Genomic DNA, 288,358 nt, shown 5'->3' on the forward strand with positions numbered 1-288,358 from the left:
CCCGATCGCAGGGTTGCTGTGGGCGTAGCCCTTAAACGGCAAAGATTTATTCTGCTCTCTCTTAAACTAGAAGTCGAAGTTCCGTACAATCTGGATTTTAGCTCTAGGATTTTATGAGTATAACTAGTAGAGTAAAAATATAGTATCGTCCATTCGAGCATTTGCCATCCTGTAAAAAAAGTAATACCGATTTTGCTTGAAACAACTTTGACAAAATATAGTTAACAATGAATTAACACAAACTGGAATTGAAATTGAAAGAAGGAATGATAAAGGTTTTACTTGGCCATTTTGGTGTAAGTCTCTTGAGTTATGGTTGTTAACTATGTATGCTTGTGGGTGCGAACCGGGTAGACGTGTCTTAAGATCGCTCCGTCCGAGAGGATTCGAGAGGATAACTATATTATTATAACATTTGTGCACCGCCATTATCACCATGTAGCGTATTATAGTAAAACAATAGGTAACCATGGTAACTGCTTCATTTGGATCGTATCTTCTTTCATTACAATGTTGTATAGATTGATGATTTCACGTTCATGTATTTTATTTGATATGTGTATATGTAATATATGTATGTTTGTATTCTAAAGATGATGTTGCTTGTTATTCCGATGGAATAACAATATGGGCTATCCCAAAAATAAACACGTACCCTTTATTTAGAGATGTTGGAATTCCAAACATATCCAGGGGCGTAGAAAGCAGGTGCACATGGTAGACGAAGTCCATGGGCCCCGAGCAAAAACGAAAATTAAATATTGGGATAAAGTAGATGTTAAAAGGGCCCCGCACTGCTCCGTGTCCATAAGCCCCGAGGCTCTTGCTATACGCCCCTTTTTACCTGGTAAAGGGGGTTGAACTTAGTGATAACCATGATGCATACTTTGGCAAAAATATCATGACACCTGTTACCAACTGTCAACATTTGACATCCAATTGCCTCAGACGCAGGTCACTTTCTGGAAAGCTGGACTAAACAAGGTCAGCTGATGTAACTGTATGGTGACAAACTATAGTAAACTGGACATTTCAGTGAAACAATTCATTTGGGTAAACTGTCAAAAAGAAGAATTACTGAAGGAATTTCAGTCATTTAAGATTACAATTTCAATTATTTCTTTCCTTTTAAAAACAAACGTTCTAAAGAGGGGTGTATATTTTTTGAATAGCCCAATCGGAGAAGCCAACTGAAGAAGTGATGAAACATTTTATTTGTATTCCTCAGCAATATCGTCGTAATATTATATGTTAAGGACGATAAAATAATGAATGATGCATGGTAAACTAACTGATGATATTGTATTCTTGAATATATTTTCCGTATAGTGTTAGTATCATTGTTCTTATTTATTTGTTGACATGATATGTCATTAACTTGAAGATGTTACTAAAAATATTGCCGAAATGCACCGACATGTCTGAATTGACATCGATATCTTCATCCTGGAAATCAACAAGCTTTTAACATTTGCAAGGATAATATCGAATTGTAACGTCTTATTTGGCACCAGGGTGTTTTTACGAACAATAAATATAATATTAGGGCGGGTTGGAAGGGAGCGAGGAGTAGCTGTGTTTGCACTCAAATATTGAGAACAATATACCAGAGGAATTCGCCTATTGCACGGTTCCGCCATGGTGCAAGGAGAGCCTCGAAGTGAAATGACATAAAACATGTAAAAGGAAGAATTACATAACGTTACGCAATGTGATATGACTGGTTCAATTCCTATTCATGCCCGGGATTCATACATGCTGCCAGATCGAAACCTCGCACATGGTGGAACCATGCATGCAATGGGTGAATAATATGGGTTCTATAAAGGAGATACCAAGGCTTGATATAGACGAATCCAATTTCACGCATTCCTACACCTCAATGACAGCCATAGCTGGGTCCCCGTCGGCTCCATCTCACCTAAAATGCGAAATGATGCGGCCTTGGAGGGTATTTAAACTGTATTCTATCACCCGTGTTACACGTAGACAAAAGAATGATGACAGTTTACAACACAAAAGAATCTAAACATCGAATTTTAAGCGGCTTTAATCCACCCAATTGGGCAGTCACAACACCGGTTTGGTGCTGCGGAGACCCAGTAATGGCCGACCAAATCCTGACCATGACTTGGCTCGTTGGATTCGTCTATAAGTGGTGATATCTCTGCCCCATGTGCAGATTTTGATATAGGGTCTATCATTGGCCTTAAATCAAGAACGGCAATACCTATGGAAATATACAAATGCGATTATTGGTTTCCTTGACTCATTCTCTATATATAAGATCAATGTATTAATCTGAAGAAGTGAGACTACAAATATGGCTGCTGCCATCCCACTGGCCTTAATCAGAACAAATTAGTCTTTTCCCCATTCGTGGTATCCTATTGGGTCATACAGGGAACAAAATCGACTATTATTGGGATGTAATGAGATGTAATATGCTACGCCACAAAAATATCAGGGTGTACCATATTCACGATAATGAATTTTAGAAACTTCCCGGAGAAACTTCACTCGAATATTTTATGTTGAGTTCTTTATAGTATAACTGCCCACTGAGACTTTAAATCTCAAAACGGTTTAGAAACAGACCAAATTGGGGAATTTGAGAGTAGTAAACAATACCCGGTACGCGTACGCTCAAATAAATAAAGTGAGACGAGAATAGGTAAAAACTTATTTTTCAGCCTGTATCTCGTGCATGCTACAAAAATATCTACATATTTATTACGAGCTGCGTTATTGTGCTACAAACCTGTATTTTTATTGTAGGCCTATATTGACCAGTGACACCGTATTGGTTTGGTAAAGAAATGCGCATATTGCAAAGTGCCACCCTGATAGTATTTTGATCGAATTCAAGCCAAACAAGAATCACAGGGATTGGCGCCACAGTTTAATATATGGACAGGTGTCAGTAGGGATCTCAACGTAGCACTACTGTGTCATCCCCAAACTAGGAGGCCATTTCATATCTAGAAATTAAACAAGATAATACATGTAATTCATGATATTTATCATATTAACTTTGCGGGGGAATGTAACATTTTGTCTCCATGCAGTATATATAAATAGGCATAGAATAGTTTAGTGGTCAAAATTGTTCAGGAAAAAAGAAAGAAAGGAAAAATTTCTTGTATTTTCATTGGAAAAATATCCCATATAGAAGAGGTTAGGGCCTACACTTGTGATGAACTATAGCGTTTCCTTTCTGTGGCTTTCATTCTTTCGACGGATTTTGAATAATGGGTTTTGGACTTAACTGGGAAGCCATATTTAAATACATTATCGGTTGAGACATTTCGCATCAGCATGATCAGGGTCCAGCAAAATTTGAGGGCGAAATCCCACGGCACGACGCGTCGCGACGGTGCGCATGTATATTAATCGGTTTCCGATCAATATGCGAATTTGTTACTTTGTGCGCAATATCCGCGAAATATATGACTTTTTTGAACGATCAAAATATTTTTTTCCCGTAAAATTCGCTACCTAATTACGGCGCAAATTGATGGGTCCAGTGTGGCAAATAAGGATTTTAAAGTCCGCATAATTGTTATGCTCATCAAACCCAAAACCTTAATTGACATGTGTGGAGCCAAAAGGCTTTAAGGAAGGCGCGCGAAGCGTATTAAAGACTAAAGCCGCCCTGTTACGCCAAATGTGCCCTCCAAAGCTCCAAAAGGCTTTTTATCTGAAACGTGTTCAAATCCGGGCCCCGGTGTGCTCTTGGTCATTTCCCCTGCCGTTACCCCCTGGCACCTAATATTGAGTTATTGATACTTTTGATTAATGTATATTATTTGTTGTTAATTTTATCCAAATCACTGTTTATGTGAAGTAATTTATTTCCACTTAGAAGTAAACATGTATGTATACTATTATTTGAATTCTTGACCATTATATCCACGCCATCATTCTGTATATTTTGTATGTATATAATTTGTGGTTGTGGTCATCGCACGGTCCAATGTAGAACCATTACCATGGTTAAGTCAGTGTGTTTAAAGGGCAATGACATTTATTGTGTAAAGTGTTTATTTGTAAACTTGTGAAGTCTTGTGAAATAAAATATATGTATGAAAAACGATATTATTTCTGAAAGTGTCATTTATTTGACGTTTTGTTTCTACTTCTAAATTAAGTTCAAAATCAGATTAAGGGGGTGTTACACCTCTCGCCAATTTTATGCCTGTTTTTGCATTTTTCTCAAAAATTATAGCGCATTGGTGACAAGTAAGATATGTATAATATAGGGGCAAGGACTACAACTTCTGCACTGAAAATTCAGCAACTGAAAGCACGTAGTTATTGATTTATTGATCAAATATTGGTTTTCCCTCATTTTGACTGTAACTCCACAACTGTTGTCTGTGCTGAAATAAAATTTCCAGTGTAGTAGTTGTAGTCCTTGCTCCTATAATATACATATCTTATTTGTCACCAATGTGCTATAATTAAGCTGAACTCTTTCAAATTGGCAACAACCCAGCAAACATTTTTGGGTTTTTGTTTTTAGTGGAGAGGCCACTTTGCGGCCACATATAGTCCCGTGCAACTGTTTTGGACAAAGGGGACAGCCGGATTAGAATTAATCGTTAGAGTCTCCTCTATCTGTTTAATTCGGCTATCAATTCTGAAAAGTGACGTGGACTGAGATATTGAACGAAAATTGACTAAAACCTTAATTTTTGCTCTGAGTAATAAGACATAAAAATAATTTTGATGCGAAATTCAACAAAATCATTACAATCATGCATTTTACCAGAAATATTGCAATCAAGATATAAAGATGCAACGAATATTGCCATACCCCAAAATCATGTTTGTTGTCGGTTGCTGTATACTAGAGTTGTGCACATTTAAAATGGTATCGAGACTTTTGGGACACCTTGTATAATGTGCCTTTTGGTGCTGGTGTGTTTGCTATAGGCCTATCTGCTTTACAGTATCTGCTTTATAACTATTTCCCCTGGTCAAACGGGGTCGGTCTCTTCCTCTTTCCCAGGTCAGTGCAGTCTAGAGACCTCATCTAGAACTTGTTATTTTCCTGAAAATGCATCCTCTGGCCATGCTTTGAAGTTCCTTAGGCACAGAACCTCTGTTTCTACACAGAGACATTTTTACATAACGTTATTGTACTGTACGTTATAAGATTAACATCATAATATAAATAAGTCAAAATTTACCTCAAAACTACGTATTTACTTAATTATGTAACATTTAAATTAACTTTTACATAATTTAGTAGAATAATATTGCATAGTTCTGATGTAAATTTTACTTAATTATTACGAGATTCTATACTTACACAACGTTATGTAAAAAATGTTTCAGTGTGTATTAGGGTTAAAATGTGTGGCTCATTATGGTTGCACAAAGAAATTATTCGTCCGAGCCAAAGGTACTGCTAAATGGAATTTCTTTAACAATAAAACCACTAAGAATTATATATATATCATTATTTTGAGTGAAATTTAAGATAGAAAATCCAATACAATAATAATAATGGAAACCAAACGAATTTACATTCCGGAATGGTTATTCTATTATTAATAGCGTTTAAAGGTAAATGTGGAAGGATCAATGTTTTTTTCATTAACACTTTTCAAAACTGATTGCCTCGGATTTGAAAACTTGCTCTGGCTTAAGAAAACAAACTATCTACAAATACGTATAGGATCTTTCTTCTTCATTATGACCATCACGGTTACACAAAAACGTAGTATCATTAAAGACTTTTCAAGCAGTCGTAGTACTCAGTATACCATGAATACACTTATACCGTAAACATTCGTTAATGAGCATAATATGTGCTTATAACGAGTCGCTTGTTAAACTGTTCATTTTTTCTTTTCATTACAAATATCTGTAACACAGCAAAACAACCCTAAAAATTCGTTCTTTTACGAGCAACGTCGTTAATAGGCACATGCTTATTACGAATTTTTACGGTATCAGTGCAACAACGTCGTTAATAGGTAGGCACATGCTTATTCACGATTTTTTACGGTATCAATGCAACAACGTCGTTAATAGGTACATGCTTATTCACGAATTTTTTACGGTATCAATGCAACAACGTCGTTAATAGGCACATGCTTATTCACGATTTTTACGGTATCAATGCAACAACGTCGTTAATAGGCACATGCTTATTCACGATTTTTTACGGTATCAATGCAACAACGTCGTTAATAGGTAGGCACATGTTTATTCACGAATTTTTACGGTATCAATGCAACAACGTCGTTAATAGGCACATGCTTATTCACGAATTTTTACGGTATCAGTGCAACAACGTCGTTAATAGGCACATGTTTATTCACGAATGTTTACGGTATCAATGCAACAACGTCGTTAATAGGCACATGCTTATTCACTAATTTTTACGGTATCAATGCAACAACGTCGTTAATAGGCACATGCTTATTCACGAATTTTTACGGTATCAATGCAACAACGTCGTTAATAGGCACATGCTTATTCACGAATTTGTACGGTATCAATGCAACAACGTCGTTAATAGGCACATGCTTATTCACGAATTTTTACGGTATCAATGCAACAACGTCGTTAATAGGCACATGTTTATTCACGAATTTTTACGGTATCAATGCAACAACGTCGTTAATAGGCACATGCTTATTCACGAATTTTTACGGTATCAATGCAACAACGTCGTTAATAGGCACATGCTTATTCACGAATTTTTACGGTATCAATGCAACAACGTCGTTAATAGGCACATGCTTATTCATGATTTTTTACGGTATCAATGCAACAACGTCGTTAATAGGCACATGCTTATTCGCGATTTTTTACGGTATCAATGCAACAACGTCGTTAATAGGCACATGCTTATTCGCGATTTTTACGGTATCAATGCAACAACGTCGTTAATAGGCACATGCTTATTCACGAATTTTTACGGTATCAATGCAACAACGTCGTTAATAGGCACATGCTTATTCACGAATTTTTACGGTATCAATGCAACAACGTCGTTAATAGGCACATGCTTATTCACGAATTTTTACGGTATCAATGCAACAACGTCGTTAATAGGCACATGCTTATTCACGAATTTTACGGTATCAATGCAACAACGTCGTTAATAGGCACATGCTTATTCACGAATTTTTACGGTATCAATGCAACAACGTCGTTAATAGGCACATGCTTATTCATGATTTTTTACGGTATCAATGCAACAACGTCGTTAATAGGCACATGCTTATTCGCGATTTTTTACGGTATCAATGCAACAACGTCGTCAATAGACACATGCTTATTCGCGATTTTTTACGGTATCAATGCAACAACGTCGTTAATAGGCACATGCTTATTCACGATTTTTTACGGTATCAATGCAACAACGTCGTTAATAGGCACATGCTTATTCACGATTTTTTACGGTTTCAATGCAACAACGTCGTTATAATAGGCACATGCTTAGTCGCGAATTTTTACGGTATCAGTGCAACAATACAACAGGAACAAGCTTACAGCTACCTGCAGTAAGCAGTTATTGCAAGGTTGCAAGACTTGCAACCAACTCAGCACTGATTTGACATGGTGATTTGACAATGTTTGAGGCATTATGTTACCATAAAATATAATGACTCTAAAAATTAAAAATAACTAAAAATAAAAAATTGGCATGCCGTATTTTGGTTTCCAGGCCACATGCAGGATGGGAAACAAACTTGTTTTTTAGCCTTACGACAACGTGACTGCTGAAAACATGTCCCCTCTGTGCATTCACCAGTGTGAGATAGCAACTTTTACTTTTCTTTACACACAGGTCAATTTACTATATATCGTTATCTTAACCATATTTAAGGGGAACCGGAGATTGTCTTAATCCAAATAAGGTAATTGAGGAAGCGATAGAATCAGAATTATCCGTAGGATATTACAGTTCAAGGTGTGTATATAAAGGGTATGATTACCGCAATAATTCCAAAACTGTCGTCGTTAAATTGGCTTTAGTCGCAACAGCTATGGAAGTACAAGGTGTCCCATAAAAAGGTTACATGTAGAAAATGCACCGTATTTTGTGATGGTACAACAAAACAATGTCATTTGTTCAGATATTATTTATTCATCCTTCTTGTAACTGTTTGCTAAGTTTCAATTCCGTATCTTAAAAGCAACTTAACTTATGAGCGCAAGATGACAGGGGTGTCCAGAGTGGCTAACCATCAAAAAATCGCACAACGAAAGTTGAACCCAAGCACGACTTTCTATTCAGATTTTTTCTTTATTACTTTTTATGTTTCTCTTATTTTTCATTGTTGAATTTATTGCACAAAGGAAACATTGAAAAATTAAATATTGCACACTGAAAATAAATCAGTTTTAGAGCTTCTTGACTCTTGGTGGTAACAAATAAAGGAAGATGGTCATTAGAGAAGAACACGTTTTTGGTGAAAGCAGTTCATCTCCTGTCATCAACATAGTGAAATGAATAACAATCTTTTGCATTTAGACCTTGCTTGGACTTTGTTAACTTGAAATCGATGCTGTTTGTTTTTACATTTCTGACTGAACTCTTGAAATAAAACTGAACAAGTTTTATTGTTTGTTTATCAGAATAAGATACTGCATCTACCATGCTATGGCTGGGCCTACTCAAGTGCCCCGCCAAATGCACGGTTGCTGTGACAGTGGTATAATGAACCTCGTGTTGCATTATGTCACGTAAAGAGCTTAGTCAGGAATGCCTGGAACATGGAATGCGGGCTAAGTACGTACGTTGTGAACTTGACATTCACAGGGGTACTAGTAGAGGGTACATAGATTATGTCGTGAAAAGGATATTTATATTGGTTAACATTAACTTAGATTATTTTCAAAAATCTACATGTAACCTTTTTTTTTGTTCACCCGGTATACATGCGATGATTGGCTTCCTCATTTCCTTTAAGATCAATATTAATATTTTAAGAAGTGCACAGCAGTTTAAAAAGTGAAAAATATACCTCCTGCCATCCGGCACTCACCTTAAATGCCTGGAATAGAATGTAGGTTAGATAACCAAACGTAATATTTCAACCAAACGTCACTGTCAAGAAAACGGAGGAGATAGGTAAAGTCTTCTACCTGATACACGCAGGTAAAGTATTTGAGGCTGCCCTGGGAATCTTTGAACTCCCAGGTTTCTTGATGTCACTTTGTAAATTGTCCGTAAATACTTATAAAACACCCCGGGTAAAACACCAGAGAACACGGACTTGAAGAAATAATAGGGTAACTAATAATCACAGAATCTGTGATTTAATTTCAATTTTTTAAAATCTTAATAGAATCAGACTTGCTAAAACATGTAAAATGAGTTATTTGCGAAATTATGACGTTCGTTTTGAAGAAAGTTCAATTCAAACATTATGAAACTAAAGCTGTAGAAGTTTGTTGAACCACTCCACCAAATCATTTCATAAAACACTGCAAATAACATGTTCCTGTGGCTATCCTCTCATTCTTTTATACCATCTATCATGTCTATCAAAAGACGGCATCCCGAAAGAGACATCATTCTAACGGAGGGTCAGGGGCGGCGGAACGATTTTGAAAGTGGGGGGCGAGTCAGGTGATGTAAAAAATAAAAATAATGGCCGCTAAGCGGCCATCGCGTCGCGCTTGCGCGACGCAGGGGGTGTCTGAGGGGGGATGTGCCCCCCCTCAGAAGTGAGAAACTTTTGCAAAATGAAGGCCCAATTGAAGCCATTTGGTGGACCATTCTGGCACTATTATTGTGTACAATTTTAGATTGAAAAATCCGAAAATTTTGCAAAATGAAGATCCAATTGAAACCATTTTGTGCATCATTTTTACACTTTCTTTAAGCATGTTAAGGGTCTAGAATAGAGATTTGATTATTTATGTTCAACCAGACATGTTACACACAGCACATTATGGGTTAAAAGTGGGGGGGCCAGGCCCCCCCGGTCAAAAAAGTGGAGGGGCCACTGGCCCCCCTGGCCCCCCGGTTCCGCCGCCCTTGCGGAGGGTGTGACAGTGATCAAAACATTAAACAAAACGTATCTAAACTTTTTATTTTAAAACAAAATATGAGCTTTCTTATGTCCAAAAATCTTACTTTTGATGGGGAACGGGTTAACGAGACCGTCGATTTGGTAACCAGTTTAATTCAATTATAATTTATTTAATACGAGTCTTCGTAGTATACATGAACTTTTGAACACCTAACCACCCAACCTCAACTTCACATGATGTGATATACTTTGACGTGTAAATTAGCCTAGCCATGACCTATAAAGGTTTGATAATAAGCTAATTCGACACAAATCAAAACTGATTTTAAATCAACTTCTGGCGTTTTACCACATTTTACATCATCGCTTGTATTTTATTAAAGTCAAGTTTCTGTACTTCTTGCCCGACTTCTTGAGGCAAAAGGTGTGGCTATTCAAGAATTTGCCTGAAAACACGGAGGTAAAATTAGTCCAGAAATTACTGCTCCCGTCGCATTTTGTCCGATGTTTTCCTCCGTCTGTTTTATTCGAGCAAAGTTACATCTTCCATGTCAAAAAACGACAAAACGGTTTCATCACTTCTTTACAATTTTATTTCTTCCAAGTTTTACTGATATGAAGTTTTTTAAATTGATAATCTCCTAAATTCATGAAATAATCAATTTCTTGATTTCTTTTTTCTAAACTATAAGCTCCTCACGCGAAATCGCTACATTGTTTTCCCATAAATTCAAAATTTGTTACCGTCTTTTCTGTGCAATTCTGTGCGAGTGGAATACAAACTATTCTTTTTGCTATAAACTATTACTGATATTCTGATTGGATATGCTATATTGAAACTAAAAGTTCAATCTCCAATCAGTATGTGAAAATCAACACAGGGAGCCAATTATGATTTTTAAATATCAGTAATGAGCACTTCACACACCCGATGTTGCGTTTTTTGTGCGATTTAGGTCCAGAATCGGCTATAATAGAGAGATTGCGATTTCCAACGTAGCATCGAACGTACGTGGAATCTATTCAAAATCCCGTCACAGGAGAGTGGTTTTGAATAGATTCCACGTACGTTCGATGCACGTACGTTGGAAATCGCAATCTCTAATATCATCAACATACCTGACTCACTCGAACGCCTCTATCACAAACAATGCTGGATCCATGCCGTGTTCTAAAACACGAGCTTGGGCTAAAGAGCAGCATAACTTTAAAGGGGTGTTTCATTTTGCCACATGTTCCACTTGGCCCCTGGTTCCCCTATTTTCAAAAATATATATTTGAGTAAGATTTAATCTTTCCCGGGATCTTTCCCAAGAGAAGCCCTTTTCCCTACAGAAGTCCTAAAGGGAAATATGTTTATCGATCGAGTACCAGGTAATGTCAAGTCAAAACATATAATTTTCTTTAAAAGCGGTGTGATTACTACGCACTGATAGGTGTAAACCTACAAGAGCTTACAAGCGTCAGCACACTTGATTCCCCATCCCTTTTATTTCTATTAACTGGGCAAAAATTAAATAGTCCCTACTTGACTAAAAAGATATCCGAAACACGGTACCAAAGACACGGGGGGTGGAGCTATGGTGAATTTTGGCGCTAGCAAACTAAAAGCAACAAAAACTATTGTATACCGTAATGGGTCACTCCATATGAAATCAAGGAGGCTCCCCACCTGACCCCCTCAGATTTTCTTTATATTTTAGTCGCATGTTGTACCTGTAAAAAAATTAAAAACCTGCAAATTTGAGGTCTGTAGCTCTTACGGATTTTCTGTGGCAGCCATTTAAATAAAGTCGAAGTAGGGGGGTCTAAATTTGGACTAAAAAATTGCCCTTTAAATAAATTTCATCTTTGGGAGTCTGTGCCTTCTTTATAAAAAGAGAGAGAGTCTGAAACCTTGTATACACACTAACTGCTTGCCCAATTTGTCAAAAAGTAAAAAAAAAAAAATTCTGTAATTGCGCGTTGTGTCACGGGGTCATTAAATATGCAAGAAAAATGTAATGTTTTGTAAACTGGCAAGTTTAGCCCCCTAAATTCACATTTTTGTCAAGTTAATTATTTTTTTTTGTCACTGATGCTATATATAGGATAAATACAATGCATATCCAAAAAATTGAGGTCACAACTCATTTACATTTCGAACAGCGCCCTCACGAAGATGAAATTTATTGCAAATTCAACATTTTCGGGGGCCCAAAGTCGATGTGGTCCACCTTCAAAATTTATAAAACATCACTTTTATATGACTACTAGTCTTAAATTACAACTTTGCTAAGTCCCAGTAATTGTCTAGGTTGACTTCATATAAAACGACAAGCCCAAAGTTGACCATTTTCTTATGATTGCATGTACTGCAAATGTGCCGAATTCGGAAGGCTTAAAAGTCAAATTGGCCACAATATTGAATTTAAATGATTAGATGAGTAGTTATTGGCCCTATTTACTTTTATTTCCATTTTATTTTCAATATACAGATTTTCTATGGCAGCCATTTAAAGTTGGAGTAGGGGGATCTAAATTTGGACCCAAAAGTTGCCCTATGAATAAATGTCATCTTTGGGAGCCTGTACCTTCCTAATAAAAAGAGAGAGAGGTCTGAAACCTTGTATACACACTAATTGCATGCCCAATTGATCAAAAAGTAAAAAAAAAATACATTTCTTTAATTGCGTGTTGTGTCACGGGGTCATTAAATATGCAAGAAAAAATGTAATGTTTTGTAAACTGGCAAGTTTAGCCCCCTTAAATTCACATTTTTTGTTTGATTAATTGTTTTCTGTTTTTACTAATGCTATATATAGGACACATACAATGCATATCCAAAAAATTGAGGTCACAATTTATTTACATTTCGAACAGCGCCCTCGCGAAAATGAAATTTATTGCAAATTCAATATTTTCAGGGGCCCAAAGTCGATGTAGTCAACCTTCAAAATTTATAAAACATCACTTTTATATGACTACTAGTCTTCAATTACAACTTTGCTGAATCCCAGTAATTTTATAGGTTGACTTCATATAAAACGACAAGCCCAAAGTTGACCATTTTCTTATGATTGCATGTACTCCAAATGTGCCGAATTCGGAAGGCTTAAAAGTCAAAATGGCCACAATATTGAAAATAAATGACTAGATGCGTAGTTATTGGCCCTATTTTACTTTTATTTCCATTTTATGTTCAATATTGGGGCCAATTTGACTTTTAAGCCTTCCGAATTCGGCACATTTGCACTACATGCAATCATAAGAAAATGGTCAACTTTGGGCTTGTCGTTTTATATGAAGTCAACCTAGACAATTACTGGGACTTAACAAAGTTGTAATTTAAGACTAGTAGTCATATAAAAGTGATGTTTTATAAATTTTGAAGGTGGACCACATCGACTTCGGGCCCCTGAAAATGTTGAATTTGCAATAAATGTCATCTTCGTGAGGGCGCTGTTCGAAATGTAAATGAAATGTGAGGTCAATTTTTTGGATATGCATTGTATTTAACCTATTTATAGCATCAGTGACAACAAAAATAATTAATCTGATAAAAATGTCAATTTAGGGGTCTAAACTTGCCAGTTTACAAAACATTACATTTTTTCTTGCATATTTAATGACCCCGTGACACAACGCGCAATTACAGAAATTTTTTTTTTTACTTTTGACAAATTGGGCATGCAGTTAGTGTGTATACAAGGTTTCAGACCTCTCTCTTTTTTTATAAAGAAGGCACAGACTCCCAAAGATGAAATTTATTTAAAGGGCAACTTTTGGGTCCAAATTTAGACCCACCTACTCCAACTTTAAATGACTGCCACAGAAAATCCGTAAGAGCTACAGACCTCAAATTTGCATTCCATTTGTTTCAATTTTGTAACATTTTTGACAATTTTCCCGCTCTTTTTACTTTAATAATTCTGTTTGCCGCCCCTTCTTCTCCTACAGTCCCTTCCTTTTTATTTTGCCATCCTTATTTTACCCGGGGGGGGGGGGGGGTGCTTTTCGCACCCAAGGCCCCCTATATGACGCGCATGAAATACCCAGACAAATACCGTCAAGGAAATAATTTGTCACTTTCTGTCCGCAAATGTTCACATCGTGCTCTCATTATTCAAGCTGAAATTACATCAGTCGCTTGCAATTAAAACAGAAGCGATTGAAACGTGCCAATGAGATGAATCATTTATTGTTGTTTCGGAAAGAACGAAGCTGTTCATTGGTCACAAAATTCAAATTAATAGCTCATCGCTAGCTTCAGGAATAATTTCATCAACGGACCACTCAGTAGGCTCCATTCTGAACTGAGCCAATTACAACACGATTTTAATGAGGTGAACGGAAACAGGGAAATCCAATTTGTCAAGAAAATGCTCAAAACTAATCCAAATGAGCAATCTGTCTAGCAAAATTATACTTTTTTCTCTGAAATTATCATCGTACAAGAATGCATTTTCTTGCCAAATACGTCACGGTATTTGGTGATTGATCATTTGATCTGAATGTACCTCCTCCTTAAACCTTTTTTTCTCATTATTCAAAAATCATGAGAAAATCTTTGTGTTTGCACGTGTTTAATAATCCAAATGAATTTTACAAACCTATTGTCAATTTTAATATTAACAATGAAATTGGGCCCACTTCTCAAAAGTTGTGGTTGTGAATAAAGCATTTGACCTAGAAAACGGCAAGTGCAGGAAGTTCCTTGAAATCATTTACAAAGGTAGACACATTGCATTTCACGTTGTAAATGTAATCATGGCATAAGTACGTGTACGCATCTGGGAATCTGCTTTAAACTGTCGCCTGGTTTCTTGCAAGGAGGTTTAGCATAGAAGTGAGACACAATAGATTACGCAACGCATTGTTCCTTTGATGACGATTTGCTTGCCGACAGGCTATTCATAAAAGAGGTACCATTGTTTCGAACAAACTAGATTGGTCGCTGTGACTGATCCGGTGACCACAATAAATTCAATTGTATTATAAGGGCACCACTTAAGAAAGTGGGGGTGTGTTTGTACGGGTCTCAAGTCTGTATATAAAAGCAGGCTTTAGCTGTCGATATACCCTTCTTTATCACCCACCTGTCTTTAGGCGCTTTATTTAAATGAACTGAATGCCCTTGCTGATCGATTACACATCAGAATGTATTAAGGTTGCCAGGTCCATTGTCTTATTATAATGTAATTTATAATAATAATTGCTACGTACACATGTAACATGTGAAGTATAATAGGCCTATAAAGGTTTTTTCACGAATTTCCATGAAAATTTACTTTAAGGCGCCGATTAGCATAGAAACAGTGGCGTAGCCACGTGGGGGAGCTTCCCTGTGAGAAAACTTGAAAAGGGATAAGGGAGGAAGAGGGGAGGAAAATATGGAGAATGAGAGGAGGCCTGGACATGCTGGAGGAAGAAAGAGGACAAAATGAAGAGAAAGAAATAAGGAGAAATAAATCAATTTAAAGATAAAGGAAAAAATGATGGGAATGTGAGGGAGAGAGAGGTGACAAAGTAGGGAAAAGAAAGGAATGAATAAATAAAAATTAGCCAGCCATTCGATGTCAAAGCCTTTATGCGTTTTATCCATAATTAAAACACCCAGACATGTCAGATGTATTTCACACCTGCCAAACACAAGTCACCCAATTTTAAAAACGGGACGATGAATGTACATTCTCATGAATATTGATTGGCAACATTTTTCAATATGTCAGCGCTCAAATCGGACACAATAGATAAATAGATACTGCAGTCCGTTGACAGGTGCCTTTTACTATGGGCTCCGAAAACCAATATCCCCTGAGAACCGCAATGCTCAGAAAAAGATGTTGGTTCTCAGATGACATTAGTGTTTGGACGCCATAGTATATTGAGTAGGGCTACAGTTTAACAAGAGAGATATTGAACAAAAACTGAGGTTTGTTGCTTTTTGTTAATTTTGATACATTTTATTTCAGACATATTTACTATTTGAAAGATATATACATACAAAATGTCATAGCAATTACTATCATTCACTGCATATTCTAATCATACATGTATATAAATAAAAATATGTTTATGTACATTACATTACATTATATTATAATTGTCAATAGCTATGTATAAAGTTACATATACAAAATTTTATGCACATTGAGCCAAATTACTCACAATGCAAACGTGTAATGCACTTTGAAGTAAAATAATGAATATTTAGCCAAATTGGGCTATTCCAGTTCAGATCTATACACCCCTATGGAAGACATGACCTTAATCTCCCACACAGAGTGTGCATTAGGGTGGGGCGAAAAACACTTTTTTTCTCGGATCGACTTGGTACTCTCGGAGATTTTTACTAGGATATATACTACTATTGTGCTAAAATATCAGTAAGATCGGAGCATGTTTCGCCCAGGCAGTAGATTTTCAAAAAATCTCTACTTATTTGCTATTTCTTACTGTATAACTCTATATAGAGAAATCAGTAGAAACAACCTGGGAAAAGTAGGCATTGAGTTGACATTATAGCCAATATTAAACAATTTGGGTAGTTTGTTTAGACCCTCCAGAACATCACCAAATAGCAAGCAGTCTCCAATTGGTTACCATTATTTTTTGCTAAAGACATGTATTTAAATTAAATATTAATGATATTTGAGTTGCTAATTTAAGGGGTAGGGGTAGCATTATGGAGCATTTACCCAGTTCTACTGAGTAAGTAGGGATTTTGTGAAAATCTACTGCCTGGGTGAAACATGCTTCGATCTTACTGATATTTCAGCACAATACTATTATGTACCCCAGTAAAATTCTCTGAGAGTTCCAAGTCGATCCGAGAAAAAAAGTGTTTTTCGCCCCACCCTAGTGTGCATATTTCAAATGAAGTCACTGATTCAGGTAAACTGCATTTGAAATTCACACTCCCTGTATGTTAGATTATGTCTTCCATATAGGGGGTTTATGGATTTCAACTGAAAAAGACCAAAGCATTAATATACAAAAGGTTGGTATAGAGGTTGTGCATATGACATATCATATCGTAAATATGGCGGACTTCTCAAATGCATTCAACAAAAGCATGATTGCAATCTACTACCGCGACAGTTTGTCTCACACACATAACAAATGCACTGCGATCAAATAGGTTGATGACAACATTTGACTGAATAGACTGCACTGCGCCATGATTACGGTGAAGGACACCGGTTCAAATCCTTTGTTTGGAGCCAATCGATAAAAGCATGCAGGACCTCTATTGAAAGCTGTTAAAACAAATATAACCGCGCGATCTTTGTTTTGAGGTCATTACGTGAAATGAGAGGGGTTTGTTTTGGGTTGAGGTAATATTCTAAGCATGAGCTCCTGATGGTCATTTATAGCGAGTAAGCCAGCTCTGGAAAATTCTCCATTCCTATTTGACACCTTCCTGTCATTGATGGGATTCATAAAACAACAAAAGCATGTGAGGACAAGAAGGTATATCACATGATCATAAAATAACAAAATAATAATTTATAGTCATAAACAAGTGAGGGCCATCACTGATCAAGTAAATGATTTTATAATTAAAATTAGGGTTAAGGTTGGAAGAGTTTCAATATCTTACATTAAAGTTTACTTCTGGGTTTAATAATTAAAATGTCAAAATTATTGACATCAGATTATTACTGAGCGGATCTGATCTGTACACAACCTTACACGTCATAGAAGATATCTGACCCTTCCCAGAATCCTTTGCAACATGACTCTTTACCTCACTATATCAAATGACTCTCCTATTAGTTTATACAGGTTCTCTCTGTTTTTATGCTGAGAATAGACAGGTTAAACATCGATTGACAGTCAAGAAATAAACAGATTTTGCAAGATCTGGATGTGTTCTGTTCATTGAGGTACTTTTGTCACTATCGACCCATGTTGCAGTCAAGTTAGCTCAATCGTTAAGGCGTTCGACTATGGTGCGAGAGGTTGCGGGTTCGAACCCTGGTGGTGCCTATAATATGCTCTCGTGGAAAATTGAGTTAGCTTGAAATACCCCTAAAAAAGAAATTGTCTCGTTGTAACCCGTACGAAACCTGGTTGCGATGGTTATTTGTGGAATGTCTAGGGTGTGCGCTCTTGAAGCAGCAAAGTCCCTGATTTGTTGTCAAATGGTTTATGGAATGATGTGGGCCGTAGTGGTCAGCGACAACCTGTAAAGTGTGCTGAGGCTTGTGGATCAACGTCTAGGCGTTGTGCCTGTGCGTAGCGCACTATAAATCACTGCGCTTTTTTTTTTTTTTTTTTAGATAGCAAATCAGTACAGAAAGTTGGAATGGAAGAAATGCATTGTGGGAAGTGTTTGATATCTTCTCTGCTCGCACGTCATACCATCATAATATTTGTTAATGAACATAATAAAGTAATATGCCATGCTCATTAAAAACAATATTTATATTGTCTATTGAAAACTAATTAAGCTTGATGGGAGTGATTAACATGGTAATTATCAACGTTGTCAATTAACAGCATGTTATCTGTCTGTGTTGGAATGTCAGACAGCCGAGATGGAAAAGGTTTGTGTTCAGTCGACCACACAAGTCTGTATAGATCTTTTGGAAGTGGGAAACAATTGAAAGTAAGGGAAGGGTATGTCTGCAATATTCCACTTTCAAATTGGCGATTGACATTTCATGGATTTTGAAAAATTAGAAAATGTTTTAGAAGCTTCAAGAAAATGCACATGGTATGTTTTCACAAATCAGCTTTCGGACAAATTATCATGAACTCCGGGAACTATATACAGTGTATAGCGTTATGAACATTGCATATGTGTTTGACTAATATTTTGGTCATATGAATTAAACCACTGGACACCATCATCATTGATCGAAAAACTTGGATAAAAGCTTTGATTAACAATATATTACAAATGTGTAAAAATCAGATTTTTGGAAAATAATTGTTGGCTTCTTCTTCAGCTAATGTTACAATGTTGTAAAAAATAACAGGTTAGGTAAGACTTTGAAAAAATTTGAATTAGGGTACAGGTTACATAAAGGGTTATGATTAGGGTTATGATTATGGTTGATTGAAGGCATTCTAAAGTTGTCCCAAAGGTTATTAACCAGGTTATTAACCCATACAGTTTTTAATATTTTGACCAAGATTTCAAGGCAATTCAGTAATTGAATTGTCTCCTTTTCTAGGCACCATTTGCATTAGGACATTATTATTTTGTTTATCTATGTGGACTGATCACTTGGCCTGCTACCAAAACTGAAATTTGGAGAAAGAAAACCCACGTGCCATAGCAAGCACATGGATACTGTGCTTACAAATGCTTATCTACATAAGTAGTAAGGTTTTGGTGTTCATGGTTGATCATTAAGATCAGTTACATCAAGAGACATTACATCAATTATCTCTGATCACTCGGCCTGCTATCAAAACTGACCCCTCCCCACCTATACAAAAAATGGAAGTGGGATAAAAATGTGTTTTTTTAAAAAGATTATACAAGAAATGTTATCATTATGTTTAATTTCCTTCCTCCTTAACAAGACAAGTGTTGCACACAATGGCGGAACTAGGGGGGGGGGGCAGGGGGAAAACCAATTCAGCATCGATTCTGTGCCCCTCCAAGTGATGAAAGTCAAAATTTTTGTGCGCATTTCAGCACAGAATCAATTGAAAGAACATTTTAAGACCGATATTCAACGTCTAGTAACCAAAATTAATTAGTGGTAGGCCTTGCGCAATTGTTTCAAGAATGGGGGGCATTATGTATCCTTAGCATAGGGCGCCACAACCCCTAGTTATGCCACTGCCCGCATCTAAGATATTCTCGGGTGGGGGTAGGGACAACCAACCCTAATGACGCTACTGGTTGCACACCTGCTAACCTTCTAAACCACATTTCATTATGCGCAACTCTAAAATCCAATATTTTCCATACAAAATCAGTATTTTCACTCACAGTTTCAGGTACAAAAGCATGAACAATTAGTACTTTTCTTTTGTAAAATCAGTACAAATACTGAAAATCAGTACTAGTTGGCAGCCCTGGTGCTGTTCATCGTGCCTTTATCAATTTTTGGTGTTCCCTTACACCCACTAGAAAGGAACCACTATCACTGGCTATCCTTGTCACATTTGGCCACAGTCCAACAGCTTTTCCAACTAATCCTGAATCAATATCTGAAGACTGGCTGCGATTTGTTGGCATTTACTTATATAAGGTGCATCAACTGATGACGGCAATACTGATGCTTTCCTTAACTGGCCTTGTAACATTAGTAGTCTCTGAAGTAGAGTGGTAGCCTTCAACACAGCTTTTGCCTGTAAAAAATAGACAGCAAAATTAAAAATACTATTTGAAACCGATTTGCTGGGACAAGAAAGAAGTGTATGCATTGGATGAGAAAAATGAACAAGGTCCTTAATTCATAGTATCTGGTGACTGGGGGCTAACTGGTGGAGTGTGACAAGGGGAATTTTCCTATGACCCCACCCTAAGGCATGGCCACTGACCTCTCCTTGTTTAAACCAACAAAGCAACACAATGAAGTAATATGCAATGGTGGTGCCACAGTGGGTGGGGGGGGTATGCAATGGTGATGCCACAGCGGGGGGGTGCAAATTCCCACAGTCAGAACTTTTTCCCCTGTTGTCCCCCAGTAAAAAGACTCATAATGTGCACTTTTTGTGGTAATTTTATGCAAAATTTGTTGATTTTGCCCCCGAAAACAAATTCCTGGCGCCACCACTGATAACATGCAAGTGTAAGTGAAGTGAAGATAAGAGACGCCCTTCTATCATGTTAGGGCCACATTGTACCATAGATGATTGTACCCCACTTTGAAACCCATCTGTTCCTTTGAATTGACCTCCAACAGAATCCAAATGATCATAAAAAGAAGTATCGGTCCTGTTTTATGGATACCATGCCAAACGTTCATTACATAACACGTCTACAACTTGTTAATGGGTTGGAAGCTTCCTTTTCCTTCAATTGAATACTCTTTAATTGTTGAAATGATTTCTTACATTTTATTCACTTAAGGGGCACAGGGGGAATACTACACTCAAAGCGGATGCAAACTTACATGATTGTAAGTCTGTTGGTGCTGGTTTTCAGCAGTCACATGGACATTGAACAGCTTACATAACATGTCTTAAGAATATGTTAATATTCCCTTTCCTCAAACATTTCCTTTTCTCAAAAATATTGCTGGCAACCTCAATCCAAGTCAGGAATCAACTTTGCTCATACAATTGAAAGAAGTCCCATTTATAGTATGGTGCATGTCCCTAAGGTTTTTATCCAGAAAAAAATCCTCTTGTGTAAGTCCCAGAAAGTGTTTTTGTGATTTCAAGATCCCAAGCATCAATCAACATGATGGAATTTTTCACCGTATGGGATGTGGGGTATTGTTTCAAGAAAAGGCAAGACAAGGAAGTTTGAATACCATTTGCTGATTCTTATTAATGGGCTATTCCAGTTGAAATCCATATACTAGTATTGAAAACTTCAAAAACAGAATTTCATAGCACCAAGCAGCAGAACTCATGTAGTGACTTTCAAAGCATCACATTTAACCTACTAACATGTTTCCCCTGAAAATCATGTAACTTTCCCTAGAGAGTCATTTCTTATTTAGGCCTATCTCGAATTACAAAACACAGCTAAATCTGGGCACTGTTTTTCCAATACTACCTTTCTAAATATAGTCATCTAGGTTCACTTATATATGTTGGAAAACAGATGTAATCGTGGACACAGGAACCCAGTATTTCAGGTAACCCAATAAATATTGAGTGTTTTCAATATAACACAGGAATCAGGTGCAAATATGGCTATTCCAGTTGAAATCCATACACCCCCTATGGAAGATATGACCTTAATCTTCTACACAGAAGGTGTAGATTTCAAATGGGCTTACCTGAATGGGTGACTCCATTTGAAATCTACACCCACCCCATGTCTTCCACAATTGTCCACTGGGGTGTATGGATTTCAACTGGAATAACCCAATTACATTTTAGGTGAAAAACACAGTCATGTTATGTCTGGTTTGAATTCGGCCTATTTTTGATAGGAAATTTTGCTGTTCTCAACAGCTAAACCAAAAATATATTTGGAATGAATCCAAAAATCAGCGATCTAAATATTGGAGTAAACCCAAGGAAGGAATTTTGTGGCTTACGCTACCTCTAGGGAAGTGTCAAAATCCTTTTTTTCTCTTTTCTGTTATCTTTTCATGCAGAATCTGTTCCCCACTGTTTTTATTTACTCTTTTTGACCTATATAATTATTCCCCTTCCCTAATTAGAGCTCCCCTGTAAACTACTTAAATGTCCGATTCATTGCGCGGTACATTCACTGTGAAATTGGGCCAGACTGCAAGTTAAATCACATGAAAATTATTTCAACTTTGCTTTACAATGTCTGCAACATTTTGTTCTACATTTAATTATCCTGAAAAATATCAAGTATAATCAAAAGATAGAGAGTTATAGAATGTCTACAAGTACAATGTCGGTTGTCACAGTAATGGTGCAGCTGGTCCCTGTGTGAGTGAGGGGCCCAGCTTTTGTCAGATGTGTCTTTGATTTCATCAGAATGAAGTCAGAGACACATAATGAAGTCAGAGACACATAATGAAGTCAGAGACACATATGGCAGAAGCTTGACCACTGCACCGGTACAGTGATAACCGATGACGTACTTGTAGAACTACTATAACTTATGATGAATTCCTGTCGAGAAAGCTATCTACATCAGACTTCCTTGAATAAACGCCCCAGGGTATTGCATTTTCCAAGCGGGGCATTTATCAGAGGTCATTTTAGAACAACATAGCTTAAAAGCTTAAAACTCACGCTGAAATGACGAACTATGAAATAGAAACACTGACTTCTGGTTCACTTCCGGGTTTCCGAACAGATTTTTGCCGATTATCGACGCTATTATTGACCATGTGTGCAAATTGGTAAGCTTACTACACAAGATAGCATGGATATATCGGCATTTTTGAAACATCTTGGTTGAAAAAAAGTGGTGGGGCGTTTATTTGAGGGGGGGGGCGTTTATTTGAGGGGGGGACGACTCTTGAAGGAAATATGGTACTTGTTAAAATTGAGAGTTGACTGACCTTTTGACAGTTATGTACCAGGGCCCATAATGCATTTAGCACTGCTAGCTGAACATCAATGGAATCAGACTGTAATGTATCCAGAAGGAACTCAACAAGATTATCTGAAAAATGTACAAGTTAATAATGATAGTAAGTATGGTGTGTACGAAGTCACTGAACATTATTATATTTTAAAGTTATGATAACATAAACCAAAAGAAAAAACAGTAACAAATCAACAAACAAACAAACAAAACCATCACATCTAGGCATAGATCTGGGGGCGGGCCCCAATATTTGATAAGGGGGATGGTCCACACAATTCCCCCCCATGTTGACGCCGCGTATATGCGTTTTGGATCACATTAACAGCATATTTTACATGTTTAAGGTTAAAAAGTGCAAATTTTTGAGTTCTTTGCACAAATTTGTTTAAATTAATGCCATATTTAACCATTTTAGCTTAAAATGGCAACATTTGTTGCATGTAAAAGGGACTAGACATTTCAGAATTTGTTCACAAACCCCATTCCCCTTGTCAAAAGGAAATCTTTGCCACTGATCACATTAAACAAACAAAAAAACAAATAGATTAGTAAATAGTATAATTTTGTGTTTATCATTCAACCATCATTGATGGACTATAATAGAGGCATACCGCGGAAACATGGCATGTTGCCTCAGGGGATCGACGCTAAGTCAGGTACCGCATGAGCAAACTCAAAAATAGCGCAAACAGTGCGAAAGCGTACACAAAAAAGAAACTTGGCAGCAGTAAGATAAGCGATGTCGCCAGGTCTGTACGCTGTACCGGCGTCAGCTGAATTCGAGTACGCTTAGAGGGCACAGGCATGGAAAATTCCAATCTGTGTATTAATAATCTAAGAATAGAGGTTATCCACTTCACTCATGTGTGACTTCTAACAAAAGGCGCTAATTCCCGTAGTATTCCTCATTCAAACCAATTCAATGCACAACCTCGGAGTTACCTGCATGACTTTGGCGGGTTAGTTTGAAACAGTCATGGTTGCACATGCAGGTACTTCTTTTAAAAGTCCAAAATAAGGTATAGCAGTCGTTGATAGGATATGCAGCTTATAGAACACGGATACCCTCTATATTCATTTATGTCCATCCTGCGACCTTGTCCTTACAGAAATCAAAATCAAAAGGTGTCTCACCTTCGGCAGGGTGCTAACTTAATCATCCAATTTTCGCGAGAAAATGTAATAAAAATCAATTTATTCTCACTGACATATTGAGCACAGAATATGTGCAACCTTTGGGGAACCAAATCTTATTTTTTCTACAAGTCTACTTTTCGACAACGTTGGGATACAAAACAAGATTTCCTAATTTTTAGTACCGTATAAAACATTGAATTTTAAATTGAATGTTGGTAAGGTCATGTTCCACTCAAAATTACCTTTTTTTAATTAGCATCCGATTTGAATGTAGGTTTTTGACATAAAGTTTTTAAAATTAGACTTGATAAATACAACTTTGTGCATGTTTGAAGGAACCTGTCGAATAAATCAAATATTGCAATTCTGTATGTCTCATGTTTTTGAGTGATGAGAAAAGAAGAAATCAAACAGGTTTCTTTTCATATTTTGATGAGTTTCTAAAGAACCACAAGACTTGCAAAAGTGGAATATGTAAATTACTTGAGCTTGACAGCTGTACTTCAACATGACCCTAATCCTAACCCTTACACCAACTTAAATCCTAACTGTAATCCTAACCCTCACCTTAATCTCAATCATAGGTAATCTAAAGCACTGTCAATTGGCCATTAACTTTTATTGGTTACCTGACCAAATGGATAATGAGGGAAGGGGAAGGGGCAGAGAGAATTATGGTACACCACTGACAAGTACAGTGAAGACAAGGGAAGATGGGGGGGGGGATTTCCCCATCCACCAAGGTCCAAAAATTCCCCAAAATACTCAAAAATCCCAAAGAATAAGATTCTGTCCCAAATCACCAAAATTGTTCAAAGATCACCCAAATTATTTGGCAAAATTCTGTGCTTCCCCAAAAGTGTACCTTCCAAAAACCTGCGTCAAAAGGCCCAAGGTCACATGGGGGAAAATGGTAAATCACACATATTTAGCAGCATTTCTCCTAATTTTTCACAATTTTGCAGAATTCAGCAGCCTGTTTTAACAGATTTTGTCGTTATTTTAGAAAATCTGGCTGTTCTTGTGTGATCTCCCATTTTCCCCCATGCGACATGGGGCCTGTCAAATAGACCATTTTATAAAAAAATGTACCCTTTCCTTAAATTATTCTTGCCTAACGGGCCCTAAATCCTAAAATGGTGATTTCCTTAATTTGACACCTGATTTGTATCTCTCCTTACACAGGATGACTTTCTCATTGTTGTTGTATGCACAGCCACCTAGCTCAGCTGACCCACCTAGTTAGTTTATTTGTCATACCATGGATTGGGTCAACATCTCAGAAGGGTTCTTGATTAACATAGACATGACACTCACAGCTACTTCTTGAGTATTAAAGAGGTGCACGTTTAATGATTTAGAGTCCAAGTACCTGTATTTTGTTTCCTATGAAAGTTTGGTTTAGTAAAAATACATACAGGATCACACATACTTTATTTGGTGTATGATGCATCATTCCCAAAAGACTTAAATGGTTTTAGACCCCATGTTAGACAGGTGTGACATACAAGTGCTTCCATTTTAGATGTTTCGCAATCGATCTAATGAATGGTGTGTCACACATAGTACATCTTTGGCTATATGATCACAATCACAAATTGGTCTACAAATAATATGCCTGATGCATCCGTTTGCATCATTACATGTAAACTTAATTGCCACTGAACAAGGCATTGGTTTCTTTTAAGCCACTTTGCCATTATTAATTTTTAATAACATGTACATTAGTTAGCACTACAAAGAGCAAGACATGTCAGTGGCGTAACATGAATCATCATATTGGGGGCACCGACCATGATTGGGGGGGGGCAGGCCTGATGAGGTGGGAGGGATGTACAAGCCATTTTTGACAATTTCCCTATGAGATTTTCTAAATTTTCAAATCAATGGAAGGGGGGATGTGCCCCAGTGTCCTACACCACTGACACTGAGACATGTATCTTGCATAGAAAATACTTGAAAGTTCTTGCACATGCATATTGCCAAGTCTTGCAGATTATCACAAGAAGAAAAAAAGCTCCTTTAAAGTTGAATGCTACTTTTGCATATCCCTCACACTGCACTGATTGTGACAGAAACGAACACTGGTGTGCATAAAAACTCATACTGAGTTTGGTCTCTTTCTTAGGTCTATGGTCTCATGCATAGTGCATAATCACCCTGTCAGGCTACATTGGTGAATAACCCATACTGACTTAGACTTAAGTTGATTTAAAATTTGAGAGGTCGGTGACAAGCAAATCCTGACATCCCATTGGTTATTATCAGATGAAGCTTATTTGCTCCCTGGTGAGTATTTATCAATGGAACTCCAATAATATTGGAGATTATGGAATTTATTTCTAAGAGGGCAAGGACCAGGAAAGTTTCAGATTGAGATATTTTTGTTAAATTGATTGGATAAATAATTTTGATTTTTAAAATCAAAATTTATACACTTGTTAATGTGGCATGGTGAATCAATGCTTTCTTTTCAAGCAAAATTAGTTAATCACCTTCAGTTCAACAGGTCTTGGGTTTTTGTTGTTATTCAAGATGCTCACTGGGCCAAAAAATGGACAATTATCCTTTCAGCTCAAGTTCAAGAGCCATACCCTGGCGAAGTTACGTAATTAATCGGAATACTTACCATAGCAATAGGTGAAAACAATTTTGAACATATCGCTGCACTACAAGCAGGTTACACTCATCACCTGTGTATGTGTGCAATCATAGATTGAATACAATACTGGTCTTTTCAAAGACACTAATCTTACAGGTGCAAGTAATCAGCATGATATGGTTCAATGAAGAGGTACCGCGTGAACGTATCAGTGCAGCGCGGTACATTCAAAAATTGTTTTCACCTATTGCTATGGTAGTTAATCCGATTATTACGTAACTTCGCCAGCGTATAAGGCCTAATGGATTCTTTAAAATATGCACATAACAAAAATGGTACTCTACCAGTTGGCATTATGATGCAATAAATGTGCAGGAATTTCAGTTGATCCTTCATGTAACATATTGTGTAAGAAAGCTAAGCTAATCCTAACCCTAATCCTATCCCTAATTGTAACCCTAATCCTAGTCCTAATCCTAGCCCTAATCCTACCACTAACCCTAATCCTAACCCAAAACCTACCCCTAACCCTACTCCTAACGCTTACCCTAATCCTACCCCTAAATTTTGTGTATAATTACATGAAGGAGTAACCATAATTTCAAATCTTTAAATGTGGCTCCAGCTCCTTACACAAAGTCACATTAAGATCTCTGCATTAGTGACATGTATCATCTATGAAGATGTGTTGTATGTCATTGATTTTCAGTCACTTGCAAGTGGAGTGTTGACTTTTGTTAGATTTTGATCAATTGACATACAACATGAATGGAATCTTTACAAATCTGTACTATTTGAATATGTTTTTTTTTTATGTCGTTTATGTCGAGCATATCTAGGCATTAACAGCGGCTGACAAAACTTCGGTCAGACACAAGTGACCTGGTGGACGAAGGGGGTCGCCGTAGATAGCTGGACGGGGCAATTTTTTTGCAGGACAGTTAAGTGTAGCCAACAATCCGGCTTATTACCTTGATCGGAACCGACTGTAACAACGTCTTTTATCATGGGTTATCTGCCCCGCCTTTGCCAGATGAGCCACAGGGAGAAATTAAAGTGAATATCATTGTTATTGGGCTTGTTTCTCCAGATCAAGTGACATTCATTGATGTAATAGGCTACCCTGTTAGTTCCCCATGCCCCTATTTGCCAAATTTGGATCCCCACAGGCTTCATGGTTATTGATGCTTTACGAAGCAGCCATGGAACACTTTTGATTTAGCACGTAAGACGTAACATGAAAATTGAGTGAAACATTTCCACTCTCATCACTTGGACTTGACTCAACATTTTCAGTCTTAACCCCATGAGAACTACCGGCCTATTGGTCAAAAAGGAGTTTTCATTATCAATTGGACCAATCAGCAACATTGTTAGAATAATTTCACCACACAAAAAAATTGGGGTGAATTATTTGCAAAACTCCATTCTGATTGGTGATTAAAATGAAGATATCATATAATTAAGACTCAACTTGAGGGGAGCCTCAGATGACTCGTAGTCAAACCTTCATGACTCAAGGCTTCTATGACTTGACTCAAAACTCGACTTGACTCATGACTTGAATTTGATGACTGGAAAGTCTGGAAATCATATATTTCTGGTTTGGCAACATAAAATAGAAATTGAGCATGCATATTTTGAACATTTAAATGATTGATGAAAACAATTTATGTTATAAATGATTTTGATCTTGCACTTTCGGAATATGGAGCCTAGTATGATCAACCGATGAACAAAGGTAATGATGAGAAATGCTGTGAGTGTTGTATAAAGTAATATCAGAGGAAAGGTATGTTGGTAGAGAGCCATTTAAATACTGGTACATATAAACAAGCAACTTAAAATGAACATATTGGCAGACAGGTAGCCAATGAAGCCTCGCCAGGTAAGGAGATATGTGTTCACATCTCTATATTCTGAATACTCTGAAGTTTGTCAAATTGTGCATTGGTGATGCCTACCTGTCCGCCAACGTGTTTTATTTTAATTTGATGAACCTACCTGTTGCAAGAAGTTTCGCTTTGTTTGCATTCAGGAAGCATAGGTTATGCAGTACAACAACAGCCAGATAATGTAGAGTTGTATCTTTGCATTGGCCAAACTCCATCAGTACATCTAAGCATTCTGAAAAAGAAGAAGAAAAGTTGAGATCAAACCTAGAATCTTTTTCTGTAAATTAATTTTAAGTGTACAGCACATATTTACTGCATTGAACACAATTGTCTCTAATTGGTTGCTGAGGCGATTTGCTGTTGACGAGTGGACATTTATAAGCTTTGCGCCATACACATTGTTAGATTGATTTTGTAACATCACGGTAGTACGCGCTCGAGGTTTACGGCAAAATATTACAGACTTTGTGATTACCTTAGGTCCTAGTCTTACTGACAATCTTTTGTTTGGGAGATACTTTTTCTCTCAAACTGGGATCCTCTTTGATCACATTTATAGCTGACCTGCTAACGTACAACTTAATAGCACATCTTATCTTCATGAACAGTGCCAAAGTGTGATTTAAAACACTCATTGCAGCACTTCTGAAGGAGTGCGCTTGATAACACACTTAGCAGTTCCAAAACCCAATCCCCGCATATTATTAATATTATGCTATTCTATAAATCCAGTTAAAACGCTATAAATAAGAAAAGTTTTGAAACAAACTTCTGAAATTTAACACCCTCAAGGCGGTGGATGGTGAAATATGTAGGGAGTCAGAGAGGCATATGTGATAAAGTCGGCAACCTGAATACAAAGCTATATGAGTGGGTTAAGGGCTGGGGTATGAACGTTTGGACAGTATTTATTTTGGGACATTAGAGCACATCAGACATATCGAATTGCATTCTGAATACGAAGAATGTCATTCTGATATCAAATAATTTTGATTTTTGAAATTAGCAATTTGATACACATTTTATGGCAAATCATTAAAATTGATATTTTGATATTTAACAGTACTTAAAATAAACTTTATAAATCTGATGATTTATACTTAAAGTGTATGTAGGTGGGATGAAAAGCCGACGATCAATTGAAAATTTTGACCTTTCGTATTAAAGATATGGATTTTTTTCCCAAAACACCAAAAAAATTAGGTCTTTTTGGGAAAAAATCTATATCTCCAATATGAAAGGTCAAAATTTTCAATTGACCGTCGGCTTTTCCTCCCTGCTACATACACTTTAAAATATATCATTAGATTTATATAATTTACTGAGGACTGTTATATATCAAAATTTGAAAAATATCAATTTTTATAATTTGTCATAAAATTTGTATTATATTGTGATTTAAAAAATGAAAATTATTTGATATCAGAAAGACATGCTTCAGATTCAGAATGCAATTCGATAGGTCTGAGGTGCTCTCATGTCCCACAAAAAATACTGTCGAAACGCATAATAAACGCCATTTTGGATCCCTTAACAGTTACCAAACTCCAACATTACCTCAGCATGGTGGAAGTTGGACATGTGTGGAGGCATAAACTTGTAAGTCTCCTGCCAAAGTGACCACCAAAAAAAACTTTTAAGGTCTGATTTCTCAAAGCTTGGCTAAGTAGTCAGGCTTCCTAAGCCAGCAGGCTATCACTATCAATGTGGATCCATTTTATTGATTAATCTTTCTGGGTGATGTATAATGTGAAATTGTAAGCACTGGTATAGGACCTAATTAGGCTTAAGCCTGATGGCTAAGGAAGCCTGACCACTAGCCATGCTTCAAGAAACCAGCCCTAAATGTACAGCAGAGGTTAATATCACAAGAAAAAGTAAGGAACTCTACGGTGGTGGAAGCTGAACATGTGTGGGCATGAACTCTTGCATCTCAAGCTAGAGTGACCACCAAAGAAAAAATTAAGGAACTCTACCGTGGTGGAAGCTTAACATGTGGGAGCATGAACTCTTGCCTCTAATGCCAGAGTGACCACCAAAGAAAAAAATTAAGGAACTCTGTGGTGGTGGAAGCTGCACATATGTGGGAGCATGAACTCTTGCATCTCCAGCCAGAGAGGCACATGTCTTAACCAGGCTGACCACACACATGACACAGGGTTCTATTCTAATAGGTCATTACTCGTCATGTTCTAATCACTAATTGTAACCATATTTGGTACTGCTGTTTCTGGTAAAGTAGTGACTTTCATTACAGGAGATGTTGCCCTATAGAGTGAGTTCATCAGAAAACCAACTTTAATTACATACATATTACAGCCTAACCACGCAACATGTTGAAAGGAACCTAACAGTACATGTAGTAATTCAAAACAGAAGCATGATATTGGAATATTGCTTATTTTAAACTTAAATTTAGCAACAAATGAAAACTAAATCTAAGTATTACTCCACAGTCCATACCATATTTGTTGCATTTTGATCACATGTGAGATTAGTTACTGAGAATTTATTCAAAACTGTGACTGTCATGTTTCAGACAAGCTGGGACATTCAGCAACAGCACTCCATCACCAAATATCTGTCTATCATTTAAGGCAGCGGACTGACAGGAAACCTAATAACTAACAAATTGAAAACTCCCAATGATTTTATGTGGTCTTTACTTTAAGTAGTGCAAAGAGCCAAAAATATATGACCAATTCCAGTATACAGCTAGAGTTATGAAAACCTAAACCCACTCGCAGTAGAATAAATATTCCTTTAAAAAAGGAATAGGGCACCCAATGGGAGCTTTGACGTGATGTGCTGAAATTCGGGGTGGGGGGCACTCCCACTTTGGAGGTGACGCGTATGTAGGGAGACCCCCTTTTCACCATCGCTGTCAACCAAAGACCCCATTACCAGCACATGCTCTGTTGCCCAAAGACCAGGCTATTATTATAGTATTAAGACCCCCTTTTTCACCATCGCTGTCACTAAAAGACCCCATTACCAGCACATGCTCTGTTGCCCAAAGACCAGGCTATTATTATAGTATTAAGACCCCCTTTTTCACCATCGCTGTCACCAAAAGACCCCATTACCAGCACATGCTCTGTTGCCCAAAGACCAGGCTATTATTATAGTATTAAGACCCCCTTTTTCACCATCACTGTCACCAAAAGACCCCATTACCAGCACATGCTCTGTTGCCCAAAGACCAGGCTATTATTATAGTATTAAGACCCCCTTTTTCACCATCACTGTCACCAAAAGACCCCATTACCAGCACATGCTCTGTGCTGCGCCTCTCCCATTATTTACATTTTTACTCCCTAAGACGCATTATTTGGGTGTAAAGGATAATTCATTATCCTTTATTTCTTAAATCAATTGCCGACTGTGCAAATGTTGTTGCAAAATATTTGTTTGCAAATGTTTTAAAAAAAATACCTTTTCAGCACTTATAATTACACTAGTAATGTATGTAAATATAAAATTATGTAAAAAATGTTTTGTGGCAACTGTTCAAAATGTCATAAAAATGTTATGAAATGTCTTATAACCTTTATCTGACCTGACATTTAAACATTTTTGGGTACCCTTTGAATTACAATGTAAAACATTTTGTTTGCTAGGATGCAAACTTTACCCTGGATCTTGGCCTTGTCTTTATTAGAATCTGAAACCCCATTTAACTCCTCGCACAAAGGGATTTACAGAAATCTTACAGGGGAAAGAACACTCAACTTTTCATTCATATTTTGAAATCTTTTACTTCACTTTAGGAGGAAATAAGGCCATTTATAAGGTATAATAACTAGTATATCGACGATTCCAGTTGAAATCCATACACCCCCTATGGAAGACAGGACCTTAATCTCCTACATAAGGGGTGTAGATTTCAAATGGATTGGAGTCCCCCATTCCGATAACCGCATTTGAAATTCATTCTGTGTGGAACATAGATTAAGGTCATGTCTTCCATAGGGTGTAGGTATTTCAACTGGAATAGCCCAAATAGTACAGGGAAATACAGCTGTAAATATTTGCACATATTTCCTGCTATGTCTGCTCCCATTGTATCTGACATCAACCAGGGCAGATGGAAAGAAGAATCAGGGTTACCAACTCCTGAGTATGTAGCCCAATTGGGGGCGACTTTTAAAAATGTTACGGGGGGGGGTGGGGGTGGATCAGATGCTGAATTTGTGTGTGGCAGTCTAATCCACAATCAGGAGAACAAAATAATTTAAAAGAAAACCCCAGAAACATCAGTGTGATGCCACAATTAGGAATATCACTACACTTGAAGTTTAAAACATTTTTAAATGTTTTAAACTTCAAGTTAAAACTTACAGTTTCATCAAGTGGACAATGACCGTCCTTGACCATATAATTATCAAGACTGTCACAAACACATGCCCTTGAAAAGCTTTACTACGAATTTGAAAAGACTGAATCCACTTCATTGCAAGCACACCCCAGTCAACATGGAGTGTACCCAGGGGTGGAAATCCACAGGCTACCCAGGGACAGTGGTTACATAGGCAAGCCAACTTAATGGCTAGAACATAAAACCAGTTTCCTTCCTACATTCAAACATACTAAGGACCACAATGGCCTCATCCCAATGCCATAGTTCAATTAAACAATCATAGTGCAAATTTGACCTCAAATTGCAAGGTATGAATTTTTGTACCCAAAATTTTCAAAGGTCATTCAATAGATGTACAAAAGTTAATGTTAAAGAAATGTGCCCTGATAGATGAGCATGTTGTGGATCCTAGTGACATAAACATTCACTGTCTCTGTGGTCATTAACTCAACTCTTATCACAAACAATTTTGTATTTGTCCCCAAAGTGCCAAACAGTTTACCCTTCCCTTTAGTTTCCTTTTTATATTTGCGGATTGAATTCTTTTGTTTTACTATTTTTTTTCAGTTTAGGGAAAGAATTACAAGTGGCCTTGATTGATTCCAATAGCACAATAACTGCACAAACATCCACTCAAACACACATCCCTAATTGTGAAGACCTATAAACAAGGACATACATGATACAACATTTTCTTATCTAAAGGGGACCTTGCACACCCAAAGCTAGGATCCAAACTTTGGACCAACTTGACTTTTACTATCCAACCGAGACCAACCAGACATGGTCTTATAAGCATTTTTATGTTGTTTGTAATTCGCTGGTAGGGGCATGGAACTGTGGACATCCACGGTTGTTGGGAGTCCTAGGTTATCATGCAATGTTTGGGTGTGCATCCTCGTCTTTACAAATGCATGCCTGCTCCTTTCAATTCTTGACCACCCTTTCAATTCTTGACCACCCTTGCAATTCTCACACTCTTTTTCCCACTTTCAAACATCCATCAACAAAGTGGTTCTTAAGTTATTTTATGACACTCACAAAGCCTTTGTTTTCTAGTCTAAAATCTCAACAGAGTGATCCTAAATTTGGAATTTAAAACAAGAACATGTATGAAATCCTTGAGAAAGACAAACCAACCTGACACATGAGCATTTTCCACTTGTTAAACAGCACAGCAAGGATCAAGGTTTCAGCTTATAGACAAGGCCAAGGAAATCCTCTCAATTGAGTAGATTTCCTTCAATTAAGACAAACTAACATTGTGCTGCTCAAACACATTGCCGGTCTGTAGGTCAACCTGCCATATATGGTCAACATTAACTATGTGAAATTAATGTTAACATGGTGATAACTTGCCGATGAACTTTCTTTAAATGCATTAAAATGGTCCAATTTTATGTGACAAATTACTGTTATTTATTTAAAAAGTATATTTTAAAACTGGTCAACAACACTCACTTTTTGAACCGAATATTTCAGAGAAACCATTCTCCGTCATCAGCGGTGTAATACTGTTGGTAGACTGATTGAGGGGCGCAACACTAAATAAGCGTCCCATAGGATAACGTGTGATTTTGGCCTACTTGAGCGCCATTCCTGACGTCCCTGCAATACTTGACAAAATAAATTTGGTATCAAATTAAAGCTCTGTTTCTGTAGATTCCAAACCTTTTGTCGGCATATATCGATGACCGTTGACTTTTTTCGCTATTTCGCGGTGCAAAAATATGGCCTAAAAATATACTAAATTCACCACTCACATTTCAAAATCGGAAGTTGTCTTCATCCGCCACAGAGAATTGCTTTTGAGATAAAATGTCCGGGTTTTCTGCATGTTATCATTGAAGACACTTGTCGAATTCATATGAGCTGATATTGAGTGATTTAAAGTGAACATGTCGGTAGATATGGTCGCTACAATCTCATACTCACTATGGACTATATTAGCCGAATTTCGTTCTTACATAAAATGCGTAGTGATTTAGTGTTGCGCCCCCTTATAAGGATTTAAAAGTTTTCAAAATCCACATTTGTCACTTATTAATTAAATTAGAGAAAATTTGTAGCTCAACACCGAAAATTTCATGTCTCTGCGACATTTCGTTCAAGAGAAATGTTGTTTTAAAGATCAGTGCGAAACGCGGAAAATCGCATATTTCGACTTTTCCTCCAATATGCTAGAGTTTGCACAAAACTCACTAAAACTAGTGACAGACAACAATTTAAGCACGCTCTTTGAACCAAGTTTAATTTCTTTTCTAGATTGTCTGTCTTGCCATTTTGTTTTGGAAAGCACTTGTTAATGAGTGTGAAGTACAAACACCCCCCTGTTTCAGTAGTAACAATTATGGTCTTTTTTGAATAGGCCTACTGAATATGCAGCAAAACGGCTTCATGCAGATTAACAATGCCTATTAACTTAAAAACCCATTTTTGAGCCTTTTTGAAGATTTTTGGATACAATATCTAGACTTTGCAGGCGCCTGCTCGGCCAATAAAGCATTTTTCCCAATAATAATTCATCAGGGTGACTTTTCGTAATCCTTGTTTATCATCATGATTGAAATAGAACACATTTCATGACGCGCATTTCTTATTTTACGCGAAGAATGTAAAAAGAACGCGTTCATAGCGACGGCCGTTACAAGGGGCGCAACACTAAATAAGCGTCCCCATAGGATAACGTGTGATTTTGGCCTACTTCGAGCGCCATTCCTGACGTCCCTGCAATACTTGACAAAATAAATTTGGTATCAAATTAAAGCTCTGTTTCTGTAGATTCCAAACCTTTTGTCGGCATATATCGATGACCGTTGACTTTTTTCGCTATTTCGCGGTGCAAAAAATATGGCCTAAAAATATACTAAATTCACCACTCACATTTCAAAATCGGAAGTTGTCTTCATCCGCCACAGAGAATTGCTTTTGAGATAAAATGTCCGGGTTTTTCTGCATGTTATCATTGAAGACACTTGTCGAATTCATATGAGCTGATATTGAGTGATTTAAAGTGAACATGTCGGTAGATATGGTCGCTACAATCTCATACTCACTATGGACTATATTAGCGAATTTCGTTCTTACATAAAATGCGTAGTGATTTAGTGTTGCGCCCCTTATAAGGATTTAAAAGTTTTCAAAATCCACATTTGTCACTTATTAATTAAATTAGAGAAAATTTGTAGCTCAACACCGAAAATTTCATGTCTCTGCGACATTTCTTTCAAAAAAAGTGTTGTTTAGAAGTTCAGTGACGAAACGCGGAACATCGCATATTTCGACTTTTCCTCCAATATGCGAGAGTTTGCACAAAACTCACTAAAACTAGTGACAGACAACAATTTAAGCACGTCTTTGAACCAAGTTTAATTTCTTTTCTAGATTGTCTGTCTTGCCATTTTGTTTTGGAAAGCACTTGTTAATGAGTGTGAAGTACAAACACCCCCCCCTGTTTCAGTAGTAACAATTATGGTCTTTTTGAATAGGCCTACTGAATATGCAGCAAAACGGCTTCATGCAGATTAACAATGCCTATTAACTTTAAAACCCATTTTTGAGCCTTTTTGAAGATTTTTGGATACAATATCTAGACTTTGCAGGCGCCTGCTCGGCCAATAAAGCATTTTTCCCAATAATAAGTCATCAGGGTGACTTTTCGTAATCCTTGTTTATCATCATGATTGAAATAGAACACATTTCATGACGCCAGCATTTCTTATTTTACGCGAAGAATGTAAAAAGAACGCGTTCATAGCGACGGCCGTTACAAGGGGGCGCAACACTAAATAAGCGTCCCATAGGATAACGTGTGATTTTGGCCTACTTGACGCCATTCCTGACGTCCCTGCAATACTTGACAAAATAAATTTGGTATCAAATTAAAGCTCTGTTTCTGTAGATTCCAAACCTTTTGTCGGCATATATCGATGACCGTTGACTTTTTTCGCTATTTCATTGCAAAAAATATGGCCTAAAAATATACTAAATTCACCACTCACATTTCAAAATCGGAAGTTGTCTTCATCCGCCACAGAGAAATTGCTTTTGAGATAAAATGTCCGGGTTTTTCTGCATGTTATCATTGAAGACACTTGTCGAATTCATATGAGCTGATATTGAGTGATTTAAAGTGAACATGTCGGTAGATATGGTCGCTACAATCTCATACTCACTATGGACTATATTAGCGAATTTCGTTCTTACATAAAATGCGTAGTGATTTAGTGTTGCGCCCCTTATAAGGATTTAAAAGTTTTCAAAATCCACATTTGTCACTTATTAATTAAATTAGAGAAAATTTGTAGCTCAACACCGAAAATTTCATGTCTCTGCGACATTTCGCTCAAGAGAAATGTTGTTTTAAAGATCAGTGCGAACGCCGAAAATCGCATATTTCGACTTTTCCTCCAATATCGAGAGTTTGCACAAAACTCACTAAAACTAGTGACAGACAACAATTTAAGCACGTCTTTGAACCAAGTTTAATTTCTTTTCTAGATTGTCTGTCTTGCCATTTTGTTTTGGAAAGCACTTGTTAATGAGTGTGAAGTACAAACACCCCCCTGTTTCAGTAGTAACAATTATGGTCTTTTGAATAGGCCTACTGAATATGCAGCAAAACGGCTTCATGCAGATTAACAATGCCTATTAACTTTAAAACCCATTTTTGAGCCTTTTTGAAGATTTTTGGATACAATATCTAGACTTTGCAGGCGCCTGCTCGGTCTATAAAGCATTTTTCCCAATAATAATTCATCAGGGTGACTTTTCGTAATCCTTGTTTATCATCATGATTGAAATAGAACACATTTCATGACGCGCATTTCTTATTTTACGCGAAGAATGTAAAAAGAACGCGTTCATAGCGACGGCCGTTACAAAGGGGCGCAACACTAAATAAACGTCCCATAGGATAACGTGTGATTTTGGCCTACTTGAGCGCCATTCCTGACGTCCCTGCAATACTTGACAAAATAAATTTGGTATCAAATTAAAGCTCTGTTTCTGTAGATTCCAAACCTTTTGTCGGCATATATCGATGACCGTTGACTTTTTTTTCGCTATTTCATGGTGCAAAAAATATGGCCTAAAAATATACTAAATTCACCACTCACATTTCAAAATCGGAAGTTGTCTTCATCCGCCACAGAGAATTGCTTTTGAGATAAAATGTCCGGGTTTTTCTGCATGTTATCATTGAAGACACTTGTCGAATTCATATGAGCTGATATTGAGTGATTTAAAGTGAACATGTCGGTAGATATGGTCGCTACAATCTCATACTCACTATGGACTATATTAGCCGAATTTCGTTCTTACATAAAATGCGTAGTGATTTAGTGTTGCGCCCCTTGATGATTCTCCAGTGTTTCTAGATGTTGTTGACAATGTCCTTTTTGTCCTTTGTGAAGGTGTTTCTTTATTTCATCTTTTTTGGGCGAAAAATGCAAAGCATTTTTCGTCCTTATTGCGATGGGTTTTGGCATACTTATTTCCTCACAGCGTTGCAGAATAAAAATAAAATAATCGTGCTGTCTATGTAATCAGGAAACTACAGAGGCGATAGTGTACATTTAAATTTGTCATTACTACTTCATGTTGATATTCAAACAGTGCTATAAAGTTGTCTTACCAAGGCATGTGTTTGTATTAAAAGAAATAATTGTTTTACAACTTGGATGAACTAGAATTACTTTTATGCAAATCAGAAAATTGCAACAGATATTTTGCATTTCTTCAAGATTTAACGGTATTGCCAGATTGTACGTACAGTTGGGCTACATTAACAGCCTCATTATAGTTTTATTGATACTGGCAAACTACTTGTTAATGATACTTTAAGCACACATCCCGGGCACACATCAATTAATTTATGTCAACATGTCCATTTCAGGAGGCTGTGTTTATATAACTGAATTAATTTATACAAACACAACTTTGACTAAATTAAAGAGAGTACGGTACTTAAGGGATCTGGAATGGGCGTTTCGATAGTATTTTTTGTGGGACATGAGAGCACATCAGACATATGGAATTGCATTCCTAATACGAAGAATGGCTTTCTGATATCAAATAATTTTTTGAAAATCACGATGTAATACAAATTTTATGACAAATTATTAAAATTTGATTTTTTTCATATTTTTGATAATATAACAGTCCTCGAAGTAAATTTTATAAATCTAATGACATATTCTTAAAGTGTATGTAGCTGGGAAGAAAAGCAGGTCAATTGAAAATTTTTGACCTTTTCCCAAAATGACCTAATTTTTATAAAAATCCATATCTTTAATACTGAAAGGTCAAAATTTTCAATTGATCGTCGGCTTTTTCATTCCGCCTACATACACTTTAAGTAAAAATCATCATTTGCGAATTTCAAAAAATGAAAATTATTTTATATCAAAAGGACATTCTTCGTATTCAGAATGCAATTCAACATGTCTGATGTGCTCTAATGTCTCACAATAAATACTGTCCAAACGTTCATAATCCATCCCTTAAATGGGGAAACTTAGGCAGGCGATAAAGAGTAAATATATTTACTTTAGCACTTATAGATCCTGTCAATTGAGACTAAAATGTCTGTTAAGTGAGGGCTGTTATTTGAACAGTTATGGGATTTAGTTAATAATATTATTTTGATAGATTTCAGGTGGTGGTCGCAGTGCATTCTCTAAATTCAGTAAATTTCCACCGTCAACCGTGTAATTGAATGGGATTATTTTGAAATTTTAAAACGCTTGAAATATCACAAACAAATAGGCATATGTTAATAAATAATATAAATACAAGCTAAAACCGTTGGGGTTCGATAATGAACCCCACAAAATTAACCGAGTATATTGGAAAATGCCATACGGCCGGGCAAATTGTTATACGTTTATGAACATTAATAAATAGATGTAGGCCTATAGAGGATGTTACGCTTATGAACATGATTTTCAACATTGTTAACAATATTGCTAGTATGTCAACAAATGAAAGTTCTGTGATTTGTTGAAATTCTTCAATACTAAATTATTTTGAATGTCATCAAAAGACGTTAACTTCATATGTACAAAACATTAACGCTCTTATTTTGTAAACATTGTATACCCATAGCTACATTAATCAACAATAAATGTTCTGTAATTGTTCATTATCCTTCATTTCTATTAGACTTTCAGTGTATTGGCAAGTAGATGTATATATATATGTATGTATAACAGATGTTATTCGTTTGTAAACACTTTATTTCATAAACATAGGATACCCAAAGCTACTTTTTATGCTAACAATGAACGTTCATTGACTGTTAGGCTAAGTAAACGTTACAGGATAATATGTAGGCCTATTCAAATTCTGCCTCAAGGTTCCTGCTTAAATTGTGTTCAAGAATCAACTAAGATTTATTTGGCCCACCTTTTGCCAGTAAATAGGCTGTCATGAATTATCCAGTGTATTTTTATTATACGTGCCCGGTCTTATCATCCAATACCACCTTAACAACTAGCTATGTAGCAAAGACGTTAACTTCATATGTACAAAACATTGACGCTCTTATTTTGTAAACATTGTATACCCATAGCTACATTAATCAACAATAAATGTTCTGTAATTGTTCATTATCCTTCATTTCTATTAGACTTTCAGTGTATTGTCAAGTAGGTGTATATATATATATATATATATATGTATGTATAACAGATGTTATTCGCTTTGTAAACACTTTATTTCATAAACATAGGATACCCAAAGCTACTTTTTATGCTAACAATGAACGCTCATTGACTGTTAGGCTAAGTAAGCGTTACAGGATAATATGAAGGCCTATTCAAATTCTGCCTCAAGGTTCCTGCTTAAATTGTGTTCAAGAATCAACTAAGATTTATTTGGCCCACCTTTTGTCAGTAAATAGGCTGTCATGAATTATCCAGTGTATTTTTATTATACGTGCCGGTCTTATCACTTGGTACACCAATCTGAAAGCCTGTTTTAATCACAATGGTCAGAATTAAATAGCCAAAATGATTAGACAAATAGGCTACACTGTCCATGCACTGAGTACAGTCTCATTGCAAGATCATAGGCTAAGTACCGTAGTCCTTGTCATTTGAGGTACGTAAAAACATACTCATTATGATCGATGCGAATTATAGAAACAGTTCAAACAATAAAATAACTACACCTTTATCTTGACACTTCCTCATTTGTTCGCCCTGTTCCTTTTTAAAGGAATTTTTATTTATGTTGGAAATTCCAAAACAAAAAGACACAAAATTGTCTTTTTTGTTCATGCCAATTTTGTGTGGCAAATTATTGACATTAGTTCTTTACATAGAATGTTTTATGTGTAAGTGATAATATGATCAGGAACTTGTGACAATATAAAGGCAGAGTGGATCCGTTATCATGGTCCATTTTTGCGTGACAAATTACTGCCATTACTTTGCGTGGTAACTTTTCTGTGAAAGCGACAAGCATGATCAGGAACAGCACAGCGGATCCGTTAAAATGGTCTATTTCTGTGCGACAAATTATTACTGTAACTTTTCTGTGAAAGTGATAACGTGATCAGAAACTTGTGACAAAGTCATGATGGATCCGTTATCACTGTCCGTTTTTGTGTGACTACTTATTGCCATTACTTTGAGTGGCAAGTTTTCTGTGAAAGCAATAAACATGATCAGATATAAATCATGTGTGACAAACTATTACTATTACTTTTCTGTGAAAGTGATCACATGATCAGGAGTTTCAAAGAAATAGGATTAGAAAACAGCCCACATGTTAAACTGGTCCAGTATGTGTAACAAAATTATGCATGGTAAGTTTTCTGTGAAAGTGATCTGGAACTTAAGAGCAGGTACTTTAAACTGGTCCAATTTTGTGTGACAAATTATTGACATTTTTATATTTTGTGGGATACAAATATTTTTGTGCAAAAAAGCAGTCAAATCTGAACATGCTAAATAATTCACGGTAACTTGCTGGTAGCAACATTATCAGCAATCTGCCTTTTTTTGCACACATTACATTTGAATCAAAATTAATTTCCTGTTTTAAAACAGACAAAATTTTTAAAAAGACCAACAATTCAGTAAAAACAGGACATTTCTGTAAAATAGACAAATTCTGTCACACAAACCAGAGAAAAATGTTGGTAACAGTTGCTCTGTTTTCAACAGATTTAGGTCAAACAGTGCTCATACTTGAGAATTAAATCACATGTCAAAATTAGTTGTATGGGTCATATCTGGGAATTGATTAAGATCAGAATATACTGGGGGAAAACCCCTCAGAAGAAGAGGAAATTAAGATCAGCATCTCACCTGCTATCTTCAGCACCATCTGTTGACCTTCTGTTGCAAAGGTCAAATTGCACATGAGTCGTAGCCAGAGGGCGGCAGATTGCCTATGACCTGAAGTCAGTTTCTTCTTCTTTGGAGGAAGCGTGTGTGTAAACCCTTGGAGAAAACCACTCTGTCGAAGATGATAAGAACATGTTAGGATATGATAATTATCACTGGTAAGCATGGAATCAGGCAGGTATCAAAAGGGCAAATTTATGTAACCTGATTATTGTGACAAAACCATTCTCCCCATTGACCCTATGTTAATTATTGACCAAGCTCTACGCAACACAATATAGTGGAGCAATCGATAGATTATCACCATATTTTGAGTTGATCAAGGCATTATGTATGATTTCATTAACATATGACATCAACCGTGTCCTTTCCCAGCATCCAATCTGATTCCTGTTTTGACATATCACCACAGACTAGTACAGACCATGTATCAACAGTCAAAGTCCCCATGTATTTGTATAGTGCAATTTCTCGCATATTCATGAGGGCCGATTGTTAGATCGTGCCGTGTCTAACAATCCCGCCAGCGCTGCGTGCCTTTGTGTGTGAGTGTTGCGTGCTTTCGCAATTACGCGATAGACCGTGAAAACACGCGGAAATTGCGTAGCAGTCTCGCATGTCGCATTTCATGGAACAATCGGCCCTCATTATCGGGTGATGCGGAGACTTTGACTGGTTGTACAGCCTCTGTACCAACGGCACTTTTTATTGTACCCTCAACATTTGTACAGTGCATTCATTTTATTTAAATGAACAACAATAACACTATGCAAATGTTCATTATTATGCTTGGTGCAATGTATTACATCTCCACGGAGCGATGTTAAGAGTTATCGGTACCTAACCAGGCACCGATAGTTCTATAGCACCAAATTGGATGTGGTGCCTTAGCAGGAAGTGGCAAATGCCTTGATTTTGCTTTCCATGCCTTGCGATAATACCCAGGACTCTGATCTCCACATTAACGACAAAATGGTCATGCATTAGTACACTGACTGGATAGCGTGACATCAATATTGGAACATGGGACATGTGGCATCAATGTAAGCCTACAACATACTATACCAAATATGGTCATCTCTCCAGTGGTAAACCATAATAAGAAGCAGTCATCCAGGAGTTAATGTGGTACTCAAGGTTGTCAAATTGTGGTCTAATTTTCACAGGTTTCACTAGAAAGATAAGGTCATATCTTTCACCGAAAATAAATTTGGAACATGCACCTTTGATCAATCAATGTTGTAGCCTATCACTATGGACCACAATGGCCTCATCCCAATGGCATAGTTCAATAACCTCGATTAAACACTCATAGTGCAAAAGTTGACCTCAAGTTGCAGAGTATGAGTTTTTGTACCCAAATTTTCTAAGGTCATTCAATGAATATACAAACGTATTGGGGTTAAAGAACTGTGCCCTGATAGATGAACATATTGTGGATCCTAGTGAATCTAGTGAAGTGATGGTGTTCATGTTATGGTAAACATAATATGAACCAGATCCAGTCTGTCAATCAAGTTTGTGTCAAATGGTATTAAAATGTCAGTTTTTCATTTTATGTCACTTCTGGAGATATTGGAACATGGATCTGCGGATGATCTTTAATCAGTGCCACTACACTAATGAATTGATCCTATGGTAAATCAAAATTAGGAATAACATGGTTGAAGATGTCACTCAGTTCAAGTACCTTGTGACCTTGTAATCAACTTCAAGTCCAAAACACTGTGACAAATATTGGTACACTGTGACAAATATTTTCAGTAAAAGACTACATCTTATAGAGGCCCTGCATGCTTTTATTGATTGGCTCCAAACAAAGGATTTGAACCGGTGTCCTATGTCCCGGGACCGCTGTCAATTTACAAACCACTGTAACCTGTTTATTTCTTGGTCACATACCATCTATTCAATCTGATAGCCCCAAAGACGAGAACCACCTACGGCAAATTACTGGTCTGCCAGCTATTGTCTGTTACTTTTACAGAATGTCCATTCTTTACAGAATGTTTCTGTTTTTATACAGAATGTTTCTGATTTTTACAATGTTTCGTTTTATTTACAGAATGTTGCTGTTTTTTTATTACAGAATGTTTCTGTTGTAAAACCAGACATTTTAGGCTTTAATGAATTAATCCACGAGTAGATCATGACAAGAAACAACCTATACACATGATACATGAGTGAACAGATCACTCAAGCACTTGTGTGGCACACTTGAGATCTGCTGTTCATTAAAATCAGAACATGCAAGTTCTATGGTCTTTACACAGAGCAACTCTAATGAATGAATCCCATGCTATATCCTGATATGAAACAGCCTACATTATGTTAGGGATGAAATCAAAACTCGACCGGCGGTTGACCTGCGGTTGAACCATGCTCCATTGTTTAGACTGAACAATAGAAACCGGCTCCAACCAGATGGAATCGCCCAGAACCGGCAGTTGAATTTAGATTTCATCGCTTAGTGAACATCAGATGATCAGACTCATTCAAGTGTATTGGAAAGCGGTTACCTCTCACAGATTTCACCTCTTGGTTTAGGTGACAAACAGCCCTCGTATTAACCCACGGCACCCATGGCATATTGCCGTGGGTGCCCATCCCCACTGCCGTAATGCCCTCAAAATATGCCCTTTACCCATGGCAGTCACTTGCCGTGCTCTCTAATGAAGTTGCCGTCCGTGCCCCAGCCCTGCCCCTTCATTATAAAATCATCTATCAGACTGTTTGTGTGTGTTTTCTTCACTTTTTGAGAAATTGCCTTGGTGCCCTTATCAAATTTTCAACAGTTGCCACGATACCCTCTCGAAATATTACAAACTGCCGTGCTGCCTTGCCTTTTCAGTGAAAATCCAAGGCAATTAATTATCGACTTGCCCTAAAAAAGTTGCCGTGCCCCTTCAGATCCTTAATTCGAGGGCTGGTGACAAAGGGGGCCATTTGACGATCATTTGTCACAGTTCAGAAAGTGAAGTTCTTAAAAGTGGTCTACTTCTGATAGCATCTAGGTGGCATTTGCATATATTTTCCTCTAATTTGGTCAATTTATAAGATGACAATCCATCTTCTCTGGAAAGGGGTTAGATTCCATATTACATTGGAGCATTGGGAAAAAGTTAAAGCAGGGCTTCCCAACATATTTTTCCTGTGACCCAGAATTCATAAGAAAAATATGGGTGCAACCCACGGCATAATATAAATGATGTAACTTACTGAAACTTATCAGCCAAATACCCGGCAAAATTTTCAAAGAGGCACAAATGGGTCATAATATGGTTACATGACCAAAACGATGATGCCCTAGGCCCTGCACTATAATACAAGCTGTTCTATTTCTATTATTCTTTTCCGGCAGGTCCCGGGACCCCTTTTAAAAGAGACTATGAAAGAGGGATGGTACCCACAGTTTGGAAACCGCTGAGTTAAAGAGCATAGGACAAGGGAGTGGTATTGATACTCATGGAGGTCAAAGAGTGTACCGCCGGCATTTATCGGTTAAAGTCAAAAATTTAATGTCAATGGGCTGCACTTTGGTGCTGACGAGTTTTGGTAACACTGCTTTTCACATAACATCTGTTTTTCATGAAATCAGAATATGCATCTGAGCTTTGTACCCATGATTAAATCTTATGAACAGGGGAAAGAAGAATTACGCATTGCGCACTAGCACATTTACACAAGCGAGAGGTCTGGGGTTCATGTCCCCGCACAGGCAGGTATGTCCGGAGTTTTTTCTCTGGTATATCTGCCTATGCATGTTATGTTTCCATTTGTAAATTCATGTGTAAATGTGCTAGTGCGCAATGCGTAATTCTTCTTTCCCCTGTTTATTGATATATTAAGAATAACGATTAAGCATCATTAATTTGATCTCGTGCGCTAGTTGTAATGTTTGAATGTTTCCATGTTCCAGTGTATGATGCGTAAGCCTCTTCCTCTGTTTGTAAATCTTATGGTTAGCTCACTTCTTCTTTCATATGTACAACATACACCAATGATTATGGGAACCATGATAATAAGAAACAGTCCTCCATCAGTCAACATATCAATCATGTTCAGGAATAAATGCTAGCCACAGTTAATTACTAGGATGTAAACTTGTTACATCTAATTAAAATCAGCCATGTTTGAGAACAAAGTATAAAATGGAAGATCTTTACATAAATCGAGGAAAGTGAATTAAAGCCATGTTGTAACATTTCCATAAAAATAAGATTAGTATTTCTTTTCCATAGAATGTTAGCTTTTACTGTCAGATATGTCCCCTTAATTTTGAGCAAAACAACTGAGGTAAAGCAAAGAAAATTGGAATTTACTACCAGCGACAATATGTGTTACTCGTCAAACGTGCTAAAGTACAGTCCTTTAATGTGTGTCATCATACGAACTGTGTTATGAACATCGCATACGTGTTCGACTAATATTTCCATCGCAATAATAACGCGTCTTTACGGTTTATTCAAAATCTCAGATTTTGAAAAAATACAGCACCTAAAGTCTTGATTTTTGTAGGGTATCTTTGTTTACTAAAGTACATTACAATTGTATAAAAATACAATCAAAAAAATATTGAGGGCATCCTCAGTAGCATATGTTACAATATGGCTTTAAGTATAAAAAACCTGCCAGTTTTTTCTTTTAAAAGTTTTTGTTATAGTATATTTATTTCATGACAATCATATAAGCACTAATCAAACATAGTTAGTAATCAGCAATCTAAATTGATTGAGGCTTAATATTTTTGGAAAAATATTTCTTTGGGCCTTTTTTTTTCCTTATGGCTTATGATGTGCAAGTTGTTTATGAGCAATGTAAATACCAAACAGAGCAGGATGCAATCATCAGTTAGAGGTTGGTTGTCATGACTTCACCTAATAATTAGCCCACTGATCAGTCACGAAATAATAATAAAAACAAGGTTTATGCTCAAAATATTCTGTTTTGTCATATTTCTCCAAATTTGGCTATTTCCCATGAATAGATCAAATACAGCAAGCATGAATTTATATTAGTCATCTTTACCATGAAATGGCATCGACATTAAAGAGGCAATAGAGCAATACCTGTACATGTATTTCGCAGCCAGTTTCGAAAAGAGTAGGGTGTTAACCCCTGACTGTTCCCAATCTGTCCCGGTGTTCAAATGGGCCCCAATAGAAATAAGCTTCAATAGAGGCTTTCTTGGGTTATCTAGGGTTGTCAAATTCCGAACAAATCAAAATCAAATCATCAATTAGAGGTAGATTATTATGACCTCAGCTAATTATTAGCTCACTTCTTCTTTGTATGTAAAACATACACCAAAGAGCAGTTGTACTGGGTTGCAGAATTGTACAGGTAAAATAAATCTCTCAGGGATCACTTTAATTGAAGACCAAATTTAAAAGACTAGTTTGCGTCCGATGTCAGGGCAAAGGCGTGGTGTGATTGGTTGCTGACCTGCGCAGTATGGCATTTTTGGTCTGGTTGACAAGATGTCAGACGCAAACTGGTCTTTTTAATTTGGTCTTCAATTATACTTCTATAGTGGCCCCTCAGGTACGAGGATCTAACCAGCTCGTAAATATACCTCTACTTCCCCTGCGTAGGAGGTAGTACTGTATAGTTATGTACTGGACCAGAATTGTAGAATACAAGTTTCTGACCTGACCTACTCAGTTATAAAATACTTTAAAAAATAAGGATTATGCTCCAATTAGACCTGTTTTTCCCATTTGGCCCAATTTTGATAATTTCCAAGAAGTTAATGAGCAGATCACGTATCTAGAGCATTGACTGATATTTCAAAGAAATGGCATCAATAAGAATCAATACTCAACTACAGCTTGGATGTTATGAAATCACTTAATTATTACCACACTGATCTGTCACAAAATACTTCCAATTAGAAGGGTGTCCGAGGGTTTACGCTGTGTGCTCATAAACTTTTATTTCACATAAGAATACTGAATTTCAAGAAAGAGAAATGGTGCCACACTGAAAACAACATCTCATGCAAGACATGCAAAGCTGCCTATTTTGGCAAAACTTAATGCCCACTAGGGGTCAGAAGTGGAGAGCACAAGCGTGACCCATTCCTTGTAGTTTAAGAGGCTAGTTTTGACCCCTGTGGAGGTCATATTGTGACCTTTTACCTTTATTGCTTATAACTCCAGAGGGTATGTCACAGATAGGTTAAAGTATACTTTTTCTGGACCCTTAGGTCTGGAGGAATAATTTGGATAACTTTTCAACAAAATTTGAGCAGTTTTGAATTTTGACCTCTGTCTGAACTTGAACACTCCATATCATTGAAACTATAATTTAAATGTGCTAGTCCATTTATAACATATATTTGCTTAAAAGCCTATTTCAGCATTAAAATTGCAATTGTTTGTATGCCTCACAAGAGTTTGTCCCCACCCTTGTCACTAGTGATCACAAGCCAAAAGCCATAGCACTGCATCATCATGCTATCCATCTATTAGAACCTTAGTGTCTTTCTACACTTAAGAAATAAAAACGGGTAGTTAATAAATAGTACCTTCCATAACACATTGCGACACTCAGACGACCACACAGCGTTGCCTAAGACAGCAAACAATTTATCAGCCACAGCATACTCTTCTGATTTACTTGATGTCATCCTTGATTTCTCCCTTTGGCATTGCCTTACCAGGTTGTGTAGTAATGATCCTCCAGTCTGGCCTGGTGGACCGATGGTGAGAGAACTGCAAGCTATATGGAATAGAGAAGAGGGTAGATTTTGAACTTGTTTTGAGAGTTCTAAGTAACAAAGTAAACAAAAATCCTTTTAAATTTTTTTCTCAATAATTACATCCAGAACCTTCTACAAACACAATGGGTCCTCTAATTGCCCTTTTCTTTTCCCTAACCTCCCAAATCTACCCTTCACAAGCCTTTGTTTGATTTCATTCTTGCCTGGTAGGGTTAGAGGCACAGGCATCAATCTGGCAGGGGGGATGTGCCCCACCTTTTAGCAAATTTCCCCATTTATTGCTCTTTTCAGCAACATTTTGACAATTCAGGCCAGATGCCGCCCCCACGTTTCAACACGGATTGACGGTAATTGATGCAATGATCTTACATAATGGCACTATTCCCATATGGCAGTTAGCTATTACTAAGAATGGATGAGCAATATTGCAGGATTCAAAATTGATGGGAGGAGGAGGACTGGTTTACATTTCTAATTCAAAGTGTCACATAACTTTTATCCAGCATCATAGTTCTTTATTTGAAAGTTAAACCAAAGTTGGGTCTGAAGCTTGAGGTTTTATGTCTTTATTTTATTAGTTTTGGGTTTATGGTCATTGATCAGTGTACCTACCAGTAGGGCATCTTGCTACATATTATGTTGCAAGCATTGATAGTACTCTAACAAGTAACATATGGTTATTGATTGGTGTACCTACCGGTAGGGCATCTTGCTACATATGTTGCAAGCATTGATAGTACTCTAGCAAGTAACTTATGGTTATTGATCAGTGTACCTACCAGTAGGGCATCTTGCTACATGTTGCAAGCATTGATAGTACTCTAGCAAGTAACTTATGGTTATTGATTGGTGTACCTACCGGTAGGGCATCTTGCTACATATGTTGCAAGCATTGATAGTACTCTAACAAGTAATTTATAGTTATTGATTGGTGTACCTACCAGTAGGGCATCTTGCTACATATGTTGCAAGCATTGATAGTACTCAAGCAAGTAACTTATGGTTATTGATCAGTGTACCTACCAGTAGGGCATCTTGCTACATATGTTGCAAGCATTGAAAGTACTCTAGCAAGTAACTTATGGTTATTGATTGGTGTACCTACCAGTAGGGCATCTTGCTACATTATGTTGCAAGCATTGATAGTACTCTAGCAAGTAACTTATGGTTACTGATTGGTGTACCTACCAGTAGGGCAACTTATAGTTATTGATTGGTGTACCTACCAGTAGGGCATCTTGCTACATATGTTGCAAGCATTGATAGTACTCTAGCAAGTAATTTTCTTTCAGATGTGCACCATGCCCATAGTTTTCTGATCACTGATGTTAAACCAGCTTGGTATGCTGCCATCTGAAACAGGTACAAATAAATGGAAACAAACAAAGGCAATTACTTATCTGTAAACATACATTTTCAATAAAGGTCTTTCAAAATTCATTTTTTTATTTATTTGGGGGACTACTTTTGAAGAAAAAACTGCCCCTGTCATGACAAACCAGCTATCCAGTGCAGATCCGTTGGATAACGCTTTTTCAATGTGAAATGAACTTTGCTGCTTGGATGATGAGGTTAGCATTTATTCTGTATTGAAAAGCGTGTTCCGACGGATCTGCACTTGACCGGCCTCTAAACTAATATAAAGCGCATAGCGCAGACTATATGGTGCGGACATAATATCAGATTTGTTGAATAAAAAAATGTAATGTAAATGAACTTTTGCTGGTTAGTGTCGCAATTTGGGGGACTAAATACTCATAATCCCCATTTATTTGGAGCTATAGGTTAAAGACCACTAATTATGTATTACACGGGTTTCAATGGGAAAATGCCTAATTTCGGGTGGAATTTTCTCATATTCAGAACTCTCACAGTTCAATGCCACTAATATCAGGTGAAACTATATGATTTAGATGCCAAATGATCAAAAATTCAACATAGGTTGACCTGAGACTTTTCTTGTTTTAACGCACTGAACCGTAAACACCTTAAAATGACAGTGCCCTCGAAGCTGATAGTTACAATATGATAGGGCGAAATGTTTACTACAAACCCGAAGCCGTGCGTATGAATTTTGGTACTATTACAACAAAAATGTCATATAATGAGAGAAAATGTACCATTTTGAAGCATCAAACTCTAAAAAGTACTTTGTTGGCTATATAACTTGATCAATTTCAGCAATTTTAATGCAGTCTTTTCGAATGCCATGAAAACAAATAGTTCCTCGTCGTATTTCAATGTATCTCCCAGGCCTATTAGTGGTCTTTAACCTATATGCCTCAAAATAGTTAATTGAATTTTTAAGGGCTATTTTTACATTTTGGAGGCAAAATTGCACTTAGCCCAGTCTATTTGAGCCATGGGTTCACATTCATTATGCACAATAAGTCCAATAATCTTGGAACAAAAAGACTATTGTCATGTTCTGCCAACATATCATAGAAATTCATTGTGGTTTATACACCACTAACTCATATAAAAATAAACATTTATAATATTAGTTTCTAATAATATGTCATAACTCATATATATTTAATAATCCAACATTTGATTCATTGTTTCTAAACATTTTGCTACATTTCACACCAGCCTCATAATGTGATTTATATAGCTGAGACACTCTGCACTTTGACAGTGTTACTATTGTATTGCTGACATCATGTGGCAATGTTACCTTGAGGTGAACTGTTATCAATTAAATTGTCATTATGTGTCATCACAAATCTACAAAATGTGGCTTCGATTTTTATCACTGCTTGAAACAAAAGTGAACGGTCTAAAGTTTAGTCTAAAGCGTGGGAAGCACGGTGGCCCAATGATTAGGGCGCGAACTTCATAATCGAAAGGTTGCTGGTTCGAGCCCCACCACGGCCAGTGTGTTGCGTCCTTGAGCAAGATAGCTTAATTCCTAATTGCTTCACTCCACCCAGGTGTAAAATGGAGAGCTGCTGGGGGTAATCAAAATCTAAGTCGCTGAGAGATCCTGTGCATCAGTTGCAGACTTGGTGAAGTGGACATGATTCTGATATATCCTAATGGCAGCGGAATAATTGTTGAAGCGTGCTGATAATTAGGTTATGCCTAGCTGAAGCGCACGTTAAATCAAACAACATTAAAAAAAAAAATTTAGTTGGCTTATAATAATTGGTGCACGCAGTTAGGCGCAAAACTTAGGCTAGTTGCATGTTGTGAAATGTGTGACTGGCACATGCTTAAATATGAATCTTTTTAACGCAAGTCAACACATACATAAATGACAGCCAGTGAAAAAATTTCACTGACTATCCAGGATTTGAACCTGGGACCTTCGGATCACCGGACCGATGCTCTACCAACTGAGCTAACAAGTCAGATGGAGAAGAGCAGTGATGTTATTATCTATAGGCCTTCAGTTCAATACCCGCCCTCTATCATCTTCTCATCCAAGAAGCTTTAAGAAAGAGGTTTGGAAATCATTCCGAATTAATATTCGAGACGGAGAAATGAGCATAAGTTAACTTTATGGATGCATACAGTAACAAGAAACAATTAATTTTTGCCAATAATAATCCAAACAAACTTAAGTTTGAGAGCTATCTTTTAAAGAGATGTTCATTGATTTTAAGTTGAAATTAAAAAAGAAAGAAAAAATTATGCCCTACATCAGTAGCATAGTCGAAGGGGGGGGCAAAGGAGGCAGATGATGACATGGATCCCAGTGATTTTCACAAAACCTGTTATTTTGTTATTTGGTTTTCATGTTAAATTAGGAATGTACCTGGGAAATGTACCACATAATGAATTCAAAATAAGGACATTATAAAGAATTTCATCAACCATCTCCACAAAATCACAGAATGGGTTATTCTAATTAAAATCCACACTACCCCGTGGAAGATTTAGCTAAAGTCTTCCACAGAGGGAGAATGACTTTTGAATAGAATAGACTGTTGGATAACTTCCATTTAAAATACTTACTCCAGCTGTGGAAGATATAGGTAAAGCCATAATACAGAGGGAGTATGGGTTTCAAAATGATTAACCCTGACCAATTATATTTGAAAAACATACTTCCCCATGGAAGATATTTCCAAAATCTTTCACAGGGGTAGTGTGGATTTTAACTGGAATAGCTCAATATCCCTTTAAATAGGGACCAATTCACAGCCATGAGAAATGCAATTCAGCTCATTATCAATTATTGTGTCATATCTGTCATACCTTATTTAAACTTGTAGGAATGAACTGTAATCAAAGTTGAACTTGAACTAAGATTGAACTACTAGTCAGAAGTTATTTTAAAATCAAAATGATATAGCTTAAAAAGCTTAAATGATTTTTTTCCAAATAATCAGGCTATTATTATGCTTATCCATGTCAGAGAGAAATACCACATCCTGAAGTCAAAATAAAGACATTGTACAAATCGGTTGCCATTGCCCACAAAATCATGGAAACTCTCTTTAAAACAAGTACCAAGCCATAAAATGAAATTCAGTTCATTATCAATTAATATGTCATTATGTGTGGCACCTTATACTTGTGGGAATAATTTGTAACCCTAGGTGAACTTGAACTAAGATTGAACTCCTTGGATTTGTAATCTAACCATCAAAAGTTTGTTTTTAAAATTAAAAAAGAAAGAAAATATATATGGATGTATTATTCTTTTTCCCCAAATATAATAGGCATCATTGTTATCATGTGTGTGTCATAACTTATCTTCATAATGTGAGAATTATTTGTAATCAAAACAAAATTGAGAGCAAAGTAAATTATAAGGTATTCAACATTTTCTCCCCATAACAATTAATATTTCCCAGGCACTAAGAATTATTCAAATCATAATAGGAACATAGGTGCTTCACTACTTTGATCAACAAAAATTGTTTCCTCAGAAATTGCTTGAAACCATGATGTCCTTTGTATCTTTAGGGCAATTGAAACTCTGATAAACAGATGAGTAACAAACAAGGAACAAGAAAACTTGAAAAACCTGGAGATAAGGTGTCACTGAAAGTAACACTGTGAAAACTTGCTCAAATAGATTAAGTAATTAAAGGTTGGTAACCTGATTTATAGCCTCATCCCCCTACTTTACCCCATCAAAATGCAGATTTTGGTGTCATGTGAAAGTTTTTTCTTTCTCATTAACTCGAGTGAAAGTTTAGGCCTGCAATATGTTGAGCTAACATGAACAAAAACAAAGTTTGGTGGAATAGAACCTAGAAGTCTTGTAGTGTTCTATGGGTCAATGTGATATACTTTGCTTCTAGGATCCAAATTGCTGGAAAAATTGAATTCAAAACAGAAAATGGAATATTTGAGCCTCAATTTATGCTGGTTTTTGTTACTGCATGCGTCAATGAAGTTCCAACTTATGCTAGCATAAATTTGCATAAGCGCGGGCCAGTTATACATCACACAGCTTGCATCTAGATCAAAGTGCTGTGCCCAACTGCATGTTCTACATAAATACACAATGTTATAAGTCTCATTGTTTTGCCAATTATAAACCAAGCAAACTTTAGTATTTGACTCTGACAATTTCAAAACAATGTCATGGTATGGCAATAATTCACCCAGAATAATTGCACACTTCCTTAATGACAGGTAGAATTTGTAAATGATGTCACATGATCCAAGGGCCATTAACACGTAATATATCACATGAAACATCATCCAAAAGATTGGCATCAGGCAAAATGACAAATAGAGCCGGTATACCTCAAAACAATTACAACATTGATGGCATGACAATAATTCACCTAGGAATGACACGCCAAATGGCACACTTCCACCAATCACAAAGGCACAGATACAGCTGCAAAGGCTCAAAGAAAAATTAATACATATATTTCTGAGATGGATTCATCATGTTGCATATCAAAGTCATTAACTTCAACATAACATAGTGAAATATTTGCAATGTCATTGGCATAAAAAAACCCTCAAAAATGATTTCCAGTACGATAACATCAATGTTCCTTATCATGAAAGCCTACATTCTATATCTTAACCGCACAATGTCATGATATGGCACTAATTCATCCAGGTATGACAAGCCAAAGGCAAAAAGGCAAAAAGACAATACCTCAAAATGATTTCCAGTACGATAACATCAATGTTCCTTATCATGAAAGCCTATATTCTGTATCTTAACCACACAATGTCATGATATGGCACTAATTCTTCCAGGCATGGCAAGCCAAACCAGCCACTTCCTCACAGACTGGGTTGATGAAATCATTTCACATTCTATCCGGCATATCTAACAAGGCAATTGTTAGGGGCATAGCGTAGATTTATCACAAAAGCGATTGCCGATATCTGATCAATAAGTCGCTAGTATGCCCTAGTGTCAACGGTCAAGTCACAAGCACTTGACTTGAAGGCAACTTTATTGCTAGGTTATACAAGTTGCTCACTGAAAGTCGGGACCCTTTAAACATGACTCAACTTGTTGATTTTGTAACTCGTAAATTCTCGGACAATCAGCTTGATGAAACTTTAATTGATCATTTGTACACAAATAATACTGACTCTGTGCTTAATATCAGGCCTCATCATGCCATAGGTGCTATCGACTGACCATTCAGGTATTTCTTTCAGTCTTAAATTTGCTAAAATTAAACAAAATTTTCCTCCTGGTACATTTCTTCAATACTCCCAAGGCAGATCTTACCGGTCTTTGTAATGAACTCCATGTAACCGATTGGTATGAGCTCCTCCATGGCAAAAACATCAATGAGTGTTTTTAAAGATAAATACATGGAGTGCATCCATAAATTTGTTCCAAGCAAAAGATCCAGAAGACGGGAGAAAATGCCTTGGATTAATGACGAAAGATCCAGAAGAGGGGAGAAATGTCTTCTAGCTATGTTGCTAGCCACGATTGGTAGAAAAACGCTACCAGCATCTGAATAAAAGATTGACATATTTGGTACATCGACAATACTGTATTGTTGAATGACACAAATAATACTTAAATTTCAAAGAAAATCTAGAATGAGATCTGGGTCATTAACCACAAATGAAGAACATTTGCAGAAATATCTTTAACATTCTAACATCAGCATTGGCATGTTTGGGCTGTATATTATCAATGAGTTTATCACATTTGTGAAAAAAAAAAAAAAAAAAAATTTGCCCATATTGGAGTAGCCTATCCCAATGGCTCTAAATCTTCATCATGGGCCAAAGAGCGGAAGAGGAAGATTTACTTCTCAACGGTCATTAGGCTGGTGTTGAACATGTCATCATTGGTCAACCTTCCAACACTGGCCAACATGTTCCAGATCAGCGAACTACTACATATTGGTAGATCTCGGCTGCTGTGTGTCCAGAAATAAGCTGAAACAGGGCTGATCACCCGTAAAGCTGCTGGGACTGGACCAAAATAATTCCCAGCAAAATTCATGATTACGAAAACTACAAGCAAATCTTCGAAAATACCGAGGGTAGATGAGCGGCAGTCTACTGTTGACTTCATGACGGACCAGCGGGAACGCGGCACACCATCACGAACTGTTGGCCCTGATTATTGTCGCCTGTCTACCTTCAAACCTCTTGTAATATCTACTTATAATGTCCGTACTGTAAATCAACAAGGAAATTGCATCAGCTATTCATGGGCTGTGCTGATGCAGGTATTGACATTGCCCGAATTCAAGAACATCGTCTCATTACACCAAGCCCAACCGATGAACTTTGGTCAGATGATAGGAACTGGGTTTTATCATTCAGTTCTGCTACCAAGCAAAGGCACGGAGGAGTTGGTCTGGTCATGTCCAAGCACATTCACAGATGTCTTAAGGGCTGGGGTATGAACGTTTGGACAGTATTTATTTTGGGACATTAGAGTACATCAGACATATCGAATTGCATTCTGAATACGAAGAATGTCATTCTGATATCAAATAATTTTGATTTTTTGAAATTCGCAATTTAATACACATTTTATGGCAAATCATTAAAAATTGATATTTTTAATATTTAACAGTACTTGAAGAAAACTTTATAAATCTGATGATTTATACTTAAAGTGCATGTAGGTGGGATGAAAAGCCGACGATCAATTGAAAATTTTGACCTTTCAGATTGAAGATATGGATTTTTTTCCCAAAACACCAAAAAAAAAAAATAGGTCTTTTTGGGAAAAAAATCCATATCTTCAATATGAAAGGTCAAAATTTTCAATTGACCGTCGGCTTTTCCTCCCTCCTACATACACTTTAAGAATATATCATTAGATTTATATAATTTACTTCGAGGACTGTTATATATCAAAATTTGAAAAATATCAAATTTTTATAATTTGTCATAAAATTTGTATTATATTGTGATTTTCAAAAATGAAAATTATTTGATATCAGAAAGACATGCTTCAGATTCAGAATGCAATTCGATAGGTCTGAGGTGCTCTCATGTCCCACAAAAAATACTGTCGAAACGCAATAAACGCTCATTTTAGATCCCTTAAGAGTGTTGAAGCTGTTTCCGAGAGGATACTATTTGTAACATTCCATGGCAACCCTCAGCTCAGCATCACTGTTGTATATGCACCCACTGAGTGCGCAACATCTTCTGACAAGGAGGAATTCTATTCATCTTTATCTGACCACCTGGATGGTATGAAAAGACACAACATCCATCTCATCCTCGGCGATTTTAATGCCAGAATAGGAACAGACAGTCATCTTTCCCATCCTTGGGTCATTGGTCCACATTGCTACCATGATTCAACAAATGACAATGGTGAGCGCCTGGTCAACACCTGCCAGGAGTACAATCTCAGACCGGCCCAGATGAGATTCCCGCAACCCAGGAACCGTCTCTGGACTTGGACCCATCCAGCTGGATCAACCCATGCACAGCTAGATCACATACTAATAAACAGCAAGTGGGTAAATTCTCGCCGTAACTGTCGAGCATACAACTCAGTAGAAGTGGACTCCGATCATTGTATTGTGAGCATCCGTCTAGCTGCCAGTCTGCGAACTAGCAAAGGAAAACCTTGCAAGAGACCAAAATTCAACTGGAAGAAGTTGCAAGATCCTGATACAAAGGAGGAATTTCAGCTGGAGCTATCAAACAGATTCCAGATCTTGAGCATGGATGACACCACACCCATCTCTGACAGGTATGAGACCTTGGAAACAGCGGTCGGTGAAGTTGCCGAGAAAGTTATTGGAAAGCAAGAGCCATGCGGACTACCAAGTTGGGTATCAGATGCAACCATCAGACTTAAACTTGAAAGGGATGAGGCCAAAAGCGGTACTCCATTTCAAAGTCTCGTCAATCTAGAGAAAGATGGAGGAACTTGAGCACCAGCCTTAACAACTCCTATAAATCTGATGAGCTTGCTACCCTCAATAAGCAGATGGAAGACCTGAAGCTGGCCGACGAGATGGGGAATTATACCACCACCTGGAAAATTATACACTCGCTTTCTGGGAAGAACTCAAGGAAAGGGGTGAAAGTCAAAAGAGAGATGGATCAGCTCCAACCAGTGACCATGAACTGCTTGAGGAATGGAAGGAATATTTTAGCTCACTCCTTAACAACGACAGTGGCACAGCAGCTTCAGAACTTCCTGCACCAGCTGTTGAAGATCTTCCTATTATCACTGAGCCCCAACTCGTGAAGAAGTAGTCAAAGCAATAGCAGCCATGAAGACCAACAAGGCAGCAGGATTGGACTGTGCTATAACTGCAGAAGCACTTCAGGGAGAAGGGGATAGCATGATTGATATGATTCTCGAATTCTGTAAGGAAGTATTCTCAACGCTGACACCACCACGTCAATGGGTTACGAATGTAATCATTCCTCTACCAAAGAAAGGTGACCTCTCTCTCATGACAAACTACCGTGGTATTTCGCTTATGTCCATTGCCGCAAAAGTGTACAACAAGATCCTTCTGAACAGGATCCGACCCCACATTGATCCTTTACTGAGAAGCAACCAGGCTGGCTTTAGATCTGGTCGCAGCTGTGCTCAGCAAATACACATTTTGAGGAGGATCATGGAAGGCTTCAAGGAGTACCAAATTCCCTTAACAGTCACTTTTGTGGACTTCAAAAAGCCTTCACTCCATCAACAGGTCCGTCATGTTTTCAGTGCTGCGGCATTATGGAATACCAAAGGTTGTGGTCAATGCCATCCAGGTGCTCTACAAAGACTCCAATAGTGCCGTTATGGTAGATGGCAGTATCTCAGAGCCTTTCAAGTAACAACTGGAGTGCTTCAGGGTGATGTGTTGGCACCATTCCTGTTTATTATCCTGGTAGACTACCTTCTGATGAAATCAACTTCTGGAATTGACGCTGGAATTGTTACCTACCCACGTCGGTCAAGCTGGTTTCCTGCCAAGATGCTGAATGACCTGGATTTTGCTGATGATATTGCCCTGCTGGAATCTTCCATAGACCGGGCCCAGTCACAGCTTACTAGGACTGCAACTGCAGCAGCAGATTTAGGCCTTGTAATCAGCGCACCTAAGACAGAATATATGACTGCAAATTGTAACGCCTAACCAGCACTTGAAGTCTATGGTAGTACCATCAACCATGTCACAGACTTCAGGTATTTGGGTTCCAAGATGGGCTCTCGTGTTGGAGACCTCAACAGAAGAAAAGCACTAGCCTGGGCAGCTTTCTGGAAACTGGAACGCCTTTGGAGAAGCCCGTCCCTGCCAATCGAAACAAAAATCAAGCTGTTTCAGACAACGTGTGTTACTGTCTTTCTGTACGGGTGCGAGTCATGGGTAATTACCAAGGACATGGAAAACAAGATCAATGCATTTGCAACATCTTGCTACAGAGTCATGTTAAACATCAAGCGTGTGGATCGGATTCCAAACGAAACCATCTACAACCTGACCAACACCACTCCACTGGTTGCCAGAGTCAAGATTCATCAACTCAAATTTCTCGGCCATATACTGCGTCTTGAAGATGGCGAGCCTGTGAAAGAATATGCGCTTTATATTCCACCACATGGGAAGAGGAAACCGGGACGGCCGCGCACACTGTACTTACAGTATGTCCAGCACCTCCTGGGAGATACTGAAGGGATGCTGCAGCCAAACAAAATTGTTTCGCTTGCCCAAGATCGCATTAGTTGGAGAAAGCTTGTAGTAGGTATGTCACAGTGGCTGCACAATAATTCTGCTACACTGTGCATGCAAGCATAACAGTGAATTGAAAAGGGCGCGCTTCAAATTTGGCCAATTTTAGAAAACATCCATGTCTATAAATGAATTTCTTGATATGCTTCATTTATCCAAATTGTTTGAATTTTTAATATATGGTGTGTGAAGCCTTCCCGAGGCTACCATCGGGTCCCCCAAAATTAAAAATTGTTTTGTTTAAGAACTACTGCCTGTTTTTATGGATTTTTGAAGATCGCTCATAAATCAGTAAATATAGGCCTACTGAAGTAAAGGAACTACCACCATTTAGCTGAAATACTAATCTTTCTTAGCATGTAAATTAATTCCGTCGACAACAAATGAAACACTTCCCTAAAACCAGTTGAAGCAAAACATTAATCAATGTTTTTTTAGGGAGTAATTTTCCAAACCACAATAGCTCTAAGCCATTGTGTGTGTCCAAGGCCATACTATTTTTGTATACGCGGTACAGTAAATTGCTGTTCATTTTACCGATTATCCTCCCGTGTTAATCCAGATGACAAAATGTTAATTTAAAGTCTCATTGCAACTGAATTTTAATTTTTACTTTTCGGACTTGGCTTTGAGTAATGGTGACACATACCATGTTTACAGTAAAAATGAAAATTATATTCCAGACACCGTCAAAATGTCAAACTTTTAATTTTTTTGTATTGTTTTTAAATAATTAACTGCAGTTCATTTATTCAACCTCATAACAGGATCATACTTAAAAGATTTATGATGAATGAACAGACGTTCATTAAATATTGAAAAAAAACCTAAAATTACTCATGCCTAATTTGCATAATAATAGCATAAATACATAATTAGCTGTAATTACCTAATTTGCATAATTAATTACTTTTTGTGTATTTTTGTTATCAATTGAAAGAACGTTGTATACATATATGTGCAAAAAAAACCGCACCTTTATATCATGTACGGTTTTCTATTGGCATCAATTTTGCATATTAATAAGCTGAACTTAGTCATTTTTGAGATTTAATTTGTCTGCAGATTGGCCGAAATGGCTAAAATAGTATATTTGATTAATTTATTATAATTATTCAATGATGTATTTTTTTATTTTGTTTTCTGTAACGAAGTCAGGAAAGATAGGCATTTAACATGTGCTATTTAAATTAACACTGTTTTTCCAAGCAAGCGTCCAAATAAACCTTCAAAATCTCGAAATGTGCCAATTTTGTCATTACAGCCATTTGTGGCAGGATTTCATTCCATCTACGAGCATCTTTAAATTGACATTACATCACAATGCATTGACCGATTTCAATTCTGTTTTTTGATTTTTGATGCTTTAATAAAGCTTAATAATGTAGGAACATTAAATAACGCGTTTCTGCTGCGATTATTTTTGAGGTGATATACCTACTTGTAGTCGCCTGCTCCGCAGCCGACTGATGATTATCACATTTGTTACAAAACAAAACAGTTTTTCTTCCCATGGTCTAGCCCGATCATATTTTCTTTTGCCAATGATTCAAATTCACTTTCAGTCCTTATATAAACTTGAGACAAGTTTTGACTCTTATAGGCTTTCTGGCTCTCAACCCTCGATATATACATTTATATTGATTGAATTTCAACCCATTTTCCTGTACATATGATATTTAAGCTTTTGTTGAATTTCACCTACTTCCAAAATTTCAAACTACTTCCAAGTGACTTTGAGGGTCATTAACACTGAATATGTTCACCTATATTCAAAACTTATAATCAGCCACACGCAACATGCATTATGCATGTAACATTTAAGAAGTTCCACAGATATTTTAAACCACATTTTTCCATGTAAAATAATAGAGGTCGGAACCCATAATATTATCATGAATGTAACATTATTATTACATTCCACAGATATTTCCTAAATTTCAAACCACATTTTTGCACCTTGTAAGTTTTATATGCTACATGCAGGTCTCAAATACCACAATCCCTTGTGTCGTAAACCGCAAGATATCCAACAGCTGTACAGGGCTATTCCAGTTGAAATCCAACCCCCCTATGGAAGACATGACCTTAATCCTCCATGCAGGGACTGAAGGAGTGTAGATTTCTGGGTAGACCATTAACACATCCTATTTGAAATTCACACTTCCTGTGTGAAATTAAGGTCATTTTTATATCTTCAGAATTACCTACACTATACATCCTAGGCATCCTATACCTTTGTACATAACCTAGCTGTCCGATAAATTTGTGTATCGGTCGCCTGGCGCTACAGGGTTTTTCATAGCTGTAACCACTTCATAGAGTACATGGTTCATTTTTGACCAAAATCACATTTTTGACCCAAAAAATCACATTTTTGACCAAAAAAATTTTTTTGATCAAAATTTATTTTTGATAAAAAATTAATTTTTGACAAAAGATCACATTTTTGTTCCAAAATCACATTTTGTACTAAAAATCACATTTTTAAGCAGAAATCACATTTTTAAGCAAAACCACATTTTTTGCCAAAAATTATGTTTTTCTTATCATGATTTTGACCAAAAAATATTCTGAAGACATAATAATGATAAAATTGGGTGCATACTTTCGCATGATACCTGAATTTATCAATCTTTTCAAATAAAACTCGAGCTCAACCAATAAATTCTCGCTATTCGCAATAAGAGGCGCCGCCAGCGGATTTGCGATGTAATCGTGATGTATCATGGGAAAATCGTGATGTATCATGGGAAAAGGTCGACATCAAGTCCGCATAATCTGAATATTACCATGCTATTACATAGGAACCGTGACAATATTTTTTAGTTTGTCAATATAACCGTATTACACGCAAATCGATAGAGAAAAAAATTAATTGTGCACATTTCAAATCACATTATTAAGTATTATTGAGTATCGATTCGCGTGTAACACCTTTATTTTGACAAACTAAAAAATATTGTCACGTGTTCCTATGTAATAGCATGGTAATATTCAGATTATGCGGACTTGGATGTCGACCTTTTCCCATGATACATCACGATTACATCGCAAACCGCTGGCGGCGCCTCTTATTATAATAGCGAGAATTCAGGTATCATGCTGAATTCGTCCAATTTTATATCAGTGTCTTCCATCAGGGGGTGTATGTATTTCAACTCGAATAGCCCATTTCCATTTGGTACATGACATACAGACTGTCAAGGCATCCTCAATGTCTTAGGGTGGGTTTCCTAAATTACAAACCACAATTTTCCTGTAATTGTTCCTGGATCTCAAGAGAATCGACACCCAAATCTGTTTAATCAGAAAGGTTTGAGACAAACAGGTCAGAGTAAAATGTGTTGAAGTGTTCATGGATGGGACAGATCAGACAAACAATTTAGTTATGAATTTGCAAATTTTGCAAGTTGTTATAAAATTATAAGTTAATAAATGCGTATCACTTGTTGGGAGTGAAATTGAACATAACAATACACCCGTCATCATCATCAGTCGGCTGCGGAGCAGGCTTTCTCCAACTATTGCGATCTTGGGCAAGCGAAACAATTTTGTTTGGCTGCAGCATCCCTTCAGTATCTCCCAGGAGGGGTTGGACATACGGTAAGTACAGTGTGAGCGGCCGTCCCGGTTTCCTCTTCCCGTGTGATGGAATATAAAGGGCATATTCTTCCACAGGCTCGTCATCTTCAAGACACAGTATATAATATGGCCGAGAAATTTGATTTGATGAATCTTGAATCTGGCAACCAGTGGAGTGGTGTTGGTCAGATTGTAGATGGTTTCATTTGGAATCCGATCCACACGCTTGAAAAAATACACCCGTACTGAGACCTTAATAAGTCTAATGCATGCGCCCCACAGGGAGAGATGCATCAACATCTCAGTACAAGTGCATATTTTGTACAATTTTTCGAGCAACTAGTGATACGCATTTATTAACCTATTTCATACACAAGAAAGAAATCCATGACTGTGCATAGTACACAGCAACACAGTACACATGCAATTATACACAATTAATGCATGGTTTGCATTTTTCTAACGTTTGCTCTGATTGCTTCACATCTTAAAATTCGTATTTTGTTCCTTGTTGAATTCATATAGGCCTATAATGCAGACTCAAAGATTTCTACACTGGTGTGCAAATTGAGTATCACTTGATCTGGTTATTAAGATAGTGCTGGTGTTTTGGGAAGCATAAGGATATTTTAAAATCAAGATGTAAAGAATTTTAAACAAATGTGGTGTGATATGATCAAGCAAAAGGAGTAAGATGGGCATATTGGCCAAACAAGTATGTAGCAGCTACCTTTGTTTTAGCAACACTATAAACACTATGAAACAAATCTGATGCAACAGCTTCAGCAAAATGTTTTACATACCACCCATCTACAACTCTCTTTACTGAGTCAAGATTATGAATGTTTTGAGTCATCCAGTAGTATAAAATAGACAAAAATATGAATCAAATACTGGACTCACCAACGATTTTTTTCAGTAACGCTATGCGACCGTTCGCTGGTCTTCATCAGACTGCATGAGACTTGACTGATGGTTTGGTCATTCGGCATTGCTACCTCCTACAAGCCCTCTAATAATTTACGGAGCAAACTGGTGCACGTAAAAGACAAACAGTCTAACCTAGTTTATGGACTCACATGCTCTGAAACTAGCTGTGCCCAGTCTTATGTAGGAGAGACAAAACAGTCTATTAAAGCTCGCTTCAATCAACACCGGAGAGGAAGTTCCACGAAAACCAGGACTCCGCAGTCTTCACCCATTCAAAACTCTCTGGCCACCAATTCAATGCCGACGACATCATAATCTTCGACAAGGAGGAGAGGTGGTTTGAGAGGGGAGTGAAAGAATCCATCCGGGAAAGAGCTGAGCAGCCAGCACTCAACAAGAAGGGGGGCCTCCGCTTCCTGCTATCACATGCCTGGGACCCCACCGTGAAACTACTTCCTTGCCGATTACCATCACGTGACCAAACCATAAGTCAAGTCTCTGCGCAGTCTGATGAAGACCCGGGGCGAACGGGTCCCAACGTTACTGAAAAAAATCGTTGGTGAGTCCAGTATTTGATTCATATTTTTGTCTCTCTTCTGAGTCATGTGAAACCTTTGGGTGTCACCATCTTGGACAAGGCATCTCAACAGTGCCCCCACATGACAAGTTGGAGTGACAACAACTAAGAGGAAGCAAGTTAAAAGCTACATACATGTGACATATTTTAAATCTGTGTGAATCTCGGATTTCTTTAATCAATGTGCAATTTTGTGATTCGTGTGGAATCTTTGGTCACCATCTTGGACAAGACTTCTCAATAGTGCCCTCACATGACAAGTTGGAGTGACAAAGACTCAGCAGAAGCGAGTTGAAAGCTATCCATATATGAGCTATTTTAAAGCTGTGTGAATCTCATGACAATTCTTCAACCAATGTATAATTTTACAAAAAATGTAATTCAACTTGGTTGACTGTTTTCAAATGCATTTTGCTTCAGCACAAAGGCAAATATAAGTTGTTTGGAATAAGTCATACCAGTGCTAGCAGTACCCAACCATAAATTGATCCTTATCCTAATCTATTAATCCTAACCCTAATCCCAATATCTTACTGTGGTGTCAGTTTCTCCTAAAGTCTTGTCATCTTCATATGGCGATTACACTTTTTATGCAGCCGTACCTAAGCTATGGAATCATCGGCAATCAGCTGCGATGCAGGCAACTACAAGTTTTATCCAACTGTTGCAATCTTGGGCTAGTAAAACAATTTTATTTGGCTGTAGCATCCCTTCAGTATCTCCCAGGAGGTGCTGGACATACTGTAAGTACAGTGTACATGGCACTCTTGGAATACTTTGCCTGATAACTTTGTAGCTACACATCTATACACACGTTCAAAAAGACTCCTAAAAAGACGCCTGTTTAAAATTGCTTCTGATGCATAATTTAAAAGGATTTTTCTCATTGCAAAATGTTTGTTAATAACAATAATAATCGTACCTTGACATCTGTGTTACCAAGCATAAAGCAATCCAATAGATGAACTTGATCTGATAACTCACACAATAACGGCTCCTCCTACAATGGAAATAAATTAATGACACAATAGTTAGGAACTGGTTAGAGAATTAAATAAACAATTAGAAAAGTACCCTACTCAGACTTACTTAATGTCCTTTTTTTCTTCAAAAAATGCATATTATGGGTATCATTTCATTCAGTATTGTTGAGGCAACGCAAGACTTGCACTACCAAGTATTGAAATCCCATCCAAGACACTGAAAAACACTCTGGTCAGCAACGTGAGAACAGACAAAGGGAGAATGCAAATCAGAATTGTCACTTTCTCATCCTTTAATTATTTGAGTATTTTATATTATTGTCTCAAGTTGTTTGTAAACATCTGCATTCTATTTTAACCAATTAACAAATTTGATTGCAAAAATGCAATTCTGTAAATTGCACTGCCATTTAGTGGGTTGCAAAACAATACAATACAGCATAAAGTCAATTGTATAAAATCAGTTATCCTCTTTCATAAAATGTAATAGTTATATCAATTCACAGCACTGACAAGGAATATTTACCTTCTTCTTGCTGGATTTGTTATTAATATGTAGACTTTCCATAGATAACTTGCTGTGAATATCTTTCATACAATTAACAGTTGATTCAACCAGACCACCTGTACAAATGTGACATTAAAAATATCAAACACATTAAGGGCTGGGGTATGAACGTTTGGACAGTATTTATTTTGGGACATTAGAGCACATCAGACATATCGAATTGCATTCTGAATATGAAGAATGTCATTCTGATATCAAATAATTTTGATTTTTGAAATTAGCAATTTAATACACATTTTATGGCAAATCATTAAAATTGATATTTAACAGTACTTGAAGTAAACTTTATAAATCTGATGATTTATACTTAAAGTGTATGTAGGTGGGATGAAAAGCCGACGATCAATTGAAAATTTTGACCTTTCGTATTGAAGATATGGATTTTTTCCCAAAACACCAAAAAAAAATAGGTCTTTTGGGAAAAAATCAATATCTTCAATATGAAAGGTGAAAATTTTCAATTGATTGTCTTTTGCTATCTGCTACATACACTTTAAGAATATATAATTAGATTTATATAATTTACTTTCGAGGACTGTTATATATCAAAATTTGAAAAATATCAAATTTTTATAATTTGTCATAAAATTTGTATTATATTGTGATTTAAAAAATGAAAATTATTTGATATCAGATAGACATGCTTCGTATTCAGAATGCAATTCGATAGGTCTGAGGTGCTCTCATGTCCCACAGAAAATACTGTCGAAACGCAATAAACGCTCATTTTGGATCCCTTAAAAATGTTCATACATTTGGGCTTATTATTCATGCGTTTTCCTCATACTGATGATTCCTAGATAATATTAAACTGTCCATTCTTAATTAGGCTGATTCTAGATGGCAGTGTTATCTTTTTTTCAGTGTAGTAAGGATATATAATAATGCCTTCCATCATAGATATAGTGAAATTCTTCACTATCTATGCTTCCATCAAGATCACTGTGCACTGCCAAAGATCCCGTCTAGAACTTCCAAAAAGCCCCATGATGGATTGAACATTACATCCCTACTCTTTTTAAAACTGACTGCAAACTACATGATAGTACAGATCACTGGCATGTGAGCAAATAAGAGAGCCCATGTCCTAATACTACACTACTATACACCATGCTCTGCTAATCATAATATAAGAAAGAATTAACTGTTTACCAAATTTAATATATTCTGTTTCCTCTCGTAGCGAGCAATCGTTCCCCATTGTGTAACTGTTTATTTGTTCTTGCGCAGGATGCGTATCCCCATTACCTACTTTAATCATAATATAGTCAAGAAGCTTTCTTAAGAAATCACAACGATTTCCAAACTTGATATTTTACTATACATCCATTCTTCAAACATGAAACAAGGACAGTTCTGTTAACACTAAGTTTGTTCACATGGGCTTAGAGTTAAGTCTGTGTTAGGCTAACTCTAAGCTACCTCTGAGGTAGTGCCCATCTGAACAAGTATTGTGTTAACTAACATGAAGCTTAACACAAACAATTTACCACAGAGAAATCTCTGTGGTAGCGAGCTACCACTAAGCGATCATTCAGTGTTAACTCTGACAATGCTGTTTACATGGTATACTTAGTGTTAAGCTTAGTGGGAAGGGACTGTGTGAACAAGTATCTGTGTTAAAGGATGACCTTGCACTACCACCATATTACACTAACACAGAAGTAATTTTTCTTTCCCATACTATTTTGGCAAGGACTCAAATTGTTAAATCCCATACAATTTACTACAATTTGTGGTTTATATTATCTTGGACCATGTCCCATTTTTTGTACAAAACAAGCCTAATTCCACTGCCATAGTAATTGCACACACATTGAAAGAGGATCCTGAATTGCACTTGCTCACCAAAATTTCAATCTGCCCTGAATTAAACTGTGTGGACAACTTGCCTATTGCCCTACAGTGGGTCAGCTAATTATGGGCTATTTCAGTGGAAAGCTATACATCAAGCCTTAGGGGTAAATGTCGTTAGCAATATATAGGGGGGGCTACACCCCAAACTTTTGAACATGAGAGTTAAGTTAAGACTGTGATCATGAACTCCGTAGGCAGGATACTCTAAGTACTGCTGGCTATGTTTTTTCTTATTTTATTTGTCTTATGATTTACGAGGTCAGATGTGTCAAATCTTGACTTCTTTAAGGGTAGGGAAGCACCCATTGCGCTTTAGGAAAATTGGGAAGATCAGGTGACATTTTACTTACAAGACTAAAATTTACAACTTTACACTGGATCCAAGTTTACCACTTTCAATTGGCAATGAGTAAGTGTTATTGCAGCCCTGATTTGCAGCAAATATTGAAAGCTTCAATGAAAATGCACTCCATCATTATTCCTGAGACTAGTCTCAGATTATTCTACAAAGTACTTCTTGTTTTTATGTCACCTATAATTTATATGGAACAGAAAAATCTTCTAAGCAATAAGAATACTGCAGCCAGTGGAAACTTTAATAGGCTTCCAATGATTTATTATGCGGTGGGTGATTTTAGGAAAAAACACACCCTAATTATTGCACATCTTTATGGCACGAAGCATAAATTTACCCAAATTTATTACTTGTACAATATTGGACCTTTTTTCAATAATTTCATGAATGACAAGCATCATGAAAATTGACTATTACATTATTTGGCTCAAAATTGTGCCATTACGCAATGAAAAAAAAGCAAAAACCTGTTCTATGAGCAGGCCAACAGACTTGCCAAGTGGGTCGGTTGTTCAGGAAAAATTTTGGAATGGGCAAAATTACCCTAAAATTCACTGAAAACTTGAAAAATCTAAACATTTTCTGGATTATTATCTAATAAATCAGTCAAATTCAACCCATTTTTAGCCAATGACTGCTTTTAAGTTCATACAGCAAAAAAAATCATTAAAAAAAAATCCCCAAAGCACAAAATCTTTATATTTGAGTGCGTTCCATTTACACCGTACTGACTCGAGTATAGTCTCATCCCATTTTTGGGTGAACATTTTTCAAAATTGGGGTGGGACTATACTCGAATCTTTAAAAAAATGATTTTAAAATGGATTTTTAAATTTTTTTGACAATATCTGAAATTTTTCAAAAATTTGGGGTAGGACTTTACTTGAAGGTGGGACTATACTCACATCAGTACGGTTTTTTGCACATATGAGACTTCTCCTAGATTAAGAATGAATTATAGGCAATTAAGGAAGCGTGTAATCGTTGTGTTTACGAGGAAGTCAAGTAATTATTACTAGCTTTTCAACTTTGGTTACAACCTATTAGTCTCTTGTTTTGCAGTGGATTGAGTGATATATGCCTAGAATTGTGGCAAAAGGCATATTGATGATGATACGTGCAAGTACTCACAATTCCAGATATTGCAGAACTACTGTACAACAAAAAAGGGTTTCAATGTTTTTATTTTTGCACTTTTCAACTCCATGAGAACTACCTGCCTATTGGTCAAAAAGGAGTTTTTATTATCAATTGGACCAATCAGCAACATTGTTAGAATAATTTTACCACACAAAAAAATTGAGATGAATTATTTGCAAAGCTCCATTCTGATTGGTGATTAAAATGAAGATATCATGTGATTGACCAATCAGAGGCAATGTTAGAATGGCAGGGGGTTAAAAGCTTGTAAAAACATTTTGAGCCATAGTCTCTAATTTGCAGATGTTTGTAAGTCGCTCAAAAAACATGGGGGAAAACAAGGACAATTCAATATTTCTGTCATTTGTCATCTCGCATGGCCTCCTTGGAAATCAGTGCTTTGGGGCTACCCTGCTTAAAGTTTAAATAAAACAAATCTGACTCTGTTCCCAATTTCCTAGAAAGATATCCCCCATCAAATATTTAAAGTTAAACCTGATGTTGCGTTTTACTCTTCCTTTAATGTTATCTGTCAATGTGGTGCAATTACCAGGTACGAGTCCATACAGGACAAGAACACCCACATATCAACAACTTTTGAGGGATTCCAATAAACTTTTCCTGATGTTAAGCAAATCTTGACATTTTAAGTGAAACATGAGTTTCAGTGATACCTAATCTAGAAGATGACACAAATTCAATTTTTGCAAGGTACTGTTTTGGACATAATTACCCCTTCCCCTAATTTCAATGATACCTAGTCTAGATAACGACACAAATTCTAGAGTTGTGTGAGGTACCGTTTTGGACCTAATTAGTAATTACCCCCTCCCCTAATTAGCACCAGCACCACATGTATGCACTTTCCTAACTTACACCTGTTACTGCACTTTTACTGCACTGTGATTAAGTACAATCTTATTGATTTAAATTACAGGAAACCTATCTTGACAATGAGTTTCAATGGCTGTGACATTTGTTTTCAGTTCTTTTAAAGGCATATTCAGTGATTTGCACATTCTGAAACTGTTCTAACCATAGATAGTAACATAGCCTGCTAATAGTTCAGTCGAAAGGCATGTATTAAAGACAAAATCAGATATTTTCCCTGACGCTGTAAGTTGAAGCAGTAAGTATAATTACTTCATTTTGTTTTTCTTATAGAACGTCAACACTGCCAAATTCGGGATGGGACCATGCTAGCTGTCAACATAATATACTAATATCTCTTCAATATGTAGATAACTTGATACAAAACTAAATACTACTCCAGAACTCACAATACTCAATTATACTTTGATCAGCTTGTAATCGCCGGGCCTGATAACATCGCGGATTAATATCAATATATTTTATTTCGAGAATTGTCTTGTGACATTTCACCAGAAGTATCACAAATTATTAATTCAAGCCCTATACATTGTCTATTTTATTTAACATGCACAATATAGACCACAGACAGGTCAACTATATCACTCTAATCGTGGGTATACTCTTCGGCGTAGTGGTAAAAGCCCAACAATTCCCGCCGATTACAAGCTGATCAAAGTATAGAGTCCTTTTGGCATAGCGTATAGAGCAATAGAGTCCTTTTGGAAAAGGTCATAGACCTTTTCAGCTTCAGCAAACTGATAGGAAATCCTAGGAAATTAGTTCATAAAGATTTAAACAAACACATCACAACCAATCATGCTCTTGCAACATCACGTTTGAAGGGCTCATGGTATGATTGTTCACATCAATCACACTATGGGCTCTGAGACACATCTGGAGAGCCATCGTAGGAGTCCAACAGAAGTCGACCGAGACAGTGAGAGTGAGAATCATGTATCTCATTGCTCTTATTAACACAGCATTTCCACTGCGTGGTCGAATACGTATGTGTTCAAATCGGCAATGTGTTTTGATGGTCGCACATGATCGTTTTTTTTTGTGAAACTCCTCCAGAAAAGGTCTATTGTAACTATCAGTGGGTGCAGTTTGACATCGAGCATTCACTCAAAGCGTTGGCGTGTAGCCGTAGATGCAGAATAGATGGGCGTACAAAAACAAGTAGACTGCTCAGTGCCAGACGTGGGTAAGTGTAATGGCTGCCCTGTGAACATTTGGTTATTTACACACCATATATTGTACTCATCTACACATTGCAGCTACACATGGCAGCTATTGCACTTACCCACTTCTGGCACTGAGCAGTCAAAGTGTCCATATCACCGACTGCACTAGGCCAAAAGCTCTTTATTTCATTGTATGTTTCATTAATTATAGCTTAATAACTGCACACCACTTGTTGGAGAGCATTGTGACACATCTATTAACCATTTTGCCTTTGGAACAGAGGAATATCTCGAGGGCTGCATGAGGGATATTCTGCTGTCCGAAGCAAATATTTAAATGCCCAACATAAGACTGATGCAAAGTTATTAACCAAATTCATAACCGTCATCTTTTAGCTCCTCATTTAATCAAACCTCAAGATTTTATTCTCTGAAATGTGTTGAAATAAACAACTTTAATCACAACTTACATTTCGCCTTCAAACATTGAACAGGCTAAAACTGACTTAATTACAGCAGTGCAAAATCATGCCATGTACAAATACGGTAGTCGCGTATACGTGAAATGTTTTTGCACAAAGGATGCGAAGTCATTGTACCACATAATCTCTCACTACGTCACACATGGAAGTCATTGATGCGCATATCAATAACCTCCGCGACTGTGTGCATGTGAAATTTAACTCACTACAATATTTCGTCCTATGCGTCGAAGGACTTCATCAGGTATGACTGATTTTGGTCAACTGATCCACTTTCCCGGCAAACAAGTTTGAGTGGTTTCCGGTATTCCTTAGTCTCTTTTGCAGACTTCAGAAGTGGATCGTAGACATGACTCAAGAGGTAGGTGCCCTCCTCCCTGTTTAGGGTGTTGGTGCCCGCCTTCTAATCTCCATTGCTTCTCTGACTTCTCTTGATCTTTTGTCGTGCTCCGTCCAAGTATCTTTGATTCTTCCCAATCTATAACGTGGTTTGCCCTTGCTACGTGATCTGATATGGCTAATTTGGTCTGTTCCATTTCCGATGTCCTGCGTTCTGAGCGAGTGAACTTTTTTTCATTGGCCTTTTTGACTTCTGCTTTATGTTCAGCAAGTCTAGTGCCGAACATCCGTGAGGTTTCACCGACATAGGAGAGATGACAATTTTTGCAGCCGATTTCATAAATGCAATTGCTGTTTTTTTCCTTTTTACGTTTGTCTTTTGGGTGGACTAGTATTTGTCTGAGAGTGCGGTGGGGTTTCATTGCCGTGTCAACTTTGTGTTTTTTATATACTCTTTGGATACGTTCCGAAAGGCCGCTGTCATAAGGAATGACCACCATGCCTTTGCTTTTTTCCTCGGCGGTCTTACTTTTCTTTGATCTCAGTTTTTAGAAGACGGGGCACCAACACCCTAAACACCCAACACCCTAAAATCAGTCATACCTGATGAAGTCCTTCGACGCATAGGACGAAATATTGTAGTGAGTTAAATTTCACTTGGTTTCGAAAAGCAAAAAATCCAAAATGTTTATTTATTGAACAAACCTGATGAATCTATTCAACGATTTTAACAAACAAGTTGATTGGGACACAGGTATATACGATACACAGAGGTTATGAATGGATTAATGATATTTCTTCAGCCATGATAGGCAATGACATGCAAACAATCAACTAATGCATGTACAATTACGGTACTCGCGCATACGTGAAATTTTCTGGCACAAAGGATGCGCGCATGCGGAAGTCATTTTATGGTGTAATCTTGTTTTGTCATTAATGGATATCAATAACCTCCGCACCTGTGGGCATTTATGTCATTTAACTAAAAAATTTGATTGGGTCACAGGTATTGTGTGATAGGCAGAGGTTATGAAAGGATTAATGGTATTTCTTCAGCCAATATTATATGATAGGCAATGACATGCAAACAATCAACTAATTTACCTAAAAGATAACACAAGCCAACATGTTGCGTGGGCAAAAATATGATTCAAACTTTAATTGGGATGAATTCACAAAATGGGGACTAAGTTCACTGTCATAATACTATCACATTAATTGGTGTTAACAGTTATGGATATAATTTTAGTCAGAGAACACCCACATATCGATGACATTGGGTGGATTCAACTTTACAACTTCCTGATGTTGAGCAAATCTTGACATTTTATACTAAATTGGAATTGAATGTTGCTAGAAAAGTGACTATTCTATCAAAATTTTTATTCATTTACTGTTCATGTCAGCAAAATTTAAATTGGAATTGAATGATGCTAGAAAAATGACTATTCTATAAAATTTTAAAACGTTTATGCATTTCTTGTTCATGTCAACAAAATTCGAATTGGGGATCTGTCATTTTGTGTAACAGCCCCCTTGTCTTGGGTGTTCTCTCTCTAAGGCAGTCAAAGCCATGTATTTCATTGAAAGTAGAACATAGTTTGATTCTTTTCATTGCTAAGTATTTATATCAGTCATCGGCTAATCAACAGCCAACATCATTATGCTTACATCAACTGACAAACACTATCAAGTCATCCTCATGCAATCAACTGATCGTACTTTTCCTACATTCGACCTTGCATGATTTTTGAGTTGACACAGAGCGTGTTTATAGTGGGAGCAGATGTGCGGTACATTGCGGTACAATTTCTACCCGGTTAGAGATTATCCGGATACTTGCCCACTATAAACACTAGCAGTATATGTATGTATGTACGCACATCGATATCCTTCTAAACCGAAGGATATTGTGGCGAGATATTCCCACTATAAACACACCAGTATAAACTGTGTGCGGTATTACCGAAGTGGGAGCTTCTTCATGATGCGTGGGATGCGCAGGACATTCGGAACGATTCTCACCCCAAAGAGTTATCAAAACAGAAGTTACATGTTCACCGCCATGATCATATTGTTGAATGGGCTCTTTATAATTCGTGCCACAATATTTACACATTCCCCGTGTGACCTCGGGGTCATTACAAATGTACGATAATGTTAGCTGGTATATAATTTGTGCGGTAACTGTGTCTCACTATAAACAGCAAGGGTATCGGTATATATACAAGGATTATCGTATACGGTATACTCAATATGCGGTATATTCACTATAAACACGCTCACAGTCATGAAAGTAACTATAGATACTTGACAGACCATTAGTAGCCCAGTTCTGAACCTTTTCATTGATCATTCATAACAATAGGTATCTGATGGATCAGTGAAGATAAGAAGGGATTATAATATATCCGTAACCTTGATATTATAGTACATCTCGAGGAAAAAGTGCAATGGACATGTTTTCATTTTATGTTTCAAATATCCCGCGCATGAAAATTGAGTATTTAACCCAAAATGGAAAATGGAACAATTTATTGGAAATCTGTTTAACAGATTTTTTTGACATCTTTTTCTGCAGTGTATTATACCTAAATTAAGAAATTTTATAAATATTCAAAGAAAATATGGGTCATCCAAAAAATTTTGATTTTTACACATTTTGGGGCAAAAAAGGAAAAATAAGCAAAAATATCAAAATCTGTTTAACAGCTTCATTCATCAAGTCATAACAAACGGCCTACATGCTTAATTTCTAATAAAATATTGAAATTGTGAAAAATATAAGTATTTATTGATTTTCATGTTTTTTCTTGCAAATATGCTAATAATATGCAAATTATGAAATTGCAAAATAAAGTTTCTACATAGCATACATCTTTCAAGTGTGATGTTCAAAATGACAGACATCAAAAAGAGATTCGATGAAATGTAAAGGTGTAGTAACAATTTTGGCATGGACTGTCTGGTCAGGAAAAGTACGGTAATTTGAGCTGTAGTGATATGACAATATTTCCAGAATAAAACAACGAAAGAAGATTATTATCAAAATTGTACATCATTTGATGTGATATGCACTTTTACATGTTTGGCTGTACCTGCTTTGTGCAAAACCTTTATATTTTGAAAGTTTCAGAACTTCAACTTGCTTTGATGAATTTCTATTTTCAAAGGTCTTTGCTATAATGTCCTTTCAAACGTTTGTTACTGCCCTGCTTTTTCCATGAAATCTTAAGTTTGGAGTGCCAACAGCACAGTGTCCTGGCAATTTCTTAAACTTAACTCTCTTCACGCGGGTGACGACTGCAGACGACAAGTTTAAAAATATTTTTAAAAATTCAAAAATTTCAGAAATGTAAATTTTCATGACCATATTTTGGAATCAGCATGAAAAATGCATTAAAATGAGTACAAACAAGCCTAGTATTGATCCAGCCGTTCTTAAGATAGCTCTTGATATTTTGAGAAAATATTTCAAACTTGAACTTTTTCCATTGAAGCGTATGGCTAGCATGCAGAGCATTAAGTTAGTAAACCAAATCATTTTGTTGAGTGACGAAGACTACAGATTTACCAACCATTTACCAATCATTAAATGTATCAGCTGCACATTAAAATGTCTCACTTGACTTATGTTAGCACATTTTAGTATATATTTTGTCTGTGAACTTCAGTGGAAATTATTCACACATTCGTAGTATTATTCTAAAGGGAAATGTACATTTTTATCAAGCATGCAATTTGTTGAGTGATGAAGTCTAGATTATCAATCCGCTTCACACTTACATTTACTATATACTTTTTCCTGTGAGCTTGGGTGGAAAACATTCATACATTCCGAGTAATGATATCATTTGAAGGGAAAAGTTAATTTTCAAAAAGCAATTTGTTGAGTGATGAAGACTACTCCCCATTCCAAAAAAATACAGCACTAATTTTTTGAGGTTAAAACAATATTATCAACTTTTGCCAAATGAAACACAGCTCAATCCTATAAATTATTCATTTAGTACTAACTGCCAATGAAAGTTAAATTTCACAAATTGGCCAAATTTGTGATTTAAGGGCCAAAAACGGTCATTTTTAGGGCGTTTTTTACATGCTGTACTTAGACTAACATGCAAAAAAATAGCCTTACAAAAAACATGAACTGAAATTCATGAAATTTGCATATCATGATGTCGATATAAAATTCTACAAACAGAATTCACATTAAAGCAGCTAACACTTTTGGAGAAACCTTTTCATACCATAAACAAACAAACAAATCCTCACCTTTCAAAGCAGCAAGTTGTGCCTCACAACTACTTGCTAGTAGATTCTTCAAAGCACTCAGTACAGCAGCTTTCTCCCCATTCAGTGGGCTAGTAGACCTTGGTAACACACCATCATAGGCCTGCAGAAGAATCTCACATAGAGCACCGCCGTAGGAATCAACATCACAATCAGAATCTAACAATGAAATGAGATGGTCAAGAACCTTTAGATGAAAACATAACAACAACAAAACCATGCCTGGTACAGATGGGCACTGGATGCATAGAATCACATCCATGAGATTCTTACCTACAACAATGCTCCAAGACCAAAAGTAAATACATAACTTCATAAAGTAGCTAATCACTACAATTGAAAATTTTACTCCAACTTGAAAATTGATATTGCGATGGAATGTGTTTTGAGAGTGAGGGCTCCCTTTCAGTAATTTCGGGTTACATGATTATTTGGGTATAAATGCCGCGCTTCAGAGCATTCAAGGTAGGTTGGTCAAGATATCTCGCTCTCACTGCATTAGAATCCAACCTCCCAATCAGCCCACAATCCCAATAAATAATTGAAAGAACAATGAAGACATAATCCACTTCTTGACTGAACTACTTAGTGTGACTTTCTCTATCCTTAATTTTATCTATCTTACAAAAGAAAATAAATATCACAAGATTCTACTAAGACTTGAACCAGTAACCTCAGGATTACAACTCTATATACATCACTACATCATGCAACCCAAGCCGGCAACCGGTCAGTTTTTCTAATAATCTTTTTCCTAATATAGTTACAGCCTGACATAATTATGATTAGCACTGCTATGAGGGGATTTGTTTTCTAATGACTCTGGAGTATTGTTGTAAGTCAAAATCTGATAGAATCTTATAGCATCATTATTAAATATGTCGTTCACCTGATGATGCTAATGACCAATCACACATTAGTTCATACCACCATTCAAAGCAGCAATGTAATATTCTGTTTGTCACACCATATGCTAATGGTTGATTTTGTATAAATATTACATACATCCCGGATCTTGAATTCAAGGGAGAAGTCACATATAATAAGTTCATACCACCTTTTTTATACATTAACTATAACATACTTGTCGTACCAGAAAATGATGACTGATTTTGTATAAAAATTACATACATCCCGGACCTTGGATGTTCTACAACATTCAAGGGAGAATAGCAATAATGGGGAGGGGAAGTATGGGAAATGTGACTACAAACCCTTGAAAAAATACAGAAGAAAACATCAAACGTCTAAAAAACTTCTTCAACTTGACCCTTTTTATTGCTATCTAAACCAGGCCATCTCAACTAGTTTATTGGAAGTTATTAGTGATCATGATGTGCCAACATGTTAAGGGAGGATTTGCAGGGGGGTTAGACCTATTAATTTTCCTAGTCAGTGGCATCAGGCAAAGGCTGATTTCAACTATCATTGCAATCACTAAGAATAGAGGCCGTCAGGCTTTTCCGTGGGATCCGCCATCTTGTGGGTACTGCCGTTCTGCATGTCACACGTTAGACATTACGCGGCCTATTACGCGGAAGTCGCAGCGCGTGATGCACCTCTTCAGTCAAGCGTCAACTCGGTGATCTTAGCAACAAGGCACTCCGTACCCACAAGATGGCGGCGTTGACGTCACAATGACTACCTCTATCGAGTTGCTACTGTAAAGAAAAAATGATATTTTCTTAAGGCAAATTTAGCATGTGTCTCTATGGGACTTTGTTTTGGTGGTGTGAGATCAGAATAACCTAATAAATATGCACATTGAAATAGTAAGGAAGAAACCTGGATAAGTTTCCTGTTCATATTCTACAAATGTATCCTGGCAGGAACAACATGGCCGCACCATACCCATGTGAATACAGAAAGGCATGACACACTTGGCGTGGTGAAACAACAAACTTGTAAAGTGAGAACATTAATGTTTATCTTGATGCACAATCTGGACAAAAGTAGCTCTCTCTCTCAGTAAGTAAACACTTAGAGGTGTTGATGGCTTATGAAAGCCTTTGGGACTTTGATACATATGTAACTGCCATATAACTTGAGCTGCATCAGTTCATCAGTCACATTAACAAATGTTGCAGGACATATACTCATCAGTCTCTGAGGACGTTTGTATTAGGAGCGCAGAAAGCTTTCTAGCTTTAAAATTTTGTATAATTCAATTGAATAGTAACCATCTAATTGCTAGTATAAATAGTCATATGAAATAACACATTTTTTACAAAGTAAGCTTTAAAGTCAAATATCAAGTTTCCCTGAACAATACTTTACTGATAGCGTAAACGCCAGCTAAAAAGCAATCCACATGTCCCATATAGATGACATGAAATTAATCTAACACATAGTGAATGAGATTTCAAATGGGTGGCTCCATTTGAAATCTACTCCCCCCCCATATGGAAGATAAATTCAATGTCTTCCATAGTAAGATCAAGGCAAACGTCTTTCATAGGGGTTGTATAGATTTCAACTGGAATAGACAATGAATTTCTGGTAATCCTGTTGTGATTGAATTTGTTTTTGCAATTTAATTAAGTTAAAATCCCAAGTGTAACTTTCTCAGTCATAGGGCCTAAAAAAGTTTGCATTGTCTTTAAAGCTCCAAAATCAGGGTCGTCGGTAAAATGAAAAAAAAAAAAAATATTTTGCCACATAAAAATGCAAATTCACTGCAAAATACAATGGTAAATAATAATTTTAATTTATCAGGTTTGTTAAGGGGTGGGGTATGAACGTTTGGACAGTATTTATTTTGGGACATTAGAGCACATCAGACATATCGAATTGCATTCTGAATACGAAAAATGTCCTTCTGATATCAAATAATTTTGATTTTTTGAAATTCGCAATTTAATACACATTTTATGGCAAATCATTAAAAATTGATATTTTTGATATTTAACAGTACTCGAAGTAAACTTTTTAAATATGATGATTTATACTTAAAGTGTATGTAAGTGGGATGAAAAGCCGACGATCAATTGAAAATTTTGACCTTTTGTATTGAATATATGGATTTTTTTTCCAAAAACACCAAAAAAAATTAGGTCTTTTTGGGAAAAAAATCCATATCTTCAATATGAAAGGTCAAAATTTTCAATTGACCGTCAGCTTTTCCTCCCAGCTACATACACTTTAAGAATATATCATTAGATTTATATAATTTACTTCGAGGACTGTTATATATCAAAAATTTGAAAAATATCAATTTTTTATAATTTGTCATAAAATTTGTATTATATTGTGATTTTCAAAAATGAAAATTATTTGATATCAGAAAGACATGCTTCAGATTCAGAATGCAATTCGATAGGTCTGAGGTGCTCTCATGTCCCACAAAAATACTGTCGAAACGCAATAAACGCTCATTCTAGATCCCTTAAGCTTGTTTTTAAAATTAATATAATAAGTAGCACGAAATATTTTATATGAATTATTAACAGGCAAAACATTTTATAAATTTACCAAATACCATATTTGTCAGATTTTAGGGTTGGTCGAAAAAGGTAATACAAATTTTGTATTAGGCCTAGTGTAAGTGGGTCTTACAAAATCTCTAAAGACAGAAGAGTACAATGTGCTAGCATATCCATTTGGTAGCATTAACACCTCTCCCTTTCTTTCTCCCAAGGGTTAAACATTTGAAGCTTAACTGATATAAGTTGTTTACTTCTGATATTTTATGACAACTTCAATTCACTGTTGTTTCAATCATTTACCGCTATGAAATCAACCAACTTTTGGTTTTTATTTAAAAGGAGCATTTGATGTAGAGTTGCTATATCCTGGAAATCGCTGACAGCCAGTTTGCAAATTTAAAATGGCCGCCACTTTATACTAAGATCTCGTATATACAATATGCACAAAAAATAAGGTACCAATTTGTGAATGACCTTATAGCCAAAGTATGGGTCGATTTAAAAAAGCATGGTAACCATAATGTTCTATTTTTTTATTTGAGATATTAGTGACAGCAAATGATGCATAAACCCCCAAGTTATGAAGCAGAAACCAATGTACAGTACAAATTCACAAATTACACTTTTTGTTTCCATCAATGTTAACCACATCAGGTTCCATTGATTTGGGCATATCATGAGTACACCCTGTGAGTGTACATGGCAAGAACTGTAGGACTAAACCGATTTTTGAATCTGTTATCAAATCGGTATGAAAATTAATTTAAAAAAAAGAAGTTATAGACCCTAAACTATACTAATTCAATGCATACTAATTCAATGTGTCCTTAACTGGTCAATAGAAGCAATAGTAATTAACACATACAACTTGTTCCAGCCTTAAAAATTATGATACTTACAACTTGTTCCAGCCTTGAAAAAAATACCTTCAAAATAACTTTCGTTCTTTTTTTGGAGGGGTGGGGGGCAGTAGCAGTATTTTTCTCCACTTTCCAACATTGAATAACAAGTAGCTTAGGTTCTTATTCTATAACTTCTTTTTTTTTTTTAACATTTGTAAAAAAAATACAATATTGATATAAAATTGGATCGATTGAGCCATATTTATTGACCGAGCTATGAGTTTTAAAATAAACTCATAGCGAGACCAATAAATATTGGGCGTAAAGCATGCAATTTTATCATTATTATGTTTTGGATCCAATATTTTCACACACTTAAATTCATCAAAGCATAATAATTTAAAATATTGGATCGGATTGGATATCGGCTGATATTAGGAACATCAATATCAGATCGGTGGACAAAAGTCATTTTGGTTCAGCTCTATTTATTGTACATACTGTATTTATGACTTGGTCAGTCTAAGCTCACCTACACCAAACAAATCATTTTATATTGATCATAACTCACCTTTGGGGCTACTTTTAGCATCCAGTACTTCACCAAGCATGAGTTCTGTTTCCTCCCTTCCATATGATGTTGACATAGCATTTACCCCCATTGCATCTTGTGTATTTACCCCCTTCCCAGTAGGGTCATTGCTTCCTGATTTGGACAAGGCCATGCTAATGAAATTGAGTGCACTGATTCTTGTCTTCGATGGAGATGGATTCTTGAGTAGGAACACAAGGCTATCTGTGGAGAAATCAAAACACATGGTAGTGAACTTGATTATAATAGATTTCATATTGTCTTTGGAAGTTTGGGTAAAGGATACAAGGTATTGGACCTTGACCATTGCCCAAAATGGCAGAACAAAATTTCAAAATTCACCCCTTCCTTAGGACACAATAAAATTACTATATACATGTAATGTGGGAAATTCTGATACAAATTGCCAAATTCAGTTCGTGCTCTCTGGATAATTGTTGCAAATTTAGAAAGGTACAGAAACAATCTAGTGCAATATCTGTGTTAGAGACTTGAGTTTAACATTAAGGCAAGGAGTATTTGAAATGGATGAAAATTTGCACAATTCCAGGTACATGAATTTGCAATTTCTTAAATGTTACATAAGGTACCCAATAGTCTATTCCCTAATCCATCAATTGTTCTTTTTTTCCATGCTTAAATTATTTCCCGGCTCAAAAGTAAAGTTGCCCTGACCCGACCCAAACCGACCATAATTATGTTCCCCGGGCCGGGCTGGACAGGACCGGTAAATATGTGAAAGATGGCTCCATGACCTGGTTTCAGTCAGGTCCAAAATTCAGGCTGCCCACAGGACACTATGCTGAAGTAAGTAAGTACAGTTACCTAATCATTACTCATACTCACAAATCATTATTGTCTTCTGTAAGCAAGAAACAACATAATGAACAGATTAACCCATCCAATGTAGGGTTAAATTGTTCTTTCTGTTGAACGTTGTTATAATCAGTTTCCTCTTGTATCATTAAATTGATCCAAAACATGTTTGATTGTTCTCTTTCAAGATACATAACTCTATATAAGTTACTTTAGTAAGCATGAAACTCAAAGACCCATATTTTATATTTTAAAGCGAACTTTTACTAGGTTTCAGCCAGGCTCACATCTTTGATATCATGACATAACCAGTTCTGACTTTTAAGCACTTGTCAAAAATGTTTCCTTATGAAATATTTTTAGTTACAAATAATAGGCCGAATTATACAAAATAATTGATACATTGGGAACAGCAAGTCCTGTTGCACCAAATATGACAAGCAACACAGACATCAGACATACACTTTGACACTACTATGATTCCTGTCTGCGATCGATTATGTCATTCAATGTCACCACATGACTGATGAGGGACACATGGACAACCATGTGCAGGTATAGCTTATATAAGCAGAGAGACCAGGTTAAAATCAAATTCAAAATTGGACATAACTAGAAGTTACGGCGCTCCAAGTCCATATCTAAAGACCCCATTTACACAGAAGGTGACTTCACTTGCAAAATCAAATTCAGATTGTGACTAAAGATATACTCATAGTCTGTAGCGGCCTTAAAGATGTAAAAAAAGGAGTAGTATACGTATATAGAATGATGGGACAGAGAGAAGAGGAAAGGAAGACAGATTGCTGAGAGCGAGAGAGAGACAAAATGGGAAGTAGAGGAGGGAGTAAGGAAAGGTAAGGGAGGGAGAAAGAAGTTACCTGTAATGTTTTTCCAGTATGTGCCCAATAGAGGCAATACTTTCTGCCAAGCATAGTGTCCTCCAACTTGTAGATGTACTGTCATCATGTCAAAGATACCTTCCCACACATTGCTTACTGAAACCCACACTTCACCACCTGAGAAAAGAGAAGAATTACAACATTATACATGTATTACACAATATAAAACTTCTGTTATTGTTTCCAAAATATCAAGCAAAAAACAACAACAACAAAAAACACCCAAAAACATGGTTTCATATTCTTGCTTCAAAAAAACCTAGCTCAAAATCTATATTCATAATTGAGATGTGATCAAGCAAAATGAGTCGGATGTCGGGAATATAGATTTTGTGATACAGCCAATAATAGTATTCAACTTCCTTTGTATTTTATTGTTTTGAGCAACACTAAAATGGCCATATCTCTGGAAAGAGAGGTCTAATTATGATGGGGTATTCGGGAAAATAAAGCTAAAAATATACCTACCAAGAATACTTGAAGCTATATGATACAATTAACAGTTAAGCAGATTTGTGTGCATCCATATCAAAATGATGCACTTGTCGGCTGCAACATGTGTCTCATTTCACATAATAGCTTGGAATATATACCAGACTCATCTCAAGTGGTTACTTCAAATCATCCGCAAGTCACATGGTTAAGGAATGTTCTCTGTATTCCTAAACCATGTGACTCCGGGGATGATTTGAAGTGAACTCCACTTGAGATGAGTCTGGTATTTATTCCTAGCTTATTATGTAAAAAGAGATACATGTAGCAGCCGACAAGTGCATCGTTTTTAATATGGATGAACACATTTACGATGTAGGGGGGGGGGGGTTGGACAGGAGCATGACAATAAAGCTGACACACAAGAGGAATTGTATATGGGTTCTATTTAAAGGAGATCCTTAGGGGGTCATTTCCACCCCATGTGCATGATTATTCTTGGTCGGGGGAGAACGTCCAAAACTTGTTGGCCATATTATTAACTCAAGAACCACAAGACCTATGAAAATCTGAATGTGATTATTGGCTTCCTTGACTCGTTTCCTATAAGATCAATGTATTAATAATGTTAATAAGAAGTGCATTGCAGTTTTTTAGTTATTGGCATCTTTAAAATATGTATACCCCAGCTTTGAACTTACATGAACACATAAATGCAAACATTAATACCGCACATGAATACAATAGAACTTTTTAATGGTTCACCTTTAAACATAAATTCACACACACACATAGCATTTGTGATGTGATCAAGCAAAATGAGTTGGATGTCGGGAATATAGATTTTGTGATACAGCCAATAATAGTATTCAACTTCCTTTGTATTTTATTGTTTTGAGCAACACTAAAATGGCCATATCTCTGGAAAGAGAGGTCTAATTCTGATGGGGTATTCGGGAAAATAAAGCTCTGTAATGGCTCATGTAATGAGATTGAAAACTGAATTTTGATTTTGATCGACATCAAACTCATTTTGCTTACTCGCATCACATTTATCTTCATATAAAAATAACTGAAGTCAAGTTGTGGCTAACCCCACACATTAAGATTTAACTTTTATATTTTGATTTATTGTCAATAAATTTTACCCAATATTAACTACTTGTTAATCACATGGTGTGTGAGAAGTAGGGCTGTGTCATCATTTTATGGTGAATACAAAAAGGTTAACTAACCGAAGAACTGGTTCAGATTATACTGCCCTCATTGTGATTATACATGTATTTCGACCATCACTCACAGAGTGTTAATATTTGTATGAAAACTCAGGTGGTGGCGGATGCGATCGCCATTTTTGACATCGCCATTGGATTAACACATAATCATGAAATCTTCACAAACAATTCTAAATTTGTGTGTGTCAAAGCAAAATTATCTTACTCTAAAACCATTGGGGTACAATAATGTACCCCACTGTAAGTATGTTGTTTTTCAATTTATAACTGCTAACCATCTATTTTGAATTGGGCTGTCAGCCTTGTATTTTCGTCAGCCTCGAACGTCACATGTCGCGTGTCCTATACCATCTGTGAAAACTAACACTTTCACTAACGCTCGATCACAACCCAAATAACTAACCCAAATATAATCCTTATAATCCTTCCCCAACCCTAAATCACATGGTGATCATTTTTTATGTTCCTTAAAAGTAATAACTCACAAATCACAAACAAGTCATTAAGCTTAATGCAGGAAATGAGATCGTTACACCGAGTTGTACAGAAGTCAATGCCATGTAGTTAATTACAAGCGTATCTCCGGTCCATTCACAATTTTCAGGTTAATTAGCAATCTGATATGCCATATATATGGACTGCTCATCTAAATTCCTATCAAATTTGGCCTGCTTTCCACTGATTAAAAGAAGAAAGGGAGGGGGTGGGAAGTGTGGGACTTTTACTAGGTCATGATTGTTGTTGTAACACAGTATACCAGACCACTTGCCATTATTATCGGAGAGTCCATTAAATAGTTTTACGCTACTTGTAGAAGTTAATTACGGGGTTTAGCTACACTGGTTGTGGAGTGTAAAAAGGATGCCACCTTACATGCTTGAGCAGAATGCAGCTGCTGTAGATGGACTAAATTTTGGATTCACTTGTAAAGACTGAATGCGGCAGTTACTGTCCTCTGTACATGATAACCACTCTGCAAGCCAACTCTTGGCTAAAGCACTGAGAGTGACTTAATGTCAAATTCCAACAATCATGTTTATCAAATTTGTTGATTAATCATTCTAGTTTCTTATTACTGAATTTCAAATGTAATAACAAAAATAAACAATATGACCAAAATTGAAATCACAAGGCCCTGGCATACCCCGGTACTTGGTTGCAAAGCTATGATCAATTTATACAGAAATTTTCTTATGTTTTTTTTTATTGTTTTTGCTCCTTATAACAGCCTATACCTTAACCCCCTGGACACTACTTGTCATCTAACAACATTTCTGATTGGTTGATAACTTGAAATACTCATTTCAATTGTGGTCAAACTTGCATTTGCAAATGATCTTATTAATAACCCTCCTTGATTGGTTCAAAATTGGACACAATATTCATTTTGGCCAATCGGCAGATAGTTCTCATGGGATTAATTTTGTTATTACCGACTTTGGTCTGACTGGATCAGATTGCGTCACATATAAACAAAATCTTTAGCAATTTACTAATACCAAAAAACTTTGATGTTTCCCACAAAAAGAGACAAAATTAAAGTGCAAATACCTTGAAATATGTTCAAGCACCATCAATCATTTGCATTAATTAACCAGTTCCTTAGAAAAACAAACAATTCCTGGCTCTTATGTACATAACATTTATGTCCACACGAATAAGGAACATAAAGTGCAATTACCTTGACAAATATACATTAAACATGCATATTAATTAACTAATTCCTTACCAATAATTAATATACCCACAAGATTTTAATTGAGAATAGTTAATAAGTGATGTATGTAAAAACAAGTGAAATAACAGGATATTGGAGGCAGCCATTTTATTGCGCTATCAAACATTGTATGTGACATCCATCATTTCATCCCTCATTTCGATTTTGTTTTTCAATTTCCCAAGTCCATCAAAACCAAAAATAGGTATCCTTAAAAAATTGGGCTATTCCATTTGAACTCCACAATCCCCCTGTGGAAGATTTTGAAAATATCTAGGGAGTATTAATTTCAAATGGAATGAACACATTAGGCAGCTCCATTTGAATTTTATACACCCTCTGAAAAAGATGCAACCTGAATCTTCCACTGTGTGTTTCAAATAGAGCTGCTATCGTGTTCATTCCATTTAAAATTTATATTCCCCCTGTGGAAGATATTTCCAGAATCTCCAGGTAGTGTGGATTTTAAATGGAACAGCCCAATGCTTTTCAGAACTAAACAGGTTGGATTGATCAGTTCTGGGGCAAATGAGAAATTAGGGTGCTCCTATATCATATCTCCGGTGACGAGGACGAGAGTTTGTGGAATACTGGGCAAATTTTCCAAGGGGAGTCCAACTGATTCACTCCTCTAAAAAACTCCTGAAAAATTTGCAATTATGCCAAAATAAGATTTACGGTTTTGTGCCATTCTATTCCCTGTACATGCATGTAGGAAAACTAGAAGTATCAAAGGGTACGTCACTAGTTTTGGTCACTTTTGACACCCCCTGTAAAAGCATGGAGGAAAACTAGAAGTATCAAAGGGTATGTCACCAGTTTGGGTCACTTTTGACACCCCCTGTACAAGAATGCAGGAAAACTAGAAGTATCAAAGGGTATGTCACAAGTTTTGGTCACTTTTGACACCCCCTGTACAAGCATGCAGGAAAACTAGAAGTATTAAAGGGTATGTCACCAGTTTATGGTCACTTTTGACACCCCCTGTACATGCATGCAGGAAAACTAGAAGTATCAAAAGGTATGTCACCAGTTTTGGTTACTTTTGACACCCCCTGTACAAGCATGCAGGAAAACTAGATGTATCAAAGGGTATGTCACCAGTTTTGGTTACTTTTAACACCCCCTGTACAAGAATGCAGGAAAACTTGAAGTATCAAAGGGTACGTCACTAGTTTTGGTCACTTTTGACACCCCCTGTAAAAGCATGGAGGAAAACTAGAAGTATCAAAGGTATGTCACCAGTTTATGGTCACTTTTGACACCCCCTGTACAAGCATGCAGGAAAACTAGAAGTATTAAAGGGTATGTCACCAGTTTATGGTCACTTTTGACACCCCCTGCACAAGCATGCAGGAAAACTAGAAGTATCAAAGGGTATGTCACCAGTTTTGGTCACTTTTGACACCCCCAGTACAAACATGCAGGAAAACTAGAAGTATCAAAGGGTATGTCACCAGTTTTGGTCACTTTTAACACCCCCTGTACAAGCATGCAGGAAAACTAGAAGTATCAAAGGGTATGTCACCAGTTTTGGTTACTTTTGACACCCCCTGTACATGCATGCAGGAAAACTAGAAGTATCAAAGGGTATGTCACCAGTTTTGGTTACTTTTGACACCCCCTGTACAAGCATGCAGGAAAACTAGAAGTATTAAAGGGTATGTCACCAGTTTTGGTCACTTTTGACACCCCTGTACAAGCATGCAGGAAAACTAGAAGTATCAAAGGGTATGTCACCAGTTTTGGTCACATTTGACACCCCCTGTACAAGCATACAGGAAAACTAGTAGTATTAAAGGGTATGTCACAAGTTTTGGTCACTTTTGACACCCCTGTACAAGCATGCAGGAAAACTAGAAGTATTAAAGGGTATGTCACCAGTTTTGGTTACTTTTGACACCCCTGTACAAGCATGCAGGAAAACTAGAAGTATCATAGGGTATGTCACCAGTTTTGGTCACATTTGACACCCCTGTACAAGCATACAGGAAAACTAGTAGTATTAAAGGGTATGTCACAAGTTTTGGTCACTTTTGACACCCCTGTACAAGCATGCAGGAAAACTAGAAGTATTAAAGGGTATGTCACCAGTTATGGTCACTTTTGACACCCCTGTACAAGCATGCAGGAAAACTAGAAGTATTAAAGGGTATGTCACCAGTTTTGGTTACTTTTGACACCCCTGCACAAGCATGCAGAAAAACTAGAAGTATCATAGGGTATGTCACCTGTTTTGGTTACTTTTGACACCCCTGTACAAGCATACAGGAAAACTAGTAGTATTAAAGGGTATGTCACAAGTTTTGGTCACTTTTGACACCCCTGTACAAGCATGCAGGAAAACTAGAAGTATTAAAGGGTATGTCACCAGTTTTGGTTACTTTTGACACCCCTGTACAAGCATGCAGGAAAACTAGAAGTATCATAGGGTATGTCACCAGTTTTGGTCACATTTGACACCCCTGTACAAGCATACGGGAAAACTAGTAGTATTAAAGGGTATGTCACAAGTTTTGGTCACTTTTGACACCCCTGTACAAGCATGCAGGAAAACTAGAAGTATTAAAGGGTATGTCACCAGTTATGGTCACTTTTGACACCCCTGTACAAGCATGCAGGAAAACTAGAAGTATTAAAGGGTATGTCACCAGTTTTGGTTACTTTTGACACCCCTGCACAAGCATGCAGAAAAACTAGAAGTATCAAAGGGTATGTCACCAGTTATGGTCACTTTTGACACCCCCTGTACAAGCATGCAGGAAAACTAGAAGTATCAAAGGGTATGTCACCAGTTTTGGTCACTTTTGACACCCCTGTACAAGCATGCAGGAAAACTAGAAGTATTAAAGGGTATGTCACCAGTTATGGTCACTTTTGACACCCCCTGTACAAGCATGCAGGAAAACTAGAAGTATTAAAGGGTATGTCACCAGTTTTGGTCACTTTTGACACCCCTGTACAAGCATGCAGGAAAACTAGAAGTATCAAAGGGTATGTCACCAGTTTTGGTCACTTTTGACACCCCCTGTACAAGCATGCAGGAAAACTAGAAGTATCATAGGGTATGTCACCAGTTTTGGTTACTTTTGACACCCCCTGTACATGCATGCAGGAAAACTAGAAGTATCAAAAGGTATGTCACCAGTTTATGGTCACTTTTGACACCCCCTGTACAAGCATGCAGGAAAGCTAGAAGTATTAAAGGGTATGTCACCAGTTTTGGTCACTTTTGACACCCCCTGTACATGCATGCAGGAAAACTAGAAGTATCAAAGGGTATGTCACCAGTTTTGGTTACTTTTGACACCCCTGTACATGCATGCAGGAAAACTAGAAGTATCAAAGGGTATGTCACCAGTTTATGGTCACTTTTGACACCCCCTGCACAAGCATGCAGGAAAACTAGAAGTATCAAAGGGTATGTCACCAGTTTTGGTTACTTTTGACACCCCTGTACATGCATGCAGGAAAACTAGAAGTATCAAAAGGTATGTCACCAGTTTATGGTCACTTTTGACACCCCCTGTACAAGCATGCAGGAAAGCTAGAAGTATCAAAGGGTATGTCACCAGTTTTGGTCACTTTTGACACCCCTGCACAAGCATGCAGAAAAACTAGAAGTATCAAAGGGTATGTCACCAGTTTATGGTCACTTTTGACACCCCCTGTACAAGCATGCAGGAAAACTAGAAGTATCAAAGGGTATGTCACCAGTTTTGGTCACTTTTGACACCCCTGCACAAGCATGCAGGAAAACTAGAAGTATCAAAGGGTATGTCACCAGTTTATGGTCACTTTTGACACCCCCTGTACAAGCATGCAGGAAAACTAGAAGTATCAAAAGGTATGTCACCAGTTTATGGTCACTTTTGACACCCCCTGTACAAGCATGCAGGAAAACTAGAAGTATCAAAGGGTGTGTCACCAGTTTTGGTCACTTTTGACACCCCCTGTACAAGCATGGGTACAATTACCGAATAGGGTGCAACTTGCTAGACTTGAGTCCAGTCCTTGTTTACAGAGTTTAGGGTTAGGGTTTAGGGTTGGGGTAGGGCAGTCTTGAAATAAGACTAATAGAGTTGTACCCTATTCGGCAATCGCTCCCAAGCATGCAGGAAAACTAGAGGTATCAAAGGATATGTCACAGTTTATTGTCACTTTTGACACCCCCTGTACAAGCATGCAGGAAAACTAGAAGTATCAAAGGGCCAGCGTCACCTTATCCAGCTAATGTCACGCAGTCATTCCATTGAAACACATTTGTGACAAACATATTGATTGCTTGAAGGCTAATTTAACATTTATCTCCATAATTGGTCTGGCTTAGATTGAAATTGCTTCAGACACTTCAATCTCATATGCTCATCTCCAAAGAGACAGTTCATTGACCTCAATATGTTTAGTACATCATAGAATGACCTATGAATGTGTGGGTACAAAAATATGTACTCCTCAACTTAATAGTCATATTTAGAGCTGTGTTTGTTGAATGGGGATTGTTGAACTTTTGACACTGTAAATGCTATCATTTTGCCTCGTAGTAGAAATGGATCCCAACAGGACCCTTGTATCTTGATGTGCTGGTGTAACTAATGACTGTGGTGACAAGATACAGGATGCTGCAAATACACAGGAAATTTGCTACAACTTTTTATTGAGATATCGATAAACATGATTGATGTTTGCTGTATCATTTGAAGCGCATTTGTAGTAAACATTTTGATTTATACAGCTCAACTGATCATACTTTTCCTACATTCGACCTTGGATGATTTTTGAGTTGACACAGTCATGAAACTAACTATAGATACTTGCCAGACCATTAGTAGCCCAGTTCTGAGCCTTTTCATTGATCATTCATAACAATAGGTATCTGATGGATCAGTGAAGACAAGAAGGGATTATAATATATCCGTAACCTTGATATTATAGTACATCTCGAGGAAAAAGTGCAATGGACATGTTTTCATTTTATGTTTCAAATATCCCGCAAGATGAAAATTGAGTATTTAACCCAAAATGGAAAATGGAACAATTTATTGGAAATCTGTTTTAACAACTTTTTTGACATCTTTTTCTGCACTGTATTATACCTAAATTAAGAAATTTGATAAATATTCAAAGAAAATATAGGTCATCCAAAAAATGTTGATTTTTACACATTTTGGGGCAAAAAAGGAAAAATAAGCAAAAATATCATAATCTGTTTTAACAACTTTATTCATCAAGTCATAACAAACCTACATGCTTAATTTCTAATAAATATTGAAATTGTGAAAAATATAGGTATTTATTGATTTTCATGTTTTTTCTTGCAAATATGCTAATAATATGCAAATTATGAAATTGCAAAATAAAGTTTCTACATAGCATACATCTTTCAAGTGTGATGTTCAAAATGACAGACATCAAAAAGAGATTCGATGAAATGTAAAGGTGTAGTAACAATTTTGGCATGGACTGTCTGGTTAGGCAAAGTACGGTAAGTTGAGCTGTACAGGGATTATTTTTAGCATTCATCAAGTTTCACATCACACATCATATCATTATGAACACGGCAGAGTGCCGAATATGCAAAATTGCTGTTCTGAGTAAACGGTGTTTGAAAATCTTGATTCCATTACATTGGTCACTTGAGCATTTTTGAGAAAACATCAAAAAAAGTACTGATATATGGGGATTTGCAACAAAAGCAGTTTTTGGCAGGATGCTTGGGTAGCATCCCACCAAACACTGCTTTTGTTGAAAAACCCCTAATATCAATGATTGTTTTGATGATTTTTTGATGTGTTCTCAAAATTGCTCAAGTGGATGTCAGGGGTTTTGCAACAAAGCTCTTCATATACTGCTCCAAAAACATGGAATGCTCTCCCAAAGTCTGTCAGAAACTCTGATTCCATATTCACTTTTAAGAAGTCTCTCAAAACTCAGTTATTTATGCATTAAAGGGGCATTTCGTGATCCACAGCCTCATCCCCCCACTTTTCTCAAAAAAAAGTTGAGATTTTTATATCACTGGAAACCTCTGGCTACATAATGTTTATGTACAAAATATTTCTTGCAGATTAATTCGTTTAGCAAAGATATTGTGAAATTTGAATTTCGTTCTGGTGCACCAGAACGAAATTACAACGCATTGTCTATGGAGCAGTGTAATACACATAATCAAGCATAACTCGCGAACGCAAAATCGGAATCAACTGAAATTTTGGGAATAGGCTTTTTTCGTGGATATATAATGAAAAATGACATAAACAGAGGATGCTAGGATCACGAAATACTCCTTTAATTGTCTTTTTATTCCATTGTTCCTGTTGTTACTTGTGTTGCCAAGTGCATCGTTCTTGATGTAGATGCGCTATATAAATACTTGTAATGTATTGTATTGTAATGTAATATTATGCAGTATTTTGTAGAACCTGGGCGAGTTAGGGTTAATGAGGTCAGACTGGTAAGGATCCCAAACAAATCATGAATATTCCAGTTTGGGATGAAATGCACACTGATGTCAAAAAAAAAATCAAATTTTTTCCAATAATTAGAAGGACAATTGCATTGTAAAACAAAGACAGCACAAATTAATATGCCTACAATAGGCCTACATTAATTTTTAATGACTCGGGTAAATTGCTGACAATAAAATGGTTTTGCCGACAACAGTCAAATTTTACCAACAAAATTAAGAATGGGGGGGTGTCACACCCCATACCCCCCCCTCTAGCGGCAGCCCTGCTTAGGTCAAACAGGATCTTGATGGTACCTCCATGTACTAGTGTACAGATTCAACATGCATGATGAAGGCAAAACATGATGATTTGGTGCCTGGAAATTGATACATTAATTACATGATCAAAACATGATTGCAGGTAGTGCTCAGGGGGTTAAATCAGAGAAGACATGACTCTGCCATGATGAGGGGGAAATCAGCATACCTCCAGATTACTTTAGAATACAAACATTTTCTTTTGTGAATATGTTGTAAGAACGAATAAACGAATAAAGGGGAAAAAGGAATCTTTTGTTTTATTTGTGCAGAGCAATCCAATTTTGACTAAAAATCACTGATTTTTGATTAATTGTAATGTCATTGCGACATACATTTGAGGATGTTTATACTTTTTTGGTATCAATGGAAAGAAGAGACACATACCTACCCATTGGTACCAAATCATAGCCATCAGACATTTATAGTGGATATCCAGTGAGGGATATACACCACCCTATCCCTCCCCCTCATTTGATAGATTTGCTACAAAAATTGCCTGCGTTAGTCATTCTATCTTCATTCTGGTAAGCACTTTCAATACATAAATACTGATCTCCAGATCAGACAATATGAATTAATAATCAGCCAATTATTGGAATGCAAAAATGTTTTCTTATATTAAACTTCATGTATACCAGTGTACTTTGATTATATATATAAATGCACTTTTATAAATACGCACATGACCACCTCCGCGCTGCCATACCAGCTTATACACAGTAAGTCTTGAAGTGACCTTCTACATAGCGAGTGGTCTTTCTATACATTTGAATGCAAAGGCGGAACAACATGAGCCTGCTGTGCAGCAAAATTGTCGATTTTGTTCAACTTTGTGATTATATTGTAAACGTTTCCGTTGTTGAATATTTTTTTCCGTCATCAAATACTTTCAAAATGTTGTTTCCATACAGGCATGAAAATAAGATTACAATAAGAAATGTATCATTATAAAACATAATTACAAAATGTATATACTCAGTATTATTAGAGAGCAATAGAATTTTTGAACTCTCACATACTCATGGCCATAAAAGTTTGAACAAATGTTCAGTGGCAGATTATTCCACAGTACCCCCAGCTCTATAATGGAAGGTTCTTCTACCAGCAGAAATATTCCACACAGGAACAGAAATATTCCTCAGAGGAAATTCATTTAAAAAATATCCTGGAAAGAACAACTAACACACTCACCCCTACTCACTCATTCATCAGTTATGATTTACCAATTTACCTTTGATACCCACTTAACAATTTACATATCAAATCATTTCTTGGCTTTGTACAAGTTTCAACAAAATATTGGTAGTAGCATTATACAAACCCTAGACTACTGACTTTGCCTTGCGGTTAAGATTTTTAACACGGGACTCTATGGAGAGTTAGACCAATTTCTGGCCTAACTAAAATTGGCCATGATGTAATGCATCTTTAAATGGATCTGCCTTGTGATTGGTCGCCCATATCTCGCTATGGTTTAAATCTTCTGGGCCCGCGCCATTACCATTAACTATACACCGTACACAACTGTCTGTGGTATTTGCGGTTAATGGACTGATAAACAAGTATGCTTGACAGTGTGTTTTTAGAGAGCAAAGTCCAGGGGGTAAAGTTCTGCTTACAATTCAAAGTCCATAGTCAAATTTTCGGGTTCGCTATCAATAAACTGGTAGATTCCAAAATCAGAATTGTTCAGTATTAAAGTGAGCCATTATAATTATGCAAGATAATGTTGCATTCAATTACTTTTATTGTCACTAATCATCTGATATTTTTAACTCTTCATGACCATTTTACTATTGAATACTTTAATTTTAATAAACATCAGTATAATTTTGAGTTCAACGAATGGGTTCATCATGACTAATAATAACATATTTTTAATAAAATTCGACTATGGCATAGTCTATACAAACCCTAACAAATTCAGCAAAGTCAGCAAAACATTCCATAACAGGAAATTTGATGGGTAATGGACAAAACTGTTGGTACGCATAGACCAATGTTTGGGTATTTTAACTTGTAATAGCATCCGGCTGACAGTTTTTAGCTCTTTAAAAATTATATTTAAAATTAAATTTTTGATGGGCTTCCCGGCAATTTTTCCTTTTCCAATTTAAAGGGTGTGACCCGACGGAGTTGTCAAATGAGCTGTTGGTATCAGAAGCTCACTATTTTTCTCAATGCCCCATAGTACAGCTGCTAAGCTGAATCATTATGCACTTTGTGATAAAAGCATGAAAGTGTCCACACATGTAGTACATGGTCAAAGTTTATTTTAAGATCTGAAGGCATTTTAGATTTTACCCCTAGTGACCTCTAGAAGTCACGAAAGGTCACACAGTGGTAAAAATGTAAAAATGCTCCAATCTGATCACAAGGATTTCAAAAATGTAGTTTGTGCTATCTACGACCTATCGTTGCAGAGTAATTCTACAAAAACCTCATTTTTGGATTGTACAGGGGTAAAAATTTCAACTTGCTCCAATTTTGACAAAAAAATAAGAATTATTTAATGCAGAAGCAAATATGGGCATATCCAAATAGCTAGATACCTAAAGAACTGAACAGTTTCATCTGTAGGATTTGTTTTTAAAGTTGTTTATAGCACAAATATTCACTGGTGTAGTGCATGTTAGAATATGACCATTGCTAGGCCAAGTGGCTCACACTTTCTTTGTTACGAACCACTGATTGAAATGATCACAACACAAAGCCTATGCCATATCATAATTCGGAACAGGTGTATGAGTCTAGGCTTGAACCAGTAACCAATGGTGACTAACGTGCATTACAGCAGCGAATTAAGCAAGCAAACCAGATATTGTACACAAAACTTCAGCTTTTGCCATTTTGGATAATGGCTTTCTTGTAAAAAGTAATCTTGTTCACTGCTTCTTCTGGGTGTACAAGAAAGTACACCTGTGCATGTCAGAAGGAATCAACTACAGAGCTCAACAGGTCAGCTATAACAGATCACATTGCCATAGGGATGTGAGTGGCCTCGATTAAAACATGAAGACATTTACCTCTCAGTAGTGATCGTGATTAGCCATTATCATGATTAGCCATTCTCACTTCCAGTTTTTTAACCAAAGGATCTTTCTGATCTGCTTTGAACGATTCTGAATCTATCTTTGTCCCTCGGTTAATAAAACAAAACTCTTTCTTCATAGAGAGTAGATGGGTTGGATTGGAAAAAAGTGCAAAGTGGATCGCTCAAGTTAGCAATCTAGCAATGGAAGCCGCCAACATCATCCCCACGGCAACTTTCGGCAAACATAGATACACACATACATGCTACAGTGACTATTACCGTGCACGATAGTATCATATACCGTAGAAACCCGTCTATAAGGAATAGAAGCGACTGTGATGATAGCATATTTCACGCTAGCGCCCTCCACAATATTATATCATTATGGAATTTGAGCAAATCATTTACCGACACAAGCAGGTATACAATGTATTATTTTATCTTTATTTCAGCATCTCACGAGCATAGCTCACTTGGCAAGGCATAAGACTTTGGTTCTTTAGATCGGAAGATGGTGAGTTCGAGCCTCATCACGGTCACACAAACTTTTATAAACAAAATATTGTTCAAACTTTTCATTTATATTTTCTTGCATTTTCTAAAGACTCCTTTCGTGATCATTTTTTTTTCATATTTAGTTTAATTTATTCTATTGTTTTTCTTTTATTGTTTCTTTTCTTTGTCTTTTTTTCTTGTTTAATTTTATTTTTTCTTTATTTTTCTTTGATTCATATAATATTGGCAGGATAAGGAGAGGAGGGAACTAGATGCCACAGTAATGTGTTTTACCAAACACGAATATCTATGCCCGTGACCACACCTAACCCCCTTCCCCTATTCACAAACGAAAACTTGGTGAGCACCACGTGAAAGCACTTGTTTTATGCTTTCATTTGATATACATGAAATGCTCATAACACTGGACTGGCCAAGTGGTTCAAGGAACCAAAATCAAAATGCCTACACATTCCCTTTTAAGGGAGTTTTTGTCAAGTGATCAGTTTCCTTGACGTACGATTGAGACCTTTAACATTGCAAATACAGGTAGCTAACAAAATATTGCGCTACACTGTGTTAATAGGTCGTGCCTATTTTGCTTTTTAAAGCTTTTAGACTTTGACCTCTGGGGATGCGGCTAATATAGAATACATCAAGGGTCATGGGTCATCATTGTATCAAGTATGAACCATGGGGGCACTGTAGTTCTTGAGCTAGAGCTGTTTGAAATTTTACACATATTGCTCACTGTAACCCAAGACCTTTGACCTCTGGGGTCGATATTACTGCAGGATATATCTAAGGGTCACGGGCCATCATTGTACCAAGCATGAACCCTGAGGGCGCTATAGTTGTTGAGCTAAAGTGGTTTCAAAAAATTACACATATTGCTTCCTTTAGCCTGTGACCTTTGACCTCTGGGGTCGTGGCTACCTTAAGTTACTTTTAGGGGTCATGGGCTATCATTATACTAAGTATGAACCCTGAGGGCGCTATAGTTCTTGAGCTAGAGAAGTTTCAATTTTTACACATTTTTCCCCCTGTAGCACATGACCTTTGACCTCTGGGGTCGGGGGTACCATAGGAAATTTTTAGGGGTTATGGGCCATCATTGTACCAAGTATGGGCCCCGAGGCTACTTTAGTTCATGAGCTAGAGGGGTGCAAAGGAAGCGTGAGAAGAAGGAGAAGGAGACGGAGAAGTCGAAGACTAAACACAACAAATACAATATCTATGCCCCGTTGCACGGGCATAGATAACTAAAGACCCATTCAGTGATTTGCTCATCCGGACGATCGTAAAAATCATCAAAATTCACCTTTGTCATTGTCATAGATGTGGTAACATAGCCTGCTAGTGGTTCAGCAGAAAACCGTGTGACACATAATATACATTTAGCTACATTTTATTATACGATAAATACGAATTTATTAAACATGGTAACAAATATTCTCTAGCAGATCGGTTATACGATGGAACTGGTAGGCATAGGCCTATTATAAATTCGGGATATTAAATATCTTCCTGACGAGACAGATCTGCGCATGTGGTCAAAGACGATTCCTTACTAGCCACAGACCGTCCGCTGGAATTAGTTGAACATGAACCATTCGCTATGGCTGTTGGTCGGACCTCTCATCTCTCCACATCGATTGTGACCTATAATCCCGACATTGCCCTTATGAACTCACATCCTCCTGTTTTATTTAATACGCTGGCGGTTACGTAATAATCGGATTAACTACCATAGCAATAGGTGAAAACAATTTTTGAATATACCGCGTTATACACTGATACGTTGCAGGCGGTACCTCTTCATTGAACCATATCATGCTGCACCTGTAAGATCTTTGAAAAGACCAGTATTGTATTCAATCTATGATTGCAGACATACACAGTACAGGTGATGAGTGTAACCTGCTTGTAGCGCAGCGATATGTTCAAAATTGTTTTCACCTATTGCTATGGTAATTAATCCGATTAATTACGTAACTTCACCAGCGTATAATGGCCGAATAAATTCTGACCATCACTTGGCTTGTTGGATTCGTCTATACTACAATTACGCTGTCGAAGTGACGTAATAATCGCAATAACTACCATCAAGCAGATTGCACTAATCACCCGCGTATGTCACCAAACATAGATTGAATACCACTCTTTTCATAAATACTAATCTTACATGGCGAGTGATTAGCATTTCTTTGACAACTATGGTTTAATGCATAGGTGCCACGTGAACGATGAAGTGCAGGGCTATATATTCAAATTGTATTCATCAATTGCTATGGTAGTTAATCCGATTAATTACGCCACATCGACAGCTTAATAGCCTATAGTATGGGTTCAAGTGGAACAAAAAATAGTGTATGTCCATTGCTAGCTATGGTAATTAATCATGTTAGTGTTTACATCACTACTTCGGTGAAGACAAGAGAAGTGTGCCTTCTCTACCAACGCCTGTGATATATAACAGGTGCAAGCGAAACAAAATTGAATGACCAGAATAGTTTCCTTTGTCAGATGAATTGATTGAAGTTTTTGAAGACACTCTATTCTTGATGGGACAATAGATTCAAATATGGAATAATTATTATTCCTCATCTATTTTTTTTTTATTGAAAAAACTGCAATTGTGGCAACAGAACAATATTTATTTTGATTTCATTTCAAGTAGAAACAAAATCGTGCTTAAGCCAAAAACGCACCCTACCTACCATTCCTCAAGAATTGGGATGGCACAAAGGTGCAACATAGGTTTTTATTGCAAAGACGAGGACAGACAAGTAGTTACAACACATCTGTCTAACCGTGGGTTTCGCTATTATTTAGAATAAATGCTTTTACTAGTTTCTATAAAACCACAAAATTACTAAAAAAAACTATAAAAAAACTAAAAAAAAAAAAAAAAAAAAAAAAAAAACACACCTAAAATTAAAAGTAGAAAGGTAGATTTGAAGAAAGATAAAAAGAACATGTCAAAAGTTAAAATTAAACGAGAATGAAAAAAAAGCGGAACGGTGCCCGGACCATGCTCTCTTCAGCATGTCTCAGTTCCAAAGTCTGACGCTCTATCAATTGAGCTATACGATCCTGATATACGAAACAGTCGTTATTATGTCAATACAATTGATTGGTGTTCCAACATACTTAGATGGAATGCATAGCCACCCAGTGCCAGTATATATTTGCTCAAACTCCAAATACAACAAGCAACCAATTTTATTGAGGGCGTTTCTTAGGTATATCCTTGTAGACAGGGTTTTACGGTAGCCTCATTTTATACTTATTTTAGTCTCATTCATACAACTCAGAGGGACGCACAACATATTATCTTCATTACACGGCAAAAACAAGCATTTTAAGGTTTGGAACAAATGAAAACTTTTGCATTTAAGGTTTTGTGCAAATAAAAATGTGTCACACGGAAGCAAAATATGTGGAATTCCACGGAAACGAGGAACTCTCACATCCCTGCATATAGAAACGCATTATCAATTGGGAAGGGGAAACCATTCTGCTACAGGGTGATTTAAAATGAACTGTACCCAACTTCACCTAATTTTTTATATATATTTGCGGAGATTGTACATATCAGAAAACTATCATAGAAAGCAGTGATAAGTGTTCTGTAGTAGAAATTTTGAATTTTGATAATAAGTGGTTTTAGTCAGAAGATATCACATTTTCAAGTTATCATCCCATTTTTAGACCAACACACGGAACCAAGTTTATCCGTGTTCTCTACCGCAGTAACAAAATGCAACTACCATGACTACGTACATGTACAGCAAAACCAAGACAAATGTTATTTCGCATTATTGAATCAATAATATTGATATTCAATTACATTGTCAGGTTTGCAAAGATTACATGTTAAATAATACATGTAGAACAAAGGACCCGTTGACTTAAAATTGTAGAGGGAAATTTGAATTCAAATAGAAATGGTGCTGGCGCAATATCGTAATTGAGACCTGATTTTTTCACCAGTAATAGGAAATATAGTCTACTACCCTATTACAGCTTGCAATATTAAAAATCATTTAAATGTCGGTAAGTATTTGATTTTATTTATTTATTTACCATTTCATCTTATTTTCATTTTTAAAGAAACATGCGCAATTTATGTTGAACTGAAAGTGTCTCTGAGGGCAGTTGAGTGAGCAAAATGATGTATAACAGATAATTTGAATAAAATACTCAACCGTGTGCAACATCCTTTTTGGTGTGTTTTCTAAGAATGTACTTTTCTTCAAAACCATTGGAGGTAAAGACATGGTTTTTCACCAATAATAGGAAACATACTATCCTGTTACAGCTGATAAAAACCAAAGTATTTAAATGTCGGTAAGTATTTTATTTTAATTTTTGAAGTTGGGTACAGTTCATTTTAAATCACCCTGTACAGACCCTAATAAGTTCACAAGAAAAGTCAGGGAGGCTATATGGATTAGGAGGGGTACTAACACAATGAACCAGGATATATACAGCTTTTCTTCAGATCATGTATATGATTGACACACCCTAGGAATGAAGCTACAGCCGGTTTCCGGGTGGGGGTAGCACTGGATCATAATTTTTAAGAAAGATGAGATGCCACAAAGGCTAAAGTTGTTGAGAATAATATCTGGTTGCTTACTTAATATCTTTGCTATACATTACCTGAGGAAAATAGGAAATATCACAATATGGTGATTATCAACTAGTATTCCATGCAATAGGCCATTTTGAATTCAGCATTCTCCTGTTTTATATTCTTTGCACTCACCTGTATCTTCTACTCCTCTAAGCAGCAATAATTGAAGACAATGATTGAATATTGCCTCATCATCCCAACTGCCCATACTCTGGTTACTGCCTAGCATCTCACACACTTTGACCAGTCTCACAATCTCTGTGTATGTAGATAAACACTTGGCTAATTGTAATTGTAAAATTTCAGATCTGGAAGTGGATCCTTGGGTGTGGTAATGGTGAAATAGTTCCAGGATTTGGGAACTATTGAAAAGGCTGCAATAAAGAATGAGAGAGACCATTATTGACTGGTTTTGAGTTTAGATTTATGTTCAATATTGTATAAATTTTATGTAATTTTTACTATTTTTACTAATTTTTACAGGCATGATTCTTTTTTTCATCTATATCTTAAAGAGGCATGGTGCGATTTTTCATGTTTCTATCTTAGATTGATGCCTAACATTGAAACAATAAAGTTCCCAAATTTTGAATGGTATTGCTCCAGCAGTCATCTAAACGAAGAATTTAAAATGTCATAAACCAAAGCAGTTGGTCTATAACATCTTTCCCATGGGAGTTTTCAGATAAACTTAGATGTTACATCCATAGTCTGGTAGAAGATGACATAAATTCTAAGCCACATGAATGCAAAGAAAAGCCCTTTTTGAGCAAAAAAGAGATAGCGAGGCAACAAAGGGAAATTTGTCTGATAATAAGACAAGCTTTTTAGACTGTGAGCCAACATCCGTTTTAGTGAATAAAGGGTCAGTCCATATCAAAACAGATTGAGTGTACACCCACCCTCTTGGATTTTGCTCTCCTTTGGCTCAGTGGTACCTTTCATGGATCCCTAGGTGAGGTCACAAGAAAAAAATTCAAATTCCATTTAGTTTGCGAATGGCGGGCAATCAAAGTTTGGCGACCTCGACCAAAATTGGGAATTTAAGGGGTCCAAATGACAAAGTGCTCTCTTTGAGGGGCACTTTCTTCTTAATTGAATCAGTTGTGATCCTCTTTTTGAATGTGGTCACTCACTGGCTGTGTCTGAAATACCTAATGCCAAAAAGATAGATTTGAATTTCGTTGGGATTTCAGAGGGGGTCAAAATCAGCACTTCGTACTGTTCAATCAAATTATCTTGATTTTGAAGGACCCATGATAATGTCACAGTGCACTTATACGTCCTAATTATGTTCAGAATGGATTAACCATATGCCAATGTCTATGAGCAATTCAGAAAAAGAGAAATTTCTAGACCCCTACAGAATTTTAGGCCACCCCTAAAGTGGTTCAGCCACAAATGGCACTTAAAATCTGCAAATTTTGACCCCTAATAACTTTAGGTGTACACCAGATATGAATTTCTAGTCTTTTGCATCTGAAAGAATGTAGTTTAATGTTACTAGGAACATAAGATTTGTTTTGTATTTTTGTGTTTTAGTATTAAGTTGGCGCTTTCAAAAATAGTCATTTTGCCTAACATACCATGCATACAGGATACGGTACAAAATGCCAATTTTAGTATGATATTTTTTATATTTTGATCACTTTATAGCCATTTGTATTATTTATCCTGACATTTCAAGTTGCTCTTGAGTCAAGTAATAAGAAAAAACTACTTTCTAATCCTCTGTATGGATTTTTAAGGGGGTCAAAAATGCACTTCCTGGCAACGATGCACATGCAAAGTACAGGTTATGGGGTCAAATTTTCAGAATGCTCCCAATTATGTCAAGTAATATATCAAATTACTCGTATGGTCATGAGGATTCCAAAAATGTATAGTTTGTTATGTGTCAGACCTTTCAGGAGGGCGATATGACGAAAAATGTTCATAGGTCAACGACCTTTTTGAATTCTGACCATAGTTAACAACGTCTGATTTTGGTGTCTAATTATATATGTTTTCTTGTATGAGAAATACAACTAAGCAAATTAAAAAACTATACAAGGAACCGATGACCCTCTTTTGCAATATGTCTGCCAAAAGCGTCCATATTGTAATAATGATGTCATTGGTTCCTTGTACAGTTTTTAAGTTATGTAGTTGTATTTCTCATGCTAGAAAACATAATTAGACACCAAAATCGGACGTTGTTAACTATGTAATAACAGGATAAATAAGACAATGATCAAAAATAGAAAAAAGGGTATGTTGAAATTGACATTTTGTACCCATAACCTGTACATAATTAGTCAAAATTGGGATTTTTGGGACCATCAACTTAGTATCAAAACACAAAAATACAAAACAAATCTTATGTTCCTAGTAACATTAGACTACATTCTTTCAGATGCAAAAGACTAGAAATTCATATCTGGTGTACACCTAAAGTTATTAGGTGTCAAAATTTGCCGATTTTAAGCGCCATTTGTGGCTGAACCACTTTAGGGGGGCCTAAAATTCTGTAGGGGTCTAGAAATTTCTCTTTTTTGAATTGCTCATAGACATTGGCACATGGTTAATCCATTCTGAACATAATTAGGACCTATAAGTGCACTGTGACATTATCATGGGTCCTTCAAAATCAAAGATAATTTGATTGAACAGTACAAGTGCTGACTTTGACCCCCTGAAATCCCAAATCGAAATTCAAATCAATCTTTTTTGGCATTAGGCATTTCAGACACAGCCAGTGAGTGACCACATTCAAAAAGAGGGTCACAACTGATTTAATTAAGAAGAAAATGCCTCTCAAAGAGAGCGCTTTGTCATTTGGACACCTTAAATTCCCAATTTTGGTCAAGGTCGCCAAACTTAGATGGCCCGCCATTTGGAAACGAAATTGAATTTGAATTTTTTTCTTGTGACCTCACCTAGGGGTCCATGAAAGGTATCCCTGAGCCAAAGGAGAGCAAAATCCAAGAGGGTGGGTGTACACTCAATCTGTTTTGACATGGACTGGCCCTAAATCAATTTTTTGTTTTATTTTTTGAAGTTTTTATTAATACTTACTGTAGTAGTGATGCTAATATGTCCTCCTTGGCAATCCCCATGACAGCATCATGTTGAACATGGACCATCAAGTTCCTTAGGACACGACAAACAGCAGATACAAGGCATGGGGTGACAACACTTGAGAATCTACCTACATTTGTAGTGGCGTGGGGGTGTGAGGAGGGAGCACTTGGGCTAGGTGAGATTAATGCTTCAGCTTCTGTCATATTGCCTGAAAATAAAATGGAACAACATTAGGAACAAGAATAAGGACCATATAAGGACCATATTTTTACTCGTTTTCAATTGGGTAAATTATTTGAGAAATCATCAACATATAGCCATCCCCGGAATTCATTTGATCAACTAACCTCTAACCAGTGTTATTTAATACAAATTAAGTCTTCTAAAAGCAGGTGGTCTGATGTTTTATGTGGTGCTTCCTACCTAACATGAAGGTCTGTCGCCTAAATGATCTGATTCAATAAATGTTGCACCAGAGTCAACTTTTCTTAACTAACACAAGAATGGGCTTGGCCTTTAAAAACAGCCTATTTTTACATAATGTGCCATTTTGACCAAACCCAATGATGTGTGATGCTATTAATTGGTCCTGATGTGGCACAGAAATATGGCTACATATACCTTTTTACATTTCTTAAAATATTTTTTCAATTCATTTCAGGGGAACTATATTACTATAATTGACATACTCCTGCCATTGATGGGGTGAACGTCAATATCCCAACCTCCTTGCTGATGTTATTTTATAATCATGTGATACCCTTCTTGTCCTGACTTTTGTTATTTTATAATAATTATAATATGTTATTATATTGATGTTCACCCCATGGCAAGAAAGTGCCAATGATCTATTGCTCTGAAGATCTGCTGTTGCTATGATTGAAGACCGAATTAAACACACTAGTTTGCGTATGACGTCCTGTCAACCAGACCGAAAATGCCGCACTGTGCATGTCAGCAACCAATCACATCGCGCCTTTGCCCCGGCGTCAGACACAAACTAGTCTTTTTAATTCGGTCTTCAATTATAAAGTTAATTTTTTATTACTTCCGTAGTCTGTGCTGTGCGTATACACGAGCGTAAACACAGAGGTGATAAACATTCACGCTGATTGGCTTATCAATGGTCTTGACAACAAGACGATTTACCCATTGGTTCGTCGACGCATAAAAGGGGAGGAGACCTCAGCACCTTTACGTAATCGCTGATCACCAGCGCGTAGCTGGACCACAGAAGTAATAAAAAAAATCAACTGGTGTTTTTGAGATACCTCTGATGATGGCACAGTTGTTGATGACATCATACAAGAAGTTTGGGACCACCCATTGATGCCCAACTACATTATTACAACACCATATCTTACCTTGTAAATTTGGCACAGGTGCGCCTGATTCAACAAAGTGTGACGGTGGTGATTGCATCAGTGATGTACTATGGATGTCGCTAGGCCATGTATGATGGGCCATGGAAGGTGTTGATGCATTACTTCTATTGCTACGATTACTACCTGTAAATAAAGAAACAAGGTTTAAAATCATTAGTGTGTCTTCATTTTAATTATTTCCAAAGGGGAAAATCAGGGTCAGAATTTTGTTTCACAGTGCGAGAATCAATCTTGATTCTTGCAGAATAAATTTGCGGGAATCATTTGATTCTTGCATATCAACTTGTGTGTTAATACAAAAGCTTACGAGAATCAACTTTATTCACACAAATCAGTTCACAACAATCTTTGCGAGAATCGATTCTCGGCTTCTTGCTGAAATTCTGACGCTGGAAAATGAAACTTTGGTAAGAAATCAAATCACATCTATTCATGTTTTATTTTGAAACCATGGAAAGCAAACAAATTAAAACAACCCTCCACAAAGCAAATATGAAATGAAACACTTAAATAATTTTTAAAAAACAAATACTTTACCTGGTGTAGTAACAGTAGATGGTCCAGATGGTGTAACACTGGTACTAATACTAGACTCTTCCACAACACTCACTGGTTGGATAGTACATTGGCCATAGTAATGTTGCAGCATGTTGGCTACTCCATGGTAGAAATGGTAGTGGTGTAAGAGAGCTAATAGAGCTGGCTGTCCTGAAAGTGAAACCTTCAGACAAAATCAAGGAAAAATATCAATTTGGAACAAAATAGATTTAGTGACACATAATTTTATATGTGGTAGCTGCATCTAAATACAATAATTGACCATACTTTACAGATTGGGTAGTCACTAAAGTATATTATGCAGATTTTTGAATGAGTTATCGAACATCCAGATATTCATAATGTTAGAGCAATTCCACAACCATTTATACCTATTACCTGTTTTATGGTATTATCATGCTAGTTGTCCTGGTGGACAGAATTTTATTTAAAATGAGGATGAATGACGTAGTATTCGATAGGGTCTATTTCTCACTCCACGAGTGATAATCGCACGAGTCTGAAGTCGTGTTCACATTTTGAGTTACACCTGGCTTGAACTTACACTAACATTGATAAAAAGTCCTCAAATATTTTCCCTACTCCTACCACGTGTCCACATCTGGCATACTCCTAGCACTACACCGACCAGTTCACTTCATTCAGTGACCTTTTTCAACCATGCGAAATGTAATTTCTTAGTTCCGACCAATAAAGGTTAAATTTACACCGGATGTCAGGTGTAGCAGCGTTCACATTGCAACATTACACCTAGCTCGTTACTCCTGACTTTTGTCAGGAGTAAATCATTGGACGTATGCCTGGCAGAACTTACGCTGACCATCGTTCACACTGCCGCTACTCCTGGCAGCGCCTACCGCTACTCCTAGCAATTTGCGCCGACTAGGTTCCACTGGGTGTACGTTCGACAATGTGAACACAGCTTGAGTTCTGCTAGTCCGATAAAATGGCTAACTGGCTATCATACACATATGTGACCTGCTACCACAAAATCAGCATAAAGTCGCCTTTTTTTGAGTTGGTAGTTTCGAGATATTTAGTCTGACTAGGTTGATGTTCTTTGTTTGCCGCCACCTGTACAAGCCAGTAGTATTATCCTTCGTGAATGGCCCATTGTGCCCCCATTCACAAAGGACATACAGGACATACTTAGTGGTTCTAACAGGTGAGTGAACACCAACCAGCAGCCAGAGTGTTTGACCTTGCGAGTTTACGCCGATTTTGTGGTAGCAGAACACATATGTGATGCGATCAAGCAAAATGAGTCTGATGTTGATCAAAATCAAAATTCAGTTTTCAATCTCATTATATGAGCCCTTCTCAGAGGCTGATTTTGCTGAAAACCACATCATAATTAGACTTATGGTTCCATAAATATGGCCATTTTAGTGTTGCTCAGAACAATAAAATAATACTATTATTAGTTATATCTCAAAATCAATATTCCCGACATCCGACTCATTTTGCTTGATCACATCACATATACTAACTGACCTGTGATTGTTCATCATGCACCTGTGGTCCTGACCATTTTGCCTTGCTCTTTGTTTGGTCTGTTGAAGCCGTTGTGTCTGGATCAGAGAAGGGTTTGCTTAATAAGTTGCATAGAAGGTTGCCAGCCTATAGAAAATGAATTGTGTGTTATTATTACTACACAGCATATTGGAAACAAACACAAAGGACATTTTTACATTAAACTAACAAATTATCATACAATACTTATAATTCCATAAGTTTTCCCACTCAGTTACTAAACAACCTCTCGATCTCCTTGCTCAACCCAGTGACATATCTAATCTTTGCCATCTCTACAAGATTTGTAACTCCCTATTTGCTTCTTCAAATCCTTACAAACATCATCCCAGACCCAATCTCCTGAACCATAACAGAACTTGATCCCCCATTTTGCAGACTCTCCTTTGCTATAACATCTTTGGCATCAATGGATAAAATAGCACCAAATGTTAAGGCATAAATGGATAGATGAGGTCTGTGGCTATAGAATTGGTACCAAACATCACAGCCTGTAACATCACTTCTTTGTTGACAGGAGAAATGCCATCCGGGCTGAAAGTTGCGCGAGTCAACCCTCTGCTTAAGAAATCCAGCCTTGATCATGAAGAGCTGAAAAATTATAGACCTATTTCAAACCTGAAGTTTTTGTTCAAAACCACTGAGAGCATAGCCTCTTCTCAACTTCATGCTTATCTAGATAAGAACAACTTGCATTCACCGATGCAGTCAGCCTATTGTAAATTTCATAGCACTGAGACGGCCTTGCTACGTGTGCAGAATGACTTACTTCGGGCAGCAGACAAACATCAAGAAGCTGTGTTGACATTACTCGATTACTCAGTTGCGTTTGACACAATCGATCAAAAGATTCTTATTCGGCGCTTGTGTCAACGCTACGGCATCACAGATACTGCCCTGAAGTGGTTTTCTTCATATGTACAAGGCCGTACTCAGTGCATTGATATCAATGGTATTTTATCTGACGAATACCCGCTTGATGAAGGTGTTCCACCATGTATACGGCACCTATTGGTGACATGATTGCAGCCCACGGTTTGAGTCACATAATCTATGCGGACGATACACAACTGTATCTCGTTTTAGATCCATCAAAGCGTCTCGATGGTATAAATAAGCTTGAGAAATGTGTGTCTGATATCAAAGCATGGGCTGTGTGTAATAAGTTAATGCTAAATGACTCTAAAATGGAAGTTATCCATTTTTGTTCTTGTTTTATAAATACACCTTCTTTGCCACCTCTTGCCATTGGAGACTCGGCCATTAGTGCATCAAAAGCAGTGTGTGATCTTGGTGTGGTCATTGATGGGAGCCTTGATATGAAAGATCACCTTAAAAATGTGTCTAAGGCTGCCTCCTTCGCCATTTATAGATGATGTGACTTCTGATGTCAATGCCTGACAATATGTGCAGTGCACATTGTGCACGCATCATCACAAATTTCCATTGTTTTTTGCCTGGCAGTATGTGCGCACATCATATTTTGTTCAGGGCTCATGTTTTTAAAACTCCCGCCACATCACAATTTGACTATTAAACAGTGTAGTGTTTGCATGGGGTTCATTCAAGCATAAAGATATACCAGTCTCTTGTATAAACATTGAGGTCACCTCATCTATAAGATCGGTAAGATTCGCAAATATCTTGACCAAAACGCAACAGAACGGTTATGTGTCTTTGCGATTGGATTGCTGCAAAAGTCTCTTATTTGGTCTTCCTCAGTGTGACATTGCTAAGCTGCAACGAATACAAAATTCTGTGGCTAGATTGGTGTCAAGGGCCAAATATCGCGATCACATTACGCCAGTGCTTTTTGATCTTCACTGGCTCCCTGTTGTGTACCGTATTGAGTTCAAGATATTGCTTATCACTTTTAAAGCTTTAAATGGTCTTGCTCCATCTTATATTGCCGATCTTTTAATCACATAAAATCATGGTCGATCTCTGAGCTCTGCATCACAAAACCTTCTTCGTCTACCAGCAAGGGGTAAAACTCAATTTTATGGTGAGCGGGCTTTCTGTAATGCTGCGCCCCTTCTGTGGAACAAACTGACGGTTCACATTAAATCATCTTCATCTCTTGCTTCAAAAGTCAGCTCAAAACACATTCGTTCAAAATTACTTTTTATAGATTCATAGGAGCCTTTTGGTCTTTATTTATGATCCTGCCTTGCTTTTCGATTTTTAATTGTCTTTGCTCCCGCAGTATGGTTCCCTGCGTTTTGATACTGTATTTTCCTGTGTAACTATGTTGTATTTTTAAATGATTACTTAAGCTTTACCTTGCACATATTGTTTATTTTTTGTTTGTTTCACTGTACTTGCGCTCGTTTCAATGTGCAATGTTGGCTTATTTTTAAGCAGTGTTTTGGTATAGGTTTTAATCTTGTTCTTACTTGGTTTTATATGTGCATAGTTTTTAACCAGTATATTTTATATATTTGCTTTCCCTGTATAAATTTGTATGTTATTATCATGTTTATTGTAAAGCGCTTTGAAATATTATATTGTAATGCGCTATATAAGAAATGAGAAATAAATTATTATCAGTGAAAATCAAGGGAAGGATATCCAGCAGCCCTCCATTTTTACATGTTAAAAAAACTAAAAACTTCAGCATTTGACATCATTTTCCTTACCTGCTCTCTAACCATACTGCACTCTGATTGGTCCAATAGTATACCAAAAGCCACACCCCATAGGCCTGCTGGCAGATGCTGACATGATGTTGCCATGGTGACACAACCCTCTAGGGTTGATGTTAATGATGCTGCTATGCACAAACCAGCTGCTCTTACCTATATAAAAGAATATTTTGCAAATAGTTAGCTTCCTAGCATTCCTAGGCTACTGGCAGTGGTAAAAAAAAAGGGTGTTGCACACATTGTTGATACACTTTTTATTTTACCATACTTGAAAAACCACATGTTTTTAATGTGTTACGAGTCGACTTGACTCAAGGCCAAAATCACCTTTTACCCGAACTCACACGAATGCACAACACAAATACACTGTTTGATTAAGCTAACATAATCTAAGTCTTTAATTGAAAACAAAGTATGCTTGGTACATATAACAACAATTACAATAAAATCACACAATCAGTTTTATTCTATAGGTACTTAACCAGCGGTCTTCTTGTTGGTGATTCTAGAGTTCTTGCAATGTTCTGGACGACTGATGTAATATATCCTTATTCACTTGTCCTGCGAAAATCAGCGAAGTCCATCGTACTCTTGCATTTATAACTCCTTGCACATAAAATCCTCATACGAAAATGATGATGCTTCCTCCAATCTCCTTTGCGCTGCTATCTCCACAATATCTCCTTGCGCTGCTTTCTCCACAAATATATCTCCTTGCGCTGCTTTCTCCAAAAAATGGTGTTTCTTTCACCAATCACTCTTTTTCCAGGGAACAGGTTTCTTTAACACAGCTCCGCTGTTTTTTGACAGATCGTTGCCTTCACAAACCCAGCAAACTCCAGCAATTTGACAGAAGAACTTTTAATCCTTTGATGAGGAAGAGCACTTTTGTGTGCTCGCTGTCTTCTTCGTTGCTGTATTAAAATTAGCTCAATTATTGGCTATATAAACTGGTTAAAATGTACTTCTTTTTTGAAGCACGAAGACCATCACACACATGTGGAGTTTTCAATCTCACATGACATTCTGTAAAGTCCCAACAAAAACCTCCAGCTTTTTATATCAGTACTCATGCAAAAAAAAACATCATCTATTAATAAACCATTACTTCAATCACATTTTCACAACATTGCTGCAATCTTGGGATTTCCCAAGATTAATTATACACATTCACCTTTCACATTACATCACTTCCTGGGGGTTTTCCTGATGGTGCAATAATGAACTGGGGCTTTCAAGTTCCAAACATAGCTCTGACTTTGTTTACAATAATTTGGGGAATTCCAAACGACTTTCCACATCATTATCTTGCACGCAAGGGGTTTCCCATCTCATGAAATACTTTCAGCTTGTAAACAAAGTTAAATAATTAAATTAAATCAAATTACTCAGGGCACATCACACCCTCCCCCTTAAAAGAAGAAAGTTCGAATGTAATGAAAACTTTCTTTAATGTTTTCTTCTTTTACATCAACTTCAACATTTATCAACTTTGAGTATTTAACTCATCATACACAGTGACTACTTGTCACACAAGTTCCCTTTTAAAAGGAACTTTTGTTTATCAAGTTTTTTATGCAATTCTGGACAGGGCATCAGCCATTACATTGTCTTTTCCCTTAATATGTTTGATGTCCAGATTGTACTCTTGCAAGGTCAAACTCCACCTCACCAGTCTTTGGTTTTGTTCTTCATCCTGTTGATGAAGGTGAGGGATTGTGATCTGTGAAAACAAGCACAGGGTATACTGTGGTACCCAAATACACATCAAAATGTAGCAATGCTAATAGCAATGCTAGACACTCCTTCTCAATTGTGGAGTAATTTCTCTGGTGCTTGTTGAATTTCCTTGAAAAGTAACAAATGGGGTGATCTATTTGATCTTCACCCTCTTGCATCACAACACCTCCACAGCCTATGTCACTGGCATCAACAGTCAACTTGAACTGCTTCTGAAAAAATCAGGTGCAGTAAGTACTGGTGAACTCATGAGTATTGATTTGACTTTGTGAAAAGCATTTTCACACTGTTCTGACCAAATGAATTTTGCATCTTTCTTCAACAAATCAGTCAAAGGACTTGCTATCTCCGAAAAGTTTGGACAGAACTTTCTATAATAGCCAACCATTCCTAGAAATCTCATGAGTGCCTTCTTGTTTACAGGTGTGGGGTATTGCTCAATTGCTTCAACTTTGGCTTTGATAGGTTTCACCTGACCTTGACCTACAACATATCCTAAGTATGTGACTGTGGCATGGCAAAACTCACTTTTTACCAGATTGACTGTCAACTGTACTTCAGACAGCTTCTCAAACAATTGATGGAGTTGTTCCATGTGTTGTTCCCAAGTTTGACTGTAAACAATCAAATCATCTACATACGCTTCACATCCCTCTATGTCTGCCACAATTTGGTTCACCATTCTCTGAAATGTTGCTGGGGCATTTTTTAAACCGAATGGCATAACTTTGTACTGGTAAAGACCAAATGGTGTACAAAAAGCAGAAATCTCTTTGGCACGGTCTGTGAGTGGAACCTGCCAGTACCCTTTCAAAAGATCAAATTTGCTAACAAATTTTGCATTCCCAATTTTGTCTATGCAATCATCAATTCTTGGAATTGGGTACAGTCTGTCTTTGAATGAACATTTGCAGCTCTCATGTCTCGACCAATCGGTATGAACCATCAGGCTTGGGAACAAGAATACATGGTGAACTCCACTCACTACTACTTGTTTCTATGATATCATTGTCTAGCATGTAATTGATCTCATTTCTGAGATGTTCCATTTTCAATGGATTGACTCTGTAAGGATGCTGCTTAAGGCAGCTGTGTACTCTCAGATACGCATGTAGTAAAAGTGCCATAACTTTGTAATTATTCAGGCAAGACATGCAAAAGTATACATTTTTATAAAGGCAAGACATCAATGAATCTCAATATAAGTACAGTTTTGGTGTAAAAACAACAATTATGAAGAAAATCACAAAAAAGTGAATTTTTGGCAATTTTTGTTCGGTACATCATAACAAAAATACACTCTTTCCAAAAATTTTTGTTTTGCTTTTTTCTTAATCTTGAGGCACCATTCCAAAAACGGTTTTTTTAGTTTTTTGATATTGGCCTTATTTTTGGAGATATTGACCATATAAGGCATCAAAATGAACTTTTTAAAATTCACAAGCGCCTATTTGCACAAAATGATGCCTAAAATTGGAAATAGACCAAAATATAAAAAAATGAGAAAACCGTTTCTTAAGTTAATCATGCTTTTTATGATAAGCATAATTGCTTACCTATAGATGCTGTATTAATTGAGTTATCGTGTACCTAAATCGTCATTTTACCGAGAAAATGAACATTGAAATAAAGGCCGTTGAAGTTTAAAGTGGTCACATTTTGCACTTTGATCGAAGCTTACAGGAGAATGCGGCAGTTCTCGTTTTCTACCTTACATTACGTGAACATCGGGTAAATCCACAGCCCCTTGAGAAGTTTGAGCGAAATCTATTCATATCTTGATGTTTAAATCGGGGAAAGAACTTGAAAAAATCACATTTTATCAGCTAAAAAGCGGAGCCATTTGACCGCTAGGTTTTGTGAAATCAATTGCTTCCGTGGTGTTTCCATAAGATCGCCACGCATGCAGATAAGCCTCAGCGTATGCGTAAGCGTATCTGTGCGTTACCAAATTGCGCGATACGCAACGCGATGCGTTATTGCGCGCGTGTACCATGCTGGTACAACAAAGATTTTCTTTCCTTTTAAATTTCAAACACGAGTGGAATAGTGAAATAAAATCCTAAAAATATTGCAGTTGGAGTTTATAAATCTGGATTTTCATTCCTTGTATTTATAAAAAACATAACAAAGTACAAACATATTAAAAAAACTCAATTTCGCGAAAGAAACAATGTCTAGAGTACACAGCCGCGTTAATTGGTTTAGTATCACCAACATCTACATCATGAAATGCAGCATTTGTTCTACTTGGCGTATCAGGAAATATATTGTCAAATTTGTGAATCAAATTTGCAATTTGACTTTGTTGATCTTGAGAAAGATGACCTAACTTTGAGTCCAAATTAGTGAGCACATCAGAATTGTTCAATTTTACATTATACTCTTTGTGCTCCAGCTCTTTATTCTGGTCAAATGTGACATCAGAATTGTCATCTTTACTCTTGTCTACATTGGCGATTTTGTCTACATCGGCATGTTTGTCTACATTATCAGCATGTTTTACTGTACACACAGGTTTTGGAATGCCACTGTCACTTCTTTCAATATACTCTTTGAGCATATTTATGTGGCATAACTGCCTGCTCTTGCGTCTACCAGGAGTCTTGATAATATAATCTACTTCACCCACTTTTGACTCTACTTCACATGGGCCATGATATCTGGCTTGTAATGGGTGTCCTGGAATTGGAAACAGTACTAGAACTTTGTCACCTGGTTTGAACACTCTCTCTTTGGCATGTTTATCGTACATTGTTTCATTTTGGCCTGACCCTGTTTCAAGTTTTCTTTGGCAATATCAGTTACTCTGTTAAGCCTATGCTTAAAATTGGAGACATAATCCAATAAATTGATATCTGATTTCTCATTGAGCCACTTTTCTTTCAACAACTTTAAGGGCCCGCGCACTGTGTGTCCAAACACTAACTCAAAAGGACTAAATCCTAAAGTTTCCTGAACAGCTTCCCTAGCAGCAAACAACAACAAGTGTACTCCCTCATCCCAGTCCCTCTGAAATTCCAAACAGTATGTTCTGATCATGTTTTTCAATGTTTGGTGGAACCTTTCTAGTGCACCTTGTGATTCTGGATGGTAAGCACTTGAGGTATACTGTTCTATACCTAATTGATACATGACCTGCTGAAATACTCCAGAAGTAAAGTTTGATCCTTGGTCTGACTGTATGGACTTGGGGAGCCCCACAAATGTGAAGAACTTGGTTAAAGCTTTCACTATTGTCACTGCTTTAATATTTCTCAAGGGTATGGCTTCAGGAAAGCGTGTTGACGCCATACGTAATTGTCAGAAGGTACTGATTACCTGACTTAGTCTTTGGTAGGGGCCTACACAATCAATAATAACCCTACTAAATGGTTCATCAAAGGCTGGAATTGGCTTTAATGGAGCAGGAGGTATTTTCTGATTTGGCTTCCCTACTACTTGGCATATGTGACATGTTTTGCAATATTCAGAAACATCTTTTCTGAGAGTGGGCCACCAGAAATGTCTCAGAATTCTTTCATGAGTTTTCTTAACACCCAAATGCCCTGCCATGGGACTATCATGTGCTATGTTAATTACTTCAGTGTGGTAGACTTTTGGTACCACAATTTGGTGCACTACCTTCCACTCTTCATCGGCAGGTACATCAAGGGGGGGGCGCCATTTTCTCATTAGCACACCATCTTGTTTGTAAAAACAGACAGAATTTTGTTCTGCTTCTTCTAGGGTCAATGCCCTTTGATTGATCTCTTTGAGTTCTGGGTCATTTTGTTGCTCCAGAATCAGCTTGTCATGACTTAATGGGTCTCTCATGGTTTCCCCAATTTGTTCATGCTCAGAGGCTGTGTCATTTTGAGGGTATTTTTATCCCCAGGAGAAGGAAGTTTATCTTCTTTCTCATTCAACTGTGACACAAATGTGTCTTCCAAATTGTAGCCTAAGTCATCAATTTGGTTGTCCTCAATTGTTTCTAATGAGGCTCTCTTACTCATTGCCCGTGTCACTGCACATGCAGGAAATATCTCCTCTTCCTCACTATTATCATCCTGTAAACAGGGCTTATCTGTAACTATTGGGTCAGGAAAACCTTCCCCCCTGCCAAATCATTTCCTAGCAACATGGACACTCCTTTGACTGGCAATTCATTTCTAACTCCTATGATTACAGGACCAGAAACCAAGTCAGATGTCAAGTTAACTTTGTGGAGAGGTACATTAAGTATTTCCATCCCAATACCCTGGATCAAAGCATCACCAACTGAACTATCCTCATTAAAGGGCAAAGTTCCTTCCAGAATCATAGACCGTGCACAACACGTATCTCGCACAATCTTAATGGGCTTTGGACTACCATTATCACCAAGTGATACTACTCCCTCTAACACAAATGGTTCAAATTCTTCACACACCTTGTCTGTCTCACCTCCCTTTTGTGGGAATTCTTGTTTCTTGATTTGACTGACTTGTTTCTTTGACTCAAGTGACACTGCACATCCCACAGTATTACTAGCAGTTTGCTGCTGTTTTTGTTCTTCTTGTCTGCCTTTTAAGAAATAACACTGGGTCATCGTATGCCCTGGTCTCTTACAGTGAGTACAAGTTACTTTGGATTTAAATTCAGTCCCAAATTTTGCTTTGTTACCTGAACTCCCTGGGGTCCCTCTACCACCAGCACTATGCTGTGAATTAGACTGAGATCTCCCTTCTTGTGTACCACCCTGATTTGCTCTAAGTTGGTTATGGCTGAACCTGCTTGAATAACTTCTGTTATGACTAAATTTACTTGAATTCAACTTGTGCGTCAAGCCATAGTCGTCAGCCATTGTCGCCGCCTCACTAAGCGTTTTAATTTTGCTAGCGCTTTCATCCAAATGGGTTTTAATGTCAACGTGGACACATTTCTTGAACTCTTCTATAAGAACTAATTGCTTAAGTTGGCGAAATCATCTTTGACTTCTTTTGAACCAAGCCACCTGTCAAACATTTGTTCTTTCACTCTAGCAAATTCTACATGGGTTTGATCTGCTTGCTTTCTTGAATCTCTGAACTTTTGTCTGTATGCTTCAGGCACCAGCTCATAGGCCTTAAGGACTGCCTGTTTGACTTCTTCATAATTATTACACTTCTCTATTGGTAGAGCTGAGTAAGTTTCCTGGCCTTCCCCACAAAACTACTTTGTAACAGTAGGGTCCAATGCTCTGGAGGCCATTTCAAATTTGTAGCTACCTTTTCAAAATGTTGAAAGTACTCGTCAACTTCTTTCTCTTTGAATTTAGGCACAAGCTTTACATACTTTGTAACATCAAAGCTTGACTTTGACTTTGAGGAGAAACTTGATGAGTATTTGTCACCTAGCTTAGCCAACTTCTCTTGTTCAAACTCAATTTCTTTTTCTTTCAAATGTGCTTCCATTTGAATTTTTGCTAGTTTTTCCTTTTCTTCCATTTCTAATTTGTAGTGCTCAAGCGCCATCTTTTCTTGGCGTGCTTTTTCTTCCATTGCTAGTTTTTGTTTTTCAATGTCTAGCCGTTCTTGTTTCTCCATATCTAATCTTTCTTGTTTTTCTTTATTTTGCATATCTAGCTTTTGCATGTCCAACTGCAATTGCATTTTCATTTTTTCCATTTCCACCTGAACTTCTAGTTCTTTCAACTTAACTGCATCCCCGATTTCAGTTTTGACCTCTTTTCTCTTGTCCAAAATGGATTCCTCAAAATACTCTTCATCAACCAAAACTTCAATCAAGGCATTTTTGATTATTTGTTTTCTGTTGGCTTGCTTTACATCCAATTCATAGTATTTTGCAAATGCTAATAAATCAGGTTTCTTCAACTTATCAAACTTCTCCCAATCTATAGTTTCAAGAAACTCTTCTGCTTTAAACTCTGCCATACTGTACTTTCACTTTCAAGACTCAGTAAATGAATGTCAACTTTTTTACAGTGTATTTCCCGGACGAGCCCCCAATTTTGTTACTGAGTCGTACTTGACTCAAGGCCAAAATCACCTTTTACCCGAACTCACACGAATGCACAACACAAATACACTGTTTGATTAAGCTAACATAATCTAAGTCTTTAATTGAAAACAAAGTATGCTTGGTACATATAACAACAATTACAATAAAATCACACAATCAGTTTTATTCTATAGGTACTTAACCAGCGGTCTTCTTGTTGGTGATTCTAGAGTTCTTGCAATGTTCTGGACGACTGATGTAATATATCCTTATTCACTTGTCCTGCGAAAATCAGCGAAGTCCATCGTACTCTTGCATTTATAACTCCTTGCACATAAAATCCTCATACGAAAATGATGATGCTTCCTCCAATCTCCTTTAACGCTGCTATCTCCACAATATCTCCTTGCGCTGCTTTCTCCACAAATATATCTCCTTGCGCTGCTTTCTCCAAAAATGGTGTTTCTTTCACCAACCACTCTTTTTCCAGGGAACAGGTTTCTTTAACACAGCTCCGCTGTTTTTTGACAGATGCGTTGCCTTCACAAACCCAGCAAACTCCAGCAATTTGACAGAAGAACTTTTAATCCTTTGATGAGGAAGAGCACTTTTGTGTGCTCGCTGTCTTCTTCGTTGCTGTATTAAAATTAGCTCAATTATTGGCTATATAAACTGGTTAAAATGTACTTCTTTTTTGAAGCACGAAGACCATCACACACATGTGGAGTTTTCAATCTCACATGACATTCTGTAAAGTCCCAACAAAAACCTCCAGCTTTTTATATCAGTACTCATGCAAAAAAACCATCATCTATTAATAAACCATTACTTCAATCACATTTTCACAACATTGCTGCAATCTTGGGATTTCCCAAGATTAATTATACATTCACCTTTCACATTACATCACTTCCTGGGGGTTTTCCTGATGGTGCAATAATGAACTGGGGCTTTCCAAGTTCCAAACATAGCTCTGACTTTGTTTACAATAATTTGGGGGAATTCCTAAAATGACTTTCCACATCATTATCTTGCATTACAAGGGGTTTCCCATCTCATGAAATACTTTCAGCTTGTAAACAAAGTTAAATAATTAAATTAAATCAAATTACTCAGGGCACATCACAAATGGAATATTTATTTATTTATTTATTTATTATTTATTTATTATTCATTAGGCATTTCAACAAAAATATACAGCAAAATTAGACCAGCAAGCAAGGGCTGCCAGGGCCCAACAAAAGTGGCAAATAAAGCACTGACATCTAAAAGATGAGTGGACCCCACCCTTGCAAGCTGGTCATGAAAATAAACAAAGTATTGCACTATAAATATACACATAAAAATTACAAAGATTATTAACACATTAAAAGTACAAACATTTTTTAAAAACAGCACTATGTTAAAACTAGAAGCATGAAGCCCCAAGATACAAGAGACACAATATATTGCACTTAGCCAAGCAGGAAAAACACACCACAACATAATGAGATAATGCCCCCCCTCCCACCCTATCACCACAACAAAACATAGATGGCACCAAGGATTAAATTTCTTGAATGGACTGAAAGTAGTCTCTCAAGTGGGATTTGAAGCAGTTAAAGCTATTGCACAAATAAATATCAGTGATGTGGACGGGGAGGTCAGACCATTTTTGGGGAAGCGTTGGATGGAATGATAAAGAAAAGCATCAGTTTTGGCTTTGAGATGGTGAAAAATAAGGTGATCGGGATGCCTACTATTTGGACGGATTTTATTTAAAGCAGGCATAGCATTGCAGCAGTCAACATTGAGGAGGCATTTGGAAACAAGTGAAATGGACATGTATTCACGTCTTTGGGACAAATAACTGAGGTCAAGACGCGCCAAACGAACATTGTACTCCTCCTCGCGACGCTTCTGAGAAAGATTAAATAATTTGGTGAGAATTGGAGCAACCTGGTACATGCAGAGCTTAAGCATCCTCGCTGACAAACCATCGGGACCAACAGCACCATCAGTTTTAAGTTTTTTGATGCGGTGTATAACTTGGTCTATGGTTATTTGGAGGGAGCATAAGGGGGTCACAGGTAATAAGGGAGATGTGATATCAAAGGCTGGAGAGGTGGGGGCAGTAAAGTAGCTAGCAAAAGTTTGGTTAAAATTGTCAGCAATAACGGCCGGGTCAGAGCACAGTTTGCCGTTGACAACAAATGATTTAACATCGGGTTCTTTTTTTATGCGACCACGAACAAAAAGACCAAAAGCGTTTTTACTGTCGTCAGCAGTGAGGAGAGAATGAAGGTAGTTACTGTAAGCAGCTTTTATACCATTGGATACCCTGTTACGAGTTTTTTTAAATGCAGCCCAATCAGTTTGTGATTGAGAAGACTTCGCCTTGCGAAAAAGGGCATGTTCTGAGTTATGAGTCTGTGCATTTCTGGTGTAATCCAGGGCTTGGGACGTTTTCTTTGAGTGCGAGAAGGTATGGAGTCCCTAACACATGCCATGAATAAATCGAGAAATTGATCCCAGGCACCATCGATGTCGAGGGGGAGCAAGACGTCCCATGCAGTCCGGGAAACAAGATTTTGCAATTTAATCTTGTCAGCCTTTGCATAAACAAAGCATGTCCGGAGAGGGTTTTGAAGACGACTCGGAGTACCACGGATGCGAAATTTCACACCCAAGTGATAAGACTTGCCAAGCCCATCAGTGACGCTAACGTTGCAAATACGGTCCGGTCTTGATGTAAACAGCAGATCTAACATGGTACCATCTTCAGGGTTCATGGCAGAATGGCGGGGACAAGTAACCTGATTAACAAGTTGATGGAGGTTATTTGCATTTGCCAAATTGGCAAGTTCAGGAAACAAGGGGTGATTGGAATTCCAGTTTATATTAAAGTCACCTACAACTAAGATACCACTGTAGGGCGTAGCAGTCAGCTCCCAGAGCATGGTTTCAAGGTCTTGGATACCATTTGTAACTTCCTTAGGGCGGTAGACTACACCACACAACCATTTTTCATTTTTGATTGTAAATGACACCCATTTGGTTTCAAGCAGGGTATCAATGAGAGGGGTGTCGACAACAATGGGATCTAATTCAGGTGACAGGGCTAGGAGAACACCGCCACCTCTGCGGTTTGGACGATCACTGCGAAAGATTGAGTAGTTCTGAAGCACAACTGAGTTTGGAATTGAATCATTCAACCATGTCTCTGTTAAAGCACAAATTGATGGTGAGCTTGTCTGAATAAGTGTTTGAAATTCGCGGAATTTGTTCTTGATACTCTGGGCATTGAAGTGGAACCCCAACATATAATTGTCGGAGTGTGATAATGTAGAGTTAATAGTCTGAGATAACTTTGAGTCCGAAAACTCCGAAAAACTTGAACCAGAAGAATTATTGAAGAAAGAGTCTGTAAATGGTGGGAGTGGATCCGAACAAGTTACGCAAGTCCAGAAGAGTGAGTTCAGAGAGTGGAACTGATATATGGTATATCCATCCCAGACACATTTACATGTATTAAGGTGCTGCATGTTTCATAAGAATCACAATTCTTAACTTCACATTAAAACAAAAGTTGTGTTTTTACATGATTTGTTCCCCTTCCACCGAATTGGAACTCAAAACTGAAAATTTGTTGAAAAGACCAAATTCAAATGACGCATTTCATTCCATGAGTGTTAAAAAAAGCTTGCACATATTGACATTATGGGGAAAATACAAGCATGCACTAAAGGAAAAAGATGCCATACGGATGGAAAAACAATCTGGAGGTACATTATTTTGCACTCCATTTCAATATGGCAGAGTCTGGCTTCTCCATTTTAACTCCATGTTGAGAACAATATCTTACCTCTGGATCCCTATATGTCCATAAAGCCATGAGCCAATCTAATCCTTTGCCTTGCCTTGTCTGAAACCACTGTGATGACCAATCCTGCAACATGAGAAAATAACATACATTAATGGCTGTGGTGTTTGTTGATTCTTCTTCTTATGTGCTGTACCTCAATTTTGAGTATTATCAAATGGGCTTTATATGCAGTTTACCAATGCACAATCCTGGTACCTATGATTGCTTGCAGATATCAGAACCAGGGATGGTCTCCCTTCTCTTTTCGAATACCTCTAACACTTAACATGCACAGAGTTTGACTCTTCCTGTACACGGGACCAACGGCTTTACGTGACTTCCGAACCACAAGACATGGCACATACACACTACCTATATCTGCACATGCTAAGCAGTGTATGGGGTGAGAAGAAATGGTATTCTGCGAATTAACTGAACATAATTGTAGGATTCCTGACCTTACAGGAACATTTTGAAGAGACAATGAGAATTCTCACCTAAAGCAAGCCCAAGGCTTGAACTCTCGCCTTAAGCGCTCAACCACCTCACCCTCTAATTTAACCACTTTCTGTCTTGGTATTTCCCCCCTCTCTGCACTTGTCTGCATTTATATAGCACCTTTTCAATTTGCTCAAAGTGCTTTACATTTATTCTGCTGCCATATAGGATATATCACAGCTCCCCATATTGACAGCTCCCCATTATACACCTGGGTGGAGTGGACCAAGTGAGATAAAGTGTCTTGCGCAAGGATACAACACGTTGAGGTTCAAATTCATAACATTGCGATCATGCGTCAAACGCCTTAAACTGTTAGGCCACCATCCCCCAAATATCACAACAGAAAGACCATCTGCATCCAAATCAATCCAGGATTAGGGTTAATCAGACCTACATCCAGGTTTCAAGCTCTGAATATTATACTGTATTCAACAATCTTAACATCAAAACAAGTACAACTACTTGGATCTGCGGTCAAGGTGATCTTGGAGTGCAAAAAAGAAACCATGTCCATTCACTGTGAAAATTAATCAATTAAACACCTGTTCTGACGTTTACCTGATCAAGAGCTCTTTTTGCCATTTCATTGGTGAGATGTTGCAGACATAGCGTGGCATTCTTTGTCACACCTTTACCCATATAGGACATAGCAGTACCACCTCTTCCAACATGAAATGCTGATACAACCTGCAGAGAAGAGAAGAAATAACATTGAAGTCTTAAAAAAGCATACCTATACTTTGTCTAACCTATAAGTGACAAGATATAGAATGTTGTGTAGACAGTTATAATCAAAGACCATATTAAAAAGACTAGTTTGCATCACACTTAGGCACAAAATAGTCTTTCTTAATTCTGTCTGCAATTATAGGTGTAGCACCTACACAAAATGCGCTTTGCGTAATTCATGACTGTCACAAGCTTATGTGAATTTATTGGCGTATTAACAAAAACAGCTACTTCTGGTATTAGATGTCCCAAGTTCAATCCCTGCTGGGATAGAAAAATAAAACATCTTCCTCTGCTCTCTCCATGACTATGTTTGAACAACAGGGCTGAACTCATGACCAACAAATACTTTGAGGCCTGCCTTTAAGGGATCTAGAATGAGCGTTTATTGCGTTTCGACAGTATTCTTTGTGGGACATGAGAGCACCTCAGACCTATCGAATTGCATTTTGAATATGAAGCATGTCTTTCTGATATCAAATAATTTTCATTTTTTAAAAATCACAATATAATACAAATTTTATAACAAATTATAAAAATTTGATATTTTTCAAATTTTGGATATATAACAGTCCTCGAAGTAAATTATATAAATCTAATGATATATTCTTAAAGTTTATGTAGCTGGGAGGAAAAGCTGACGGTCAATTGAAAATTTTGACCTTTCATATTGAAGATATGGATTTTTTCCCCAAAAAGACCTAATTTTTTTTGGTGTTTTTGGAAAAAAAATCCATATATTCAATACGAAAGGTCAAAATTTTCAATTGATCGTCGGCTTTTATCCCACCTACATACACTTTAAGTATAAATCATCAGATTTATAAAGTTTACTTTCGAGTACTGTTAAATATCAAAAATATCAATTTTAATGATTTGCCATAAAATGTGTATTAAATTGCGAATTTCAAAAATCAAAATTATTTGATATCAGAATGACATTCTTCAGATTCAGAATGCAATTCGATATGTCTGATGTGCTCTAATGTCCCAAAATAAATACTGTCCAAACGTTCATACCCCAGCCCTTAACTGAGCAGCATTTATATCTATAATTTTTCTCAAACAGCTCCCCATTGAAGTGCTCTATATTTACAAAATGGTGGAATGCTCCACATGGTACAATGCGCTTATTACTACCATGGCAGAGTATTCCTTATTTTAAATTTTACCAGAAAAGGTCACCATATCCATCATCATAAATCCCATCACCTTACCTCAACCAGTGAGTTAAGAAGATGCTGACACAGTGATAAACTGTCTCCATCATTCCAGTCTAAACTCCACCCAGATCTGGAAGTAAAATGTTGAACATGATTAGGTCAAAAAATTTGATCTACTTTTGCCACCGAACAAAAATAGTTGATTTTACACAGATGGACCAAGAAAAAAGAGAAAATCATTGGGTTGGTCATCTCTGTAGAACAAGTAAGTCCATTATCGATTGTCGAAAGTATCAATAGTCGGAAAATTCATAGACTTCCGACATGTTGGTACACTCAATGGTAGTATCGATAAACTAACGATATGGCACACATGCTTAGATTATCCCAAATTACCGTCTCCCAATTCCAAGCTGAACCATCATGCCGTCTCAAACCCCTCCAGAAGATAAAAAAAAAGACTGCACGGTCGTTTTGTTAATGTAGGAGGCCTATTCGGTTGTACTTTATTAAAATAAACATTGAAGAAACATAAATTGCACCTTGAAAATGTGTCAATATATCGATACTGTATCGATATGTCGCATAATTTGCTCCCGCATAATTTGTTTTTCCATTACCTTACTGTCATGATTTCTTCTGCATGGACAAAGTTTCTCTTTCATTCGAATCAAATCTGTCTTTATTAAATTTTCCAACAAGATTGGGAAAATATCTCACCTAGCTGTGACATGAACCAAACAGTTCAGAGTTCCTTCCAGGGGTGGTAGGTCATAAAATGGAAGAGCATCTGTCATATTGAGACTGGTCAGTAATCCATGAGTAAGACCTCCACCAAGATATCTGCCTTTGTGACGCCTACATTAAAAGAAAAGAGAATTTGTCAAAACTTGCCACCTTTAGAGTTTAGGAATTGTGTTAGGGTTAGTTATGGTTTCAGACTGTCATGTCACTTGCCACTGCGGCAAGTGACATTACATTTCAACAACTCTTCCTATACTTTTGTACAGGAGCCAACCGTTGTTAATCCGTGATGAACACACACTTTTGCAGTAAGCGTATAGCGTATACGCGAACGCCAGTGCACATCCGCGTTACGCATGAGCGCATAGAATTCGTCATGTCTGGAATCTGTGTGTGTATCACGCTTACAAGTTGAATTCAGTATTTTGGAAGTATATCGGATAAAGATTGCCGTTTTATTCAGTTTTATTGCTGATATTAACAGAAATCACCGATCCTTTTGTAAGGCTGACTGTCAATGATTAACTGACATTCCTCATGAAATAATTCTATGAATTATACGATCTTTAGCTTGTTTTCGTTGCTGAAAGGGATTCAATCATGTTTCAATGTTGTTCATCACGATTAACAACTCGCGTCCGGCGCGTCTGCGTGGTTTACTTAAGTAAATCACGCAGGCGACGCGTACGCATCGTTGACAAGCCTTGGTTATGTCTGTTTGTCTGCTATGTGTGTGCATCACGCCGCTCAGCAGCAAGTGGCATGACAGTATGAAACCAGTTTGAGGGTGCAGGTAAAGGATTATAATAGGATTAAGAGATTAGGGATAGCGCTGGGATTAACTACAATGCTCATCAAAAGTTACAATGAATTCACTCCTTGCATGGTTCCGCCATATTGGGTAGAGCCTCAAACTGGTAATAGACATGAAAAGAATTACATCACTTTACACAATGTTATATTACTCGTTCAATTCCCATTCATGCATGCTGTCAGATCGTGGCTCTAAATTCAAACTTAATGACCATGCAAGAATTGAATTATGGTGTCAAGCTTAAACCTTCCAACCATACCCCTTCTCCACATATAAATTGTGGGTACTAATAGGTATGCACAAGCAAAATTATAGGATTCAACATTGATGGGGAGAGGGACTCATTTACATTACCCTATTAACAGTACCCCAACATTTTTGACAAGCATTGCAGCTTAAATAAAATCCCCTGTTTCACTCACCATGCATCAGCTAAAGGCAAGCACTTGACAAATGTATTAAAGAACATCAGCAGCTGTTTATGCAGCACTGTATGTGGTGACCCCTCCTCTTCCGTCCTCCTCATCCCCTGCCTCCCTACCGCATCCTCTACCGCCCCCTGCTGGCTGGAACCCCCTCCTCCTTGATGGTTGGCAGCATAGGTACTCAACAGAGTCATCAACACTGATTTGGAACCACAGGAGATGTCACCCAGCCAATCTAGCAGATCTTCAGGGACAAATTTGAGTGATTGCATTAGGTTGGTCAGGAATCGGAGGACTTCTGTCAGGAGGAGCTTGTCATCAGAGTTGGCAGGGACCACCTCAACAAATCTGTAGTTAGCAATTTAAAACAAAATATTACAAGTATTTTCTTGAAGTAGTACGAAGTAGTATCACTTGTATCTACAAGTTTGAATTTCAAATGGGGTTACCTGAATGGGCAACTCCATTTGAAATCTACACCCCCTGTGTAGGAGATTTAAGGTCATGTCTTCCATAGACGGTGCATGGATTTCATTTGGAATAGCCATTTTTCAGTCTTAAATTATAAATAACAGCCTTTGCAAGAAGTAATGTAAGTAAACTAATTGTGCACTGATTGCTGATATCTCAAACATTCAAACCCAAACACACATACCTCTTAAGAACGTCCTTCCACTCCAGCAACAAAAATTGCCCGCATGGTGACAAAGGGAAGCCTACATCATCCGAGTCCATTAGGAGTCCAGTAGTAAGCCACAGTGAGAGATGCCATAGAGATAACTTGACTTGGTGATGGGAGGTGGCCTGTGTGATTCCTGTTAGACAATGACTTAGGCTATGTTTGATGAGAGATTCTCTCAGGACTAGATGCTCTGTTTTGCCAAGATGGAGGACAGTGCTGTAAAAATACACAGAGAGGTTATTTCTACACTTTCAAGACAAAGAGATGGTCATAACTTGACTTGGTGATGTCTGAAAAGACTGAATGAAAATATGATCAAATGGAAGAAGACCAATTCAATAAACCAACAAACAAATATTTTCCAAAGAACTCGTGGTTTCTTAACAACAATCTTACCTCTCACTACTTTGTTCCTCCTCATTCTCATCCCAATATTTGAGAAGCTCATCTATCCCAGCATGCTTAGCGACATTCCATGTGACTTTCATCATCCCCAGAGGCAATGGTTCCATCATTGGGTCTGGTTGTGGTAATTTGTCTATGCAATTTACACTGGTTGTCTGAGAGGTGGGGCACCGGAATGGCAACTGATATCTGAAATTTGGAAAATAGAAACTATAAAATTAAACTGCTGACCCAGATTTTATTTGGAAGTTTCCCACTTGTAAAGAGTTCTGAAACCTTACATGCAAGATGTCCCCATGTAAAATATGATTCTTAATGCCCCAGCAGACTTTCCTGCCGCTTGCTGCTGCGGCAAGCGGCATGACGTATCAACCAACGACAAGCCTTGATTGTGTCCGTTTGTGTGCAATGTGTGTGAGCCACGCCACTCAACGGCATGGTAGTATGAAACAAGGCATAACTCAGGGGTATGAGAGGCCTCGGACAAAAAAAAAGGGAATATAGCAGAAAAACAGTGTAAAATCAGGGTAAAAACACCAAATATGGGTCAAAAATAAAGAAAACGCATAAATTTTAGCAATAAAAAAAGCTGAAATCAGCTTAAAAGCTGAACTCTCACACCCCTCTTAATTAACTATTGATGACATTCTTTTTTGTCCCTGAAGGTAATAATTTGTGTTTTTGAGTCAATACAAATTCAAGTTACACTCTATTATTGTCAAAGGGCATGTTTTTTTTTGTTTTCTTTTATGTTGGGCATATCTAGGTATTAACAGCTGAAATCTAGGAGATAACGCTGGCGAAACTTCGGCCAGGTACAAGTGACCTGGTGAACAAAGGGGGTCGCCGTAGATAGCTGGTCAGGGTATTTTTACAGGACAGGCAAGTGTAGCCGACAATCGGGTGTTACCCTGATCAGAACCACCTGTAAATGAGGTCTTTTATCATGGATCATCTGCCCCGCCATTACCAGATGAACCATGGGGAGAGCTGAGTTTTTGCCATAGTTCTAACTTGGCACATGCCTCTTGACAAATGAGAGAATTGAACACACTGGACAAGTTGTAACATAACTGCTTCTTGTTTATGTCTTGTGTCATATTACCAATAACCTACCTTTGTATAACACACCTAGGCAGAGCAAACCTCTGATGCTTGTCATCAGGAGATGCTGAAAGACTTGCTGCCTCATCAAACAATAATAGCACTATGAGGCTCCTCACATATCAGGCCACACATCCTACCTTTGTATAACACACCTAGGCAGAGCAAACCTCTGATGCTTGTCATCAGGAGATGCTGAAAGACTTGCTGCCTCATCAAACAATAATAGCACTATGAGGCTCCTCACATATCAGGCCACACATCCTACCTTTGTATAACACACCTAGGCAGAGCAAACCTCTGATGCTTGTCATCAGGAGATGCTGAAAGACTTGCTGCCTCATCAAACAATAATAGCACTATGAGGCTCCTCACATATCAGGCCACACATCTTACCTTTGTATAACACACCTAGGCAGAGCAAACCTCTGATGCTTGTCATCAGGAGATGCTGACAGACTTGCCGCCTCGTCAAACAATAATAACACCATGAGATGAGCTGCTTGATATTTAACTCTGGAATCTGACTTGCATAGTAAGGTACCTATATCAATAGTAATAAATAATACAAAGACATTTAATAGAAAGTATTGATTTTTTTAATAAACAAACAAACAAATGATAGAAGTTTGAAAATAGTTGTTGACAAGCACCAACAAATCCATATATGAAAAGCAATTCATCATGGATTTAAAGTTGCTGCCATTGAAATAGGATCTTGTCATTTTCCATGAAAATTCCCCACTATAGGTAAAATAAGTAATTCTTGGCCAAGCTGGAACAATTGGAACGGTACAGTAGAAAGCATGCACGTGCCTTACATTGCGTACACACTTAGTGCGGTACATGGACGCAACACGTATGTTCGAGCTTGACCAAGAATTACTTTACTTTATTATTTTTATTATAAATATTTTACCTATAACAATGGATGCTATACCATATTACCACTTTTGATCACACTGCAGCATGTGTGCTATGTTGTGTCAAGAGTCTCTGTCATCAACAAACTCTTTCACCGTAGCAGCTCTGACAGTCACTGTCATCTTCACCACAACAGTCAACATAAACATCAATCTTGAAACAGGTTCATCAGGTTGGGTAAATAAACAATTGATTTGTCAAAACCAACTGAAGAAACTTACTTTCTTGTTGACAGTTTCGTCAGTGATCCACTGACTTTTGCGAAGCTTGTTGTTGTGATGATCCAACACCTGATGACTAATGTGAAGTTAATGTCACTTCCGGTAGTGATATTAGTCTTGCTAGCAGTCTCCAACAGTGAAGCAAACATGTGACTTGGATTGTAGACCCCCTCATCTCTGTTCATAGCTCCTCGCTCCCTCTTTCTGATCTGAATTGATCCATCATGTTTTGTCATCAGAGTTGTCAGGGACCACCTCAACAATTGCCTCACATATGGAATCAGTTACCTATCACCGTTCAGGCATGAAAATATCACCACCTTCAAGACCCACCTCTTCCCCACTGTGTAGCTCTGTTCCCTTTCTTGTCTTTCCTCTTTCATTAATTAGCCTGCTCTGTGAAAGGCACTTTAAAGTTTATTTCTTTATTTTATTACTTACATCTGAGTATAAGATAGTAGATGTCAGATTGATGAGCCAGTTGATGTCTGAGAGAAGAGTCTTCATGTAGAACATGCCTCAATATTGACACACAAGCTGGTATTAAGGTTGCCATGGCAGCCTATTCATAAGAAAAAAGAAAGGATGAAATAGACTAAACTTTGATTCACCTCCAGGTTGGTAGTGACACAGGTGTGGATTTTGATGGTTGCAATTGTGAGCATAAAGTTAATCATGCAGAGTGTACACGCAAGCATACAAAAGCAGTAACCTGCGCCTGAAATTTGATACATATTTTGCAACAAACTGTACAGGATCCTATCACAATGGCATACAAAGACAAATGCACATCTGAAGATACACGAAAGTCAGCTACTAAGTTGTTGGCATATATTTTCTTTTGCCTGTCACTTTTGAGATGCTTTGTTTTTCAGTTGTCACTAACATGCATGAATTTCACAATGATATGCACAGTTGGTAGGCAACAAAGGATGCAGTCTTATTATTCATGCTTCATGATATCTTTTGCTTCCACTTACTATAGTCTGTCTGATCTCAAGTTCAGAGTAATACCATTTTGGATTTCGCAATAACAGATTTGAATCGTGCACGTTAACCAAATTCCATGGCGCATACACACAAGAAGCGCGATTTGTCTGTACGTACACTAGCGAGGCGACAGCGTAAACGCACTGATTCTAATCTGCCACTACGAAATCCAACATGGCGTTATTCTCAACTTGAGACACACTACAGACTAAATCATCCATACCTGTTTACTGGATGCAGAGTTCACAGCTTCCTTCAGGTATCCCAAGGTTTTCTCCATTCCATCGCTAGATATGAAGGCTTTGTGTAGGGTCACATCTAAGGTAAGGATAATTTAAAGCACAATACAGTGGCCAGTTATTATAATTTCATTTTTGTTTTATGGTAACACTTTATGTATCCCCTCAGGGAACAAACCAAAAATAGAAGATGCTGTATGAACAAAACTGATGTCATTATAAAACGTAATTTTTGACCCACTTTTGTTTCGATAATACACATGTGAAGGAAGGGAGGACATCAGCTTTGAAATGAAACTCGTTATGTTTATTATGGCTTCATCAATCTTTTTGCTTGTTCCCTTTTCACTTGTTCCACACTTATTTTTGTTTTTACTTTTTATGTATGCTGTGCTCTGTAAAGCTCACCGACGCTTCTGTATAATGCGCTTTATAAATCTTTTTATTATTATTTATTAATAATATTATTATTAAGTAGATCCTTGTCAATTGAATGTGGGATTAAAAGTCCGAATTGGGCTATTTGATGATCACTTTCAGCAGCTTACAAAGTCGCTGAGAATGACATAGACGCTTAATGATGAAGTACCTGCTTCATGCTTTTGTCACCATAAGACAAGACTATAATAACACTCTTCTTGCTGGTCTGCCTTTAAAGGACATATATATCCAAACTTCAAAGAATACACAATTCTGTGGTATATCTCACCTCTCTAGCCTGACCAAAAGCGACAAATCATATGACTCCTGTTCTTCACAACAGGATCATTTTCAAACTACTTCTGCTCACTTACTAAATTCTCAGTGGCATGGAACCAGATAACTCTCTCCACCCATATGTTCCATCTAGGTCTTTGCGCACATCATCCAAAGATCTCCTCCATCTAGCCATCATTGCCCCCATCACCTTTCAGACAGCTTATTATGATTTTGTTAATTTGTTGCATTGCATTGTTATTGCATTGTTTGCTGTAACTGTCAGCCCATTGTGATGTTTTTCAAACATTTTTGCACTTCATAAGAAATGATTAGGTACGTATAAACATGTATCTTAATTTGCAAGCTAAAAAGAGCCAATGAAATTTTAAAATGGTGTATCCTTAGCATGATGGCCTACTGGAAGAATTGGCGATTGTGCCACAAGGGAGTCTTAGAATTGGCAGATAGTGAAATTGACAGTGATGAATGATCATGAATCACATGGAGATGATAGCAAGATCAACTTAGAAGTGTCATCAAATTGCAGTGAAGAATTGGATATAAACAAGGATGATGTTGATTGCACTGAGGATGATAATGGCACTACGTGTACCAATAATGATGAGGCCAAAAAAAAAAAAAGGTTTGTCTCAAAGCTCACGAGAAATTTAAAAACAAATGCGAAATGCGAATTTTTTTTAATTTTTTATTCCCAACTTTTTTCATGGTATTTTGAGTAAAAGTCTGATTTTCATCGATTTTTCTGGAAAAAACTATAAATTTTTTTTTTTTTTTGAAATAAAAAAAAAATTTGGCAAGCTTTGAGACAAACCTTTTTTTTTTTTTTGGCCTGATAGAGACAGTGCAAAGGGCAATGATCCACACAGGGTAGAGGTACAATGTAGAGCATGGCAATGCAGATAATGATGCAGACAGTGCAGAGGACGATGAAACAGACAGTGTGTATAACAATATGCTTCGCGAGCATTCCAGCCACACAATTTCTTATGGAAGGAGTTTCTCAGTAATTGCACCCAAGTTATGGAACAGTGTATACGTGATATTTTTTTATTTGGGGTAAAAGGTCATAAAGGGGTCACTTCCGGTCTGAGACAGAAAACCCTTCAAAATGCCCTTTCTGCCACAAATAACATGGCAAAGTGATGCCACGTGCACACATATGTTGACATTATTGTATTTTTTTTCCAATAATTATGATTTGTATGTGCGTGGTCTGCTGAGTTGAGAGCGCTGCATCTTAAGTGACAGTGCTCTTTTGTGCTTTCAGTGTTCCCCGGCAGCTCAGTAGACCCAATTTGTTGTTTTGTCTCAATTTTGTTGTTAATTGTCAGATGAATAAAAAAAATAAATAAAAAAAAACAGTCTTCCTTCTTATATCAAAGACTCCGGTGCAATTTACCAATTCAAAACATGTATCAAAACTCATCTTTTCAATCAGGCTTACAGCTTATACTAGTTCTTCCTCCTTCTCAGCATCCAGTTGTCTAGGGCTTAATTTTAGTTTAAGTCTTCAGCTTCGTTTGCATGGTAGGACAGAATACCTGTTTCAGGTACTTCTGTAGGGTAGAGACACCTGAGTCTGGGAATAATCGAGACTGCACTGATGCCGCTGAGGGGTACATACACACAGATCTCCTCGGCAGGCGACCAGGTGTATCCCCATATGATTCAGTATGGGTGGCAACTGGACTAAATGCTGAAACCTTTCCTTTGAACTGCCGACGAACCATGCTATGTTTTATCTGATTATTATGTACTCTATGATTGATTCTTGTGTTTTAATGATTGCAGCATGTGTATATTTTTGCTGATTTTAGTCGTTTTAGCTTTATGTGTTAGTTGGTCCAGCATTATTTGTGTATTATTATTATGATTGCTGGTTTTTATCCTGTTGTAGATTAAGATTATGCATTTGATAGTTTTATGCTTTTGTAGTTTTTAAGATAATTGTAGTTTACTGTATTTTTCCTTTTGTACAGCGCCTTTCCCAGGAACTGCCTTTTGAGGAGAGTGATAGCAATCACTCTCTACTGCTCTCCTTAAATCTGATATAGGAGAGTGATTTTTAGCTCTCCTTATTTGACTATTCTCTCCTTACACTCTATTGTAAGTGCTCTAAACAACTCTCCTTGAAGGCTCCGGAAGAGCTATTTAATGCTCTCCTGCAAATTCCAAAATACAGTCCCTGCTTTCCATTATTATTATTAATATTATTACAGATATTGATGATGATGACGGAGAGGATGATGTTCTTCCAGGAACCCCTGATGAGCTATATTCATCAGGTTCTGATTATCTTATTGATGAGCCAGATAATGAGGCAGATATTCTAGCCCTAGATCAAGAACTAGCAAAATGGGCAGCAGCCAAAAATAAAGTACACAAGGATGTATTAACAAAATACTGGACATAATGAGAAAGCTCCTACCAAAAGACGCATGGACGCCATATAGAAACAATAGAGAAGTGTGATGGGACATATTAATATATGAATATCACATCTGGTATTCTAAGAATTTTGGCACAACGTGAAAGCTACCGTCAGAACAACCACTCTATAGGATTGTTTGTTATTGTTGATGGCATGCCCCTTCACAAAGGGAGATTGCTTCACGTTCAGGAGATTGCTTTACTCTAATTATGAACTGAACTTTGCCTAAATTTTGCATTTGGTTATTACTTTGTCAATTATACTTGCTTTGAATGTTTAATTGATATTTTATCACTTTTTCATAGCTTTTATACTTGTTTTGTATTTTCAATTTACTTTTAATATCCTTAATGATGTAATGTAACATGTAAATTTGTGTAGCAACACGGCCCCAGGGAAGACCAGCTCAAGGGCTGATCTGGGATTTCCTGTGTATAATCAAATTGAAATGAAAATGAAAAGGGTCACAACAACTGTGGCTTATACTCTGCTGTTTTGGCAACTTTCAACAATTTGTGGTTGCACTGTATTGCGGTCGAAGTAAGCCAGTATCTGCCAGCGACTTTCTGAAAGACTTCTTGAAAGAATACAAACAGCTAAACGAGAATGGTCTAGAGTATTTCCTTTTGCATTTTGCACAGTTAATTTGTGGCCTTTGCTCTCCTGTTTCCGTATTCTGTGCAGACTGCATTTTGGGTGTTGTTGTATTTTTCATTTATCTTAAATTATCTTGTGATTATCTTGTTTTTCATTTGTTTTTTATATGTTATCTCATAATCTGTACTGTTTTATTTTGTTATTATATTTCATCTGAACTTTTATATTTTGTTTTAATATTGTTCAGCGCTTTGTGATCTTTTTGATGTAATGCGCTATATAAAAATAAAGTATTATTATTATTAGTAGTAGTATGAAGGGAAACAATAGTATGTTTCAATTACAGCTTTTGTCTGTGATGCTCAAGCATGAGCCTTCTTGAAATACACCATACAGCATAAAGGCTATTATTTGTGTGAACAATGTGACATCCAAGGCAAATTTTATGGATGTGTTGTGTACCACAATAATGGTGACGAGTGCTGCCATAGAACTGACCACGGATTTGGCAGGAGGGCCTACAAAAACCACCAAACAGGGAAGTCACCGCTACCAGATGCTGGAATTAACTGCATCACTGAATTTTTTTAGGCTTTTTTTTTTAATATGGCCAAAGTTCTCCTCAAGATCTTTGTCAAAAGATGCCCCAGTATCTATGGGAAAACTTTCACAGTCTACAACGTGCATGGTCTTGTTCATCTTCATGAAGACGCTGAACAAGTTGGAACGTCTCTCAACAAGCTTTCAGCATTCCAGTTTGAGAACTATCTGCAAACTCTGAAGAGGTTCATTATGAAGGTTGGTAATCCAGTTGCCCAGGTTGCCAAGCGCTACTTGGATCTTGAGGCAACAAATTACCAGGTACCCACAAGCACAACATACAGTGTAGTCAAACCAACCAACAGAGAAGGATGTTTTCTCTTGGAAAGTATTTATTTTTGTTGATGTGTTTATATGATGAAGATTGTCTGTCAAAAACATCCCCTGGGGTAAACATGCCTATTCTCAATCACTTAGTGTATTGAACAACCAAAGCAGCCAAAAATAAATGTACTTGATAATGTATTAACAAAATACTGGCGATAATGAGAAGGCACGGTCATCGACTAACAAAAGATGCACGGACACCATATGGAAACAATATAGAAGTGTGGTGGGACATATTATTATATGAGTATCACATCTGGCATTCTAAGAATTTTGGCTCAACGTGAAAGCTACCGTTAGAACAGAGAACTATCTGCAAACTATTTCCAAAAGAACTGGCATAATAAAACGTATAAAATATTTCCTTCCATACAAAACCACTGTAATGTTATCCAATGCTCTTGTTATTCCCCACTTTGATTATGGAAGCATGGTCTGGTCCAATTTTAGTGTAGAGTACCATAATAGGCTTCAGGTACTTCATAATAATTTAGCTAGAATAATTCTCTCAGCAGATATAAGGACACCAACTAATGATTTAATGAATACATTGCAGTGGGTTAAACTTGATCAAAGATGGCATGATACTCTATTAATGACTGTTTTCAAATGTTTAAAGAATGAATATCCATCATACTTATCTTCTCAATTTGATTTTGTTCATGATAACCATAATCATATAACTAGAAATCATACTTCTAATACATTGATTGTACCAAAATTTAAATCAAATTCAGTTCAACGTACTTTTCATGTCAGGGCAGCCTATGCATGGAATTCTTTGCCACCGACAGTAAGAGCTCAGATGGAAAATATGACATTAGGCCAATTTCAATCAAAAATTAAAGAAATTTAGGCCTGTCTTTATCTATATTTTATTCATTTACTTGCTTGATTTTTGTATATAAATATAATTATTGTATTTCTGTATTTTGAATCATGGTATTTATTATTATCTTGTAGTTGATGATACCATTATACTTATTTGTAATATATTGTAAATACTGTATGATACTTTGTAAATATTGTGTATCGTAATATATTTTGTTGCTATATAACATGTATCAATGAGGGCCTGCTTGAAAAGCAGTGCTTGTCACTGAAGCAGTATAACCCTCAATAAAGAAAGAATAAATAATAAATAATAATAATATTGTTGATGGCATGCCACTTCACAAAGGGAGATTGCTTCACGTTCAGGAGATTGCTTTAATGTAATTATGAACTGAACTTTACCCAAATTTTGCATTTGGTTATTACTTTGTCAATTATACTTGCTTTGTATGTTTAATTTATATTTTATCACTTTGTCATTTATAGCTTTTATACTTGTTTTGTATTTTCAATTTACTTTTTAATATCCTTAATGATGTAATGTAACATGTAAATTTGTGTAGCAACACAGCCCCAGGGAAGACCAGCTCAAGGGCTGATCTGGGATTTCCTGTGTATAATCAAACTGAAATGAAAATGAAAAGGATCACAACAACTGTGGCTTATACTCTGCTGTTTTGGCAACTTTCAACAATTTGTGGTTGCACTGTATTGCGGTCGAAGTAAGCCAGTATCTGCCAGCGACTTTCTGAAAGACTTCTTGGAAGAATACAAACAGCTAAACGAGAATGGTCTAGAGTATGAAGGGAAACAATACGATGTTTCAATTACAGCTTTTGTCTGTGATGCCCAAGCAAGAGCCTTCTTGAAATACACCATACAGCATAATGGCTATTATTCATGTGAACAATGTGACATCCAAGGCAAATTTTATGGACGCGTTGTGTACCACAGTATTGGTGATGAGTGCTGCCATAGAACTGACCACGGATTTGGCAGGAGGGCCTACAAAAACCACCAAACAGGGAAGTCACCGCTACCAGATGCTGGAATTAATTGCATCACTGAATTTCCTCTAGACTACATACATCTGGTATGTTTGGGCATTGTCAAAAGAATACTCACATATCTGAGAAGTGGCCCACCCACCCGCAGGTTGACTTTCAATAATATCAGCAGAATATCTAACAGATTACTATGTATGAAGATGCTTCACAACAACCATGATCTCTGAATGAAGTGGATAGATCGAAAGACACAGAGTTTAGACAATTTCTTTTGTACACAGACCCAGTGGTACTCCGTGGTGAAGTTTCATCTACATTCTACAAGCATTTCATGATGCTGTCCACTGCATTAAAACTTCTTAAGACAAACAACGCCAGATGTAATAGCTTGTATTAGGATGTGTGTGACACCACTGCCCACGTGCTTTTAATCTTATGTATTTTATGTATAGGCTTTTAAACTTATGTATTTTATGTATAGGCTTTTAAATTGCCTCTTTTAATTTGTCTTGATTTTGATTTTAATAACTATGTTGTACATATTCTTGTGTTTTTAAAATGTATTTATATGTATTGTATAATGCTTGTATATGCATTGTGATCGCTTGAAATCTTCATGAAGATGCTGAACAATTTGGAACGTCTCTCAACAAGCTTTCAACATTCCAGTTCGGGAACTATCTGCAAACTCTGAAGAGGTTCGTTAGGAAAGCTGGTAATCCAGTTGCCCAGGTTGCCAAGCGCTACTCAGAACCTGAGGCAACCAGCTACCAGATACCCACAAACACAACATACAATGTAGTCAAACCAACCAACAGCAATGGATTCTTCTCTCGGAAAGTAACGAATATGCCCTTGTGAAGGAGATAAAGGCTATGCATAGTGTGAGCTTATCAGTCACATGACGCACTATCTGCATCTTTGCAGTGATGAAGTAAAGTTAATCAATGAGAAAATAGCAAATTGACAACTTGTCAGTGATGTTATGTCGGTGACTCCATTTATCTTGTGCAATTATTACTCTTCATGGCATCGGATTTATCACAGATTAAAGTTAACCAATGAGAAAATCGACAACCTGATTTATCCACAGGGGTGCTTGGACCAAAAAAAGAGGGTCTTTCCGTGACTGTGCTGGGGAACGTTTGTGTTTGACGAAAAAAGCATAAGAGGACTTGATTCTCAATTCAGGCCGCATCCTTCTTTTCACATACCAGCAGGGATTGGAACGCTCTAGAGAAGGACCCAGGAGACTTCACTTTGCTCAATGCCTTCAAGGCAGCATTGATCGAAGACTCCATATCATGTAACCAGCAGGCATTCATCTTTTTATCGCACATCACCACTGTATACTTTTGTACCTGATTTAGTCTAGTCATATAATTCTTCACATCAGGTACATACATCTGCATGGTGATATTCCTCAACTATATTGAAGCTCACACTTTATACGAAAGGAAAATAATGGCTAAGAAGAGTCAGAATGTGGCAACACCAATCAGCACCGTCTACTTCTGTCACTTCTGCTGTAGTACCACATATATCATATTGAGAGCAATTGATTAATTGTTTTACAGTATTTTAGAATAGGTTACTTTTTATGGAGTTTTACTCCACTTTTGTATTGCATAATGTAAAATGTTTGTAGTATATGTTTATTGTTTAGTAAACATTGTTTTACTTTTATTTATTTATTTATTTATTTATATATTTTTGTATTCATTATTTATCAGCTTGTAACATTTCTAGCCAGGTTCTTAGATTGTGATATTCACCGGCGTGTCCAGGATCTTTCAGAGGTATGCGGGGGGCTTAATGGCTAAAATCGCCAAAAAACAGCTGATTTTACATGACTTTTAACAAAGTGCGGGGGGCTTCAGCGCCCAAAGCCCCCCTGGACGTGCCACTGATATTTGCCATCGTCTCTATATGATTGATTAGGCATATATCAACACGTAACCACACAAGAAAGATGAGTGGATTATGAAGGAGGAAAGAATTGATTCATACAGGCATAGTTTTTATCCCAGCACCATACCAATAGGGAACCAGTTACCAGCATCTGTAGTCATGTCATCATCAACACAGACCTTCAGTAAGAAGATCCAGGAGAAAATCTACAGTGAACAACCTGAGCTGTACACGGGCTCAGTAGTGTCAGCAGCTGTTTCCACCAACTAGTCCAGCACCAAGTCTTCAATGTTACATGTATGTACCCTCAGTTATTTTTTCTTTGTTCTTCAACCATCGTCTTCAAGTATTCTTTTTAGTTGATCACCACGTCAGTATTTGATAGGAGCGACCGGAGTGATTATGTTTGTCCTGCATCAGATGTGATGTTTTGCATCGCTGGGCGCGATACCTGAAATGGTCTGCCCACAGAAATCCAGTAGAAGTAGAAGAAGACATACAAAAGGGAGTACTGCACATCATAACAACATTGACATCCATGCAAATCCAGATGAATAAACTGAAGTGTTGAAAAACTCTATATTCTGAAAGTGATCAGCAAGAAAGTGGTCCCAGAAACAGTTTTCAGGCACACATGGACAAACCCCACTGACCACAACTACAGCTACATGTGGCAGACCAATTTAAGGTCGAGACACCTAGCAACTTGCACCCCAAAAGTTCCATTTACATGTATACCCATCAGTAATGTCATTCTACCCACTCCTGGTAATTAACAAACAAAGAAACAGTGCATGCCACCACTTACTTTACACGTTGGTTCTGACACCATTCACCCATCTGAGACGGTACGGAATCTTGGAGTCATCTTCGACACTCACATGACAATGACATCCCACATATCATCCATCTGTAGCAGTTTGAACACACATCTCAGGAATATCACTCGCATCCGTCGTTACCTGGACTTTGACACCTGTAATCACATAATTCGCTCTCTGTCACGCGTTGATTACGGCAATGCTCGTCTTTTGGGAGCAAGACAAGCCGATATTGCCAGACTTCAATGTCTGCAAAACTGGTCTGCTAAACTGATCTTTTGTGCCACCAAATATGACCATGCATCCCCCTTTTCCCAACAACTTCATTGGCTGCCAGTCAAGGAGCGGATAGCTTTTAAGATCTTGCTGTGTGTGTTTAAGGCCATCAATGATATTGCACCAGTCTATTTGTCATCCCTCCTGACTTTGTACTCTCATGCCCGCTCATCCACCGACGTCACTCGCCTTGAAGTACCAAAAACAAACAGCAGAACTCTCAAATCAGCCGCTGACAAGACATTCTTTTTTACAGCACCATCCATGTGGAACAGCCTGCGTCAAACCATAAGATCCTCCAGCTCACGTCCGGTCTTCAAAAAGGGCCTCAAATCCCACCTTTTTCCACAATTATAGTTCTTGCATCGTTTCATGATGCTTGTTTGTTGCTTCATTTAACTTATTGTTGTTGTGTTTTTCTTGTTTATTATTTTAATGCACCGTGATCACCTGAAATGGCTCTTTATAAAAGCCTGTGTATTAAGGCTGAAATGATTCTCATGGCCTGTATCATGCTATCAAGCATAAAGAACTTACTATGTTTTAATGTTAACAATTTAAAAAACCACAAATGAAGCAGCTGTAACAATAAGTAAGCAGATTCAAACAGATGTGACAAAAAAGTAGATGCATTGGTGTTATGGGTGTTAGGGTTAAGGCTCTCTTCTGAGCCACATTTTGGAAGACAAACTTTGCAGAAACCCTATGACACAATTGCACATGTAGCAAATAGTTGTATGCAAATAAAAGTCCAGGTCAGTTGGGTTACACCAACCAATAAAAATTATAACCAAGTTTCATGACATTTGTTTTATCTTTGGTAATTATGCCTACCTTGCAACATGATTGCTATTTGTTCAGCAGCTGATTTTTTCAGACTTGGCTCAGTCTCTGATGAACTGTAGATATTGTAAACTTTTACAAGTCCATCAACCTGGGATTATAAAATGTACAACATATTTGAATTAACAAAAAACAGTTAACTACTAATTAATAAATAAACAAACTGTTTCCATTCTGAAAATCATAGGCCATGACACCAACTAGGTTGTGTGTCCTAAAAACTCACAACTTTCCTAGCGGATTTTAAGTTTTTCCACTTTCAAAAAAAAACCATACCATTTTGATATCTACAAGCATGTATGTCTCTAAGTGAGGTTTTTTAATGAAAGAGAGGAAAGGAAGAGCTCCTCCACAAAGACATTATTTGGAGTTTGAGCAAACATGTATTATTATCAGACCAATCTATTGTAATGTTTTTGTGAAGGGTATCTGCCTTTTGTCTCTTTCATAAAAACCCACATTTAGAGGATTCTTACCTGGAATACAGATCTTTCCCTGCTATCATCCAAGACAACAGGATACTCCATGAGGTATAGATCTGACATGTCTGTCAATACTGGATTAGATACAGAGGGAAGTTTTCTGCCTCTGTCTGGGTCTTGAGTTAGATGCCATAGTACACATCTTGCTGCTTCATGTCTGACACTAAAAGGGAGAAAGAAAACAGAGGTAGAGATCTGACATGTCAGTCAATACTGGATTAGATACAGATGGCAGTTTTCTGCCTTTGTCTGGTTCTTGAGTTAGATGCCATAGTACACATCTTGCTGCTTCATGTCTGACACTAAAAGGGAGAAAGAAAACAGAGGTAGAGATCTGACATGTCAGTCAATACTGGATTAGATACAGAGGGCAAGTTTTCTGCCTCTGTCTGGGTCTTGAGTTAGATGCCATAGTACACATCTTGCTGCTTCATGTCTGACACTAAAAGGGAGAAAGAAAACAGAGGTAGAGATCTGACATGTCAGTCAATACTGGATTAGATACAGAGGGGAGTTTTCTGCCTCTGTCTGGGTCTTGAGTTAGATGCCATAGTACACATCTTGCTGCTTCATGTCTGACACTAAAAGGGAGAAAGAAAACAGAGGTAGAGATCTGACATGTCAGTCAATACTGGATTAGATACATAGGCGTGTTTGCCGCCTTTGTCTGGGTCTTGAGTTAGATGCCATAGTACACATCTTGCTGCTTCATGTCTGACACTAAAAGGGAGAAAGAAAACAGAGGTAGAGATCTGACATGTCAGTCAATACTGGATTAGATACAGAGGGAGTTTTCTGCCTCTGTCTGGGTCTTGAGTTAGATGCCATAGTACACATCTTGCTGCTTCATGTCTGACACTAAAAGGAGAAAGAAAACAGAGGTAGAGATCTGACATGTCAGTCAATACTGGATTAGATACAGAGGGGAGTTTTCTGCCTCTGTCTGGGTCTTGAGTTAGATGCCATAGTACACATCTTGCTGCTTCATGTCTGACACTAAAAGGAGAAAGAAAACAGAGGTAGAGATCTGACATGTCAGTCAATACTGGATTAGATACAGAGGGAGTTTTCTGCCTCTGTCTGGGTCTTGAGTTAGATGCCATAGTACACATCTTGCTGCTTCATGTCTGACACTAAAAGGGAGAAAGAAAACAGAGGTAGAGATCTGACATGTCAGTCAATACTGGATTAGATACAGAGGGGAGTTTTCTGCCTCTGTCTGGGTCTTGAGTTAGATGCCATAGTACACATCTTGCTGCTTCATGTCTGACACTAAAAGGGAGAAAGAAAACAGAGGTAGAGATCTGACATGTCAGTCAATACTGGATTAGATACAGAGGGAGTTTTCTGCCTCTGTCTGGGTCTTGAGTTAGATGCCATAGTACACATCTTGCTGCTTCATGTCTGACACTAAAAGGGAGAAAGAAAACACAATACCAACAACTGTTAAATTAGGGTCTGTTAGGTATTTCCTTTAAGATCCATTACACAGATTCAGCTCTTTCATGTCTGTCTTGATAAAACAATAATACTAGAAGGATTATTCTTCTTCGTTCCTGATTGCGTAGGTACCGACAGAATATTAAATTGCATTTACAGCAACTTATCCTGGAACCTAGGATTGAGTACAGATATCAGAACCAGGGATGGTCTGTTTTTGAATAGCTCTGACACTGCACAAAGGACCAACAGCTTTACATGATTTCCTAACCATGAGGCATCATACATACACTGCCTATATCTGCTCCGCAGCCGACTGATAATGATATAATATTGGATGGCTGAGCATGATACCATAACATATCGGATGAGTCGTAAAAATATCGGACGAGCCAACGGCGAGTTCGATATTTGTATGACGAATCCGATATGTTATGGTATCATGCGAAATAAGCCATCCAATATTATCATTATTAGGCTTTCTTAACTCCTAATAACCCTGAAAACATAATAATGATGATATCTGCACATGCTATGAGGGTGAGAAGAAATTCCACAATTATCTTCTGTAAAGTAATTGATGATGATCGCAGGATTTCCTACCTTTTAGGAACATTTTGAGAGAGGAAACTGTGCACACATCAATAAAAGTCCAAACTTATGCTCGGTTGAATTCATATAAATTTTGCACCAGACACGCATTATGAAATGTGCAACCAGCGTAGGTACTGAGCCAAACTGCGTGCATACCATTCTTTTTCTTCTTGGTTAAGTCGGTATCGACATATTATTAAACTGCAATATATCAACTTATCTTGTGATTCTGTATCAATCCAAGATGTTATGACTTCACCAATTATAAACAGAACAAAGCATTGATTCTTACCTTTCATCTTTACTGAAGAATAACCTTAATGCTCCTCTCAACTTTTCCAACTTTGGTAGAATGTGTGCATCATCTGATGCACTAGATGATACAAGGGGTGCTTCATAAAGACCCAAGATGCACCTGGATAATGTTGTCTCCCTGCTGGCAATACTCTACAATGAAAACAAAATATAATTTGAACTTGAACTGCAATGTTATTATGTTCTTAAGGCTAAAATATAGCATGTTTGTGTCCTGGTTTGTTTTAAAAACCAGAATGCAAGATGTGTTTTGTAGGGAGTAGTTGGCAAATTATTTTGGTTTGTTTCAGGATTCATGGCAATTGAAATAATAAAGTAAATTTAATAGAAATGTGTGCAAAAAGGGCCACTCAAAACCCTTCAAAATACACAAGCTTCCAGGGGTGCTGCCCATTGCATCCCAGCTAATATGTTGCCCCTGCACCCCACCAGGGAACACATTAGAATGCTTAATTGGTAAGTTCTCATGGATAGTGGTGCTTCAAGAGTTACAATCATTACAAAGTGGTGCTTCACTTACTTTAAATGTGTTTCCAATCTCAAATATTCAATTTCAAATACAAATTTTAGATTCCAATTTAACAAATCAGCATCCTTTACTTGTGTTTGGTCTGATGTACATCTTGCTAACATAACTGTGATACTTGCAATGATGGTACAATAGCCTGAATTGTCTCTTGCCATACTTGAGTGTGCATAAGCAGTTTGCCCTGTAGTAAGTGAAGGACTTAGCCTACATACCTGTAATATTGACAATGATGGTACAATAGCCTGAATTGTCTCTTGCCATACTTGAGTGTGCATAAGCAGTTTGCCCTGTAGTAAGTGAAGGACTTAGCCTACATACCTGTAATATTGGCAATGATGGTACAATAGCCTGAATTGTCTCTTGCCATACTTGAGTGTGCATAAGCAGTTTGCCCTGTAGTAAGTGAAGGACTTAGCCTACATACCTGTAATATTGGCAATGATGGTACAATAGCCTGAATTGTCTCTTGCCATACTTGAGTATGCATAAGCATTTTACCCTGTAATAAGTGAAGGACTAAGTCTACATACCTGTAATACTGGCAATGATGGTACAATAGCCTGAATTGCCTCTTGCCATACTTGAGTGTGCATAAGCAGTTTACCCCATAATAAGTGAAGGACTTAGTCTACATACCTGTAATACTGGCATTGATGGTACAATAGCCTGAATTGTCTCTTGCCATACTTGGGTGTGCATAAGCAGTTTACCCTGTAATAAGTGAAGGACTATATCACTAGCAAAGTTGCAAATCTGAAAAGGAAAAACACACAAAGGTCATAAATCATAATACTATTTACAGAATGTCCGTCCGTCCGCTATCGCGCCGCGCGGAGCGCTTTCGTTGAGTCTGCGCGCTATTGCGTTGCGCGGAACGCTTGCGCTGAGTTCGCGTGCGTGCGGATCGCTTTCGCCGAGTACCAATGGGCGCAGTGTGTGCAACTGAAAGCATTAGGCCTACCAGGTGCATCTCATATTTTAAACACATATTTCAATACGGAACGCGTGCATAGGCCTATTTCAGTAGAACATGACTATTTCCGGGGTCATCCAGAATGGTTAACATTCAAATAATCAGTTATATCGGATCCTCCTTGGAAGACGTAGACCTAGGCGCTAGGCCTATATCATAGTAGTTAAAAAGGTCAGGGCAGGTATATGGGTAACGGGTGGTGGGCAATTAGAGATAGGCCTATTACAAGAACTGCCCGACCCGAGAACCGCGAAATCTAGTTTATAATATTTTCAGTTTACATCATGCAGCAATTATTGATTTCCCATTAGGCTACTTCACCTTTTCTAGCTTGAGTAAAATCATGACATATTAAGCATCATTCACACTCAAAGAAAGTATTTATTTCACATTTTAGAATAACATCGGCCTCTTTTTTATTAATCCTGAGGTACTACTATTGCAAGTAAAGGCTAACACATAGCCTCATACACGATTGCATGCAAAATGAAATTGATTATGTAGTCCACAGTCGTTATGGTAGGAAACATGTCTGCAGGGCTTGTTTTGCAATATACATCAGGCTTTACATCCCTGATGTGGTTCTTGATGTAACTTACCTCTTTGTTGGCATCATTCAGTCCATAACAAGAAATTTCATAAAGAACACTGGGATCAGCCAAGAATCGGACATTCAATGATGCATCACTATGTGGCTTGGCTGCTTCCTCTACATTCACACATTTCTGAAAATTAAGCCAGGTCAAGGAGTATTTTATGGAGGCAAACAGATTTTATGTACAATGTATTGTGCCTAACTGCTCAATCAAATCTCACAAAATAACACCACTATCAAAAGATTCAAACTTATTTTCATAAATACTCAATTTAAAGATTACATGTGGCAGCTGACACACAATGATTGGTACACATCAGTTTGATGTTCATCAAAAAGCCTGCCTCTCCCAAATGCCACAACGGATCCTCTTATATTACTAGCAGGTATTTAGTATTATGACCTTTTCTAACATTAATCTGTAAATTAGGTGGATCTTTTGTTACATTTGATTTGAATGTAGCAGTCTTGGAATCACTGGAAACTGATGGGCACAATCATTTTGATACAAGCTTGTACCCTTAAAGGCAGGTCAAACTATACTTTTCTTAATCCTTAGTACCAGGGGAATTATATTTTGATGTGGTTTTTAACAAAATATGAGCAAATTTGAATTCAACCCCTAAATAAATTTTGAAAACCCTTTCCTGCTATCATGGAAAGAAATTAATTTGACTCCATATCCAGCACATCAAAATATACATACATACATACATACACTGGGCTTTTATATTGCACCATTTCATTTAGACCACAATGCATAATAACACAACAACAACATAATATTTACAAGCAAAAACAATTATCAACAATCTGAGTGAAAAAGTTACTATTGAAAGAAATGTGTTTTGAGACCTTTTTTAAAACTGTGTAATGAGCTGGAAGTTCTGTTACTGATGGGTAATTTATTCCATAAACCTGGTGCTGCGAGCGAAAAACATTTATCAGCGGCAGAGTTGAGAGATTTGTGAGAAAATGTGGGCTCTGTGAGGCGTGTGATATCTGATGATGAGCGAAGTCCAGGACGAGATTGACTGTACAATGTGAGACAAGATGATAAATAATCTGGTGCCAGTCTATTCAAGCTTTTGAAAACATAGACCAATATTTTGAAAATGATACGGTCCTTTACCGGAAGCCAATGAAGTTTTTGCAAAAGCTACACATGTGCCAATTTTGATGCTTCTCTGGAAAAATACACAATAGTTATGATAACCTACACCCTTCTGCAGAAGGTAGACCAAGACCAAGGCTGCAGACTGATATATAGGAATATGTACCTTTGAATAAAAAATCACACAAACCTTGATAATATTGGCACATGATTTATATGTCTCAACCCTGATATTCACTTCAGGGTGAGCCAAAAGTTTGAGTAGTGTTTTCCTTCCATCCATCAGTGTACTTTTGTTTGGATCTATCTCTGTATGCCTGCATCTGAAATGAGTTATCAAAAGGTTCATGACCAAAAAAATAAACAAACAAGAAAAACAAACAAGCAGGTAAAATGATCTTTTGAAGTTTGCAACATAGATTACATCCATTTCAGATTTTATCATGCTAAATATAAAAGAGAATAGCACTCTTAATATTTAAGAGCTCATGGCAACATAAAGCTATTTTAAGGCAGCTTCTTGACATATCCTAAGAATAGTGTAGGGTTTTTAAGGAAAATTGTTCAGCACACCTGTACGGAAATCTGTTGATTAATTTAAATTTTTTGTACTCAAAATTTTGTTCCATTTTTTTAAAGATATTTTCACACAAGACCTTTTTGTTGAAATGCAATATTCAATTCCTTACACTCTCTACAATGTGCTATTCCAGTTGAAATCCAACCCCCACACACAGGGAGTGTGAATTTCAAATGAGACTACCTGAATGGGTGACTCTATTTGAAATCTACACCCCCTGTGTGGGAGATTTAGGTCATATCTTCCACAGGGGGTGTATGGTTTTCAACTAGAATGGTCCAATAACTTAGATCACATATACTTTTACACAGCTACTTTGTCTTTTAAAATACATCCTAAAGAAGTCAAAACACTGAATTACTTTGTGGAGTGTGCCATTAAGTCAAAACTAGGTTGCTCATACTTACATTTGGGAATACACTTTGATGAATTGCTTCACAAACATTAAGTCTGGATGATATGGAAGTCCAGTGAGACTTACAGAAGCTAGGGGTAATAATTCTTCTTTCACCTGCTCAAAAAAAACAGAAAAGAAAGGCAGTTAGTAAGAGACAGAGAAAATGAAAAAGTGAAGGAAAGAGAGCTTGAAGGAGAAGGAGAAAAAAAGATGACAAGGAGAAACGAGGAGAAGAGAGAGAGAGAGAGAGAGAGGAGAGGAGTGACATAATTTCCACGGGTGGGTTTTAAAATTGGTTACTCCTTCATGTAATTATACACGAAATTAGGGTTAGGGTTAGTTTAGGGTTAGGATTAGGATTAGGGTTAGGATTAGGGTTAGGATTAGCTTACACGAAATAATTACATGAAGGATCGATCTAAAAATTGCATGTTTTCTGGGTTAGAAATTTGATTTTTGGAAAATTCTCCTATGAGTCTCACTTATTACGATTTGACATATATTTTTTTATATATTCGCAAGTTTTTTACAGATGTACTTACCATCTTAGCCTCCTTCAGGAATGATTGGCAACTTTCTAGTGACCTACACAGATCCATTGCTCTCCGGTAAACTTGGTATTTCTCACTCTCAAGTTTCTCAAGGTAGTCTTCGAGCGCAGTCCTTGCTTGTGGGATGCTGTACACTAAAGACTGGTCCATAACTAGTAGACTGATGCCTGAGATGAGACTATCAGGTACAATATCACGACACTGAAACAGAAAGAAAATCACTGTCAGTGATGGTTCTAGAAGGTGATTCATAACTATAAGGTAAAAGTTTATTATGGTGTTCTACCCCATCACAATTGCCTCTCTAAAATGTCTTCTATTCCAGTTATAAAATGTTTTAGCACATAGTAAGCACATATGCTAACTATCGAGTTTTTATGGTAGTATTAAGTATGCTCTCGATAAAGGTTTACAGCCATTTACTATAGAGACCCTTACCTTGCTCAGTGGTACCATGGCTTGTAACACTTGTAGTGTGAATGCAGCTAGTACTATGTATGCCATCTTATGATGTTGTATGGACAATGCTGATGCATCATCAACACTGCTGTGTTCATGATGGAATTCAATAGCTTCACCCAGACTCTCGAGACTCTCCAACAACTTCTCTGTCTACATGGGGTCAAATGTAAAAAATGTTTACATTTAGTATACAGTATAAAGATTTGGTCCATCAATTAGAGGTTAATAACTGCCCTTTGGTTATTTGAAAGGCATTGTTAAAAATCTAAACATTTTGCCTTTGGAACCGAATACGTTTTTGCCTTTCCAAAAATCAATCAGGCTAAAACAGTACGACCAATAACAGAAGTGCGAATCACAATCTGTCCAAATACGGCGGCCAGTGCTCTCGCAATTTGTTCAACAAACAATACAGCGAGCACAGAGGTTACTAATATTTACGTTGAGGGCGCGGAGGCCCACTGTCAAATATTAGTAACCACATTCAGTGTTTGCTTTTGGCAAATAAATAAAAATGATTGGATCGCATGTATCGCGTATATTAATGAGGTTATGATCCATATTTGCACAGATTGTGATTTGCACTTCTGTTATTGGTCATCCTGTTTTAGCCTGTTCGATTTTTGGAAAAGCAAAACATAAAAATTCTTTATTTTTGAGGAAAATTATGTGTTATTTTGTAAAGTGGAAGAGATGAAGGTTATGAATGAGGTTAATAACTTTGCATCGGTAATATGTCACGCATTGTGAAAAATCTAAACATCTTGCTTTGGACCTCGGAATATCCCTTGGATATCCCTTGGTTCCAAAGGCAAAATGTTTAGATTTTTCACAATGCCCTCCAAATAACCGATGCGCAGTTATTAACCTTTCAATAGTTACTAAAAAGGATGCAACCAACACTGAATTTAACCAAATGTTGCTAGGAATTCCACAATTTATCTTAAACTATTGGTAAATTTTATTTTCATTGTGGTTGGAGGAACATATTCACTAAATCATGTATACGATCAGCTACTGCAAGGAACAGAACACTCTGGAGATGAGAGTGGAAGTCTTCCAATCGGAAGATGAAACATCTAAAACGTGAGTAAATTATTGGAAAATAAAATTTACCAATAGTTTGATACCTAACAGTCCTGATGAACTTATTCAAGGAATAATTAAAATTATCTCTTCAATTTTCAGTTTTTTGATGAACGCTGTTGGATTTGGAATGGCTATAACTGTTCAATTTTAGTATTATTTTCAAATATCTTCTACAGGGGTTATGGATTTCAAATGGAATAGCCTGTAGTCCTTTATGTCAGATTTGATGAACATTCCGAAAACTAATTCTTACCAGATATCTTCCTGCGACACTTTTATCCTCCCATATATCCATTGTCATGGAAACCTGCATCAATTTGATGCTTTCCTCCAGTAGTTGCATCCCAGCCAACATCACCTCTGGGTTAGCTGTCTTCAACACAGGCAGTATCTTTGACATAGTCTCTACCACAAACTGAGGTAATGTTAGCTGAGAAAACTGCAAGGACAAGGCGTCCTCGCTGTCTGTCTCAGAGTCTGTGCCTAATGACGGGTCTGTGATGACTGGGCTTGAACCGCTGCATGTTAGATAAAAGATAAATGGATATTTGTAACTTACGGTTAACAGTGCATGATGAAGGAATACAATTAAGGATCCATACCTAATTACCAATGCGCAGCTATCCCTCATTTAATGGGAGCTTAAGCATTATAGCTTCAGTAAGCTGCAGCAATCTGAAGCTTGACTGGGGAAGGCTGCATGCATATAGGTACGGGCACTAAGCAAATGGTAAAAAATAGACTGTTCTTTCCTAATACATAAAGATAAATCAGACTAAAATTAGACAGAAATAATAAACATTAACTGACAGATAACTTAACCCTATTCTATGACCTAACAAAAGTGGTGTGGAGTAGGCCTGGCATTTTCGGGTAATTTTGTGCCCGGGTACCTGGCGCATTTTTCTGGCGGGTAATTGGGTACCCGAAATTGCAAAAAAAAAAAAAAAATTTTTGTTGTTGTTATTTTTGTTATTTATTTTTTCGGTTTTGTAGTGTCCCTGGACCTAGACCTAAATGCTAGTATTATTCATGGTTGAAAAAAAAAAAAAAAAATTTGCACGATATTTTGTGTTTTTAATATGAAAATTGATACTTTGTTTTCATGTCATACTCTATTAATGATATCAAAATGCATTGAATTTGAATGCAGCTTTTTTAGGTCAAACATGATGGCGCTATTCAGGCAGCTAGACGTAGTTTTAATTTTGTCTCACTTCGGTGTTTAAACTTTGCTTCATTTTACTGCATTTTAATCAAATTTGTGTCTTCAAATATATCGTTATTGTTGGGAAGCTACTGCATCATCCACCAGTGGTAGAATTGTTATGAATCTCGTCTTTGTTACTTTTGCTCACCGGACTTTAAGCTTACCTATATCTGACTGTATACCGTGAGTCTATATGGTCGAATCCAACGAAAAGTGTACACGGCATGTTCAGGGCCATAACTTAAAAGTATTAATCAATTGGCATTCGTTTTTGTATTGTGTTTATTCGCCTTGATCATACGCTTCAAGCGCCATATATAATAAGACCCCTTCTGTGAAAAACTTAGACACAGAGACCCCAAAACATGCTATTTTTACCCATTTTTTCAAAATATTTCTTACAGTATTTTTAAAAACATCTAGATCAGTTATGAAAAGAAGTCATTGGATTGAATCTAAATTGATTTCCTGAAAGGTGTGTATTCAAAGATTGCCTGTTCAATTTTTCACATATTTGTACATAATTATGAATTTTTTGGGATAATTTTTTTGAGTGGTATTTTTTTAATTACATTACCTACGAATACAATTTTTCATAGCACTAGATATATCTTTATAAAATGGAAATCACTAATAAATGCGCAATTGATACAAGCTTTGATATGTTCAATACTGAAATGCATTGCATTCGGACATCTTTATTATTGTGTTTAGCTGCCAGAAATTCTAAATGGCACAAAGGTAGGTTTGGTAAAAAATATGCATTACCTCCGAATACATGTTAAAAGCTGTGCCATTTCCACAAGGCGAGAGAATAGTAAACAATAGTTAAGCAATAGGTGCAGGGTAATACACTCTTTATTTCTACCAAGTTTCAATAACCTGCGTTTAAATATTTCTGAGATGTCAACAATAAAAGCAAGTATTCGTAGGTAAATCTCGGTAACCGAATGTTACCTCTTAATACACTTTGACATCATGACAGTATTGTGAAACACCGCCATTCATGCCAATGCCCATATTGGTACATAACGAAGGTCTGTATGTTTGCTATCAAATCATATGTCAATGAAAGTTGCGAATTCACATACATGCCCACCATGCAAAACTGAATACGGCTTAATTGGTGAAAAATTTGTACTGAAATAGACGACGGTCTGCTCATTTGAAAGAAAAATCAGATTCAAAGAAGATTAGAAGGGGATAAATACTTGGATTTGTCAACTGTCATGTGTGCTTCATTTTAAATGTTTACCGACCTTCTGGTTTCTGAGTAATTTGTGTCCAAATTGATTTATTCGAAGGTAACTTTTGACGTTTTCGCTAAGGTTACCTATGAATACCATGAAAAAAACGACTGTTCTCATTGTCTCATGATCTAGACAACACATTGATGGACCCTGGTATAAAGCTAATTGTAGTTGCCCTCAAACGAAAGGCCACAAGACGTAACTGACTCCAAGATGGACTTCACAAGTCTGCAATAACGGTTTTAAGCGATTTGTGTGCAATTAAGCAAATTAAAGTCACTTTAGTGCCTTTGTTTCTTACTTCAATCCTCTTTCAACCGCTGTAAACCGACATTATTAATACATGATAGGGTCTAAAGTATCAATAAACGCATATAAAGAAAATAATACATTCAAAGTGCTTTATAAAATGAAGTTTTGATTGCGATATCCACCAAAAGTCTAATTCTTACCTACAAATACTGAAATGTTACTTACGAATACAGCATAATACATGACATGTGTAATGAAGTGTCCCTACCAATGGAAATTAATTGTCAAAAACTTTAAGCGGTACCCCAGGACACTATTATTACCCATATGCGGATTCATTCAACAATGATTTATTATGTAAAATTGCTGATTAACTACTTGTATATCAAAATGAAGTGGTCAAAATCTTGCTAAAAGCATCAAAAATTTTTTGATCTAAGGTAATAGCATTTATTCATTTGGACGTACCATCTAAAAGAGATCTAAAACTACCATTTTATTAATTCATTACCATAATAGCAAAATTTAAACCTATAAACTCAATATAGATATTGTTAAATCGCTCATGTTACCTACGAATACCGGGTTTCTTCACCTTTTCATTGTATAAAGCGTTAGGTGTATGCGTATAATTCCTAATATTCTTGAAAACATATATCATACTCGTTCTTATACAATGTAAATTGATTCATACTCATTTGATAAATAAAATACAGAAACTGACCTAAACTTCATTTTCAAAAATAAACTAGCATAAATTGACTAAGATCATATTGATCGCGTTATAAAAATAAAAACAAATATTTTCTGGTTGAGCTAGCATTTTCCTGACACCCTGTGGTCTACATTACACGAAAAAAAGCGTTAATGGGAATATTCCATTTGTTTTAGGTTGATTAGTATTGCGATAGTGAAAGCATCCTAGTGGTATTCGTAGGTAACATTGGATTTTGATATCACATTTACTATCACATGTCCTGGATTTATTTTTCAAGATTAGTAATGGCACTTTTGGTTCCTATAAGGCCAATATGTCATCAATCAATGGGCAAAAGGAACAATATGTGGAGACATTTTTATTTCGGACTTTTATTTTTGGCCAGTGAACACTTTTGGTTGGATTCGACCATATACATAAAGCATAGTACTACAGGGGATTGACATTACTGATTGATGTTTGCTTTCATGTTGCAAATTTACGTTTTGTGACTGTGAAATGTCAGCCCTGTGCAGAACATTTATGTGTGGCCAAGCTGTGATCTGAACTGAACATTGTGAATTTAACCATGATTTTGGTCATCATTTCACCAAAAATAACTTACTTTCTGCAATGAGACCATTAGCATATTCTAGAAAGGACTTGCTCGCTAAACGACACCTGGCATCTGATGTGAAACTTGATCAGGAAGTATATGGGACACAATCAATACTCTCAATATTAACAAGTTGCGTAGAGGTTGTAAGGCTGGTAAGCACAAACAACGCAAAATCACCTCCTGCACTGGACAATTCGAACGTGTTTCAAATGACTTTGTTCACCGTGGTTGTGATAGCGCTAATCTTGTCCACATTCCACTGATGCCGATGCACAACAAGCGGGCGCCACCAGTGAAATTTGCTGCCTGGAATGCGCGGTCAGTGAAACTAAAGACAGCATCAATTTGTGACTTCATTATATCAGAAAAATTAGACATTCTCGCAATCACCGAATCGTGGTTGACTAATGATCACCGATCCGACCGAGCACTTGCTGATCTGAGAAATACTCTGCCAAATTACGACCGTTACCACATTCCCAGAGAACATGCTGTAGGCGGTGGCGTGTGTATTATTCTGCGGAAAGGTTTCTCCATTACTCTGAACAATGGGCCTGCTTATAAGTCTTTTGAACACATGGACATAACTATCAAATCCAAATCGGCCTCTGTTCGGCTTTTTATCTTGTACCGACCACCATACTCCAAGAAAAACAAGCTGACTACATGTATGTTTTTCGCAGATTTTTCATCCTTGCTTGAGGTTATTAACAACATACCTGGTCGTGTCATGTTAGCTGGAGACTATAATATCCATGTAGATGACTGTAATGACAGGGATGCAATCACCATGCTCAACATGTTGTGTTCAGCAGGTTTGAAGCAACATGTTGATGTACCAACACACAAAAATGGGCATACCCTTGATCTACTGATTACCAGGGAGACTGATAACATTATTTCTGACATCTCAGTTCATCATGATCTCCCATCCGATCACGTAGCCACTGCCTGTCATCTGGACATGTCGCGCCCAGAACCTGTGAGACACGAGACAAGCTTCCGCAAACTACGTGATATTGACTTTACGCAGTTCAGGAAAGACATAAGATCATCCTCACTTGTATCTAATCCAGCCTCTGACCTGGGTGCCCTAGTTGAGCAGTATGACAGTGTTCTATCTGAACTTTTAGATATCCATGCACCCATTGTAACTCGTTCCATCACGCTCAGACCCCATGCCCCCTGGTACGATGAAGCTCTGCGTGAACGTAAGCGAGCTAAACGTCGTGCCGAAAGGAAATGGGTGTCATCAGGACTCGAAGTATACAAGCAGTTGTACCAGGAAGAATGTTGCAATTATAAGGAAGCGCTTGAAACGGCTAAAACAGACCACCACAGAGCCCAAATTAAAGACTGTGAACAGGGAAAGCTTTATCAACTTATTGACAAACTCTCAGTTGCAAAAGCAGCCAAAGTTTTGCCACTGCATGATTCTGCTCGCAATCTCGCTAGTGAATTCTCCACATTCTTCAATGAGAAAATCACGAAGGTTAAGGATGAACTTGATAGGTGCAGCAAGTTTGAGGATGTTGTTCCCAACATCCCACACGTGCACGCAGTGCCTCAGCTCAGCGAGTTTACTAAGGTGTCTCACGAAGAAATGCAGGAAGTCATCACCAGCTCCAAGCCAAAGTCCTGTCCACTAGACCCGATACCATCTTGGGTATTGAAAAAGTGCCTTGATGAACTGTTACCCACCATCTGTGACATTGTTAATCACTCCATTACATCTGGTGAAGTACCTGCTGCCTTCAAGGAAGCTCGCTTGACACCTCTGATCAAAAAACAGTCCCTTGATCCGGAATGTTTAAAAAACTATCGTCCGGTGTCAAACCTATCCTTCCTGTCAAAGATCACCGAGAGATGTGTTGCTAAACAACTTACCCATCACCTTGATTCCAACAATTTACACGGTAATAGACAGTCAGCATATCGTAAGAACTACTCTACAGAAACAGCACTCACACGTGTAGCTAATGACATTCTGCAAGCCATGGATGCTCATGGAGAGGTGGTTCTGGTCCTCCTTGATTTAACAGCTGCCTTTGACACCATCGATCACGGCATCCTTCTGCAAAGACTCACAGACAGATATGGGATTAACGGTTCTGCGCTTCAGTGGTTCCAATCTTATCTTTCAAGTCGTTTTCAAGCAGTTGTGATCGATGGTGTCCAGTCAGAGTTTTCACCACTCAGTGATGGTGTCCCACAGGGGTCTGTGCTCGGACCCCTGTGTTTCTCTATGTACACAGCACCGCTCGAAGACATTATCAGATCTTTTGACGGCATCCAACTTATGGTGTACGCGGATGATACTCAGATTTATATGCTGACGAAACCTTCTGAGAGAGCCAATGCAATCTCACAACTTGAACAGTGTATTTGCAGTGTGAAGGCATGGATGTCAGCAAACAGGTTAAAGCTCAACGAAGGAAAAACTGAAATCCTCCACATCAGATCAAAGTTTGCTCGAAGTTCTTCACCAGTTGATAGCCTTCGCATTGGTTCTGAACGTGTTGAGTCGGTCAGTTCTGCACGCAATCTGGGTGTAGCCTTCGACAATAATTTCACCATGGCAACTCACGTGAACAACATTTGCCGAGCAGCTCATCTAGCTCTAAGAAAGATCGGGCAAATACGCAAGTATCTGGACTCTAGTTCCACTGATGAACGGCTTGTTCACGCATTTATTAGCTCGAGATTAGACTGTTGTAATGGTTTGCTGTTTGGTCTACCAGAGCGTGAGATTAACAAGCTTCAACAGGTGCAAAATACAGCAGCACGGATGGTCGTGTGTGTAAAGAAACATCAACACATCACTCCTGTCCTTGAACAGTTACATTGGCTGCCCGTGCGTAAGAGGATAGTGTTCAAGATTCTCCTGTTGACATACAAGTCCCTACATGGGCTCGCTCCGAGTACATTTCTGAGCTTTTGACTGAGTACAAGCCATCTCGGCGCTTAGGTCCGTGCCAAACATCTTCTGAAGCAAGTTAGGACGCGTAGCTCTTTCGGTGACAGAGCATTTGCAGCTTCTGCCCCAAGACTGTGGAATCAACTGCCTGAGACAATAAAGTGTGCTGGTTCTGTTCAAAGTTTTAAGTCACAACTCAAGACGTACCTTTTTAAATTATAGCTTCACATTACAATGTATAAGGTGTTTGTGTGCAATTTGTATTGTACAGGTTCATAACTGTTGCTTCCCAGCTCAAGTATTATTGTATGAGAAAAGTGTATTTTATTAATGTCATATTCATAACTGTATTGATTGAGTTCAAATTTGTCTTTGCCATGTTATTATATATAATACCTCTTAGTTTTGATTTACTTAGTTTTATTTTTCTCCCTTTTAAAACAAAAAATCGATTAAAATTAAACGATCTCTTAGCTTCTATACTATATTCACAAAATGTCAGCTTTCTTTTGCGATATACGTGAGCATATGTTATGAAATCCTAATTTGTCTTACACTTATATTCTGCATGTTCTTTATTCATCATTTTTTTCCTGCTTATTTCGTTCTCCATGAATGTATGAAAGAGGGTGGGGGGGGGTGTTTGTATGTATGTAATTGTATTTTATTAGACAAATTAAGAAACGTAGGCTAAGGTTAAGGGGGTGCTTGTTCAGGCCTTTTTGGCCTTCTGAGCATCTCCTCATTCAAATGTGTTGTTTAGCTGTTATTGTATTGTTGTATTTTGAATGAAATAAAGACTGATTGATTGATTGATATAATTTTGTTGTTGTGTGGGAGGCTCATGGATGTGTTTACATCGATGAGTCTCTTACACACACTCTTACACAGGCATCTCCATCTTTGGATGGAGATGGTTGTGTATAGTTAAATGTGTGCTTTTGTTAAATGTGATTAATAGTGTCATTTATTATCATGTACAACTGTAGTTTCATAATATGTGGTTTTAGTGCAATTTAAATTGTGCAGTAGTCTCCCAGCTCAATAATGTTGTTATCAATTTTGTGTGTGGTATTTATTTGACGAGATTTATTAATGTATTATTTATTATGGTTATATATTATTACATTGGTGTCATATTTATTGATTATATATGTTCAGGGGGCATGAGAGGCCCATGGATTTGCTCTTATGCTACATCGGTGGGTCTCTCATGCTTCTCACACAGGTATCCTTGTTTTGCTATGTATTATTGTTGCTGTGTATATTTTTGTTTGGTGTGTGGGAGGCTCATGGATGTTTGCATCGATGAGTCTCTTACACACCAGGCTCTCCACAGATGGAGATGGTTGTGTATAGTTTAATTAGGTTTCAGTGTGTTTTTGCTATATGATATTAATAGTGTCATTTATTTATCATGTAAAATTGTAGTTTTCATAATATGTGGTTTTTAGTGCAATTTAAATTGTGCAGTAGTCTCCAAGCTCAATATTGTAAGCCTATATGTTATAAATTTTTGTGTGTGGTATTTTATTTGATGAGAATTATTAATGTATTATTTACTATGGTTATATTATTACATTGGTGTCATATTTATTGATGTGGTTATTGTTATTTGGTGTGTGGGAGGCTCATGGATGTTTGCATCGATGAGTCTCTTACACACCAGGAATAATGTATTTATTTTTGCATTGATTATGTTCAAGGGGCATGGGAGGCCCACGGATTGGCTCTTATGCTACATCGGTGGGTCTCTCATGCTTCTTTACATAGACATCCCCGCCCATCCTTTGGATGGAGTAGGTTTTGTTTTTGAGTTTAGATTTGTTATGCCATGTATTTCTGCTGTTGAGTATAATTTTGTTTGTGTGTGGGAGGCTCATGGATGTGTTTACATCGATGAGTCTCTCACACACTCTACACTGGCATCTCCATCTTTGGATGGAGATGGTTGTGTACCTTTGCATTTGGTTTCAGTGTGCTTGTTTTGATATATGAGATTATCAGTGTAATTTTTATTATCTTGCTGTATATTGATGTATTGATGATGCCGGTGAGAGGTGCACCGACAGTCCCCTTTGGGGGTTTGTCGGTGGGCCTCTCACTGGTGTTAGTGTTACTTTTGCCATTCTATTGTTGTTTGCTTGCAGCTGGTCTGCTATTTTTATGCATTGTATTGTTTGTATAATTCTTAAGTTAAATTCATATATTGTAAATTAAGTTTGGTAGTTTTTAAATCTGTAAAGCGCATTGAGGAATCTGAGATTCACAATGCGCTATATAAATGCTGTTTTATTATTATTATTATTATTATTAATGATCCTTCACGGCCTGAAAAAATGTTTTTTTCCCGGCAAGGAAGGTCCGACTTCCCGCGAAGCATATGGCTGCAAAGCAGCCATCCGCGCCGCGTTTAGCGGCGCCAGGGGGGTGTGTGAGGGGGGATGTGCCCCCTCAGATGTTGAAGATTTTTGAAAAATGAGACTGTAAATGGCGCGATTTGGTGCATACTTTTTGTACTTTTTGACACTTTTTTGGCGACTTGAAAGCGTTCAGAAACTTGTTGTTTATGCATGTAATGTGTATACGTGCAATTTGTTTTATATTATCATCCTATTGCGTTTGAGTGGACATTCTGTAAAAATGTCGATCATCAAAGCCCGCATCAAAGCGGTGTGTGCATGTGTCAGTTATTTTAGGTTCTTAATAGTTACCTGTACCTCGACAAAATACGATTATGAATATTTCCAATCAGTCTGAAAATACTTTTTAAAAAATCCATCATTATCCATGTCCATTGCAATTGATGTAAACAAACAGACATGTTTACGTTCCGAGCCAGCTGCTGAGTAGGCTAGCAATTAGCGAGCACGTGTGGCCTGGTAGCAATCGCGGGCGCGGTGGACCCCGTTTTTTCATCGTGAATAGTTTTGCAGTACATACATTGGAGCAAAGAGAGGATTGGCACCGTAAATGGTTGAGGTTCGCGATGATAAAAATAGAAACAAATAAAAATCCCCTTAAAAAGAGCAGTGGCACGGTACATCAAGCCTAAACTTTTTGCTGCTTGAAAAACATTTTGGAATGAAATAATAACAAACTTAGCATTAAGGAAAATTTACACATGTCAATGTCCACAATCACAACTAGAGCTACTGTGGCTCACGAGCCACGAATGTCAGGCGATGACTTCTGATTGACCTCATTTGACCTTTGACCTCGGGTAAACGTGAGTTGACTACTCACGCTATCTCAAATCAAGGATAATTTGCATCACATTTAAGCCCAATCGGGCCTATTTTAACATTTGACCTCATTTGACCTTTCCTGTCCTGTAACCTTGGATGACCTTTACGGTTTTATACTCCCCAAGTGTCAGGGATCATTTCCGCAAGTTGTTACAGCCTGATCGGAGCAATATTTAATTTGACCTGACCTTTGACATCAGATGACCTTTATAGTTTCATACTCCCCAAGTGTCGGGGATCATTTTCCCTAAGTTACAGCCCAATCGAGCAACTTTAAATTTGACCTGACCTTTGACCTTGCATGACCTTTTTAGTTTTATACTCATGAAGTTTCAGAAATTGGTTTCCCTGACTTACAGGCCACTCGGAGCAACTTTAAATTTGACCTGACCTTTGACCTCAGTTGACCTTTGCCGCTTTATACTCCTCAAGTGTCAGGGATCGCTTACCCCGAGTTACAGCCCAATCGAAGCAACTTAAAATTTGACCTGACCTTTGACCTCACACGACCTTTGCGGTTTTATACTCCCCAATTGTCAGGGATCATTTTTTCCAAGTTACAGCCCGATCGGAGCAACTTTAAATTTGACCTGACCTTTGACCTCGCATGACCTTTGTGGTTTCATACTCCCCAATTGTCAGGGATCATTTTCCGGGTTACAGCCCTATCAGAGCAACTTTAAATTTGACCTGACCTTTGACCTCACATGACCTTTGCGGTTACATACTCCCCAAGTGTCAAGGATCATTTCCCCAGAGTTACTGCCCCATCGGAGCAGTTGTAACATTTGACCTTGGATGACCATAGCTGATGTTTCATGATCCCCTTATGATTATTATGTTTTAGCCCAATCGGACAAATTTCAAAATTTGCCCCCCCCCACAAACCCGAGTACTGGTATTCACCATTATTGCTATATAGCATTTACCATATAGCCTTAGTGTGTATGTATTGATTTTCATAAATGCATCATGGGAAGGAATATAATTTGACCACCATCCCCACCGCACAAGCAACTATATAGCATTTATCACATACCTTTAGTGTGTATTTTCATAAATGCATCATGGGATAGCATCATTTCCAAACCTTTAGTGTGTATTTTCATAAATGCATCATGGGATAGCATCATTTCCAAACCTAACAGTAACAACTCTTACCTCTTATTATCAAAATACCAGCACAATATTTACTGTTAATTTTCCTGGAAACTTAAAACCACACCAGTAGACATGCCCAAGCATGCAACAAAACTATATGCTTATCTCTTGTTATCGAATAGCTGTTTCCCTGCACAAGGTTGCTGCCTCTAATGATAGCTGCTTCATTACATTTCACGCAAATATTTCCACAAAATGACCCTATTAAGCCTTACATGAACTTTGACCCCAATCTGTGGTACAACTTATTTGAAGCTTGGGCCAGCGGTTCTTGCTGACCATGTTTGGTGGTCATAGCATGTCATTTAAAGGAGCAGTAGCATTTTTAAGATTTTCACAAAATGACCCCTAATAACCCTTACATGACCTTTGACCCCTATATGTGTAGAAGTTATATTAAGCTTGGGTCAGTGCTTCTTGTGGCCAAGTTTGGTCAACATTGGTCCAAGCGGCTGGCACTAGTAGCAATTTTTGGTTCTACTAAAGAAGAAAGAAAGAAAGAAAGAAAGAAAGAAGAAGATTTAGGAGCTTCACAGTATATCAGGCGGATAAATCCGCCTGACATAACTATCTAATCTCTAAATTTCTCATATAAAAATTAATCTAATAAGATTGTAATTTGTAATGGAGGACAAATTAGATTAGAATTGTCAAATACGTAATCTAAGTTATCTATGAATTAGATCTTATAGATTGAAATTAAAATCTTATTAGATTTATTTTTAAATCTAAACTTTCATTATTTTTCATTTTAAATCACATCATTATAGTCTATATCTCAAATTTCTCCACCAATCCTTTAGATTAATTTTTAATTTAAAGAAATATTTAGAGAGTAGTTTCACAATTATACAATCACTGAATCACTTACCTTTTAGGTCCTTGGCTCCTGGCTGAAGTTACTATAATGAGTTTATTTATGACATGAAGTTGAGTTTTGCTGGCGTTTTGTTCAGTCTGTCCACAACGCTTGAGACCTTATGAAGACGGGATCGTACGTCTGTTGCATGAAAGTGCCACCGTGCTCCCTTGAAGTGGATGTTCAAGGCTTGTTTTACAATAGAGTTACAACGATTTATTGGGGGACCATTCCAGTGTATAATAAGCTCCTGGCTTAAATCGTTCACATCATTACTGTTAGTTGCACTTTTTGATCCTCCTCTTGTACTCCGTACCTTCTCAACAACACTCCCCATGCTTTCCACAACCGATTCGGGTGGCGAGCTGCTGATTATCTTTGCAAGTGTCGATAAAACATGATGTGCACCAGTATACAAACTGGGAATGGTGAAGACTTGATGGTATAGGTCAATATCTGTGACACAATTCGAAAGTATATCCACTGACTTGTATATGTTTCGGCATAAGTTTCGTGCCCCTTCTACTTGGGCTGGGTGCATTCTTGTCAGTGTTCCCACTTCAGGAGATGCCAAGAAGTCGGATTCATTTGCTGCCGCTTTGGCAGCAGTGAGGATTGGTATAAGTGAAGCAGATTTCTCTATCTTGGAAACTCTGTCAAAGAAAGCATCCGGAAAGCGTCTATGCATGCTACCTGACATTTCTTCAGCCCAGTCCATTGCAAGACGTTTAAATCGCTGAAGTGGTGACTCTTGAGGTAGTTCTTCAACTTCATCATCCGCCTGTCGTGTTCTACGCCGAGGTAAAATTACACCGGGATTGCCAACGAGGAGGGGGAACCCGGCAAACTCATGATTTGCAATTGCTTCTTGGTGAGTGCAAAATGTCTGGAAGTGGATTGGGTCCCATCCGGCCATTTTATCTAATGTCTGACGATATGTTTGTAAAGACTGTGCTTTGACCCAGATTTCTTTGTTGACAATCTGCATGACACAGCTGACTGTGGCCAATATGTGGTAATGGTCCACACACAGAAGCAATTTTGCAACAAAATCTACAGTTCTCATGCGTTGTAAGAGTTGGTCCGCATCCACTGCTCGGGCATCATCCGATGCAGCTACTTCCTCCAAAACTGAACGTGTCACAGCGTAGTTATCTAAAAAGTTCTTGAAGACGGTATAGGCAAATGCAGCGAATCTGGTGTCCGAAAACCATAGGGGCGATTTCAGGTCTACTCCAAGCTCTCTTGCTTTGTCCACTGCAGCTTCAAATGCTTTGCCGAAAGAGAACTTGCTTAACACGGCTGCGATATATCGCGACAAATGTCATCAATCCACTTGATTTCTTTTCTAGTGTCTTTGTCGGCAAGCTGAAGGATATGTGCAAGGTCCCACTCAAACCCAACTGATTCATCCAAGTTCAGTTTAGTTTTTAAGTGCACGTCCACTTTCAAATGGAAGTACTGGCCATCAAAGCCCCAGCCTGCGATCTGGTCGTTGTCTATACTGTACGTGTCACAAACTTTGCATATTTCATTTGCTATGCTTTCTCCGTCGTGTTTTTTCACTGGAGTAATTCCTAAAGAGACAGGGGTCAACAGATCTGGCATAGAAGGAGTGAAAAGAACCGCTCCAAATAGCTGGCCTGTCCGACGCTTGGTGGTCACCTTATCAGCTACTATACCAACGGGTGGTTTGCACAAAGTTGCTTGTAAGGGTTGTTGTAGATAGCCTCTAACACGCTGATCAACTGCTTCAGCGAATGCTGGTCGGAGGGTAGCCGGAAACTTGTGAGAGTGGTTCAAATTCCCAACATCAACTCTAGCGTCTGATAGGAGCAGCATATCTACTTCGAAGTCCGCATAAGGCCTTCCATATTTCAAAAGCCGATACACTTGCTTACCAACGGTGATTCCTACCCCTTGCTCCCGAGCTTCCATCTTCTTTGCACGTTCATTTTGTTCTTCTCTTAGCGTCAAGTTTTTTACATGATTTAGACTTTCCTGATGGCGGGCAACTGCTCGTTTTAAGTTACCAAATGCTGCTGGCTGACTGTCAGTGGTAAAATCAACGCCCAAACGTAAAAACTCATATTTAAATACTCCAAGACGCTCAAGACCAGTAGCAGAAGCTGCACAACAAGCATCACACGACAGTGTGTTCTCTCCGATGTTTAAAGATGCCAAATCACACAGCCGTCTAATAGACTTACAATTTTGAATCAAAGTTTTAAGGGCGTCAATGTCCATGATGTCTGTGTCATTTGCAGATTTCACTGTTGCAGCTTTTGCACTTTTTGCAGTTTCCGAATCAGACGCGTGTCGGGAAGTTGTGCTCAATTTTAACTCAGAAAGCTGGGCTAAAATGGTGTCTAGCTTTGCATCGATGTTAGTACTGGTAGCAGCAGCTGTACGAATCGGAGTAGGCCTACTCTCTTTAGTTTCCTCAAGTTCAATAACTTCAAGTCTAGCCTTCTTGCTTGGACCGGGCTCAGAAGAATCTTCAGTTGCATCAGACTCATCATGTCTTCTTTTCCGTCCTGAGGTGTCCGTGTCCCCAGCATCATCCACACTCACCGTTACAGGCTCTGTAACTACTGATCGAGGAGCTGCTGCTGGTTCTTTACGCCGGGCTAACATATCCAACAAAGTCCGTGAACTGTCGCCATATTCCTTTACTGGCTGACCAGGGTGTTGATCGTGCGTGTGTTGTAATAGCCTATCTCTACGCATTGACACATTGCAGTAACTACATTTTGTAGGTTGTTTGGATCTGTAGTTTTGATCCTTTTTACCAGGAGGTTTAGGAGCCATTTCGCTACTTTTGATGATCCAACACAAATTTCAAGAAGTCCACGACAAGATATAACAAATAGGCGAAAAGTTAAAATCACGATATTCCGTCGTAAATGTGTTTTCCGTGTAAGTTAAAAGCACTATTAAATGTATCACTTTCACAAAGCACAAGAAACAAGATGCAACGATGAAGCCTTTATAATTTGACCCCTTTTTTAATGACATTGACATTCCCAGAAAGAAGTACTAAATACCATGATTTATTAGGGAAATTATAATTGAAAATAAACAATTGAGCGATTTGCGCCCAAATTGGGTGTAATCAACCTGTGCATTCGTATGTGACAGTGATATTGGGCGGAGATCGGGCGCATTAAAAAATCCATACGATGTGGACAGTGTTGCCTATAAATACGTGTCCATCTCCGCCCATTTCACGATCATTGAAGTTTGTTGTTGATGTTAACACCGATTTGGGCGCGATGAAGACAGAGCATTGATGTATGCGCTATCATGTTGATTAAAGTTTGGCACCGCACAAGTTGCAACATGCATTGATTAATTGAGGTACACCTGCAGAGGACAGGACACATTGTAAGTTGTTGTTTCGATGGCGCGCGACGATGGCTTTTTTGATAGACATAACAAATATTTGTTGACTCATTTAATCAACTCATTTACTGTACAACATTTAATATTTATTTTTTTTCTCAAATTTCCTGTTTTTGCAACTTATTCTTGTCATTTTTGCTGTAGCAATTTTTTCACTTTCTTTGTGATTTCCCGCGAGAGGCATTGATTTCCCGGCAAGGAACATGCCGTATTGCCCATTTTTTCCCGCCATGGTCTAGGTACCCAAAAATTTTTGAATTTTGGGTACCCGGGCAGGGTATTAATCTTGGGCGGGTACCCGCAAGCCCACCCGAAAATGCCAGCCTTAGTGTGGAGGCATCATAATTAGAATCCATATTTTTAGGCATGGAGAAAGGTATAAAAAAGTGATTGTGTAAACTAGAAACAACAGGACTTACACTGAACTTGGTGAATCACGATCTTGACCATCTCCTCTCAGACGAGGTTCATTTCGACCAATCACGGATGGTCTTGAGTTGGAACTCAATGTTGATTGGCTAGTTGCTTGAGAAGCTCGCCCAGAGCTTGATGTGTAACTTGAAGATGGTACAGAACCAAACTCTGCACATGTATAAAAAGAAGAGAAACACTACAAGGTTGAGACTATAGCTATTATACTGATAGCTACTGATCACATTGTCCCCTTTTAATTTCGAGCCAAACAAATGAGGTAAAACAAAGAAAATTGCTATTTCATTCCAGCATCTACAATGCATGTATCATCTCAACGATCGTATTATTATCATGATTATCGGGAGCTTCACGCAGCTGATGGGATGTACAAACAAGACGAATAGCAATATACACACAGTTTATGCGTCAAGACGGACAGCGCCTACAGTGCGTGTATAATCTTGTTGATCGTATTATTATCATGATTATTGGCAGAGCCTCACACAGCTGATGGGATGTACAAACAAAATGTAAGACGAATAGCGATATGCATACAGTTTATACGGTACATCAGAAACGTCACTGATTCAATGATACGGCACACATGCGATGTTTTAATCCAGCACTCGATCCGTGAGCTCAGAATAAAAACTTGCTTGAGTTATTGTTGTTAATGAGTTATGTATGTTTTACAAAGGTGATGTGGTTTCAGCCCTCTTTACAACATAACTCAAGAAACACAGGACCTACAAAAGTATATCTCTGATATTTGAATCCTTCTACATGGTCGCTATGAAATGATCTATGCAATTTTTGCTAAACCTCGCTACCATTCGCAGGAACAACCAAATTACAACAGTTGAAAATAGTTGCTAACCTTAAGGTTGGAGTGTGGTGTCATTAAGCATTGGATTTTTAAGAGCACGCTACTGCAATTCAATTCAATTACAGCTGGGTTCTGGAATATCCCTTGATCCTTTTCTCAATTCCGTTTCCTCTGCTCTCTAGACCATGTGTGCCATGTGCACAAACTAAACAGGCCCTATGGGTAAATGCAAACCCATGTAAAAGTTAATTTTATCTTACCTTGTTTAGGGCAGTAGAGTGATGGATCATGATAGAATCGATACCTAGCCATAATCAACACTGCTAAATCTCGTAGACATCGTGCTGCCCCGACTGGAATCTCTGCATCAGTATCTCCCAATGGTTTCACTCCCAACAACGACAGTAAACTCTGCAGAGAAAACAAATGTTAACAAATATACATATTTCTCTAAATGATCAATTTAAAACAATGTTACCAGCATGAGTTAGCTCAGTCAATAGTTAGCTCAAGTCAAGTTAACTCAATCGATAAGGCGTTTGACTGTGGTGCAAGAGGTTGCGGGTGCCTAGTACGATCTCGTGGAAAAATTAAGTTGGCTTGAAATTCCCCTGGACAAGGAACTTACTGCTAATTGTCTTGTTGTAACTCGTACAAAACTCTGGGAGCTGATCCTGGTTGCGAATTGTTATTTGTGGAATGTCTAGGGTGTGGGCTCTTGTAGCAGCAAAGTCTCTGAATTGTTGTTTAATGGCTTATGGAATGATGTAGGGCTGTAGTGGTCAGCGACTACCTGTAAAGTGTGCTGAGGCTTGTGGATCAACATCTAGGTGTTGTGCTTGTGCATAGCGCACTATAAATCACTGCACTTTTTTTATGAAATCTTTCTTTTGCCCTCCTGCCCCTTCTCCCTATCTTAAATCAGAGTTCTGTTTGTACCATGCATTAATCATACTTCAGCACATGTAAAATGTAGGTTAAATATAGGAGGTCTCTTTTTACCATGAGGTGTATGTAAAGAGCATACCACCTTATCACAGGGGAAGCTGAAGGACCATCAAAGTGGAGGAATGGGTGCAAAATCCTGATTCTTTTTTCAATTCTTCAGTACTTCATAGTGACATCATATGGAGATTGATGGTACTGATTTGGAATCAATGAATAGAGAAGACCTATGATAATTGTTTTAATAGGTACTTAGAAGCAGCATTGAACATATACTGGTTATTTTAGTAATCCAACAAGGTTCCAACAACTGCAAACTTGTCTGGAGGGGTTACAACTCTCTTTTGAATATTAACCCCAAGAGAACTACCTGCTGATTGGCCAAAAAGAAGTTATCATTATCAATTGGACCAATCAGCAACATTGTTAGAAAAATTTCACCACACAAAAAATTGAGGTGAATTATATTTGCAAAGCTCCATTCTGATTGGTGATTAAAGTGAAGATATCATGTAATTGACCAATCAGAGGTAATGTTAGATCGGCAGGTAGTGCTCAGGGGGTTAATCATCAGATGTATTGTTAGTTACCTTGACAATGCTAGGTCTTTGTAAGAAAATCTCAGCAGGGAAATCTTGTAGCACCACATCACTGATGAATTCACAGGATGTCGCTACCAAACTGGGTCTTGAACTACACAGTAAACTGTACAAGAAAACAACAAATTTAATATGAATACCAGGCCTCAAATATTAATTTTTGGGGCACTCGTTTTTAAGGTCACTGGGCAAAGATAAAATAGGGCACTAAGGCCAATAAGTGATGAAGAATGCCTTAAAGATTTGGGGTACCAAGGCCAAAACTGAAAAAGGGAAGACAATGACTTTGGTGGCCTCCCTGAAATTCAAGCCCTGGTGAATATAAATTATGTTAATGGGCAAGACAAATACATTGGTTCATTTTAAGTTTGGTACTGATGTCAATGCTTTTTCGCGGGTGTACCACACGTGTGCTGACAAACCACCCTTGTACAAATCCATGTATTCTCTGCGCAATTAACTTTACGTTTAATTGCAATTCGATACTGTGACAAGCAAAATAGGCGTGTTCGTCATTACCAAACTTGGATAAACCAACGAATAGATAAACAAAGAATCGGTAGTAATATTAAGCTCAATACTGGAATTTCTTCAGTACTACAGAAAATAAAACAACCATCTAACCTGTTTGTTGATAGCAGCACATGCCTGTCTGTATGTGTCAGCGACAACCAAGGAAATGTGCAGAATTTGAGACCACGCACACCTTCATTTCCTGAGATAAAGAAAGAAAATATCATGCACTGTTAAAAACTTCAATAACAGCACTGAGGGGATAATGTACACTGAGGGGATAATGTACACAAGATAGATGCAAATGGAGGCTCATCACAAGACTGGCTGCAATCCATCCCCATGATGACGATGGTAGCTGGGTAAGTGAGTATGAATATAATGCTGATAGATCACTCCAAACTTATTGTGGACTATATTTTTCCCAATTAATGGCATGTGAATGGAATCAATGTGTGTTAAACTCTTTTTATCATAGCGTCTTTGCACTTTGTAGCATGTGTCCTGATTATTTAATTAAATTGTCGTGACATACATGAATCAGTACACAGAATTTCATAACCCTGATAAAGTGCAAAGAGACCTTGCAGAGACCTATATTAGAAGTATCTGGGGACATTTTTGAGTTGCACACTTAAAGACGTTGTGAACTTACAACATTTAATTTTACATATACATATAGCTGTAAGCATCTGACTTTTTGCCATGCTATATAAAGAAACAAAGCATAAACATTTCACTTTTCAAAGCTTTGTTTTTGGATTTAGATGTGTTTGAAAAGCAAAGCTCTTTACCTTTGCCATAAATTGATTCACTGTAAGTTCGGTCGGGATGTCAATGCTTTTTCACGGTAGCACCACAAGCATGCCAACAAGCCATGTGCGTGCGTGTACGTCTTGCGTGATTAACTTTATGTGCATGATTCAATACTGCGACCAAAGAATATACATGTACATCACTACCGAACTTGAGGTGGACCAAAGAATAGGTAGTCCCATTCACAAACTAATACACAGGAATAAGATGTAACATGTGACACAATGGGCTATTCCAGTTGAAATCCATATACCCCCTGTGGAAGACATGACCTTAATCTTCAAAACAGGGAGTGTGGATTTCAAATGGGGTTACCTGAATGGGTCACTCCATTTGAAATGTACACTCCCTGTGTGGGAGATTAAGGTCATGTCTTCCATAGGGGAGTATGGATTTCAACTGGAATATCCCAGTTGTGACATGGAGTCATGAGTGGTCCATCTGTCAATGGTTGTTATAAGTTGGAAACAGCGGCGTAACTAGGGTTGGTAGCGCCCGGGGCAAGAAACAAAATTGGCGCCCCTACCCCCACCCGAGGTGGGCAGTGGCGTACCTAGGGGTTGTGGCGACCAGGGCTAAGGATACATAATGCCCCCCTAATTGTTGAAACAATTGCGCGCGGAGCGCACACAATTTTGGACAAATAAGGCCAACCACTATTACTAGAAGTTGAATATCGGTCTTAAAATGTTCTTTCAATTGATTTTGTGCTGAAATGCACTCTTGGAGGGGCGCAGAATCGATGCTGAATTGGTCAATTTTGTGCCCCCCAAAGGGTGGCGCCCGGGGCACATTGCCTCCCCCTAGTTACGCCACTGGTTGGGAACCCCTGGTATGGTCATGTTAATTTAGGGCAAATTGTACCTTGTGCAGGTTCACATGGTAATGTGACGGCTGTTGATTCTTGTGGTGCAAAATATCCCTGGCTAGGCTGCAGTGATGTGACCTCTTGTATGAATGTAGTTTGCCCATTGTTAACCATGTCTTCTGTATCACCTAGCACATGTATAAACAAAGTAAATGAATCCATGGTTATGGAAAACATATTATGGAAAATATATTAATAATATGTGAGTTGCTGCTGAAAGCATCTCAAGAACCGTTACCGTCATTAGTCTTGATATCTTTAGGCACTTCAATATAAAAGTTATTCAGTGAAAAAGATTCAAAGTCTTTGCTTGCAGGAACATATTTCGAGAACATTATTATTTTATTTCTAATGTAAAACAATAGGCATATTTGATTTTGGCAATACATGCTTCTAAATGTTTGTCAAAATCAGTCCAAATTTCAAAATACCATACTGACTCGAGTATAGTCCCACCCCGCTTTTGGGTGAACATTTTTCAAAATTGGGGGTGGGACTATACTCGATTTCAAAAAAAAAAAAAAAAAAAATTTAAATTTATTTTTTCGGCTTTGAGTGTCCCTGGACCTAGACCCAAGGTCTTAGCCAGCCATGCGTCCACCCGTCTTTAAGACAGGCTAATCTAATTTTAGACGGGTGGATTTAATGGATTTTACAGATTTGATAGCTCTAAAACAGATGATTTTAAAGTTATATGAACTTGAGACTAATTCAGAGTGACATGTTAAGGCCAAATCAGGACATATTTGTCCCCAGTGAGCCTTCCATGGGTATAGACAAGTTGTTTTATATTTTAGGGTCAAATTTTGTTATCTGCTTGGACGGGTGGTTTCTGATTTCTGGCTAAGACTCTGCCTAGACCTAAATGCTAGGATCATTCATGGTTGACCTAAAAAAAAATTTCAAGATGTTTTGTATTTTTAATATGAAAATTGATAATTTGTATTTATGTCATACTCTATTAATGATTTCAAAATGCATTCAAATTCAATTTTTGGGGGTGGGACTTTACTCGAAGGTGGGACTATACTAGCGTCAGTACGGTAAACAATAAAATACATGACGGTGAAATAAAGTTAAACTATGTCTGCAAATAAATATGAGAAAGGGTTTTTTTAGCACAAGTCTCCACATACATAAATGACAGCCAGTGAAAATGGTTATGAATTGGAAGGCCTATAGATAATAACACCACTGCCCTTCTCCATCTTGACTCAGTTGGTATAGCATTGTTCCTGTGATAAGAAGGTCCCAGGTTCAAATCCTGGATGATCAGTGGAATATTTTCACTGGCTGTCATTTATGTATGTGGAGACTTGTGTTAAAAACCTTTCTCATTATAAAATACATGTTTAGACCAAGTTGAACAATCAATTTGTTTTCAATGAAAAATCAAAATATACCGAAAGTTACAATTTAACAGAATTTAAATATTACAAAAAAATAAAATAGCGGCTCTAATTTACCTGCAAGGATCTGCTGTTGATGTGTTTGATAAACACATTCCTTCTTATGGTGTAAGATGCCATCCTCTTGACTGGGTAGACTGAGAAGGGTTTCTATGATATCATCTATCAATGGATGTAGACTATCTGAACAGTCTGGTCTCAGTTGAGACAAGAATCTTACAGCTCCAAGCTCCACAAAGATTTGGGCAGAGGAACCATACTGGATGGAGTTAAAGAAAATACAATTTTAGATGCAGATCAGGAACCATGCTGGATGGAGCTATTTTAGATGCAGATCAGATCAATGAAATCCAGATTCCCTAGACACCATCTGCATAAAGGAGCATTCAGCCATGGAAGACACTTTGGGGTATTCAGGTCCTTGCCTTATATCTTACATGCTGAAACAATTTGGTGTTCCGTGGCATTGCACTGTTGATGCAATCAGTGCATTGCACAATAAAATGTATCAATTTACGCCAGTGGCGGCGGAAGCATTAAAATTTAGGGGGTCAGGAACGAGCGTATTTTGTTTCTTTTTACTATGCCTTTTTTTGTGTGCTTTGCAATTTGATGGGCCAGTGTGCACTTCGCATGCAAAATTGTGCAATTTTACCCTATTTGGGCCCAAATAAAGTTTAACACAGTGCAACAAGTTAAACTCAATTTACCCTAGCTAAGAAATGGGCGAATCCATGTTATTGTTTACTGGGTCAGAGGTCAATCATTGTCATGCAGATAAATTTGTATTGTTTGGCTCGACCCGGGAACCAATGGATTTTTCGCGGGTTTCGGGCGTGATTAGGTGATTTATTCACTGTTGGTTTTGTATTGGACACGACAACAACAAAAATCTTTGGCTACCGATTCTTAGAAATCAACAGCAACTTCATAAGACATAAACAACTGACTGATTGATGATAAAAAATCAAGCTTTGGGAAGCTTAAAATGTGCACGCTTACTGCATCAATAACAAGGACACGCTGATTTTTCTACCTTGTTTCTGCTTACTGCACAACAATATAATCAGGATTCAGGTTCCGAATTTAATGCTGCGCTATGTATAATTGGTGGCGAGTTCGGCGCTGGCATGCAGTGCTAAAACTTGATGTAAAAAATATTGATACATGTAGTAATATCAACATTTTGTGCACGCTTTGTGAGCTAGCCAAGTCAGTATTCTATACAATCGTCGTGGAAAATTCCCGGAAAATTACGGTAGACGAATCCCACTGAACAGCACAACATGCACGCAAAGCAGTCATCTTCAAGACTTCATGAAATTTGTGGTTGAGTAATTTCTGATTAGACGGACGAGAAATATCCGGGTGAGAATAAATTTATTTAATTTATGTATAATGCGGAGTCGAAATTGTATTTAAATGCATCTAAATAATATTTAATGGTGTTTTCTTGCACACGAAAAGTGCTCCAAAACTTTGCAATTCCTGTGGCTTTACGCATTTAATATTAATGTTTGTTTACCAAGTGTGGTTCTATGAATAATTCACGAGGTGTAATTGTTATGTAGGGGCAGGGTTTTACAATGCACATGTAGCCATTATCCAAATAAGGCAAGGCGTAATAAAACTAAAGACACGCTCATTATGACATCAGGGTCCTTGAGAATTTGACATGGGCGAATCAATCGATATCCCGATTGGCAAACAATGACTTCCCATTGCAAATCAATGGCGAATTTTTCCGTGTCATCGTATACATTTGAGCCATAGTTTTTACCCGCTAATTTGGACAAATATTACCAAAGTTACAGCAATTGTCGAATCAGTTTGGCAGCTCGAATTCGGGATGGCAAAATTTAAGCAAATTAAACTATCGCTTTTGATTAAGCGCCGGTTCATTTAAGTAGGTTTTTTTTATTTTCGGATATGTTTTTAGGGTAAAGTTGATAGTCGTATTTTAATTTGGTGCCGAATTCAGTTCAAGCAGTGCCAAGAAATATTGTCAGTTTTCTTGAAATTAATGTGGTTTTCATTCAAGGGATCCCTTTTATAGTTAAAACTCAAAAAATGTTGGGATCATTTGGCTTACTTAATTTACGTATTAAAAGCTGGAAAATCATAAGTAGAGAATTTACAGATGGTCAATTTTATGTTCCTACTTGTAAATAACAAAATCAATAAAAATAGAATAACAAAAGGGAAGATGTAAGACGATGATAATGTCGGTCAACGATTACGTGTTTGGGTTGGGAAATCTCTAATAATGATAATGGTTTTAAGTAGCAAAATATACGGTGTGCAGATGATAATATTTAACGCCACTTGTAGCAAAATAGTTCACAAAGGCAATTTATTTTAGCCATAAAAAATCTGGAAAAATCCTTGTGCAATAGCCTTCCCGCCTCCCTCGCTCACAAAATGGGGTAAAGACAGCCCGTCACCCCCTGGCGAATTTAGCGATTATGCTTTGTGGTAAAATTTTAGACAATTTCTAGGTGTGATTTCACCTTTTTATGTTAATGCAAGCATATTTTAGGTGATAATTGTTAGTATAACATTAGCAGGCCAGGTTTTTGTGGCTTATTGAAAGGAAGGGTATCATGAGTATATTTACCCTTGGATATTTACCTTCATAATGGACGATTATGTCTAAGCTTACTCTGCATAAAACGTATATAATTTACATGACAGAGTCGGTAATGCATTAATTTTGTTTGTTTGGTTGAATTTGGTTTGATTGTGGCATAATGCATTACTTAAAAGGTAACCTAGTTTCATCCATAAAGTGGTCATATAGTGTAGGTCTAATTTTAGTCACGGGTTGTAGACAAAATGTATCGAAAAACAAGGATAGCCCGATATGTCCCTAGTCTCGATTTGAGAATTGTTATTGAATACTTGGATTTTGGATTTGGATTGGAAATTTGATTGGACTGGAATTGTAATGTTCTTTTCTTTGGATTTGGATTGAAGTTGGATTTAAAAATTGGATGTGAATTTAAAATTGAAAATAAATTAATTAATTAATTAATTAAAAAAAAAAAAAATATGCAATGCTCTTTTCTTAGGATTGAATTTGGATTGAAAATTGGTTTTTGGATTTGGATTGGAAATTTGATTGGACTGGAATTGTAATGTTCTTTTCTTTGGCTTTGGATTGAAGTTGGATTTAAATTTGGATGTGGATTGAAAATTGGAAAAAATAAATAAATAAATAAACAACATTGCAACGCTCTTTTTTTTGCATTGAATTTGGATTGAATTTTGGATTGGAAATTTGATTGGACTGGAATTGTAATATTCTTTTCTTTGGATTTGGATTGAATTTGGATTTAAAATTGGATCAAAAAATAAATAAATAAATAAATAAATAATTGCAATGCTCTTTTCTTTGGATTGGATTTGGATTGAAAATTGGATGTGGATTGAAAATGGAGAAAAAAAAATAAATAAATAAATAAATAATTGCAATGCTCTTTTCTTTGGATTGGATTTGGATTGAAAATTGGATTTGGATTGGAAAAAAAATAATAATAATGAAAGACCAGGGTTTATCATGTGTGTTACGGTCTGTGTGAGGGATTTTGATCATAGTTGCATACCTTTTTTAACCTTGCATCCCTTGTTGGGCTTTGATCACAGGCTCAACGGGAATGTGGACGAGTTCTTCTAGTCTTTATAGAACTTGATGGTATTAGTAATGTGAAGTTCAGAAGTTCAACGGTAGATGTTAGATCATAAAACTTGGTGAAGAAGGATCTTGGATAGTTTAATAATCTTGTGGTAAATCTCAGGTCAAATATTTGGATGGTGATTTAAGGAGGAGTAGTTATGAGTGCCGCAAATACATTGGTCATCGCCCTGTTGGCCACAAGGGGGTCAATTTAAAGTAAAGTAAAATAAATTGGATGGTCATGAAACCAATATAAAGATATCTAATTAGGAAAAATCGTTAAGCAGGGTCAAAGAACTAATTAATGTAGAGAAGGATTTCATGAAAAACAGGGATAAAAAATTCTTGAGGTCAAGTAAGTAAAAGCCGGATTGTGTGAAAATTGGGAAAATGTGTTCCCTCATCCCTTGCATTTGTGATACAATGACAAGGATATATTGTGTCAAAGCATTTTTATTGTGGATTAAGGGTAATTAAGGCAAAGATTGCTTCAGTTTCTGGAATTAGTAATTAGTAAATGTCATATTTTGAAAGGGTTAAATTTGTATGAGAGTAGATCGCACAAATAATTTGTCATGCTTATCCACATAACACGATGGTTCATAAAAATGGTCAGGGAAAGAAATAATACAAATTAAATATTCATCTGTCTCCTGATAACTTGTGTTGGATCACAAACAAAATCGAGGAGGTTTATTCAAGTTACACAGGGTAATTAGTATAGATGTGCTGGCAGGTTGGTTCCCATTTCTTTCTTTTTTCTTTCTTTTATTTATATTGCAGGCGATACCAATGACACTTTGATGCTGGTGGTAAGAAACAAGCCTGACCTGTATGTACATGTACACCTGGACAACCATATAATTGCTAGTGACTACTAGACTTTGTGTGAGGCGACAGTAGACTTTGACATGCACAGCGAAGCATATGGAAAAATTTTGTGTCATCTGCGAAACTGAACTTACGCGAGCAATACAAGGAGAGCATGCATCTTTTACACAAATTGTACTGTCAGAAGTCTATTGAACCAAATAAGTTCAAGTTCGAGTCCAGCTAACGAAAAAGTAAACACTTTAAGGCTTCTCTTGGTGTATATAATAGCATCGTTGATCAACCGCAGTTGAACTTTGCATGGGAAATATTAATTTGATCATTCCTTCGATGTCGAGTAGGGGAAATTTGAAAGATGGGTTGTGCATGATTTAGCCATGACCGGCGCTTTGGTAAGGCAACTGAGGAACAAAGGGTCGCATGAACGGCGAGAGTGCTGAAATAGAATAAAATAAAGCAAGACATCAGGCAGAATGCTGTTAGCCACATTGGTCCCATATTTCCTACGCAAAATGGAACTAAACAACCCAATCACTGGGTTCCGTATGTGCGGTTGTGCGTAAGTGTACTGGCTAGGGTGTCTTACTCGGATTACAAGGTCTATTTCACTACACAACAGAATAACCCGATTTCTGCCTGAGATAGACGAAAAGATTTTGGTAACTAAAAGTACGAAAGAAAGTTAACCATTGCGATGTGGATAATCAAAAAGCTCAAATCAACTTCTTCATATATTTGAAGAAAGAAGAATTAACTTAAAAGAGGCGTAAATTCATCCAACTTCGCATTGGTAGTGGACAACATATGCAAAAACAATTTATACAATTTTGCAGAGTTGGACGAAAAGGGTCAACATGGGAAGTTCCATTGGACAAATGAATCTCATGGGACTTGGAATATCACTAATATCTGGGTTTCTAAAAATTGAATTGCATGGTACGTAAAATCTTACAAGAAACAATTTATACAGTTGTGAGCCCTCTGATATTATATTGATGTGCTTTATGTTATGTAATAGTATGACTATACGGGGTTTATATATCTCAACAACACATATATTCTGTTGTACATTTGAAATTAATAACATTGAGTCAATCGTGCTGGTTTTTGTTTGATTAAGTCTGTGTTAAAGGGAAGTAGGAATCAACTCCAGGTTGGCATGGGGTAGCTAGACTCTGGGGCCAAGTACTATGCCCTCAATTTTTCTAGTTTTTTGTGAGGTTATGCGCAGTGGCTAGTTATCGCGTTGATTTCTTTCAATATCCTATTGTGAACATACAATATAGAGGTCAATGTATCTCGCAGCATATAGAGCCAGCACAATTAGTAGTGTTATTGTGGAGAATTATATGGATTACAGTCAATATCCAGCAAAGAAATTTTAGTGCTGTTTTATGCTAATGAACAATTAGTGGCACAGAGCCAAACGGTGTTTTATATTTCAATGTGCCAACAATAAAATCCTTCATTGAGGCACCAGTTAGTTATCAGTAGCATTATCAAACATAGGCAGATATATCTGGTTCATCCATCACCATGTGGTTTCTGGTATTCAAGCAGACGCCTCAAATGCGCTTAGTCAAATTTAAACATGTGCCTCATTCCATAGTGTATACTCCAGGAGTGTTAGAGGAGGTTTAGGTAATGGTATCCGTGCGGCAAAGTGAACAAACAAGTTTAAGGGGGAGTTAACCAAGTTCCTTATAAAATAAGTCCCGTGTGTGGGTTTTGAATTATCTTTTCTGTATTTATTTATTATGATATATGTACATGTCATAGAATGCTAACATTAATACTTTATCCTTTGTAACTTCAGGTCGATCACCTGTTGAGAGTCTCGAGAATTGTTCCACTCGGGCGCGTCTGACCTGTATGCACCAGTACCGTAATTTATTGTTGAGTTTCCAGCCATTATATTTTATATAATAATATAAAGGTTCGGGTTCAAACGCTCAGAATTTGAGCTTCGGTGGCGGCTACCGAATGCAAGTTTGGATCACGTGTTGGTTTATCCAAAACGAGATTTCTCTGCGCCTTTGGTCGTTGTATCGCTAGAGTCTTGGGTTGGGTAGTGTTCGCTCGATTAGAGAATCTCCTATTCTCTATTGGGAGTCTCCAAAACGAGATTTCTCTGCGCCTTTGGTCGTTGTATCGCTAGAGTCTTGGGTTGGGTATTGTTCGCTCGATTAGAGAATCTCCTATTATATATTTTGCTATAGTACGGCTGAGAGTGTAGGTACTTGGTGCGGGTCCTAAACAAAAGTCAATAAATGGTTGTCGTGTCTGATTGCCAACATGCATGCAAATTTTGCGTCCGAGTGTTTTTCAATTTCTCTGTCTTAGGGTAAACATAGTGTTTTTCATGCTAAAAAGGAAGATGCACAAGACAATTATTTCTTATTTTTTTCTTCTGTTATTATTTTTAGGGGGACATCCCCCCTTGCCAAAATTTAGGGGGGATGTGTTCCCCGACCAACCGACCCAACTTTCCCAGTTTTCCCACTTGAGGGCATCACAACAATTTTTTTTGGCCTAAAGTAATAATTATAGTAACTCAATTTTCAAAAATGCCTCCTTTGGCTTCCTTGGACCAGATCATGTCACATATTATAAAGCAAAATACTTAATAGAAATAATCTCTGACAGTGCCTGTAAGTATTACCTTAGCAATTTATAAACTAGATTGAGTACAAATAACAGGCATGAGAATACATTTCAATGAAAAAAAGGAAAGTTTCTGAGAAAAACAGGAAAAAGTGTGTAAAATCATGGCCAAAATGCTCAAAACAGGCTAAAAAGAAATTTAAAAAAAGGGGAAATTTGGTCAACAAAAAAAGAAGGAATTCCTTTAAAAAAAAGGAACATTTTCATGCCTGAGATAATCTCTGACAGACAGTACCTTAGCAAGTTTATAAACCAGATTGAGGACATCTTCCTGACAAGGTACTTGAGAGAAGTTGAACCATTCCAACAACCTTACAAGTAGGTGTCTTTCTTGTACTAGATCAGCCTCACATATCAATCCATGGGACAACTTGCTCAGGATATTACCAAGTGACCGCACACGGATTTCATCGACATCATGACCTGCAGGTATAAGTGTAAAAAAGACATTTTTTTTGTAAAAAATCAGGTGAAGTCTATATCACCTCACTGTATGCCACATTTGTTAAAGCCATGGCTACACCAAATTTCCACAGGTCTGGATAGCCTTTACAGCCAGGGTTAGTGGTGACCTGCTGATTCGAGGGGTCCAAATTAGCAAATAAAGGGGTCCAGCCATCTAATTCTACACAGACATACAAAATTAAGGGGTCCAAATCATGGGGACCTGCCAAATCAAGGAGTCCTGGACCCCAAGACCCCTTAAAACGCTACCCCTGTTTACAGCAATGTTGGCTGTCTCCAACCTTGTTGAATGCTAGTGCACCAAATAATACGGCTGTTCTCAAACCATAACCCTGATCTGCTTTTACAATTAATTTAATACAAAATTTGTATTGACTACTGTACTGACCAAAATGAAAAATGAAATTATTATTTCCTGAAAATCTTGCATAATTTACTTTACCTAAGTTATTACCAATGATCAATACTTACCATGACATTTCCAGACCTCAAGGTGTGGTCTTCAACTACAATGTACAGGGTGTCCCAAAATTTTCTTTTTAAACTGCAACAAATTTTCTACAACTTAATCTTTATACGAACAATATGAATGCATTGCAAACAGAAAACTTTTGCTTCAGTTTTCCAATGATGTATGAAAAGTGACTATGCTTAAAGCATTTACTAAAGTTTCAAATTTTTTGCTTTATCAAATTCTGCTTTCTTTCGCCTTGTAAATTTTACAATTTTCTGAATTTTACAATTTTTAATAGTACCAATAAAAAAAATAATGCATTGTACATGTATGGATGTGTACACTTTGAACTAAAGGCTGAATTTTCGGCGGGCTAGCGGGTACCACCGAGATTACATTACCCGGCAGGAAATACCCTGCCCGGTACCAAATTTAAAAAAAAAAAAAAAAGTATTAAAATCAGGTACAAAGTAGGCCTGGCATTTTCGGTAATTTTGTACCCGGTACCGGCACAATTTTCGGCGGTAACCGGTACCAAATTGCAAAAAAATGAATGCATTTTGAAATCATTAATAGAGTATGACATGAATACAAAGTATCAATTTTCATATTAAAAATACAAAATATCTTGACAATTTTTTTTTTTTTTTTTTCTTTGCATTTTTGTTTTGATTTCCTTTCTTTGTTTCTTTCATCTTTTAAAAATTAAAAAAAAAAAAAAATTTAATTTTTTTTTTTTTTTTTTGTTTTTTTCAATTTTGAAAAAAAAAAAAACCCAAAAAAAAAAAAACAAAATTACCCGAAAATGCCAGGCCTACTTTGAACCTGATTTTAATACTTGTATAATTTTATTGATGAGTTATTCTATGATCGCCCAGGTGTTGGCAGGTAACCTCTCCAGACTTTGATGTTACTGGAATTGGAGCATTGGGTGCTGTATGTGTTCTACATGTAGGAGGGTGCAAACATACATTTTGTAGACTTTCAGCACTTCCACATGACAAAAGGGCATTTTGACGGGCTCAGTATGTTAAAAGTAGTGCAGCCATCTGTTTTTGATGGCAGAATCTGAAAATCTGGGCAAAAGTCACACAGAATTTAGGAGTGCTCAGTGTTTCTCCAGTTCTTCTCCAGCTCCTACCTTGAATAACAAGTACCATAATATATTTGGTTTTGTAAGGCCAAACAAAATTAATTCTTTGTCTCACGTTACCCGCGCGCGTTGGTAAAATTATCGTCAAATTCCCGCATTGAATTTCTTAATTTTCCGATTTTTTTTCCTAAAATCGTAAAATTCAGATTGTTTAAAATCATTTTTTTAGAAGACGACTGGAAAGCGAGTCTACATCAACATGATCGTCTCACTCCAGTCGAGGTTTGCTTGTTTCTTTACTGTAAATGTTACGCTAGCAATCACAAAATGCCGTGTTAGAGGTTGATATCGTGACTAGCCTCTATACACAATGCTTTCAGTTCTCCCTACCGTCCCTTCGGCGAGAGTGACAGGCGGAAACAAGACTAATAGCGACGAGCTGAGAATACTATCTCGGGTGGATTTTAATTTTTTTCTGCCGATTTTTTCAACTTCTTTTCCTTTTTTTGCCAAATATGGCGTCAGATACAGCTATATTGCGGGTTAAGATACTGTATAAAACGATTCAATCGGATGAGTTCTGCATCAGAGCAAAAGCAAAATGTACTTTTGCCGAAATTCTACAGCAAATTTTTGATGGATAAAATCCATGTGAAAAAGAATTCGAAGGATTGAACTTGAAAGTTACAGAATTAGATGTGCGATGCAGTTATCAGGGTAGAAGGAGTGTGGGAAACTTCTTTTTCTTGAATTTGGAACTAGTATTCTCTATTCCTGCAAAGGATAAAAGAAAGCATAGAAAAGCATAATGTTGTGATAAAATAGAATGAAAAGGAGATAAACAACACACTGAACACAGTACATGTGATGATCAGTACAAAAAAGACCTCAGATTTCTGATTCAGCCTCATTCCGCATTGAATTTTTTAAGTCAAAAGTAACGTGAGACAACGAATTAATTTTGTTTGGCCTAATAAGAAAACTCCAAATTACCATAATATAATGAAAGACAGAGATCTAGACTAGTTCGCTTCTGAAATTCTGACAACTAGACAGAAAATTGCCGTACTGTGCAGGTCGGCAACCAATCACAGCGCGCCTTTGCCCTGACATGCCTGACGTCAGGCATGACTTAGTCTTTTGTCCTAGCTGTCTTTCATTATACCGTAACCACTCGGGTATAAGCCCACCCCCTAGATGGCAGATTTCACTTCAAAAATGGGGTGGGCTTATAACCGGGGAGGAGCTAGTACTTGAATTTAGAAATAAGAAAAATCATCCCCATTTGTATATGCCCAATGTACCAGTAATTTCTATCATCTTTGTCAATTTCTTAAAATTCTAAGTGTGGAATGTTAATTATCAACTGATATTTTTTTATATTTGTTCTTAAATGCGAGAGAAAAGCATTAATTTGATTAAGAACTTGGCCAAAATTTAGTACTGGGCTTATAGCCGAGTGCACCCTTGTTCCCAGAATGTTTTGAAAAATAGGGGGTCGGCTTATACCTGAAGGTGGGCTTATACCCGGGTGGTTACGGTAATAGGGTCTACAATGTACTTCATTTTTTGTTACAATTTTTGTAAAATTCTTCTTTTATATATTGCTCAACTTCCGCAGTAGATAACTTAGTCCTTCATGTGACTGTCCTGTACATGCAGGTAGTCAATGGTGGCAGTTTTAAAATGTTCCAAGTTGGATATTGATGTAAATTGTCATCAGGGAGGTTGTTCCAAAATTCGGTTTTAACAAACGAGAACCTGTGACAGTCAATTCTAGCATGTTGTTCTATAATTGTTAGCTCCTGATCTGCGGGTGCGCCGTTGGGCTGGTGTCAGGTAGTTTGGTAGGTACCGCGAAATGCCCCCCTGGCTTTATGTAGAGAATACCCAGTCTACTTGCTTTCCTTCTCGTGGATAAATTGTCCCATTTCAGCTGCCATATGATTCCTGTAACACTTATTTTCCAATCATAATTTTTGTGGACCATTCTGGCAGCACTTGTGAAAGGCCCTGTACAAACCAATAGGGGCTGTGCAAAATTATGAGCCCCCGAGACTGGGGTAAAAAAATCGCTTGCCCCCTCTCGGCCCGCCAAAATTCTTGCTTTTTAATCCCTATTCAGGTTACGTGAAGTGAATCACGCTATTCCCGGTGGGTTCAGTCTTCACTGACAATGTGTACGCATGATGGTTCCAATTAGTACTTTTCAAGAAATGTCCGCGAAATTTTCGAGGACAAAATTGTTCGCGATTGTCCAAATTAGGGGTGTTTGGGAGCAAAATTGTCCTTGAAATGAAAAATAGGGTATATTTCTAGGACTTTCGTCCGTGTTTTACCGCTACAGTTTTCGTTATTGCCCTCATTTCTCCGTGAAATAGGGGTAAAAATTCAAAAGCGTCCTTAAATGGTAAAAATAGGGGTATTTATTTCGAAAAAATGTCCTCGATTCCTCGTGATAAGGGGGTGAAATGAAAATGCGTCCTCAAAATGATAAAAATAGGGGGTATTTGGGGGAAATTTTCCTGATTTCAGCGCAAAATAGGGGTAAAATTGCTGCAAATGTCCTCGATTCCCCGTGAAATAGGGGTCATTTTCAAATCCTGGAACGGTCATACGTCCTACCTTTAAATACAAACTGAACCCACCGGGCACGCTATTGTGGACCGTCCTTCTGATACTTGAGTGTTTGGACAAGCGGAACGGTTTTTTGTCTACCTCTCTGTTTGTAAACAAACCAGGAGTAGGGACAGGCACATCTGAGCGAGGGCGCTATTTATTTTACTTGATAATAAAGCCCTATGTAAATCTGTGCCATTTTGTGCCACTGAAAACACCATTTTGGAGAAAATGATGGATAAAACCAAAATTAATCTGTTTCAGATGCTCTAGTTTGCATTGACAACAGATTCAATGCCTTAGGAAGCAAAATGCAACATTGACTTCACTTTTGAATATTTTTTTCTGTGAGATATGCCTTGGGGAAAATCACTGTTTTGGTCAAAAAAGGGGTCAAAAGGGGGCATTTTTGGGAAAAAATTCTATTTTGACCCAAAATTCATCTTCTGACAAAAGGGAAACATGGTTTGACAAAAACTTTCATCCTTTTCACATAATAATTCCAGTTTACTTATTTGCTGGGAGAAAGCACTTTTTTGTTATCGCTTGGGAAAAATCATTGTTTTTGCCTAAAATAGGCCCAAAATGGCCGAAAAATGGCAAAATTTAACCAAAATTAGCACAAAAATCACTTTTTTACCACCTAAAAATTTGAATTTTTATACAAAATTTCACAGATGTGTTGAAAATGATAACATACATAATATTCAACAAAAATTAGATTAAATTACAGTGAAAACAAAAAATTGACAGGGGGGCACAAAAATTATCAAGTCCCCCCATGCACTCCTATGGTAAGTCTTATCAGAGAAAATTGCCCAATGTTCCGACAGTAATTTCGTCATAACTTCACTTAGCAATAGAGTAGAACATTGGTTTTGATGTCAAATTGTTTCTGAGAAGTTCTCTCTTCCAATAAACAACAATTCATGTTAATAGAATTAATTTGAAATTTTATGCCTGTCCCTACCAGGAGGTCGAAATCGTCCTCCTCGCCGAATACGAAATCGAAAGTCAGCGTAATAGATAAATAGTACGGCACTGCACTACTGATTATCATAGAACCAGCTTCTTTCCCTGCACCATCCGGGAATAGAATTTTCTACCCGAAGCAGTCGTCAAAGCACCATCACCAGCAGCATTTAAGGAAGCTCTAAACAAGTTGGACTAAATCAATGAAGTTGACACTAATTTGGAAGAAGAAAGAAGGAGATATTTTTATACAAAAATACAAACTAAAAACAAGACAACTATTTGTTACATAATCAATCTTACCTAGCTTTCTAAATAACAACTGTAGGTCAACATCACTACGAAGCGGTTCTGACATTGTATTTCAGATAATTTAATGCACCAAGAAGCTCATAAAACAGTAATTTGTTGACTAAATTTCCATACGATTTGTTTCGAAGCCAGCGCCATAGTTTCTTTTCAACATTTGGCCACATGAGGGCGGAATTTAATGTGGTGTTTTTAAACTGAATTGACTCAAAAATATTGACACTCTCACTAATGATGATATTAAATCAACATTTTTGTTTGTTTTAAATATCAAAACATAGTCACGTAACTAAATTACTAGAATAATACTGATAAATATTGATTTATGAGTTGATCATGGAAATTTGAGAAATGTTTCGAATTCAATGCGAGTTTCTATAATTTAAACAGTTACAGAACGCCCGTAGGACATCAATTTTTGACAAATCCTTGTCAAAAGTCTTTGTTTACATTTTTTTCCTGTTCTTTTGACACTAATCGTGGAACTTGTAAAAGAGGATCATTGAAAGAAATATAGCCATGGCGTACAGAAATGTTTCTCGTGCTTCTGCATCCAGTTTTAGGCAGTTTCTGCATAGTTTCTTGGGCAATCAGTCAGGAGAGAGAATGAACAGGCTTGCAAGATTAAGATATTTTACATCCAAGGTAAGCTTCCTTTATTTAGACCTTGAAAATTTCAATGAATAAAGAATAAAAAAATTAATATAAATTGCAATCTACAATGATCGGAAAGACTTGTGTACTTTTTGAATGAAAAATGATCTTTGCTACACTTGTACAGTACATTTGATAACAAAATTGTTATTCTATAAACTCGTACTCATTCAATTGTGAAATCAGAATGACTTTCAGGTCCAGTGGTTTTCTAAATTCTGTTTCATGATTTGGAACTTGAATTTGTATGATGGAGAGTCATTTTTGTGTGTAAATATTTTTTTCTAAATTATGGTGTTTTTTTGGCAGGATTTTTGGAGCATGCGGCTTGTGGTCGACTGGACGCAAATCTGACACTTTACATGTAGTTCTCAATCTCATGACCTAAAATTGATTTTTGAAGCAAAAGACAAGTTCCAACAATTTTGCACTTGTGCTTTGTAATTATATTTGTGTTCAAAAATGTTGCAAATTGGGGCAGTACTAAAATACATCCATGGACAAGTACATGTTTTAATTCAATTGTTTTGATCAACCTTTAATATTTTGAACAATAGTCCTAATTGGGCCAGTACTGAAAATAACTTAGTATGGTACTTGTTTTGATTACAACCTTGGGCTAATTTGAATAATAGGCTTAAATGAAAGGAATGTGTACTTTTCGCTATTGACATTGTTGTCAGTGAAATTTGGGGTGCATCTTTGTGGGGGTGTTTTTTGATTAGGGACCGTTCACAAACACTTGTTAGGGGGGCCTGATGCAAAGAGGGGGGCCCTGAAAATGTTTGACCCTTCTAAGGGGGCCTGAAATTTTTTTTGAGATCTGTAAAGGGGGCCCAAAAATTTTTGTGATGACATTTTTTGCATCAGCCCCCCCTTACAAGTGTTTGTGAACGGTCCCTTAATAGGATTGGGCAGGGATGTCTGAGTGGGACTTCGAAAACTTACCAAGAAATGTTATTAAATTTGATGTAGAAGAGGGACCCAAAATAATTTTAATGTTCTGGACTGAAATTATTTCTGTTCAAAATTATACAATGTAAATTTGCCAAATTCTGGAATTTTTTCACATATTTTGCTGAAAAATTGCAGATTTTTCAAAGAATTTTGAAAAAAATGCACCCGGCAGTCCGGCACCCTTCACTAAACCAGTTTTTAAAACCTAAACCTATTTTAGAAAGAGTTTGAAAATGCACCCCAAATCTAGAACTACGGTAACCCTATTGCAAACTGTGACACAGTCTCTCAAATTGCGCTCAAAATGTTAGTTATGATGTTCTTGCACTGATGACCCTTCTAAATGGGCTCCTTTTTTTCCTCCCCAGTATTTTACCACCAATGCAGGCAGTGCATCAAAGCTACGAATTGGAACCTTTGTGGCAGGCTCCTTAGCAGCTTCAAGAGGCCTAAGTTTCTGGTCTGCACCTGGTAAGTATTACATACATGTAGCTGCTATCCCAAAATGATAATTCAGATTATAAACAATTGGACACTATTTACTATTTACAAAAAAGACTCACTCATCAGGCTTTTTCACCCAATGTCTAGCATATTCCATCTGCTTCAGTTCCTAGCCGCTGATGAAAAAAGACTAACATTACTTGCAGTACCGGGACCGGTATGGTAATGATGTTATAGTCTATAGAGCGCCCACTGAAAATGAAACATGTTATGTACTTGGGTTGTTCTGTATTTTAAGCATTAAAAATAATAAAAGTACAAAAATATAATTTCTTAGGTACAATGTACCTTTTGCTTCTTTTATTCATTTACTGATACATTATTCTTGCTCTCTATGTCCCATTTTCTATGCTGTTTTAAGCTAAAGAAGAAGAACCAAAGGCACCAGAGCTGTCTCCGGAAGAAATTGCCATTGCTGAAGCTGACCAGATCTACAAGAACTATGAATTCCTCAAACTCTATGACCTCCTTATTGCCTTCAAGGATTCAAATAATGCGGAGTTGATATGGCGATTGGCACGGGCTTGTCGAGATGTAGCACAAATGACAGAGACCACCAAAGAGAGAAAGAAAGAATTAACATATGCAGCGTATGAATATGCAAAGAAAGCAGTAGAGCTGAATGATGAAAACTTTGCTGCACATAAGGTATATGTTGTATAGTGTAATATAATTAACTTTAAATTGACAAGAAATGTATCCATTTCAGTTCCCAAAACATGTTATTAGCATGCATTGGGCTATACCAGTTATAATCTATATACCCCCTATGGAAGACATGACCTTATTCTCCCACACAAGGGGTCAGGGTTGTAGCTAGGGCATTTTTAGTGCTGGGTGGCATTTGATGAAAATCATGCATATTTGGCCATTTGTTCAATTATTGACTAATTCAACAAAATTGTGCAATTTTGGATTCTGAGTAGTGGGCTCCAATGCCAAAATTGCAGCTGAGTGGTAGGCTCCAAAACTGAGTGGTGGGCTCTGCTGCCCACCACCGCCCACTGTAGCTACAACCCTGCAAGGTGTGTACATTTCAAATGGAATCACCCATTCAGGTAACCCCATTTGAAATTCACACTCCCTGTGTGGGAGATTAAGGACATGTCTTCCATTCCATAAGGGGTGGATGTATTTCAAGTGGACAACCCATTGTGATCTTTGAGGTCATCTTGATGTGATTGGTTTTATCAAATCATTGTTGTGCAGGAAAGATGTACTTGTGGCCCTTGAACATGTTTAAAACAAAACTGCCAAGAAGTTATTCAGGAGGTTTTGATTTAAACATGTTCAGGGCCAATGACACATAGGAGGTTTTTCCTGTCCAATGACAAAATTAAAAAAGAATGACCATCTGCTTTGTACCTGTATTTCCATGCAGTTGGGAATAATATGGCAATTTCTTTAATTTCATAGATATATTGTTCTAACCATTATTTTTTTTTCAGTGGGTTGGTATTACTTTAAGTGATGTGGGAGATTATGAAGGCACAAAGAAGAAGATCAATGATTCCTACGTCATTAAAGATGAATTCCAGGTAAAAAAAATGATGCAAGTTGACATAAATATTATAAAATTATTTTTTAGTAATAAAAGGAACAACATACAACAATATCTTATGATTTCCACCAAAAACTACACTTGCAATAATTATTTATTAAGGTAAGTGGAATGGTAGGAGCCATGTTTGTCCAGTTTTTGCTGTTTATCTTCAAAACTGCAGTGTGCTTCTTACTATTAAAGGTAGTCCTAACCCTGGCTGGAATTAATAATTATGGAAACTTTTGGGCTTCATTGTTGGTCTAAAGTATATAAAAGTACTGTATGCATATTTAGGATGGCAAGGACTTGTTGAATTCATCTGTATTTGTGAGGTCAAATTTGGGCAAAAAATGCTAATTTTTGGAGAAAATTCCAAAAAAAAACCCATTTTTTTGGCCCAAATTTATTCAGACAATGTAAGAAAACAATTCTTGGGTAATTGCGGTTCTATTAAATATATAAAAGTGAAAATTGGCGTTTTCTCCATCTGAGAAAAATTATGCCAAAGTGACACCCCTTATATCAAGCCTTGGGGAAGTTGGGGTCTCCGAACCCCTGCCATTTATTGTCAGCTATATTGATGTCAATATTGGATTACAAACATTGCTAGGTAATGCTTCCGTCTGACTGCTTATTAGTTTAAGATGTACACAACCTCTCAATTATTTGACTAGCCCTCAAATGTCTGTATGTTTTTATTTTTGTATCAGAGAGCCATTGACTTGAATCCCAATGATGCTACATCAAAACACCTACTAGGCCAATGGTAAGTCACTTCCACATTTTCTTCTTCTCCCCCCCCTTTCTCTCTCTCTCTCACACCCCCCTTTATCCTTCTCTAACCCGTCCTCTTTCTCTCTATCTCGCTTCCTCTTTGAACTCTTTCTAACTCGCTTCCCTCTCTCTTGCTCTCTATCGCACAGGTGTCCTGCTGGTAAATAAATAAATATAAAAGTAAACATTCTTTAAGGCAAGGCATCAAGGAATCTAAATATAAATACAGATTTGGTGTAAAAAAGAACAATTGGGCTATTCCCCAAAAATCCACAACCCCTGTGGAAGATTTAGGAATTATCATCCACAGAGGGAGTATGAATTTCAAATGTAATTAGCACATTAACAAACTCTATTTGAAACTCACCCACCCTTTGTAGAAGATTCCGGTTGAATCATTCTCAGTGGGTGTATGAAATTCAAATGGAGCTGCCTAATGTGCTCATTCCATTTGAAATTCATACTCCTTCTGTGGAAGATATTCCCAAAATCTTCCACAGGGGTAGTGTGGATTTTAAATGGAATTTTTTGGTACATCATCACAAAAGAATACTCTTTCCCAAAATATTTGGGTTTTTTTTTCTGAATCTTGAGACTTCGTTCCAGAAATGTTTTTAATTCAACAAAGTGAACTTTGTAAAATTCACATGTGCCAATCTGCACAGAATGATGCATGATGCATTAAAATCGAAAATAGACCAAAAAATAAAAAAAGTGCTTGGAGACCCCCATTATTGGGTCATTTTTTGGGGTCCCCACTTTTTAAAAAGTCTCCTATCATCACCAAACCCTCTCTCTCTCTCTCTCTCTACGCACGTAAAACGACGAGATGTGGGGATCCCTACCTATAGTCCCCACTCTGTAACACTGAGTTTTCTCACTTTTCTTGCATACCGTAGAAGTGGGAACACTTGATATCCCCACTTTCATTTGTTGTCCCCATTTTGTGACTGAAAATACTGCAAATGTCCCCACATTTTGGGTTTTGTGGGACCTATCTCTCATTCTTTCTCTTTATTTCCTCTCTCTCTCCGTTTCTCTCTCAAACAAACATTTGTATTTCTTTTCTTAACTACTGTATTCATACCATCTTGTTGCAGGTGCTATACTGTTGCAGAATTACCATGGTATCAACAGAAGATAGCAGCAGCCATATTTGGTACTCCACCAAAGTCAACCTATGAAGAGGTATCATATATTTAATTTATCAGCTTTAAAGGATTAGGCCCCAAAAAAAATGTTTGCTTGTCCTCCATGACTTTTTCAAAATGGGGTCTGTCTGTCTGGGTTTTTTAAAAAAGGTCACAGTCAAAACATGACTATATGCCTTTAATTAGCTTAATATAAATTAGCCCAAATAGTTGTGAATTAGGATATTTCTCTACTTGATTCATGTTTTAAAACAGTTTAGAAGTGTGTAGAAACTGTAAAAAAAACATTTCAAGATGTCAAAAATGTTTCTGGAATTTCCAAACTTAAGGTCGGTATTCATTTGTACAGTAAAACAAACAAACAAAAACACTTTTCTAGATTTTCCAGATTAGGGTCAGTCGGTGGAAGACAAGCAAACAATCTTTTTTTTTGTTGGCTTTATGGTCCAATCAATTACCTCACCTCAACAAAACAAGTATCATCCTCTTTTAATGTAATAACTGTGAATACAACATGTTTTTAAACTTCCTTCACTTTTTTGCAATCGGAAAACTTGAAACAGTTGATCTAAACTTGATAATGCAGGAAATTGATCAAGAAATTAGAATATGGTATGAGCATACAGGTAGTGAAAGAATAATGTTATGTTTCCCTGTGTCGACATCAATGTTGCACCAGATAGTCAGTATTTTAGCCCCATGTGCACAACTTCCTTTTTTACAGTGCCCCTGATTGGTTAATTACTTCACATAATAAGCTTTGTAACCAATCAAAATAGAGCTTTTAGATATATAGGCTTAATCCCGTCAGCACTACTGACTATTCTTACCATATCTCTGATTGGCTAAATACATGATATAGCCCTTTTTGTAGCCAATCAAAATAGATCTTAGAGGCTGATAAATCATCTGGCACTGCTCTTCAGGTTAATTATAATGGTATTAAAGGAACCTATTCACTGTAGTATATCGTCATTGTTAATTATTTATCTTAGAGGCTGAAAAATCATCTGGTAGTGCTCTTTGGGTCAATTAAGGAACCTATTAACTTTAGTATATTTGTATATCATCATTGTTAATTATTTGCAGGCTCTAAGGTGGTTTACAGATGCTGAACAAAGTAAGTACATCATCAGCTACTTATAGGTTAATCAATGCATATTACTTGTTGGGAGTGAAATAGTACAATAATACATGCATACTGAGATGTTGATGCACCTAATGCACAAGCCCACAGGGGGAGTGCATTAGTAGTAGAGTGCAGTATTTTGTACCATTTCACTCCCAACAAATAATACATATTGATTTCTCCTTTCTTGATATAATGTTGGGAATGTCTTTCGAGATATTTCCAACAAAAAACTTTTGATATTCCAATTTTGTCTAGCACAAACATAAATGTATTCATCTAAGTGTATTTTAAGCGTAAACGGGTACCAGAGGTTGGTCATGTCACAGCACTAGGAAAAATAAATTATCTTGTCATAGCTGTGGCATCTGTTCAGTGTATGATATTTTTATTTTCATAAACTACAATAACAATTTTTTTGGCATGAAAATGTCCAGTTTGACTTTCATAATGTGACAAATTATGTGCCTCTTTCTGATTGGCTTGCTTAATTAATTGCTCAGGGTGCTAATTAGTTCAAATAAGGTGATTGTAGTTACACATTAATTCAAGCCAATTCTAAATGTTTGCTTTCCATCCTCAGCTGACCCTAATTTCTACAGTAGAAACCACCTGTGGCTTGGGATGACATACCTGAAACTTAACAATAAGAAGATGGCATTGTATTATTTCATCAAAGCAAGAGATTATCCTCCGAAGAAAGATGAAGATTATCAGGTAACTTATATATTGAAAGTGTTGATAATTGTTTTAATGCCACAATATTTGTAAAAATGTCATTCATTTATTTTATTCCCACAATTCACATAAAAATAACAAAATATGCACTGTAGTATCAATACATCAAAATACCATCAAAAGAATTTTAAAAAAAACACAAAGAAACAACAGCAAAAAACAAATTTAAAATTAAAACAATTGTTTGCTAACTACTCCATGAATTGGGCTATTCCATTTGGAATCCACACTACCCATGTGGAAGATGATTTTGGAAATATCCTCCACAAAGGAAGTATGGATTTTAATGCAATGAGCTCATCAGGCAGCTCCATTTGAAATTCGCCATCCCTCTTTGCATGATTCAGGTTGAATCATTCTCAGAGGGTGTATGGAATTCAAATGGGGCTAACAAATGTGTTAATTCCATTTAAGATTCAGACTCCCTCTGCGGAAGATATTTTCAAAATCTCCCACAGGGGGAGTGTGGATTCCAAATGTAATAGCCCATTGATCATTAAACCTTTTTGCAATCTTAAAGGGGCATTTCGTGATCCCCCTACTTTTCACAAAAAAGTTGAAATTTTTTTACCACTGGAAACTTCTGGCTACTAATGTTTATGTACAAAAATTTCTTGCAGATTAATTTGTTTTGCAAAAATATCGTCAAATTTGAATTACATTTGGTGTACCAGAATGAAATTACAACACAGTGGAGCAGTGTAATACATAATCAGGCATAACACAAAATCGGAATCAACTGAATTTTTTGGAATAAGCTTTTTTCATGGATATCTACTGAACTAGAGCGATAACCGCACCATAGCTGAACCATGTGGCTTCAGCAGTATATTGTGGCAGGCCTATACCACTGTCACCCGGAGTGCATATAAATGTCAGCTCAATTGGAGCATTTTGAAAAACTTGACCTTTGACCCCTTTATGACCCCTTAATGACCTTAAATGAATTTTAAAATATTTTTAAATGTTTAGAATGTCATAAGGATCATTGCATTAAAATTTCAGCTCAATTGGAACATTTTGAAAAACTTGACCTTTGACCCCTTTAAGACCCCTTAATGACCTTAAATAAATTTTATAATGTTTTACACATGTTTAGAATGTCATAAGGATCATTGCATTTAAATTTAAGCTCAATCGGAGCATTTTCGGTTAAAATGACCTTTTTTGACCCCTGGATGACCTCTGACGTTTGGAAATATTGTTATTATATTCTTTATGTTTTCCTCTTTCATATGACACCACTCATGGGGTCATACCTTCGTGGCATTTAGAGATATGTCCATTTCAGACCAAAAGGTTAGTTAGGGACCTAGTAACATAGACAGTTATAGGCTGATACCATTTCATGGTTCAGCAAAAATGTCATGAAAATAGGATGCTAGGATCACAAAATACTCCTTTAACTGCCCATGCTCAGACATTATCACACATCAAGAGCTAGTACATCGGCAAGAGATAAATAGAAATTGCTATTAAAATGGGTCCAATGATGCAAAGGTGTCTATACTGCAAGGACTTTGCATTCCCGAAGCCATGGCCTAAAAAAAATTGTTTGATTGGCGTATCCCGACCGACCCTAAAAATAGGCCCGACCCTAGACTCTTTTTCTTTTTTTTTTTTGCAAAAAAATATAAAAAATCAATTTTTTTTTAATAGGCCTAAGCTCCAAACCATGGGCTCACTTGACTATTTACTATCCAACTGTTACCAGACTTTACATAGTCCGATGAATAGGACTTGTTTTTTTTTTTCAGTTATCAACTATACTCAGACTCTGATCGCTCAAGAAAGATTAACCATGAAAACCACTAAAACGCCTGCCTGAAAAAATTTGGGTCGACACGGTCACTGGACTTTTGCGGTTTGTCTATCTTGCGCCAAGTGAGATAGTGATCATGGTCTGAGCTCAGTATAGTCTGGTAACTAAGAAAAAAATGTCCTACTCGTCGGACTAACTTTACACCAGCAAACTAGACATGGTCTTATGTGCATTTTTGTGCTGTATGTAATCATGCTGGCAGGTAGTGGACACTGTGGATGTCCTCAGTTGTTAGGTGTCCTCGGTTACTCTGCTATTTTCAGGTGTGTATCTTCGTTTTCAGGTCTATACAAACACCCCACCCACACCCACATAAATATGTGACCTGTCACATCAAAACATACCTCTTGTCGGCATTGGCCATTTTGCACAGCAGACCATGTAATGTGTAAATAATAAAAAATCTGGTCCAAGGTCGATTTTTGGATTTCATCGCAAAATGCATCTTTCAAGTGTATATTTTCAGAAAATCCACTTCTAATTCCCCAAAATATAATTTAAATTGTTAAAAATGATGACAATCTAACTAACTTAACAACCAAATGTCCGATCCCAGTGAAATTGGTATCATTCATTACGTTTCACTACCTGGAGAGAATTGATCAAAAATTGAATTCCCTCCTGACGTTCATATCTGTCGATGAGTTGACCAGATCACAAGGATGTCATTATAGCTAGAGGCAGTATATAACACAAATGGGTCAATGAGTTACATAAAAATGAAATGTGGTATTTAGTTCCCAGGAAGTGGGTTTTGCCTGAGGCAATTTGTGGTTAAATGATCCCTCACTACAAGAGTTATTACCATCAATTTGGTTGAAAAAGAAGGTGAGACATGATCAAATCTCTCCAGGTAACAAAACGTAATGTTTTCGGGCTTAAGGTACCACCATTCATCTGATATGAAAAACTCATTTTCTATGTTTTACCCCAAGAGGTATGTTTTGATGTGACAGGTCACATATATTGATATGCTTTCTGTGTTTTGTCATCTTTGCAGGTCCAAAAAGAAGCAAAAGAGTATCTATCCAAAATATCTTCATAAGACTTGCCAGTTCCTCTGTGGACCAACATCACTGAAATATTCCTTGCTCCGGGATATATTTTTCTGTGTTTCGCATCTTGCTTATGTTCAATTTGCAAGTCATATATTTGATCATCCAGTGTTGAATCTTGCCTATTGTACAGGGTACATTTTGTATTTAACAAGAAACCATGTCTGCCTAAAGTTACGGCAAATGCACAAATCTGCAAAATTATGCACCGTATTTATTCCATTAAGCGCCCAGGGTGCTTAAGGGTGGGTATGAACGTTTGGACAGTATTTATTGTGGGACATTAGAGCACATCAGACATATCGAATTGCATTCTGAATACTGAAGAATGTCCTTCTGATATCAAATAATTTTGATTTTTGAAATTTGCAATGTAATACACATTTTATGGCAAATGATTAAAAATTGATATTTTTGATATTTAACAGTACTCAAAGTAAACTTTATAAATCTGATGATTTGTACTTAAAGTGTATGTAGGTGGGATGAAAAGCCGATGATCAATTGAAAATTTTGACATTTCGTTTTGAAGATATGGAATTTTTTCCCAAAACACCAAAAAATATTAGGTCTTTTTGGGAAAAAAATCCATATCTTCAATATGAAAGGTCAAAATTTTCAATTGATCATCGGCTTTTCCTCCCAGCTACATACACTTTAAGAATATATCAATAGATTTATAAAATTTACTTCGAGGACTGTTATATATCAAAAATGTGAAAAATATCAAATTTTTATAATTGGTCATAAAATTTGTATTATATCGTGAATTTCAAAAATGAAAATTATTTGATATCAGAAAGACATTCTTCATTTCAGAATGCAATTCGATATGTCTGATGTGCTCTCATGTCCCACAAAAATACTGTCGAAACGCTCAATACGCTCATTCCAGATCCCTTAACAAATTCACTTTGGATGGGCGCCTATTTTTTTACATTGTTTGAACATATTGCATATGTAATATGGATTTTATGTGTAGATGGTTCCGTGTTTGATTATGTGTAGTTGCATGGATCCTGCACATAATGATATTCATGTGTAGTAAAGTCACTGGTGGGCATTTATGTCACTGGGTGGGCGTTTACAGTTAATGGATTGAATATGGTATCTATTTATGTGAATGAGTGTTAAATATGGACATATGGGGAAATGAACACATTCAATAATTATTTCTTTAAAAAATAGATTTGTGTTGGTTCTTGTAAGCAGTTTGGTGTGCAAATTTAAGTAAACATAATCGTCTGCATCACATACTGTTGTATCACAAAAGGCTGCCTTGTATGATTTGCAATACCATATTGTTGTTTTTCATAATATTATTGTTATTCATTTTCAGCATGCTTCTAATGAATGGACATGTGATTATTTAATGATAATACCTCAAAATTAATATCCAAAGTTAATTTTACAGTGTGTTGCGTCACAACTTGATGATAATAATAAAATCGCACAAGGCAGCCTTTAGAGATATGTATGTGAAGCAGTTAGCAGACGATGCAGGTGCGTAGCAAGCGGGGGACAGGGTGGACGAAGTGCAGGGTCGGATTTACCATTGGGCCAGATGGGCCCGGGTTCAGGGCCCCCCAAAATTGCCCTATGCATTTTTCTTTTAACCCCAATGTTTTTTGGCCAAAATAGGGCAAAATTATCAATTTTTCAGCGCTTAACACGCATTCAAATAGCAAAATTCATGTTGATCTGGAACTAAAATAGTCTGAAATTTTTTTGCGTGCTTTACATAAACCAAAACTGGGCCACTGACTTGAGTGCACAAATGAAGTTCCTTGTGAGTTCGAGGCCTCTAAATTTTGGCCTGGCCCAAGGCCCCCGTAAGGTAAATCCATCCCTGGTTAAAAGGGCCCGAAATGCTCCTTGTCCATGGCCCCTAATGCTCTTGCTACGCCCCTGAGACGAGGATATGAAATCTTTGTATTGACAGCTCATGACTTGTTTCAACTTTATATAATCCTATGTGTATTGCATTCCTTATGGTGTAATTGTCTTTCTATGCATTAATATTGACTGTTTGGGGCACAAAGGGTTAACTGTTATAGCTTCTTGGTGCACAGAAAGGTGCTTTAAACACCATTAATAGCATATCAAAATATCAAATCCAGTAGTACAAGGTGATATATTTGCTCACATTTTCAGTGATGTTTCTGTGTAAATCCATCATCTTCTTCAGACTGGCAACCTATAACACTGCTCACTGTCCTTTTGGTGACTAACATAGAGGGTGTGGTGATGAGTTGGCCAAAGATGTTATATACACCAGAGCAACTCACAAATCATCCATCACGGATCAACACAAATCTGCTAACTCTAATGTTGTGGGTACAAACCACAACATTGAATGGGATCAGGCCAACGTTATAGACAGAGAGTTGGACAAAACTACCAGATGGCTTAGGCTATCTGGATTAGGAGGAGAGGAGACAATATTCTCAATAAAGACAAGGGCCTACATGTTACAAGTACAAAAGGACATTGAGAAGTGGTATGGGTTGCCAGTCTGAAGAAGATGATAGATATAATTATCATAGAAACATCACTGAAAATGTGAGTAAATACTGACCGCCTTTTACTACTGGATTTGATATAATGAACCTTCAAAATCACCATTAATAGCAGTTAATCTTTGTGTGATCCAAACAGTCGAAATATACTTTATATATATTTCTTCTGCTCAAAATAAGACAAAGCTATATCTTTTAAAGTTTTTATGATACTAGGTTGTAGTGTCTAGGTCTGGGGAAGAATAATGCAAAATGAGTTTGATCTTTAAAAAAATATTGAACTTCATTTTTAGTTTATTTTTGGCAACTTGAAACCTTTCATACCTCAAGTTTCAATTTTTGATTATGTTTATATTATACTTTTTTTTATAGCTTGTGAAATTGAAAATATTTAAAAACAAAAATATTATTATTGAAATTTCACAAATGAGAGACTAATTTTGCTTGATTGCATGATAAATAAACAGGAAAATAGGAAATATAAGACCATCTTAATTTAATAGTTTGTCTCAAGGTCCTTCCCAAGTTAAAACCCTAATGCGGAATGTGTGTTTTTAGGGGTTTTTTTACTTTTTTTTGTCTGTGGGACAAGCATTTTGACAAGAACAGACCACCTTTTCATCTCTCAAGGAGGTTTCACTGTGGTCAAGATGAAGCATTTCATTGAGATTTACGATTTAGGCAATTTTGACGACCAATTTGTAATCACCATCCCTATTTTTATGAGCTGGAAATTATGTCAAAAAAGAGGCATTAGTATAAGCACAATCTGAACAATTATTCATGTATTATTTATTCTGCTATTTAATCTTACATTCTTGGGAAAATGTATTGAAAGACTTACGATCATCTTTTGAGCAATTTGTTTGAATCCACCCCCCCATTATATAACCCTCTTAATTGTCCTCTGTCCCCTTTCTCCCCTGGGGTAAAATGTTTTTTAAATTTTAAATTATACTCATTGTTATTTTTTTATTCACATCCAGTGTGTCCATCAGTGGCTTATTAGCCAAGAGGAGCAGTGGATGCTGCCCCCACCCCGCCCTGGTGCCCCCTCCTTATGAAAAATAATTCTTGCCTCGCAACCGGTTTGAAAAGTTCTTATCAATATTAACAACAATCATAACAACAATCCTTTATATGACATCAGTGGCATGGCATCATACAGGCAGCCCCCCCATTGATTTAGAAATTATGAAAATCCCATTGGAAAATTAGATCCCCTCCATCAGACCAAGTTTCCCCTCCCACAATAGGATGGCTCACGCTACTGTGTGACATGCTTGGTGTGAATACCCAAAACATGTGTTGAAAGACCTCAAACTTGTTCTCACCACCACATCTGGAATAATGAACTACATAATTGAGTTATGTGGCCCAGGGCATGTCAGTCCAGACACTATAAAGTCCAAACAAGTATACAAGTATATAGGAGTGTGATCTACAAGGACAAGGTCACCTACCAGTTGACCAGGCCAACGATTGTGGACCTTTAAGTATATATTGTTGTTTACATTTTATGCAGATGCAGGTTGCATAACCTTTTGTTAAATTGTCTAAATATGTTTTAATTATACTTTGATATTAACATGAAAAAGTGTATAACATATTTCAAGTTTTATACAGGCAGTAATTCTATCTTGTGTAAGGGTAATTTGTATAATTATGTGAAATCAGTGTAATAAAGATTATAGTTATTAAAATTGGGAAAACTAAGCTTGAACTATGCTTTTTGTCTCGCCTGAACTTTGTTCAGAAAAATATGCTGAGGTCAAAGGTCTATTTAGAGGTCAAATATGAAGGAGCTGTGATTGGGCTCAAAGTTGGGGGATATAAACCCAAAGAGGAGGAGAACATGTTAAAAGTAAAGCAGAGGTCACTTGAGGTCAAAGTTTATGGGTAAGAGTTTATAACAGAGTTTGTAAGATCGCGTGTTCAGTTAGATTTTTTCGGAATTCTTTATGCCCTGGCATAAGTGCTAAGATTAGCAAGTACATTCAATCTTTTAATGAAAGAATAATTGGTTTCAACATTTTGTTCTTCTTCAAGGCCGACTCCAATGGCGTTTAAATTTTCCAAAAAAGAATAATCCGCTGAAATATTCTTCTTGTTTGGTTTAGCTGCTACAGTTCTATTTATTTTGGCTTGCCCTTCAACCATGTCGACAGGCCTTCGTTGCTGTGTCTTTGACGACTCTTTAACCTGTTTATCAATATCTGTCAAATCTTGAACAAATACATTCAATCTTTTAATGAAAGAATAATCGGGTTTCTTCTGTTTTTGTTCTTCTTCAAGGCCGACTCCAATGGCGTTTAAATTTTCCAAAAAAGAATAATCCGCTGATATTTGATATGAATTAAATTGTCTATATTTGTCCATTTCTTCGAGGTCTTTCATCCATAAAACACTAGTCGTACTGAAATCACCATCCTCATCTCCAGGACTCTGTAGAGATTGTAAACCATCAAGTTGACGATTTATCCATTGGGAATCCAACTGACCTGCCCACGTTCGCGTATTCTGTCCAGCAATGTTCTGTACGTTATCTTTTCTGGCTTCATTTGAGTCAGAAGAGGATGTCGTTTCCACGTTGTTTAAATTTTCCAAAAAAGAATAATCCGCTGACATTTGATGTGAATTAAATTGTCTATATTGGTCCATTTCTTCAAGGTCTTTCATCTGTGGAGATTGTAAGCCATCAGGTTGTTGACGATTTATCCATTGGGAATCCAACTGACCTGTCCACGGTCGCGTATTCTGTCCAGCAATGTTCTGTACGTTATCTTTTCTGGCTTCATTTGATTGAGATCCCGGGGATTGAGATGAAGAATTGTTCTCAGAAGAGGATGTCGGTTCCACGTTGTCCGTGATCGAGATTTTATTATCACTAAGACCCGTGTGACGTCGATCCAAGCCTGAGCGATACGTCAATGGAAGGTGCAGAGCTGCTGCAGCGGGTGGTGGTGCATACTGTAATTGTGGAGTAGGTGCGTTTGAGTCACGCAAGAGGTAGAGGTGTACTAAACATATACAGAAGATAACGAACACGGTTATCGCCCTTGCATTGGTCATTAACAGCATCTGAAATAAGCAAATTAAGAATCAAGATAATTTGATTTAATACGGCTATATAGGTAGAACTATATAGACCACTTTTCTCTTTCAACTCTGCCCCTCCCCCTGCTGGCTACGCAACTGGAGATGACCATGCCGGACTTTCTGATAGTTACAGAAAAAGGGCTCTGGTCAAGAGTTATAGGTCTCATACATCACAGAATTATGTGCATACCATAGGGGCTGCAGTTCCTCCTGACAAAAAAAAAATGAAAGAGAAAAGGCACATTATCCGCCAAAGTGTTCAAAATGCCAAATCCGTGTCGCCCGTAGTCTCAAGTCGTATTCATACTTGTTTCGTCCGAAAGAAATGACTTAAGGGGGGCATTAAAAAATAAAATAAAATGTCATAAACGCAGGGGGTGTCTGAGGTGATGTGCCCCCTCAGAAGTAAGAAACTTTTGCAAAATGAAGACCTGATTGAAGCGATTTGGTGGACCATTCTGGCATTTCAATTCAACACATACTATAGTGTTGTTGTGGTCTAGTAATAGTGTGCTTAATACAGTCCATATCCTTCAAAGAAAGGAAATTGCGAACCAGAAATAGTTTATGAAGTCAATGTACAACTAGATCCAGTAATATCGGAAAAGATCTAGAATACGTCAAAGTGCGTACCTCTTCCAAAATGGGAATTCTTCTGTCGACTTGCTAAAGTCCGGTTTATGAAACAACACATCTGTCAATATAAGCATGATAAGTGGAAACAGGGGGACAACTGCTGATCTGTTTTCCATTAGAAATTATGTGGAAGGTGAAAAGAGCACCACTTTTGGAGATAGTCAACTATGCAAGGATTTTATGCAAAGGATATAAAAGTCTTCAGTTGAATTCGCTGAACAGTGATCTTCGCAGGACAAGTGAATCAGGATATACATCAAGAACATTAACATCAGACCTCTCAAATCAACAGCTATCAACATCATGAAGAAGGTTGCTGGCTATTAAAGGCTAAGTAACATTATCAAACATTCATAATTTGATTGCATGCATTTTGTTGTATCAGATCATTATAAATCACATTTTACTTTTGATTAGAAGATCCAGATATTGTTAACTTAATTAAACAGCGTGAATTTGGGAAAAGGGTGGTTTTGGCCTTGAGCATGTTCAGTGATTTTTTTTTTTCAAGTGTTCCGATACTTTTTGCGCAGTATGAGTAGGCCTATTTATAAGATTACCAGTTGGCGTATTTAAGTTATTTAGTCCTTTAATTGTCAGTCCCGGGTGTCAGTTCAGAACTGAAAACCTTCACTGAGATATGAGACCAAATTAGGAGCTATTAGGCCTACATTTAGGCTACAACTTACATTTATACACGTCTATATCAGGACTGACGATATTACACTTTAGGCCTATGTAGAAAGAGAATGATATACTTCCGTGAGACAAGTTACAGTAGTGAATTCGACGCCGCCCCCGCGCCCCAATCGCAGGGATGTAGTAGATGTAGGCCTTCCTAAAATCACATATCTTCTATCTGTGAAATCACAGAGCTATGCACCAAGCTCTGTGGCATAATGCATAGCCTACACCACTAGCCCTCCATGACCTGTCTCCCGCTCGGTTTATGATCATGATGATTTCATGTAATCAACATGAAATCAACATTTACTTTTACGAAGGCAGAACATCTGGTTTTCAATTGAATTTACGGGCGCAGATCAGCAAATAACTTCTCCATTGAAAAGCACGTAAAATCAACTTTTTTACCCGGCGTTTTCTGTACGCGTGACAATATTTTTTCATTTTTTTACGTCATCGATTCATCCCTGCATTAATTAAGGATTGAATTTTCATTTAAACTTCAATTTTGGTTAACTTATTAGGCCTAGATTCAGTTGAAATGTTGAGAAGCGATGCCACTATTTCAACGCCAAATCTAGCATTAGGCCTATAACTCGTTCCGTTATAGCACGGTAATTCGGACAGGGCCTACTTTTATTGTGAAATCGATTCGTATAATTTCATATCTAGCCTATTTTAATCATTAATAGATTTGCATTTCATTTAAATCAGAACACGCCAACCTCTCGAAGAACATGGTTCCTATTAAGAACAAAGGACACCACATTGTCTCCAGAAGCCATAATACTTTTAACACTGTGAACTTCACCATTGCACCTTTCATGTAGTGATTTGGTGTAATGCGCCCTTACACGAGTCAACTGGCATACCAAGAAGTGATTACCAATTCAAATGTATGTCAAGGAACAGCCTGCAAAAGTGATTGAGAACTTGAACTCAAGAAGTAACCATGGTAACAGACATTATAATACATCCAGACAAACCCAAGTTCACTGTGCATTCGACGGTTATAACGTGCAATCGCTGCCATAAATGAGAAAATTGACATAAATCGTAATTTCTTACACCAATTGACATTAGGGAGCGATCGTTATTTATGGCAGGAGGGGGATGGGAAAATTTAAGGGGAACACGAATTTTTTTTTGGGGGGGGGCTCTTAAGGGGGAACCTGGAATTTTTAGTTGAAGAAAGAGGGGTTATTGTTAAGTTTTAAATGGAACAAATTGGGAAAATTCCAAAATGCCCATTCCCCCCTGCCGTAAATAACGATCGGTCCCTTACACCAATATTTTGTTCAGTAGGCCTACATATCTATTTGGTATATCAGTCCAGGTGGATCAGTCAACAACGAAATGATATTTTTCATTGATTGAAGATGATACAATGTATAATTGAAGACCGAATTAAAAAGACTAGTTTGCGTATGACGTCCTGCCAATCAGACCAAAAATGCCATACTGCGCAAGTCAGCAACCAATCACGGCGCGCCTTTGTCATGGCGTCAGACGCAAATTAGTCTTTTTAATTTGGTCTTTAATTATAGCTACATTTAGGCAAATGATAGGTTTTTCCTGCCCAACGACGAAATTAAATAAAAAAATCCCTTTAAAAAGGGATACTGATTCAGAGAGGAGATTGGATGCGTTATTAATGTGGACATGGAAACAGACTTTAAGAATCAGGAATCAAATACTTATCCCGGATACCTATTCTCATGGCGTTTTATTAGTCGACAAATAAAAATAAATGTAGTTAGTGGTAATCCAACATAAAAAGCTTAGGGCCTACATAGGAAAATGTTACCATGGATCATTGTCCGCAAGTTACAACTCGGTCGGAGTTACTTTAAATTTGACCTGACCTTTGACCTCGGAAGACATTTCATACTCCCCAAGTGCCAAGGATCATTGACATTTTCCCCGAGTTACAGCCCAATCGGGGCAACTTTGAATTTGACCTGACTTTTGACCTTATAGATGACCTTTGCGGCGTCATACTCCCAAAATGCAGGGGATTGTTTCCCCGAGTTACAGCTCGACACGGCCACTTACCATGACTATAGCATAGTTTCAACAATGCATCATGAGCAGTAATTCATCTCTAATTTGATAGATTATCCTTACCCTTTTAGTGACTCTAACAAGCAATATCAGTTATACAGCTTGGTCAAGGTGTTTGGTAGATATTGTTTGACCCCATTGACCCACATGACCTTGGCCCCCGGAATGCCTCGGTTTGATGACCTCTGACCTCGAACTTATTCGTATCATGTTACCCTTATTTAACGATTTCACCCAAATATCAATACACTAATAAGAAGCTTTCTGCCTGTGGGTTCGCCTCACGTAACCAGGAGTTGAGTGCTTACACACACCTACAATTCGAGGAGGACATTTTGGCACTTCATGATCACAGAAATTTTCCAGTTGGCGCTTCCAATATACTAGTTGAGAAGGCCTGCGGTTAGACCCAAAAAGCCGGAAGCAATTCGAGGAGCTCCTCAAAGTGGAGAACCCTGTAGGGGGGTTAGGACTTCATTTTCGGGCATTTTTGCCTCCAATTGGAGGAGTTCCATAAGTTTTCCTCACACTCCTCCTCACAAGAAAATGGAAGCTTAGATTACCATAAAAACGAAACAGTAATCTTTATCGAGGTTCTATGTTATTTTTACATAGATTTTTCACCATCTTTTCAGCGTTCATTTTCACTAAATTCAAAAATTATTTTGGCGTATATAAAATTGAAATAAAATTCTCTGACTCCTAAACGACATCAACTGTACCATAATTGGGTATCACGAATCGTTACGATGTGCAGTTAATATTCATATATTCTTTTACACATAGGATATGCTTCAGTTTTTGCAAAAAAAATATTTCACTGAAAACCCGCCTACTCGGCTATTTCAAAAAGGCTGAGTCTCAGAAAAGGTAATCAGACTTCCTTAGAATGTGCAATAAATTAGCATTAAAATCAAGTTGTTTTTACGCATTTTAAAAACACTTGGCCAATGGCGAATGCTGCTGTGGTCCGGTCCCGTGGGACCAGACGCGAAAAGAATGACTCAATGTTTTGCACCCGCCCGTTTTTCCATGCAATTGGGAATAATATGGCAATTTTTTGAATTTCACACATATTTTTGCTTAAATTTTTTTTTTTCAGTGGGTTGGAGGGAGGCACTTGCACCTGCACTTACATCGGCAATGACATAGCTTACTATTTGCGTGAGGATCTTCTAAGAAAAGAACTGGAAGCAGTGTGGGTGGACATTCTACTGCCAAATACAAAAATGCCAAATGTGATGACATTTTTGATGAGATGTTATCTGAAATAAGTTCCACTCAAGAAATCTACGGTATATAGTTGGAGATTTCAATATCTGCCTCCTTGATCCTAATTCTTCTGAATCATTGCCCAAAGTCTATAAAAGTTGTCTTACAAGTGCTGGTCTAAAAAAAGATCTTATAAAAGAACATACTCGTGTTATTGACAGATCATGTTCTTGTTAATGATGCTAGTATGGTTTCTCAAAGTGGAGATATCCATCTTGGTCTTAGTGACCACCTCATGACATATTGCACTAGAAAGGCAACTAAAGTTAAATTCAACAATCACAGCACTATAAAAATAAGAACTCTTATTAGAACTACAATATAGACTGTTTCAGATCCCTTCTTGCAAATTGTGACTGGTCTTCTATAATCCTCGTCATCCTGGTACCATCCCCCAATACCATTTACTCTCTTCAAATAACTTTGCCAAGTTCTGGAGATGAGGCTTGTAAATCTCTTCAAGCAATGTTCTTGTTTCTGGTAACATATCTTGACCTTTAGAGCCTTTGTTCTGACTTGCCTTCACCTTACAAAGAACTTTTATCGAGTGCGTGGATAGCGGAGCTGTGAATGAGCATTTGAGAGAAAAAAAGTAGTTATTTGGTACAACCTACACATGTACTGGGCGATTTTTTCATGATTCATTTATACAATTTCCTGTACTGACAAAAGGACATAAAACTACAAAATGTACGGCGATGTAATTTCAAAACTACAAAATGTTTAATAAAACTTGTCCGATATTTTGATAGAACAGACACGATGTGATCCAAGTCCAACGAGACCAAAGGTGGCAATTGTCAAATTAATGAGATTATTTAATGAAGCAAAAAAATAACAAATATTCTACATGGTTACTGTATTGTAAGACTTTAAAAAATGTTATGTCTCTCTTCTTAGCACGTCCATGCCAGCTGAAACGGCAAATTCATTTTCTATTCTGAGATAAATTTGGAAGAAAAATCAGGGGCGGGTCCAGGACGGTAAAGTACCAGGGGCTAAATGGCCGCGGTTGCGCGACGCAGGCGGGTTTCTGGGGGATGTAACCCCATGAGAAGAAAATTTTGGAAAATGAAGACCTAATTGAAGCCATTAGGTGGACCATTTTGGCACTATTTATTGTGTAAAATGTTAGTTTGAAAAAGCCAAAAATGTGTGAAATGACGGCCCAATTGAAGCCGTATTATTGTGTTAAACATAAGTGCCGGATGTCCAAAGCAGAAGCGAAAACGGACACCTATTTAACCATATGCAGTGGGTGACTGAGGGGGATGCCCCCCTCCCTCAGAAGATAGAAAAATTTGCAAAATGGGGGTTCAATTGAAGCCATTTGGTGCATCATTTTACTAAGTTCAACTATCACGACTCGATTATTAGACTCTCTTACCAAGTTCCAAAAATTGAAAATACGCGGTAGAACGCTTTTACACATCATAGACCAATCCTCTAGGCGTAGTACCAATAATTGCTCTCTTGGAAAAGCTTTTAACCAATCTTGAATGAAAACATCGTAGAACCCTGCTGTAACGCCCTGTAAAAGACAAGATTAAAGACACATTTGGTGCGTCGTTAACCATTTTAAAATATATAGTTGTTTTGTTCACGCAGTGAACATTAATGACTCTTGAACCCATCTTATCTCTCATAAGCACAGTTTATCCCTTATACACACCCTGTGTCTAGAATAGCTAATGTAGCCCACCAACCCTGTGGTTAAGAGGCCAGGAAATAATTTCTGATATCTCAAGGGTTCCACAGGCTTTTGGAAGAACCATAACAGATTTCCTGAGCGTTAAAAGGACCCTGACGAGTCCCATAGAACACTATAAGTCATACTGTTCGATATCTATCCCCCCACCTTTAGATAGGCAAAGCTCAAAATTTTGACCTAAAGTTGATGAGTTTTTGTAGAAGCATATTGAGGTTAAGAAACTGTGTCCTACAGATTACCATATGTTTGAGATCATAATGACTTAATGGTTTTACAGTTTGATCAGCTCGTAATCCAGTCATAGGCCTTAAGCGTCATATTTATGAGCGGAAAGACACCAAATTGGTGTTTTATGACCTTTGACATTCTTTTGTGGCGAGTGACATGGTCTTTCAATTCACGCCGAGTGTCCTTGACAGGCGTGACTATGCTTCAATGGTTATGAAAGAATTCAAAAGATAACCTCTGCCCCAATAATCCCGAGCTATTGTCTGAAACTGCTCCTCGGAAGATGTATGATAAGAACTCTTCAAATGATAGTCATGTAACGACCAAAAGATAAATTACTGACTATCATTGAGGATTCTACTGATGTTGTCTGCCAGGTGTCACTTTCAAGGGCGTACCCAGGGTGTGGCAGGGGGAGCAGACTGCACTTCGGAAAAACATATAGGCCTATTCGAGCAAAATCTGGACAGAAGGAATGCAAATAAATGTTAAATCAGACCTTGTTAGATAAATAATGATTCTTACTAGTCGTGAGGTACTTGGATCCTTCGCCAAGCTGTAAGAACAGGCTCTCATAGAGCGATGTTGAAGACACTGTTCGATTTCGGAAATTGCACATGCGACAAGCTCATGAAATGCCTTGTTTGAAGGATGTGTTCCAGGATGTGATCGTTCCCAGAAATACCAGTAGCTGGAGTACAATCTGCAAGTAGAACCAGGGAAGGAAAAACAACATTGCGGTTTGTAATCCACACTCAGTGACAGTGGCGTAGCCAGGATTTTGGAACCGAGGGGCACAACTTGTAAATGTACCGACGGAAATATTTTTTGGATTATAATAGGCGGTACCGACATAAAAAACACAAAATTTTTATGTAAAATTCAATTTTATTCACAATTTTTCATCATTTTTTTTTTATAATTCGCCCTTTTTTCTGTCACCTTGGGTACAAAATAGTCTATTGTTAACCCAATTTTTTTTCACAAACGCCTTCCGTCTACCGAAGGCCTTATACATGAACCGACGGCCATGGCGGCACCGCCCCCCCCACTGGCTACGCCACTGCTCAGTGACAATTGCTTTAGGAATATAAAATCATTGCAAATTCTACGAAATAGACACGGATGGTTGCAACCCCTATCAAAGCATTCATCCTGTTTATTCCTGTTACTTGCCATTTAAAGCAATAATGTCATTTCAAGGTCAAATAAAGGTCAATGTTGTTTTAAGGTGGACTATTTTGAAACTTAGTGCTCTTGAAAAGAACATTTTGTCAAAGGTCATCAGAGGTAATTTCAAGGTCAATAAGCTGAACGGCTGGACTTGTGGTATATGACCACTGCGATTTTCAGTCTTCATTGAACGGTTCTTTTCTGAGCCACCAAAAGTTTTTACATTGGCAGATAGGCGAGGTTTCAAAAGTGCTTGTTCACTGTTCACAAGGGGCAGTGAACGGCTCAAGGGTCGGCCTACGTGTCTCATAATTTGTCCTGGAGAGACGAAAGCTTGACAGTTCTAAACGTCTCCGACGGTGAACCCGCTAAAACCTTACTAATTGTTATGAACTCTCGTCGTAAAAGCCAGCCTATCCCACAAAATGAGTTGAAACTTATTATGTTAAATTGTCATACATTTACGTGTTACTTAACATGCTTAACTTCACTTCTCTCGAACATATTCAACTTGGAAGTGTCCCATACTTCGGCACTTTGTTCTGAAGAGACGAAAGATTGACAGTTCTAAACTTGATTGACGGTGAACCCGCTAAAACCTTATTAATGGTTATGAACTCCCGTCGTAAAGTCGAACCTTTAATGTCACTAAATTGTCACACATTTACGTTTTAATTTAATTTCACTTCTTTCGATTTTGGAGAACGCTTATGTTTTGTATAAAGTGCCGGGTTTCCCTCATGCAGTAGAGCCGGCAGGTTAATTTTAAATTATATCTAACAGTAAAGTGACATTGGGACGAGTTCCAGGGCCTATATTTAGGCCTACTCTTTAATATATAATTAACGGCGATTGTTAATACGTACCTATCGACTGGATTACGCAATATCACAATTATTTTAGCCTTAGGAGTAATGGCGTGAATGACGTCACCAATGACGTAGGGCGGTCCTTTATCGAAATATTTTGGGTAATACGCTTCCCATGCACCATTATCCCAAAAAGTAGAAGCTGATCCGTCACCTACAAATTTAGAAACAAATGCAAGGAGTAATGAATCGTGAAGACGGGATATACACTATGAGGAACCTTTATCAACCAAGAACTTACGCGGTAGCAAGATTTAAAAGTCAACCATTCGTCTCAGGTCTCATCTCATAGTCTATCTCTGGGGAAATGGTACTTCCCTGCTATAACTAATGAAGTGATAGAAAATAATTTTCACCTGCAATTATATTTTCACCAACGGTGTCCATTACTTCTGCCATTAAAGCATAGCGGTCCAAGTAGTCCTCTAATGACATTAATTTGATGTGCCCTGTACTGTTTACCTCCTGAAAATGTGAAGAACCTATACATACAGGAATAAACAAAGAAACATAGAATTTCAACATACCTGAAACAAAATATGAGAGAAACAAATCTTTAGGCCTAAGGGGCTGTGCAATAATTATGAGCCCTGGTGGGAGGGTAAAATGGGGCGGGGGGGGCACACATTGAGGGGGGGCCTTTTAAATAAAACGCTCTAAAAATGCTCAGGAAAACAGTACAGAAACGCTTAGATATGCAAATTTTCCTGCACGCTGCGGCCGCATGATATGTCCATTTCGTATCAATTTATAAGCGCTCTTTCGCAAAGTCATAGTTCATTGAATTTACAACCGTATATGACAAAACAGGCGAAAATAGTAACTTTTGCACAAGATTTGCACTTAAAAGAGAATTGGCCATTGAGTTTTTTACAAAAACCAACAGATGCCTATTTTCCACTAGACCTCATACAGCTCTTATGATGCTATGCACTAAACCGTGTAGTATAGATTTTTGGCAGGCCGAGAGGGGGGAGGCAAGCGAATTTTGGCAGGCTGAGGGGGGGGGGGGGCGGCGGCCATTTTGGCGAGCCGTTTGGAAATTTTACCCCCGGGGCTCATAATTATTGCACAGCCCCTAAAAGGAGCGCAGTAGGCCTATATCCAGCTAATTATGATTTGTTCGCAACTTACAATACAACGAACCCATTCATCAAATAATTGTTGAATGAACGTTTGCATGAAATTGTCCTGCCCCTGCTCCAGCCCCACATAATATCACAGAAAACAGGCAATACATCCGTTTTCTGATTGAAGTTGACTAACATTTATTATCATGAAGCTTCATAAACCCAATACGGATTTGATACCAAAACAAGAAATGTCTTTAAAAAAGACAACGCACTAACGCAGTGATTATAAACAAGAACTGCCTTTAAAAAAAGACAACGCCAACGTCGCCAAGTAAAACGATGCTTACCCAGTTTACCGATTCTATGTCTCGTCCACCAATGTGGCTCTTTACGCGTAGCGTGAACACCATTATGGGCGTTAACTTTGGCCCACACATCGCTTGTACCACATTTGGGCATACCGGCAAGATAAAAAGACGGTAGACATTGTAGCAGGTTATCATCACGCCAACACGGTGATTTAAATTCATCTAAAAACTTGTCTGGTGGTGGAATGTTGTCAAATACCTGCAGGAGATTAGACAATTATGGAGGATGATCATGATGATATACAAGGAAGTTAAGGAACATTTTAAAATCTTAGCGCGTTATTTAAATTTATGGATTTAGAGGGAGTTTATATTCCTGGTTCGGAATTTTGAAAGGCATAATATTAAAAACCTTTTAAGAACATTTTTGTTTGCTGGGACATTACTATACCCTTGCTAAATCACAACGCGCCGGGGTTTGTCATTTGGGATTAGGACGGAGGACGGATGGGGTCACAAAAAGTCAGAGAGAGAATAACGACTGACATGATTAGTGCCAGAAGTGGGTAAATGCAATAGCTGCCATGTGTAGATATGTACAACATAGGCATACTGGGAGTAAATTGTCAAATGTTCAGGGCAGCTTTTGCACTTACCCACGTCTGGCACTAAGCAGTCGATACGAAAAAGCAAAAAAGCCCAAAAAGAGAAAACGAGAGAGAAAGCGACCGGTCGTCGTGATATTCGTTATGAACCAAATTATAAATGTGCGTGAAATTTTTCACTTACGTCTGGAGCTAGCCGATAGAGTTCTTCCGGCACGTCATTCCTTGTGGTCTTACTATATCTTTGTTTAACTTCTGACAAATTTATCGGCAATCGAAAAGCGGCCTTCATTTTCTCTTTCTTTGGTTTAGCTGCCACCGTTCTATTTATTTTGGCTTGCCCTTCAACAGGCATTCGTTGCTGTGTCTTTGACGACTCTTTAACCTGTTGATCAATATCTGTCAAATCTTGAACAAACACATTCAATCTTTTGATGAAAGAATAATCGGTTTTCTTCTGTTTTTGTTCTTCTTCAAGGTCGACTCCAATGTCGTTTAAATTTTCCAAAAAAGAGTAATCCGCTGACATTTGATGTGAATTGAATTGGTCCATTTCTTCGAGGTCTTTCATCCATAAAACACTAGTCGTACTGAAATCACCATCCTCATCTCCAGGACTCTGTAGAGACTGTAAGCCATCAGGTTGTTGACGATTTATCCATTGGGAATCCAACTGACCTGCCCACGTACGTGTATTCTGTCCAGTAATGTTCTGTACGTTATCTTTTCTGGCTTCATTTGAGTGAGATGAAGAGGTTGTCGTTTCCACGTTGTCCGAGATCGGAATTTTATTGTCAAGACTTGTGTGACGCTGGTCCAAGGCTGAGCGATACGTCAATGCGAGGTGTTTAGCTGCTACAGCGGGTGGTGGTGCATACTGTAATTGTGGAGGGGGTGCGTTCGAGTCACGCAAGAGATAGAGGTGCACTAAACACATACACAAGATAACGAAAACGATTATTGCCCTTGCTTTGGTCATTAACAGCATCTGAAATAAGCAAATTTAAGAATCAAAATAATTTGATTACGGCTATATAGGCCTACATGATATAGGTAGAACTACAGGGTGTTCCAAAAGTCTCGATATCATTTTAAACGTTCATAACTCTAAAACAACACGCGACAACAAAAGTGAAGGTGTCGTTGAAAAGAGGAAACTCGGACAATTTTTTGATACCAAATTTGACATATATGTAAACCCACTAACATATTAAAGAATCTATACGGTGAAACAGTTGGGCATGCTACACACAAAACTATACAATATGTTTACAGCACATCTTCGGATCCCAAGTATCCACTACCTCCTCTTAACTTCTAGACCAATGTTCCCCATTCAATTCAATTGAAAATTTATCAAAAAGTTCTCGTATTATAAAAATGGACTATCAAGATGATATACAACATTAAAAAATGTGTACTTATGCTTTGATTTTATTCGGAAATCGAGGCTTTAATTTTATGAAGAAATGATTTCAATATATCATCATCAACCATACCATAACCCTAAAATAACATAAGATCTTTCTTCAAAATTTTAGAGCGAAGTCTAAAAATAATTCTCAACGTTATGTAATCGTTAATTCCTTCGCAACCAGTCAAACGAATCAAATCAAATTTTCGTACGTGATGCACAATAAGGCTATGCGCTACATTTTTGATTTTTGATTCCGATGTCTACTTCTCGAGTTACGTTCAATTTTATTCACTCGGTATTTTTTTCTGGGACACCCTGTATTTTTAGTTATCAGTATTGACATGTCGCATTTGAGTTGTCTTATTCGTTGGTCATGTATATCTATAGTCTGGTGCTGAAATGGGAATATTTGGCTTGACTCAAAAGTAGTGTCCGCACAATGTTTTTGGTATTTTCTATACCGGGTTTCTATATCTCTGAGACCTGACTGGTTCAGAATCTGGCGGATGCCACCCTGGCACCTTTGGGCATTTTGAAATAAATGGCCCCAAAATGACCCCATATGGTTATACAGGGGTCAAAAATTGAAAGTGTTCAAATATCACTTCAAAGTATACCGGGTATCATAGTATTATTCGTCTAGGCCCAATTATCACAAATTGTGCGGACGCTAGTTTTAGGTTTTTGGCTTAGGCCCAGACTATTTAATATTAACGAAGGAAAATGTATCATGTTTGGTATCCAAATGAATTTACTCTTTCCAAATACCGTAAAACCTCGTCTACAAGCATATAGAGTGATTTTGATGAAGGCTATATTAAAACGAAGCAGCCATCCCAATGCAATAGATTGATCTTACAATAGTATTTGTTTGTATGCTTTTATCGGTTATTTTTATGCTGAAACTCCATAATTTTCTAATTTTGTCGATGGATGGCGCCTGGATTAATTTAGCTTTCATCAAAAACACTCTACTTGTAGACGAGGTTTTACGGTATGTATTTTGGTTTCCCCTCGGTCAATCCTATAGCGAAAGATATGACGGTTCAAAATGTTATAGAGACTTTTGGAACACCCTGTATATAAACATAGACCACTTTTCTCTTTCATTTTTGTCAGGGCGCACTGCCCCAGCCCCAGCCCCCGTATAGGTCTCATCACAGAATTATTAGTAGGCCTATTAGTATGTTCATAACATCATGAACAGGAGCTATCCCCTAACAAAAAATGAAAGGGCAATTTGCCCTGACAAAAAAAGAAAGAGAAAATCTGAAATGCAAAAGAAAAGGAAAGGGGAAATGAGTCCGTTTGCCACCAAAATTCATCCTGATCATGGTCAAAATATGTTTGGTATCCAAATAATTGCATGAATTTACTCTTTCAAAATATGTATTTTGATTTCCCCTCGGCCAATCCTAGCGAAAGATATTAAGGTTCAAAATGGTATCAAAATAGTGTAAAATGCCAAATTTTTGCACACGTAGCGCGCACAATGTCCTAATTAAGCCATTTATTAGAAGTTTGAAGACTTCAAAGGGCATTTCGTGATCCACAGCCCCCCCACTTTTCTCCATTTTTAGCAAAAATATCTCCAAATATGGAGCAGTGTATAAATACATAGGCCTACATTATAAACATGCATAACTCGCAAATGCAAAATCGGAATGATCACGATGGATCTGGAATGAGCGTTTTAAGCGTTTCGACAGTATTTTTTGTGGAACATGAGAGCACATCAGACATATCGAATTGCATTCTGAATACGAAGAATGTCTTTCTGATGTCAAATAATTTTCATTTTTTGAAATTCACGATATAATACCAATTTTATGACAAATTATTAAAATGTGATATTTTTCACTTTTTTGATATATAACAGTCCTCGAAGTAAATTTTATAAATCTAATGACATATTCTTAAAGTGTATGTAGCTGGGAGGAAAAGCCGACGATCAATTGAACATTTTGAACTTTCACATTGAAGATATGGGTTTTTTCCCCCAAAAGACCTATTTTTTGTGTGTGTGTTTTGGGAAAAATCCATATCTTCAATACGAACTTAGGTCAAAATTTTCAATTCATCGTCGGGTTTTCATCCCACCTACATACACTTAAAGTATATTAAAATCATCAGATAGCTTCAGATTTATAAAGTTTACTTCGAGTAGGGCCTACTGTTAAATATCAAAAATATCAATTGTTAATGATTTGCCATAAAATGTGTATTAATACATTGCGAATTTCAAAAAATCAAAATTATTTGATATCAGAAGGACATTCTTCGTATTCAGAATGCAATTCGATATATCTGATGTGCTAGTGCTCTAATGTCCCACAATAAATACTGTCCAAACGCTCATACCCGGGACCCCACCCCTTAATGTAGGTTTTAAAAAACCCAAAAACATGTGATGAGAGTGAGACCACAGAGACCAACCACATATTGGTGGACCAACCAACCAACCCAACCGCCTTGGAGCTCTTGACTTGGCAGCTTGGCAGAGACCAATATTGACCCCGTAATATAAATAAATTAACTTACATTTTATGTTAGTATCACGACTGACGATGACTGCATATATATGGAAACTATATACTTCCGTGAGACCAAGTTAAGCTAAGTTAGTGAATTCGACGCCCCGCGCCCCAGTCGCAGGGATGTAGTAGACTATCATCAAACAAGTGTAAAAATCACAGATTCCTCTATTTCCAGCAGACCATGATTTTCAAGATCTAAAATCACAGATCCGCTGTGCTCAATTTCCAGGATCTGTGAAATCACAGTGTCAGAGCCATGCACCAGCCTACACAACTAGCTAGACCTACCATGCCTACTCCATAACATCTGTCTCCCGTCCGGTTTATGTAGCCTATAACATCAAACTAACATTATACCAGCATGATATTTCATAAACTATAGGCCTACCCGGGAAACTAGTCCATAGCTTTTCACGATTGACGCCAACATAGTTCCATCATTCCGTACAACTTTGACTTTCCGCTTCCTATATATTTTTGCCACGCATGCACGAAGGGTCAAGATTTTGTTATAGGCCTGCCATCATACTAGCTTTATCCTCAAGTCCATGTTATTGTACCAACTACGTACCAAACCAGGGTACCAAACACCCAGACCAGAAACACTGCACTCTATCGGCGGATTCGGTCCGGTATAGTTCTTATAACGTGAACTTGAATTCAAGAAGTAACCATGGTAACAGTTGTTCGCAAGGTCGCCATCATGTACAGGGTGTCCCAGAATGATTTATACAGTGTTTGAACAAAATATCAAAAATTACAGTCAACTATAGTCACCCTAGAAATAAATTTCTAGGGTCTATAGTTGACTCATGAGTCAACAGTGTATCTAATTTTAATAAGTGCAATTATTATACAATGACACTCCTATTGTGTGAATTTCATGGAAATAGCTTGATTCATAGTTTTGGCGTGACGTTGCTCATCATGCTCATGGACGAAACTGCATGTGTGAACTGATTGATGCCATAAATGATAAAATTGACATAATTTATCATGATATCATAATGTCAATTTCTGACACCATGACATTATGTCAATATTTCTGTTCAGCCCGGCTGTTTAGTAGGCCTATAAGCTCCTATATTATTTTGTTTGATAGGTCTATCAGTCCACCTGGTTATTCTCAACGAGATGATTTTTAGCTGCGGGTAGCAGTCACCCCGGGCAGTCACCATGTCTCTCAGTCTCCGTTAGTCTGTTAGTCCATTAGTCCGTCCGTCCGTTAGTAACAAACGCTAAAAAATGCTGTTACGTCAACATCGTTTGTCGCATGGCTATGGTACTTGGTGAGGGGGAGGGCCTATACCGGCCCCATACTGGAAAAGAGTTTTGTCCCGAAATATGCTAATTAGGTCATTGAAGGGGCATTAGGCCTACACGATTTTCAACAAGCCCGTCAACAATTTAGTAACAAACGCTAAAAAATGCTGTTACGTCAACATCGTTTGTCGCATGGCTATGGTACTTGGTGAAGGGGAGAGCCTATACCGGCCCCATACTGGAAAAGAGTTTCGTCCCGAAATATGCTAATTAGGTCATTAAAGGGGCATTACACGATTTTCAACAATTTTCTGCATTTTTGAAATTTAGATTTTTTGGATGCAAATACTCTTCTGGCATTATTTGCATCAACATCGTTTGTCGCATGGCTATGGTACTTGGTGAGGGAGAGGGCCTATAGGGCAATTAAGGGAAATTTGTATTTTTGTCCTGCCTTGCCTGCAACCGGAATGGGTTGCAGTAGATCTGGGCTTTATATGTGTTTTTCTTTATGTTGAATAAAGATGATTTATATATAGTGGGGAAAATGAGGGAAATTGAGGGGAATGGGGGAAATTAAGGGCAATTTTGGGGAAATTAAGGGAAATTGAGGGAAATTCAGGTGAATTAATTGAAATTGTGGGCAATTAAAGGAAATTGAGGGGAATCGGGGAAAATTGAGGAGAATTAAGGGAAATTTGGGAAAATTGAAGAGAATTAAGGAAAATTGAGGGAAATTCAGGTGAATTAAGGGAAATTGACAAGAATTAAGGGAAATTTGGGAACATAGAGGGAAGTTAAGGGAAATTTGGGAAAATGAGGGGAAATTGGGAACATTGAGGGAAGTTCCCAGTAAACACCGATACGTCGGGCCTACGTTGACAATGGGTTGGACATGGTGGGAACACGTCGGAGTCGCCCTTGCTTCTACGGAACGGCGTCGGGCCTACGGCAATGTAACGACGTCTTCTTCAGATAGTTGGAAGGACGTCGGGCCAACAACAGTCGGCCGGCGTCTTTCATGCATAGTCGGAAAAAAGTCGGACCTACGGTCGAGTAACAACGTCTTTTATGGGTAGTCGGTAAAACGTTGGTCCAACGACAGTGAACCGTATAGGCCTATATACGTATAGGACGATCTTTATTTGCATAATTTAAATTGCAAAATTGGGTTAAAATTTCTTTGCCTGGAATGGGGTAGGCCTATTAATTAATTCATAGCCCCTCCCCCCCCCTCCCCGGCAATGGCTCATCTTTATACCTGTTCTGTACATTACCTGGTCGAAAGTGCTATAGGCCTACTAATAATGTGTTGAACAATGTTAAAACTCACGTCATAATAATAATAACCTGTGTAAATGACTAACGCAAAACAAAAAGATCCCCCAAAATAAATAGGCACATGCCTAGGCCTACTAGCAATATTATAATCTCGATTTTAGAGTTGAAATGATGACCCAGTCATAGCTCTAGCTATTATCATGACGATGCCTACTCATGACGAAATGAGTAGGCAGCTCACGGGTGATGAGACTATACAAAACCGTTATAACATTTGAACTGATCTTAACCCCTGTTGCCCAGTGTTGGAAGTGAACTTTTGGCCTCCGTTGCCATAAACATGTACAGCCAATGCACGCTACGTAGAATTACATACATCAGTGCGTGGCAGTTGAAATTCAAATGGCACAAAGAGACAAGCGCTATATCGTTAATATTTTTTGGAAGTTATGGATAATATTATATCTTTTTGGCTGTACATTATACCGTTTATATGATTGCTGCTCGTATTCATTGAAGAGTGATGAGGAGATATAGTGTTGTCTAGTTGCCGATCAGGCTTTGACAAGCAATTGCGTAGAAGTAGAAGGATCTAGCTTAGGCCTATGCAGGTTCAAGTAAGTATTTTCTAAATATTTTTCTTCCAATTTGAATTTTTAACGTGTAAACCTATTAAACTACATCAAATTCACTCATGTTTAACCAGTTAGGGCCTAATGTATTGCTATATTAGATCTTTTTAAATCTCGAAACAGGTAGGCACAGACGTTTACTGATGTTTGTGAAAGAAAACGGTCAACAGAAACATGTTTAACCACGGGGTCATACATTTACTACATGATGTACTTTACTTTATCATGGTCGGTGTATGACTACGTCATGGTTTTATGTGTTTACAACTAGGATTCTCCTCACTACGATGCCTTCACAACTTCTGTTGCCGTACTTTACGAAGTCGGACCATCATGTTGTATACAATCAGCAGGACCGTTGGCAAAAAGTGTAAGTAAAACCAACGTACTTTTTATGTTGGTATACCATCGGCACTAGCGTAGGCAAAGAGTTGGCCCTAAAACAATCCAACGTACTTTTCTCGTCGGCATAAGTAAGGTCCGTAGCCGGCAAAACATTGTCCCTAAGTCGGAACGACGTCCTTTTCAAGTCGACATGAAAAAGTTGGTCCCACGTCGGGACAACCCTTTTTTAAACATCGGAATAAAATCGGCATGACAGTAGGCAAAACGACGGCCCAGCGTTGGAACAACGTCTTTTACGTGTCGACGGCAGGATGCACCCCCGATGAGCACCCGACACGAATCCCGACGTCCGGTCGACTTTGCTAGCTCCTTATATCCGACGTCGGACCGACGTCCGTGTGTTATCTGGGTTATGGGAAATTGAAGAGAATTAAGGGAATTTGAGGAAAATTCAGGTGAATTAAGGGAAATTGACAAGAATTAAGGGAAATTGAGGGGAATGGGGGAAATTAAGGGCAATTTTGGGGAAATTGAGGGAAATTCAGGTGAATTAATTGAAATTGTGGGCAATTGAGGGGAATTGGGGAAAATTGAGGGGAATTAAGGGAAATTTGGGAAAATTGAGGGAAGTTAAGGAACTTTGGGAAAATGAGGGATATTGAGGAAGTTAAGGGAAATTGACAAGAATTAAGGGAAATTAGGGGATTTAACACTTTTGATGTCAAGGCGCTTTTTTCTTGAAAATCGTGTGGACATCAAAAATGTCCGAAATCGGTTTCCGAACACTTGCGATGTCAAGACGCTTTTTTTCCGAAAATTGTTTGGACATCAAAAGTGTCCGAAATCGGTTTCCGAACACTTTCGATGTCAAGACGCTTTTTCCCGAAAATCGTTTGGACATCAAAAGTGTCCGAAATCGGTTTCCGAACACTTTTGATGTCAAGACGCTTTTTCCCGAAAATCGTTTGGACATCAAAAGTGTCCGAAATCGGTTTCCGAACACTTTCGATGTCAAGACGATTTTTCCCGAAAATCGTGTGGACATCAAAAGTGTCCTAAATCGGTTTCCGAACACTTTTGATGTCAAGACGCTTTTTTCCCTGAAAATCGTTTGGACATCAAAAGTGTCCGAAATCGGTTTCCGAACACTTTCGATGTCAAGACGCTTTTTCCCGAAAATCGTTTGGACATCAAAAGTGTCCGAAATCGGTTTCCGAACACTTGATGTCAAGACGCTTTTTCCCTGAAAATCGTTTGGACATCAAAAGTGTCCGAAATCGGTTTCCGAACACTTTCGATGTCAAGACGCTTTTTCCCCGAAAATTGTTTGGAAATCTAAAGTGTCCGAAATCGGTTTCCGAACACTTTCGATGTCAAGACGCTTTTTCCGAAAATCGTTTGGACATCAAAAGTGTCCGAAATCGGTTTCCGAACACTTTTGATGTCCATACGCTTTTTCCCGAAAATCGTTTGGACATCAAAAGTGTCCGAAATCGGTTTCCGAACACTTTTGATGTCAAGACGCTTTTCCCCCGAAAATCGTTTGGACATCAAAAGTGTCCGAAATCGGTTTCCGAACACTTTCGATGTCAAGACGCTTTTTTCCCGAAAATCGTTTGGACATCAAAAGTGTCCGAAATCGGTTTCCGAACACTTTTGATGTCAAGATGCTTTTTCCCGAAAATCGTTTGGACATCAAAAGTGTCCGAAATCGGTTTCCGAACACTTTTGATGTCAAGACGCTTTTTCCCTGAAAATCGTTTGGACATCAAAAGTGTCCGAAATCGGTTTCCGAACACTTTCGATGTCAAGACGCTTTTTTCCCGAAAATCGTTTGGACATCAAAAGTGTCCGAAATCGGTTTCGAACACTTTCGATGTCAAGACGCTTTTTCCCGAAAATCGTTTGGACATCAAAAGTGTCCGAAATCGGTTTCCGAACACTTTTGATGTCAAGACGCTTTTTTCCCGAAAATCGTTTGGCCATAAAGGAGTAGGCCTACATTCCATACCAGTATATTGATCAGTTTCATTTTCAGTTCTGTTGCAAGGTTGAGATCATTCCACAGATCCTGAAGTTCAATATTCTTCCTTTGGTCATTCCAATCCTGACTTTGATGTCTGCATTGGATGTTTTCACGCTTGAAGTGGTTTACCTGTTCAACTTCTACCCCATCTATTGTGATGTTGAACTCTTTTCCTTCTGCCTCTGCAACAAGAAGTTTTGTTTTCTTCACATTGAGTTTGAGATTCATGTTTTTGCCAGTTACATCTATTGCTGTTTGCCAATCTTTCTATGTCCTCTACTGATGTTTCAAGGAGTGTGGTGTCGTCTGCATATCAGAGATTTGAGATTGGTATGCCTCCTACTTGATGATACTAAGTATCAACATCAGCATCCCTGATCATTTTCTCTATGTATGTCATGAAAAGATATGGTGACGCAATGGAGCCCTGTCTTATACCTTTGGTTATGCTGAACTCATCTGTATTTTCACCATTCCACCTGATCTTTCCTCTCTGGTTTGCATTGTAGCAGAAACACAAGAGGTACTGGGAAGTTATTTGAATCCTTATAACTAGAAATATATTTGAAAAATTTGACCCTTTTAAAGTTCGAACACCCAACGATTGCGATTGGAGGCATTAAACAAGCAGAAAGTACAAGTTATGCTGATTCCAAAGGTCAAGAAAATATTCCGGGTCCCCAATTTTACCCTCCTCCGGGCTCATATTTGCACAGCCCTTTAAGACAAAAGAGTGTCTTTTCCATTTATAGATCGAGGGCCAGCTTCAGCAGGGAGGTTAATCGCTTTCTGGGTGCTTCCTCGTCAGCAGCTTCTAAATGATTTGTCTCTGCTGTTAATGCCCAGTTATGCCATGTCATAAAAAAACCAACATGGGTTTGCAGGTTTTGGCAGGCATGCCATCTGTATATTTATTACACAGCTTCTAATTACTGCACAAACGATATGGCTGCAATCAACGAACCCTGTGAAATAAAAAAAACCCATCAGACCCAAACAAAACGAATGCATTTATTTCTATGTATTGTAAAGGCACATGGTATTTTATTCTGTTAATACATACACGGCACATTCAAGAAAAATAGTTCTATACATTAAATATTACATAAATATCAGTTGAAAGATAGGAAAAATAAAATACACACATGTACATAAACAGTATGTCATAAATATGAGTTATCTAGGGCCGGGCCGGTCATAAACAACATTAATTACCCAGCTGCTGTACATAGCGTGGTGATTAATTTTTTTGGTGACAGTATAAATTTATGGTACTAATGCATATTGGCATTTTGCAAAAGTGAAAATTCATGTGAAGCTCCCAAAAAATTGTCACCTTTTAGGCTAAAATAGCCATAGGGGGTGTATGGATTTCAACTGGAATATGCCATTGTATAATATGCAATACATGATTAAAGAATTTTGATAAACAAAATATTAAATTTAATAGTACAATGATTTGTTCCATTGTTTTTGTCAGTTCACTTCACTGTCCGTTTTTTAAAGTTTTACGATGCATCACTCACCACTTTTGCATTTATACTAATAATGGTGATCGCAATTGCAGATGACAATTGTAACATTCAAAATACCACAAAATATATTTTTAGGACATTCAATGATGTGGATAATTATTGTTTTGAATTAATATATTTCAAAAAGTTGATGATCAAGAAAAGTAAATTAATTTGCAAAATAATATAATGATTGGTCAGTGCAGTTCATGTGACATCACACAAGAGTCAACTCGCAAAAGTGATGGGTATCGATCGATTGGCTTGAAGCTATGAAAATGGAAGTAAACACAGAGTATGTGTGGGATTTGCTTTTCTGCAGAAGCGATTGAGTATAAATTTATCTTTACATAATCCTAACAGATGGTGGAGTCATAAATTAGCATAATTGGACATGTTGCTTTTATGCCTGAAAATTTGGCTTCTGGGCTATTCCAGTTGAAATCCATACACCCCCTATAGACCTGACCTTAATCTCATACAGGGGGAGCAGATTTCAAATGGCACACAGGGGTGCAGATTCATGTCTTCCATAGGAGGGCGTATGGATTTCAACTGGAATAGCACATTCCAGCCTCAAGGTGATGGAGTGTAACAGTTATCCTGAGACATATAAAAATTTATTTACAACTTCTAAAAAGGGTATTGCTATAAACATGCATATTATAGCTAAAAATTTTGACATAATTATTCTACTGAAAACAGACCAAACTTTGTAGGGGCAATGATTCTGTCATGATTTCAGATAATGCTGAATAATGGACTACTATAAACCGTTCCTATCTACCATATCAAAGGCATTAACATGATTTTGCAGAGCACTATTAAAGACCCCCCAATGACTCGACTCGGCTTTCCCCACCTGGAGTGTTGAGCCGTAGTTCAAAGAAGGCAAAAATGACTTTTGTCATTGTAAAAAAATTGTAACGGTACCCAAGGTCTTAGCTAGGATTTGACAAGTACCTGTCATTTTCACCAAAGCTGTCTGTCCAAATTTTGACCCTGAAAACATTAACCAGATCTCTGCACCCTCTGGGAGTTCAGTCAGCTATTGCTATAGACCACTTGACATGTGACATCATTGCCCGGCAGTATGCGCGCGCATCGTAGTTTGCTCAGGGCACATGCATTTTAAATCACCCACAACATTTCATATTGTACAAGAAAGCCATTGAATAGTGTAGCGGTTCGTTCAAGCATATTGATAGACCAATCCCTCGCTTTTGTTGATAAACAATGATGTCAAGTGGTCTATAGCCTTAATTTATGAGCCTGGTCTTGCTTTTCGCGTTCGCATAACTTATTCAAGCATTATTTAGAATTTAGCACCTGACAAAGACATTAATTTTGCCTGTCCTAGGGGCAAGCTGTCTGTCCAAAATGATGGGTGGCTAGCTAGTACCTTAACCACATGAGACCTACCTGCCAATTGGCCAAAAAGAAGTTTTCATTATCAATTGGACCAATCAGCAACATTGTTAGAATAATTTCACCACACAAAAAAATTGGGGTGAATTATTTGCAAAGCTCCATTCTGATTGGTGATTAAAGTGAAGATCTATATTATAATACGCTATTCTCTGTTTGTCTGTGACTGCTAATGTGAGGCCGTCGTAGGTCGCACAGGGCTCAAACTCGGTGGGTGGGTGCAGCTTGGTATGAGGAAGAACGAGTTTATATTTTTTAAGGTCAAAGGTCAAGGACGGGGTCAAGTTCAATTGAAGTCTAATTTCAAATACTTTTAATGGCAAATCTAGCCATGCCATTGTGTTGACCTTGGACTATCAAACAAAAGTTTCCACGGTGACCTTTTTGTCAGACCAACGGTTAAGAGGTCAAAGGTCAAGAAAGGTAAAAATTTCAAACTGCCCCTATGAAGCTCAAACTTGGTCGGTGGATGGAACTTGGAATAACAAATAAAAGTTTCCACGGTGACCTTTTTGTCAGACCTACGGTTAAGAGGTCATAGGTCAAGAAAGGTAACAATTTCAAATTGCCCCTATGGAGCTCAAACTTGGTGGGTGGGTGGACCTTGGACTAACAAACAAAAGTTTCCACAGTGACCTTTTCATCATACCTACGGTTAAGAGGTCATAGGTCAAGAAAGGTAACAAATTCAAATTGCTCCTATGGAGCTCAAACTTGGTGGGTGGGTGGACCTTGGACTAACAAACAAAAGTTTCCATGGTGACCTTTTCGTCATACCTACGGTTAAGAGGTCATAGGTCGAGAAAGGTAAAATTTCAAATTGCCCCTATGGAGCTCAAACTTGGTGGGTGGGTGGACCTTGGACTAACAAACAAAAGTTTCGACAGTGACCTTTTCGTCATACCTACGGTTAAGAGGTCATAGGTCAAGAAAGGTCATAGTTTCAAATTGCTCCTATGGAGCTCAAACTTGGTAGGTGGGTGGACCTTGGACTAACAAACAAAAGTTTCCTCGGTGACCTTTTCGTCAGACCTACGGTTAAGAGGTCATAGGTCAAGAAAGGTCAAAATTTCAAATTGCCCCTCTGCCAGAACTCAAACTTGGTGGGTGGGTGGACCTTGGACTAACAAATAAAAGTTTCCACGGTGATCTTTTCTTCAGACCTACGGTTAAGAAGTCAAAGGTCAAAAAGGTAAAAATTTCAAATTGCCTATGGAACTCATACTTGGTGGTAGGTGGAAATTGGACTAACAAACAAAAGTTCCATTGTGACCTTTTTGTCAGACCTACGGTTGAGAGGTCATAGGTCAAAAAAAAAGATTTTCAATCGCTCATGGACCTCAAACTTGGTCGGTGGGTGTAACTTTGGCCAAGGAAGCCCAGGTTTGAGATCTGCAAAAGCCAATAACTATGACAGCCGAGAACCGCGAAATACGGGTAACCGCCTAGTATCATGTAATTGACCAATCAGAGGCAATGTTAGATCGGCAGGTTAGTACTCAGGGGGTTAATGTCGCCCTCTGCTGACAAAATAATACAATGGGATGTGGACGGTTTATAGACTTTCTCTGGGTTGATGACTGAGAAACTTATGTGTTTAAAAAGTGTCAACTTAGCACCAGAATCTGGTGGTCTGAGGCTGCGCAGTTGTGTCCAAATTGACCTTTTGACTGTGTTTGTTATTGAACACATATTTTTAGAACTTCATAGTACAAGCCTGGCATGTTAAGAAATGGACGCCGATAGGCAGTCACACTATGGCTCACAACCAAAGTTGCGCAAGAATATTTTTGTGTGGCCGACGGCCGACACCACATACACGGTAGTTTTTCAGTCATCACTACAAGCATAACACAAAAACATGTGCAGTGTAGATGACGGAGGATTTAGTCTAGACGGTTTATAGTTAGATGCTATTTGGCAATATGCAGGATCACAACCATGGCAATTCCATTTAAAACCCCCCCCCCCCCACTGAGGACGGAAGATTTTGGTATTCCAACCAAATTCAACAGTTTAAATTATTCCAGATCCAACCATTTTCATCCATAAAAAGTGAAAAGCTGTGTAAGATTTTGGAATTCCAAACAAAATTGTCTAATAATATACCAAATTCAACTTGATTTGATAAATTTCAGTAATTTTCAGCTGGAATTTCGCGTAAAACTAGCCCAAATTTCAACACGGATTGATCAGAGTGTGCAACTGGAAATGTGATGGCACTGAAAGTTTTCACAGGGGGTGTGTGTTTCCATAATGATTGCTAATATAAAAGACATCAGAAAAATACATTTTGCAAGGCATTTTACAAACACCAGGGCCTAGATTTCGACGAGAATCACAAAATCGATTCTTGTGTAAGATTCGGTTGCGAGAATCAACATCTCCCATTGTTTCATACAGTAAGTGCAGTGACTATAATGGATTTTGATTCTTGCAAACCAAGATAAAAATCTAGGCCCTGAACACATTTGGCATAAGCTTTGATAGATATGAATACATTTAGAGAGAAAGGCATACTTGGTATTATGAGAGATAAATTGTACTGAAAGCCAACTATTATTAAACAAAACATCATACTATAGATGTAAGAGGAATGCATCTGGCACAGAATAAAAGGCAACTGGCTGTATAATTCTCCTTGTTAACCTTCATGTATTTTCCACCTTTTTTACATGCATACAGGTGCAGGAATTGGCCATGGAGAATATTAAAACAGTAATATTTAAAGGTTAATAAATGTGTATCACTTGTTGGGAGTGAAATTGTTCAAAATAATACACACATACTTTGATGTTGATGCATCTAATGCACGAGCCTCGCAGGGGGAGTGCATTAGACATTATTTTGTACAATTGCTCAAGCAGCAGGTGAGTGATACACATTTATTAACCTGTTTCATACACGAGAAAAAAATCCCCTGATTTTTGCTATTTTTATACCAAACTGGTCAAGCTAAAATAAATGTATCAACCCGCAAGAAATATGAACATGTCCGAAAGCACTGCGCGCCCGTGCAATTATACAATATATATGCACGGCAAGTAATTTACTGATGTTTGCTCTGATTGGTTCTCACTACCTAGGATTGTATGAAACATAAATGGTTTCACAATTTCTATGTTCGCCCCACCCCAATACTTTTTAGAATAACTTGGAAAAGTTTTTTACAAAATAAAAAAATTATAAAGTAATTGGTAGTCTTGAAAGTTGCATTTTGGTCCATTTAATCCTGTATGCTTTGTGAGATTTGAATTTATGAAAATGGAACTTTTCTTACGTAATGTGACATTGTGACCAAAACAACAATTTGTGACACTGTAAATTGGACCAGGTGTGTATAACTTTTGTAATTTTGTAAAATTTGTGTGCAACTTTTCCAAGTTATTTAAAAAAGTCTTCGGGAGAACTCAAAACTTGCAAACCCTTTACAAACACATGTATGTGGCCAAAAATGAAAGCAAATGAAGTATTACAAGATAAACTCTGATATGTTCTACCAAACCCATATTGGCTTTATGAAAAGGCCAAGGTTCACATGACCAAATGTTTGACAACACCTGTTTCCATTACTCTTTTAGAAGTATCCAAGTCAACTTTTTACCACAATGCTTAAATTGACCAGTCATAATCTTGTGACATGTGAGGTCCCACAAATCAAAACTATGATCATATTAACATCAGCCTCATTCACTAACATATATCAAAAGAGAGACAGACAGATGTTTTGTCAAATCCTTTTAAAGCGTTAGTCCTCACGTATACTGGTGCACCACGTCACATGTGTGCATAGGACCTTATGCAAAATTACGTGCACTGGACGATTAGTAGTATGCTTATGAATTAATTTGTAAAAAGGATTTGGCAAACATTTTAGAACTTTTATTGTTAACAAATTGTATTGGTTTATAAACCCACAACAATCAGTTAACAGTCAAAAACTGAAGGTTACTGCACTATTACTTAATCTGAAATCAGCATTAAGCTGAATTTATACTCGATTGCCAAGCAATTGCCAAGCACCGTTTTTGGAAAGTGATGGGCAATTGTCAAATTTTGTAATGCATCACTTGTCGCTTTTGCATTTACACTTATCACGGCGATAGCGATTGCAGACGACAATTAAAATATTCTAAATGCCACAAGAAACATTTTTAGAACATCCATTGCTGTCAATAATTATTGCTTTGAATTTTCATCACCAAAAGTTAATAATCGAGAAAGGTAAATTAATTAGCAATAGATCCAGTTGATAGAAAATGATTGGTTGATGCATTCATGTGTCAAGCGATATCGCTAGAAAGTTTGGATTTCTTCCAACTCGCAAAAGCAACAGCATTTTTGCCTCCACGATTTGCATTGATTGATCAGCTTAACGCTCTGAAAACAGAAGTAAACACTGAGCATGCGTGAGAATAATTTTTCTGCAAAAGTGATCGAGTATAAATTCAGCATTAGAGTTGTAACTAGCTAAATTTACATTGGATAACACATCATTGGGTTATTCCATTTGAAATCCATACACCCCTATGGAAGACTTAATCTTAATCATCCACATAGGGAGTGTGGATTTCAATGGCATCACCCATTCAGGCAATTCCATTTGAAATTCACACTCTCTGTGTGTGAGATTAAAATCAAGTCTTCCATAGGAGGGGTGTGGATTTCATGTGGAATAGCTTACTTGAAGTCTTCTCTTCACAATACACACTGTTATCTATAAATAAATATATCTTGGAATAGAACATGTACATTTGAATACAACAAGTGCTTAATTCCACAAGCATATCATATCATAGACTGTAAAAATGTACAGTCTCTGATCATATGCTGTGGGGTATACATGATCCATCTGTGATTTGGTACACAACCCCCCAATTTGATTCCGCTCACTATGATACTTTTTTCGATATTTTGATACTTTCCACTGCCTTTGCTATGGCCTCCCATTATAGCCTGACAGAGGAATCCTCACTTCACTGTGTTCGATATTGCGTGCTGTGAGGGAAAAGTCAATGTACATTTTGTCACTTTAGAAAAGCTCTCTTTTTTATTCAAATATGAGTTGAGGAAATAACGCCCTATCGTGCCGAATGAGATATCAAAATGCACAGAACAAAATTCTCCATCTATCGACTACTTATTTTGTAATTTAGTTTTAGTGTCTTTAAGAAATGGTTTGTAAGTGTTCATATACTTTTTGTGCGCAGTATATATCACACTATCTTGTGTTCACACACTGTTCATCTTATACATAGAGAACACAAGTTATACTCTGATCAGCTCATAATAGGCGGGACTCATAACATTGTGGATTGATATAAAATGGCGTACACACAGCTGGACGCAGCACCCTCGCTGAACTGCGCTCTCGTATTGCATGAATGACGCTAGCTTTTGTGAATTTATGTAAATGTAAGTTGGGACTTTATTCATTCAAGCGCAGTAACAAAAACCCTAATAAATCCCGCCTATTAAGAGCTGATCATAGTGTAGCTACATCCATCCTACCCGTATACCTGTTCAGCCTATACATACACACAGCAGCTATTATACAATCTAAACATCTCAAAAAAAGTAACTAACCCCCTTAAATAATGGCCATTATTCAAAAACGGGCTATTGTATTACAAATCTGTAAAATGCGTTGGAAGCAGAATTTATTTCTGCGAATTTTGACACCTCATTTGATACAATAGCCCAGAAAACAATAAAACACCAGTCACTTTATGTAGTGAGGTCCAGATTTAAAAGTTGCACTTACAACAATACAAAAACACTCGGATATTATTACACAGATGACGTCAATATTTATATAATTGCTACAAATGAGGTGTCACAATGCGCAGAAATAAATTCTGCTTTCAAGGCATTGTACAGATTTGTAATACAATTGCCCGTTTTTGAATAATGGCCATTATTTAAGGGGGTTAGTTAATTTTTTTGAGATGTTTATTTATTGCTTTTATTACTATTTGTGACATGATATGATCTAATTAGAATTAGACAGAAGTTGTATTTTTACCATTTCTAACTTGCTCAGTACCCATGCTAATACTGGTTTCATCCTTTCCTGCTGCTTGCAGCCTTGACGACAATTTTGCTTCACTGTGCAGTCGCAGTGGCGGTGACCAGCGGCAAACTGATATATCAATCACTCCATCGCCTTGCCCAATGCGGCATATCGCTAGGAGTTGAATTCAAATCAACTCGGGAGTGGCACTGCTCTGACGTATGAGAACAGGAAACGGTTTTTAGCAATGCTGAGTGGCAACATTTGCTTTCATAGTCATGCCGCAGTCGCTCACAGCCTTGCAAAAAAGTACAAGCAGCATGATGAAGCGTCACGCCACTCAGCGGCAAGCGGAAGAAAGTATGCAACCAGTATTACCATGAAATCACCTACATCCCCAGCATGTATTGATTTCCCCAGCATGAAAGTATAATAACTTTCATCCCCAGTATACTTGGTTATATTACCATTTTCTAATGTTATTTATTGTTTTTGCTCCTCATTTTGCATATCATTATTGCCAACTGTGGTCTGATTGGATCAGATCATGCCATATTGGGCTATTCCATTTAAAATCCACACTACCCCTGTGGAAGATTTTGGAAATATCTTCCACAGGGGGAGTATGTTTTGTTTTTTGTATGTAATTGGTCAGGGTTAATCATTTTGAAACCCATACTCCCCTGTATTATGGCTTTACCTATATCTTCCACAGCTGGAGTGAGTATTTAAAATGGAAGCTATCCAAGTGTCTATTCAATTCGATACTCATACTCCCTCTGTGGAAGACTTTAGCTAAATCTTCCACAGGGGTAGTGTGGATTTCAATTGGAATAGCCCATTATTGTTTGGGCCTAAACAAGACCAGAATACTTCATCTGCTGGTTTACCCATATAACATTGATACAGGGAGCTGATCCTGGTTGCGCTGGTTATCCTTGACGTAGGCCGATTTGGGTTCAGGCCATGAGGTGATCTCCCATCTTTATAGGCTATAGCCACCAGGTCTGCCTTTACTCCTTGGCGGTGCTGGATTCAATGGTTTAGTGTATGACTGAGATGCATTCTGTCGTGGAGGTTGGCTCATTCGTGGAGCAAGAGGGCGCTGCTGGTTTGGCATATTACCACCTCCTGGTCGCATTGGTGCTAATGGTCTTCCCTACAATGAGAAAAATAAAGTGGAAAACAATTTTGAGTGATTTTGGACTAACCACAACTGATAACAGTGCATTCTTGAAGATATTCATCAGGACTGTTTATAGTAGATTGTTATTTGCAAATTCATACAACTAGTCCAATAAAATTCCACTTACATGCAGACTTTTCGAAAACTACTAGTTTTCTTTTTCGATGCTATTGTTGCAATGACGATCTGTGTATAGCTGATGATTTCTGCTGCTTGGCAACGGAGTTTCCAGTTTACCATACAGTGCAGTTTACCATATTGGTTTAACAGGTTATTTGCTTGAGTGGGAGCAAGGCATACTGCCTTCACATTGAATTCTTGGATCAAAACAACAAATATCATCTTAAATTTGTGCAATAAACATTGCTTCAGAGTTTGCATTTTTGGTAGATAATTCTTAAGCAGTAGCCTTGCTCAATGATACAATCTCCTATAGTTTTTTCACCGCTAACACTCAATCATACAATTTCCATATACATACTTTAGGGTGTATGCAATAAACCAACCGGAAGGGTATAACTATTGAAATTACAGCCATGTTGGGGGACATTTCTATGGTGACAGAGGGACAGGTCTCTAGTTCGATTCCACAACCATTCACACCTATCAGTTGTTTTCATGCGATTGCCCTGTGGTACCTTACAGAGACCAAAATTTTACTTAAATTCTATAAACTCTAAAGGATATATTTTACCCAGGTATATGAACAACTTTGACATCATTATTTCAGCCACTCTATAAATAGAGGGGGGGGGGACGACTTCTCACACGGGGGAAATTTCCCCTTGCCCCACCACTGCATATATTGCGTGATCATTTACCTGAGGATGTAATGGCTGTGGTTTAAGCATTCCCTTCTGTGGTGCTTCTTTCTTTCCATTTGGCTGTTCTTTGCCTTCATTTGGTGTCCGTGGATTGTTGCCTTCTCTCTGATGACCTGATTGTTGAGGTTGTCCAGGTTGGTGTGGAGGTAGAGGTGATCCAGATCGTTGATCTCTTGGAGTAATTGGTGTTGATGGTATCTTGGGTTGTTTAGGTCCCCACGACACCTCCCAGGCATTACCTTGGGCTTGAGGTAGTACACCACGACCTGTAAACAGGCATTGCAAATCAAACATTACAAGATAAAATGAATCGAACAATGGAGCAAAGCAGCAGCATGGAGACTAATATTAGATTTTGTCATTGATAATTGCTGGGAGAATAACTTTTTGTGTCTTGTGTTGAACAGCAAAGTTGCTTACAATACCATCACAACATCTTCATTTCAGGGTTGTGTCAATAATTCTGTAGTAATATTTTATATACTACAGGATGAACAACATAACAAAAAATATGTCATTTTTCTAACATAAATTTTCACAATCCGGTCACACGACCATTTGTATAGCTATAACAGATTTTCATTAATGGTGAGTTGGACATATCCTGTTAAATGTATGTGAGCAGAGTCTTGTGAATACGACACTTAATAAAGATATTGTGATGGTATTGGAAGCAGGTGCTTAGCTAGAAATTGAGGTTTGCCAGTCATTTGAATAAAATTGCCTGTCCTAATATGACCCAACATTTACCAGACTTCTACAGCCAATTGGGGGTTCATCGCAGAGTTCAAATATGTTTCGCCATGGCCTTGTTTTGCCAATCTGGTCTAAACCTACAATTACAATGTAGCATCTGTCAAAGGCATTAATTTTGCCCATCCCAGGAGCAAACTCCCTGTCTTTAATGACGGGCAGACGGGTGGCTATCTAAGACCCTGATTGGAAGGTACATTCCTTCTCAACAGAAGACTCTCAAAAGGTCACAATAATTAATGGAACAAGTAGTTAATAACAGTTTTTATGTTTAACTCTTAAACCATATAAGAAGGATATTTTTCACACTAAGTTCACAAGGTGATCTACAGATCTCATGTGTCAGTGTCACCCACTTTTGCATTTTCTATTTTGGCTTTTATAATATTTCTTTACTGGGTGGAAAAAACATCGTGTGCATTAACTGTTATCTATTTGGCAAATATATGGAACAGTGACAATAATCAAATGTGATGGTAGTAGAAAATTGTTAAATTAAACAATTTGTCACTATTCCCTATTTGCCAAATAGGGCACATTAACTATGCACAAGTCAGGTTTTTCCCACCCAGCGACAATTTGCAAAGAATCCAGCATTTTTTTGGATAGCACCAAATGACCCCACCTGGAGACTGCTGAGGACTACTACCTCTTGATGAGAGTGGTCTTGGGCTGGTAGATGAGTCGTTACGAGGACTACTAGGACGCCCAGGACTACTAGGACGTCCGGGACTGCTGGGACGTCCAGGACTGCTAGGTCGTCCAGAAGGTGACGGAGGCTGCAGGTGGTTATTGCTGGGACTTGGAGGTCTGAAATTGGCACCTGTATTAAATATGATCAAGAAATGTTAACTTTCTAATAACATTAAAGGAATATTGTAACACATTCATGAAAAACAGATTTTAATTTCTTGCCCACAAAATGTTATTTTTACTGTCAGATGTCCCCTTTAATTTTGAGTTGAACAATGAGCTTAGGTTGGAACTTTATTGATGCGCCCAGTAACAAAAACCCAATAATAAGCCGAACAAACTTGAACTTAATTAACCCTTGATTTAATCCATTCTGCCAATCTAGCATTCTGACAGCCACAACTTATATGTAACAGGTTTTTCATTGTTTCTATGTTCTAGTGTGCGATACGTAAGCCTCTTCCCTTGTTTGTATACACAACACTTGAAAATCATGTGGTTTACAACAATTCCATTAGCCTTTTCGAATCATGGTGTACACAAAAGGAGGACAGTCTTCAATCTGTGTAAAACCCAGCAAATTCAAAAGAATTTACCCACTTAGTGCAGCACCATCCTATAGTGTCCACCATATCTCGAAAAGGCTAATTGGTTTGTACACACATTTGATCTTCACTTTCTCCAAAGCTCTCTGAGCATTTAGTTTGCTTGAGCCTGGTCCCATCAGGACAAAAGTACGACCCCACAAGGAGCTACCATTTAAACAAACAAAGCTTACCTAATACAGGCTGTAAAGGAGCTATTGGAGATTTGGAGGCAGAGATCGGCTGCAATGTATCACCACTACCTAAAGACCCTGCTCGCTTCTTCTTTTTCTTCTTTCCTTTTCCTCCTTTATTGATATCTTCCCTGTTGTTTTGATTGACAAGACCACCATCACCTAGGGGAACTAGTCTTCTAGGTGAAGGAGCTAATGGTTGAGGGGGTGGTGGGAGACTGTTTCGTCTGTCCTGTGGAGACTGGTTGTCTCCGTTGTTATTCTGTAACAAAGATAATGCACATCAACTACTTAACACTAATTTTTTTAAAGAACATGAATGACATCTTTCACATTACTTATGCATTTGTGATTCATGTCCGTGCTGATACAGCATTGGGCTATTCCATTCAAAATCCACACTCCCCCTGTGGAAGATTTAGCTAAAGTCTTCCACAGGGGTAGTATGAGTTTTGAATCAAATAGACAATAATTGGGAAACTTCCATTTGAAATCCTTACTCCAGGTGTGAAGCCTAGGTAAAGCTATAATACAGGGGGAGTATGAGTTTCAAAATGATTAACCCTGAACAATTACATTTGAAAAACATACTTCCCCTGTGGAAGATATTTCCAAAATCTTCCACAGGGGTGTGGATTTTAAATGGAATAGCCCATTGCCGGTTCTGGACTAGGTGGTCTGATGATGACACACAGACTGACAGACACATTAATGGACTAGAGACTACAACATGTACACAATACAATACCTGTATTACATTTTGTGGTTGGTGTCCTGGCAGATACAGCATTGCCGGTCCTGGACTAGGTGGTCTGATGATGACTGTCAGACATACACACAGACTGACAGACACAATAATGGACTAGTCTACAACATGTATACAATACAATACCTGCATTACATTTTGTGGTTGGTGTCCTGGCGGATACAGCATTGCTGATCCTGGACTAGGTGGTATGATGACGACACACAGACTGACAGACACAATAATGGACTAGTCTACAACATGTACACAATACAATACCTGCATTGCATTTTGTGGTTGGTGTCCTGGTGGATACAGCATTGCTGGTAAATCAGCTTTCTAAAACTGAGTGCCACAAGATGGGCTTTTTTCAGCGTATGGTGCCCATTTGGAACCAGCTCCCTAGTATTATCAGATCTACAAATTCTGTTGCTTCATTTAAGCACCAAGTTTTGGAGTTTTACCAGTCCAAATTTGCTCGCACCTTTGATGCAACTTCTGTTTGCACTTGGACCTCTTTTTGTAATTGTCCAAATTGCAGGCAAATGTAACTTACCTGCATTCTCCCCCTCTAATTTATTTTTCCCTTCCCTTCTTTTTTGGTTTTGGTGGGGCGGTCTTAGAGGTGCCTGGCACCTGTTCGCTCCAGCCATTCACTGACTTTTAAAACAAATGTTCCTTTCATAATATTGTGTAATTTTTGATGTAACTTATGTGCAATATTATATATTTCTTGTAATTCTGTGCCAGTGATAAAGTGTAATAAATAAAATAAATAAATAAAATTGCCGGTCCTGGACTAGGTGGTCTGATGATGACACACAGACTGACAGACACAATAATGGACTAGTCTACCACATGTACACAATACAATACCTGTACTACATTTTGTGGTTGGTGTCCTGGCGGATACAGCATTGCCGGTCCTGGACTAGGTGGTCTGATGATGACACACAGACTGACAGACGCTTTTGGTCTTTTGTTCGTGGTCGCAAAAAAACGCTTTTGGTCTTTTGTTCGTGGTCGCAAAAAAGAACCCGATGTTAAATCATTTGTTGTCAACGGCAAACTGTGCTCTGACCCGGCCGTTATTGCTGACAATTTTAACCAAACTTTTGCTAGCTACTTTACTGCCCCCACCTCTCCAGCCTTTGATATCACATCTCCTTATTACCTGTGACCCCTTATGCTCCCTCCAAATAACCATAGACCAAGTTATACACCGCATCAAAAAACTTAAAACTGATGGTGCTGTTGGTCCCGATGGTTTGTCAGCAAGGATGCTTAAGCTCTGCATGTACCAGGTTGCTCCAATTCTCACCAAATTATTTAATCTTTCTCTTAGTTCTGGTCACCTTCCTAGCGGCTGGAAACGAGCCAATATTGTCCCTGTTTATAAAAAGGGGACCGCTCAAATGTTGCCAATTACAGGCACATCGCTCTGACTAGTATTGTCTGTAAAATGCTTGAAAGCATCGTGGCTGACAACCTTCGTGTCCATCTAGGTAACAACAATCTCTTATCATTAAGTCAACATGGCTTTAAGCCTGGTTTATCATGCTGTACACTATTACTTGATAAAACAAATGAACTCTTGGAATTAATGGACAGTAAATCTACTCAAGTTGACCTCATTTCTCTAGACTACAGCAAAGCATTTGACTGTATATCACATAACATTCTAATTTCTAAACTTGAAAAAACTTATGGTATCAGAGGTCAACTGCTTGCCTGGATCAGTTCCTTTGTCTTAGGTCGTGTTCAGAGGGTTACTTTTAGAGGGCAGAGTGCTGATTGGGTCTCGGTCCTTTCTGGAATTCCTCAGGGCTCTGTTCTTGGCCCCTGCTCTTCACCATTTATGCCAATGATCTAGGCCAGCACTTGACCTCTGGTATCGGGCAATTTGCTGATGATACATTTCTTTATCGTACTATTTACAATGCTAATGATGTAAGGGATTTACAAATGGATCTTGACAAGCTTTCAGTATGGTCGTCTCGTAATTCACTTCAATTGAATCCTACCAAATGTAAATTTATATCTATCACTCAGAAACGTATTTCATATCCATCAGTGTATAGTATTAACAACATCAATCTTGATCAGGTAAATAATCTTCCCCTCTTGGGTGTCATCATCTCAGATAAGCTAAATTGGGATGCTCATGTTAAGGATGTTATAGCAAGAAGCAACAAACTTCTTGGTTTTATTCGCCATGTGGCCGGGAATCTCCCCAGAGGTTCTCCTCCAATTATATCGGACCATGGTCTTGCCCATCCTCGATTATTGCTCCCCTGTCTGGATGCCCCACACAGAGCGTCTCAAAAATGCTCTTGAACGCGTTCAAAGGACAGCCACCAGGGCTATTCTCCATCAGAAGCGTCCGCGAGGAGGAGTACAATGTTCGCTTTACGATCTTGACCTCAGTTATTTGTCCCAAAGACGTGAATACATGTCCATTTCACTTGTTTCCAAATGCCTTCTCAATGTTGACTGCTGCAATGCTATGCCTGCTTTAAATAAAATCCGTCCAAATAGTAGGCATCCCGATCACCTTATTTTTCACCATCTCAAAGCCAAAACTGATGCTTTTCTTTATCATTCCATCCAACGCTTCCCAAAAAATGGTCTGACCTCCCCCGTCTCATCACTGATATTTATTTGTGCAATAGCTTTAACTGCTTCAAATCCCACTTGAGAGACTACTTTCAGTCCATTCAAGAAATTTAATCCTTGGTGCCATCTATGTTTTGTTGTGGTGATAGGGTGGGGGGGGGCATTATCTCATTATGTTGTGGTGTGTTTTTCCTGCTTGGCTAAGTGCAATATATTGTGTCTCTTGTATCTTGGGGCTTCATGCTTCTAGTTTTAACATAGTGCTGTTTTTAAAAAATGTTTGTACTTTTAATGTGTTAATAATCTTTGTAATTTTTATGTGTATTTATAGTGCAATACTTTGTTTATTTTCATGACCAGCTTGCAAGGGTGGGGTCCACTCATCTTTTAGATGTCAGTGCTTTATTTGCCACTTTTGTTGGGCCCTGGCAGCCCTTGCTTGCTGGTCTAATTTTGCTGTATATTTTTGTTGAAATGCCTAATGAATAATAAATAAATAAATAAAGACATAACAATGGACTAGTCTACCACATCTACACAATACAATACCTGCATTACATTTTGTGGTTGATGTCCTGGCAGATACAGTATTGCTGGTCCTGGACTAGGTGGTCTGATGATGACACACAGACTGACAGACTCAACAATGGACTAGTCTACAACATGTATACAATACAATACCTGCATTACATTTTGTGGTTGGTGTCCCGGTGGATACAGCATTGCTGATCCTGGACTAGGTGGTCTGATGATGACTGTCAGACATACACACAGACTGACAGACACAATAATGGACTAGTCTACAACATGTACACAATACAATACCTGTACTACATTTTGTGGTTGGTGTCCTGGCGGATACAGCATTGCCGGTCCTGGACTAGGTGGTCTGATGATGACACACAGACTGACAGACATAACAATGGACTAGTCTACCACATCTACACAATACAATACCTGCATTACATTTTGTGGTTGGTGTCCTGGCGGATACAGCATTGCTGGCCCTGGACTAGGTGGTCTGATGATGACACACAGACTGACAGACACAATAATGGACTAGAAACTACAACATGTACACAATACAATACCTGCATTACATTTTGTGGTTGGTGTCCTGGTGGATACAGCATTGCTGGTCCTGGACTAGGTGGTCTGATGATGACACACAGACTGACAGACACAATAATGGACTAGTCTACAACATGTACACAATACAATACCTGCATTACATTTTGTGGTTGGTGTCCTGGTGGATACAGCATTGCTGGTCCTGGACTAGGTGGTCTGATGATGACACACAGACTGACAGACACAATAATGGACTACAGACTACAACATGTACACAATACAATACCTGCATAACATTTTGTGGTTGGTGTCCTGGTGGATACAGTATTGCTGGTCCTGGACTAGGTGGTCTGATGATGACACACAGACTGATAGACACAATAATGGACTAGAGACTACAACATGTACACAATACAATACCTGCATTGCATTTTGTGGTTGATGTCCTGGCGGATATAGAATTGCTGGTCCTGGACTAGGTGGTCTGATGATGACACACAGACTGACAGACACAATAATGGACTAGAGACTACAACATGTACACAATACAATACCTGCATTGCATTCTGTGGTTGGTGTCCTGGTGGATACAGCATTGCTGGTCCTGGACTAGGTGGTCTGATGATGACACACAGACTGACAGACACAATAATGGACTAGTCTACAACATGTACACAATACAATACCTGCATTACATTTTGTGGTTGGTGTCCTGGTGGATACAGCATTGCTGGTCCTGGACTAGGTGGTCTGATGATGACACACAGACTGACAGACACAATAATGGACTAGTCTACAACATGTACACAATACAATACCTGCATTACATTTTGTGGTTGGTGTCCTGGTGGATACAGCATTGCTGGTCCTGGACTAGGTGGTCTGATGATGACACACAGACTGACAGACACAATAATGGACTACAGACTACAACATGTACACAATACAATACCTGCATAACATTTTGTGGTTGGTGTCCTGGTGGATACAGTATTGCTGGTCCTGGACTAGGTGGTCTGATGATGACACACAGACTGACAGACACAATAATGGACTAGAGACTACAACATGTACACAATACAATACCTGCATTGCATTTTGTGGTTGATGTCCTGGTGGATATAGAATTGCTGGTCCTGGACTAGGTGGTCTGATGATGACACACAGACTGACAGACACAATAATGGACTAGAGACTACAACATGTACACAATACAATACCTGCATTGCATTCTGTGGTTGGTGTCCTGGCGGATACAGCATTGCCAGTCCTGGACTAGGTGGTCTGATGATGACACACAGACTGACAGACACAATAATGGACTAGTCTACCACATGTACACAATACAATACCTGCATTACATTTTGTGGTTGATGTCCCGGTGGATACAGCATTGCTGGTCCTGGACTAGGTAGTCTGATGATGACACAGACTGACAGACACAATAATGGACTAGAAACTACAACATGTACACAATACAATACCTGCATTGCATTTTGTGGTTGATGTCCTGGTGGATACAGCATTACTGGTCCTGGACTAGGTGGTCTGATGATGACACACAGACTGACAGACACAATAATGGACTAGAGACAACAACATGTACACAATACAATACCTGCATTACATTTTGTGGTTGATGTCCTGGTGGATACAGCATTACTGGTCCTGGACTAGGTGGTCTGATGATGACACACAGACTGACAGACAAAATAATGGTCTAGTCTACCACATGTACACAATACAATACCTGTACTACATTTTGTGGTTGGTGTCCTGGCGGATACAGCATTGCCGGTCCTGGACTAGGTGGTCTGATGATGACACACAGACTGACAGACATAACAATGGACTAGTCTACCACATCTACACAATACAATACCTGCATTACATTTTGTGGTTGGTGTCCTGGCGGATACAGCATTGCTGGCCCTGGACTAGGTGGTCTGATGATGACACACAGACTGACAGACACAATAATGGACTAGAAACTACAACATGTACACAATACAATACCTGCATTACATTTTGTGGTTGGTGTCCTGGTGGATACAGCATTGCTGGTCCTGGACTAGGTGGTCTGATGATGACACACAGACTGACAGACACAATAATGGACTAGTCTACAACATGTACACAATACAATACCTGCATTACATTTTGTGGTTGGTGTCCTGGTGGATACAGCATTGCTGGTCCTGGACTAGGTGGTCTGATGATGACACACAGACTGACAGACACAATAATGGACTACAGACTACAACATGTACACAATACAATACCTGCATCACATTTTGTGGTTGGTGTCCTGGTGGATACAGTATTGCTGGTCCTGGACTAGGTGGTCTGATGATGACACACAGACTGACAGACACAATAATGGACTAGAGACTACAACATGTACACAATACAATACCTGCATTGCATTTTGTGGTTGATGTCCTGGCGGATATAGAATTGCTGGTCCTGGACTAGGTGGTCTGATGATGACACACAGACTGACAGACACAATAATGGACTAGAGACTACAACATGTACACAATACAATACCTGCATTGCATTCTGTGGTTGGTGTCCTGGTGGATACAGCATTGCTGGTCCTGGACTAGGTGGTCTGATGATGACACACAGACTGACAGACACAATAATGGACTAGTCTACAACATGTACACAATACAATACCTGCATTACATTTTGTGGTTGGTGTCCTGGTGGATACAGCATTGCTGGTCCTGGACTAGGTGGTCTGATGATGACACACAGACTGACAGACACAATAATGGACTAGTCTACAACATGTACACAATACAATACCTGCATTACATTTTGTGGTTGGTGTCCTGGTGGATACAGCATTGCTGGTCCTGGACTAGGTGGTCTGATGATGACACACAGACTGACAGACACAATAATGGACTACAGACTACAACATGTACACAATACAATACCTGCATAACATTTTGTGGTTGGTGTCCTGGTGGATACAGTATTGCTGGTCCTGGACTAGGTGGTCTGATGATGACACACAGACTGACAGACACAATAATGGACTAGAGACTACAACATGTACACAATACAATACCTGCATTGCATTTTGTGGTTGATGTCCTGGCATGGATATAGAATTGCTGGTCCTGGACTAGGTGGTCTGATGATGACACACAGACTGACAGACACAATAATGGACTAGAGACTACAACATGTACACAATACAATACCTGCATTGCATTCTGTGGTTGGTGTCCTGGCGGATACAGCATTGCCAGTCCTGGACTAGGTGGTCTGATGATGACACACAGACTGACAGACACAATAATGGACTAGAGACTACAACATGTACACAATACAATACCTGCATTACATTTTGTGGTTGATGTCCCATGGATACAGCATTACTGGTCCTGGACTAGGTGGTCTGATGATGACACACAGACTGACAGACAAAATAATGGTCTAGTCTACAACATGTACACAATACAATACCTGCATTACATTTTGTGGTTGATGTCCTGGTGGATACAGCATTACTGGTCCTGGACTAGGTGGTCTGATGATGACACACAGACTGACAGACACAATAATGGACTAGTCTACAACATGTACACAATACAATACCTGCATTGCATTTTGTGGTTGGTGTCCTGGTGGATACAGCATTACTGGTCCTGGACTAGGTGGTCTGATGATGACACACAGACTGACAGACACAATAATGGACTAGAGACTACAACATGTACACAATACAATACCTGCATTGCATTCTGTGGTTGGTGTCCTGGCGGATACAGCATTGCCAGTCCTGGACTAGGTGGTCTGATGATGACACACAGACTGACAGACACAATAATGGACTAGAGACTACAACATGTACACAATACAATACCTGCATTACATTTTGTGGTTGATGTCCTGGCGGATACAGCATTACTGGTCCTGGACTAGGTGGTCTGATGATGACACACAGACTGACAGACACAATAATGGACTAGTCTACAACATGTACACAATACAATACCTGCATTACATTTTGTGGTTGGTGTCCTGGTGGATACAGCATTGCTGGTCCTGGACTAGGTGGTCTGATGATGACACACAGACTGACAGACACAATAATGGACTAGTCTACAACATGTACACAATACAATACCTGCATTACATTTTGTGGTTGGTGTCCTGGTGGATACAGTATTGCTGGTCCTGGACTAGGTAGTCTGATGATGACACAGACTGACAGACACAATAATGGACTAGTCTACAACATGTACACAATACAATACCTGCATTGCATTTTGTGGTTGGTGTCCTGGTGGATACAGCATTACTGGTCCTGGACTAGGTAGTCTGATGATGACACAGACTGACAGACACAATAATGGACTAGTCTACAACATGTACACAATACAATACCTGCATTACATTTTGTGGTTGGTGTCCTGGTGGATACAGCATTGCTGGTCCTGGACTAGGTGGTCTGATGATGACACACAGACTGACAGACACAATAATGGACTACAGACTACAACATGTACACAATACAATACCTGCATAACATTTTGTGGTTGGTGTCCTGGTGGATACAGTATTGCTGGTCCTGGACTAGGTGGTCTGATGATGACACACAGACTGACAGACACAATAATGGACTAGAGACTACAACATGTACACAATACAATACCTGCATTGCATTTTGTGGTTGATGTCCTGGCGGATATAGAATTGCTGGTCCTGGACTAGGTGGTCTGATGATGACACACAGACTGACAGACACAATAATGGACTAGAGACTACAACATGTACACAATACAATACCTGCATTGCATTCTGTGGTTGGTGTCCTGGCGGATACAGCATTGCCAGTCCTGGACTAGGTGGTCTGATGATGACACACAGACTGACAGACACAATAATGGACTAGAGACTACAACATGTACACAATACAATACCTGCATTACATTTTGTGGTTGATGTCCTGGTGGATACAGTATTGCTGGTCCTGGACTAGGTGGCCTGATGATGACACACAGACTGACAGACACAATAATGGACTAGTCTACAACATGTACACAATACAATACCTGCATTACATTTTGTGGTTGATGTCCTGGTGGATACAGCATTACTGGTCCTGGACTAGGTGGTCTGATGATGACACACAGACTGACAGACACAATAATGGACTAGAGACTACAACATGTACACAATACAATACCTGCATTGCATTCTGTGGTTGGTGTCCTGGTGGATACAGCATTGCTGGTCCTGGACTAGGTGGTCTGATGATGACACACAGACTGACAGACACAATAATGGACTAGAGACTACAACATGTACACAATACAATACCTGCATTGCATTCTGTGGTTGGTGTCCTGGTGGATACAGCATTACTGGTCCTGGACTAGGTGGTCTGATGATGACACACAGACTGACAGACACAATAATGGACTAGAGACTACAACATGTACACAATACAATACCTGCATTGCATTCTGTGGTTGGTGTCCTGGTGGATACAGCATTACTGGTCCTGGACTAGGTGGTCTGATGATGACACACAGACTGACAGACACAATAATGGACTAGAGACTACAACATGTACACAATACAATACCTGCATTACATTTTGTGGTTGGTGTCCTGGCGGATACAGCATTGCCAGTCCTGGACTAGGTGGTCTGATGATGACACACAGACTGACAGACACAATAATGGACTAGAGACTACAACATGTACACAATACAATACCTGCATTGCATTTTGTGGTTGATGTCCCATGGATACAGCATTACTGGTCCTGGACTAGGTGGTCTGATGATGACACACAGACTGACAGACACAATAATGGACTAGAGACAACAACATGTACACAATACAATACCTGCATTGCATTCTGTGGTTGGTGTCCTGGTGGATACAGCATTACTGGTCCTGGACTAGGTGGTCTGATGATGACACACAGACTGACAGACACAATAATGGACTACAGACTACAACATGTACACAATACAATACCTGCATTACATTTTGTGGTTGATGTCCTGGTGGATACAGCATTACTGGTCCTGGACTAGGTGGTCTGATGATGACACACAGACTGACAGACAAAATAATGGTCTAGTCTACCACATGTACACAATACAATACCTGCATTACATTTTGTGGTTGATGTCCTGGTGGATACAGTATTGCTGGTCCTGGACTAGGTGGCCTGATGATGACACACAGACTGACAGACACAACAATGGACTAGAGACTACAACATACAATACCTGCATTACATTTTGTGGTTGATGTCCTGGCAGATACAGTATTGCTGGTCCTGGACTAGGTGGCCTGATGATGACACACAGACTGACAGACACAACAATGGACTAGAGACTACAACATACAATACCTGCATTACATTTTGTGGTTGATGTCCTGGCGGATACAGTATTGCTGGTCCTGGACTAGGTGGCCTGATGATGACACACAGACTGACAGACACAACAATGGACTAGAGACTACAACATACAATACCTGCATTACATTTTGTGGTTGATGTCCTGGCGGATACAGCATTGTCGGTCCTGGACTAGGTGGCCTGATGATGACACACATACTGACAGACACAATAATGGACTAGAAACTACAACATGTACACAATACAATACCTGCATTACATTTTGTGGTTGGTGTCCTGGTGGATACAGCATTACTGGTCCTGGACTAGGTGGTCTGATGATGACACACAGACTGACAGACACAATAATGGACTAGTCTACAACATGTACACAATACAATACCTGCATTACATTTTGTGGTTGATGTCCTGGTGGATACAGCATTACTGGTCCTGGACTAGGTGGTCTGATGATGACACACAGACTGACAGACACAATAATGGACTAGAGACTACAACATGTACACAATACAATACCTGCATTACATTTTGTGGTTGGTGTCCTGGCGGATACAGCATTGCCAGTCCTGGACTAGGTGGTCTGATGATGACACACAGACTGACAGACACAATAATGGACTAGAGACTACAACATGTACACAATACAATACCTGCATTACATTTTGTGGTTGATGTCCTGGTGGATACAGCATTACTGGTCCTGGACTAGGTGGTCTGATGATGACACACAGACTGACAGACACAATAATGGACTAGAGACAACAACATGTACACAATACAATACCTGCATTGCATTCTGTGGTTGGTGTCCTGGTGGATACAGCATTACTGGTCCTGGACTAGGTGGTCTGATGATGACACACAGACTGACAGACACAATAATGGACTACAGACTACAACATGTACACAATACAATACCTGCATTACATTTTGTGGTTGATGTCCTGGTGGATACAGCATTACTGGTCCTGGACTAGGTAGTCTGATGATGACACAGACTGACAGACACAATAATGGACTAGAGACTACAACATACAATACCTGCATTACATTTTGTGGTTGATGTCCTGGCAGATACAGTATTGCTGGTCCTGGACTAGGTGGCCTGATGATGACACACAGACTGACAGACACAACAATGGACTAGAGACTACAACATACAATACCTGCATTACATTTTGTGGTTGATGTCCTGGCAGATACAGTATTGCTGGTCCTGGACTAGGTGGCCTGATGATGACACACAGACTGACAGACACAACAATGGACTAGAGACTACAACATACAATACCTGCATTACATTTTGTGGTTGATGTCCTGGCAGATACAGTATTGCTGGTCCTGGACTAGGTGGCCTGATGATGACACACAGACTGACAGACACAACAATGGACTAGAGACTACAACATACAATACCTGCATTACATTTTGTGGTTGATGTCCTGGATACAGTATTGCTGGTCCTGGACTAGGTGGCCTGATGATGACACACAGACTGACAGACACAACAATGGACTAGAGACTACAACATACAATACCTGCATTACATTTTGTGGTTGGTGTCCCGGCGGATACAGCATTCCTGACCCTGGACTAGGTGGCCTGATGATGACACACATACTGACAGACACAATAATGGACTAGAAACTACAACATGTACACAATACAATACCTGCATTACATTTTGTGGTTGGTGTCCTGGCGGATACAGCATTGTCGGTCCTGGACTAGGTGGTCTGATGATGACACACAGACTGACAGACACAATAATGGCCTAGAGACTATAACATACAATACCTGCATTTCATTTTGTCCTAGTGGATACAGCATTGCCGGTCCAGGACTAGGTGGTCTGAGGATGACACACAGACATACACACAATTGACAGACACAATAATGGACTAGTCTACCACATGTACACAATATAATACCTGTGTTACATTTTGTGGTTGATGTCCTGGTGGATACAGCATTGCCGGTCCTGGACTAGGTGGTCTGATGATGACACAGACTGACAGACACAATAATGGACTAGTCTACCACATGTACACAATACAATACCTGCATTACATTTTGTGGTTGATGTCCCGGTGGATACAGCATTGTCGGTCCTGGACTAGGTGGTCTGATGATGACACTCAAACTGACAGACACAATAATGGACTAGACACTACAACATGTACACAATACAATACCTGCATTACATTTTGTGGTTGGTGTCCTGGTGGATACAGCATTGTCGGTCCTGGACTAGGTGGTCTAGGTGGGGCAGCTGGGGATGCAGATCTACCTGGTAGCAGGGTTGGTGACTTGGCAAGATGTGGTGGTGTTCTCTGCTTGGGAGATAGTGGCTGCATGCATATGGGACAAACAAATCAGGCAGGGATGTGATAAATACATGCAAACAGGGCTGTCACTAGAGGGGGAGGGGGTATGACACCCCCAATACACAATTTTTGTCAGCAAAAATTGACTGTTGTCGTCAAAACCATGTGATTGTTGGCAAATGTAGTCAAAGCTATGTGATTGTCGGCAAATTGCAAGAGTCATATAAAAGATTAATGTGTCCCCCCCCCCCCACTTTTTAGATTCTTGAGCGCTGTCCTGGCTAAAAAATTGCTGGCTCTACAATTCACAAAATATTTCCGTCAGCAAAACATGTTGTACACCCCCCGAATCATATTGGTCTAAGAACGCCCCTGCATGTAAGGACAGGGTTTCCCAAACTTATTTCCTGTGACCCAATGTGATTATAAGAAAAATTTTGTGTGACCCACTGCATAATACAAATGCAATTACAATGCTGCTGCCGGGCAAAATTTCAAAAGGTGGCACAATTTCCAAATCCTCCCGCTGACCGGCTCTAGAATGACTTTACTGGTAGAAATGCGCGAGAAGCACAAATATTTGCAATAATGCTAAAATGGTTCCAAATCGGGTTACATGACCAATACGATGGATGGTACCCTGCACTTTAATGCACAGAGATGTATTTTATTCGGCAAGTCCCGGGACTTCTTTTGGAAAGGGTCTTGACCCATAGTTTGGTAACTGCTGTGCAAAGACATGAAGACAAGAAGTTAGATTATGGTGATAGTGCATTGCATATTGCAATTCAACATAGCCTTCACATGCTCTGGCTGAAGAAGTACTAAAAACCTTTTTATCATCATTCAAAATTGTTGCACAAAATTGCAATTGTGATATTGTACAAAGCATGCAATAACTTATTGGTACACGCACATGCTTAAAGTTACTTTTTACATGGTCAAACATGCTTCCCTTTCACACAGATATATACACACCCCAACATATACAACATGCATTAAACTCATACACACCCCCTTACACCAGGATTCTTGTGGGGTCCAGCATTATGTGTGTATAAAATAGGCAAGTGGTTCTTTGTGGGGTATATTTCTTATCACACCATTCTTGTGGGGAACTAAAAACGTACCACCAATAGTTTGTGGGGAACGTTTTTTCACACAGACCCACTTACCCCCTTATGAGGTACCTCTAAAAATAGCATTACTGGACGTTTCAGACATTATGGGGTCCTATAAGCTATTTTTCTTTGTGGGATCCATGATTTATACTAGAGTCCGAAGTTTACCGTTTTCTAAAATCCATTTTCCGTGTTGTAATCTGTGTTGTAAAATTTGTAAATCTGTGTCATGAATAAAGCTTAAAATGTATAAACAATGATATTATTGTCACAATAAAGTGTTCAATATCGCGATCAATATGCTCTGATTGGAATATTCTCACGATAATAGGCCGACTATTACGATGTTTGGAGGGATATAGGGGGTTCATTGACATATACAACTCATGATTGTTTTTAACATTTCCTTAATCTTTTTAACAATTTTTGTCACATCATACAAAATTTCCTCCAATTCCGTGATTTTCTTCCGTTTTCCGGAAAAAAACTGAAAACTTCGCACTTTTAATTTATACCCCATAAAGAAGTTGTACCCCTCAAGCTATTGCTGCAACTAACACAGTACCCCATAAGAATGCTGGCACAAGTGCACACAGACCCTGTATGTGTAAACATTGACAAACACAATGAGATTTATTCACCGATATTTATGCTATATGCATTCTGTTGTTACTGCACAACAAGCAGGGAAACTGCCGTTTCCATATATCCACTTACACATGGCTATTCCTCATGTGTATGTCCTGATTGACAGTGTTTCCAAAAGCACAAGCACAAACACACACACTATTTATTTAAGGGAATTTTCCTTCTCATTTCTGTGCCAAACATCAAAGATTGAAATAGCAGTCCAGAATTAATCATTCCTATGCAGAGTCAAGCAGAATAAAATTTCAGAATTTTAATTAAATCACCTGTTAAGAGATTTAACTTGTTTGCACAAATGCTTACTTCTACACAAACAATGGGAAAAATCTCTAAACTAGACCACATCTCACCTCCACTGGCCTTTCCTCAGTCACACTATCTCCATTACTCTGTCCTTCTCCCTCTATATCAGACACATCCATGCCAATATTGATACTCACCTCCACTGGCCTTTCCTCAGTCACACTATCCCCATTACTCTGTCCTTCTCCCTCTATATCAGACACATCCATGCCAATATTGATACTCACCTCCACTGGCCTTTCCTCAGTCACGCTATCTCCATTACTCTGTCCTTCTCCCTCTATATCAGACACATCCATGCCAATATTGATACTCACCTCCACTGGCCTTTCCTCAGTCACACTATCCCCATTACTCTGTCCTTCTCCCTCTATATCAGACACATCCATGCCAATATTGATGCTCACCTCCACTGGCCTTTCCTCAGTCACGCTATCTCCATTACTCTGTCCTTCTCCCTCTATATCAGACACATCCATGCCAATATTGATGCTCACCTCCACTGGCCTTTCCTCAGTCACGCTATCTCCATTACTCTGTCCTTCTCCCTCTATATCAGACACATCCATGCCAATATTGATGCTCACCTCCACTGGCCTTTCCTCAGTCACGCTATCTCCATTACTCTGTCCTTCTCCCTCTATATCAGACACATCCATGCCAATATTGATGCTCACCTCCACTGGCCTTTCCTCAGTCACGCTATCTCCATTACTCTGTCCTTCTCCCTCTATATCAGACACATCCATGCCAATATTGATACTCACCTCCACTGGCCTTTCCTCAGTTACACTATCCCCATTACTCTGTCCTTCACCCTCTATATCAGACACATCCATGCCAATATTGATACTCACCTCCACTGGCCTTTCCTCAGTCACGCTATCTCCATTACTCTGTCCTTCTCCCTCTATATCAGACACATCCATGCCAATATTGATACTCACCTCCACTGGCCTTTCCTCAGTTACACTATCCCCATTACTCTGTCCTTCACCCTCTATATCAGACACATCCATGCCAATATTGATACTCACCTCCACTGGCCTTTCCTCAGTCACACTATCCCCATTACTCTGTCCTTCTCCCTCTATATCAGACACATCCATGCCAATATTGATGCTTTGCTCACTGATGTCATCACTTCCAAGACTCACAGATCGCTGGCGATTTGAGAAACCACCCTTTGGTATTTCACTTTCACCATCTGTAATAAAACAGCATATCAAATAAGTTTAAAGCCATAATATTGTAATATTTGCTGAGAACGCTGCCTTCAATATTTGCCAAAATTCTGTTTTTTAACACGATTGTAATGTACTTTAGTAAACTAACATACCATGCAAAAATCAAGACTTTAGGTGCAAAATCTGAGATTTTGAATAAACCATCCAAACAAGACAGTATAATACAGTATGTACATAGCATGCGGGACGATCATATACACAGGACCATTCCGTAGCATGACTGACGGAGTGACACACATTCTCCGCGCTGGTAGTTAATTCCAATTTTCTTTGCTTTACCTCAGTTGTTAAACTCAAAATTAAAAAGAGGGACAGACATATCTGACAATATGGTTTAACCTATGTCTCAAGTACATTCAAAAAATTTGAAAAAGGAACATTTAAAGATTTTGAGATTAACAATTGTTGCACAAAGTTTGTTTTTGTTTATGGAGACCCTGCATACAAAGTTCAGAGTGAGGAGAAATCATTTAGGCATGTCACATGGATCATAATTATTGTTATTTAGTGCTGGAGTAACAGGTGTAAAGCAGCATACAGAATACAGCTGTATAATCCCATAATAGAAGATTTCTGTGCTCGGCTAATTCCATGCAGTATTACATGAAGGATAACCCCAAATTTGAGTCTTGCTCAAACAACAAGGACACACACTCACACTTCACATTTAAACCGTGTACCACTCTGCACTAGGGGATCAAACACCCGCTATTGCATGTCTTATGTATTTGCGAAATACATCCTCTATCGTACATGAGATATGACATCTGCAGTTGCTAAATTAAATTCTATACACCCAAAAGTACACAAACAAAATGGCAGCAAAACATCCTCGGTATGTCGATTGAGTACGGAATCAGACAACCATGTTTGCATAGTCCTAAACGGCGTCCACGTTTGAAGTTGATTATATATGGGGGTGTGTATTTGTACACACAAGCATACTTATTTACTTACAGTGGCGGCACCAGGATTTTTTTTTATGGAGGGCATTGGGGGAAAAAGTGAATTTGGTGGGGGGGGGGCAAAATCAACAAATTTTGCAAAAGATTGCTGCAGAAAGTGGGAATTTTGTAATTTTGTGTTTTCACTGGGGAAAGAGTTCTGAATTGGGGGACATTTGCCCCCCCCCCCCCCGCACCAAAACGCATACTGCATACTTACCATGTTCATCAGTGGTCTGATGAGAAGGCTGCATATCACTGCTAATAATCCCATCTTCAGATGACTGCATTACTTCACCCGATTCTGTTGTAGTGAAATGTGGATCAGAATGTTCTTCCTGTTCCTTAAAAAGAACCATTTGTTTTTATTATTATTTATTATTGTGGATTTGCTCATAATCCATAAGATGTTGTTTAATCCCTTCCTCAAATTAGCAATTAGATTTTTACTCCCTCCTTCTCTTTTTTTTTAAATGTCTTTCACGCTCTTTGTCTTTGCTTCCCAATCCCTCCCTCCTTCAGGGGTAACAAATGTCTTTCACGCTCTTTGTCTTTGTTTCCCAATCCATCCCTCCTTCTGGGTTAACATAACTACTGCTAAAAATATCAGCATTGATTAAAATGGTCGAGCTAGGGACGACCTGAAAACCCAACTGCCAGTGTCCTGGCGATTGGGCAATGGGCATGGTTACTATTGCACAGAATGGTTCTGCCAGTGCCAGCGTTACACTGGCGATTGTGTTTTGAAGCCGGCCCTTACAGTTTTTAATTAACTTTTGACAGTTATAATCAAAAGAGCTATGCAGATTAAAGACAAAGTTGAAATAAACATGATTTGAGAAAGATAATATTCAATACTATTATGCAAGAAAGTGACCTTTGATCACTAATTTGTAAGCTTACCTTTTGCTGGGAGTCTTCTTCTGTATTCTGTACATCTTTATCCCCTATTTCTCTTTTTGGACTTGACTCACTCTCCTCCTCTTCTTTACTCTTTTCATCCTGTGTGATGGACTCTTCCATTGTTTCCACAGGGGGTGTTAAAGGCATTTTGGGTTCTAAAGGTCTTGGTGATCGTGCCCTGTTTGGCACTGGGATAGTTTGGAATAGTGGCTTGGGTTGATGTGGTGGGGAAGGGATACTGGGTTTATCATTTGTTGGGGGAGTAGGGGGGATAGGTTGGTTTTCTGAGTTTAATATTGCACAGTTGTTGTTTTCTTCAATATCCTCTAATTCCTGAAAAAAACAAAACAATGTTAAGCGAAATTATTGAACTACAATTGAATTAATGATGCAACAGATTATATTCAGCCAAATGGAGTTGAGTTAATATTTATTATAATAATATATTTAATATCTTCAAGGGATCGAATTGGAAGTATCAAATTCAACCAACTTTATGGGTTGTCCCGGCTATATAATTGGCCTATGATGTTTCAGTGTTCTAGATTTCGGTCGATCCTTCATGTTATTATTTCGTGTAAGCTAATCCTAACTCTAACCCTAACCCTAATCATAACCCTAACCCTAAACTAACCCTAATTTCGTGTAAAATTACATGAAGGAATAACCTAGATTTCTGTGATTTTGTGTTGTGTTGATTTTGCAGAATAAAGAATAAATAAATTTCTTTGAAAAGATGACATAAACACCAAAGATTTTTTAAATTTCAAAATACATTATGATACTTTTCCCTAGTGACAAATGACAGATTACTCTTACCCATCCATATATAACCCATGAAATGCCTTTAAAAGAGAGTTGCTGAGTTCATGAAATGCCTTTAACAGTGAGTCGCTGAATGCACCTGGCAGCCCTGGGGGTATTCAAGTTTCATGGTGTACACATGCATGATCAGAGATATTCGAAACATACCCTAAACAAGAGTTGCCCTTTTGAGCAAAAGTATTCTAAACAGAAATTTAGCAGTTTCGAAAAAATATTTTACCCTGAGTATAAATCCAGGCTTTGACTTTATTAATTCAAGGCAGTAGTGGTGTAGCTTTGTAGCACTGGGATAGAGTTGTGAAATGGCAAATATATCGATAGCCCTAAAAACCAACAAGTTTTTGTTAAAAAATGTTGCCTCCAAGTCAAATAAATCAACTTTACCTCTTTCTCTGCTTTTTGTATCTGTTGATGAGACTGTTCTTGTAGTGGCCATTTGTTTTGCAGCTGTTTATGATATGATCGTATGATCATCATACAATAATGTAAGTTTCTATTGCAACTATGATCCCAGGCTGTAAGCTTGCTCTTGTCTTGTATGCTGATGTCACCTAGGAATAATGATAATAAAATGAACGGAAGAAGTTATGTAAAACATAATCAATTATGCACTAATAAGAAATACCCCTCCCGGTTGAAATTTGCAAAAACCATGTTTTACAGTTAAATGTACATTTGTATCTGTCAAATCGATCAAAGCCCTGTTTTTAATTATTATAAGTGTTTTTCTTTGAATTCAGTACTTTCTGAGCAGAAGCAACTTTTTGTCAATGTGGTATAAGCCTGCATTTTAGTTGAGGCTACTATTTGCATCATGAATACCAAAGAGAAATACATGCCCAGAGTGGGTCATAGCCATAATATATACCCTATAGTGATATTAGTATGCCTTCAAGAACAGAAACAGTTTGTTAACTCTTGAAACAGATTCATCAGGATCGTTCATAGTTCAATAAAGTAGAAAAGTATCACTCATCAAACTTCTAGAAACACCACAACAGAGTGATCAAGATTCCAGATAGGAATTGAAATATTTCTGAGTAAGTACCAGCAAGCATAATTGGATCTGAAAAAGAACCTTTTCTACTTTAAAGAAACAGTTGGGATCAAAATTTGAGTATTTACTCCTGCTAAAATTGTTGCAACTGAGAGCTTCTTTCAACTTGATTGAAAAGGCAACCAATAGCATAGAGCAGACCAAGCAACTTTAATATAGTTGTTGCCATTCCAAACTCAATCCTAGCCCTAATTTAAATCATATGAATCCTAACTCTATAGCCTAACCCCTACTATAATCCTTACCTTAAATCCCAACGCTAATATTAATCTCTTGTAATAGTGGCTCATGCTTTGACCCATGAACTGTTTTATTTGACCAGTGGCTTCTGAATCCCACATGTACAATATGAGCCTTGTAATTGTATGTCCACATGTTGAGTAAATTTGATCATGTTTACACAGTATTTACAATTTAACTGGAATTTAAAATCAGTCATATCACATCAAACACACTGACAGCTTAGCAAGGTATCTATATACCTTCTTCATAGTAACATACATGTAGTAAAATCACTACTTGAACATGTATGTAATTTGATTTCTCTAAATAAAATCCATGTGGCAGCTATTATTGACTCACCTCCTTGTTCTAATAAATAATTAAGCACCTCTCCATGTGCAGCCATAGCTGCCATATGCAAACACGTCCTATTCTGGTTGTCAACATCTTTTAGACATTCAGTACCTACTTGAGACACAATTGTTTTGCAAGCCTCCAAGGAACCTAAAAAAATCATAAGAAAATGTCAAAGTGCACACAACTCCTTTGTCATATTGTATCATTATAACATTAGTGAGTTCATACCTATAGAAATATATAAAAAAAATGTTACAATCCTATTCTATATGATTTATCACATATCACTGTTGGGCAGAAAAAACCTCGTGTGCTTTTGGCCCCTGAACATGTTTAAAACAAAACTGCCAACAGGTTGCATGAGAGGTTTTGTTTTAAACATGTTCTGGGGCCAATGACACATAGGTTTTTCCTGCCCAAGGACGATATAATTTTGTTAATTGCATGTGACCCAATTAAGCATAATGCGGACAATGTTGAGATTTTTGCATCATATTCAGCTCTCAAATTATATCTTTTCCAAAACTTTTGTTACAAAGCTTGAACTGATTGATTGAATTGCCTTGAATATTTTGAAACACCTGTCAAGTCTGAATTATTCAGAATCCATTGATTACCTGCTGAGAAATATAATCTGTATGAGCAAAACACTAAATCCATCACTTCTAAGCTTATTTCCAATCATGATTGCACTTGAACACTAATTGCAATACTACATGCATATGAGCAGGATTCTTTCAGAAGAGATTCAATACAACTCATCTTATTTGCTCTATCATCATCCATAGAACAATAGAATATCACAGTCATTAATTCTAACTGAGAGATATTTCTTCTCTCACACCGTACTTCATACTCACAGAAATAATACTAAGATAAATTGTTAAAATCATTAAATTTCTCGAAGCATTTTAATAATTTGTCACCTTCTTGAAATTTCTGTTATCTTAAAGTAGTACTACACCCCTGATGAATTTTGTGACTATTTTTGCATTTTCTAAAATAACTACACACTGATAACAAAAGTTATATACATTATAGGGGCAAAGAATCCAATTACTTCACTGAAATTTCAGTGATACAAGACAAGTGGTTCATTATAGGCCTATATGTTAAGAAATGAGGTACATTCTATCAGTACCTCTTTTTTTAAATCATAACGAACGTATCGCTTGTCTTGAGTCACTGAAATTCCAGCGTAGCAACTAGATTCCTTGCCCCTATAATATACGTAACTTTTGTTACCAGTGTATGTGTTATTATTTTTGGAGCAAAATGCAAAAATAGCCACAAATTTATGGTGTAGTTACTGTAGTAGCACCTTAAGGGCTGGGGTATTAACGTTTGGACAGTATTTATTTTGGGACATCAGAGCACATCAGACATATCAATTGCATTCTGAATACGAAGAATGTCATTCTGATATCAAATAATTTTGATTTTTTGAAATTGCAATTTAATACACATTTTATGGCAAATCATTAAAATTGATATTTTTGATATTTAACAGTAGTTGAAGTAAACTTTATAAATCTGATGATTTATACTTAAAGTGTATGTAGGTGGGATAAAAAAGCGGCGATCAATTGAAAATTTTGACCTTTACGTACTGAAGATATGGATTTTTTCCAAAACACCAAAAAAATTAGGTCTTTTGGGAAAAAATCCATATCTTCAATATGAAAGGTCAAAATTTTCAATTGACCGTCGGCTTTTCCTCCCTGCTACATACACTTTAAGAATATATCATTAGATTTATATAATTTACTTCAAGGACTGTTATATATCAAACATTTGAAAAATATCAAATTTTTATAATTTGTCATAAAATTTGTATTATATTGTGATTTTCAAAAATGAAAATTATTTGATATCAGAAAGACATGCTTCAGATTTAGAATGCAATTGATAGGTCCGAGGTGCTCTCATGTCCCACAAAAAATACTGTCGAAACGCAATAAACGCTCATTTTAGATCCCTTAAGGGCTGGGGTATGAACGTTTGGACAGTATTTATTTTGGGACATTAGAGCACATCAGACATATCGAATTGCATTCTGAATACGAAGAATGTCCTTCTGATATCAAATAATTTTGATTTTTTGAAATTAGCAATTTAATACACATTTTATGGCAAATCATTAAAAATTGATATTTTTGATATTTAACAGTACTCGGTAAACTTTACAAATCTGATGATTTATACTTAAAGTGTATGTAGGTGGGATGAAAAGTCGATGATCAATTGAACATTTTGACCTTTCGTATTGGAGATATGGATTTTTTTTTCAAAACACCAAAACAAAAATAGGTCTTTTTGGGAAAAAAAATCCATATTTTCAAAATGAAAGGTCAAAATTTTCAATTGACCGTCGGCTTTTCCTCCCAGCTACATACACTTTAAGAATATATCATTAGATTTATATAATTTACTTGAGGACTGTTATATATCAAAAATTTGAAAAATATTAAATTTTTATAATTTGTCATAAAATTTGTATTATATTGTGATTTTCAAAAAATGAAAATTATTTGATATCAGAAAGACATGCTTCAGATTCAGAATGCAATTCGATAGGTCTGAGGTGCTCTCATGTCCCTCAAAAAATACTGTCGAAACGCAATAAACGCTCATTCTAGATCCCTTAAGCTAATTTTGGTAAGATATTGTGACTAACCACAACTTGAATTCATACTTACCTAGTTGAGCTGATATATGAATAACAGATCGACCATCGTTGTCTTTTATTGCAGCAGTTTCAGCAGTTAATAAATTCTGTAAGAAATTTGGGGAAAAAACATCAAAAAGGCAACATTGCAATGTAAGCTTTGTTACAGTTACAAAAACATAAAATGTTTGCATTTAATAATTGGCCTGGTGATTTTCTCACAGACTTGTTACTTTTCTTCAATACCTTGCCTTATTTTGTTTATACATTGGGTTAAATTTTGTTTTTAATCATAGGGTTGAATTTTGTTTTTAATCATACCATCTGTCTGTACTGTCAACATTTGGAAGTGAAAACCCTATAGGTACTACCGTGCCAGCCAAATTAGCAGGCTCTGGGCCAAAATGGGGTCACATGCAGGGTTATAGCTAGCCCAAGTTGAGTGCCGGCTAATTTTACTATCCAATTAGAGAATAGAGGGCTGGCTCGGGGCACACTCTTTTTAGCGAACACAAGGGATCAGGCAGGTGGTGGCCGCATTGCATTCTCTAAATTCAGTAAAGTTTCATCGTCAACCGTGTAATTGAATGGGATTATTTTGAAATTTTAAAACGCTTGAAATATCACAAACAAATAGGCCTATGTTGATAAATAATATAAATACAAGTTAAAACCGTTGGGGTTCGATAATGAACCCCACAAAACTAACCGAGTATATTGGAAAATGCCATACGGCCGGGCGGTTTCACAAGTTGCCGGCTCGATCGTGTCATCTGCCGTCTGGGATCAGGGAATAGGCTAGGGGGTATACCCCCAAATTTAAAAAAAAATGATTTGATCAATGTGATGGTACCCTGCACTTCAAGTCCTGTGACCCCTTTTGGAAGAGTCTGCAACCCCCAAAAGGGTCGCGACCCACAGTTTTGGGAACCCCTTATTTTAGGCTATCAGCCAAAATTGGATAGGCAACAAACACTGGGAGGAAAATGTTTTTTGTCATGCAAAATTAAAGGCAACATTATGCAGACAATAATTGAACCACTGTCTCTTTTTTAAGGAATACCTACTTTTAAACATTTCAGAGGTTCACTCCTTCGTACAGCCCAGTGTATCCATGTCCTACCCACTGCGTCTCTTTCAATACCATCATTCTCAGCAATCTTATTGCTAGCTGATGAGGTCAAAAGTTCAAAATGTCTTTGATTATCCATGTGGCATGCCCACATGGCTGGTGTGAGGCCGTCTCTATCACGGACATTCACATCTATATTGCACTTGAGAAGTAACTGTTGGGAAAAACAATAAACTGGTATTATAGTTGCAGTTGTAGAGCGGCAGATATTCTCATGATGAGTTGAGTTATCTTGGAACAATCTTTTGGCTGGAATCTGATAGCACTAACCTTATTAAAATAGGCACTTAATGAACTGATTAAGAGTAAAATGGAGGTTTCATTTCATATAGCACTCATTTTTACAAAGTTTACACCTTCACTTTTACTTGAAAAAGATCTCTGACCTTTGACAAAATAATTATAGAATTTCCATGACCATTATGACTTTTCATGCTTTTCTAAAACTTTTCATAAGACCAAAATGTCATAAATTTTCCATGATTTTTGCCAATTTTCAAAATTCCATTACTTTTTTATGCATGTGAGAGCCTTGATAAAACTAGATATTGCCTACCTCCAAACACTGTGTATCAGGCAGCATAGTAGCCCAATGTATCGGTGCCCTACCCTGAGAGTCCCGAGTAGCAGCTTCAGAATTGTGTTTTAATAGTAATTCAACAGCTTCATAATTTCCATCATGAATTGCTACATGTAGCACAGTTGATCCATCTAATGTGAAAAGAGAAAAAAACCAGACAGGCATTTAGCTTTATAAAATAGATGTACCTCAAAACTATACAATCTAAATCTTCAAATCTCAATGAAAATGAGTGGTTGGGAAGGAATTCATACCTATGTGCATTTGCATCAGTGATGACGCAATTGCATCACATGGGATATACTTGAGCTTGCAGTTGCTAGCACATTGAGGATATTTGATGTTGGGCAGGTTAGGGTTAATCAATTACTATAGGAGAGCAATTGAGATGTTATTAAACCTGACGCTAACCTGCTTTATTGGCGGCGAATGGGAAGGAAGGAAAGGAAGGAAGGATGAAAGAAGTTGTTTTCTTTAGTGCAGTTTGGGTGCTAGGCACATAAACTGGGATAGCAGGTTTTTGAGTGTGTTCACTTCATGATGTAATTGCATGACATAGGATACTTGAGCTTGCAGTTGCTAGCACATTGAGGATATTTGATGTTGGGCAGGTTAGGGTTAATCAATTACTATAGGAGAGCAATTGAGATGTTATTAAACCTAACGCTAACCTGCTTTATTGGCGGCGAATGGGAAGGAAGGAAAGGAAGGAAGGATGAAAGAAGTTGTTTTCTTTAGTGCAGTTTGGGTGCTAGGCACATAAACTGGGATAGCAGGTTTTTGAGTGTGTTCACTTCATGATGTAATTGCATGACATAGGATACTTGGGCTTGTAGCTGCTTTGTGCATTGAGGTTTTTTTAATGTTTGGCAGGGTTAGGGTTAACAATACTTGCTAACACACTTTCCAGAATGAATTTGAACTTGGATTTGAATCCCCAAATTTTCAAGTACACATCTAAGCAGCATTATATGTTTCTTTAGTATATGTACAGTCAATTACTCCCCATTCACTAACATTTTTGCATAGGACTAGATATGCAATATTCGACCACACAGTGGACACCGCATTCATATGCTACATCAAGTAAGAAGAGCAACATGGTATCGTACCGTGGATAATTGTATGAATAATCATACTACATAAATGCAGTCACATGAATTGTGTGTGATTGGTTGCAGGGCTTGTTTACATATATGTAACGTCTTACTGGACTAATTTCTAAAGATCTCATATATCAGCTTATGAAGTAGTGGGGTAACATCATTTTACACAAGATATTTAACACTTTTTAACCATATATTTCAAGTTTTTTTACTGGTAGTGGTACCTGACTGATTACACAATATGCTAGCATAAATTTCCTTTTACATTTTAATTTTATACTTTTTGTGTTCATTCTTGATTTTATCATAAAATTATGGAGTGTTTTTCAAATAAAAAAGTTAGCATAATTTTACAAAATTATGTATTAACCTAATAATCACATGAATTTGCACAAAACTGTCAATGATTTCCAACATGTTTCAATATATACATGTAGTAAGGAAAATACGATTTCTCGTATCAAATGAAATTTGTATCCATAACAAAGTCAATCACTATTCTAATCAATAATAATAAATTGCTTAATATCATATCTAGATCACAAAGAAATGATACCATCACTGAATACCATATATGGAGTACCATATACCATATATGGAATTATGCATTACCATGACGACCACAATCCATTAGACTGCCTTTAAGACGATCCAATCACAACAGTTGGTTGCCATGGCAAATTGATTTGGCTAGCCAATTACTTGATCAATACCCTAGTTGCCATTATAGCCTTGCTTTAATTCCATTAGTGGTTTGGTTCAAGTAAATAAGGCCATTTATAGACCGCTTGATTATAGTTACAATAATTGTTTGTTATTCCACTGGACAAGTGATTTAATTTTGATGTCAGTTTCAGCAAATGTTGTATTCAAAATGTGTAATTTAATAATACAAATTTTTTATGCAAAAAATTAAGTACGGTTGACAATGACATCCAATTAATTCCACTTGATTGCGTCTCCAATAAGAACATTATTGTTTGTTTGCTTGGGAGAATTTTTTTTATTCAATTTTGCTAAAAATTGAAAATCAACCAAATTGATTGATTTTGGCTAAATATTGTTTTCAGATTTTTGTGATATTTTAGGGGTAATTTTAGCCTCCAGAAATAAAAAATGCCTGACCGACCTACCCTACTTGAAAAGCCCATCCGCCCATAGAACAGAGTTTTTTTCCGTTGCCTTACCGCAATCTTAGTAGAGGATTGTAGCAAGAATCGATCCTCTCCAAATTTCTGACAGACAGCTTCAGATGTTCCCATCAGTACTATAATCATTACATTTGTGCATGCATAGACCATCTATGGTCTATGATCTGTGTAAGTCATGTATCTCAGAGATCCTTACTATGAGATAAGACACTCTGTACAAACAGCCTATACGTACCATGCATGCATGTGCACCGAAATTGAGGACAGCAAAAACAGCTTGAGCAAAAATGTGACATGCAGAACCATAATGGCAGTACATACATACCATAATATGGACGTGATTCTTATATAAATTATTGTGCAAACCTGCCTGATGTTATAACTAGCGTGTTTACAATTCCATGTGACTCGCTACAGGACGTATTTACGTATTATTTTCTATTGGTTCGTTTCCGTCTGTACAAATATTACATCTGTTCTGTGATTGGTCATGTGTACTGTCATGACTGTCCTCAAACTAGCTCCGGAGTGCCGCGGACCTGTGTATCTCTTAATGTTCTTACCCTGTGCTTGATGACTTGCATCAGCCTGTCCTTGTAGCAGAGTTTCCAAACATTCTTGTTCTCCAAAATGTACTGCATACATAGGAGCAGTCCTGCCAAACTCATCCTCAGCATTGACACAGGAAGGTTCTGTAAATTCACACAATAGATATTGTTAGATGCATGATATGACCCAGGGGTACTCAGTACAAATTACCATATAGGGGGAAGTGTCGCAAACATGGGTAGCATTTTCGGCCTTTTGGTACATCAATGACCTCTTTTTCCGGGGTACTCAAGTTTGGTTTTGGTAGGGACGTGCTGCTGAGAATTTGAAAGTGGACCCATAATTATACCAATTTTTCAAGAAATTTGGACCCATTGATATACCAAAAGTCAAAATTTTCGGCCAAATTTAACCCAATTTGTCTTAGTTTTTATTAAATTTTCCCAAAATTTTGGGAAAATTTTAGCTAGATTAAGGAAAAATTGGGTTATTTTCCTAAAAAATTGAGAAAATTTTGAAAAAGGACCCATTCATATACCAAAATATGCTTTGAAAAAGGGGTCATTGATATACCAAAAGGCTGAAAATGCTACCCTTATTTGCGGCACGTCCCCGTATGGTAATTTGTACTGAGTACCCCCCCCCCCGGCCTTTTTCTAGGTCAATTTTGGTATATATGTAGATGGGTCCTTTTTTCAAAATTTTCTAATTTTTTTCAGAAAAGAGCCCAATTTTGCCCCACAATTTTTGTCTTTGTGCAATCACATAATTATTAACAGTTCATAATATTGCTTGGCAGTACATTATTATTATATATTTAATTTTCACAACATGCTGATAGTCTATGTGTCACCATAGTAACTGTATACAATCCAGCCTCTGGAACATTGACCTTCATATTGACACATGACTGAATTACCATTTGGCAAATTCACATTGGTATTTTGTTTAGCGAATTTTATAAATTAGGCCTGCCAGAAAACACAAAAATCTTTAAATTTTTTTATTTCTTTTTTGCTGATTTTGAGAGTCTAAGCGCTGCAATTATACATGTACATATACATGGTTGATTTTTTTTTTCCAAAAAAATTGCAAAAATGTTTTGTATCCAGAACTTGTGGTCACTTCATTATCTATTAAAGACAGAAAAATGTGTTGATTTTGGTACACATTTTCTTGAATACATGTAGATACTGAATGAGAAAGACAGAAGAACTCTGAAAAAGGAAACAGAGAAAGGAAAAGAATGGAACTTGGAACAATGATTTTAATAAACTAATCGCATTACAGCACAAGGCAGTCATTCAATGGTATCAAAGCCTTTTTGCGGTAATTAAACGCCTAGTCAGGTATATTTCACACCTTGCTAACACAAGTCACCCAATTTCGGAAACTGTACACTGATGATTGTACAATCTTATGAATATTGATTTTCCAATATGTCAGCGCTCAAATCGGACACAATAGATGAATAGACACGGCAGTCTGTTGGTCTTGGTCATAACTACTTGGCATGTTTTGTGTGCAAGCAACACCTATCTGTATCCACAATGTCCCATAAATTTTCCCATTATTTCCTTCAAGGAACATAATTTTCCAATTAAAAAATCCAAAACATAAGAAATTTTTTTCAACTTTAAGGGTTACTTCTCATTTTGGAAAAAGAATTGGTCCCCCCCCCACACACACAAAATACAAGTGTGAACTTGTCCTTAGTCATTGCAAGTTTTCTTTCTGGGTATATTTCAGCCTCAGACCCCCCCCAGGTGAGCTCCTAGCTTCCCCCATGAATGTTTCTACACATTCTCCCTGCAGGCTGTAGCTCTACATACTTGTGTATTCACTTGAAAGTATGACATAACATACTGCTACATGAATATACTTGGCATTTTACATGAATGTGGCATGCTTTGTTATCTAGCTGTATACATCTTTTGTTTTGCAATCACTTGACAACATGAGTCACATGACATTATTCACTAAGGAAACACAACAGTGCTTACAGGTGAAATGTATTGCAGTTCACACCTGCCAACTGTTTCCTGAAGATCTGTGTTATTTTGTGAATTCTATCATTGTGTTGTATAATCAATTGATTTTAATATGTAAAGTTCAGAATGCAATTCCTGCCATATGGTATTTTCTCTTTTATAGTGTACTTGTACATGTATGTTTGTAACGCTCAGTCAAATTAGTGTATTTTAAATGAATCCAGATTACATACATATCGACCAAAGTTGTCATAGTTACATTGGGCTATTCCATTTAAAAATCCACACTACCCCTGTGGAAGATTTTGGAAATATCTTTCACAGTAGGAGTATGAATTTCAAATGGATTGGAATGAACTTGTTAGGCAGTTCCATTTGAATTCCATACACCCTCTGAGAAAAATTCATCCTGAATCTTCAACTGAGGGAGGGTGAGTTTCAAATGGACCTGCTTAAGGTGTTCATTCCATTTGAAATTCAAATACCCCCTGTGGAAGATATGTCTAAAATCTTCCACAGGGGTAGTGTGGCTTTTTAATGGAACAGCCAATTGTTTACATGTGTTTTGAATGGGTATGTATTTGATTTTGAACCTCAGAATCTCAAAACTGCCCTCAAACCATATAAAATTTGACAAATAAAGCACCCAAAAAATATACCAATGATCCACATATATAACTTCTATTGATAATAATGCTAAATTTGAAAGAAAACAAAGTCCAAACATTGCTGCAAAACAATAAAAATAAAATTGACCTTTTTACCCAGAAAATAACTCTTCTTTAAATTTGAACTAGTGTGGTTTATAAAGTCCTCTGATAACACACAGGAGACATATCCACCAACAAGAGCCCCTCACACACACCCTACACGATTTCACCGACAACCGTGGACTTGTATTGTGTGTGTAGTTATTAACAGTGAAACGTGGACCCACACACACAGACATATCATAATCCAACCGACAACCGTGGACTTCTGTGATATTTCACCACTAACCGTGGACTTGGTATTACACCTACGATAAAGGACCCTACCCCATAAGCAAAGGTATGCTGTATAGCACATGTAGAGTTTAGCACCCTCTGCTGCTGTCTTACGACCGTGGACGTCAAACGTGTAGTTTTTCACTACATAAGTGTGGACTCAAAATTCACATTTTGTAGGTGAAAACAAACGCACCACCATCCACCCACACGCACCACTACTAGTACTCTGCAAACGTGGACATCATCGACATTCTGAGTTGAGGAAGTTTTCCTGCCATTTTTTGTGTACTGTACATGTTTAGTAGATGAAATTTGTTGACAAGGTAACAGATACTTATGCACTTTATGTCTGACATCAGGTTTAGTGAACGATTTTTGATAACAACATTCAATTGAGGGAGGAAAAGGACAACTTGGGGTGTGTGGGGATGTACACACGACCCAACGTGTAGGGGTGTGTGTGCAGGGGTGCATATAGGGTAATGAGGACATGCACATAATGACAAATCTATGTGCCCTTGAACTGCAGACATCCCTGGTTCAAGGACATAATTCTATGTTTTATCAGTGGCGTAGATTTCTTTTGGACATTGGGGGGATGGGGTTGGAAAAAAATTCTTGAAGTATAGTGAATGTAGCACCAATTTTGGCGGCAGAATAAGTTAATGGTACAAATTTGCACTTTGGGGGCTAAAAATGGCCAAATATGAGGTTAATTTGGTCAGAAACACACATACAGGTGTCAACATTGAGGGGAGATGATTGTATGGACCATCCCCCGACAAAATATTGACCCCCCCCCCATCCCCCGGGATCTACGCCTATGTGTATTATAAATAGCCATTGACTGCATTTGTCAGTGATGGGTTAGGTCTGGACTTTACTTAAATATAGCCTATGGTACCTTGAATTAAAACTCAAATGTGTGTACCCGAAGTCACATGGGACAAACCTGTACATGTAGGTCGGAGTGCCCATCTCTCTTTTGAAGACTCCTCCCTATAATGTTGCTTAGGGGGGATCGCTACATCTCCCCAACAGTGTTACCTTCCCAGCATTACCTTCCCATTACCCATTTGTAACCTGGTTAGGGAGAGGCAATAGAGGTGAAGAACCTTGCCTAAATGTACAACACATTGATGCCATGGGGACTCAAAACCACAACCTCGAGCTAGCTACCTCACAACTATGAGGCGAAGTCTTACACAGCTGGGCCACTATGTTAGATAGTAAAAACTTAATAGGATGGGTGGATATCCATGGATGCCAGTGTTCACAAATGTATGTGCAGGGCCTAGATTCCGTCTGATTTGCGAGAATCAAATCCATCCTAGTCACTGCACTTACTGTATGATACAATGAGACAAGTTGATTCTCGCAACCGAATCTTACGAGAATCATTATGAGAATCGATTCTGTGATTCTCGTCGAAATCTAGGCCCTGATGTGAGAGGAATGGTGTGCACACCTTTCTTTTAGATTGATTTTAAATAAATAATCATTCAACAACAGGTTTTGAGTTGTACAAGCCACAGGTTTATAAAAATAAAGGTAATTAGGGACCATTCACAAACACTTGTTGGGGGCCTGATGCAAAAAAAATTTCATCGTGAAAATTTTACGGTCCCCCTTTTCAGATCTCAAAAATTTCAGGCCCGCCCCTTTTTGACATGAAAATTATGGGTCAACCCCACAGAAAAGCATATAAACTCAATTTCAAATTTGTGGTCAATTTTTTCAAGGCCCCCCCCCCCCCTTAGGAGGGTCAAAACTTTTAAGGGCTCCCCATTTTGTATCAGCCCCTCCTAACAATTGTTTGTGAATGGTCCCTTATTATACATGTACAAGATATTGACACAAACCTTTTTCTATAAGCTGTTCAATAAGTTCATTATCTCCTTCCTTAGCAGCTTGTAGGATCAGAGGCACCCTGGGAACATCCTTCCCTCCATCAACCGGTAAACTGCTCCTTAGGATCTTGCAGTTGGTATTATCTACCACTGCCCATCGCCATGTAAACCTATCAGGCGTGTCTTGATTAGTGGGACTTACACCACGAGGCATGGAGGAGGAGAGGGCGTTGGAATCGTTTTTCTCTTGAGATCTTAACCATACTGTCCTGAAGTATTTCTTCATATATAGGAGGGAGAGGTTGAGGGAGTCTCTGAGCTGGGCACAGTCGGCATCCTCTGGCATCTTCTGAAGGAATTCCTTGATGAAGGCCACAGCCTTCTTGAAATCTGAAACAGAGAAAGAGTAATATGAAGGAAAAAGTGCAAACAGTAGCATTTTCCAATACTAGTCTCATGACAAGAATGATACCATAACTTCCGAGCACTCAAAAAGTAACACACAATCTGGTCCATGGAGGCCAAAGGCATTTTTGACATTTTTGAACATTTGGACCCATCGCTAGACCAAAATCTGACATTTGCAGCCAAATTTAAATTTTATGCAAATTGCCAAAATTGTGGGCACATTGCAACATTTTTGGTTGCAGTGAGGCAACTCAGCTATTTTTTGGATAACTCATGGAAATTATGAAAAAAAAGCACATCCATATCCCATATCAAAATTGGCCTTGAAAAATAGCTGCAAATGTTACCCATGTTTGTTGAACATCATATTTTTAAGGGGGTACTACACCCCTGCCAAATTTTGTGCCTATTTTTGCATTTTTCTCAATAATGAAAGCGCATTGGTGACAAATAAGATATGTATATTATAGGGGCAAGGACTACAACTACTGCACTGGAAATTGTATTTCTCTGGTTCTGGAGTTACAGTCAAAAATGAGGGAAAACCAATATTTGGTCAATAAATCAATAACTACTTGCCTTGAGTTGCTGAATTTTCAGTGCAGTAGTTGTAGTCCTTGCCCCTATAATATATACCGTCAACAGGGGTGAGATTGATCAAATTGGGCCTTTTTATGTTTGTAACTCTGGCACATATAATTTTTTGGTGGATTATATTAATTGTTTATAACAAATAGGGTCCCCACTGTATAAAGTATGTAGGGGGCCTATATGATCAATGTCACTACTGCTATGGGGTTAGATTGATCAAAATTTGGTGTTTAAAAAAATTCTGAAACATTTTCAAATCAAAATGTTTTATGTTGATATACCAAATCTGGTACGAAAATGTTCTACCAGTTTTTTTTTGTGCTTGTTGTTAAGCCTATTGAACAGTGTTCCATATGGTATTCCATAAGTTCTCACCCAGGTGATTAATCCTCATGATCAATATCACCCAGGTGATCAATCTCACCCCTGTTTACGGTATATCTTATTACTTGTCACCAATGCGCTATCATTTTTGAGAAAAATGCAAAAATAGGAACAAAATTGGCCAGGGGTGTAGTACCCCCTTAAAGAAGTTATAAACCCAAAATTATTTGTTACTCAAGTTTGGAACCAGAGAAATACTGTTACTTTAATTTAAGAAAAAAAAGTTTAAAAGTGTGTTTTTTTTCGAAACTGGATACAGTTGTACATTTACATAATTTGCTTCTATTGAACAATGCCAATTCAATATTCTTTAAAAGGAAAGGCTGCCTATTTTGAACAGTCTACAATTTAGTTGAAATGCAATTTTATCATGATTGACTGACACGCTGTCATGCTTCATCAATTTCTGCCAGATTTTGATAGCAAACGACTCTATTCCACACAACGTACCTGAGTACGCGCTGCAAGTCGCTGACATAAAAAGACGATATCAGACGATTAGCGCCTCAGTGGCTGCTAAGCTAGATCCAGGACTGCTTCCCACCGGTGACGCAGAAGTAAGAAACTTTTGCAAAATTAAGACTTTAAAATTGAAGCGATTTGACCATTTTGTCACTATTAGTGTGTAAAATTTTAGTTTGAAAAAGCCAAAAATTTGTGAAATGACAGGCCATGGGCATAAAGCCTTTTGTGGATAAGTTTTTTTCTATTGTTGTAGGCCTATAAATTGTTTTAAACATAAATTGGTAAATGTTGAAAGCAAAAGCGAAAATGGCCACTTGTTTATGCACTACGTGGGGGTGGGGGTGTCTGAGGGGGATGCTCCCCCCTGAGAAGTTGGAAATTTTGCAAAATGAAGACCTACTTGTAGTGATTTGGTGGACCATTTTTGCACTATTAGTGTGTACAATTTTAATTTGAAAAAGCAAAAAAATTGTGAAATGACGGGCCATGAAGCCTTTCGCTACCTATTGTTCAGAAGTTGGAATATATTGCAAAATGAAGACCTAATTGAAGCAATTTGGTGGACCATTTTGGCACTATTAGTGTGTACAATTTTAATTTGAAAAACCAAAAAAATTGTGAAATGAGGGGCCATGAAGCCTTTCGCTCCCTTTTGTTCAGAAGTTGGAATATTTTGCAAAATGAAGACTTAATTGAAGCAATTTGGTGGACCATTTTGGCTATAAGTGTGTAAAATTTGGAAAAAGATGTGATCTGGCATTCTTCTCTTACTGCTAAACAATCCTTATAATGGTAGGAGTCAGGCCGCGACAAATTTTATTTTTTAGCTTGCCCGATCGGGCAGGCAATATCCAAAAATTGGTTGCCCGAAATTGCCCGAAATTAACCAATATTCCCGCAACAATTGTTTCGACAAAGTCACATACCGCATACATCATGCAGTGCAGTGCATAGTACCGTAAGTGTGCCGAATTTGGCAGTTTCATTCTTACGGAAATCCAATTCTTTTCTCAGTTAAGTTGATAAATAAATGAGTATTCATGAAATGCATAAAAAATGAAAATTTCATTCAATTATTTCACTGTTTGTTTCTTACATGTGGAAAATAATGTTTATTTTATGTGAAATTTTGTCAGTAAAGTCACGGCGATTTACGTATTTCGCCAACCACTAGTACATCTCAATCTCAATCATATGCAAATACATGGCCAGCTGACGCCATTGACGCATGATATTTGCACTAAACAGGTTCTATAATTGGCCAAACTTCCAATACGCCACGTAACGGCATGATGTTCATTAGCATATATACATGTATATGTCTGCAAGTCTGGTGTGGGATACGAGTGCCTAGCGAAATTTGAGTTCCATTTCAAGAAGTTTTCTACTTTGTTTTGACGTTTTTTTACTCCTGTGAACACGCCAAGTTGGACAGAAATACTCCATTTTAAATCATCAAGCTTTAATTGGTTTAAATTTTGACCTGCCCGATCGGGCACAGCTCTTCAGAGTTTTAATTGCCCGACAAAAAATGTGATTGCCCCGGGCTATCGGACAGGCGATTTGTCGCAGCCTGGTAGGAGTCTCAGGAATGATGATGAGTTTTCCAGGCTGACAATGCGCACTGAAAGATTCGCCAACAGCCCGGTGCTCTACTATATCCATCTTCTCAATAAGTAGGCTGTCTCGCCTCTGGCTTCCATCTTATCTTCTTTCTCCTCAGACTCCATCCAAAGTTGTTTTTCTTCGGGTACCGTACTTACATTTTGATATGTCTCAACTTGGTCTGTTTTTGTATGATCTTGTATTTATGTATATTTATATTTATTTTGTATTTTTGTAATACGGTACTCAATTCAGCCTTTGGCTGCGATGTATCTGTTTAATATAAACCAAAGCAGAGATCTATGATGGTGTTCCACAGGTGTCCTCCATCGTTGCTCAACGGCGAGCCAGATTTGCAGGCCACTGCTACCGTGCAAAAGACCAAATAATTTCAGATGTCATCTGTATGAGGCTTCCACGAACATGTAGAGGAAGAAGACCATTCAACTACATCGACTGTGTGGCAAGGGACGCCAATCAAGAAATTAATGACCTCCCAAATCTGATGGCTGATAGAGATTCCTGGAAAAGAATTGTAAACTCTTTCTCGGATGCGTCCGCAAGATAGATAGATAGATCTGTTTAATAAAACCTAAACCTAAAAAGCCGAAAATTTGTGAATGACGGCCCGTCCATGAAGCAAGTTTTCCCTACTATTGTCGTCTTGTGACTTTGGTGACAAAATGTGATAGGCCCTGCAATATCGGCGGGCATGCAGTAATTTGAATCACATGCTTTTGGTATGAGAACCCGCCTTCAAGCAATGCTTATTTTGCAGGCCTATATTATAGCGATCGACCTGACTGTGTGTTTTTTTAGGCATTGGGAGGGCCCGCCCCCTCTAAACCGCGCCTGCTGTAAAGTTAGTGACCAATACGGGGGTCCAGGGTGTTGGAAGGGGGCAGACGGTGCCCTTGCCTCTAGAGGGAAATTTTGCATTTCTGAACTCAATTCGCACGATTTGGTGCAAACTTTTCCTTTCTTTTCTCTCTCTCTTTTTTTTTTTTTTTTTTGCAATTCATACCCTGGGGTGCTGCAGCCACCAAAGCACCCCTGGATCCGCGCTTGAGCTAGCGTATATTTTTTGTTTGCAGTACCTACAATGATACCGAGCCTACGATGTTTAGCATGTTTTCTTTAGTGTCACTTACACAAATCACGTCCTATCACGCCTATAACTTAAGCATGATAAGCCAATTCAATTGAAAATAGGGACTGTCTTTTGGAATTGGCAGGAGAGCATTAAATAACTCTTCTGGAGCCTTTCAGGAGAGCTGTTTGTTTTTAAGAGCATTTAACAATAGAATGTAAGGAGAGAATTGTCAACTAAGGAGAGCTGAAAATTGCTCTCCTATATCAGATTTAAGGAGAGCAGTAGAGAGTGATTGCTCTCACTCTCCTCAAAAGGCAGTCCCTGCCCTGTGAAAACAGTTTTATTTGGAAATTCATTAATATTAAACCAATCATTCAGTGATTGTCACTTCGGGGCTGTCGCCATACGGTTTGTTTAGTGACGGAGGAACACAGAAGCCTTTGCATCGGGGCCTGAGATTGGAATTCCAGTTTCCTTTCTCACGAAGTAAGGGCTAAGAGTAAAATTGTACAATTGTGTTTGGGAGTGGCCTTCTCTCTTTTCTCTTTTTCCTAGCTATTTTCTTCCATTTCTTGCTTTGTTTATCAAAGCTATCTAGGCCAGCATGCATTATATTAGCCTACACTGGCTATCCAGGCTTGTGCATTTGTATGAGCTTGCAACGGTCCATGGTTTCCCATGGATTAGCATGTGTTCCTCACGGACCAACCTGGGTAAACAAACAAACAAACCGGCTAGGACCGAGACAATTTCGAATGCACCTGTCGAGCTGTCCATGTCACGTAGTTTCTCGATTTCACTGTCAGTCAACGTCAACGTGATCGTGAACGTCAAAATCATGAAGAAAAACAAAATCGTTAAGCTTACCTTTGCCCTTTATCGTCATAGTATCGCCGTTTACCAAGAAACGGCAGACACAGCCAAGAAAGCAAAGCCGTCTACATGGTCATCAGTTTATATCTGTTGTATGGGAAAGAGAGGTGTTTTATGCACTAAAATTACATTATCATTCGCCTTGACAATCAAATGGCGTCTACTGACAACGGACATGGCGGCTTGCAAATTGCAATAATATTATTGCCAGTTGATTTGCTGTCATGACCAAAGTAAGGCATAGAGAAATCCCTATGAAATAACGAAATCGTAAAATCCGGGGTAAAATATTCCAGAAATAACTGAAAGTATGAAGAATAACAATTTAAATGCTTGGCTAGTGTAAATTCCAAGTTTGAAACTTTTTACGTCAGAAATTACTTAGGAGAAAATGTTTTACACCTGGCTTTTCCACGGAAACTCCACCTGCCTCAAATGTGCACCCCTCTTTAGCAACATCGATCAGTCCAACCTGTTTGAGTGCTCGTAAGAGCAAAAAGTGTTGCCGAATGTAAGTTTCATGGAACTATGGTATTATTTAGGGATTCTTATCAACAATATTATTATAAACTGTCAAATGGTCAACATTAACACTCCACACACAGACCCCAGAAATTAAATTAGAGTACAAATGTACTGGAGAAATCAAATGTACATGTACCGGAGAATTGGAAGAAGAAGAAGAAGAAAAAAAAAAGAAGAGGAAAACATTGTGAGGAAAAGAAAAAATCACTACTGTACTGTTTTTCAAAACCTTTTTTGAGCATATTATATAAAAGGCGCCACATATGAATGTGTGCCAAAAATGCTTTCCCACCCCCATTTTACCCTCCTCCTCCAACTGGGCTCATAATTATTGCACTGGCCACTTAGCTAATTCAAAATGAGACATGTCGCAAATGATCAGGTATTAACCCCGGTATTAACCAAATTCATTCCAAAAGATCCGAGGTTTTACTATATTCATAGCACACGAAGTAATTATTTATACTCTTATTGCGCCGCACGCTGATTGTTCTTTATGATAGAAAAATGTTTGTTTTACATCCTATTCAAATAGCTAATTTTGATTACCAATTTTAAATGCAATATATGCCTATATAGTTATCACCATGATCATCACCTACTCAGTCATTGTATCGCAATATTTATTTGTCGTCGTCATCACCAATAAAACCATTCTATTTATATTCTATATGAATGCAATTCTTATTCAATCATTAGCAAATACAACTATTGATCATTATTTGCCCACTTAATTGAACAAGTGTAAAAATGCTTACCCATTCCAAGGCTTTCAATAAAGTTTGGTCAATACGAATTATTTACACACCAACTACAGAGGGTGCTGGTGTAAAAATGTATTCAAAATAAAGGACTTCAGAGGATACCATACAAGATTCTTGTGACGTTATTCAGCATAATGTTTTAAAATCTGTTTGGGGATGCAATCAAAACTTGACCGCCGGTTCCGCCGGGTTTCCCCGCATTTATATTTCGGAACAATTGACGGAACCGACGGTCAATGTTTGATTCCGTCCCTTGCATGTTTTGTTAGTCATTTCTTATTTCTATAAGGGCGGGCACGTGCCCTGGGCGCCACCCTTAGGGGGCGCCGAATTGACCAATTTAGCATCGATTCTGGCTTACGGTCTTTTTGAAAACGAGGAATTAATTTTAACTGTTTTTTTTTAATTCGCGATATATACATATTTTATGGCAACGCATTAAGGGATCGGATAGCAACGTATGCACAGTATTTTTTGTGGGACAAATCAAATAAAATTCTGAATACGAAGAATATCCTTCTGATATTAAATAATTTAGATTTATTGAAATTCGCGATATAAATTTTATGGCAAATTATTCAAAATTTATATCTCAGTGGTATTTAACAACAGTCCTCAAAGTAAACTTCATAAATCGAATGATATGCCGGGATGATATGTCCTTAAAGTGTATGCAGCTGGGAGGAAAGGCCGTCCATCATTAAGAAAATTTAGACTTTTCGTATTGAATATATAATACATTTTTCGAAAAAGACCAAACAATATTCTCACTACGACCATTAATGCACAGAGACGCTGAAACTGCCCCAGATCACTATTTTTTTATATAGGCTATATTATTATATAAGTCTTTCCTGTTAACTGGATCAACTTGATAACGTTAGAACTAAAAAATGACTGGCAATAGCTCAAAATTTAATTGGCCAATTGTTTGAAATAAGGGCATTTTAAAGGTATTTTTGTATGCTGAGACAATCAGGCCCAAAGACGTGTACAAATTAGAGAAGATATCTTATACCCTTCCCATAATCCTTTGCTACATGATACATCACCTCACTTCATCGAATGACACCTCTATTTCTTTTTACATGTTGAGAATAGACTGGCTAAACATGGGTCATAGACTCATAATATCGACCCATGTTACACTGGATAGCCGTGCAGATTATTCAAATAGAAGAAATGCATTGTGGGAAGTGTAAGATATATTCTCTGTGTACAATATGGAATATAATTTTCATAATGCAATCGCGTTTTCTGTACAAAAAGGAGGGCTTCTGTGAAGAGATGTTTGAAACATTAACTCTTGTAATTGAGATGTGGTTTCAGTATTTTACAAAATGTTTGTGTCTCTGCTTATCAAACAATATCGGTACGTTTGTCGCAATGTCAAAAAAGAAGTTGATATGCAGAGTGTACTCTTGAGACATGTTGGAAAGTTTTGAAATATGAAACGATTTGGCAACAAAACGGTTCTCTTATAAATGCATCACGCACAGTTTCCACCTCGAAACACCCGAGCACACAGATTTTTCCAAGCACAGCTAGTCTAGCCTCTACTGTGTTTATACTACACGATTGAGTGCATAGCATCATAAGAGCTGTATGAGATCTAGCTGTTGACTCACGGTGGAAAATACGGCATCTGTGATTGTTTTTTGTCAAAACCCCGAATGTTCCCTTCATCCAATCAGAAAAGTTTTTATTCCAAACGAAAGCTAACACTTCCCACTAAAAACACCTTTTTCATTCCGTCAACAGATGACGCAATTCAATGTTTATAGCAACGCGAATGTGAAAAATCTGTTGAAAACAAGGTATTCAAGCACAATTTTTGACCAAAGTGTAGGTTTTAAAGCGGTCAAAACCACGAGTGTTCCTTACAATATTTTTCAAATTTTATGCCATTAAATGAAAGAGCACACTTATTAGCTTCATTTCAATGAGCAATGGCCAATTCTCTTTAAATTGCAAATCTTGTGCAAAAAGTTACTATTTTCTCCTGTTTGTCATCCGGTTGTAAATTCAATGAACTATGACATTGCTAAAAGTATAAGAGCACTTACAAATTGATATTAAATGATTCCAGTAACAATGGTAAGTCAATTAGTTATCAGTATTTTATTTCGTAATTCACGATGCATGTTTACATCCACACACTTTCTTAAAACATTGAAAACTGTGAAGCTATGTAGCCTATAGTTCCATCGATGTTTCCAATATAAATAAGCTTGAAATTAAATGAACATTTTTCTCAGCGTGACTTGATCAAACGACCTTTGACCTCTCCCAATCTTCTATGAGGTATAGTAGCTATCATAATGCTTTCACCCTTCTCCTTTGGTTTCATCGTTACATCTACACATTTCCCCATTTTTCTGACATGCGACATGCAACTCGAGGCTGATTCCAATTTCTTCCGATTCTCTTTAGATTTCTCTATGCTATCTCTCGTTTGCCTAATAAAATTAAGCATGATTACATTAATGTTATCACGGACCTCGGGTTCGATTCCTTCTAGAGATCTTAACCTTGCTGTTAATTCAACATGAGGAACTGCACTAGGAGGAATATTCTTTCCATTTCCCTTTATTGTCATGCTCTGAAAATTCTCAGAATCTTTAGAATTTGCGATGAATCTATCTTGAGACCAATGAATGTTCGGCAAGGAACCAGTTCGAGAACGTTCTTCTAGTTTATGTCTCAGTTCAAACTCACAATGTGTTTTCTCATGCCCATCATATTTCCCGCCGTTTTTACTAGCATCGGATTTCCCGCCATTTTTACTGGCGCACGATGTCACCGCCAATGCCGGCAGACGTCGATCTTCTGCTGACATCTCTCTGTCTCTTATGAGTTGGCGCACTTTTTGGTGGGAACTCAGCTGACGAAGTTTGGCTGTTGAAGAACGTTGCTTGTCTATATCGGTTGGAGGATCGTTGTCATCGTCCAGTAATCTAGCTGTACTGATGAGAGAACGCAAAGCAAGAGTTTAGAGGAGGTATTTATCTTTTGAACCAAAAATCTTGGTATGCCTGCAATAAAATGTTCGATATGAAAAAAATAATTTTTAATATAGACCTACTTTCGATCGACTTCTTTTCCTTAAGGTTACGTAATATTTTGACCAAATCTGTCCTCAAATTTGATGCATGTAACAAAACTCAATTTTTTTCTTCTGAAAATAGGCCTAAATATCGTAAGAAGAAAAAATTTACAGTACATCTTAAAGGCAAAGGTCTAAGGATTCTTATTGGAAATCGTTTTATTCTGAGCCACTAGTGTTTGATTTTTTTACTACATTCTAGCACCATGCATTTTTTTTAAAAATTAACTTCATTTTGGAAAGCTAACTATTTGTTAAAATTTTGGATACGCATTGCTAACACATTAGAGAAATAATGTTGTATGGGAATGAATGGTTTCTGATTGCTTTTATGACTTCACGAACTTGGTGATTTTCACCTATCAAAAAACAAATTGGTTCAAATACTTCTACAGGGTGTCTCTGGTAGAACTGTTGGAAACTTAATTATTTGGGTATTTTAACAGCTTTTAACGCCACAACGAAACATAACCAAATAACTGATGCGGTTGAGGAATAAATCAACTGTCACATACTTTTTGAATTTTGACAATTGACCACACTTTTTAAATGTGGCTTAATTAGGTTTCAGTGAAATAATGTTGCTATAGTTAAAAATACAAAATATAGCTCAACGTTGAAAAAGTTTCAACAACCAAAGTATAGTAATGTTGAAAAAAATTGCATTTCTCGTCACCTATAAATTTCCTATTTTCTATATATACCCGGAGCAAAATGCTTTTAATGCTATCCAGTCCTAACAAGTCCTTCAAAATAAAACGGAGTTGACTCTTAATTGTTGCAAACCAGTGACTGGAAACTTAAGTAAAAGCTTAATTGAGAGGTGTGATTTTAAATAATTATAAATAGGCCTAATAATGAATAATTTTGAATAATAACGGGCGTAAACACGTGCGTAAATACGCGTAAGAAATCGCAACCTCGCAAACTCGACTCGTTAAGCTGGTTTCATACTTTCTGCCGCTTGCCGCTGAGCCGGCATGACGCTTCATCATGCCGCTTGTACTTTTCTGCAAGCGGAGCGGCACACCGCTAAGCGGCAGCGGCATGACTCTGAAAGCTACTCTTGCCGATCAGCACCGCTCCAAAATCGTATTTTGTTCTCATACATCAGAGCGGCACCGCCCGAGTTGACTTGAATTCAACTCCCAGCGGCGCTGCGCCGCGGCAAAGCGGTGGAGTAATCGATATATCGGCTTGCCGCTGGTCACCGCTAGCGTTTTTAGTGAGATTGCGCAGTGAAGTTAAATCATCTTCAGAGCGGCAAAGCGGCAAGCGGCAGGAAAGTATGAAACCAGCATTACAAAAACCCTGTTGATTTTGATCATTATGATAGCTTATGATAGTTAGCCTCATATCCAATATTACGACATTTAACGCAATCATATTAGCCTTTTCGAGATATGGCTTATACACAATAGCAGGGCAGTCTTCAATAGGCCTATGGGTAAAACCCAGCAAATTCAAAAGACTACCAATTTCGTGCAGCGCCATCCTATAATTTGTGTCCACCATATCTCGAAAAGGCTAATGACAATGGAAGCAATATATCAAAAGGAATTGATCCTAATTGGGCCAGCCAGATAATCATGATATTTACCTGAAATCAATGCCCTGACATCGCGATACTGTGAGTATCTCACTGATTTGGTCGTACAACCGTCTGTATGAAGAAAAGAGAAAAGTGACAAAAAGTTTAATTTCATATAGCTTTTTTGTTTCCACATCTTTGTCGCTCTTATAGGCAATGGTGTCGTACAAATAGACATGTCTTTAACAAAGGAAAACTTACAAAATGGAAAGAAAAAAGACACATAACCCCTAACCCTATCCCTTACCTGCAAGACATGTCTTGCAGGTAAGACATGTCTTACCAGAGGACATTAAGTCAAGGCGTGTAACAAAATGGCTTCAATTGTCATGCCTTACACTTTTAGACATGTCTTGCCCGAAGACATGATGCCCTGTGTATTTCATAGAGAGACATGTACGACACGTACGTTGCATAATGAAAGGGAGAATCTGTTTTTTTTTTTCGGCGATCACGATTTAAAAAACCCAAGTTTCTCGATTTGAGAGAAAGATTTTAAAAACATTTCGGCAGAGAAACCTGATTTTGCAATCGAAAAACAAAGGCTTTTTAAAACCTTCCTTATGGAATTTGATCCACCTAGTTTTTCGAAAAGCATGGTTTTTGATAAACCTCTAGTTTATCGGCCAAAAACCTTACCAATATCGAATTCGATAAAGGAGGTTAGCAATTTGAAAAGCAAAGTTTTTGAAAAACTTGGTTTCTCGAGTCAGACATCTTGTTTATCGCTCGAAGAAACAGGTTTCTCGGTGAAAAACAGGTTTTTTACCTGTAATAAAAAAGTGAAACTTAAAACTAGGCTGAAACTTAAAAGTGTGTCGAAATACATTTTATCTCCATACAAATTATGACATTGCATACCTGTAAGTAGTTGTCTTAAAGACGTACGGATCATAAATGTTTTTTCCAAGCACCAAATTCTTCCCAGTCTGACCATCAAACCCAACCAATTTTTGCACATTTTTCTTCCTATAGTTCCGCATATAATCGCCAATATCCGCATAATGCTGAAACGGGGATTCTCTATCATCACCAGATCTATCAACTGGTTTAAGTCGGACAGATCTGATCCTCGCGAGGCCTAGGTTAGAAGTTGGATGTGGCGACAGAGGCATTTTGGATTGCTTTCCAGATCTGACATCATCTACAGGCACAGTTTGCCATCCATGTAACTTAAGTTGTCTAACTCGTTCCTTTGCAAGATGTCTAATGATGTCACACTCACGACGTAACTGCCTTTGGTTTTCAAAGGAGGACACCAGTTGAACGTCCTCATCAGGCCATTCACAGCAACATCTATCCAATGTCCTTTGTGGTATCTCCAACATTGGTACCAGATCGGACTCAAAACAACGGCACCTGTCATAATTGTTGTTACAAAGACACCTTCCCGATGGCATCACAAAGTTTTCAATGAACATCAGAATAAGCTTCATGAACATTGATATAAACATTACTTGAAAACAATTCGAGTACAATAATTAGGCATGGCACCGGCAAGCCAGTTATACAATTGCGTATGTTCGATGTTTCACATTACAGAGCTTGAGAACATACAATCTGTCACTCTTAATGCAAATATAACAATGTCAATATTTGCAAGTAATTATAACTGTAGCAAAGTAGTATTTAGTTTGCAACAAGTTATTTGTATAATATCAGGGCTGTGAAGAATTTATATATAGATGCGCAAATCACAGAAGTAGAATAATTCAGTATGTAAATAGTATTGCAAAGAAATGAGAATTGATCTCTTAACCCAGGGGGGCCACTGGTCGTTGACCAGGGGGTATCATGCGTGGCCAAAGATTCAAGTAAAAAGGGTCTTTTTTCATGATCAGGCACTGTACTTACGTATCGTGAAAAGGGTATCTAAAACAAGGAAATATGAGAAAAAGGGTATACCTTGTACAATAAATCAGTGTTTAGGGTCCTTTGAGACAAATGTAGTATGTAATAAAGGTTAAAAGTTATGAACTTTTGAATTTGTGTTTTCCCAGGAATATCATGAAGGGTTTTAGAGTCAAAATATGACTGATTTACTTGCTTCTAATGGGGGCAAAAATAATGTCAATACTTATTTAGGGCATGAAATTGCACTTATCATACTTGTTTAGGGGTGCATTTTCAGACCTCGTAAATACTTGTTTAGGCTGCTATTTGAAATTTCGTGGCCACGCATGATACCCCCTTGTCAATGACCAGTGCCCCCCCCCTGCCGGGTCTCTTAACCCTAACGCCCTCGCTGCTTTTTGGCGAAGGGGAAAGAAAGGAGGAAGGAAGAAAGAAAGAAGAAGAAGAGAAAACTTTTTTTCTCGGGTGCGGTTTTGAACCACCGACCCATCGGGTGCCAGACACGTACACGGGCCTACCTTTCCGCGACCATATAATTTTATGACTGTTCGCATGATGACGCAATCGCATCAGTCACGGGCTATGCCCGTGCCTATGCTTTGTGGACTGTAGACCATTCTTGCCGTTGATTGGGTGAACACTGATCGATATCACGCATTTCTTTCCATTTCTGTCGTGATTATCACGTGATACCCTTCTTGTCCTCGCTTCCAAGTTAATTTATATGATAACACATGATATCGATGCTTACCCCTTCTACGACAGGAAAGTGTTAATTGAAGAATGGTCTATTAATCACAATTTGTTTATAGCAATAACAAACAAATGTAACTTATAAGAACATGAATAATGATATACATGTAAGTGCACTTTCTCAAAATTCTGGTCTGCAAAATATCTTTACACCTTTCGACTTGCCAAAATGTTGTTGTCTCCACTTTACACGTGCCAGATATTTGTGAACACAAATATAACCTTTAAAGTGATACGAATGCAGAGAGCAGGACATTTTGCATAATGCTTTCTAATGTTTTCCTACTCCTGTTGTGCGTAATATTAGAAGCTTGTAACGATTGCTCCGTGTGGTGACGGACTTGGGTCCTGAGATTCAAACAAAATGTTGAAGCCAGGCTAAAAAGGGCTAAAAAGCCTACAATAACTTCATGATGCTGGCCTATTTGGATAGAGAAGTGAGAAACAGATTTGAAGATAAAGAACAAGGACATGAAGGCCACCGTGACCCCAACAATCGAGTGAACAATTTTACTGTCAGCCTTTGGGTGAAGAGAAAGGAAGTGCTTCTCAACTACCACTGAGCTGGTCTAAACAGCTTGCTCCCTAATACCAAGAAATTGCCCTTATACGTGCATGTTTCCCCCTAAATTCTCCCCGAATATGCCAAGGGGTATTATGATTCCGAGCTATTCCGGGAATAATTCTCACCCTTTAAATTTCATTACATATAAATTATAATACACTTGCACTGCAGATTTTCATAAAGCTTCTAGCTATTCTCAGAAAATCTTAAAATCTTTGCCTATTCATGTTATTAAAAACATTTTCGAAAACTTTCTGCAAACTGTCTGACATAAAGTTATTTTTTTCGCGTCTGGCCCCAAGGGGCCAGATGCATTTAGTGTCTGGATTAAATCCCCAGGGAGTTCCAGTGACACATTCTAGAAGTTATCTGTTATAACTCAGCTGAAGATGTGATCATTGATACTGAGGCAGAGACTGAGGCAGAGATGGGATTTGACCGACCAGCCTTTTATGACTCTTTAGGGTAAGGCGGCTTATGGTGTCATAAATTTAGTAGGAAGAATTGTGGCCATAATAGGTTCATAGGTCAACGCTAGAAAGTACAATATAATAAATCAGAAGATTATATGAACATAGTCCTGTGTTGCCATAATATTAATGTATTACATTATATTGCTGTAATTTTTGTAATAATGTTCCTCCAAACTTAATGATATCCCAGGAATGATATGAAATAGTATAATTTGAAACTATTTTTTGTTCTCTAATTATATAACACAAATTGTGAAGCACGCTGGTAAAGTAATGCACTTCATTTCACAAAGTGATCATTGAAAGCAGAGATGGGTTTTGACCAGCCTAGATTTAATTAATTAATTAATTAATTAATTAATTAATTAATTAATTAATTAATTAATTAATTAATTAATTAATTAATTAATTAATTTTGTGACAGGGATTGGTTAAATATATTAACCCTTAATAAATGGAGACAGAAAGAGTTTTATAAATAAATAAATAAATAAATAAATAGATTTATTTAATTAATTATTTAATTAATTAATAAATTAATTAATAATTAACAAATTAATAAATTCCATCCGAGGTCAAAGGTTATCAATCAGAAGTCATCCGGGGTCAAAGGTCATATGGAGGTCAACGGGGTGAAACAGAATTTACAGTACCACTATCATGCCGCAACTAGGATTATACCATTTTGTGCCAGGGTTGCATTATAATATTAACCTTTTTAAAGAAGAAAGAGTAGTCAGTTAAATAAATAATTAATTAATCAATGTCATATGTCATCAACAGAGGTCATTCGGGGTCAGGTTATATGGGGTCAACGAGATGAAACAGTGTCGCTATCATGAGTACATATCACTTGAGTACATATGTCCAATACCATCAACAATAAAAAGTAATAATTCTCAAAAAATTATTTAAATACCACCAACTATATTCATTTTTATATTTATGTCGATTAATAAAAAGTCATGAGAATATACTAGTGTTACGAGTCGTACTTGACTCAAGGCCAAAATCACCTTTTACCCGAACTCACACGAATGCACAACACAAATACACTGTTTGATTATGCTAACAAAATCTAAGTCTTTAATTGAAAGCATGTTATTATTGGTACAATATATGACAACAAATGCACATACACAATAATCAAATATAATCACAATTTATCTATTTTGTACTTAGCCAGCATTCTTCTTCTTGGCGATCATAAAGTTCTTGCAATGTTCTGGACGACTGATGTAATATATCCTTATTCACTTGTCCTGCGAAACTCAGCGAAGTCCTTTAAACACTTGCATTGATAAATCCTTGCGTATAAAATCCTCATACGAAAATGGTGTTACTTTCTCCCAAGTACTAAACTCCTTGCGTCGTTCTCCAAACACATTCGTAACTCTTTGCGCAGTTCTCCAAATCACTTCACTCCTTGCGCCGTTCTCCAATATTAAACTCCTTGCACTGCTTTCTCCAAACTTGGTGCTATTTCCACCTTTCACACAATATCTTCAGGAAGCAGGACTGCGATGCAGTTGCCCCCACTTATTTTGACAGTTGCGTTGAATCAAAACACCAGACTTCAGCAAGTCGACAGAAGAATATATATTCCTTTCTTGGAAGAATTACGTTCATTGACGTATTCTAGATCTTCTCCGACAACACTGGCAAATAGTAGTACTTTGACCACATAAAATATTTCTGGTTTGCAATTTCCTTTCTTTGAAGGAATTGGACTGTAAGCATATTAGCTAGCTAGCCCAGATCAACACTATCAACTGTGTCAATAATTGTGTTTACATTTTCTTATATATCAAGCAAGGGAAATCCCAAATATTAATAGCCAAATGTGGAAATTCCCAAGCCTTAATTATAGCCTTTCTCATTACATCACTTCCTTAGGGAATCCCCTGACATCACTTCCTTTGGGGGAATCCCGTGACATCATCTTTACTTTTTACAATCTCAGGGGGTTTCCAAATATTCCAAATTAGATATGATTCAACTTGTTTTGCTCAATTTGAGAGGGGAATTCCCCCAAAATGTCATCACTCATGTAACTTTGTAAACAAAGATAAATAATCAAATTAAATTATTCAGGGCACATCACACCCTCCCCCTTAAAAGAAGAAAGTTCGAATGTAATGAAAACTTTCTTAAATGTTTTCTTCTTTTACATCAACTTCAAAATAATATTAACTTTGAGTGCTTAACTCAACATACACAGTGACTACTTGTCACACAAGTTCCTTTTTAAAGGAATTTTTGTTCATCAGTTTTTATGCAATTCTGGACAAGGCATCAGCCATTACATTGTCTTTTCCCTTAATATGTTTGATGTCCAGATTGTACTCTTGCAAGGTCAAACTCCACCTCACCAGTCTTTGATTTTTGTTCTTCATCCTGTTGATGAAGGTTAGGGGATTGTGATCTGTGAAAACAAGCACAGGGTATACTGTGGTACCCAAATACACATCAAAATGTAGCAATGCTAATAGCAATGCTAGACACTCCTTCTCAATTGTGGAGTAATTTCTCTGGTGCTTGTTGAATTTTCTTGAAAAGTAACAAATGGGGTGATCTATTTGATCTTCACCCTCTTGCATCACAACACCTCCACAGCCTATGTCACTGGCATCAACAGTCAACTTGAACTGCTTCTGAAAATCAGGTGCAGTAAGTACTGGTGAACTCATGAGTATTGATTTGACTTTGTGAAAAGCATTTTCACACTGTTCTGACCAAATGAATTTGGCATCTTTCTTCAACAAATCAGTCAAAGGACTTGCTATTTCTGAAAAGTTTGGACAGAACTTTCTATAATAGCCAACCATTCCTAGAAATCTCATGAGTGCCTTCTTGTTTACAGGTGTGGGGTACTGCTCAATTGCTTCAACTTTGGCTTTGATAGGTTTCACCTGACCTTGACCTACAACATATCCCAAGTATGTGACTGTGGCATGGCAAAACTCACTTTTTACCAGATTGACTGTCAATTGTACTTCAGACAGCTTCTTAAACAATTGATGGAGTTGTTCCATGTGTTGTTCCCAAGTTTGACTGTAAACAATCAAATCATCTACATACGCTTCACATCCCTCTATGTCTGCCACAATTTGGTTCACCATTCTCTGAAATGTCGCTGGCGCGTTTTTCAACCCGAATGGCATAACTTTGTATTGGTAAAGACCAAATGGTGTACAAAAAGCAGAAATCTCTTTGGCACGGTCTGTGAGTGGAACCTGCCAGTACCCTTTCAATAGATCAAATTTGCTAACAAATTTTGCATTCCCAATTTTTTGTCAATGCAATCATCAATTCTTGGAATTGGGTACGAGTCTGTCTTTGAATGAACATTTGCAGCTCTCATGTCTGCGACTAATCTGTATGAACCATCAGGCTTGGGAACAAGAATGCATGGTGAACTCCACTCACTACTACTTGGTTCTATGATATCCTTGTCTAGCATTTCACTGATCTCATTTTTGAGATGTTCCATTTTCAATGGATTGACTCTGTAAGGATGCTGCTTGATTGGTTTTGTATCACCAACATCTACATCATGAAATGCAGCATTTGTTCTACTTGGCGTATCAGGAAATATATTGTCACATTTGTGAATCAAATTTGCAATTTGACTTTGTTGATCTTGAGAAAGATGACCTAACTTTGAGTCCAAATTAGTGAGCACATCAGAATTGTTCAATTTTACGTTATACTCTTTGTGCTCCAGCTCTTTATCCTGGTCAAGTGTGACATCAGAATTGTCATCTTTACTCTTGTCTACATTGGCGATTTTGTCTACATCGGCATGTTTGTCTACATTATCAGTATGTTTTACTGTACACACAGGTTTTGGAATGCCACTGTCACTTCTTTCAACATACTCTTTGAGCATATTTATGTGGCATAACTGCCTGCTCTTGCGTCTACCAGGAGTCTTGATAATATAATCTACTTCACCCACTTTTGACTCTACCTCACATGGGCCATGGTATCTGGCTTGTAATGGGTGTCCTGGAATTGGAAACAGTACTAGAACTTTGTCACCTGGTTTGAACACTCTCTTTTGGCATGTTTATCATACCATTGTTTCATTTTGGCCTGACCCTGTTTCAAGTTTTCTTTGGCGATATCAGTTGCTCTGTTAAGCCTATGCTTAAAATTGGAGACATAATCCAATAAATTGATATCTGATTTCTCATTGAGCCACTTTTCTTTCAACAACTTTAAGGGCCCGCGCACTGTGTGTCCAAACACTAACTCAAAAGGACTAAATCCTAAAGTTTCCTGAACAGCTTCCCTAGCAGCAAACAACAACAAGTGTACTCCCTCATCCCAGTCCCTCTGAAATTCCAAACAATATGTCCTGATCATGTTTTTCAATGTTTGGTGGAACCTTTCTAGTGCACCTTGTGATTCTGGATGGTAAGCACTTGAGGTATACTGTTCTATACCTAATTGATACATGACCTGCTGAAATACTCCAGAAGTAAAGTTTGATCCTTGATCTGACTGTATAGCTCTGTATGGACTTGGGGAGCCCCACAAATGTGAAGAACTTGGTTAAAGCTTTCACTATAGTCACTGCTTTAA

At 37.7% G+C, this 288,358-nt stretch overlaps 5 protein-coding genes and 1 non-coding gene across 6 annotated transcripts; 1 reads left to right on the plus strand and 5 right to left on the minus strand.

Moving 5' to 3' along the window:
- Positions 1-20,005: 20,005 nt before the first annotated feature.
- LOC140136461 (rotatin-like) lies at positions 20,006-186,824 on the minus strand. The gene is made up of 47 exons (XM_072158184.1): positions 186,650-186,824; positions 180,979-181,166; positions 173,630-173,831; positions 172,160-172,291; positions 170,591-170,681; positions 169,958-170,072; positions 168,683-168,833; positions 167,602-167,764; positions 151,818-152,082; positions 150,452-150,625; positions 150,005-150,214; positions 149,473-149,576; positions 148,676-148,808; positions 147,376-147,501; positions 146,440-146,556; positions 145,795-146,015; positions 144,096-144,197; positions 143,697-143,921; positions 142,920-143,088; positions 142,435-142,534; positions 132,061-132,155; positions 131,289-131,409; positions 130,099-130,246; positions 128,167-128,409; positions 127,509-127,859; positions 126,249-126,386; positions 125,583-125,658; positions 124,195-124,323; positions 123,136-123,219; positions 121,997-122,566; positions 111,585-111,743; positions 108,907-109,032; positions 107,392-107,575; positions 106,834-106,977; positions 105,464-105,677; positions 102,539-102,780; positions 84,062-84,199; positions 82,344-82,568; positions 77,488-77,664; positions 66,938-67,035; positions 66,351-66,428; positions 50,452-50,578; positions 49,031-49,224; positions 42,463-42,613; positions 28,895-29,017; positions 23,123-23,226; positions 20,006-20,306 (listed from the first exon to the last, which is right to left on the minus strand). Exons 1-47 carry the CDS (start codon positions 186,702-186,704, stop codon positions 20,148-20,150), a joined length of 7,641 nt encoding a protein of 2,546 aa, XP_072014285.1. The 5' UTR covers positions 186,705-186,824; the 3' UTR covers positions 20,006-20,147.
- On the minus strand, positions 52,506-52,579 carry Trnat-ggu (transfer RNA threonine (anticodon GGU)). The gene has a single exon. It is a non-coding gene; the product is annotated as a tRNA-Thr (tRNA).
- A 236-nt stretch (positions 186,825-187,060) lies between the features above and the next one.
- LOC140135450 (regulator of microtubule dynamics protein 1-like) lies at positions 187,061-197,199 on the plus strand. Its single transcript, XM_072156944.1, has 9 exons — positions 187,061-187,300; positions 188,635-188,737; positions 189,132-189,418; positions 190,219-190,308; positions 191,024-191,079; positions 192,188-192,275; positions 193,328-193,358; positions 193,951-194,084; positions 196,928-197,199. Exons 1-9 carry the CDS (start codon positions 187,175-187,177, stop codon positions 196,970-196,972), a joined length of 960 nt encoding a protein of 319 aa, XP_072013045.1. The 5' UTR covers positions 187,061-187,174; the 3' UTR covers positions 196,973-197,199.
- A 4,216-nt stretch (positions 197,200-201,415) lies between these two features.
- On the minus strand, positions 201,416-204,193 carry LOC140135451 (uncharacterized). The gene is made up of 2 exons (XM_072156945.1): positions 203,926-204,193; positions 201,416-202,582 (listed from the first exon to the last, which is right to left on the minus strand). Exon 2 carries the CDS (start codon positions 202,580-202,582, stop codon positions 201,461-201,463), a length of 1,122 nt encoding a protein of 373 aa, XP_072013046.1. The 5' UTR covers positions 203,926-204,193; the 3' UTR covers positions 201,416-201,460.
- A 3,439-nt stretch (positions 204,194-207,632) lies between these two features.
- Positions 207,633-217,656, minus strand: LOC140136463 (uncharacterized). The gene is made up of 8 exons (XM_072158185.1): positions 217,466-217,656; positions 213,408-214,211; positions 212,658-212,877; positions 211,594-211,719; positions 211,235-211,391; positions 209,721-209,898; positions 208,604-208,787; positions 207,633-207,820 (listed from the first exon to the last, which is right to left on the minus strand). The coding sequence occupies exons 1-8, from the start codon at positions 217,466-217,468 to the stop codon at positions 207,633-207,635; spliced, it is 1,860 nt and encodes a 619-aa protein (XP_072014286.1). The 5' UTR covers positions 217,469-217,656.
- Positions 217,657-232,580: 14,924 nt separating this feature from the next.
- LOC140136464 (uncharacterized) lies at positions 232,581-274,313 on the minus strand. Its single transcript, XM_072158186.1, has 26 exons — positions 274,132-274,313; positions 268,731-269,108; positions 263,903-264,031; positions 261,059-261,213; positions 260,438-260,656; positions 259,402-259,477; positions 256,706-256,849; positions 255,451-255,617; positions 254,242-254,574; positions 253,559-253,682; positions 251,195-252,354; positions 248,981-249,099; positions 248,541-248,600; positions 247,667-247,871; positions 247,399-247,500; positions 246,091-246,191; positions 245,555-245,636; positions 244,623-244,727; positions 242,896-242,997; positions 241,698-241,931; positions 240,900-241,001; positions 236,806-236,907; positions 235,914-236,175; positions 235,068-235,265; positions 233,687-233,955; positions 232,581-232,838 (listed from the first exon to the last, which is right to left on the minus strand). Exons 1-26 carry the CDS (start codon positions 274,148-274,150, stop codon positions 232,665-232,667), a joined length of 5,121 nt encoding a protein of 1,706 aa, XP_072014287.1. The 5' UTR covers positions 274,151-274,313; the 3' UTR covers positions 232,581-232,664.
- Positions 274,314-288,358: the final 14,045 nt, after the last annotated feature.

The sequence above is a fragment of the Amphiura filiformis genome, chromosome 16, assembly GCF_039555335.1.
Source record: "Amphiura filiformis chromosome 16, Afil_fr2py, whole genome shotgun sequence".
Lineage (NCBI taxonomy): Eukaryota > Metazoa > Echinodermata > Ophiuroidea > Amphilepidida > Amphiuridae > Amphiura > Amphiura filiformis.

Excerpts from the sequence above, each read along its gene's own strand:
- LOC140136463 (XM_072158185.1), bottom strand. Across the intron at positions 211,720-212,657 it reads ACATAGAATCGGTAAACTGG|GTTCTTCACATTTTCAGGAG; the intron begins GTAAGCATCGTT and ends CTGTATGTATAG. Across the intron at positions 207,821-208,603 it reads AGTCGTGATAGTTGAACTTA|CTCCGCTATCCACGCACTCG; the intron begins GTAAAATGATGC and ends GCTCATTCACAG.
- LOC140136464 (XM_072158186.1), bottom strand. Across the intron at positions 245,637-246,090 it reads AACCACAAAATGCAATGCAG|TCTGTGTGTCATCATCAGAC; the intron begins GTATTGTATTGT and ends TGTGTCTGTCAG. Across the intron at positions 236,908-240,899 it reads AACCACAGAATGCAATGCAG|TCCATTATTGTGTCTGTCAG; the intron begins GTATTGTATTGT and ends GTTGTAGACTAG.
- LOC140135451 (XM_072156945.1), bottom strand. The coding sequence starts at position 202,582 with ATGCTGTTAATGACCAATGCAAGGGCGATAACCGTGTTCGTTATCTTC.
- LOC140136461 (XM_072158184.1), bottom strand. The coding sequence starts at position 186,704 with ATGTCAGAACCGCTTCGTAGTGATGTTGACCTACAGTTGTTATTTAGA. Across the intron at positions 170,682-172,159 it reads ACCATGTGAACCTGCACAAG|GAAATGAAGGTGTGCGTGGT; the intron begins GTACAATTTGCC and ends TCTTTATCTCAG. Across the intron at positions 142,535-142,919 it reads GGGAAAGATCTGTATTCCAG|GTTGATGGACTTGTAAAAGT; the intron begins GTAAGAATCCTC and ends TTATAATCCCAG.
- LOC140135450 (XM_072156944.1), top strand. The coding sequence starts at position 187,175 with ATGGCGTACAGAAATGTTTCTCGTGCTTCTGCATCCAGTTTTAGGCAG. Across the intron at positions 190,309-191,023 it reads TCATTAAAGATGAATTCCAG|AGAGCCATTGACTTGAATCC; the intron begins GTAAAAAAAATG and ends TTTTTGTATCAG. Across the intron at positions 194,085-196,927 it reads AGAAAGATGAAGATTATCAG|GTCCAAAAAGAAGCAAAAGA; the intron begins GTAACTTATATA and ends TCATCTTTGCAG.